Here is a 288,358-nt window from a genome sequence, read left to right on the forward strand (position 1 = left end):
AGTGGGCAGCGCTTAGGGACACCACTATTTATTCCCTCCAATCAAGAAGCCAGACAGAGCCCCTGGTTACACTCCAGCACAACCAAGGTGGAGCCCAGCAGAGCAGATTGCTGCATGATTCTATTTTGAACAGCTGCACAATCTCCCCTGGGCAGAGCCTCACGTTGTCCACATGCATGGACACAGTTTGCTTTAGGGGCAGAGCTGACTCCCACCACCTCTCCCTTCCGCAGTCTGAGCCCCCCCGGCAATCCCACGCGTTGGGCACAGCCAGTGGGAGTGAGGGGGCCGCAGGATCACGCCGCGGGGGGGCTCGGACAACGCCCCAGAAGAACGGCACGAGCCCTGCAGCTCCCCCCTCCCCACCCCTTTCCCCGGGGGCCCTGTGTAGCGCGCCCACCCCCCTCTTCCCAGCCACGCGCGCTCCGGGGCTGGCACCTGCCCCGGCCCCAACCTCTGCCTCCGAAGCGGAGCGTGCAGAGCAGACCCGGACCCGCACTTCGCAACCGGGGGGCGGGGAGCCGGGAGCGGGGGCTGCCTGCACCTCTAGCGACTCCCCCCATCTCTCCGCGGGACCCTGCCTCTCCGGGGAGCGGCCGCCGTATCCCAGCGCCGGTCCCTGCAGGGGAGGGAGGGGGCGGCACCTGGGCGCCCAGGCCGCTCCTCCAGCCCGCTTTATAAGCGGGGAGGCTGCGGTGCAGCGGCTCAGGCGCGCTCACGCTCCGGTCACCGCCTCCTCTGCTGGCCATGGGGTGCCTGGCTGCGCTGCTGCTCCTGGCGGTAGGTGCAGGGGTGTCCGTGGGGGACAGCGCGCCCCGCGGTGGCTGGGCAGGGGGAGTTCGGGCACCGTGCGGTGGAAGAGGCAGCGGGTGCAGGGGCTGGGTAGCTCCAGAGAAAGGATGCACGGAGTCTGCCTCGGCTGCCCCCGCACCTGTGCATGAGTAATTCGGTGCCACCAGCGACACCCCACCGCATTCAACTGCCCCACTCTGGTAACGCCGGGTATAGGGGGGAAGCTTTTGGAAATAAAAATCTTTGCCCTTGAAATAGTTTGCCTGTTAACCTACGTTCTTCATAGAGGCGCTGATCTCAAAGAGGTAGGCTTGGCCGAATTTGATTTTTTTTTTATCATTTCATTTTTAAGCCGTTTGATTTTTAATCAATTTACATTTCCATAGTTGGAAGTTATGGAGGGGCCGGACACTAATTATTTAATGACAGTAGATGAGATGTAAAAAGTTAAGGCTTTATAACCATTAAAACCCAAGTTGTCAACAGCATAATATACAAAGTAAATATCCTTAAATCAAATTCTAGTACATTTTGAAGCAGAATTTTTCTTACATTGTCTAGCTGTAAATTTAAATGATCATGGATGGAAATTTGTCAGTTTGTGTATGTTCGGTGAAATCAACGTTTACCAACAAAAATCTAATCCTTCCAAGCCTACAAATCAATTAACCAATGATTTAGATAATGGCATAGAGAGTACACTTATAAAGTTTGCGGATGATACCAAGCTGAGAGAGGTTGCAAGTGCTTTCGAGGATATTGATTAAAATTCAAAATGATCTGGACAAACTGGAGAAATGGTTTGAAGTAAATACAACGAAGTTCAATAAGGACAACTGTAAAATACTCCGTTTAGGAAGGAACAATCAGTTGCACACCTACAAAATCGGAAATGACTGCTTAGGAAGGAGTACTGCGGAAAGGGATTTGTGGGTCATAGTGGATCACAAGCTAAATATGAGTCAATAGTGTAATGCTTTTGCAAAAAAAGCAAACATAATTCTGGAATGTATTAGCAGGAGTGTTGTAAGCAAGATATGAGAAGTAATTCTTCCGCTCTACTCCGCGCTGATTAGGCCTCAGCTGGGCGACATATTTCAGGAAAGATGTGGACAGATTGGAGAAAGTCCACAGAAGAGCGACAAAAATGATTAATGGTATAGAAAACATGACCTATGGGGGAAGATTGTGAAAATTGGGTTTGTTTAGTCTGGAGAAGAGAAGACTGACAGGGGACATAACAATTTTCAGGTACATAAAAAGTGGTTACAAAGAGGAGAGAGAAAAATTGTTCTTCTTAACCTCTGAGGATAGGACAAGAAGCAATGGGCTTAAATTGCAGCAAGGGCGGTTTAGGTTGGACATGAGGAAAAACTTCGTAACTGTCAGGGTGGTTAAGCACTGGAATAAATTGCCTAGGGAGGTTGTGGAATCTCCATCATTGGGGATTTTTAAGAGCAGGTTGGACAAACACCTGTCAGGGATGGTCTAGATAATACTTAGTCCTGCCTTGAGTGCAGGGGACTGGATTAGATGACCTCTCGAGGTTCCTTCCAGGTCTATGATTCTATGAAATAGGTTCCTTTGTGGAAAAAATAACCAAACAAGTTGAAGATATTGCTACAAGGTAAAGCGATGGAAATAATACATAAAAAGTGTTGGTACCAATCTCAGTCCCCAGTTCTACAAAGAATTACTTTAAAGCATATGAATAGTCCCATTAAGATGAGTGGAACTACAGTAGAACCTGAGAGTTACGAACTGACCCGTTCAACTACACGCTTCACCTGGAACCAAAAGTACACAATCAGGCAGCAGCAGAAAAAAAAAAAAAAAAAAAGCAAATACAGTCTAGTACCGTGTTAAATGTAAATGACTAAAAAAAAAAGGGAAAATTTAAAAAAAGATTTGACAAGGTAAGGAAACTGTTTCTGTGCTTGTTTCATTAAAATTAAGATGGTTAAAAACAACATTTTCTTCTGCATAGTAAAGTTTCAAGGCTGTAGTAAGTCAATATTCAGTTGTAAACTTTTGAAAGAACAACCATAACATTTTGTTCAGAGTGATGAACATTTCAGAATTACGAATTACCTCCATTCCCGAGGTGTTCATAACTCTGAGGTTCTACTGTAGTGACATGCTTCAAGTTAAGCATTTGTGAAAGGCTCTGCAGAATCAGGGCCTTATTTAAACACAAGTGCATATAGGAGAACCCACAGAATGCAAAATCAGTTGATTATCATTTAGTAAATACATGCATATTTCACACCTGTTCATTTATGAACTACTAGCATTAATAGAAAAGAATATAAAATAAAAAGATCTGGTTTACAAAGACTTGCTCTTATTTTGTGGTTGTACAATTTAATAATTTATACTTAACTACTGTAAATATATATTTTTATATATACCTGTACCAATTAGACTGACAACCTATATTTTTTATAATTTTCACATGTATACATGCACTGCCTATAGTGCTGTTATAATAATGTACTGATATAAATACTATAATTTCATTCTTATAGTATTTGGTTAATATACAGACTAGTATAAAATATACACCTGTCTAAAAATAATAATGAAGTCCGTTCCCTTTTTGTAGAGCATCGATGCTAATACTTCTATACATATTTATGGTTTTGTGCTTGGAGTTCTTATTATTAGCTGATCCTGTGCAAGTTAAGAGTTTGTGATTTCATAGGATTTTGTTCTTGCAAATGTTTCCAGCGGTCATGATACAAAAATTTGTAAATTGGTGAAAAAACAACTGAAATAAGTTAGCTAGGTGTGTTGTTTTATATCTCCTTCTAAAGCATCTAGCATTGTCAGAGTTAGGACATCTGATTAGATGGACCAGTGGTCTAGTCTAGTCTTTTCTGGTGTTTAAAAATGTCTTCAGTGAAGTTTCTCAATTTAAAAGTAGTTCAGGTATCTGCTCATGGGTTCAGGACCTTCAAATATGGTGGGTCAAATAATTCACAACCTGCAGTTATTTTTACACTCTTCCTGGGCAGGGATTCAGGGGATGCATCAGTGACATGATGTTCTGTAACACTAGTGTTAGCCTTAATTTCATTGGTAATGTCGGTTTAACCCCCATTTATTTTCTAATTTCATGGTGTAATTACAGCTGCTGTTTCTACTTGCTATGAGTTGATATGGAAACGTTCCCAGACAAGGTGGCAATATAGAGCCTTGAGTGACTGCAAAGTAGTAATTGCTATTTCATCACATTAGAGTGAATGCAGGAAGTTAAAAACTGTTTGGTAACTGTTTTGATGCTGGTGTAGAAGGCTTCATTAAGGGCAGACCTTCCTGCATGTACACACACCTCTCTCTCTCTCTCTCCCCCCCCCTTAATCAGGGCAGACATTCCTGGATGTACACATACCCCCCATAGTTAGAAGCTCCTAGCCAATCCATATTGCGTTCTGTTGGGGTACAAAACTGGCGAACAGTTTGAGTACCAGTCAGATCCAGTCCAGCTCTGCAGGGAGAAGATACAGCTGCCAAGGGTAACCCAGACTGAATCTGTGGGTTAGATCTCAATGCAACTAGAGCCCTGCGCGGATACAAAATTGATATCCTTGGATGCAGATATCCATGGATATAAAGCAGATATCTGTGGAGCTGCAGGGTTCTAGCGACAATGAGCGAGACCAGCAGGGCCATGGCCAGCGACCAGGCCAGGAACTACAGCAGTGAAAGCAGCAGTATGTTGGGCTGCCGCTTGCAGAAGCCAGTACCCAGCTCGGTCAGCTCCTCCCGTGTGGCTGTCCCTTTAAAATTGTGAGTGAATGTCTATTTGCATTGTAATAGATTTTCCAGAAGAGCATTTTGCGTAACAATATTTAAGGGTCAAATCCTCATCTTTGAAGTCAAGGAAGCCCTGCTGTTGTATAGCCATGAAGGATCTGGGCTTGAGTCTCTAGAGGGGGAAAGAACAGGAGTACTTGTGGCACCTTAGAGACTAACAAATTTATTAGAGCATAAGCTTTCGTGGACTACAGCCCACTTCTTCGGATGCATAGAGGGGGAAAGGTTCTCTTCCCCCTCCGCCCCCCCCCCCCTTTTTTTTTTTAAGATTTGTGAGAAGAGAGTGAATAGCTGTGTTACCTGAATGTTTAAAAAATGCAGAGCTCTGCCAAATAACAGGGCACAGCCCTGGTGGAGCCAACTGATTGTTAAAGATGGCTCCTGCTGAGGATGGGATCTGGAAGTGCTTCTCACAGCGTATCAGAAAATGTTTGGCAAATCTGTGGTGTGAAATCTATTAAATGCCACACGACTCTGCGAGTGTGTCTGGAGTGGGTGGTAGTGAGGAATAATAATACAGACATATTCAGCAAACACTGCAGAATTTCTAAGTCTTCTCTCAAAAGGAGTAGATACAATAAGTCTGAAGGGGGTGGGGGGGTTACAGAGATGGAAAGGCAGAAATTAAAGACCTGAGTCAATTAGGGCTTGGCTACACTTGCAAGTTAGAGTGCCTTAAATCAGCCCTGGGCGCCATAACTCCTGAGGTGTCCACAGTGGCAAGGCACTTAGAGTGCTTGGATTCTGCAGCTGGAGCGCTCCTGGTAATCCACCTCCACGAGAAGCATAGAGCTTGCTGTTCCCCGGCTGGAGTGCCAGGGTGTCAGTGTGGACGATGTGTTGCATTACTGCACTGCGATTGGTCTCTGGAAACATCCCATAATCCCCTGAAGTCAAGTGGCCACTCTGGTCATTGTTTTGAACTTGGCTGCAGGCATGCGGCTATCCCCTTTCCATTTCTGACAGCCCACATGCTTATCTGCTCCGGGACACAAAGCAAACCATTACTGTGGAACGCTCCTGCTGCAGAGGACATTTGTGCACGTGTGTGTGTATGTGTGTGTTTGAGAGAGAGGTGGTGGGTGGGGGCTGATGTCGGGTTTCCACCTTCCCCCTGCCTCTGTCTGAACTTACAAGACAGCATGCTGACACACGGCAATTATCCTTTTAGGGTAAGTACTGGCATGTTGTAGGACTGCATATCAGAATATTAGTATTTCCTAGAATTTGTTTGAATTTGAAACCCCCCCAACAAATTTATGGAGTCAGGTGTGAAGCAACACTATTACAAGAAGATAAACAAATTTATGATACTAGCAACTCTTAGGCTGGGTCTACACTACCCGCCTGAATCGGCAGGTAGAAATCGACCTCTCAGGGATCGATTTATGGGACGCGACAATCGATCCCCGAATCGACGCTCTTACTCCACCAGCGGAGGTGGGAGTAAGCGCCGTCGACGGGAAGCCGCAGAGGTCGATTTTGCCGCCGTCCCTACAGCAGGGTAAGTCGGCTGCGATACGTCGAATTCAGCTACGCTATTCGCGTAGCTGAATTTGCGTATCTTAAATCGACCCCCCCCCCCCGTAGTGTAGATGTAGCCTTAGTAAGTTCTGGAGAGATGAAGAAACCCAATCCACTATAAATCAAACTCTGCTTTATACTTCACAATTTGGGAAATACTTGATCAGAACTCTTCTTAGAGTCAGATGTCTTTTGGTTCCTTTTTCTGTCTGAAAAGGCAATGTACTTTCTGTTGGGTAAGTACAATATTACATAAGTCTCACAGACATCTTATAATTAGCCATCCCCCTAATTAAAGCTATTTTGTTTTATAAGGTTACTGCTGCCAGCGAAACCTCTTCTGAAAAGGACAGTGTCAGTCTAATAAAGACCATCCACAAGACAAGCAGCAAGGTTTGTTAATCTACTAATTTACTTATTACATAAGGTATTTAAAATTGGGATTAGAGTGATATGTAAATGTTTAGGATTTGCAATGCTAGTCTTGGCTTGCAAGAAATCACCATGATGTGAAAAGGCAGGGAAGAATTAGTTGCATTATTAAAAGGCCAGATCCCACTCTTTGATGAACCCTTTATGCTTGAGAAGTCGAAGGGAAGAGTGGCCTATTTGCAAAAGTATTTCCATCAGGTACCTGCCCCCTTTGTATCTAAGTGCCAAATTTGTTCTTATGGCTGCGCCTGTTAGTATGTATGCTTGGGGAAAAGTTCACTCCCTATTAGAGGAAGTATTAGAGAGTAGACAGGTACAACACTTGATCACTCACTTTCTTCCCTCTTGTCTATTGTACCCAACATAGGGCTGGGAATCAGGAAATTCCAAGTTGTAATCCCAGTTCTGTTGAAAACTTTAATGATTTTAAAATATTAGGTTTATACTCAGACTTCTTAATTTATAAAATAGTTGAATCATAAAAGCAAAATCTGCAATTCACAATCTATTGGGAGAGTCATCTCCCACTTTTGTGACCTGAATTCATTCTTATACCAACAGGGGCTGGACCTTTATCAGTCAGACAATCTTCGTTCTCTACAGCGTACAAAAAGGAGTTGGATTTTAACCACCTTTGAACTTGAAGAGGAGGACAAAGGACCATTCCCCAAACTTGTTGGAGAGGTAAAACAAAAGCTCTTGGCAAGGATATTCCTACTTTCCTCTATAGAATACTTTCCATCGCAGATTGGGGCCTCCAATGTAATGGGGTGGAGAGGCTGCCACTCTTCCACTGTGGAGCATGATTGGTCCTCATTTGAGAGACTGGTACCTTCCTTAAACACCACATAAGATAGAAACATAAGAACTGCCATAGCAGGTTGGACCACTGGTCCATCTAGACCAGTATTCCTTCCCTGACATTGATCAGCCCCAGCCGCTTCAGAGGAAGCAAAGAAACCCATGGACAACTCAGGAAGAAGTGTCCATAGGAGTTGTTTCTTCCTATGAGTTAGCATTAGGTACATTAGAGTTTATATGGAGGAGAAAGTCCAATAGAAAACTAAAGTCTTTGTTCCTTATTTGATTGACCTTTTGGTCCTTTCATGACAGTACATTGCCTCTCCTTCTATGGCTACTTAGTCTCCTTAATAGCCTCTTGAAGGGATTTTGTCAAAGACTTTTTGAAAGTCCAACTGGTTCTCCTTTATCTACTGGTTGTTGTTTTTTTGGACACACTAAAAGAACGGTGATAGGGAAGGGGTCTGTTTTGGGACCGGCTCTGTTCAATATCTTCATCAACGACTTAGATATTGGCATAGAAAGTACGCTTATTAAGTTTGCGGATGATACCAAACTGGGAGGGATTGCAACTACTTTGGAGGACAGGGTCATAATTCAAAATGATCTGGACAAATTGGAGAAATGGTCTGAGTTAAACAGGATGAAGTTTAACAAAGACAAATGCAAAGTGCTCCACTTAGGAAGGAAAAATCAATTTCACACATACAGAATGGGAAAAGACTGTCTAGGAAGGAGTACGGCAGAAAGGGATCTAGGGCTTATAGTGGACCACAAGCTAAATATGAGTCAACAGTGTGATGCTGTTGCAAAAAAAGCAAACATGATTCTGGGATGCATTAGCAGGTGTGTTGTGAGCAAGACACGAGAAGTCATTCTTCCGCTCTACTCTGCTCTGGTTAGGCCTCAGCTGGAGTATTGTGTCCAGTTCTGGGCACCGCATTTTAAAAAAGATGTGGAGAAATTGGAAAGGGTCCAAAGAAGAGCAACAAGAATGATTAAAGGTCTTGAGAACATGACCTATGAAGGAAGGCTGAAAGAACTGGGTTTGTTTAGTTTGGAGAAGAGAAGACTGAGAGGGGACATGATAGCAGTTTTCAGGTATCTAAAAGGGTGTCATGAGGAGGAGGGAGAGAACTTGTTCACCTTAGCCTCTAAGGATAGAACCAGAAACAATGGGTTTAAACTGCAGCAAGGGAGGTCTAGGTTGGACATTAGGAAAAAGTTCCTAACTGTCAGGGTGGTTAAACACTGGAACAAATTGCCTAGGGAGGTTGTGGAATCTCCGTCTCTGGAGATATTTAAGAGTAGGTTAGATAAATGTCTATCAGGGATGGTCTAGACAGTATTTGGTCCTGCCATGCGGGCAGGGGACTGGACTCGATGACCTCTCGAGGTCCCTTCCAGTCCTATAATCTATGATTCTATGAAGTTTGATATTCCTTTACAGAAGTAGTGCTGGCTTGTCCCTGTCATATTATGTTCATCTAGGCATTTTTTTATAGTATTCATCTATTTTTAATTGTAGTTTCAACAAGATTACTTGATAATGAAGTACGGTTCACTAGTCTGTAATTCTCAGGTTCTCCGAGTGATCATATCTTAAAGATAGGCATAACTTTTTGCTGTCCTCAGTATCAGCTTGTACAGTTGCTGATTTTGATGGGTGATTATAGATTTTTGGTAACAGCTTTGTTCTTCAGTTCCTTCAGAACACTTGGGTCCAAGTTAACTGGGCCTGGGGATTTGTTGCTCTTTAATTTATGAGTTTGTCCTTGCTCTTAATACATTACGGTCCAATCCAACTGGCTTTCTATTAATTTCAATAGGATTTGGATCAAACCCTTAATTACAAAGGCTCCATAACTACTATGAAGATCTCCCACTTCTGGTAAAAATTGCTTCTTATCAAAAATTGGCATCACAATTTCAATTAACATAGTAGCTAGAAACATCCTATTGTATTTATTCTCCCAGAGTGTGGCGTCATATAACCATGACTACAGAAATGTACCAGATGAATATGTTGTCCTGAATTTTTGTCAGTGTGTCTTTAAAACCTTTAAATCCTGGTGCTGAAACTTAATACTTATGATACAGTTAGCTTGTCACTAATGCTCCATTTCTTTTGTAGCTGTTCAACAACATGTCATATAGTATGTCCGTAAAATATTTAATCAGTGGACCTGGTGTAAATGAATCTCCAGAGTTTGGGTTGTTTTCTATAGAAGACAATGCCAATGGACATGTGTACGTACATCGTACCATTGACAGAGAGAACACCCCCTATTTTAAGGTAAATAGAGTTTAGAAGAACAGTTAAGCATATGGCAACTCTAAATTACTCTCCTACTGCTAAATGTTTCATGTGAAGGAGAAAATCCAGTAGTAAATTCAAGTCTGTATTTGTTTGTTACTTTCTTGCTTAACTCTTATGATAATAAATATCATAAGAGTTATCATAAATATGTCAATAAATATCTGCATGGCCAATGATCTCCATAAAATTGCTTAAATTATCTAAACATTGATCAATGTCATTGTCTAACCTTTGTGCCATGCTTGAAGTTCTGCAAACCCAGTATTTTACTCCTTGCATAGCTACAGTGTTATTGCTATGAAGCAGCATAAGCAGTTCTAAGGAAGGTTCTTGTTGTACACCTCATGATAAATTACAGTTCTAGTAGAAAAGTATGAGTTGTAAAACCATAAACTATTGGCCTATAGTACAGTGCTATTGCATTGTTACTATTTCTGGAAGCAAATTTTTGCTGATGTATAAAAGGAAGTATTGATATTGGTCATCAGAAAATGTCTTCTCCTCTTGTATGCAGATGTCAGAGCTCAATATTTAGGTACCATAACCAAAGGATGGCCTTTGTATTCAGGGAGGCTAGGCATTGTGAACCACCCTCCCGATGTAGAGTTGAGCCCTCTTCCACCACTTGAGTTATTGTCCGGAGTGCTGCCCCACAAGCACAGTGTGGAGAGGAAACCAGGCCAAGCTGGTGCATAGTTGAATGGGCCAGAAAGAAGCCTGCCAAGCCTGGTTCACAAACTACATCAGGTGGACCAGAAGGCAGGTGCAGCAATGGTGTCCGGAATTTACATGATGTGCTAGATTCTCCCATTGCTGGGTTATTTTGCGCAGCTGCATTTCCATTTTATCTATGTATTTATTTTTACAGAAAGTCTAGAACTTTACCATGTTTAGTTTTTAAATGCAGAGGGTAATTGTTTTGAGTTATACTAACTTTGCCAAGTGAAGCAACTTATTGTTAGTGATGCAAAGCAAAAAAAAAAAAAAAATAGCCAAATATGTTTAAACTGAAATAGCTGAAAGAGATTTCCTGTGCAATTCTGATAGCTAACTTTTGTTTCTGTATCAATATCCATTACTCAGATACGTTTCGATGTTGCAGATACAGTGACTGGGAAGAAAGTGGACAAATCTTTATTTTTCATTATTAAGATTAAAGACATTAATGATAATGCACCCAAGTTTCCCAAGGAGGAATTTAACATTGCTATAAAAGAAAACCATGATACAGGTAAGTGCTATCTAAAGAAGCGATTTCTAGTGGCTTGTGGGTTTTTTCCCCTCCCCTGTAGTTTTTATTCAAATATACATGGGTTTAGGGAGTGAAGGAACAATTTTCCATTTCTGTTGAAGTCATAAGTAATGTACAGACAGGTCACAATTCTGTAAGTACCTGATAACAGGTGCTTACAAACTGTCACAAGTAGCCCCATTGCCTTCAGTACCATGATACATGCTGTTGTTTTCAGGCTTGGGCCCTATAGTAATTCCTTTGCTACTTTCACCTCTGATTGCAGTATGGCAATCGAATGAAGTCTTATCTAAAGGAAGAATTGGTCTGAAATCAGTTTCTTGTAAAGAATACAGCAAAAAAGGGAATGCAGTTTGGGGAGTCATTTTTATCATGCAGTTTAAATGATGTTACAAAGCTTGAGACTTAAAGTCAAGTATTTTCCAAGACCAGAGAAGGTTCATAATGAAAGCCCTGCATGAAGTGTCTTAGTCTGCGTGTGAGAAGCTGTAATGCCAAAGTTATTGTCTACATCAACTTTAAATACACAGTGGCAGCATGTTATACATAAACACCAAATATCTTTAGCAAAACTTCCAGCGTCCTTGGGTCTGGTACCTTTTTATCAGTCAAAACTTGCACAAAATTGTAGAGAACTTAAAGGGATGGGAAGTAGACAGGGCCAGCTCCAACCTGGAAATAACAATCCCCGGGTCATACACTGTTGATGTCAATGGCAAAATTCACATTGATTTTAGTGGGAACCGGTTTAGAGCCTTTGTACGTAATTCTAGTATCCCTTATCTCCATATGAAACACAGTCATTTTCAGCAGTAGAGCTTTCAGTGTTCCTGGCAGGCATGTGAACCAGTTGTTTAGTGGTTGGACTTGGAAGCTGATAGGGCCCTGCTCCTTACAGGAGGTGCTGAGCATGTTGCAGGATTGGACCCTTTCATCCTTCCAGATAAGAACATAAAAGATGCCATACTGGGTCAGATCATGGTCTATCTTGCCTGGTACCCTGTCTCTGATAGTGGCCTGTACCAGAGCTTCAGGGGCAATGAAGAGAACAGAATAATTATGGAGTGATCCATCCTGTCTTTCGTTCTTGGCTTTGGTTAGTCAGAAATCTAAGGCAGTCCTGAGCATGGGGTTGCATCCCTGACCATCTTGCCAAATAGCCATCGACGGACCTACCCTCCATGAACTTATGCAGTTCTTTTTGAACCATGTTATACTCTTGGCTATCAGAACATCCCATGGCAATGAGTTCCACTGGTTAGTTGTGCATTATTTGAAGAAGTACTTCCTCTTGTTTGCATTAAATCTGCTGCCTGTTAACTTCATCAGATGACCCCTGGTTTTTGTGTTGTTTGAAAGGATAAATAACACTTCTCTATTCACTCTTTCTACATTGTATAGATCTCTATCATCCTCCCTTAGTCATCTCTTTTCAAAGCTAAGCAGCCCTAATATTTTTAGTTTTTCCTTGCATGGAAGCCATCTCTGAACCTTTTCCAGTTCCACCAATGAATCAGATAATAAACAAAAAACTGGACTGGGTGTGCTCGGAAAGAACAGTGTTGTGAACACATAGTGTGAGGTTGACTGGTGGCACTGCTGGGTTAGAAACCAGTGAATGTTTAGTAAAGAAATACAGAAATGCAATAAATATCTTTATAGTATATATCTCTCTTACAAATGTGTGTCCCTAAGTGAGCTAGAGTAATTATAACGGCAGGAGAGGAGGCAGGAGCTGCAGAGGAAGAGAAACATAAGTGGCAAACCTCAGTCCAAATGTGGAGAGCATATGTGGAGGCACAGAGGAGTCTAGTGGACATGCAGAAGGCCTGGAGTAATGAGGGGAGAAGTAGTAGAGAGGGATAAAGGTCATTAGGCCCAAGCACACCCATGTCAGTAGTGAGCTCGTGTAACAAATGCTTCAATTCTTCATCCTAGATAAGCCAGTTTTCAACTTGACAGCTTTTGACAAAGATGAAAAAGACACAGCTAATTCTCGGGTGACCTATTCCCTTACTACACAGACACCCAATCTGAAAGAGCCCAGATTTAACATCCATCCTACCGAGGGTTTTATAGTGATTTCAGGATGCTTGGATCATCAGGTGAAGTACATAATATGTTACGATATATATATATATATATATAATGCGACCCGCTATAACACGAATTCGGATGTAACGCGGTAAAGCAGTGGGTCCAGGGGGGCGGGGCTGCGCACTCTGGCGGATCAAAGCATGTTGGATATAACAGGGTTTCACCTATAACGCGATAAGATTTTTTGGCTCCCGAGGACAGCGTTATATCGAGGTAGAGGTGTACTTGCCATGTGTAAATTTAGGTTCATATAGGAATCTCTGGAGTAGGGAGAGATTCACAAGTATAAATAGTTTAAAGGATCAGTTTTGTAGCAGCGACCAGACACTTTTTCCTAACCTATATTTTGGAAGTTAATTAACTTGTTTTTCAGACTGCCAGCTCTTTCAAACTTCTGATCAAAGCCAGAGACGATGGTACCCCACAAATGTCATCTACTGCAACAGTTAACATTGCTGTTGAAGATACAAACAACCACCCGCCTGAATTTACCAAGGAAAATGTAAGGAATAAGTGCAGGTACTTTACTGAATCATCCCAAGAGGAAGAAATTTCAATCCTGCCAGGTGCCGTGTAAGCTCAATGGCAAATTAAGAGTGCTTGGCACCTTGCAAGATCAAGCTAAAGTATATATGGATGTGGGTTATTAACAAAACAGCACTAAGATTTGGGGGTTGTGATGGATACTCAGCTGAACATGAGCTCCTAGTGTGACACTGTGGCCAAAAAAGCTAATGCCATCCTGGGATGCATAAACTGGGGAATCTCAATTATTTTACCGCTATATTTGGCAATGTGTGACTGCTGCTGGAATACTGTATCCAGTTCTGGTGCCCACAGTTCAAAAAGGATGTTGATAGATTGGAGTGGGTTCAGAGAAGAGCCATGACAAGGATTAAAAGTTTAGAAAACCGGCCTTTAGTGATTGAGCTCCTTGAGTCTATCTATTTGGCTTATCAAAGAGAAGGTTAAGGGTTGATTTGATTACATTCTATAAGTATCTATCTGAGGTAACACTTATATATAATAATGGACTCTTCAGTCTAGCAGAGAAAGGGATAATACGGCTGGAAATTAAAGCTAGACAAATGCAGACTGGAAATAAGGCATGATTTTTTTATTGACGTGAGTAACTATTGGAAAAATTCACTCCATCACTGACAATTTTTAAATCAAGATCGGATGTTTTTCTAAAAGATCTGCTCTAGGAATTATTTTGGGCCTGTTATAAAGGAGGTCAGACTAGATGATCAGAATGGTCCCTTCTGGCCTTGGCATCTATGAATGTCAATAGAAATCTCTTAAATGTTGACAGGAAAACACTTGACAGGATTGTCATCAATTTCAGTGGATTCCCATGTACTGATACTGGCTCCTCTAAAAGTTTTAGTGCCATTTCTGTAATCAGGTGCTATTAAAACAGCACTTACATGTTGTAGAAAAGTGGACTCGCTGCTGTCACGCCCTCTTTTGGCTGGGCATGGCATAGCAGGCTCTCCATCTAGTACCCCTTACCAACAACCTCTCCGGCCTTGCAGCAGTCTGTCTTCTTGTGACTCAACCCTCTGGTCAGGCCACATTTAGTCCCATCCCTTCTGGAGTAACAAAGTCTGATAAACAATGGAGTGGCATCCTCAAGCCAACTCTCCATCCCAAGTCCTAACACACTAGTCCTTCCACAAGTGGTCTCCAGGACCTTTTCTGGTGGCCAGTGTGGAAACCAAGACCCTCCTTCTCCTCTGGGTTCCAGTCTAGGGACCCTGTAGAAAGCAGCCAAGGTCCATCTACTCAGACTCCTTGCTGCCTCCCCGGGACCACTTCCAATCTCAGCCTGTCCACAGGCCTTTCCCACCAACCCCTTCCTGCGCTCACTGTGCACCTGCATGCCTCTCAGGCACTCCCTTCTTTCAGGGCTCTGGCTTGTAGGATTCTTCCCTGGAGTTCTTCACCAAATCCCAAACCAGAAGTACAATCTGACCCACTTCCATCCCTCCCAGGCTTGAATGTTAGTCCTTCACAAGTCTCCCTGGGTACTCTACTTTTCAGCTGAACACTCACCCACCCTGCTGGATCATGAACACTACCTCCCAGGAATCTTGCCTCCATTTTGAGACGCACCACACAAACTAACTCCCCTCCTGTAGCTTTTCCCAATTCTCCTCTCTTCTGACTTCTATCAGACCATTCTCAGACAGCAGGAACTCCCAGCCTCCTTTCTCCTGGCTCTCTCTAACTGAGTTTTCTCAGGCCTGACTCTTTTCCAGGTGGACTGGCTAATTGACCTACTTAGCACCCCTCTGGGTCCAGTTCCCAAGCTCTTGTTAACCCTCTCAGTGCCAGTGTGGGGTTTACACCCCATTATACCTGCATTCTCAAATGCACGTTATAGAGTCAATTTATTTTAATATAGCCGACAACTGGAAATGTTGGTTGTGATCCATAATGCCCAGTACACCTGGCTACTTATGTACCCTCTGTATATCCCATTGTAGGAGTTAAGTTTTGCTGAGTTGTTTCTACTGTCAATTCAGAGGATAAAGCTGTTGCTAATACCGGCAGCAGGGTGCTCTCAGGAGGGGGTTTGCTATGACGGTGGGACCAATGAACCAAGCTTGCCTAAAGGAAAGTGACTTTTAAAAGGGTTATGGATTAATGAACAGTTACCTTGGAATTCTGGAAAAGAGCTCAAACTTATGGCCAGAGTTGGTCTGAGGAAGATCCTGATGTGTGATGAGAACCTTGTTTGTGAACTGGACGTGCCGATATGTCCCTAGGCTGTTTTTTGCATAAAAAATATTTTAGGTAGATGTGGTTCCTAGACGACTCTGGAAGGAGCATATTGAACAGCCTGGCCTGAGAGCTTTATAAAAAACCCAGAGTGATCTTGAGGAGAGTGGGGCCAGTTTGGGTGCTTATTGTTTTGTTTCATAGTCAGGATCTTCCCTTTCCTTTGGTTTTCTTTTTCTTTCTGCTGAGTTACGAGTCTCACCAGGTGGATTACAAGCTACTGGAATGCAGGCTCAATGTTCTTTGAGTTTAGCAATGCATCCTCCACTGTTGTGGATCTGGAAAGCATCAGATGCTTTCTCTGCTGAACCTGAGGCTGGGAGAGATGGGAACCCTACCTCATCCAAGAACTAAGGAAGTGCTGAATTCTTCTCCTGAAGCAGGCTTCCTGACGTCTAAGGGACCAGAAATCCTCTCTGCTTGAGAAAGGAGCCATGACTTTTGTCTGAGCTGAAAGTAATTATAGCCACCCAACTACTACCCAATCTCCAACCAGCATGCTCTATCCATTACCCCTCTGCTGTCTCCTCCTTTGTTTGGTTTTGGGGAAAGAGTTCTGAAAAGCTTATGAATTAGCTGACGATTTTAGGGTTCTAGTCCAGTTAATATTTTCCATTTGTGTATGAAAAATTAAAACCGGTTTTGTAACTTGCCTGTTCTAGTGAATGAAGGTGGGAGGCTTGACAGGTATGTGTGGGTATTAATAAGTTAAGGTGCAGACCAGGAGAAAAGGGTCTTACATTGCAGCATTGGCCACAAAGTGCAAAAAAACAACATCTGACTAAGACTTAGCCATGGCAGACCTCTGCCTATGTAATTCACTCCCCAGGATTGTTTGCTAGAGTTTGAAAACTTCAGGGAATAGAGCAAAAATGCACCTGTTCAAGCAGGTTTCTGGGTGAAGTTTGGGCTTTGTGGGGATAAAACATGCTAGTTAAGTTCTATGGTCCTTTGTAGCCATCGTGATTTGTTCACTCCATATGGTATCAGCTTCCATGGTCTCTGTCGATGGATGGTGCTTTAGATAAGCTCCAGGATACAAGTGCTAGATTCCACCACCCTTAGTCACGTTGAGTAGGACCTTGTTTCATGAGTAGTTTAATTGATATCAATAAGTCAGCTCGCAGAGTAAACTGCTACTTTGTGTGAGTAAGGGAGGCATCATTGAGCCCTAAACAAAAAAATAAAATTATCAGCAGAAGATACAGAATCTAATGGAAGTAACTATTATGAGGGAGATATTTGTACTGTGCAGATTTATGTCCCCACCCAGATCTTCGGAGATTACTCAACCTCAGGCCATATCCACAGAGCCTCTGCCATCCTGGGGAACAAGGTCCTGGAGGAAGCCGTAGGAGAGGGCCTAGTTGTGCGTCTATACTGGAGCTGCACAACCAGGGAGTAAGGACCCTAAAGCTAGTGCAGAGGAACAGGGCCTTTGTGAAGTGGATCTTCAGGGCTTGGAAGTGTGATGGGAACCTGGATTGATGGACTAGTTCAATGTGATGATTCCTGGTTAGACATTGATGAGACCATCCCCCCCCCCCTTTTTTTTTCAGTATCAGTTGCAAATTGAAGAAGGCAAAGTAGGACCAAGCATGTTAAGGCTCCAGGTGGAAGATCAAGATTCTCCAAATACACCTGCTTGGAGAGCAAAGTACAAAATAGTGAAAGGCAATGAAAAGGAACAGTTCATCGTTGAGACCAATCCTGAAACAAATGAGGGCATTTTAAGGGTTATTAAGGTAATGTTACTGAAGCCATAGATTTGATACAATATGGCATTTTGTAGCATGGACCGATTGATTGTAATATTAATAGTTGGAGCTGCTTGTAATTTGGGATCAGTTACTGCTCTCAAAAAGAACAGGAGTACTTGTGGCACCTTAGAGACTAACAAATTTATTAGAGCATAAGCTTTCGTGGACTACAGCCCACTTCTTCGGTATGCATCCGAAGAAGTGGGCTGTAGTCCACGAAAGCTTATGCTCTAATAAATTTGTTAATCTCTAAGGTGCCACAAGTACTCCTGTTCTTTTTGCGGATACAGACTAACACGGCTGCTACTCTGAAACCTGTCATTACTGCTCTCACTTATAGAGAGATGATCTTTCCACAGGAAAAGCCATAATTTCTAATGAAAGCTTCTCTTTGGGGTTTGCAGCCTCTGGACTATGAAGGTGACTCAGAGAAGAGACTTGTCATTTCTGTTGAAAACGAAGAACCTTTATCTTCATGTCATGAAGGGAAACTGAGGAGCCCTCCTGTAGCCCCCATGAGTGCATCCGTGGCTGTGAAAGTCCTAGACACAAATGATGCTCCTGAATTTCACCCTCCTACACTTGTTCTTCAAAAAGAAGAAGGCGTGAAGCCTGGGACGAGGCTTGGAAAATATTCTGCTGTAGATCCAGATGTGGTGCCAAATAATATAAAGTAAGTGGAGACACTATGAACCCTGAGCTGGGGAAATTGTTAAGGAACATAAAGGAAAGAGCTTTTTAACTTAGTGCAACTGTTCTAAACTGTATGTTGGAGCACTAGACTGACTGGATACAGCCAACCCTCCAGTCTTAGACAGAAAATATCTAGTTTTGCTTTTGGAATAGTAAAAATAATGATTCCAATCATACAGTGCTTGCTTGGTCAGAACTCCCATTGACTTCCTCCTTCCTGAACTGGAATGGAAACTAAATTATCATCTCACCCTTAACAGTGGTTCCTCCAGGCTCTGGGAGAGGCATATCAGCACTGTGTGGGAAACCTTGCATTGCCGCTAGCTACACTGCAAATGTTTTGGCTGATAAAGAAAATTCAGTCCCTAGTGAAGCCACCTCATCACTTTTCATCAACAAGAAACACTAAACAAAGTGAAGTCCCAGAGTGGAAATATCTGAGGCTTAAAAAGATACCAGGAGATGTAACGGAACTTGTATTTGAGTGCCTAAGACATTTTAAATAATTGTGTGGCTTTGGGTTTTTTGTCTTGTTTTGTTCAGATACACAGTATTTCATGATCCAGCAGGGTGGGTGACTGTTGATGAGAACTCTGGCGTTATTACTGCCATGAAAGAACTTGATTGGGAATCCCCCTATGTGAATGACAGTGTTTACCCCATCATTGTTCATGCCATCGATGATGGTAAGTTTCTGTTCAGAGGGTAGCAAATGAGACCATTTCCGAGTATGTGCTGTGAGCGTTAGCATCACTGTAGAGAGGAATAACAGCTCCTGTTACTGGAAAAATAGTCTCTGTCGAGGAAGAGTGGGGATACTCAAGTCCATTGCACAGTGAATAATATGCTGATATGTGTCTGTAAGTCTTTCTTTTCAGGACTCCCTGCTTGTTTTGTATCCAGAATGCTGCTCATTTGCATATTTGTTCAGAGGATCAGATTTTCAGTGACACCTGTCAAATTCTCTAGGCACACATGTGAAGGATAAAGGCACAACCGTCATCACAATATGGCAAATAAACATTCAAAGAAAACAAATTTCCCAACAGCCTCCTGCTTAAACCCTTCCCGCTCTAAAATCCGCTCCACTCTGTCTCCTAATCAGTGCCTCAAGTGAGCACCTTGGAAAACAGGCCAGACTTGTATTGTGCCCTAAAGTTCACCAGATCTGAACTCTAGAGGACCAAGGGAGCGTGAGCAGGGCCGGCTCCAGGCACCAGCTGACCAAGCAGGTGCTTGGGGCGGCACCTGGAGGGGGGGCGGCGTTCCGGCCGGTCGGGGAGAGTGGGGCCCCGGCCGGGCTCGCCGCCCTCCCCTACCGCACTCCCCGCCGGGGGCGGCGGGAGGCTTTTTTGCCTGGGGCGGCAAAAAAGCCAGAGCCGGCCCTGAGCATGAGGCCTCCCTCAGTGAGAATGGTCTGCTACTGGCCTCACTTAGCAGACAAGGGTGCTGTCAGCGCATCACCTCAGATGATTGCAGCTGTGTTGGGAACTTATAGGGGGAGAGGTGGGGCATTGCAGGTCTCAATCGACACCTCTGATTTTACCCAGAGACTAATTAGCTGCAGTACAGATGATGGATTACAGGGGTAGAGCAGTGCTACAATCCCTCATGTACTGATGGGAACTGATGCACAGAGATGGACTGACTTGCCCAAGCTCACACAAGAAATCTATGGCAGAGCAGAGAATTGAACTCTCGTGTCCTAAGTATGGACCATCCACCTTCCTTTTGTACTTCCTTCTGTGATCTCATAATTGGGGCAGGAGACTGGGGGAATGAGAGGGAGGACTATGTTGTAGTCCTGACTGTGACCTTGCTGTGTACCCTTTGGAAATGCATCTAACTCCTTGGTATCTCAGCCCTGGTCTACACTGGGGGGGGGGGGGGATTGATCTAAGTTATGCAACTTCAGCTACGTGAATAACGTAGCTGAAGTCGATGTACTTAGATCGACTCACCGTGGTGTCTTCACCGCGGTGAGTCGACTGCTGCCGCTCCCTGTCGATTCCGCTTGCGCTTCTAGCGGCTCTGGAGTACAGGAGTTTACAGGAGAGGGCTCGGGGGGTCGATTTATCATGTCTAGACTAGACACGATAAATCAATCCCCACTGGATTGATCGCTGCCGGACGATGCAGCAGGTAGTGTAGACATACCCTCAGCTAACCCATTTGGAAGAGGGGATGATGATATGTATCTAATTGACAGTAGTATCAAGGGTTAATTGATTATTACTGGCTAATTGATTATTACTAATAAAGCATATTCTCAGGTAAAAGACACACTATGAAACGATTGACTATGAATCTGCATGGAGGATCAGTACAGAAAATCCTAATGTCCTTACATCTTGCTAATGTATTAACGTAGACAGGGACTAATAGGGAATGAATTGGGCAGAGGAATCATGTCAGACTGTTGCCTCTTGCCAATATCTTGGCCAACCTCTGTTTACTCCACCTAGGGGTCCCACCGCAGACGGGCACTGGCACCATTCTGCTTTACCTGTCTGACATCAATGACCACATGCCAACATTAGTCACACGTTTCTTAGAAGTTTGTGACAAAGCAAGACTGACTCCTCTCATCATAAAGGCAGAAGATAATGACTCAGATCCGTATGCCAGTCCATTTACATTTAAACTCGCTGATGACTCAAAAAGTATAAAGCAAAACTGGAGATTGGGAAAGAGTTTTGGTAAGTTCTTCCTCCCACACACCCTGTGAAACCCCTGCTCGCTTTGTCATCCTGTCACTGTTTCACACAGGCATAGTCATGTTTACCATCTGTTATTTATTATCACTTCAATGTTTTAAGTTCTGCACTCCTACTTCGGAGTAGGTTCAGAGTAAGTCCACTCTCACTTCAGTGGAGCCACTCCAGAGTTACACTGGAGTAACTCTGGAGGTCAGAATCTGCTTAGATGTCTTTTAATACAATTGCCCATGATTATAGGCTCAATAGGATTTTGCACCATTCAGCCTTCTGCTTTGAGGCCTCTAAAAATCTCACATATGGCAAGAAACGGTTTTCTGTTGGGATCATCGCCACAGTGACTATGGAACTGAAGGCATTACACGTATTGGAAAGTGGTAGATCTATTTTACTGGATACAGTTATCAGGTACAGGCAGGCACTAAAACACTGGCACATGCAGTTATCCACTTTGCGCACACTGTCTGGGTAGCGGCGTGTGCAAATTAAACACCAAATTGTGAACCTATCCTCACTGACATTCTGTCCCTTTGTGCTTCCAATCAATTTCCCCACTCAGTTTGTATAACTCAGAAGGGCTCAAAATGGAAAAAAAAGCCACTCCTCCATCAACACTGTGCTTTCTGGCTGTTTATTGCTTTTTACATGAGGCTCAGGAGTTCTTGCCTTTCTTCTTTTAGGTGACTCAGTTGAACTTTTAATGTTGAGAAACCTCCCACGTGGCAAGTATTTGGTGCCTCTCCTAATTCTGGACAGGCAGGGATTATTCTCTATGAAGCAGAATCTGTCTGTGAGACTCTGCCATTGCCCAGATGGACACGGATGCGAAGAACTGAACTCCATGCCATTGAGTCTTGGAGGTGGCGCCATTGCTGTGATTTTGGCAGTCCTCCTGTTATCTCTAGGTAAGATACCTCCTAAAATTTACCCCTCACTTACTCATCACCTGGCTATAAGATCTCATGGGAACTGCAACCTATTAATGTGTGGCATATAGTACCTGCCTTTAGAAGGAACAAGTGGCAGTAAAATGGCCATTTGACACTCTTAATATGTCTGAATGCTGTAAAGGTGGAACTAAATATCTGCTCTTTTGTGTCACCACCATTCAGTGGTCTAAGCAGATGATCTGAAGCCTTATTACATTCTGGAGCCACCTTTGTCTTGCAATGGGAACCATAGCTGTGCTCATGTAATGACCACTGCTGTCTTTTCATCTCCAGCAACCAAGAGAACAGTCTGTTAAATTATTTGGCAGAAATGCTATGATGTGCAGCACAATGGCAGATGATATCCAGTGCTGACAAATGAAGGGTAATGGACCTTGGAAGGGATTATTTAAATGACTCATCCACATTGAGGGGAGGGGAGAGACTCTAAATTAGCTGTAGCATCTCAGGAGAAGGACCTGGGCTTTATTGTGGAGAACTCAATGGAAACCTGTCCTCAGCGTGCAGTCATGATCGAAAAAGCAAACAACATTAGGCTGTATGAAGAGTGGGTTAGAAAGTAACACTGTCAGTTCTACAATGGCATCACACGGTGAGCTGGGACACTTTAATCTGGAACAGTGTGTGTCTGTCTCAAAAGTATAATGAAAACAGGGTCCAGAGATGAGCAGTGGAAATGAACAGTCCTGGAAAGTCTTCCATCTGAGGAGAGAGTGAAGAGCTCAGGGCAGCGTATTTTAGAGAGGAGTTGAGATAAGGTGGAGCGTGAAATGTATGCCACGCTCCTGCTGACCCTTTCTCGTATTAGTATGAGGGGACATCCAATGAAATGGAAAGGCAGGACACTTGAAATGGATAAAAGGGAATTCTCTCTTTTACAGCATGTAGTTAACCTGTGGAACTCACGGCCACATGCCAACATTAGTCACACGTTCCTTGGAACGATATAATTGAGGTCAAGAAGAGTTCTGTAGGAAGATAGAAAGTTTGAGTAGAATGTAGGCACCTATAAGGATAGTGAGAAGATTCCTGGATGAAGTTAAAATGTATAAGGATAAAACTTTTGGCATTAGCCTAACTGATTGGGAATAGATATGCAGGGTTGTTGTAGCCCTGTCGGTCCCAGGATATTGTAGAAACAACATGGATGAGGTAATATCTCTTGTTGGGCCAACTTCTGTTGGTGAAAGAGCCGAACTTTCGAGCTTACACACAACTCTTCTTGAGGTCTAGGAAACATACTGAGTGTCATAGCTAAATACAAGGTGGAGCAGATGGTGTAGCCAAAGTTAACACAGATTTCAAGGGACCTCCCATCACCGGGGGAAAGGAAAAGGGGGAATCTGGGATTGGGGTAGGTTTTATTGGTGGGTTATAGATTGTTTTAATAAACCATAAATCCAGTGTCTCTATTTAATCCATGATTTTTAGTGTCAAGCAAAGTAATGAATTTAAGCTCCCAGGGTTGTCTTTTGATGGTGTTGTGCAGGTTTCCTTTGAGGATGAGGACGGAGAGGTCAGATATAGCGTGATCACTTTGTGAAAAGTGTTCACCCACAGGTGATAGGGTGTTATCTTATTTTCCTGTGTGAGTTCATTCGAGATGGTAGTGATTGTTGGTTTCACTCACATAGTTATTATTGGGCATGTTAGTGCACTGAATGAGGTATACGACATATTATGATAGCAATGGAAGTAGGGGTTGATCATTGCAGCAGTGGAGATATGTCTGCAGGTTTTGCATCTGTTGTTTTGGTGGGGTCTGGTGCAGCTGTGAGTTGATGTGTCCTAGTCTATGGGGAGCTTGCTTCTGATGAGCTTGGAGAGGGAGCCTAGGGGATTGTTTTGAAGGCCAGCATAGGGCATTCAGGAAAGATTTCTTTCAGGATGGATTCCCACTGAGCATGGGTTGTATTTATTTGATGATGCTTCTTATGGGTTCCAGTAAGGGGTGGTAGGTGACAGGGAGGGGTGTGAGGTCAGAGGGTGTTTTATTTCTGTATTGAAGCAGGTTCACTCCGGGCTGGTTCCATGATGTGATCCACTTCTCTGGTGGAGTGTTCTTGTTTGAAGGCAGTTTTCAGTGCACTAAGGTGTATATCCTGGACTTTCTCCTTAGAGCATATTCTGTGCTATCAGAGTGCCTGGCTGTAGATAACTTTCTTGGTGTGTTTGAGGTGGTTGCTAGATTTGTGGAGGTAAGTGTGGTGATCTGTGGGTTTCTTGTACATAGTTATCTGTAGGGTTCCATTGTTGAAACTGACTCTGGTGTCCAGGAAGTTGATGCTAGTGTGGGAGTTTTCCAAACAGAATTTAATGGACAGATGGTGGCTGTTGAAGTTGTGGTGAAAATCTATGAGGGAGTTTAGGTCATCTGTCCAGAGGATGAAAATATTATAGACTTATCTTAGGTTTATCAGTGGTTTTCTGGTGCATTTGTCCAGAAATTCTTCAAGTGGACCATGAAGAGGATGGCATATCGGGGAGCCATGCTAGTACCCATGGCTGTTCCGATGGTTTCAACAAAATGTTTGTTGTTGAATGTAAAGTTGTTATGGGTCAGGATGAAATGGATGAGTTTGGCGATGTGTTCAGGGTGGAGATCTCAGTGTTGTCCAGTGTCTTGTAAATATTTGAGGCAGGCAGCGATGCTGTCATTGTGGGGGATATTGGTGTATAAGGAAGTGACATCCATGATGGCAAAGATGGCGTCCCAAGGGAAATTGTTGATGTTCTGGAGTTTGTGGGTTGGTTGTGTCCTGGAGGAAGTTTTTTTGTGTGGTGACCGGTTTGAAGATGGTTTCTAGGAGTCCCAATATTCCTTCACTGAGAGTACTGTTGCTGATATGATGTGTCTGCCTGGGTTCCCTTGTTTGTGTATCTTGGGAACCATGTAGAAGGTCCCAGTGGTGGGTTCTTGAGGGATGAGTTTGTAGAGTTTCTCTTGGAGTTGTTTGGGGGAAGGATTTGATGATATCCTTAAATTCCTGTGGTGTGGGGTCTTCTTTGAGTTCTTCATAGTAGGTGGTGTTGGAGAGTTGATTAGATAGAACTTTCCCATAGAGGAAGGTTACTCCACAATTGCCTGTTGTGGGATTTCTTGCACCTTCCTTTGAAACATCTGGAGCTGGCCATTGTCGGTGACAGGATGTTGTGCTAGCTGGACCCCTGGTCTAGTCCAGTCTGATGTTTCCTATGTCTGAAACAAATTAATGAATGATCTGAAATCTGATCTATACATTCATAGAGTTCAGTGAGGTGCCAGCGGGGCTGCTTTGAAAGGCTGTGAGGTGTCAGTAGCAGTTCTGGTCATTCTTTTCCTGTTTCAGTGGTAGGCTGTCTTCTGCTGTGGTGTTACTATGGATCTGAAAACAGGAAAAGACAAGTCAATTTCCCTTTTGAAGAAGGCAACCAGACTTTAATCAAATACAATGAAGAGAGTGGAAACGTTTTGTCTCAGGTGGGTAATTGAGCATATATCTATCCACTTTCCTATTGTGAGCATCCTGCCAACTCGATACTTGTCTGCCCAGATTATCAACCATCCGGTCTTATGTCTCCTGTCATTTGGTGTTGAGCAGAACACTGCTCCCTTTCTCAGCAGAATGTGGAAGGAAAATGACCTGCTGTATGGTATTGGGTTATCCAGGTAATGGGGACTAACTCTAATGCACCCTCTGCCATTCCAATGGTTTTCTGGGTACTCTTCTTCTTGGACACCTCATCCCGTTGGAATGTATTAACAAGGCAGACATGGTGCTTTGCTGAGGAAAGATTTGAGTGGCTCCTCCATCTCTACTTGCCATGTGATACCTGGCTGTTTAGTGAGAACAGGGAAATAACAGATGACGAAGGGCAGGGGTTGCAAAATATTGGTTAGGAGCCAATAAGGATTAATAGTCCTTTGTTCTGTACATTTAATGAATGCACGTCTTCATCTCTGCCCTCTGCAGGTTATGCCTGATGTTTTGGATTATGAAAGCCAACTCTCTACATATGCACAAGTTAGAAAAGGAAAACAAATGTCTGAGGTAACCACTTGTTTGTTTATATATTCATGTAAATGGAGTGGTCCCTTTTTAACACCCTAAGGTCTGGAGTGGCTCACAACTGTGAGAGCCTACCTCAGGGCAGACTGTTGGAAAACAGGGCAGACACCCCAGGCTGGTAGTATGGGCTATATTTAGATTTCACCAAATCAGTAACAAATGTGAACTCCTGGATTGCTATATCAGTCTTACCATGGAGTCACAGACAGTCCCCGTAGATTCTCCAGCCTATTTTGCCACCCAGACAAGCTGCCACCCAGATTGTCTCTGGGGACCTCTGCTTTGTATCTGGTACACTTCCCTGTAAGAGTCCAGACAGTCCAGAGATCAAGGATCTTTCCTTGAATCCATCTTTTATAGCTTCTCCTGACAGAAAACAAGTTGACAGTGTCTCTATCCATTTGGGCTCTTCCTCTGACAGTGAGTGAAGAATGAATTTTGAGTCATTGACCTCCGGTCATCACATATTATGGCCACTAGATTTGAAATTAGCACTTTTCTGTTGAAGTCCTTCATTAGCATTTCACAAGGCTTCTTTGAAGGGTTATTTATAATGTAAATGTTTGCTATTACATTATAACAGGATACAGATAAGTAAAAAAATGCGTGTAACATCCCATTTTCATGATGCTTAAACACCAGATACATTCTTATACATTTAACAATTACTTTGATCAATACTAATACACAAGTGAATTGACCTGGGGCTTTGGCATGAGCTGGCACCTGGTCTGCCAACGTCACAGATGTGCCTAACACACTGCCTATGACCTGAACCACAGTGAAAAGAATAACTTAAGACAGCCCTATTTGAAAATAATAACCCTGAAATCGCACTGCCATTCTAAGCACTGTGCTTAGTCACGTATCATTTTCTGAGGCTGACATTTCTCAAGCTTAGTCTCCAGTCAGAATAAAACTATTTCCCCTGATAAGATTCTTAACTATCCAGCCAGGTATTTTAGTGATGTGAGATTGTTGTTTGCTATTGTAGTATGTAAATGGAATGGCACCATCTCCCTCCCTTACATCCAGTCGAGGACACTATGACCAAGGTCGATGTGTAAGTAAACTCTACAAACTAGCATAGAGTATTTTGTGGGGGGGTAGGGTGGGAGGAGGAATGATGGGGGGAAGGGATGAGAGGTTAACTGTGGTGGGTTTTATTAACCCCTAATAACTTTCCTGGAATCATGCAACAGTTCCCTGTTTTTATTTTTTAAAGGGTGCCAGTACAATGGTCCAGTCCAGACCTCTAAGTGACAACCACAGTTCCCACGTAAGTAGAATGCCTTTCACTGTGTTATGCTCAGTAATGGGCTCCACAAACTATCTCTGTCTGGGGACAGGTTAGAAAAAAATGCAAAGCCTAACACCTTTATTTTCATAGCATAACCCTGAGTCGGTAAGCCCCACTTAAAACACTAGGCCTTTGTGAGTAAGGACTACTTGCGGGAGTAAATATTGGCAGGATCAGGTCCTCCCTTTGGTGTCTTTAACTAAATTGAATGCAGTGAATTATTATGATTCACCATGTTTATGATGGTCATCCCAAAGGCCCAACCAAGACTGGGGCCCATCGTGCTAGGCGCTGTACAAACACAGAGTAGCAGATGGTCCCTGCCCAGATGAGCTTGCAATCTAAATAGACAAGACACATGTAATGTTGACAGACCCCAGTTGTCTGTGGGCAGGATCGAACCGGGGACCTCTGGAGCTTAGTGCATGAGCCTTTACCACGAGCTAAAAGCCAACTGGCTGTTAGCTAAGGCTGTAGAGCAGACTCATTTTTACCTCTCTGTCTAAGTGGTCTTGGTGCCACCAGATGGGAGAGAACACCACACCCAGTGTGTGGGTTACACACGCACAGGAGAAATAGCTATAACATCTAGTGAGTGCTGAGGAATTTGTTCAGACCAGAATGACGCTTGTAAAATCTTGATGGAGGGGCTCTGGCCTTGCTGAGGTCCAATGCTATGTCTCTCTTTCAGGGGGTCCAGTATTCTAGACGCATGGAGACACTCCACAGAAGACCCCTCCCTGCGACTGTAGAAACAGTGGGTGAAATGTTGAATCAGGTAGGGAATGGCTGGTTTTGAACTCCTCAGTATTGTCAATGGGTCCTGGCTGTGGAACATGGGTTGCCCTGGGAACTTTCCAGTTTGGCTGCAGATGCTCATAGGAGAAACACACCTTCCAGGAATGGGAAAAGGGGCTAGGGTGCGTAAAACGGGCATTAACTCGCAGCAGAATCCGAACCCCTGGCTGAGAGCAAGGCTCACAAGCTGGGGGAGTGTGAGGAGGGGTCACTTACAACGATCTTTGAGCCTTTGCTGAAGATTTCGTGTCTCCAGCACTCCTTGCTGTGCCATTCTGGTCACCTCAAGTTACCTGGACATTTGTGTGTCCGTCACATATGCACCTTTTCCTTTCTGAACAGGCAATGGGCGCGTGTAGTAGTCTCGGCCGGGGTTCGGCCCTCAGCGGGGCTGTGGGGTATCCCACCGCCTCGCTCTGGTCCGCCGACAGTTCTGGTCCGGCGGCAGTTGGGGACAGCAGACACACGGTTAGGGGACTCAGGCCCGTAAGCAGGGGCTGACCCAATAGGTCCGAAAAGAGCCCCGAGCCCTCAATCAGGGCAGGGCAGTAATCACGCAGTCTGGAGCTCCGGCCCTCAAGCAGGGGCTGAGTCAGTAGCTCGGAAACCCAGGCCCTTAAGCAGAGGCTGAGGCAATGTCTATGGCAGCCCAGGTCCTAGGTCAGGGCGGGGCAGGAATCAAATAGTTAGGCAGAAACCCAGGCCATTAAGCAGGGGCTGGGTGAGGGTTTGTAGCAGCCCAGGCCCTAGGTCAGGGCGGGGCAGCAATCAAATAGTTAGGCAGAAACCCAGGCCATTAAGCAGGGGCTGGGTGAGGGTTTGTAGCAGCCCAGGCCCTAGGTCAGGGCGGGGCAGCAATCAAATAGTTAGGCAGAAACCCAGGCCATTAAGCAGGGGCTGGGTGAGGGTTTGTAGCAGCCCAGGCCCTAGGTCAGGGCGGGGCAGCAAACAAATAGTCAGTCAGAAACCCAGGCCATTAAGCAGGGGCTGGGTGAGGGTTTGTAGCAGCCCAGGCCCTAGGTCAGGGCAGGGCAGCAAACAAATAGTCAGTCAGAAACCCAGGCCTTTAGGCAGGGGCTGGGTCAGTGTTCCACAGGTCCCAGCCTCTCTAAGCCAGGGGAAAAAGGGGGAGTCGGGAAGCAGGCCCTCCCACTCCACTGCGTCCCAGCCCGGGGCCCTAGCAGCTGCAGAGACTCGCTGCTGTCAGTGGGGATCCTGGCTGCAACACACTGACATCGGCTCTGGCAGTGCAACAGCCAGAGTGGGATCGGCTGCCCCCGGGCTACTTCCACACTTCCCCTCGTATGGTACCTGGGCCGTTCTAGTGTCCTCGGTGCTCTCCACCAGCATCGGTTCCTCTGGGTAGGCAGCAAAGGGCAGGCTCGGCTGCTCCTCGGGGTAGCAGGAAAGGGGCAGGCTTGGCCAGTCCTCCTTAGGGTACCGGGCGAGAGGTAGGCTCGGCTCCTCCTCGGGGTAGCTGGCACGGGGCAGGCTTGGCCAGTCCTCCTCAGGGTACCGGGCGAGAGGTAGGCTCGGCAGGCGTGGTAAGACAGCAGGCCGGTCGTGGCCTGCAGCTGTCTCCCAAGCGGGAGCTCGGCCACAGACGTCTGCTCTCTCCGCCGGCCTGGGCTCCACTGAGCTCTGCAGGCGGGCTTTTATACTTCCGGGTCGGTGCCGTGACCTCTGAGGGGCAGGTGCCGGACCCGGTGGCTCCGCCCACGTTGGTATTAGGGGTGGTTCGGCCCTCAGCGGGGCTGTGGGGTATCCCACCGCCTCGCTACAGCGCTGCAGTGCTTCCCATTGCAGGTGCATGGGTAAAGCCAGGTTCCTTGCTCTTTCCATGCTGTGTTGGCTGGGGAACTTGTAATTTTTCATGCTTTTTGTATTTCTTCTGACAGCTTCCCTGTGCTATTGTATTGCAGCGCTGCTCCCCGGGCGCTCTTTGGCGTAGCTGATGGGTCTTAAAGGGGCTGGCTGGTTGGGTGGGAGTGACTAGTATTTCTCACAGTATCACCCTGGGACTCTTGCTAACCTGCTGCTTACGATGAATCTCACTGGGCTTCCAAAGGGATGTGAGAGTTGAGTCTCCAGGGAAATTTTGTTTTCTTATTTGTTCTTTCCCTTCCTCAGAAGCTCTATCACCTCAGCAACCTGGAGGAGAACATGATCACTTACCAACCTCACACATATGCCGAGGAGGGAAAACTAGAGAGAGGCAGCTCCTTCGGGTCCGTGCTCATTTTCGACGATGAACTGCCCAAGGATTTCTTGGACACCCTGGGACCAAAGTTTGCCGCTCTGGATGAAATCTGTCGAAATGATTTCAGTCACAGCCACTCTCATAGGAACAATGGAATGGTGGGGACCTTCCCAAACGGGTTTGGAAGAGACTCAACCCAAGCACAAACATCTGCTGACCTTTGGTGGCTCTCTCCTACAGGGAAGGTCCCCAGAGTTGTACGTATGGCTGAGTGATACACTATAAACAGAGCTGGGCAGTGGTTTGGATTTGTATTATAAACTTTATGCTGGGTCTCTCTCCTTTGGGTTCTCTGCCTGGCTTGACAGGCTCTTAGATGTCAGCAGAGAGCTCCTGTTACTCCAGCCGTTTCTGAGCTGAAGAGACTGAAGTGCAGGTCCAGTCTGGTCAGGTCCTAGGCATCAAGCATCCCTAGCCGCCTGCAGTCAGTGGGACTCCCCTTTCTGATCAAGGGCTCAGTGCTTTCCTTTAATGTTTCCTTTTGGCTGTGTTTCTTTTCAGACTCTCTCTCAAACTAATCTGACAAAGACTATCATTTCTATCAGCCAGCGGTAGTGGCTCCTTTTCCCCCCCGGCCCCCATGAGATTCAGAAAGACTTGTCACTATTGCCAGCCTGTCATTGTTGCCAGCACTGAATATTGTAGCTTCATCTTCTGGGTGAAGCGGCTAGGTAGGGCTAGTGCAGCCCACGAATTGGAATGTCGGAGGAAACCAGGTCACCAATTGTTTGGGCCCTATCTCATTCTTGAGGTCTGCAGATATCTGCGCTCACCCCTCAGAGAGCTAGAGATTGGAGTACTCTAGAACTAGGATGATGTTTTAAAATCCAGGGTGTTTGAAGCCCGTGTAGGGTTTAGAAATGGATGAAAAGCCACCATCTTGATGATATTTACAGTAGCTCTGCTTGGAGTTCAGCTCACAAAGCAAGCACAAGTTCTGGTAAATGCTAGGTTTTTGATTATTAGGACAGCGAATGACGTTTCCAAGGACAGCGAATGACGTTTCCAGCTAGTCCTGAATTTGTGCGGCAGCTCTTCTGTATGTAGCTGGCTCGTCTTCCGCCCACAGATGCTGGCTCACACCCATTTTGTGTGGGCAAAGCCTGTCTTTGTACATTCAAAATGGGCATCTGTTCACTTCTGTGGGTGCAGGCCTGTTGCAAAAGCAAGCGTGCAGAATCTGGAGGTGGGCCCCAAAAGTTTCCCCTGTATGGTTAGAGGAGCAAAGTCCTAGCAGTGGCTCAGTACCTGGGGTGGTTTGCTTTGGCAGAGCAAAGGAAATAGATGGAAGTGCCCACAAGGTTCCCACCCAGAGCATGCTGAGTAACTTTCTAGCTGCATTGTTCCAGGGACGTGCTAAGCTCTTTGCTGGGGCAGATGCATGCTGGTGAAATGGAATCTTGATACGTGCATAAATGATCTGAGGGTGCGGAAGAAAGGTCTCTCAAAGTTTGCTGTACAAATATGTCTATTCAGTGAAATGCTAGGTTGTAAGAGTGTAATGGACGGGCCAGTGTGCAGGAGACCCACTTGAACATACATACATGTGTTGCCTCCAGAGTCTGGAGACTCACGGGGCTATACCAGCAGCCAGGCGGGGGTGTGTGTGGGGGGGTAGGGATTCTCCTTCAGCTCCTGTAGGATAGCCTGTGTGTTGGGAACACGAGGAACAGAGCTCTAATCTGTGCTGCTTGAACAAGGATCTGTCTGGGTGGGGAACATGTAACTCTTTGGGGGCAGGTGACTTTCTGAGTCTGGAAGTGGATTTTAATTGACACTGGTGAGTTTGTTAATAGCTTAGCTGGTGTGTTGCATTTTGTACATATACTTTGGGGAGTCTTGTTGGGAGATAACCTCATACGTTGTCACACATATGTATACATATATAAATATGTTGTAATACGTTATAGGCTATTTGAGGCCTAGTGTGAGTGAAGTGTGCTTGACATGAGTACGTGGGTTGCGTGCTGGCAACCGAAGCGAGGATTTAAGGTTGCGAGCGGTCAAGGACTGTTCGTGCGAAACAATTGTTGTGTCCATGGGAAAGATAAAGAATCATCAGAAAGGGGAATAACATCGGTGGTGTTGTCATGGCTATGTATCCATTACAGCTGTGGACAAATTTTGGGGAAATGAAATGCCTTGGATTATGCCCAGGACTGTTTTCTTGGAGTTGTGGGTGAAAGGCCCAGCGAACAGAAACAAAGGACTGATGACGCGATGGAATGGACTATAAATGGTTGCCTGATACAGCTGCAATTTGGAGTCAGCCATCAATCCAGAGCCCTAATTTTGAAGAGGTGCTAGCTGGCTCCCCATGCCTTATGATTGATTGGAGCGGACCTCGACTGGCCGTCGGGACTTCATTCTAATCTTCGGACTCTGGTGCAGTATGTTTGGGGTGTGAATGTTGAGTGATTGAGGTTTATATTGTAACCAATAAAAGTATTCAGAGTTTTGTATACTAACACTGTGTCCGGTATCTGCCTGCTCCCCCATCCTGTAGAGAGGCCTCTATCAGAGCCTAACTGTCTGAATCGGGCTTTTTATATATCTAAAATAAACCCATGCTCCTACTCATGCGCGACCCCTGACCGCCTCTCACAAGTGCCCCCGTGAGGAATTCTCTTCTGCTTGATACCCACCCAGGTCCATCTTTGTTACACTTCCGGGCAAGACTCAACCCTTTATGTTCCTGTTCACATTGCCCTGTGTCTTTATGCTGTTTACTCTAGGCCCGACTGTCCCGCACACCTGCTAGAGGGGGTGCAGAGGGGCCACACAATAGGGACTCAACATCTCACTTCCATTTTGCCAGGGGCTGGCATCTTCTGTTTACAAATGTGTTCTCAAATTCCCATCAGGTTTTAGCACCAGGTGACAGTGGACTGGACTTGAAATGAACTGCCATATGCTAGCACATCCCCGTGGCTGTGCAGAGACTCAGTTTCAACCAAATGTGAGCATATCACTAAATGAAACAGCCACAGAACATAAGGGCTGACTCCTTTGCACACACCCATTTCTGTGTTGATTTAAGCTTTTTTATCTAGTCTTATGGGCCATAGAGATAATGGTTCAGTGGTGTTAAGTGTCTCATTCACAGCTTCAGTCAGCAGCAATACTAAGTGCTAAAAAATAAAACACTAATGATGCAAGCTTTGTCATGGTAGTATGTTACCCCTATAAATCCCAGGCCTCTTGTTGATGTTTGTACACTCTCTTGCTGCAGAGGTGCATGCAGTGAGGTCATTTGTTGTCTGGAAAACCCATCATTATAGTGAGAAACAAAAGGAGCACGAACTAGTTACCTTATTAAAGAGAGCATAAGCAACAACTTGATCGCAGTCAGGAGTTATCTGACACTAAAGGGACCTTTTTAATCTGGCAGACAAAGGCAAAAGAAGATTCAGGGCTGGAAGTCAAAGTTAGCAAAAGGCAGACTGGAAATAAGACCCTGTTTTGAACAGCGAAGGTAACTAACCATTGGACCTAGTAGCCAGGGATGTGGTAAATTCTCCATTAGTGGGAGTTTTTAATTCAAGAGTGAATGCCTTTCGAAAACTCTACACTCTAGTTCAATCACAAGGGATTGATTAGATGCAGGAACCACTGGTGAAATTTTGTGGCCTGTGCTATACAGGAGGTCAGTTTAGAGGATCATAATGGTCTCTTCTAGCCTTGAAGTATATGACTGTCTAAGGGGCAACGTATTTCTACTGCTACTACAATTACAATTAATTTTATCCGATGCCTTTGCAGCATCTTCTAAAAATGATTTGAAAGGTTTGTAGCATCCCTGCCATATGGTATCAAATTGTAGCATATTAATGTGTAGAGCCCTGAAAATCTGTGGATATCCGCTTTATATCCACTGACCATGATTGCAGATCGTGGATGGATGCGGATCCAAATTTTATATCTCAAGCCCTGCAAAACTGTGGATATCTGCTTTATATCCCTGGAAATCCGTAGACCCTGTCTGTGGATTGGATGCAGATACAAATTTTGTCTCCACGCAGGACTCTATTAATGTGCACTACTGTATTGTGATGTCACAGGTATGCTGCCACCTAGTGGCTGTCCATGTTGTTACACTTTTGTGAATGTAATACTGTTAGTAAAAAGTGACTTGCTAAAGCTGCCGTTTTCTTAATGCTAAGAACCGTGAATAGCAGCAGTGGGCATGACTGTCCGCTTTCTCCAAAACACCTGTTTCCACAGAGAGAAACTACATGGTAATTGTGATGCAGAAGAAATGCAGTAGGCTTTCTCATGCATCATTGACAAAACTCTTGATACTGATGGGAAAGCAAGAAAAGGATCATGGAGATTTCCTCAGGGTACACTGACAATATAGATTGTAGAACAGTGTGCAGTGTCCACACACTCTAACATGACAGTGGAGTGGTGTTATGACACTGATGTTCATGAATGAGGAAAGGGAGGATATCTGCAAACACTACGCCACAGCAACAAGTGAATTAACGTGCAGAAGATGGGGTCAGCCGTAACCTCACTTCTCTGTTGTATTCTTTCTTCATGAGAAAACCAAAATTCTCCATCAGAAGTAGATCTGAAGTCCAGTATCTCAGACCCCGCACTCCCATTTCAGAATTTACTCAACCTATCAATCCCTTTGCTCAGATGCCATTAACCCAATAATTCAAAACTGGAAACCTTCAATCCAGTGTGATCAAAGAACTTTCGCTGACTGGCAAGGAGCTAAGTTTTTCTAAATGCCTGAGGCAGGATCTGCTAACACAATAAATCATTACTCTGATCAATTGCCTTTAACTAATCATTGCAGCTGGGAGCCTTTAGATCAAGCCCAGTGCTTTAGCCAGCCTGCAGCAAAGTATCAATACCTATGAGGGCTGTTTTATTACAAACTGTACCCATGGGAGTGAGATTTGAGTTGGGATGTCTTTTTCTGTTTAGGGTGCGGAAAAGTAAAACAAAAACACCCCCCCCACACACACACAATAAAGAAAGGCACCTGGATGGTCACTATTCACATGTATTGTGAGTGTGTAGAATACTGTGGGTCAGATATAATACACAGACTTGATGGGCGTGAGTGGGGGTCAAACCCACAGTCTTTGAGCTAAGAGAAAGTGTAATGGCAGGGACCCACCATTACAGGCATTCACAATCACATGTCCTAGGCCAACCTTTACCTACTCTATAAAATAATACCAGCCGCTGTTACAGTGCCTCCATCCAAGGACCTCAAAGCCCTTTACACACGCTAAATCAATTTAACCTTCCAACAACTCCGTGAGCTATGGAAGTAACACCCCTATTACAGAGAATGGAAACTAAGGCAAAACACAGATCTTTCCTTGGTCAAGGACACAGAAGACGCCTGTGTCAACACCAGGAATGGAACTTGGCTCCTTTGACCCTCAGTCCTGGGTTTTAAGTACAAGATCTTTCTTTCCCTTTTCACAGTGATTAGAGCAGGTGCCTTGCCTCTACTGCTGCCTCTTAGGACCAGACTTTTTATCTGTCTAAGGTACTTACATGGGCTTAATTACTGTAGTGTCCACGCACCTCACAATCTTTAATGTACTTATCTATGCAACACTCCAGTGAGGTAAGGCAGTGCTGTTATCCCCAGGCTACAAGCAGGGAGCTGAGGCACAAGAGTGAACGGCTTGCCCAAGGCCACACGTGGAGTCTGTGGCAGAGTGGAGAATTGAGCCCAGATCTCTCACCCAGGTACCTGACCACAAGACCGTCCTTCCTGTCAGTTTTGTGCAGTTACATGTGCAAAATGTATTCCTAGCCTGCTATCATCCATTTCTGATCACAAACTGGATCATTTCGCACCTAAATGCATGCTGCTGGCCACACTGTTCCCTGATTTGTGCACATAATTGTGGTAGTTACATGTGCAATTTAATTGCATAAATCAATGCTTAATTTATTTGAATGTCTGTCAGTGATTTTCCAAGTGGCTGTCTGCCTCTCACTAGTGACATCCAAGTTTTCATTTAAGGATCTCAAATCACATTACAAACACCTCCCAACATTTCAGGGAAAGCAAATGAGCACCGTCATCCCAGATACTGAAGCACAGACAGGTGAAGTGTCTTGCCCAAACACCCACAGAGAGACAATGGCAAAGCTAAAGAGAGAACCCAAGAAGTGGGATTCCCAGTTAGCTGCTCTAACCTTTGGACAACACTCCCTCCCTTATCAGTCAGTGTGTGGATTTTGACTGAGCTGGCATTTGCTCTCCAAAGGGAGGCTAAATTATTCCATTAATCTCCCACTAGTCTAAAAACTAGCAACATCTGTTCAAGGCATGAGTGGCTTTTTAGCACAGTTTGGCAGCAGGGGAGCCCAAGCTGATGAGGTCTGTCCTCTCCACTCGATTACTACAATCAAAAAGGATTATTTGGAGGCTTTAAAGCAACATGATGATTAATAACTAGTGAGAAAGAGGCATAAATCAGGGCATATCTCACCCAAATTACACATTTGCATCCATCACGCTTTTGCAGACATGACTGCAGGAAGCCAGTAAAAAAATGGCTCTTAATCATGGGAGACAGAGTAAGAATCTAGAGACAGGCATGTTTATGGGCATCTGGAAGCAGCACATTTTCTTGTGTCGCTTGCCCCCCCAATACATGTAGCTCTATTGGAAAGATCCCAGGCAGTCCCTGTGACACCGTTAGCACCATCAGCTGCAATCATGCTGCCTGTAATGATGATACTGGATCACCAGTCTCCCAAGCTCTGGGTGTGATTTCCTGTTTTTTTATTTTCAAGCTTCCAATCAAAGGCCATTCTTTCTTTGTTTTTTAAAAAAAAGCAAACACTGAAGTCCACCCCTAGGTCTAAAGTTTAAGCCCCCGCTTTCTAATTCTCCATTAAAAGTCAGGGCTCCATTTTCAGCAGGTCTCCTTTAACTGTGCCTGAAATATTTTTTGGCCCAGCCATTTACATACACAAAAATCACATCTGTAAAAGCCCAAAGACAGGATTTTTATTGCACCTCTAAACAGAAACAAGCTGGCTGGACTTGTTTTCAGACTCCTTTGAATGTATTGCAACGAGCTGACTAGTGTGCATGTGTACCGCGGCCCCATTCAACAGAACCAGAACTGCTCCATTAAGTGTTAGGTACATCAAATGCTCACACACTTGGGTGCATATTTTGCATGTTTAACTCCCAGTCTGGTGCCCAATGCAGCAAAATAATCACCAAAGGGTCCCTCGCAGAAGGTTTAGACTGAGAAACACTAACAAGAACAGTTGCTTCAGAGAGCTAAGCAGATGATAATGAACTAGAGGGCTCAGAAGGGAATAACTGCAATATGGTAGCAATGAGAACTAGTACCCAGAACTTCTGTGTGTTCAGGCAACTCAAATTTGTATACAGGAATGTAGGCCAAGGTGAGCAAAGTGACCCCTGGAAATAAGAAGCTGCGAAGACTGCACAGGGACTCTGGTAGAGCAGAAAGTTGAGCCCAGCTGTCCCAAGCAGGCACTCTAACCATTAGGCCATTTCCTGGTGTGAGGCAGAGTGACAGGTAGTGCCACCCCAGAGCAAGTGGCACGTGCTACTGAACTAGAGGAAGTGGAAGAGAAATGGGGTCTGATGCTGTATTCCTCCTAATTCTGGCCTGCAGGACCGGGACCAAAGCACTGATTGTTCAGCATACACTTCACTTCTTCCTCCGTGCCCAGTGTCTGAGGGAATGTGGGGTCTCTGGGTTGCTCAAGACCTGCTTTAAACTCAGCGCCTTCGGGGGTCATAATTTCGTAAGTGCTAGTGATGGACTACAGCATTTCAATTACCTGCTCCCAGTAAGAGGTTTGATCAAGATGCCTGTGAATCGCCATTACTCCTGGTCCCTGCTGGGCTTAAATCTGTGGAAGTCGCAGCCGCACAAGCGTTTATTGTTGCAGTCTTCATCTGTGTCTTTGTTTTTGCCTCATTTATAAAATCTCACTGAAAAGTAAAGTGACATGCAATCAGGCCTGGGGAAATTAACCACCTCAGGTCCATACTCTTCCCTCAAATCAGACAATAGAGAGGAGGCTGCAGTTGGTTTGATCTACACCCTTGTTTATAAACTGGAGCTATCAAACTGCACCAAGGTTCTGGATTCCAGTTCTTATGAGGATACATTTTAAAGCTGGAGGGATCTAGAATAAAATTGTGAAAAGCCCCTGGGGCCCAGATCCTCAGAGGCGTTTAGGTGCCTAACTCCCACTAAAATCAATGGAGTTCAGCTGCTAAGTACCGTTGAGGGTCTGGACTTTGGAAGCTAAGCCCCATTTTCAAAAGTGACTTCAGACTCTTCAGAAAATGTTCCTGCTAATTGTTGTAGAAGCAGGACCCTGTGTGCAGGGAGCTGGCCACTCACAGCACTTAGTCGTCAGAGCCAGTCAGTTATAGTCACTGCTGTTCACGGAATCAAAGGCAATTGTAAATTTCATCCCCCAACAACTCCTGTGGTGTTTTGTTGAATGATGACCCCCCCCAGTGGAGTTGTCACCCAGGGCCTCTCAAACTGAAAGCAGGAGCCTCTGCTGCCAAACGCAAAGGCCTAAAACCCCAGCTCAGCAAAGCATTTAAACAAACACTTAACTTCAATTAAATGGCTCACGTGTTTAAAGCAATAGGACTGTTGATGTGTTTAAAGTACATAGGGTTACCATACGTCCTCTTTTTCCCGGACATGTCCGGCTTTTCGGCACTCAAACCCCCGTCCGGGGGGAATTGCCAAAAAGTCGAACATGTCCGGGAAAATGGCGGCTCTGCTCCTCCCCTGACTCTTTGGCTCTGTTTAAGAGCCGAGCTGCCCGAGGGCTATGGGCTTCAGGCAGCCCCCTTGCCTCCGGACCCCAGCCGCCGGCCGGGCACTTCCCCTCCCGGGCTCCGGCGGCGCAGGGTCCAGAGGCATGGGGGCTGCCCGAAGCCGGTAGCGCTGGGGCAGCTCGGCTCTTAAACAGAGCCGAAGAGTCAGGGGAGGAGCAGAGCCTCCAGCCGCGGCGGCTCTGCTCCTCCCAGACTCTTCGGCTCTGTTTAAGAGCCGAGCGCTACGGGCTTTGGGCAGCCCTCATGCCTCCAGACCCTGCGCCGCCGGAGCCCAGGAGGGGAAGTGCCCGGCCGGGGACGCAGGGTCCGGAGGCAAGGGGGCTGCCCGAAGCCCAAGCTCTACCGGCTTCACGGTTTGCCGGGCAGCCTCCAGACCCTGCGCCCCCGGCTGGGCACTTCCCCTCCCGGGTTCCAGCTGCGCTGGGGAAGCGCCGGCCGGGGGCGCAGGGTCTGGGGGCTGCCCGGCAAACCGTGAAGCCGGTAGCGCTCGGGCAGCCCTTTCCGCGTGGCTGGGAGTGGGAGGGAGGAGGGGGCGGAGTTAGGGCGGGGCCAGGGCCCGTGGAGGGTCCTCTTTTTTTATTTAATAGATATGGTAACCCTAAAAGTACATGCTTAAGCACCTTGCTGAATCAGGGCCTATGCCTAATAGCCAGGAGCAGCATCTGATCCATAAGCCTCTTATATGGCCTTGCTGCTACAGGGGGACAAAGACCGACAATGTGCTGATGTGAGTTCCACATGTTCCACATTGGGCTGCGAGGCAATAATAAGACTCCTCAGAGCGTCTAAGGGAAAAGCTCTTCCTGCCCACTGTTCTCCCACTACCTTGCCTTTCTGTGTCGTGGCACACACAGGGGATCTCTCAGGACCGTTAAGCTGCTGTCGTAGGAGGAGGAAGATTTTCCTACATCAACTTAGAGTCAACTGCTCCCGTCTGAAGGAGACGTTTGTCGGAATTAAGAGGTTACTACATCAGGAGTCATTCAAAGGACAACTAGATGATGACGACAGGAGGGTTTTTAAGCTGAGGGTGACCAGGTGTGTGGTGGCTGTAATTAGTTCCCTCAATTAACATCTTAGCTGTTGTCATATTTCACTGTCTTAATAATTAAACACTTAACAACAGAGTGTTGAATTAGGGGTGGTATAAAAAACACACCTAGGCCTGTGTGGATTTCTCCAAGGTTTTTCTGATAGTGAGAAGCAAACAGACTTTGCCGCGATTGTGCTAGTGGCAAATTTTCACAACTCAGTGCAAAAGCCATTTAGCACCTTTAAAGGAACTGGAAAGGGATTTTTCTTCTTCTTTTTTGCATGTGTGCTGGGGCTGAAAATTGACAATAATGAGAAAGTTATTAAAAATGTGGCTTCCCAGCTTAGCCTGCAATTGCATTCTGATTGCAAAGCTGGCAAATAAGGGAGTGCAGCCCACATACGAGTCACTGGCGTAACATCACTTCTCTGTGCATTTTCCGTCTGATCTTTTTCTTCCCCTTTACTTGATGCATTTGGAAAATCATTAGTGTCTGACCGAAGCTGGAAATGCCTGGCTGAGGATGTACGAGCTGACAGTCGCTAGTGTCCACAGTTCAAAATGACCCTCCGACTAGGCTCTGGAGGCTTGTTCCCTGATTGGCTGGAGGGGCCTTCCTAGTACGACAGCCAGGAACCAACTCACAGAGAATGCACAGCTGGGAACTTGCCACACAGACAATAGCTTGGTCACTGTGCCTTGGTCTTACTACCAGCTGGAGAAATGTTTCATCCCACCCTGCATCAGGGATCCCTCCTCCCACAAAAGGGGGCAGCAGAGATTAATTAAGCCATGAGGTTGCAGCCCGGATGGGATGGGATAGGACTCCCTACCCCCGACCTGCTGTGGGACTTCCCTATGCTGACTCTGTTTATTGAACCTTTGCCCACTGACCTTGATCACAGTGATATGGGGGCACGTCCTTCTTGTTCCAAAGTAAGCTGTTATCAATGCTCCAAAACGCCTGTTGTTGTTACTTAAACGTACCCTAGCAGCCACCCGCTCCTCCCTGTCCTGTACTCGGGTACTGGGGCATTTCTCAGGGTGCTGCAGGCACTTGACAAAAATACCCCGATCACATATCACCCACCTTGTTATAGCTTATTGCTTAATTCTCGGTGGCCTCAGCAGGACTCTGCACTATCCTCTCATGTTCATGTGGCACCATTCTTGCTGTAGCTCTGTTCATATGTTTGACATGCTATAGAAGGATCATCTCACCCCTACAGAAGTGCAGCCACTTCTGGCTTGCAACATATCATTATGCGCTGGGTGGATATTATTGTGATGAGTTGAGTTAAAACCCAAGTGAGATCGGTAGGTGCAAACTCACCCTTCAATTAACATCACTGTAAACACAAGCCCTACCAAAGACAAAAGATGTGTGTGAATCCACTCAGGAGTTTTTTGGCTGAGTATTCTTTTGGATAGGGGAGTGAGTGTGAGTGTGTGTGTGTGTGTGCGCGCATGTGTGTGTGTAGAGAGATCACACAGAAACTTAGATCAGACAGGAACAGGCTGAGTGAGACAGACAGCCTGAAGGAGCCGCTGAAAGCCCGGTAGCTGACTCTGGAAGACAACTGGAAAGAGGTTTTTAGGTCAGAGGTGCAGGCTGGAACGAGTGCTCTTGGTGCTCTGAGCAAAAGAAGCTGTTTCCTGTCATTTGAGTCCCTCAGTGCTCAGAGACACAGGACTTTGTACCTTCTTTGTAAATAAACAAAGCTGCATCAAAGAAAATACCAAACTCCATCAATTTCTACTTCCACTTGGAACAACCTACTGGACCCTGAATTTTTGGCTAGCCACTCAGACCAATAATGGTAATAATATCAACCCTTTATTTCAGCACACTACACATACATTTAGGTCAGGAAATGACGTTCAGTATATCCAACTGAAACTGTTGGGGGAGATTTTGATAGGCGGGATGTATTTACCTGACGCAGGATTTGGCCAGGACACTAGGGTGAATACAAAAAAAAAATCCCATCAGATCTTTAATGACCACAAGTAGTCAGGGTCTCAGTTTCACATCTCATCTCACAACTCAGATGCACAGAGTCCCCCAACTCTGTGACACACTGAAAATTCCCAGCAGCACATAAAGAATGACACTGTTCTGTATAGGCTCTTATACCACCCTCATCCTGTAGTATCTGAGTGGTTTCCAGTAGCTCATTAAGCAACCTGACATCTATTATATATGGTTTGTTCTTGCTCACCTTCTCTCAAGGGGTAGAACGTCCAGTGATTTGGGATAATCTGGTGCCAGATCAGAGAGAATGCCACCAATAAGATATATTGTAAATATTATAAAATTGGCACCATATCTTAATGGTCAACAATGGGAAAAAATGTTGGAATCATACCTTCATAACTGTTTTTGTAAAATATAATGATTATTCATAAATGCGGAATATGATTACCTTACTAATATTTTTCTAATATTTCATTTGATCAACATTCTTAAAAATAAGGAAGGAAAACTATTTTTGGGTTGTGATTAGAAAACTCTTTAACGGCACTGATAAATACTAAAGCTTCTGACTGAGGCTTTTGCTACATAAGGCAGTCAACTAACTAACCAGAAGATGGCATCAGTAAACTGAATATGGAGGCTACTGGACAAAGCAGCAGAAGCAAAAGAAGAATATTCACTGTTGCTCAGTTTCAAAACAAACCTCTTTATAAAGAATCTCTTTTTGGGTAGGGAGGTTGCCTGGCGGCGAGGGGAGATTTGGTTTTGTTAGGACACAGTCTCTCCTCTCACTGGCATCATTTGAAAAAATGGACTAATTCATAGAATCCAAGGCCAGAAGGGACCATTGTGATCATCTAGTCTGACCTCCTGGATACCACAAGCCATAAGGACTTCCCTGAAATAATTCCTATTTGAATTAGAACGGATCTTTTAGAAAAACATCCAATCTTGGTCTAAAAATTGCCAGTGATGGAGAATTCACCCTTGGTAAATTGTTCCAGTGATTAATTAGCCTCACAGTTAAATGAGAAGCCCATTATGTTTTATTGGGTGTTTGTGCTGTGTGCTTGGGTTAGAGTTTGTCCTTTATACAAAAATCTTTTTGGCTTTTGCATTTTTCAGCAGAGGCTCCTGCTTTCAGCTTGGGAGGCCCTGGGTGACAACTCCACTTGTTAGTATATTTCTGTTAAGTGGTAAGTTAGAATGACAGATAAAAATGTCTCCCTCTATTTTCCTTTGAGACAGATGTGCTCCGGTTAGTGGATTTAATTCCATTTGGTACTTTAAGAAATTTTTTATGACTTTCAAAAGTGCAGTGGTTACGGGAGAACAAGCAAAGTGTGGGGGGGAGGCAAGTGGGGCAATTTGTCCCAGGCCCTGGGCCCTGCAAGCCCTGGCCGAGAATCCCTTTCCTCGCTAGAGGCGCCACCTGCTGCGGCGCTTGTACTCACCAGGCGGCGCTCCGGGTCTTTGGCGGCACTTCGGTGGCAGGTCCTTCACCTCGCTCCGGGACTTCGGTGGCACTTCAGCGGCGGGTCCTTCAGTGCCGCGGAGCGAGTGAAGGACCCGCGGCTGAAGACTCGGAGCACCGCCCGGTGAGTACAAGCGCCACAGCGGGTGGCACCTTTTTGTATGTCTGCTCCCCTTTGCCCCAGGCCCCCTGAATCCTCTGGGTGGTCTTGGTGGGTGGAAAAGGGGGACTTACGCTTGCAATTGCCCTGGAGCATACAAATGTCCACATGTGGGATTTGCACGTGTCAATATGCCGTGTAAATCCCAGTGACTGGCACTATAGAAATACCACAGAGCAACAGAGAAAATAAATGATGCTTAGCACAATACCATAATTGCTGGTACAAAGGTGCAACAGATAAAAATTCAAGTAGAGGGTGTTTTTTCCCCTTCATTGTGTGTTTAAATTTGCAGTTCACAGCATTAAGTAGCCACATGATGGTGCAACACTGAAGCTCAGCACAATGCAAATATGCTCTAAGTTAGTCTGGACGTTGCCAAGTCAAAATCTGCTGCATGCGTAAACTAAGGCTCCACACATGAGCGAACAAATGGGAAAAATGCAATTAAACGAACATCCCTTCAGGACTAGGGTTCAAATCCCAGTTAGGCTCTGAGTGAAAATGAGCTTGGTGATCTCCTCCTCGCCTCAGTTTTCCCACTAGTTTGCAATTTGCCGCAGTTCACTGTAACTGGCAGCCTCTGCTTCCGAAAAGCTAAGAGCTGGATTAGCAGGTTTGCTGCGGGTCAGGATTGAGACACTGAGCTGCGTGGGGAGGTTTGCACATGCCTGGCTTGGCGTCCCTCACATTTCTAAACACTGGAGGAGGCAAGAAAGGGAATAAAGCTGGGGACTGGAAAGGATTTACACGCTAAACTGTAGGAGAGGGATGGTATTAAACAAGTACCTGATTCTCTCCCAACTCGGTATGAATTAAATATTGGGAGGGGAGGGGGGAAATCCTGCAGCTGTGGAAGGCACTGGACACGGCAGGATTGCTGCTGGGTAAGCAGGATTCAAGGAGCCAGCCCAGGGGGTCCATCCCTGCTTCACAGCATAGCAAAGGTCTCCATGGGGATTCCTTGCACAGGGCTAGGATCATAGAATCTTAGAATATCAGGGTTGGAAGGGACCTCAGGAGGTCATCTAGTCCAACCCCCTGCTCAAGCAGGACAAATCCCCAACTAAATCATCCCCGCCAGGGCTTCGTCAAGCCTGACCTTAAAAACCTCTAAGGAAGGAGATTCCACCACCTCCCTAGGTAGCCCATCCCAGTGCTTTACCACCCTCCTAGTGAAAAAGTTTTTCCTAATATCCAACCTAAACCTTCCCCACTGCAACTTGAGACCATTACTCCTTGTTCTGTCATGTGGAACTGATAAGCCAATAGATCCAGTGTGTGTGTGTGGGTGTATGTATCTGGGGCGGCGGCGGCGGTGGTGGTGGTGGGGGGACACAGCCCTGAGGCTACTTTGCTGCTGAGGGAAGATGACTGATATTCATGTAACCCCCACCTGGACTTTGCCAACTAGGGTTGCCACCTCTCAGGTACAAAAACCCAGGATCTCCATGATGATCCTGAGCCCCTAAAACTGGACAGCTGGCAGTGTGTACTGAGCCCCCTCACAGATTCCCCAGGACAGCTACCTCATAAACGGAACAATCCTGGTAAAACCTGGACAGGTGGCAACCCTATTGCCAGCTTGTGGAGTGCCAGACTGAGCCTCTACAGGGTCCTAGCAAAGGGGTTACAAGTGTCATGGGTACCAGAGCCCTCTGACACCATCTTCTAGCAAACTCAGCATCAGCGATGGGAACAGAATGGACTAGAAACTCTGGCTGAGGCCAACAGGCAGGCTTCTGCATGGGGGCTCCAGACAAGCTGTTTGCTGGGCCCACTATAAGCCAGCCTGGCTCAGAGACAAAGAGATTGTTAAGTTTCAGTTCTGAGTTTGGGAGCTGTGAGAAGCAGAGCAGCTCAAGGAATCTCTGTTTGACTCCCCCAGACCCCGTGTGCAAAGGGGACATCTTTGCATTGCTGTGGGATCCGGTTGCATGGGTCAGGCAGCTCCAGCCTAGCAGAGACCAGTGTCAGAGTGGCAGGGAACCAACCCAGCACTGGCTACCAAGAGCCAGACAAGACCTTCATAGGATGCCAGACCAGGAAACCAGAAGAGGACCCTGCTCCACCCGGAGACACAGTAAATGAACCCTTTTTGTTTAAGCTGTTCACAGCGCTGTGGCATTTGTCTCCAGTGTCCCATCTGCCTGGCACCTTCCAGATGGGACAGGGAGGGGCTGGGAAGAGTTGTGGGGTTGGGAGCTAGGGAATGCATTGATGCTCAGTACCTGTTAACCCTGACCCTTTTCTTCTCCAGAATCTATGTTCCTGCTCCAAATAAAGGCCCCTTTGTTACACTGTTATTTTGGGTGTGTCATTCTTTTGCTGGGGTTTGTGTTAATGTACTTTGGTGTTTCTTGTGCACTGGATTTTATACTCCTTGCCCGGTAGCAGCATTGTGCAGTATCCCAGCACCCCTTGTGTCCCGGACCCAAGACTTGGGTGGAGGCGCCGGGAGTCAGAAAAATGAAGAACCCAGGACCCAGCCCACGTGAGGAGAGTGGAGAAGCTGCTACAACAGCAAGCACCAGGGAGAAGGCTTGAGCCAGGCCTTGGAGCAGGAGCTACAAACACTCACAGACCTCGCTGCTGCACAGCCCTGGTGAATGGGATGTGCTGGGGAGAGGAATTGGGTGGCATTTGGATAGCTGTCTAGGTCACTTCTATGGCCCTTGTGACCACAGTCTTGGAGCGCCTCACACTTAGTAATGGATTTTAGTCTCACATCACCCCAGTGAGGTAGGGCAGTGCAATTTCCCCCATTTTCCTAAGGCCCGGTGACTTTGCTCAAGGTCAGATAGGAAATCCCTGGCTGAGTGGGGAACTGAACCCAGTCCAGTGCCCCAACCCCAGGACAGGTACCTTAGAGATAGCTCGAAAGGTCCCTGTTGGACCAAGATTGGTAGGATGTCTCTTTACCCTATTTTTCTTTAATGCCTCTATTGCAAAGAATAAAAATGTCAGAACAAAGCTCCATGCTATGGAAAGCTATCTGCAAATTAGAAATATTAAACACATGGACAGCGGGGTATAAATCAACCACTGCTGCACCTCTGCTGACTTGACTGCTATTACTTCGAGCGTGAATATGACTTATTGGGACACTGCTGAAATGTATACGATCTGGGCCAGGGCATTTTGGTTTTCTTTTTAAAGAGGTTAGTTAATCGCAACGTTGTGGCAGCATATAAAGGAAAATCCCTGTGAAAATACCTCCACAAAATATGTCTTGTTTGCAAGCTCGTTTACCCTGTCACGCTATTCCAGGGTGGGGATTCTTAGTGCAAACAAAACAGGAGAGAGTGTCAAAGGCATATATGCAGTCAGGTGCCAAACTCCCAGTGAAAGTCAATGAATTATAAACGTGCTTAGATAGTAAGCTCTGGGGAATAATCTTTTTGTTCTGTGTTTGTACAGCACCTAGTGCACTGGGGTCTTGACTAGGGCTCCTAGATGCTACCACTTTATAAATAATATTGGGAGTTAGGTGCTTAGCTGCCATTGGTGCCTTTAAAAATCTCCCCCCATGAGTTTTGCAGGCGGTATGAGGACACATACCATGTCCTGTATTGTGTATTGCCTGCCCTGGACAGTTTCTCTTCATTACCAGAGATGAGATTAAAAAAAAAAAAAAGTTTCCTGCTACATTTGGTCCAAGAAACCCCTGCTGCGATCACGGCTCTCATGAAAAGAACACAACAACTCTTTCCAGTTCAGCCTGTCAGCTTGCCAAGAACGCTGTTTAGATTAATACAAACACCATCAGTCTATTTAATTGAATTGCATTTAGAAGAGACATGGGAGAGAATGAAAAGTGATTTGCGGATGCTGTACCAACAAATGTTCCAGAGAACACATGACACATTTTTACACAACAAAGGAGCGGCGAGTGCAGTATGAGGCACCAGCACGCACACTGTACCTAGGAAAAAACAACACAGAGAAGCGGCTTTCAGTGTAGAAACTAGAGTGTATTCAGGCTTCTGCAAAGCTGCTGACACAGGCAGCTGCGGATGGAAATCCAACAGAACCTGTTATCTCCGTGTTAGAATATTGACAGCATAAAGGGTCTTTTCATTTAGAAATTCATTTTAAAGTGATAGCGACTAGTGAGTCCCTATTTCTGAAATCCATTAGAGCTAGAGAGAATTCCCTTCTTCAGGCTTTGCTAGGAGAAATCTGAAGTGACTCCACTGAAGCCAATGGACTTGGCTGGTACAGATCAGAGGATGATCAGGCCCACAATTTTCTTGGTCACAAAGCAACTTTGAAGGAGTGAACATGCCCGTTTGCTCAGAGCTCAGGGCCGGCTCCAGGCACCAGCGAAGAAAGCAGGTGTCTGGGGCGGCCAATAGAAAGGCAGGGGAGTCTGTTGTTGGGGTGGCACGTCCGGGTCTGCGGTGGCAATTCAGCGGCGGGTCCTTCATTCACTCTCTTCATCTTCGGCGGCATTTCCGCGGCAGCTCAATCGGGGTCCCCCTCCCCTTTTTCCCCCTTCACCGCTTGGAGCGGCAAAAAAGCTGGAGCCGGCCCTGTCAGAGCTGCCAGCGTTACACCGATGGGATCAAATTGTCTCCTTACAAGCAGGGTGATGGTGGGGGCAAGAGGGGCACAAAAGCAGCAAGTGATGGCAGGAGCTGGAGGAGGTACAGCTCATGGAATCTGGGCTGAATGAGGCAGGGTCTCTTGGCAATTTCTTACCCACAGGGCCCTAGCAATCTCATTACAAAAATGGATCTCTTCAAAGCTATATATTCTAAGGGACCAAACAAGGAATTCTGGAGTTACTCAAATTGTAAAGTCTAAGCCCATAATAAATCATAGAGGGCTTGATTGTGCCTCGTAGGCACAGCACCGTATTGAGGACAGGACAGTGCTGCATTGCTCCGGGGGGAGCTCAGACACCCTGGGCGGCAGATTGCCTCCTGGAGCTTCGCAGTGCATACAGGAGAGCACAGACTGCTACATCACTCTGGAACACCCCTCTGTGCGGGGCTGGCTGGGGTACTAGGAGGAGGAGCCATGCTCACTCCATTTGGGGCTCTGGGGTCTCAGTGGGCATAGTTAGGGATCATTTCTGCCTGGCCTTCACATGGGCCACACAAATGGGAAGGTACTTCTTCCCCTCCCCTGAATGCTCATACAAGGGCTAGGCTGAAAACTAGGAAATCCAGGCATAAATGACCTCATCTGAATGTACCGGTATAACATATGCATGCCCGCGAAGCAGGATCGCAGAATAACGCACTGTACAATCAAATGAACGTGTATGTTCAGCTCCTATGGCACAAACGCATAAAGCCTTTGCGCTATCGTAAAAATGCCAAAAAAATATTAAAGAAAAAAAATCAGGCTGAATGTCTCATGGGAACACAGGGCTTGATTCTGCCCCCAGCCCCCATAACTGGCCACAAGTAGTCTCACTGATTGCAAGGAGACTACTCTGAGATCCAGGTACTACTCAGTGGGAGAAAACGGGGCAGAATTATGCCTGTAATAAAGAAATCAGGGAAGGATGGTTCAGCTGTGAGGGTGCTAGACTGGGTCTTTGGAGACCCTTATTCAATTTCCTGCTGCACCATCGACTTCCTGTGTGACCCTGGGCAAGTCACTTAGTCTCTCTGAACCTCAGTTCCCCAGCTGAGAAATGAGGGCAGCAGCACTGTCCTATCTCACAGAGGTCTGGTGAGGTTAATAGGTTAAAGGGTGCGAGATGCTCTGATTATACGGCAACAGGAGACATATAAGTATCATAGATCGAAATATAAAGTATCTCTGAACCGATGCTGTGCTAATGTACTGAATAAATATTGTTCTTAGGTGTTGCAACAGTCAGGTTTATGATCCAAATGAAAGCAAAGCCCAGGAAGATATTTTTAGTGTGCTGAATAAATATTAAGCATGATACACGTTTTTAAACTTAGCTTATGCCTAAATAAATTTGTTAGTCTCTAAGGTACCACAAGGACTCCTCGTTGTTTTTAAACAAAACACCCAATAGTATATATTCTACTTTTTTCATTCAGAAAAAGCTAGCTTCTCTGGGAGAGAGGAGGAGGAGGACTACACTCTGCCACCAAGTCATAGGAAATCTCACAGCAAAACATGACTAGGGCCAAATCCTCCTCGCCTTCTCCACGTGAATGGTCTTATTGACTCTAATGGAAAACGGAGGTGGGTGGTCAACACCTCTGAAAAATTCAGGACTTTCATTTAGGTACTCAAGTGGATTTAGGTGGCTAATCGTAGGCGCCCACATTGGAAAATACGGGCCGAAGCACTTGCTTAATGTCACATACTGGAAGAGTGGCAAAGATGGGAACAGAACCCAGGTCGCCTGATTCAAAAAGAATCGGATAGTCTTGCCACTGAAACACCCCCCAATATATCAGGGGCTAGCACTCAAACATTTGTAGAGCTGTTTTTCTATGTTTAATCTCATGGGATCGAAGTTAGTCCTGATCCAAAGCCCACTGAAATTAATGGGAGTCTTTCTACTGACCTCAGTGCAGCAAAGCCCAACAGGCTTATCCAGCAGTAGAATTTAAGAGGCTCCAAAAGGAGTTTGCATTGTTTATACTGGGACCTGGATGTGTGTTGCTAAAATTACAATTATTTCCAGGAATTTTGGAATTTCATGTTATGCCCCCACTTCTACAAAGCTTCCAGCGCCCTTAGCTGGCGCTACTCAGAACTGGACTCTAATGGCCTCCGGGCCCATGCCCTATCATGTCAGGTGTGTTTTAACCCAGGGGAGAATATTGCTGTTGGGGATCGTGTCACAATGCAGATTACATTCCACCCACTTTCTGGTTTACTAATCTCCCATCTGAATACAGGACAGAAAATGAGATTGAGCCTGTTGGAATCGGTGAGAATGCAGAGGCACCGCAGTCAGAATCAAACAGGGCTGCTGAAGGTGGAAAAATACAAAGGAACACGAAGGGAAGGGAAGACACAATAGTCTGGCTGGTTACTTGACATCTGAATTACAGCAATTACCCACCTACTCCTTTATCACTTTACAGCTCCATCCTGCCCTCCTTACACTGGCACAACTCCAAAATGAAATCAGTGGGAGTTTTGCCAGAATAAAGAAAATGGAGGATTAACCCCCTCAGCTGCCAAGGGCCCACATGTGCTTCCAGAAGGCAAAAGCGGGACACAAATCCCATTGGCTTGGCTAAAATTGCCAGCAGGCTCACAAGAAGGAGAGGAATGAAATATTTTCATTGCATCTGCCTCATTTATTTATTTTTTAATGTGTGGGCCTGTAGAGACGGTTCGTTGGGATTCATCCCTCTCCAAGGTGGCAGGGAACCACACTGCCTCCCTTAGTCCTTGCTCGGGCCCTTGGGGAATTGGCTGGGCCGCAGGTTTCCTGGCTCAAGCCGCCGGGCAGGTATTTAGCAGATAACAAGCCCAGGCCCTGGGTCAGGGCGGGGCAGTAATATAAGACTTTATATAAGAGTCACAGCTCAGGACCTTAGGCAAGTTCTGAGCAAACACAGGGAGCAGTTAAGAATCAGGCGGTAGCCGTGTTAGTCTGTATCCACAAAAACAACAAGGAGTTCGGTGGCACCTTAAAGACTAACAGTTTTATTTGGGCATAAGCTTTCGTGGTAAAAACCTCACTAGTTAACCAGCCCAGGCCCTGGGGCAGGACAGGGCAGCGGTGAGTTCAAGGCTCAGGCAGGGGCTGAGCAAACACAGGTAAAGGGCACACCCACACTTCAGGCTCCGAGCAGCCTGGGAGAGGGTGAGACTGCTACCCACGCATCAAGGTGGTGTCCTCAGGGGGGTGAATCATCATTGGATCCTCAGGGTGGCTGGTGAGGGGTAGGCTCAGCGACTCTTCTGGGTAGCTGGCAAGGGGTAGGATTAGCAACTCTCCCACACGCTGGTCCGTGTCGAGTGTCGGCCAGTCTCCAGGCCCGCCGCTGGTTGCTGGAGTCTCTCCAGCGGGAGCTGGGCCGGAGGCGTCTGGCCTCTCCAGCGGCTGCCTCTTGAGTGAGCTCTGGGGTTGGGCTCTTATACTTCCTGTCCAGCCTCTGACCCTCTGGGGGGAGAGTCTGGCTCTGCCCACTCTGGTGTCCGGTGGAGCTCGTCCCTCTCCGGGGCACTGGGGAACTACACCGCCTCCCTACAGGGCCATTAAGGCTAGACTGGGGCACCAACTGACTCCAATCCTAACTCTAGCCCAAGCCCACAATCTGGCCCCAAGCCATTCCTGGAAAAAAAACCACCCTGTTGAATTTAATAGAAAAAGGTAGCCATTTTATAGGCCCTTTGAATCATCCTGTTTTACCTAATAGAGAATTATATCCCTGCTATAGAATTCCATAGAATTCCACTTCCTTCCTATAGAAGGAATCTCATTCTCTATTAAATTCTCCTGGTGTTTGGAGTAGTTTCTATGGAACCTAACTGGGTTCCTCTCTATTGAATGCTATAGGACTTTTCCATAAGGGACTGTGTTCCCCTAGAACTTTTTCAATCTTTTATCTTTATTTTCAGTCTAAGCATGCCCTGCCTTTGAGGCTAATCCTGCGGAGGAGGAGAGTAAAACATGCTTAGGAGAGAGAGTAAAAGAGTTGTGTCCCAGAGCAGGTAAGGAATGTAAACTCTGCATTTTGCATGGGCTTGTTCGCCGTGGTTATGTCTACAGCGCAGTCAGAAGGTGGGATTGCAGCATGTGTAAGCACACCTCAGTGAGTTTTTGATCTAGTGGCAGCTGCTCCAGTATGTACTCAGAGTCCTGGGTGGGTGGGGCTAAGTCATGCATCCACCTGTGCTGCTGCAACATCACTGCTATTGTTACTGACCTAGCGAACCCAAAGCTGGCTTGGGTCTGTCTATAGGTTCTGCAGTAACACCTCCCAACTGTACTGTAGATGTACCCCATGAACTCACACCTGCCCTCTGGGGATGTGACATTGAAAGTAACTTGTGTCATGGGAGGCAAATGGAGAAAGTAGAACAATACTAGATTCTGGTTCTGAGCCCCTCCTGTCCCCTTCTGTAACTGACCCAGATTTGAAGTAAGTGTTAAAACAGCAACTTCTTTAGAAAATAGCGAGGCGATGAGCTTTTGGTTGTGGATGTGTGTCAGCAGGATTCCTTGAGCCAGGTGGCAGGCAGTAGCGAGTATCAGCCCAGACTCATGGACTTTAAGGTCAGAAGGGACCATTGTGATCATCTAGTTTGACCTCTTGCACGTTGCAGGCCACAGAACCTGCACAGTCACAGCTGTAATAGCAAACTGCCTCAGATCAGACCAGACTCCGATCTTGCTTACACCAGTGTAGATCAAGAGTAATTCCACTGACGCAAATGGAGTTACAACAGATAGATTCGTTCAGTGGAATTACCCTGGATTTACACTGGTATAAGCAAGATTAGAATCTTGGCACCCAATCAAGGCACACAAGAGACTTTCCAATGCTAAATGTGTTTACTATAGTAAGCAATGGATATTAACACACAGTACCGAATCTTTCTGTCCTGAGCCTTTACTGAGGGAAATCTCCCATGAAAGTGAGTTTTGCTTGTGTAAAGGAATCAGGATTTGACCCATTAGCAAATATATAGTATATATTTGTATTGTATTAGTGCTCCTGACTGGGACCTCTGAATAAGCCTTGTTGTGCAGAGCACTGAGGAAACACGACATAAGAGGAAGTTCCTGCAATAGTCTTCGTACCTTTCCTTAGCGAGCACTTGTACTATAGCACAGCCATGCAGACCCAACGCGGCACCAACCAAGTAACAGCAAGTTATCATGGCACCTTCCCCTTTATAAGTGGAGTTTAGTGCTTTCACACACAAGAGCTCCGAAGAGGCACATCCACACACTCCCATTTTTGCCATAAAGCTGACTTCTTTGCATAAAAATCAATGAGGAGTTGTGAAAAATTGTCACAAGCGGTGGAAGAAGCAGATACGAGTGACAAAATGGATTCCTTTGGAAGGGACGTGACCTGCAGATGGAGCTCAAACTCTTCAAGCCTGGGTGGGTGCATAAAGCTGGACAATTTAGGCACCTAGGTGAAAGAGGCTTTCAAAGGTGCCGAGTGCTTTTTGCAGCTGCCCCTGTCCCCAAGTTTCCAACCCGGGAAAAGGTCTTGTGCTCACGGCAAAATTGCCCATAAAGATTTTTTTTTAACTTTACTGGGAGCTGCAGGTAGGTAAATCAGACCTAACAAGATGCCTGCGTGTGGATTTCAAAACTTAATTTTAACCAACATTTTGGCCTGCATACTGCAACCTAAGCAGAAAAAGTTACATCAAAAATTAACACGAGACACAAACTGAATAGAAAGGAATGACAAAAACAGACCCGAGGAAGAGCTCTGTGTAGCTTGAAAGCTTCTTTCTTTCACCAGCAGAAGTTGGTCCACTACCAGATATTACCTCCCCAACTTTGTCTTTCTAATATCCTGGGACCAACATGGCTACAAAAGCACTGCGAAAAATAATTAGGCACATACTTATTATTCTCAGAACCCTTTTCAGAAGCATCTTAGAGCTCATAAGCTAAAGTCTAGTGAAGAAATACAATATTGGGAGAAAAAATTCTTCTGTTTGGATTTGAAAATGAGGATTGAGTCTGACAACTGGATTAGTTTGAGTAGAGAATTCCACCAGAGGCTAAATCAACAAAAAACTCTATAACTCAAACACAGACATTAATTCTGAGCCCAATCATTTAGAATAAAATAATCTTCCTTCTAATACACAATAAAATGGAGGGTGGGGGTGGAAATCCAAGGATCACTTTTATTACCCAATGAATAACATCAGTGCTAGTGTAAAATAATAAACGTTTGTTCTTCCATCATTACTCACATTAGTACTTCCCGCTGGGGTTACTCGAGTAAGGTACCACTCAATGTAAGAGTGGCAGGACTAGGCCTTAAATAAATAGGAAGTCATAAGTCAAGTTAGCTTCATGCTTACATGATGTTTTCCCAACCTCTGTTTCTAAGTATACATCCAGAGTTTGATGGAAACACTACCACTATATTCTAATGGGTATAAGGAGGTATTTCCAATAACTCCCCTAACTTCCAGTATTGTCAACAGGGGCTACCCACCCACAAGGCCAAAGTTTCTGCTAGTGTAAACTGATCATAGAATCATAGACTTTAAGATCAGAAGGGACCATTATGATCATCTAGTCTGACGTCCTGCACAATGTGGGCCACAGAATCTCACCCACCCACTCCTGTATCAAACCCCTAACCTATATCTGAGCTATTGAAGTCCTCAAATTGTGGTTTAAAGACTTCAAGGTGCAGAGAATCCTCCAGAAAATGACCTGTGCCCCATGCTGCAGAGGAAGGCGAAAAACCCCTAGGGCCTCTGCCAATCTGCCCTGGAGGAAAATTCCTTCCCGACCCCAAATATGGCGATCAGCTAAACCTTGAGCATGTGGGCAAGACTCACCAGCCAGACACCCAGAAAAGAATTCTCTGTAGTAACTCAGATCCCACCCCATCTAACATCGTATCACAGGCCATTGGGCATATTTACCGCTAATAGTCAAAGATCAATTAATTGCCAAAATTAGGCTATCCCATCATACCACCCCTCCATAAACTTACCAAGCTTAGTTTTGAAGCCAGATATGTCTTTTGTCCCCACTGTTCCCCTTGGAAGGCTGTTCCAGAACTTCGCTCCTCTGATGGTTAGAAACCTTCATCTAATTTCAAGTCTAAAGTTCCTGATGGCCAGTTTATATCCATTTGTTCTTGAGTCCACATTGGTACTGAGCTTAAATAATTCCTCTCCCTCCCTGGTATTTATCCCTCTGATATAATTATAAAGAGCAATCATATCTCCCCTCAGACTTCTTTTGGTTAGGCTAAACAAGCCAAGCTCTTTGAGTCTCCTTTCATAAGACAGGGTTTCCATTCCTTGGATCATCCTAGTAGCCCTTCTTTTACCTGTTCCAGTTTGAATTTGTCCTTCTTAAACATGGGAGACCAGAACTGCACACAGTATTCCAGTCTCACCAGTGCCTTGTATAACGGTACTAACACCTCCTTATCTTTACTGGAAATACCTCGCCTGATACATCCCAAGACCGCATTGGCTTTTTTCACAGTCTTATCACATTGGCGGCTCATAGTCATCCTGTGATCAACCAATACTCTGAGATCCTTCTCCTTCTCTGTTACTTCCAACTGATGCGTCCCCAGCTTATAACAAAAATTCTTGTTATTAATCCCTAAATGCATGACCTTGCACTTTTCACTATTAAATTTCATCCTGTTACTATTACTCCAGTTTACAAGGTCATCCAGATCTTCCTGTATGATATCCCAGTCCTTCTCTGTATTGGCAATACCTCCCAGCTTTGTGTCATCCGCAAACTTTATTAGCACATTACCACTTTTTGTGCCAAGGTCAGTAATAAAAAGATTAAATAAGATTTGTCCCAAAACTGATCCCTGAGGAACTCCACTAGTAACCTCCCTCCAGCCTGACAGTTCACCTTTCAGTATGACCCGTTGTAGTCTCCCCTTTAACCAGTTCCTTATTCACCTTTCAATTTTCATATTGATCCCCATCTTTTCCAATTTAGCTAATAATTCCCCATGTGGAACCATATCAAATGCCTTACTGAAATTGAGGTAAATTAGATCCACTACATTTCCTTTGTCTAAGAAATCTGTTACCTTCTCAAAGGAGGAGATCAGGTTGGTTTGGTACGATCTACCTTTTGTAAAACCATGTTGTATTTTGTCCCAATTACCATTGATCTCAATGTCCTTAACTACTTTCTCCTTCAGCTCCATTGACTGAGAAAGAGAATTTGGCCCATCAAGTACAGAACAGATCCTTGTAGCAGCTGTAAAAAAACAAGCCTTTCCCTCCTTCAAAGTCCCTTATCAAAGTCTGACCATTCTGTGCTTTCAGATCCGAAAGGCCTACTGTCAAGAAACTAAGGCTAGAATTCACAAAGGCACCTAAGAGAATTAGGCACCCAAATGACATTGAACTTCACTGGCAGTTGGATTCTCAAACCCTGTAAATCCCTCTTGAAAAGCTTAGCCTTAAAGACAGAATCTAGCCTACCAACAGGAACATCTATTGGATGCTCTCCCACGAAAGTATGGATCCATCCTAAATCCTTATGCTCACAAGCTATTGATTACACAGTAAAGAAAACTGATCCTCTCATGTTAGCTCCATACTTGCCAACTCTTTCGACCCTGAACTGTACCCACTCACTAACTCCACTGTTTGGCCTCGAAGGGACTGAATCAAAGCCCAGTGAAGTAAATTGGAATCTTTATATTGACTTCAGACCAATGAAGGTACATAATCCTTCAGGGAATCTGTGCCCTATTGTTTGGTCTTGCTAATTACTCCTTTGTCTAGTAGACGGTTTCTGAGTGTTCTTTACCACCTTGGAAAACTCACCCATCTCCTAAACACGTGAGATATATTGAGAAAAATAAATTTGCTGGATCCTTCCCGACTTGAATATTCTGGTTTTAACCAAACTTCAGCACTTCTACGTTGTGATTAGGTTTCACATCATTTCTACCCTTCTCTTCCTCCATTACCATAGTCAGGTATATTCCTTTCCTTAGACAGCAAAATAATGAATTGCATGCTAAAAAAAACCCCAACACCACAATCCAATCATTTCAGAGCAATCTCTTGGGGAACAGTTTGTCAAGGAAGCATCTCAATACTGTCACTTGATACAGAAGTGCCCTTTCCGAGGACTCAGGACGCTAGCCCTGCCTGTGTATGTTAAAGTACCTTAAATGCCATATTTCATCCAGCCACCTTCACTACAAGATGTCAAAGAGACTTTCCTCTTACATTTTCTATTCACCTCTCACTCACTGTCCACTTCACAGCTTGTTACACCCCCATGCCACATCTGTGCTCACAATTCTCTGATTGGCACTGGCACCAGATCAGAGTTTTGACTGGTGCCCCTAAAATTCTCTCTTTCCTGTCTCTGTTCATTATTGCCGTGTATTCTCTTTGTTTGGGTTTACTGATATGAAATGAAATTAAAATCTGCTCTACAATTCCAAGACAGTGAGTGTACAGTAGGTGGCGCTCATTCTCTTGAGGATACAGGAAATGCCAGTGCTTTTTTTAATTAGAAGGCGGCAGCCTGTCTTTTTCTCTTTCAAAATTAACAGCTCAGAATAGGTAAATCACCCACTGTGGATCAGTTTCATTAACGTCCTGTCAACGTGAGCAGTCACCTCTATTGATCTATATCCATATGCACATCTCTGAAATATCTGCCTTCAAACTGGGCACTGTGAAAAGGGGAATCGGATTGTCTGGCTGAGAGTCTGTGCAGGGATCCATTACAACTGCACAGATCCTGGCTTATCGGTCAGTTGCTATAAGCTTATTAAGTGAACATATTGTTGATGCTGTGACACTGCTCAGACCTTAAAGGTATCCGCTACCATTGTGTTCTCTTTATCAAAGGTACTTTAGTAACAACATGGTATTGGACTACAAAAGGAGAAAAGCCCCTTCCTTGTTCAATACACAGTGGTTGCCATTAACTCATCAACATGTAACAACACATTATTTGTTGGGAATTTACACAGCCAGCATTTATACAATCCCAGTTTGAGATGCCAAAGTGTCTCCTAGCCTAAGTCAAAAGAAATACTGTGTGGTATCTATTTCACCTTGCAGAATTGTCATGAAAGTGTACCAGCCCAGGAACAAATTCTAGTCACTTACACTTAGCATGACCTTAAAGGAAAGGCTAAAGAGATTTCACTTGACAGGATAAATGTTTATCACCTTTAATATCTCCATATCCCTGTGGTCAAGTGGGATGTGGAATTATTTTGTTACAAAGCTGTGGCAGATGTAGACTTTATAAAGTTATTTACAGTAATAGCGGAGAAGAAAAGTACCATTTTGCTAGTCAACAGCTAGTGTCTCTGATCAAATGGGGGTAAAACCATCAGGAGTAGGCCCATTTAAGAACAGTAGGCGGCACTCATTCTCTTGAGGATATAGGAAATGCCAGTGCTTTTTTTAATTAGAAGAAGGCAGACTGTCTTTATCTCTTGCAAAATTAACAGCTCAGAATAGTCAAAGTAATGACTGAAAGTAATGGGAGGTCTCCCCCTGCCCAAATGATTAGACGTAAAGGGTGGGATTTTAAAAAGCACTCAGTTGGCTGGGCACTGCGCTCATTGACATCAATGGGATCTGAATAAGACCAATGGTAAATCCCACCCATAATGGCTGGACATGATTGCCTAAGTGCTAATTGCACCAAAAGTGTATAAGCAAAAATTTATATGTGTTGCCTCTCCCGTGAGATGTGGCTCAAGCCTCTTCCCTGGTGCTTTCTGCATGGAGTAGCTTCTACAAGACTTTTCGCTCCTGCAGGTATCACTGTGGCTTCCCCGCAAACTTCAATATCTTCCTTGCAGGGGCATCTCCACGTGAGTTTTTCTTCTTCTGGTAGGCATCCCTCACCATAGGGTGTATGCAGAGCATGTAAAGATGGTCGCCTCCTCCCTTCTCATGGCATAGCACAGGGGTCGGCAACCTTTCAGAAGTGACAGGTTTCAGAGTAGCAGCCGTGTTAGTCTGTATCCGCAAAAAGAAGAACAGGAGTACTTGTGGCACCTTAGAGACTAACAAATTTATTAGAGCATAAGCTTTCGTGGACTACAGCCCACATGTATGCATCCGAAGAAGTGGGCTGTAGTCCACAAAAGCTTATGCTCTAATAAATTCGTTAGTCTCTAAGGTGCCACAAGTACTCCTGTTCTTCTTTCAGAAGTGGTGTGCCGAGTCTTCATTTATTCACTCTCATTTAAAATGTTGCGTGCCAGTAATACATTTTAACGTTTTTAGAAGGTCTCTTTTTGTAAGTCTATAATATATAACTAAACTATTGTTGTATGTAAAGTAAATAATGTTTTTAAAATGTTTAAGAAGCTTCATTTAAAATTAAATTAAAATGCAGAGCCCCCCAGACCGGTGGCCAGGATCGGGGCAGTGTGAGTGCCGCTGAAAATCAGCTCGCGTGCCACCTTTGGCACGTGTGCCGTAGGTTGCCTACCCCTGGTATAGCATGAGCAGCTGTCCAAGCATATTGGCATTAGTACCAATGAGAACAGGCACCTGTGTGTCCCTCTGTGGATCTAGGCAGACCAAGGCTAATGTGTCCACTTTACACCGACTCCAGTCACATCAGGGGGAAATGCCAGTTGAACCGTGATGTACTTGGAGTACACTTAGTCCCCATACAGCTAGTCCTTGCAGAGTGGGCAGGCAGGTGTCGCAGTAATTTGCCATATAGGGATCTAACGCTGAGGGTCACTTGGGAGTCATTGCCTTAGCTGGCTTTACAGGTGTGTCCTTACTTCCAAGGCTGGTCCTACCAGACCTTTAGGCAGGTACTTTCCCAGAGTGGTCACTACGTCAGGGAGATTGATCATGCTGGAGAAGTCTGTCAGTTGGGACCCTCAGGTGTTTCTCTGAATGGCATAACCCTGTAGGCACTTCCGAATCGTGCCTTCCCTGTTCCTGGGCTTAGGACTTCTCCAGGGTTTATGCCCAGCTTCCCCACAGTTGAAACAGACCAGAGGATTTTGGCCCATGGGTTGAGATGGTCTCCTCTCTCTCTCTTGATTTGGATGTGTTTGAATAGGCTGCTTAGGGTGGCTACCTCCCTCCTCCATGACAGGCTTGGGTAAAGGGATTTGACTTTGTGATATCTGCACAGCAGCCGTGTGATATCTGCTCCTTCAAGTCCTTCAATTGCTTTTGCACCTCCTTTTCTTGGCTAGTCGCCGTTTCTTCTTGGTTTTTGTGATACAGGAGCCAAGAAGGCCTTTTTCACTCCCTCCCTTTTTTCTTCCTCTCTGACTTCTTTAACAGAGCCAGGAAGGTGAGTGGATCCTTCAATCTCTCTCTCAAGCCTAGGTTGAGAAGCACCATGCCGGGCGGGCCTGGCTTACATATGCAAAAGGTAGCCAGTAATATTCTGATCCACTAAATTTCTGTCATACTTGCTTGCAATGAGAATTTTTCCCCATGCCTTGTAACAGTGGACCCCAGCAGCTCATATTAACAAACATGGTGCAGATTCCAATCCAGATTCCAGAAAAGATGAGTCACTTCATCCCAGTGGTGCCCACAGTCGAACGCATGGCGTGATGGCGTGTACCATTGGCAGGGTTGTATTCAGGCATAGAAAACCTAGGCATATACCTTGGGCCCAGTTTGTGGTGGGGAGACTCCCTGAACTCCAGCTGGTTTGGTTCAGTACTGGTGCAAGAGCTGTCTCAACGGCAGGGGTGAGGAGAGGGGATGGCGAGTCCAACATGGAGCGAGTGGCATTGCGACTTGATGCACATGGTTCCCAGCACCACTGAAGTTTGGCCCACTGCCCCTGGAGTGGCACGGCGACCCCCATGCAATGCCACTCACTCAGTTTTTGCCTTGCTGCCCCTTGTCATGGTGGGGTCATGGGGCTAAACCTGAGTGGGCAGTAGGATGGACAGGGCTGTTCCTCCTTGTCACTGTTCTAGGGCCAGCTGCTGCACTAGGAGTCTGACCTGAGGGCCTTCCAGGCCTCGCCCTGTTTCCAGCAGCCTGTTTCCTCTCTGCTCTGGCTGCAGGACTCTCCCAGTGACAGCTTCAAGGCCTGGCACAAGTATGAGGAGCCACATGGCCAGGAGAAGGGCAGTGGTGAGACCTAGGGGAGCATGAGGGGATTTTGCCTAGTGTAAGATAAACAAGTGTATGTGTAGACATCATGCTAAGTTAAAGTGAGAATAGTTCAGTTTTTGGGGGCATCCCTACTTTGTCTTCCCGCAGAAGCCCTATTGACCTCCAGGTTAATTCCCCATAAATCAATGATAAGCAGAGCCTCAAACAGTGGCGTGCACCAATCAGCCCTCAACAAACCATGCAGCAGGTGACCTCCTAGCCAAGAGGCTTGTCCTACTGGCCACGAGTGTGTGAGGCTCAACGGTGGAGGAGGAGAAGGGGCGGGATGTTTTTCCCTTCCACCTCCTCCCATGGTGCTCAGGAACTCTATGGTCTCCCTCCCTTCCAGAGGCAGAACTCTTGTGGTACCTGACACACTGTCCTAATACCCTATTCACTAACCCTGACTCTTCAGTATTGAGAGCTACACTAAGGGCCTGCTGGCGGGGGTGTGGTGAGACAACTAGACTGTCATCTAACAGACATCTTTTCTACATGGATTTTGGGGGCAACTGACGATACAGGGAAAAGTAGCTTCATTGTGGGGTGAGGACAGAAATCTTTGTGGCGAATACCCAGGTTCTGCTATGTTATGCACTGCTGATCATACTGCCTGATGTTATTGGTGTTGGCAGCCATTGTAAAATGAATTTGGTGAGATTAAGTGGATAGAAGGATTGCCTGTAATTTTTAATAATCCTTCTCTTTTACCTTCTTAAAAAGAGGAACATGATTGTTGTGGATGTATTAATGGAATCTGCCTGTCAAAATAATGAAATTGAGAGTGCTTTTACCAGGTATGTACATGATAGCAATGTTAACATTATATATCTCCCTTGTGCCCAATGTGTTTTATCAAAGCAATAAGAGCAGAAGCATCAGTTGTAATACACTATATAATGTTGCTTAAAAATCCGCATATACACCAATACTGTTAAAATACTGACCGCCCCCCCCCCAAGTTATAAATCTTCCTGAAGCCTTTCTCAATGTTGCTACCAGTTTTTCAATATTTGTTGATTTAAATGCTCCCCTTGGAAGAAATATTCCACTGAGGGAGCAATGCTTTCTACCAAACTGATCCAGAAAGTAGATTCGAATGATGTATGCATTAGGGATGTAGTTTGACACTTCCTCTCTCTGGGTCTGACTTTAAAAATTCTCTGCCATTGCATGTAAAAAAGTGTGTGCAGAATTATCACAAAGGTGCATGCACCCTGTGTGCCTTGCAAGTATAAATGACCAGTCAGAGAGACAGTTGGCCACACCTGGTTTGTGCATGAAATTAAAGAATTTTCTGAAGTACACAATGGTCATGATTAAAAATGTCATCCAGTTTGTTGTCTGTTTCAGAGGCTATCCTATACTTTTAAGTACATGGAGTCTCTCACCCTGGTAGAATCATTCCAAATAGGCAAAACTTTTAAAGTGGTATCGCTGTCCATGCCGGAACTTGTGCAGAAAGAACAATAATTGAAAAAGTTCTACATCAGCTTAGACTTAAGGCTCTGTTTCTGCTTGAGTATGGAATGCAGTTGCCCTTGACAGGCATGTGGTGAACATTTCTGTAGTAAAATAACACTTTGCACTTTCATCAGAAGACATCAAAGAGCACTGAAAATGCTAGTATAATCCCCATTTTACTGCTTTAAAGCAGAGGTCATAATGGCTTGATTTTTCAGAAGGCTGAGGCCTGAAGGCTGCATACATTTACAAGGGCTTATTTTGCATGTTTTTGTGACTGGAGATATAAATGCCTGTTTGCATGTGCAATTGTGGCAACTGCAGATGCAAAGTTGGTGTCCAAATTCATAGATCTCAGGCCTCGACATTCTGAAAATCAGCCCCCAAATTCTTCTTCCTTCTGGTTTCCGTCCCATCCTTTAACTTCCCTCTCCCTCTTAAAAGGACTGATACAGGGAACACTATTTGTAACCAAAAAGACATAATGGAATCTGCTAAGAGGCTGGGACACATATGATTGAGGTTTTTAAACAGTGCAGTGGATTTAACCAGGCATCTTCCATGAGTCCCTGGCACTGTCTGAAAATCTGAACTGTGTTTTTACAACATAGCGATGGAATTTAACCTGATAAAACAGGTTGAATGAATGGTGAGGAAGACGCATCGTAGCTAAAGCACGGAACTAATTCCTCACTCATCTAATGACTCACTGTGTAATCTTGAGCAAGTGACTTAATTCATGTCTCTCTGTACCTCAGTTTCCCCACCTGTAAAATGCCAATCATGATCCATCTCTGTGAGGCACTTTAAGGGCTTTGGGTAAAAGCCATTGTGTAAGTGTTAAATAGCATTAGTATTTTCATGATGCCTCCTCATAAATGTAACTTAAAATCCAGTGAGGCATCCTTTTAGCGTTCAGCCTTGGCAGGGCAGGAGGTGCTCCACTCTCAGCAGACTGCCTGTCCTTGTGAGGAAATGCAAGCCAAAGTTTATGCTGTGGTTGTAAGTAGGCCAGTTAAACAGTGCAGCAAAGATGCAGAAATGTTATTACAAAGGATGAATATGAACAAGGGAATGGAAAGATAACATCTCTTATGCTACATGCAGGCAGCTCAGGCGTTGCTTGGAACAAAGGCCCAGGTGAGAGATCACAGGTGGACATGTGCAGGGGACCCATTTCTCTTTCTCCTACTAAAAATGGTTCATTTGTCTCCTACATGTAAAACAGCTACGGCCCATCATGGCTGATCACATGGAGGCAGAGTTCAGGGCCCCTGCTCTGTGGGCCAGACTCTGAACTTGACCCCTACTGGTGAGGTGGTTTTCTCCCTGGGACGCTGTTAAAGTCCAGCATTGTGAGTGACTAGACCGGAAGCTGCCCCTTTGCTTGTCAATGACGTGGCCGCCGTTGGCTTCCTATGAGGACAGGATGTGCTTCCACTGGCACCTCTAACGTGCAGCCCAGTTCTAAAGCTCTCCATTCACTTAGTGAAATGCTGCTGGCAATGGGACAGAGAGTCACAACCCAGGGCCTAAGCTCAGGTGTCACTTTGCCATGCCCATCAATCTCTGGCTATTTGCTTTTGTGTATGTGCGTGAAATGCTTGAAATCCTTGAGACGGGGAGGGCTGTCCTATCTCACCCCTACTCTAGTTGCTAGAGACCATTGGTGTCTCCTCTTTGTCGAACTGACATTACTTGGAGCAACCCACTGGGTGAATCAGGAGCTGCAGATCACATCCTATCTCTCTCTCCATCCCAGGGACTGCTACATTTTACATAGCACAGACCACAGCTTAATAGCGATCGTCTCACGGAGCACCTGCTCTCCCACTCACCACTGCATGGACCATCTCCCCATCCACCCCACATCCCAGTCACATCTCTCTGGCAACTACGGCAGCTGATTAGGAGCAGTTAAGCTGGTTCCTCCTCATTTCCAGCTGCTTCTCTACCGGCAACCGGGCTCTCCTCTCTGCAATGAAGGGTCCAAACACCTAGAAACAAGGAGCAGACAGCTCCGGTGAATGGGAACAGGCTGGCCACATGTGGTGCAGGAAGAAAGGGCATTTCTGGCAGGGGGAGAGCAGGTTAGGACCGTCTCTACTACCTCTAGTAGTCCCAAATCGGTTTCACCTTCCAATATGGGCACATAGTCTTCCTCCCTATCCCAGCACCCCCAATGACCTAGCTGTATTCCACTTTAGACTGTGAACATCTCAGGGCAGACGCTTCTTTCCATTTGCCAATAAAGCGTCATGACACCTATGGCATGACAAACATGGGGCTAGACTTTCAACTGGTTGAAATCTGCATCACTCCTTGAAGTCAATGGAACTACACTACCAGCTGAGGAGCTGGCACATCCTCTGTAACAATGAACCAGGCGGTTGATAGCATGTGAAATACACAAGGCCTAGCCAGTTTCACAAGTAACCAGTTACACCATTCAGTCACATATGAAGAAATCAAGGTCCTTGTGATCAGAGTAGCATGTTAGTGTTATGCACCCTGCTCTCTGAATGCCCTGAAGACTTCAAGCTTTTACTGGTGGTTAGACAATGAAACAGGACACGTGGCCTGGCTGCTTTGATTTCAAATGCCTTGCCAGAACTGACACGAAGGGCAGAAATTCTGCAAAATGCGGATGAGATGGTAAGAAAGGGAACGGAAGCAAACAAAAACACAACAGGCTTTTGGTTAGGGAAGAGATCAAAGGTAAAAGCAGTGCTGTTAGCCTTTCAAAATCTTTTCAGGAATGGTGTTTCATGCGAACGCCTGCTGTGGTGCCGTCTGCTGCTCTTTGTGTCTGTACAATCTGTGCCAAGGAGACTTTAGGAAGAGTTCAGAGGAAATGTGTGAGTTGCTGATATAACTGGCAACAAAGTGAAAAGCTTATTTTATTATTTACACCAAGTTTTTCCAAGCAGGGACCATGTCTTCCCGTGTGTTTGTGCAGCACCTAAAGTGCCGGGCCCTGATCACTACTGGAGCCTCTGAATCCTGCTGCCTCACAAATGACTGATAACTGTTAAAGTAACTTTCAAATTCGTAGCACACCGTTTTCAAAATGATCTTGAGCATGTTCTTTGGGTCACTGATGGGATTCCAGGTGGGACACATTACAAATACTAGCTGAATTCATTGGTTTGCAGGGGGTATAAGCATCGACTCATTTTAACTTCCCTTCTTCCATCTAGGGAATAGGAACATACCACATGCCCTACTACTGAATAAATTCACATAACAAATAGGAACCATTTGTCCTGGATGGTTTGCAAACAAAGTGGCAAAACTAATTGGATAATTTTGCTATGAATTATTCACCCTGCTCTATTAAATCCCTTGTTCAGAGCTACAAAATGACGAATAAGAAATAGCCTTTTAATTGCTTTTTATTTATGTCCTCTTTGTGATTATTCCACAGTATTTTAAAGAGATGTGAGATTTGGGAGCAATGAATCCTTGTAGCTCTTGGGTGAGGTTTCCTCTCTGAGACAGAAATGCGACTCATGAATACAAAGGCATTTTTAAATTTTATAACAAAAGCTGCTGCGCAACTAAGTCTCCTGTTCATCATCTTGACAGTCCAGCTCAAGACGTGAATACCTGGAGTAAGTAATACCTTCTCAGGGTGACAGTGCTGGGCTATCACTCATTTATGAAAGCCACACAGGCCATGGTCCTGACCAGGCTGCAAGAAGAGACCTAAGCACTGCAGATCTGCTCAGTATCTTGCAGACCTATTTTTGGCAATACAGTGCAGGGCCGCCCGGGGGCTGAGGGGGGCAATTTGCCCCAGGCTCCGGGCCCCACAGGAATATAGTATTCCAACTTTTTTTTATGGAAGGGGCCCCCGAAATATAATATATGGAGATATACCTATCTCATAGAGCTGGAAGGGACCTTGAAAAGTCATCAAGTCCAGCCCCCTGCCTTCACTAGCAGGACCAAGTACTGATTTTGCCCCAGATCCCTAAGTGGCCTCCTCAAGGATTGAACTCACAACCCTGGGTTTAGCAGGCCAATGCTCAACCCACTGAGCTATCCCTCTCTACCTTTGCCCCAGGCCCCCTGAATCCTCTGGGCAGCCCTGGTACAGTGTTATTTAAAGGAAAGATGCGAGGGTTCGTTAAGTTGTACAGAGAGTAGTTCAGAGATCACAATTTCATATTAATTGTGGTAGGATTGGGGGTGGGGTGTATGTTTAAATCCAGATAAGGGGTAAATGCTATGCTAATAACAGTAGGTTGGAGCTTGTTGCTACTCAAGTCAATGGCCAGCGAAGTCAATGCAATGATCTAGCGCACAAAGAGAAGAAAGGCAGTTTAATTAAAATATGAATGATCTAGGCCCAGACCTGGTGACTTCAAACAGCATTTTGTTAACATGCTTGGCCATAAAAAATAAAAAGCCTTGCTCACTAGGAAACCCAAAGAACCAGTCTGTAGCAAGTTGCCATTAAAAACCTATTTGATCATAGATTGAAATATTTATTGAGCATATTATTCTTTCTCAGTGTCCACAGAACTTTCTTTAGTAGTGCTGGAAGCATCCCCAAGCACATCTCTGGGGGGAAGAACGAACCTTTACAAGTGGCACAGGATTTTCCTCTCTCAAGCTTGTTTATTTTAGCTCTTCAGGAATGGTAATGTGTATTCTTGTGTTGTACAGCTCCCTTGGGTCCCATAGCTAGAGAGAATGCTCTTCTCTTAAATCATACAGTGTCAGATTTGGAATGACTCTGACTTTTCACCAACTGAAGAGCTGGCCCATAGTGCTGGGGAAGTTTCCCCTTCATCAACGTGCACTGCTAGGGCGCACCAGGGCCTGAAGGAACTCTTCAGAAAAGCTCAGAGCTCAGATTGTTCTACAGAAGGATTGGGTTCTAGCTGCCCCATCGACTCCTGTTAAAGGCTCTATATGATCATGTCACACCCTACTCTTGTCAGTATCTAGCATATCTTGTTGCTGCAGACATTGAAAGAGACCTTATGCTCTGCAGACATGAGGGTTTCTTTCACACCAATCTGCTCCTTGGTAATTGGGTGTTGTTGGCTCTCCCCCTTCAGAAAGCAGCATTAGATGGGAAGAAAGGCTCTGAAAATGATCCTCACAGGCAGGGCAGGCTATTCCCACAACTTCGGAAATGTTCTCTCTTCATTAAATAAATAGATTGAAAGCAGAATGGAGGCAGTACTCCAGTTTTTCCTCAGTTTACTTCCCAACACCACTCAGTAGAGGTTGATGTCCGATCGGAGATCACCCATTTGCTTTCTGACTGTTAAAGAAACGGCTCCATTGCTGACATAGAGTAAGGAGCAAAAAAGTGGAGACTTCATTAAGGTAACTCTCCATGGCCAGTAGGTTTGTGATCTCCTAAAGGCAGCTGGTTCAGTATTAGCTTAATTTCTACTTATGCCATTTCCTTCAGATCTGGTCAGTGTATGTAGCTCCTTCTCTTTCCCTTTATGCCCTTCTCCCACCAATGGCTCTAGAATGATCTTAACAAACCAACCACTTACAGAACAGTGAGGCTCTAATGAGTACCCTTGCTCCTGTTTACATGGATCCACTTGAGATCATCCCCCTTTTGGTCCAGGTCCCAATGAGCCTCATGTGTTCAACAAGCCAAATGCTATTAATAAAATCTGCACCTCTGGCTTCAGCAAAAGCTGTTGTTATGTTCCCTTGTGCCAAACCTGTGCTCCCATTCATCTTGCACATTTCTGACTTCTTACCGGAGTAGAGTAAGCAGAACAGCTGCCTCCATAGAAATCAGATTGATGCACATGATTACATGGACTGTTAACTTTGGCTATAAATAAATAAAAAATTATTTACCTGCCAACACTCACAGACACCTTCCCAAACCAGTTGCTGATGGCGCTTCTGTTCACCTTGAAAAGGACATGAAATGAAGAGTGCAGCGTGACATACTTAATAGATTGCCCAGAATTTACTGTGGAGCTTGTATAATAGGACTTTAGCCATGTTCAGTGGATACAAGCTTTTCTAAGAGACAGGGGTGATTTAGTCAGAAAACAAAGCTTATATGGCCATATCATGAGGGTGTTTACACTGACTTAACGCTACAGTGCTTCCAGGCATCTCAGATACAAAAATATAGAGCAGTATTTTCAAAGCAGAGGGGAGCAAAATATGAATGTTGCAACGCAGAACTGCCTGGAAGTCAACGTTTTTAAATATTTTGTTGTGAAACGTAGAAGGGCAAATTCAGCATTTTTGGTGGGAAACGTGTGTGTGAGGATGGCCTTTGGGCAGAATCACACATTTATATCCCATATCTCTGTGCATAACCAAAATCCTGCCCTGAAAAAGGCTTTGCTAAGGAGAAAAAATGACCCAAATGTATAGGGAAAGTCTCCAAAAGGCTGCCATTTTACTGAATTGTCTTTGCAAGCAAGATAACAGCTAATAGCAATTAGACCTGGCTCAGTGGGCTGTACAAGACCAAAACAGGGCTGGCTAATCCCAATGCCCAGACAAGCCTGCTTCCCTATGCAAGATACTGCACCAGTCAAGCCCCAAATCTCTTGCTTAATCAGTATTACCAACCCCAAGCATTCAAAAATCACAAGTGAGTCTGTCCAAAAATGTGGTGCCTGCTATTGTTACAAGTAACATCTAACTTGACTACATCTGAAAGAGGAAGAAAATATCTATTCTTCCCGTTTGTTTGCTTTTGTATCGATCTTGTTTCACTGTTTCCACTGTACAGTTTCCCCTGTTTATGTAGGTCTGTTGCATAGCAACAGGGCATAGAATCCCATTAAAAAAAATGATTGTAATACCATTAAAACTTGGCATGAAAAAGCCAAGAGCAGGTATAATACCAAAAACTCCTTTTAGGAAACTGACTAGATTTTGAGTTGATAGATAGCATCCCCCCACCAACCTCCAAGTTTACCACTTAGTTCCATTTAAGGTTGCAAGTGTATTGCACAACCTGGCCTGAAACACGGTTGCTTTTCCCATGTCAGCAGAGCACCTGAGCTGATGAGAACAGTGCAGAGGCCAGACTCCCTTACAATGACAGAACATGGATTTGTGGAAACTGTGAGTCTGATGGAAAGCCCATTAAATCCATAGAAAGATTCTCCTGGGCTTCATTCTGTTTTGGATCAGGCCCTATATTAGCTTTCAAAGTCCGTCTTGACTGATGTGATTTCAAGTGATATGCACCTAAAGCAGGAAACTCAGTGGGCCTCCATGTGGAAATCAGGACCTAAGGTATCTTTTCTGGCAAAACACACACGTGGAGTTTAATATAAAAGAAAAGGCATTAATATAGCACCCGTCTCTCTTCGGGAGGGAGCTGTGGTGCATTCTATGCACACGTTATGGAAAGGAAACAAATTTCAATCCTGATCCTGTATATATTCGTGAGTAGTCTGACTCAAGTCAATAGTAGAGCTCGTACACTTAAAGCTAAGCACGTGACAAAGTGTTGGCAGGATCTCAGCGTTAAATTGCTCTAAATATATGGAGATATACTTATCTCATAGAACTAGAAGGGACCCTGAAAGGCCATTGAGTCCAGCCCCCTGCCTTCACTCGCCGGACCAAGTACTGATTTTGCCCCAGATCCCTAAGTGGCCCCCTCAGGGATTGAACTCACAACCCTGGGTTTAGCAGGCCAATGCTCAACCCACTGAGCTATCCCTCCCCACTCCAACCCACCTGGTGGGTTGGAAATCCAAAGCAAAACCAGCAAAAACAAACGATCCTTCTTACCCTTTGTTCAAGTGTCCAGCTAGGAAATTCAGTGTCTTATGCTTGCATTGCTCACCCAGTTTTGCTCTGACAAAAATCCTGTTATAAAATATTCCTCCCACAGATGTCTTCCCAGCATCTCTCGCTGCAGCTAGTGCGGAAACTTTGGTCAGCAGAAAGTATATTTCCCTCCTCTCCCACATATAAACCACGAAACATTTTATCATTGTTTTTAAACGAATGTAATCTCCTGTGGCCTAAGTGCTTTGAAGATGTAAAGTGCTACTTAATTGCTAAGTATTAATACAGTAGATTGAGGCTTCCAAGCGCCCACAGCACAAAATGCTAATTCAGATACCACCCATTAACCAAAGCTAATCATACACATCTCTCAACTCTCCTTCAGTACCTGGGTGGAGAGCTGACAGTTCTGTCAGGTTAGCAATTTATTACTGTATCTACTCTACTTATTTTCTATTAATTCAGCCATCATAGCAACCTTATCATGACTGACTGAGCAGAATCAAAATATTGACTATAGTACCTGTTAGTATTCATAGCAAACCAAGGACCTCCCAAATAACTATCAGTTGTGGTATCAGCCTGATGTTTGGGTTAATTGTCAGAACACAACTGGGTGGACACAGAACGAGAACTGTTTAACTAACAGCATCACTTGTATAAGAGGGAGGAGGAAAAACAGAAGCAAAGGACAGACAGGAAATGATAAGCATTTACAGAGCTCTCAAAGCGCTTACGGACGCCATGGGGGGACGGAACTGAGGTGCAGTTCACTGTAGGTATGTGGGTTGCCAAAAGTTTCAGGGCAAGTCATTGCCAGAGCACCCAAACTCAGGTCTCCTGACACAGTCCAGAAACATCCCCCGGAACATGCTGCCTTCTTGCAGATAGAAGCAGTGAAGACAGAATATTTTTCTCCCAATTTTCTAATTATGCCATGGGCACTTTGCCTAAAACAGGCGCTCTCATCCCACTAACATTGAAACAATGGGCTGGTTCATAGAGATTAAGGCCAGAAAGGTCTGACCTCCTGTACTTCACAGGCCTCCAACATCACCCACACACTAAATTCAACAACCAAAATGAGACCAAAGTATTACAATCCACAGGAAACTAAACTATGATGTGCTACAGGCAGAGAATCGGAGGGATGGAAGTGCGCCGGTGCCCAAGGCCCCCACAATGGCAGGGAAATTATTAAATGAGATATACCCAGATAATCCTGGGAACTGATTTGCACCCACACGCTGCAGAGGAAAGCAACCTCTCCTCCCCTCAAGTTCACTGTCAATCTGACCTGGGGAAAAATTCCTTCCCATCCCCACACAGGGCAATCAGCTAATCATCAGAAGAGTGAAGTTCTGGAACAGCCTTCCAAGGGGAGCCATGGGGGTAAAAAACCTAACTGGCTTTAAAACTGAGCTCGAGAAGTTTATGGAAGGGATGATATGATGAAACTGCCTACAATGGCATGTAGCCAATCTGCGACTAGTAGCAGCAAGTATCTCCAACTGCCAGTGATGGGACACTAGCTGGTACACGTGAATACCAGCTGTAATCATGGCTCTTCTCGCTGTTAGCGCTGGTGTCTTGATTTATCTTTGACTCAGTGGAGTTTTAAATAGTTGCACAGGCATTGATTTCCTACCCCGAGGCTCCATTAAAGCTGTAATTATTGGTGTTCCCAGTTCGGCATCTCTTTCCTCTTGCTTTCACGACACACATTTTCCTAATTTAAGTATGTGTTTCCCACCGTGCCTTTTACTACTGACACCTTATTCTGAACTAAGGGCCCGGCTCTGCACCCACCCAAATCAAAGACAAAACTCCAGTAAGGGGCAGCAAGTGGATGGTGCTGCCCTGTGAGCACACGAGGGACCAAGCTGTGCTCGGAGGAAGTCTCAGTTTGCTCCTGGGTGGGAGGGGGAAGTAATCTGTGCTGCCCCTCTAGTTGGTGTGATGACCTCCTTCCTCTCCCCCTCTCATCGCCTTATAACTCAAGTCTTGAGAGGCAAACAGAGGTTGCAAGTACCGTTAAGTCTTCTAGGCACAGCAGCTCTTCCCGGTGGACATGGGATGAGAATGGGCATGTCAGAGGCAGGGCTGTCTTAACGGTGAGTGCAAATTTGTTGGTTTGTTTATTTTTTCCATAAAAATTTGTAGAAAAAAATGAACAGTTTTTTGTCCGTTTCATTTGAAACTTTTCCTGATTTTTTTGTGTTTTGTTTTTCAACAACAAACACCACTTTAAAAGCGATTGGTTTCCTTTTGAAAAAGGTCCATTAGAATTGTTGGGGTTCCCCGCTTTCCCCTCACTTTTTTGACTTTCTCCCCATTTTTTTCCCCAGTGAAAAAAGGAGTGATGGGGAGGAGGAAAAAAAGTAAGTGTGGGATATTTTTTCCTTACCATTTTGAAAATTTCTAAATCCCATCAAAAATTAAATTCAACAACCAAAGCTTTCTGCCAAATATTTTTTTTTGCTGAAAACACTTTGACCAGCTCTAAAGTTGCCTCTCTTCATGCTCACGGGCACTTAGCTACGTGCTGCCCTCATTGACGTTACTTCGGCAGAAGTAACTTGGCAGCTGCGTCTCATAGATGCCAGATCCAGCCCTGTGCATTCTGTCCTACTCATCACTTTGTGCTCACCCACGGCACTCCATATCTGTGCTGTGAAGGATCGACCCCTCTACCTAGTCAGACCAAATCTGCAAGGTCTGCCTACCATAGCTGCTATGCAAATCAGACTTTGCTGTATGTAAACATATGGTGGAACTCTTGAAAGCAGAGTTGTTTTCTAACATGATCATAGATAGTGAATCTCTTTAAGTTAAAATAATGAGAAACCGGAGCTGATGAGCAGCTGTTTTATTAAGCTCTTACCAACCACCTGTAGCCTGGGAAGTTATCAGGAGGAAATCATTAGATGGTTAGGGATTGCTTTTTGAAGTCACTCTAAATTAATAATTAACTGCTTGGATATTTTCTGAAGAAACGTATCTTGTTTTTTGCTTCACTGATTTCTAATCACTTCTCAACCAATGTGTTCTCCCCTGAACAGCTGAATTCCCCACTCTGAAATGGGGAATATTCTTGTGGAATAAGGGATGATGTGTAGCTGCACGATCCCAGGAGCAGATGAGAGAACAAACCGTGACTGGAAGAGTCACGACTAATCCCTGACCTCTCTTCATAGTCCACAAGGGAAGTCACGTACTGCTAGTATAGATCAATATCAGATGATTTGTCTGCTGCGCTGGTACGTTGGGGAAGGGAACAGAGCCAGGACTCTGCGTGGGAAGGGGAGCAGCAGCTTCACTTTGGGCTTGTCTTCACTGCAAAGTTATGACTCAAGGGTTGCTCCTCACTCAACACAAAAGCCCTTAGTTAAAATGTTTTTAACTCGGGTTGACTGGCCCAAGAGGGAATATAGGCTAAAGTTCAGGGTGAGCACAACTCATCAGCTGCTGGCCCAACCATTCTCCAATAAATGTTGGAGCATGGGGGAAGTTCCAGAAGACTGGAAGAAAAGTAATGTTGTGACAGTTTTTAAAACAAGTAAATGGGATGACCTTAGTAATTATAAGGCCTGTCAGCCTGACATTGATCCCAGGCAAGATAATGGAGAGGCTGATATGGGACTCGCTTATTAAAGAATTAACAGAGGGTAATGTAATTAATGCAGATCAACAGGGCCGATGGAAAATAGATCCTATCAAGCTAAGTTGATACCTTTTTTTTTTAATGAAATTACAAGTTTGGTTGATAAAGGTAATAGTGTTGACATAATATACTTAGACTTCAGTAAGGTGTTTGACTTAGTGCTGCATGACATTTTGATTAAAAAATTAGAACGATATAGAATTAACATGGCACCCATTAAATGGATTAAAAACTGGCTAAATGATAGATCTCAAAATGTAGCTGTAAACAGGGAATTGCCATCAAGCATGTGTGTTTCCAGTGGGGTCCCGCAGGAATCCGTTCTTGATCCTACACTATTTAACATTTTTATCAATGATCTGGAAGAAAACATAAAATCATCAGTGCTAAAGTTCACAGATGATACAAAAATTGGGGGAGTGGTAATAATGAAGAAGACAGGTCACTGATTCAGAGAGAGCTGAATCACTTGATAAACTGGGCACCAGCAAACAATATATGTTTTAATATAGCTAAATAAATGGTATACATTTAAGAACAAAGATTGCAGGCCATATTTACAGGATGGGGGACTCTATCCTGAGGAGCAAAGATTCTGAAAAAGATTTGGCGGTCATGGCAGATAATCAGCTGAACATGAGCTCCCGGTGTGACACTATGGCCAAAAGAGCTAATGTGATCATGGGATGTATAAATAGTGAAATCTTGAATAGGAGTAGAGAAGTTATTTTACCTTTGTATTTGACACTGTTGTGACCACTGCTGGAATACTGTGTTCAGTTCTGATGCCCACAACTCAAGATGGATGTTGTTAAATTAGAGAGGGTTTAGAGAAGAGCCATGACAATGAATAAAGAATTAGAAAACCTGCCTTATAGGAACAGACGCAAAGGCCTGGTCTACACTGGGGGGGAGGGGGAATCGATCTAAGTTACGCAACTTCAGCTATGTGAATAACGTAGCTGAAGTCGACGTACTTAGACCTACTCACCACGGTGTCTTCACTGCAGTGAGTCGACTGCTGCCACTCCCCCCTCAACTCCGCCTGCGCCTCTTGCGGCGGTGGAGTACAGGAGTCGACGGGAGAGCATTCGGGGATCGATTTATTGCATCTAGACTAGATGCGGTAAATCGACCCCTGCTGGATCGATCGCTGCCCGACGATCCGGCGGGTAGTGTAGACATACCCAAAGAGTCAATCTATTTAGCTTAAAGAATAAGTTAAGGGGTGTCTTGATCACTGTCTAAGTATCTAAATACAAATATTTAATAATGGGCTCTTCAATCTAGCAGAGAAACATCTAACATGATCCATGGATGGGAAGTTGAAGCTAGACAAATTTAGACTGGAAATAAGATGTAAATTTTTGACAGTGAGAATAATTAAGCACTGGAACAATTAGAGGGATTATGGTGGATTCTTCATTACTGACAGTTTTAAAATCAAGATTGGATGTTTTTCTAAAAGATCTGCTCTAGGAATTAGAATGTGTGTGGGGGGAAAATCTATGGCCTGTATTATACAGGAGGTCAGACTAGATAATCCTTTCTGGCCTTGGAATCTATGCACTGTGGACAAAAGCTAGCCGCACTTGTCCTCCAACGCCTTCCCACAATTCCCAGAAAGAGCTGTCTCCCTGCGCTGTGACCTGTGATACAGGTAGCCTACACAAGGGAGTTCTTATGCAAGAGCACAGGGCAAGAGACAATCTTGACCTAATTTTTTTTTATACCAAGTATAGACAGTGGTAATATTTCATTGCTTTGTGTTCCTGGTTACATGTATAATATCAAATGGTATCACTTCTAACACACAAGGTGTTGATTTATAATTTCAAACGCACCGGCACCACTGCCTCTTATCACACTGCACGACTCCTGCCCGCAGCCCTCCAGCGAGCACCAGTCTGCAGCCGCCTGGAGGGCAGTCAGGGGCTCCTCGGCTGTGTAACGTGATGCAGAGCGTCTGACTGCTTACTGAGAGTGGATACCAGCTCCAACTATGTAGCAGCCCCTTTCCTCTTTCTACAGCGAAGCCTGTCGCTTGGGTGTCTTCATTGACACAAATCATAGACAAGTTAGTATACCTCTTGAGAAACTCTTTTAAAGAAATACAGTAACCTTCTACATAGTACACTTAATGGGACAACCGAATATGATGAGCATTTCTGGGACCTGACTTCTATTAAGTGAAGTCTGTGCACATTTTCACATGTGTTACAAATACAACCATGAGCTGACAATGGGTATTAAATCTCTGGCATTGGTGTGAAAAGCACGGCTCTCTGTCATACAAGCTAAAGGAGAAAGTCTGTTAGCTAGAAGCAGTTGCAGGCTCTGTATCCTCTTTGTGGACCAGCTGCCTGAGGGAGACAGAGTACTTAACCATGTATTACACATGTCTACACACAAAGAATGCAGCTGAGAATGCAGATGCTTAAGTTGTGGGCATAATAATTGATATTTGCAAACACCAGTGCATGCATTAAAATGGCAAGATTTTCATTCAATGAAAGCAAATACTAAAGGTCGAGCTGAGGCTTCTCAACTTACAGACTATCCAGACCCACTCTTATATGGATGCTAAAACTCACATGCTTTTAATAACTCTTTGGTACAATAATTCTCTTATTAAATCCACATGGGAGACCTTATTGGAAACAGTTAAGTCTGTAACTGAAATAGCAAAATGCTCAGACTAAATTAGTAAATTTGCGGCAGGTTGATCTATAGACTCCCTCAGTTAATACACTCTCTGAATGGTCCTTAATGAAGCCATTAAGTCAATAAATATCATATGTGCCAAATGGTAAAACACAGCAATGATCTAATCTGCTCTAAGTTGCTTAGTAAATAAACCTGCTAAATGAATTAAATCCTCTCATTTATGCTGATGATATTCATATGATGAAACTTCATACGTGCTTACAGACAAACCTATTAAGAAGATCAATGTATTGCTCCCCCTCCCCCAAAGCTAAACATTAAAGAGATTCTTGCTGTGCTAGCCAGCAACATTTTTTGCCTTTTGAACCTTCCATTCCCTAATGGAAACAACACATCATTAACAATTTACATGTTTTAGCACTAATTTGGTATGTCAATCGATAACAGGCTTCTTTAATAATTCTTCCTTATCAGTGTCTCATCCATTGAGTGTGTCCTGTCCTTGTGTGATTACTGCAGCCCCGGGGCCTTTAAATTCCACCGATAGCACAGGGAATTTCCAGTCAAGGCTGCCAGAGCCTCAGTGGGGTGCATTGCAAAAGCAATGGTAGCTAAAGCAATGTGCTTCCATGAGGGACAGGGATTAGCACACTCACCGGCAGGGCCGGATTAACTTTTTATGGGCCCGGCGCCAAAAATATTTGTGGGCCCCCATTGGGGAAATAGGACATGTGATGGGGGGCAGTCTGCAGAGCGAGGGGCCAGTTGGGGGCAATGAGACACAGCGCAGCAGGAGTGGCTCCACTCAGCCCAGCACAAGGGCACTATTTACAAACCCCAAACTGCTAGACGCACACTGGCCCGCTCAGCCCTGCGGTGCCAGCGTGACCCTTCCCCACTGCCCCCTGCCCAGTGCCCTGCTTTTATGCCAGTGTCCCCTCACCCAGAGACTTCCTCCACAGATCCCTATGCCCAGCACCTCCTGCCTAGAGACCCCTCCTGCTGACATCCCACCACAACTACACAGCACCCTGCACACCATACAAAGCTGATTGGCGGCAGGGAGGGGGAGGGCGGGAAGGGAGCAAGCGGTGAGAAGAGGCAGGGGAGGGGGAGCTTGGCTGCCCTACTGCAGCAGGAGCCTCAGTGCCAGGAGCACCAAGCTTCTGCCCCCCGCAAGAGAGAGCGGGGGGCGGAGAAGAGTGAGCCTGGTTGGGGCCCCCCTGGAGTGTGGGCCCGGCTCCATGGTAAATCCACTACTGCTCACTGGTGGACTTTGCAGAACCTTTAGAGCCCTCCCTCTAAAACTTGCCAGAGCAAAAAGGGGATCAGGTAGTGGCATGGTCACCTTGCCACCCTGGAGTGTCTGCTCCACCGTAATTTTGCCATGTGTGTAATACACAAGCCCCAAATCCCCTGTGAGGTGGGTGTGTAAATATTATCCCCACATAGTGAATCTCAGAAACAAGAGCACTGTTGCTTCAGTCAAGCCCGTGGTAGAACCAGGATTAGAACTCATAACCTTCCTACTCATAACCTGCTGCTACAGTACCTTCCTCACATAATTAAGGCATGCTTCTTTTAACTTGTGCACATTAGCTCTGGTGGAAAAATGAGTTCCCTGCACCCACCCCGTAAACATCACCTGTTGTGGAGCAGCCATAATTTGGTCATGTCTTCATAGATTTTCAATCTTTTTAGAGACAGTCTAGATTTTCAGAGATGCGTGAGAAAGCTGAACCCACTTAACCATCTACTGCAGCACTTGGAGTTGGTTTTAGTTCTACCTCTTTATTCAATCAATACCTTAGCCGAAGCGAACGCAAAATAGAATCATCTGTACTTTGTTAGAATTGCCAGCGTAGGACTTGTCTGTGCGCAATGGTCTCTAGCAGCATGTGATTAACTTGAAATAGCTTTAAAGTTAACCTGTCACCGGGGTACATTTAAACTGTTTGTCATGGCAAAGTGGGATACTGCTGAAGTTTCAGTCATCCTTCAAAATGAAGACTTGCTGGAAGAAAGTTTGCACTGCAGTTAATACAGTTCATTTAACTGAAAAAAACACCCCTCTTTAGAACCTGTTCCTGCAATATCTTAAGCCAGAGACAATAACAACACAAGTAATTATACTGTCCATTAAAGAACACCTCTCATCCGCAGGTCTCAAAGCAGTGTTCAGACATTAAGGATAAATATTGTTATGCCTGTTTTACAGAGGAGTTAAAATGAAGCTTACAGGGGCTAAGCGGGTTGGCCAAGGTTACATACAACTCAGTGGCAAAGACAGAAATAGAAGCCAGGAGTGATGGCCACCAGTGCCCTCCTCTAACCAACTGATCTCATTTAAACTTGACCAGATGAGCAAGGGACACAAATATTTGTTTTGCACACAGGGCTGGCTCTGGTTTTTTTGCCGCCTCAAGCAAAAAAAAACAAAAAACAAAACAAAACAACACTGCTGCGGGGGCCGGAGCGGCACAGCAAAAAAAAAAAACAAGAAAAACACCTGCGGGGTGGCCGGAGCGGCAAAGCGCACACACACACACACTCAAAAAAACACCTGTGGGGTGGCTGGAGCGGCAAAGCACACACACAAAACACCTGCGGGGTGGCCGGAGCGGCAAAGTGCACACACACACACGCAAAACACCTGCGGGGTGGCCGGAGCGGCAAAGTGCACACACACACACACACACACAAAACACCTGCGGGGTGGCCGGGGCAGCAAAGCATTCACACACACATACACAAAAACACCTGCGGGGTGGCCGGAGCGGCAAAGCACACGCACACACACAAAAAACACACCTGCGGGATGGCCGGAGCGGCAAAGCAGGAAGGGACCCCCCCCCGCGGGGCGGCCGGAGCAGCAAAGCAGAACCCCCCCCCCCCAAAACCTACAGGGTGGCTGGAGCGGCAAAGCAAAACAACAACAACAAAAACCCTGCAGGGCGGCTGGAGCGGCAAAGGAAAGCAAAAAAAAACCCTGCAGGGCAGCTGAAGCCAGGGTGCAGGGGGACTCCATGTGCTGCAGACGTGCAGCAGAGTGCGCACCCGGTCTAGCGGGGGTGGAGGGGAGGAAGTGAGGGGAAGAGAGAGAAGCCAGGGCTTCACCGTGGTGCTCGCCACACGGCCCCTCCCGCTGCGCCGCCTGCCAGGAGGGCTCTGCGCCACTCTGGTCGGCTGGGAGGGAAGGACATGGGCTGCCCCGCTGAGTTTGCTGCAGGGCGCTCCCCTCCTCCACCCCGCCGCCCTCTACAGGGTGGCCGGAGTGGCAAACCAAAAAGAAAAAGAAAAAAAAAAAGAGCGTCCGGAATGCCGCCCCTTGGAATCTGCCGCCCCAAGCACGAGCTTGCTCGGCTGGTGCCTGGAGCCAGCCCTGTTTGCACAGTAGCAAAAAGATCTTCACTTTAATAAGGGACTTTATTATCCAGCCGAGGCTTTCTATATTTGGTTTGTGTCAAGCTGAATGGCACAAGGGATTTCCAGCTTCTGTGAATGTAACAATGCTGTGCATCAACAATAATGAGACGTGTTTGACTTGCATAGCAAGAGCTGAGATTTCTGTTTGTTTGCACTGTAATTTCTTTCGGCAGTTGAAGGATCATTTTATTAAGTAAATCTTAGGGCTCTTCTGAAAACCATTTGTAAATAGATCCGTCTCCTAGACCATTTTTCCAGGACACTAAAAATAAACAGGAATCTTGTTGGCTGGATCTCCTTTCTAGCGCTAGAAGCTGCTTCTCCTACAATATAACACAACTCATCTGTTGCTTACCCAGAGTACATGCCAGTGCATAGAGTAGCCCAAATGTATTAGAATCAGTAGTGCACTTGGTAGTAAAGAAGAAGCACATTAACTATCCCATACAGCATATGGGACAGGACCATGCTCTCACTGCAAATTAAAAGGGGCTGGGGCATGAAATCTTCCACCTCCCAGGCTGTTGAACCACAGAAGCTGGGGAGATTGGCTATTTCTTTGGGCTGGAGAATCTGCATAGTTATGGATCCACCAACCCTACCATTCCTTTCGTTTAATCTGACTCCTCCAAAATACCTGCACCGTGGAGTAGATGGAGCCCTCACAGAGAATGCAGCAAATTCCACATGCCCCCGGCTTCCTGCTCCCATTGCAACAGATCCACACCAGTCCCACTAGACTTGGAGCCCTCCCGGCCCATGGACTCTGGGGTGGCAAATTTGCCCCATAACGCATAAAGAGGAAGAGCAAATTCTTTTTATTTAACTTTTAAGCACTTCCAGTGTTTATTAATAGACCTGTTCAGGAAATGGTTTTCCTGTCGCTCAAATATCTTCAAGAGTTAAAAGTTTTTTACCATCCTGAATCAGGACAAAAAGTCAAAATCTCAAATGTTTGCAAATCAAAAACTATTTTTTTCCTGTTTGGGTTAATCAAAACATTTAGTTTCAATTTTGACCCATTTTCTTTGACCTTTTACAGTCCAATTAGCTTAAATTTTGAAATGAAAAGTCATTTCGAACCAGAAATATAGAAACCTTCATTAAAAAAAAAAGTGAAAATAAAACATTTTGACAATTTTGAAACTTTTCTTCAGCATTTGAGTTGAGAGATTCATCAAAACCAATCCAGTTTCAATGAATAGCCATTTTTTGGTGAAAAAAAAAAATCACCAAAAAATTCCCAACTCACTCTACTGCTGTACGTACCTCTGCAAACCAAGAGAAGCCAAACTGTTTTTGTTTGAGTGTGGCTTTGGGGATTTTAAACCTGACACTCAAAGGGAAATTCAGGGTTGAGATAGTAAAAAAAACAACAACCCTAAACATTTTGTCAAATCTCCATGAACCAAAACTGCAGAGTTTGCAATGCTTTTGAATGCAATTTCCTTTAATTTAGTAACTGCCTTCCCCTCTTTATGCCAAAATAAGACCACAGGTGCATCTTCACTAGGAAATATGGTGTGTTCTTTACTCATGTTAGCTAACATGGAAACCAACACCAGGTAAAATCCCAGTGAAGACCACAGAGTGTGTAGCTTTAACGTGAGTTAGCAGGTTCAGGTCAATCTAGGCTCCCCCTTAGTCTTTACCTCACCCTGCTAACTCATGTTAAAACTATACCGTCTGTGGTCTTCACTAGGATTTAACCTCGTGTTGGTTTCCATGTTAGCTAACATGAGTAAAGAACACACCATATTCCTTAGTGAAGACCCACAAAGCTGCTTTGTATCATCGCCAGCAACACGTTAAAACAGCTTCCCTGACCTCCTCGATATGAAGCGTATGGCTTTACCCATACAAGGGAACAATTTGCCGCACTTTATTTCCTCCCCCTTTTCCCTATTTAACAAAAGGGGCAGGAGGACAAGGGCTGAACATGTTCTTTGTTAGCTTTCAATGAATTTAGTGCTGGTGAAATGTACCGTAAGGACAGAGAGAGATGCAGCATAGCCATGACATCTTTACTGCCTGAACTCTGACCTGGATGGAGCCAGGGCTGATGGGGCGGAGGAGCAATTGTACCAGAGCCCCAAGCTCAGGAGGGGGCCCCCAAAATATCTGCAATGTTTGTGTAAATAAAGTGAAATGGGAGAGGGTAGGGGCCTAGCAAACATGATATACTCGGGCCCCAAATTTTGCTCAAATGGGCCTGCCTGGAGCACGTGCTAGGAATGAGAGGGTAATTTACTCTTCATGCCCAGTCAATCCCTGGCTTTACTGCAGATGTTGCTAACGTTGCCACACAGTGCCAGCATGGATGGAGTGGTATTTCTGGATGTGGCTATCTGCCCACTGGAAACGGGGTGAAACCACTAGTCTTGTGCCTCTATTGACCAGAGACTTTAAGTCAACGCACTGACTGCATGACTGAAGCCAGGTTATCTGAGACAAGAGGTTAGTCCCCTTCACTGACTACTGTGTCAGATAGTTCTCCTTACCCCTGAAAACTCTCCCACTTTGGTTTGTCAAGTTAGGTGAGACTACAGCTGCATTTTAAAAAATATTTCCTTGTCTCCAAAAGGAAGGGAAACAGGAGGAAGAAACTGGAGTTCTGGAAAGGTTGATAGACAAGGATGGATTGCAGCCAAAGCCTGAGTGAAGAAAATCTGTCAGTTCTCCATTTAAAACTAAAAGCAACTTTCCAGCTGAGGATTCGTCTTCAAACAAGGCCCTACTTCTTTTCTGAAAGAGAGAGCAAAACCCACTTTAAAGAACCATCCTGAGAGACTTCCAACCACTTTGAATTTATCACACCAACCTAGATTAACCAATGTTATGGTTGAACCTCTAGTTATAAAACAGAGCTTGTGTGAAATCTTCCATGACTTGGGGTTTTAAAAGCCTCAGTGAAACTGTATATGAAATGAGTTTATGCATATATTATCCAACTCCCCAACCAGGGTCATTTTTATTCTTTACTTAATGGATAAATGTAATTGGATAAATGTAAAGTAATGCACATTGGAAAAAATAACCCCAACTATATATACAATATGATGGGGGCTAATTTAGCTACAACAAGTCAGGAAAATGATCTTGGGGTCATCGTGGATAGTTCTCTGAAGATGTCCACGCAGTGTGCAGAGGCGGTCAAAAAAGCAAACAGGATGTTAGGAATCATTAAAAAGGGGATAGAGAATAAGACAGAGAATATATTATTGCCCTTATATAAATTGATGGTACGCCCACATCTCGAATACTGCGTACAGATGTGCTCTCCTCATCTCAAAAAAGATATACTAGCACTAGAAAAGGTTCAGAGAAGGGCAACTAAAATGATTAGGGGTTTGGAACGGGTCCCATATGAGGAGAGATTAAAGAGGCTAGGACTGTTCAGCTTGGAAAAGAGGAGACTAAGTGGGGATATGATAGAGGTATATAAAATCATGAGTGATGTGGAGAAAGTGGATAAGGAAAAGTTATTTAGTTATTCCCATAATACAAGAACTAGGGGTCACCAAATGAAATTAATAGGCAGCAGGTTTAAAACAAATACAAGGAAGTTCTTCTTCACGCAACGCACAGTCAACTTCTGGAACTCCTTACCTGAGGAGGTTGTGAAGGCTAGGACTATAACAGCGTTTAAAAGAGAACTGGATAAATTCATGGTGGTTAAGTCCATTAATGGCTATTAGCCAGGATGGGTAAGGAATGGTGTCCCTAGCCTCTGTTTGTCAGAGGATGGAGATGGATGGCAGGAGAGAGATCACTTGATCATTGCCTGTTAGATCTACTCCCTCTGGGGCACCAGGCATTGGCCACTGTTGGTAGACAGGATACTGGGCTAGATGGACCTTTGGTCTGACCCGGTATGGCCGTTCTTATCTTATGTTCTTATGTTACTTTGTGCAGCAACCAATGTAATAGAATAATGGAACAATGCCCAGAAGAGTTCTAGCTCTGGGGAAAGAGGACCCTCTATAATGACTTTCTAGAGCAATTCTGTTGCGGTTCATACATTTATCTAGATCTCCACGTGAGCACCTGGAAGGCAAAGTTTCAAACAGATGCCTGATCTCTGAATATAAAATAACATGAATATTCACACGTGAACTCACAAATTAGTTTACCGCAAATACAAATGACTAGGTGGGCTTCTAAAAAGTGTAAATAACAATTAGCCTTTATAATCACCCTGTTTGCAAATGTAGCCATGGTAACTGCGCACACAATTTTGTGTACAGACCTTGAGTCTCCCGGTTTGAACATTTGCCCGTAGATGTTTGGAAAAGACATCAAATCCTTCACCTAATTTATATCTATGTGCTAAATTTAACTTGTGCATTGAGAGATTGGTTCTTTGCATCAAGGTTATGATTTCCCAAACAATTATAGGAGAGAAAGAATGCTACCTGGCTTGTACATTATGCAGAGAATCTATAGATGCAACAAGCATAAGCACCTTTGAAGATACATAGTGTATATCCATATTTATATAGACATTTTATATGGAACTTTATTAACATTTATATTACAGTAGTGTCTAGAGGCTATTATGCTAGGCATCGTACAAACAGAGTAAATGACAATTTGCTGCCTCAATGAATTTACAATCTAAAAGCAAGACATAACAGGCCAGGAAAGGTGTATGGGTGTGCGTGACGTAATATGATGTCCGTAATACAGTCAAAAGCAGTATTTAATATTTGAGCAATAAGATCATTGTTCCAATATATTTCATGAAAGCTAGTTTAATATTGGAAATACAGACCTGCCCTTTCAAGAGTGGCTAATGCTTTTGGGTCCCTCTATTTCTGGGTGCTCAATTTGAGACCCCTTAAAGAGACCTGATTTTCAAAAAGTGATTTCCAAAACTCAATTTACAAATCACAACAATGGATTCTTTACCTTACACACCCACATTCTTTAAAGAGTATCTCTTTGTAAGAGACAAAACGTACTGTAGATAAAAATTAGGATCAATGCCCTGAGTTTCACTGGCGTAAATCCAGAGTGACCCCCACTGCCTCTAGTGACCGCTGTGTATGAGAGCATAAGCTGGTGCTGTAAAAGCCAGGGTGATGTCACATAGAATAGCTCACCCACAATTTGACTGTAAAATGAAACAGAATGCTATATTGTATGCATAGTGCCCCTTACACCTGAGGCAGGATTCTACAGGGACTAGAATTACAGCAGTGGTTGGTCTCTGGGTTGGAATTTAACAAGCACCTGGTAGGTCCAGCTGGAAATTCCAGGAGATAAAATACATCTGGGGCAGGTGCAGAACCATGATGCATCTTCATAGTCAGATTGTTTGTTAAACAAGGTGGCTCTTTCCTTAGGAAAAGGATGTGGAGGATGAAACATTAGGAATTTGCCCATGAAGTTAAACTCTAAACGCCCAACAAATGAAACAAATAATCCCAGATTTAAATCATAATTCCCACTCAGGCAGTGTGGTTGTGCCCTGCTCCCCGAAATGGTGCCATGTGGTGGTGACGGTGCAAGGCCCAGCCATAGAGGTGTCGGTACCATGTAGCTCCTCTACTCAGATTCCCCTGCAGCAGCCTCTGTCCACCTCTTACAGTCTTGAATCTTCACTAAGATGAATGTCAAGAACTGGTCTCTTCTCTCACCCCTCTCCTTGACCCTATCCTCTCTCTCAAGGGCCTCACTCCCTGGCAAGGAGGTGGGTCTCAGGAAGAATGCTGCATTTGAGTCTTTTTTCGTTGATGCACTTGTGTGTCCTCTAGTGGCTGAGATAAAGCGACTAAAGGAAATTCGAGTTACATAAGGATAATGAAAGTAACCTTCCCAAGCAGTGTTTAAATTAGGGTGACCAGACAGCAAGTGTGAAAAATCGGGACGGGGGTGGGGTGTAATAGGACCCTATATAAGAAAAAGACCCCAAAATCGGGACTGTCCCTATAAAATCGGGACATCTGGTCAGCCTAGTTTAAATGGAAAGTGGATATAACTTCAGAGTATCCATCGCATGCATGGAAGGATATATAACTTGTTCAAGTATGTAATTGAGTAGATTTATATATAAGCTATAATTAGGCTTGGCAAAATTAAACGTTTTTATAATTTCAACAGATATCTATGTTTATTTTAAGCATTTTTAATGTTTATCTATTTAAATTTTCACAATTGCAGAAAATCATGAGGGTCAGCCAATTATTTAATGACAGTAGATGAAGAGGTTCAAAAAATTGGATTTTAAAAATTGTTAAAACACAAATTGTCAACATCACATGTCAAAATATACTAAATAAATATCCCGAAATCAACAAATCATACCTGTTTTTACTATTCATTCACTAGTCTATTTATAACAAGCCAAATTTAAAAGTTTAAATCACTGGATTGTGACTCTAAGAAGTTCTCAAACAGTATTTTTCTTTGGCTATCTTTTCTTTGGCTATCTGTAAATTTCAGTTATGGTTGATGGAAATATATTTCTGACTGGCTTGTGTGTGTATGGTTAAATGGATGTTTATTAACATTTACCAATACAAATCTAATCCTTCTAAACCTAGCTACAATAGATGCCTTAATGAGATATACACTTTAATAACCGTGATTAACAAAAATGTTTAAATGGCAAAGCCTTGTAAATGGAAGATGTATTAGCACAATAAAATTAATAGACAAACCCTTCCCCCTTGCTTTATTTTATACATGATGATAAAGAGGAGCTTGTGTTCAGTTCTTTATTTGAAACATCCTGTGATGTGAGTTGGAATAATGCATCCAGGAGATTTTACACAACAATGAACTGCATATGGAGATCAGTAATATTTAAAAGTGATGGATGTAAATGACCCTTCTGTATTTCATCCTCATGCAACATTTATTCAGCAGAAGAGAGCGGGAGGAGTGGGAAATGAACTTTACAAAGTAATTACTTTTGATCTTGACAAAATCTATTTAAAGGCCTTCAAATAAACATCAATTTTGATGGGGGCAGTGTAAATTGCAACAGTTATATGCCACATTCAATGGAATTGTGATGTACATTAAAGCTAACAGATGATCCAGGGACTTAGAGAAAATGCAATAGTTGGGAAAATGTTTTGGACCTCTTGTAATCTCCCCACTGGTAAATTAGCTGCAGTTACTTTGTATAATGGTTTTATTTTTGAGAAAGAGCAAAGCGTCACGTTGAACAATGAAAACAATATACATTAATTCTGCTTCTAAATGCACCTATAAAAAGTGGAGCAAAACAGAGGTCGAAAACAGAACAGACTAAAAAAAAAAAAAAAAAAAAAAGAATTCCATAGAAGTAAGTCCCTGATCCAGCAAAGCACTTGAACACGTGTTTACTTTTGAGCATATAAGTAATCCCGCTGACTTAAATGGAACTCCTCACATGCTTAAAGCTATGCACATGCTTAAGTGTTTTGCTGTATCGAGGACTAAGGCTACACTACCTGCCTGAATCGGCGGGTAGAAATCGATCTCTCGGGGATCTAATTATCGCGTCTCGCTGGGACGCGACAATCGATCCCTGAATCGACGCGCCTACTCCACCAGCGGAGGCGGGAGTAAGCGCCGTCGACGGGGAGCCGCGGAGGTCGATTTTGCCGCCGTCCTCACAGCGGGGTAAGTCAGCTCCGATTCGTCGAATTCAGCTACGTAGCTGAATTTGCGTTACTTAAATCGACCCCCCCCTCGGAAGTGAAGACCTGCCCCAAGAATACTGTAAAGATTACTAATAAAATTATATTAAGCTTGTTGGAAAGCATAAAGAAATGACATTATTATTTTAGAGGTGCTGAAAACAGCAAAGGTAACAGGTCATTGTTTCAGGATTTCTTACAATTCACCACCTAGGGGAAGGCAGAATGCAGGACACAAAAAGATGGTGCTTCACTTAGAAAACAACCTCTTAAAGTACAGATTCTAGCACCAACCTTGGGTTCAGGGTCTGCTTTGAAAATGCAGGATTGAGGACAATTCCTCCTCTGCCACTATGAATTTGGAGAACAGTGACTCATGAGTAGCCTCACTGCTTTCAACAAGACAGCTTGCTCACGTGAGTAACTTCTCAACAGTGTGAGCATGGGGTTCACAATCTGTCTGTGTGTGAAAACTTGTCCACTGGATAAATGGGCAAATCATGGGTTCTCAAAAATGTGACCGGGCAGAAATTCATCAGGTTTTATAGAGAAGAGATCGTGATTTTGCATCCAAGTGTCACTCGGCTGCCTCTAGAAATCCCCCTTCGTTTTTTAGAAAAAACAATCACAACTGTTTCCCTGCCCCCAAAGCCACAAATACCTTCTCTCCATTCCCCCAACCACACACTCCCTTGGCACTGAAATTCTCTGCTAGCATTGCTGGGGCTGGCCCACTGTGGACATGCATATTGGATTTAAACTCTAGACTCTCATGTAGTTTGATACCATTATAGTTGCAGCGTTAGTACCTCACTGTGTAACTATAGCAGCTCTAACAATCCAAATAAGGTGGGTAAATCAATGCTTTTGTTGAACAACTCAAGGAAAATTAAAGATGCTGTAAGAAGTGGCAATTCAGTGTCAGACTCTACCTTTGGAGGTAGTAATGAACCAATTCCCCAACCAGGTTAAGAGGGAAAGTGTTGCTGAAGGTCCCATATTGGCATTTTGGTGACTAAATTTTTCTTTATACCATTCTGAATAGTCAGGGAGTTAGCCTTAATGTCCTCATGGACTACAGTCTGCGTATTTAAATTCCCCTGAAATTTCAACTGGCTACGCTATTCTTCTTCACTGCCGGTTCTAAACAATATGTATAATGATGCTGTTACAGTTACTGCAATCCAAACCAAAGTTGGCTGCATTTCAGTAATGGATGAAGTGTTCTCCCATCTCTAATGTAATAAATCTGAAAATCGCTTTTCGATAATTCAGGATGAAAGGAGATATATAAATGTGAGCTGTTATAAATTAGCCTTGTTTTGGTTTGAACAGTGTTTAAAGTAAATTCCATATCCTCCTCTCCCTCCCACACACACAAACCTGGGAACAATGGGGCATGCCAGTGTGAGTAATTGGTAGGTGTCAAACAGGACCATAAGAAACTGAAAGGCAGACAGCACAGTGAGCAACACTGGAAAAGTTAAAGAAAATATTTTATTAACCAGAATTGTCTTTATAGTGTTTAACTGCATGCACACACACACAGAGGAATAAGGTAAATTTAGTTGCAGCAGTAAACTTGGTTTGGTGGTTGCTTTACTACTCCAATGATTTTATCTTCTCATTTCCTCACAGATAAGCAGCAATAAAGAAAAATTGGTCTACAAAATATTCTTCCTTAATATTTTGCATATGTTGCGTACTATAGGTCACACACACAATGCGCGAAAATAAAATTCCTCTCGTTTATTGATTGCTATCTGAGGAAATAGAGCTGAGAATTTGAGAACGAAGGGCCTTCCAGATGGAGCTTACATATTAACATTTAATATTTATGACACGGAAAGGCCAAAGTACAAAACTTTAACTTGATACGAGTTCCGTGGAAAGAAAATAAAGAAACCTAGGTCTGGATGATGCTCAGTCCCTGTCATGATTGTTGCAGTCTTGGGAGTGAAAAGCACAAGGCAGAAATGAAAAGAAACTGAGCCAGATTTCCAGGCAGTCTAAACAGGCATAACTCAGTTGAAACCATTATTTTTACTATTTATTGTTTGTATTTCAGTAGCACCTAGGAGTCACAGGCATGGCTCCATTGTGCAGGGTACTGTACAAACACCGAACAAAAAATGATCCCCAAGGAGCTTACAATCTAAGCATAAGGCAAGAGACAAGAGATGGATACAGACAGATGGGGAGAGTGCAAGGAAACAAGAAGACAGTATTGGCCAGCATGATGGGCTTTGGTCTCAGCACAACTGCAGCCTAATTCTTGTTAAGTTTTATTAAATTTGATAGATATATAATGGTAGCACCCAAAGGCCCTAATCAGTCTGGGTTCTTATTGTACTAGGCACTGTACAAATACATGCTAAAAAACAATCCCAGCCTCAAAGTGTTGATAATCTAATACCCCTTTTCAGGGCAGTGTGTGTTAGGTATGTTTTTTCTTTCAGAGTTCTTTGATCTTATTAGCCAATTCCTGTTTGCACAGATAAATATATTTCAATAATAATATTTAGCATTCTTTGTAGATAGTGCTTTCTATCTTTACAGACATTAGCCAATTAATCCTCGTAGCACCTGGTGAGGTGAGTACATAGCCCCATTTTACAGAAGGCAAAGCTGAGGCACTCAGAGATTAAATGACTTGCTCAAGATTACATGGCAAGTCATTGGCACAGCAGTGAATAGGACTAGGCCTCCATCTGGATATGACTACGCAAAGCAGGCATGCTCGTATGTGTGCAAAAAGTGCACCTAACAATCTGGCCTTACTTGATTAACCCAGGACTGTAGAGGACATCAATATTGGATCTGGAATTAGAATCTTAATTTCTTGGCTCCTCTTTCAGTCCTCAAACTACATCCCCTCCCTACTTTAAGTTACTTTCCATGTTACTTTTAGTTTCCCCCAGTCAGCATGCAGAACTGTCAACAAACCCAGATGTGGTCACACAGCTGCTTTCCCAAAAGTCTTTGGGAAGTCACTTTTCTATCTGCAAGGGGGAGGGGAAGGGGGAGGGGGAGGGAGGGAAGTGTGGGTGATGGGAAACATGGTGGAAAATGGTAATTGGTTTAAGAGCAAGTTCCTATTTTCTTGGGTTAATGAATGACAACATTCATGCAATATGCATCCAAGTAATCACTGTATCTCATCGCTTTGATATGTAGACACTCCCTTTTAACTTTGAAATTGAGCTTCTGGGTAAAATCTTATGCTGTATTTAACAAAATTGCAGAGATGACCTTAAAAGGAGGTTTTAAGTGTTGCTATTGACAGATCTATTCAGAGAGAGTAGCCAATCTTTCAGTCTATTTTGTATTTATAACTTGGCCGGAACAAGGGAAATAGACAGAATTTGGCAAGGCACGTTTTCTGGCCAGATGAAAATTACAAATATGCAGAAATGCAAACGTAACTTTTCACCCTTCCATGCTGTTCCCCATCCCAGCAAGCAGGGTGGAAACAAGCCTGCGGACCACTGCAGGCAAAGCCAAGCTCAATGTCATCACAAATGCTAAGATCCAGCTCCACCGGTACACATTGCACTGGGCAGAAAGGTGTGAGAATGGGTTTGAAACAGTTTGAAAAGAGTCTGTCAGTAGTTGCAAGGGCATTTTGGCTTAGTTTTGTTCTGACACACTGTTAGAAGGTGAGGGCATTTCCTAGCATGCACTAAAATACAGACTATTGAGAACACAGGAAGATGCAGTTGAAATAGAAACTGTTGATGGGAAACATTTCTACATGCTGAAAGTCACACTGTCTGATGCACAGACCTAGGCTTGGGAACAAGCTTAGGGCTCTTTTTCTTGGTGTAGTGGGAACCAAGAGTATCAACAAGGATCGGAAGGCAGCCGAGCACTCTTGAGAACTTTCTTGTGGCTGCTACATGGCAATGTTCTAGCTCCAGAGGCCTCTGACTGCCCTCATGGGCTACAGAGCATTCAGAAAGGCTGTACGTGACTGCTCTAAAGCAGTGGTTCCCAAACTTGTTCCGCCGCTTGTGCAGGGAAAGCCCCTGGCGGGCCGGGCCGGTTTGTTTACCTGCCGTGTCCGCAGGTCCGGCCGATCGCAACTCCCAGTGGCCGCGGTTCGCTGCTCCAGGCCAATGGGAGCTGCTGGAAGCGGCACGGGCCGAGGGATGTATTGGCCGCGGCTTCCAGCAGCTCCCATTGGCCTGGAGCAGCGAACCGCGGCCACTGGGAGCCGCAATTAGCTGAACTTGCAGACGTGGCGGGTACACAAACCGGCCCGGCCCGCCAGGGGCTTTCCCCGCACAAGTGGCGGAACTAGTTTGGGAACCACTGCTTTAAAGAAAGAGGGACCGAACTTTAAAAAGGACGCAACGAGTCTGAGAATAGATGGGCAGGTGGAAGCCAGTCTAAACTGGTTCTGATCAGATCCAGTGTCTCATCACAGCTTATGGAGAGGAAAACCCTCTTCTCCACCTTGAAATAGATCTTAACCCCATGAAGAGCCCATGTGCCAATGGTGAGAGCTCCCACTACCAGATTAAAAAAATCAGACCACATATTATAAAACTTCATAGTTCAGTGGAGATTAATTCAGAATGCTGATGGTAATAGATGGAAATGGAATTAAGTAAATATTGTGAGATACTGGACGTCAAGGGGATTTTTAAAAAAATGACGTATAGTCCAGAATGAACTATGCTGGTTTGTACCAGCTGAGAATGTGGCTCTGTATATCTGCATGCTGAGAAATGTGTCTTTTCCCATATAATCCCCACTGAAGCTCATTTTAACACGCAAGGGAATATTTATTCTGCCTATGGGCTAGATTCAGCTCTGCTGGAACAAGGAGGGAGAGTTTCCCCTCTGGATCCATTCTTTGGGGAAATTCGTTTCTTTCAGGGGTGAGTAGCTTTCATTTCTACTGGGGGCTCCCCAAGAGCCATGTTAATGCAAGCTGCAAAGGAAGTGCACTGAATCAAAGCATCCCCAACCACTGTTTGGGCTGTGTGGACCCCCAATGCAGTGGCACTGTAATCTCCCATCTGGTGGACTTTCTGCCCTGAACTCTGGTTTGTTCCAGCAGTACCTGGGGTGAATATGGCCCAGTGTTTGTGTGCAATATTTTGACACAAATGATTATGGTTGTCATTTTTGCAAGCTGTACCTTAGACCACAAACTATTGATCATCTCATTTGAAGGAACTGGATCTGAGAGCAGATTTTATACCATCCTGAAGCAATTGTAGCTAATGGAGACATTCTGCTAATGCCATCCTCTCTGCCATTTAGATGCCCATAAATAACAGATTGCCATTGTAATGGGTTACTTGATATAATTATATAGTAGCCCAGGGAAATTGATCACCTCTAATAACCCACTGAATTTGACACTGTTGTAGTTGTTGCACCTAAGATAATGAACTGAGTAAGCTATATTCAACATTGGCTTCAAAATTATGTATCAGATCAAGCAATAATTTGATTGCAGTCCTCTTCTCCACATAAGTGTTTCATGGCCATATCCAGGTTTATGTTTCAAAGCATATTGCTCTGACCACTCAATACTAAGTACTTTTGGCAATGGCATCACTCTTAATATTTAGATACAGGCTTGGAAGGATTAGATTGTAAATGTCGGCAAACATCAATTTTGCTGTATACACACAAACGGATGAAAAAATATTTCCATTCATAATAATCTAAATTAACAGGTAGGCAAAGCAAGAAAACGCTGCTTGGGAACTGATTAGAGTTGGATTTGAGGATATTTCCTGTGTTGACAGTTTATGTTTGAACTGATAAAAGCTTTAACTTTTTTGAATCTCGGTGTCTACTGTTAAATAATTGTCTGATCCCCCTTGTCTGATGCCGGCTCATAATTTCCTGCAAAGGTGAAAATTTAAATTGATAAAAACTGAAGAAAAATTCTTAAATATAAAGATTGACATTATCTGAAATAAACATTGAATTCTGCCGAGCCTATTTATATAGTATTTTATCAGGCAAGGATCTCAAAGCACATTACCAATAACATGGGGTACACAAGAGACACAGGAAGCTGAGGCCTGATCTAGATAAGACTAAGGTAATACTTACAGGGCTAGAAAAGGAACTGGAAAAAGTGGTAGAGATTATACCAGGGCTGCTGATTGCAAAAGGACACCTGCAGTTTATTACACACCTTACCAATCTGGGGAGGGTGGGGAGGATTGCTGGCTCCCCAGCTGCTTGTAGATGTCCAAGGATGTTTTGTATGCATTGCACTCACTGAGAGGACTGAAACCTTATCTTTCACTATTGGGTCCTTGCAGTAAAACATCCTGCATTGGGATATGCCTTCAATCGGTTTGGAATTTGCATCTGATGCAGATGGCAGGGGCTTGACTGCTAAGCCCATGGTTCCTGTAGGCAGTGCATTAGGCCCATGCTCCATGATCTGCTCTAGCTGTGGATTGGTTTTCAGGTATAAGGATAGTGCTTTTTACCTATAAAGCCCTAAATGGTTTGGGTCCTGGCTCTTTCTCTCAAGATACTGTGGCAAATGTTGTGAACCGGAGAGCTAAGGCTAACAGCGTCTGATTTAAACAAGAGGGGGCTAGTGAGATGTTCTCAATACTTTTCATCTTGGTCCTCTAGAACCTGGATATAGTGACCATCGGAGCATGCTGCAATGCTTCTGTCCTCCCAAGTGGTTTTATTTGGGAGGTGGAGGAAAGCAGAATTGCTTAGGGGCAGAGTGGAAGGATGGGGAAAAGTTTGGTTTCATGGGTGGGTGTCGCTCAGCGGTGTGAATAAGCCACCCCCCCTGGAGCGACATAAATTATGCCGGCATAAGTGCTCGTGTGCACAGTGCTATGTCGGCAGAGAGCTTCTCTTGCCGACATTGCTTCTGCCGCTTGCAGAGGTGGGTTTTTTATGCCGACGGGAGAGCTCTCTCCTGTCGGCGTAGAGCGTCTTCACCAGATGCGCTGCAGTGGCGCAGCTGTCTTGGTACGGCTGTGCCCCGCAGCACTGTATGTACACCCTACCCTGAGATGAGCCTAGAGCCTGTATCTCAGCATTTCCAGGTCTTCATTTTCTCTAGTTTTAAACATAAGGTTGTTTGAAGCCTAAAACTAGTGATCATTTATTTCCACACAGGCCAGGAGGAGCCATATCTGGATGTTTAATATGCAACACAGATTTCCACAAGTGACCGTCAGCGAGCTGCATTTTCCACCTCAGACATACATGGTAGCTTTATTGTGTAGAAAACGATGTTGCTTTCACCACGGCATTGTAATTTTGTAATGAACTAATTATCATTTTAACCTACTCACAGATGATCTATTGGTGGCGAATATAACAGCCATGTTCTCCTGGGCTTTTCTAGAGCTCTCACACAGGCATTTGATACTTCACAAGCCCGACGACTGTAATTTTGATGCAAATCATGGTAACCAAAGGAGGCAAAGGCAGAGGAATAATTCCCATGTTACACTCCCCCCCCCCGAGATGGAACCATAGTTCCCTTTGGAAGCAGGAGTCTGCAATGGAACACTCCAAAAGATATAGGATCAGATTCTCAGCTTGTGTAAATTGGTTGAACACCATTGAAGTCAATGGAGCAATGCTGATTTACACCAGATGAGGCACTAGCTTTACTCAAGTATGCAAGTGCATTGAGCCCTGAATTGGGGGGCAGGGGGACTGTATCAGGCTACATAATTGGGCCTCAAATATGCATTTTTATCTAAAGCTAATCCAAACTTCATGAATCTGCTAAACTGAGGTGGAAGGGTCATAATAAGAAGGCTTCTCGCCTTCCCATCCATGCAGCAGTGTGTGACTGCTGTCGGGGAGCGAGCAAGCTGCTTGCATGACCAGGGACAGCTGCCAATGAACCTGGTGCCTGCCTTGGCAGGCAGGTGGTGGCCCAACATGCTGCTGGTTTCGTCACTGCGGTTCCTGGCCCGGTCGCTGGCCATGACTCTGCTGGTCTCGCTCGTTGTCGCTAAAGCCCTGCAATTCTGTGGATATCCATTTTATGTCCACGGCTATATCTGCGCAGGGCCGTAACTGTCAGATAGGGAAGAGTTATTACCTTCATTCTGCAGATGGGAACTGAGGTTCAGAGAGGCGACGTGACTTAACCAAGGTCACATAGGAAGTCAATGGAAGAGAAAGGATATGAACTCAGGTCTCCTAAGTTCTGTGCTGATACCCTAACCTGTGAACTTAACCTTCCGCTGAATCTCCCCTTATCTCTCGTACCATGTCTGTCACGATAAGTTCATCAGATCCCTATGACAATAAGTTAAATAAGTCCCTTTTGCCTTACTCTGGATCTAGCTAGTCTATAGGTGCTTTTTGGGCACTATAATAAATTGTAAGGACATTCCAGTCAGAGTTTGCAGACTTCCTTTCGCCCGCAAAAAGGACTCCGCTCATTTATAAAGGTTTTCTGCTTCTACCCCAAGAGTATATGAACCTTAGCAGGTAACTAGGATCTGGCATATTTTAAATACATTGATATGAATGCAAGGCACATCCCATAAGGGTATCATCAGATCAACAACCTAACAATCATTTAAATTCAGCAACTGGGGTCAATCCTGAAGTACTCGCTAGGCAAAGCTCCCATTATCTTTAGTGGCAATTCCATCTAAGCATTTGAGCATGACAAAGATTTGGCCCTTGCATATTATAAATATATATTCAGCCATAGCTCTATCTATCAGATATGGTATTTTTAAACATTTAGAATGGGATTTTCAGAAAGTGCTCAACACAGGCCTAACCCTTTGACTTTAATGGGAGCTGTCACGCGAGTACTGCTGAGTGCTTTAGAAATTCCTCCCACAGGGGGTATTACACATACAGAATGTGTGAATGCAAAGGACGTGTAAAATATAACAGAACTGGCTCATTATTTTTGTCTATAAAATATACATAAAGCTGCAAGAATTATACAGTACAATGCAGACCCAGCTTGTCATTCCAAGCCACCAAATTTACATACCTCTTTTTTGCACACATGATCTATTGTGCCTACAAAAGTAGGCCTATGCCAATTTTGTACATGAAAATCAGGTAAGTTAGTTAACGAATCTGGTTGTGCAGGGGTTTGCAGGTACAAAATGAAAACATGCTCACTTTTCAGAGCACGATGAGTTAAGTACATAGAAGTAGGTATGCAAATTCTGAAGCTATCTTAAGAGGGGCTAAACATTTGGCCCTAAATGTATTGCAGTATAAATAGATTTAGTGACATAATGCAAATTCTATTGCTGTATCACTGGTAAATTGTCCTACTTTATCTTGAGTCTTTTTTCCAGTGTGCCTGCCTTGTGGTATTTCCAAGTGCAAAAATTGTCAGAGCGAATGCTTGCTAGATGCAAATTACACATAAGCTGTTAAAAGAGAGCCTAAAGGCACCCATCAGGGTGTTGAGGGTTGTACTTGTTTCATTTGGTTTGCAAGAAGGGAGCAATTAAGTATGGGATTGATTCAATTTATATGTTAGACTTAATGCAACATAACTGGCATTTTAACAGCTGTTTCAAGAGTGAATCTCACTAGTGAAAACAGTGTGAATTCTTGTCCCAAATCTTGACTCCTATGTCCTATCACTTCAGCGCTGTGTAAAATCTTTGAAGAAGATTGGAAGCAGCCTTTTTCTCCTCCAGGAATCTAGCAGCCTTGTGGAAAGTGATATTCAGCAGGTTCATCTAAACTGCCTGCCACACTGAGGGTTGTAGGGCCTAGAATAGCGTGTTTTGAAAAGCATAGGTGTTGTAGGAAGAAAGAAGAGCCAATTAAAGGTGTCATGATCTTAATGAAAATAACTGAGGTCTTCATAGCAGTTCTTCCTGTTACCTTCAAATGGCCATTAGTGGTGTTCAGAAACCTTGTGTGTCTGAGCTTGTACACACACAGGCACACATTCCCTTCCACTTCACTTTGACTAATTTAATTATTTAACCAAAAGTTGTCTATGATCATCAACTTCATAACCAGAGAGAGCTGTGTTTTAACTCTAGGATAGTCCAGCCTAGTGATGGACAAAGTCATCTCAAGCTTATTCTCTAGATATTATGATGCCAGTTGAATGGGATATTGTGAATGTTACTGTTGACTTCAGTGGGAATAGGATCAGGCCCATAAACCAGAAATTTTACTGCGTACTCACTAAAGATATCAGCAGGTGCAAAGTCCCAAAGCTGCCTAACGTTAACCCAGACTCAAGAAAAGCCTAACCAGCAAGGCCTGGACTTCCCCTCTACCCAGTCTGGGGAAGTATTAGGATTCATTCTGATAGGAGGATTTAGGTTGGCTCATATCCAGGTCAGATGTTATGAATGCTTTCCAACTTTTGAGAGTCCTTGGAATGTCTTTGCTAGTTTCAGTGGAATCTGGTACTCTGATATCCAGTTATGATCTTGCCCCTTCGAATCCATTCACAAGCTATTGCAAAAATCATCTTCCTGGTTTATTGCTCCAGCTGTGTCACCCATCAAGTTTCTTTCACATCATTCCACTGATGTCAATGGAGTTACACCAATTTACATACTCTAATCTCATTCTTCCCACCATGCACCAGAACAAAAGAGAGCGTGTTCAACTGTTCTGCAAGAATTTTTGGTAAATGTGCATTTGACTGTGCAAATAAAGTACTGTAGTTGCCCATTCAAATACACATTTGCATATGCAAATATATGGAAATGATGGGATGTAGAAAATGGGTAGGCCTTTAACAACACATGAGGGGTTGAAAGAGAGTGGGTGCATGATTGATTTCATTTTCCTGACTGGATGCCCAACTTTCAAAAACTTGGGACACCCTGACCTAAAATATATTGTGTGAGCAGGTGTTGCAAGCATTTTCTTAAGTGGTTTTGGTCATCTGTTCTTCAGTTTGTGTAGCACACACTAAAGTAACGACAAGAGGAATTTATTTTCACCAAATACTTTTTTCTTGAAAATGTTTTTATCTTCTTTTAAGCATAAACAATTTTAAATTATATTTAGGTGCAATCTTATGCTAATGCCTTTCAGGAACAGCATCTTTCTAATTTCCCGCTCTGATAGGTCCTTGTCGTGGCATCTCCTGACCATGAAATGAGTCGTGTTCTATGCGGATATCAACGGGCATGATGTGTCATAGCAACGACCACTAGTGTGGAAAATTCAAACAGAAAAAAGACACTTGACAGACAATGTAGTGATTTTCTGGAAAAACTCTTAGGAAACACTTCAACTATTTAAGGGGGAAAAAGGAAGATTTAAAAATATATTTAAGTATCTGCTGCTCACAGAAAGATGTTATGCTCTAAATTTTAGGACAACCGCAAACCAAACTCCATTTTGCTTGTCCAAATGATTGTATATAGTATATACTAGAGCGCATAGACAGGTGTCCAAAAAAAACCCCTCAGAATTGGAGGCCAGGATGGCGCAGCTGGTCCTATGAGTTTATGACCCATATATGTTCATGATCAAAACTCGCTTTGGGAGTGAATAGATGAACTATTTCAGTTAAAATACCCTGCCTTCCCTCATCAATGTCCTGAAACTATGCCTTAAGATCAACCTGGATATTTTTGATGCTTGAAAAGGTTTCTTTCCCCCTATTATTTCTCATTTTCCTGCACCTGTGTACTTTTGGGTCTTAGCTAGAATTCTGAAGTGCTGAAATGTGGCAAAAAGAAATCTGATTTTGTGTGATCTCTGGCTCAAGTGGAAGATAAAGACACAGAAGAATCATAAGAAACCGATTCTTTCAAGATTTCTAGAACACTTTTGCAGATCCAAACAGTTCTGATAAACACCTAGGCTGGGATTTTCAAAACCACTCCGGGCTAGATCCACAAAGGGAAGCAGCTATGAATGAGATTCAGAGAAGCCAGCACACTGTGTGGGGAGCTGCCTATTCTAGCCATTAGGAAATGCACAGGGCCCACCCTGACAAAGAATTACATATCTAAGTCAGGAGGTGGTGAAGGTGCCTGCATTATACCCAATAGCCTACTGGCAAGGGCACTCACCTTAAATGTGGGAGTCCTAAGCTTGAATCCCTGGTCTGCCTGATTTGGAGTCAGGACTTGAACTCAGGTCTTCTACATTCCAGGTGAGCGCCCTAACCCCTGAGCTATTGTGTATAATGGGGGGCAGTGGCACTGCCACTAAATGACACTGTTTGGGGGGGGGGGGGGGGAGTAGGCCCGCACAGAGCACACGTACCAGCTTAGGCCCTGCTGGAGAGATAGGCAGGGAAGTGCCTAGTGTGCAAATCCTACCAGGATTTAGGTGTTGAGCTGCTTAGCGGCATCAGGATTTAGGCAGCTTTCTACTTGGCTACCGGCAGAAACGTAGGTGCCTAAGGACCTTTGGCATCTCCAGGTTTAGGCGGTATCTAAAGAGGGGTTTTGAGGCTCCCATGGCAGCTAAATGTTGGAGATAGGCACCGAGAGTGGCAGGTCGGCACCTAAATGCCTTTGTAGATCTGGCCCTTGGAGGTACCCTAACTGCTCGTATTGAAGTCTGTGGGATCTTTACCACAGACTTCAATTGGAGAAGAGTTAGGCCAATCCTGAAAACCCCACCCCTAGACTTTTGGCTATTCACTTGAGTCAAATCTGAACATTCAACCCACTCCCTATTAACAGGGGTGGGACTGAGTTTCCTGACTTCTCCGGAGTCTGGAGGGTGTTCAGCTCCTGCAACGTCTGGAAGCAGGCTCTGAATCCCTGCAAAATTCCAATCCAGGTTTGGAACCACTACAAAGTTCCAGGGTATTGGTATCAGGGTTGGGAGGGGGGTGGGGGGGAAGAAGCTCTATTTCACTTTTTAACTCTGGACAGAAGACCACATCAGTAGCAGAGACTTATTGGCTAGTAAAGTATAATATCCTTTTTTCCTTCGCTTCTCTTGCTGAGAGTTTTTAATCATTCATTAAGAACTGGTATTGCCTTTCCATAATTAAATTAAGCAGAGTGTCTGCACCATTATGCTATTTGAAGTGCTTAATATACTGTGTGCTGCAAACCAATAGACCTTTGGCTTTCATCTACATTCCCTGCACACTTTTCAAAGTATAAAACAGCGAAGCTAATTGTATAAACAAGACAAATCTAATCTCACCAATGTGTATCTATATTAGAGATGGACAAACTGCGACCTTACAGTAAATAACTAGAAGGCTCTACCCCTTTCCCATGCATTAGAGCTATCTAAGGCTATGAATACACTACAAGCTGGTGGGGGGATTGATTCTCAGCTTGCGCAGATATGCTTGTGCTAGCTCTCATCGGAGCTAGCTTGCTGAAAATAGTAGTGTAGCTGCAGTTGTGGAATGTGCCAGCAGTCCTGAGTACATCCCATGGGGTTTGCACTCAGGGCAACTAGTCTGCACAGTCACTGCTTGTGCTACTGTGGCTACACGACTGTTTTTAGTGCGCTACCTCCGATGAGCGGTAGCGCGAGTATGTCTACATGAGCTAGGAATCACACCCCTCGCTTGTAGTGTAGACATAGCCTAAAGATGCTATGTGAGTGAACGGGTGTTTACTGAAAAGGAGCAGGGAATGGGGGAAGGGAAGTAGGCACAGAACAGAGGGGGGAAGGGTGGATGAGCATCCTACGTATGGGGGCTTTTCTGAACCAGATGGTCCCCCGCTAGTTTGGAACAAACATATGCTTGATGTATTTATCTCCTATTTGCCAAAGAAAATACATTTGCAGGGGAGGGGGAACAAAAGCTAGTCACTTGGTGGCTGAATAGAATAATTTAACAAATCCGTATTTGACATGCTCATAAGAGGCTTAAGGAATCAATTTTCCCATGCTGTACTGTTAGTCCTTGGGGACACTTTAATTAACACCGCTTGAAATAATTTGAGGCAAAGGGTGACAAAGATCAATTCTCAAAGATGCGTGGCTGGCACAAACCCTGATGCGCACTGAGCCCAGTTCAGAACAGCCGTGAAAAGCCCAAGAAAGAGGCGTTGCTTGCTTGAAATTGAGTGAAGACGCAGCAGGGCTGAGGGAAAGAATCTCCAGCGAAAGGGCTAGCACAGGCACCCATAGACCACTGCCATTGGGTGAGTAGAGACTGAAGAGTAGCATAGGGTGACCAGATGTCCCGATTTTATAGGGACAGTCCTGATATTTGGGACTTTTTCTTCTATAGGCTCCTATTACCCCCCACTCCCTGTCCCGATTTTTCACACTTGCTATCTGGTCAGCCTGGAGTAGCACCTCAAGGCTGGCATCCTCCTTCAATGTGGGATTTGAACCAAGAGGATCCACACTGTACCTTGTGTCCATTTGTGGGTGACATACCTACTGATCCCCTTCTATGTTCCCTTGCAGAGGCCTGCCACAGAAATCTCTTCTGCAACAGACAGTGGGGAGTGAAGTCTCCCAGAACGGGTGCTCTGCAGCTGTCTCCTTCTGGCCAGTGGAAGCAAATGGTGGTGTTTAGGCCTTGTGCACAGATGCAAGGTTGAGTTCTTGGTGAAAAGAAAGCAATGCTGTGAAATGCTTCAGACTCGCTTGAGTGTCATACTCAGTGTGTATATAATATAGTGCTTTTCATCCAAAGATCCCAAAGTTCTTTACAGGGGCGAATAAGCATTAGTATCTTTTCTCTCTCTCCGCCCCCACCCCCGCAAGGCCCCTATCACACTGGCATCCAAATGGTATCATTCACCAAAAGAAAAATGATCTTATTTCTCTCAGCTCCCTGTGAACAGACGTGTATGACTGTAAGTGTCAGTGAGATATTGCGTCTTATAAATGCCATTCCTGAGGGAAGCTTTCTCGAAAAGACTGCAGATTTAAGCACAGTTTTTAGGTCGTCTTCAGAACAATGTAGCTAGAAACAACTCTTTTTAAATGAAAGCTTAGATTCCGGAGAACAGTTCTGATACAGGGCGGTGGATACTGTGGTCATGGAATGCAGAAAGCTCTATTGTAACCTAGAGATGATGAAGTAGGATTCACAGATATGAGTTTTAAAGAGATGGGGCAAATCTAGTGTTAAAGTGACTTGCCCTAAGAAGTAGAACTGTTGTTTGCTCTAACCATTAGGCAACCATGCCTCCCTATACATGGTTGATAGATATGTGCAACAAATCCTGACTCATTTTTCTAACCCTTGCTTTATCCAAGGGTGTTGGAATGACTCAGCCTCCAACCAGAGGTTAGAGTGGCCGGAAGAGACGACTATGGTCACCACATGGGGACAGAGGCAAGAAGCCCTGTTCCTTGTCCCAACTGATTCCATCCCTGCAATTCAATGCAGTCCAATAGGAACCAAAAGGATCACACGCCATTCCTGCCAGAATCGAGTCAATGCAGTGAGTGACCCTCTTCATATGTGCACAATCTGTTTCTGATTTGGCAATGATTTTAAATTGGTTGGGATGTTTAGATTAAAAAAATGCCTATATTCCAGTGAGGACCTAGATGGTGATGGTTGTTGTTTATTAGAGTCAGACAGATGACTGCAGGGGGATTTCAATGTAAGTAGAGTGAAGAGTACCTCAGAAATGTGCATTTAGGGACATCCACTCAAGGATCAGGAAGGTCTTGTGTATGACTGTTTTTTTTTTAACAACATGTTGGATAAATAAGCTTGTGTATGCTTCAATCTTTTCTAATACTGTACAGCCTTCTTTTTTTTTTTGCAGCCACATAAACATTTGTCAGCGGATCTATCATGGATCAACATAGTCATTGCGTGCTCAAAGTGATGACACAGACATATCGAGAATATTGTATTCCCTTGAGCTATTTTCACTCTCTTGAATCCTAAAAGTGCTGTGAATATTAATGAAAATATCTGCCTTACTATTTCCCGGCTTTAAATATTCAGCATTAAACATCCATGGGTTTGTCCCTCATCTCTCAACCAAGTTTAATTTCTCATACTAGCATCATTTCTGTAAAGCAAAATAAATGCACAATTTTGGGGTTTAAATTTTAAGTCTCAAGAAAGTCATGGCAAATTGAAAGTGAATACAATATATTTGCTAACACCTAATGCTTGGAATAATTTATCATAAGAACATTTTATGGAAAACAACAGCCACTTGAGTTCAAGCAACTTATAAAATGTTACTTGTGTGTCTAATAATCTACCCACGGGCCAACAAGTACATTAGCATTGCACAAACTTTCTGACTTATTCATCATCACTATTTATTATTAAAACGTTATCTGTTTCAACTTAGTGAATAGCTGCTTTGGGACGCGCCAGTCTGAGCAGCAGCAACAACATAAAGTTTATGCAATTTGCATAATATTGCACAAAAGATATTAGCTTAGAACAATATGAATCCCCTGGATCATTTGCACAGGCCCTTTGGTGTTTAAGGTTGGTAAATATTTAAATAACAGTAGGCCTATATAATTATAAAGATTCCTCTTCCTAATCCGCACAGGATGTAAAAGTGTTGTAAATCATCACTGTTACATGGTTTTTAGCCAGACCAAGACTGGGAGAAGAGTTAGATACACTTGTTGCATCTGCCAAGGGTTTTATGATCTGCATGCAAGGAGATCTTGGATTACAAGCAGAACCTATGCACGGTTGAGTGCTGAAGGGTGTGTACACTGCCTATGACTGAGGATTGGTGAGGTCAGCATGTTTTAAAGGCAGAGGGATAGATTCTCCATTGCCATGCATATTGAGCAGTTATTTACACCAGTACTAATCGTTTGGAAGTATTACATCTCACACTCATTTTGCACTAACCCACTGGGTGACCATGGGCAAGTCTCTTCACAGCCCCATGCCTCAGTTTCCCCTATGTAAAATGGTGGTCATGATCCTGCCCACTTTTATAAGGCGCTGTGAGATCTACCGATGAAAACAGCTACATAAGAGCGAGAGATTATTATAATTAGTATGGCCCAGGACTTGCCAGGTTATTGGTCTGTAGTGCATTGCACAAACCTATGGTAACGTAGTAAAATAAACAACAATAAATAATGGAGTAAACTGGCATAATTGCATTGAAAGCAATGGAGCTGATCTCACTGAATCCCAGATGAGGATCTGGCGCAATGACAACACCCTCTCTTGGGTGATTGGTCCAGGAAAGAGGCAATCATGGTAAAAATGCAAGTCCTCTTTTTAGCTAATGGGAGTAAATAGGCCCATTCCCATGGCTCCATGCTTAGTCCAGGAGAGAAAGTCTGATTCAGCCTGATATTTCTATAGTGAAATTGAAGAGGATAAAAATAAAAGATAGACTACAATGGACTGGAACATGCTGTGCCAGATTTCGAACATAAGCCCTGGTGAATCTCACATCAGCTCATCCCTGTCACCCATTTCCCTGAAAGATGGGTATTGAGATTTAAACCGTTTCCTTTACAATAGACTGAAATTAATGCCCATGGAGTAAATAGAATATCTCACCCTTGAAGAGTGATTATGTTTCTTTCACTCATGAGAAAGGCCTTCATAATTCATTCATACCTGAGGCACTCATGAGTTATGGGTCCTTCACACTCCTGAAAGAAACATAATGCTCACCCTTCATGGATGAGCTCTCCTATATGTATTTAAATTGTAAAATTAAAGTCTGGAGCTTTTGAAGGCATTTTCAACATGTACAACATAAATGCATCTATAGAATGCTTTCCCCCTCTATCTGAAAGGTGACGTGAGATCGTAGGAGAATATGACAACATGAAATATTACAGTGAAAGCTAACATGGGATGTGCTGCATGCAAGACAAAAGAAGAGAAAAAGAAATTAACTCCCCCACTGATCATTCTTCAAAGGGATGCACTATTGTTGCTTTCTTTGGAACGCTTATAAATGTCTTACTCCTATGCCCCCAAATAACTTTAATAGAATCTGAGACATTACACCTAAAAACGTCAGCATCACATCAATCTGATTCCTAACTCCTGGGATTATTTAAAAAAGATACATTTAATACCAGAAAGTGGGATTGGCTAGAAGTGCATAGGTAGAGGAGAGGCAGGGGAACACATAGGGTGATAGACAGCACATAGATTTTGGGAATATATACCTATGTACTAAAAAGGTTCAGCATCACTTTTACTTGTGTTAGGTACATAAACACATCAAGTTCCATCATCCATTGTCTCCTCCTTCACTTTTACAGTCTATTAGATAATGTTAGTTATTCTTAAATAGTTCTACAGCTATTATACCAATTCCAAAATAACACTTCTAGGAGAAAAGACAACAACAACAACAACAACAAAAATGGAAAAACAACCATCAAATTTAAATACCAAATCATACAGTAAATATATTCTGGACATAGATCTGTCTTCACAAATGTGCTATTCCTGATTATGTGGGTGTTAAAAACAATTATTATTAGAACTGGTCAAAATTTGATTTTCTGATGGAAATTTTCACCAAAATTTAATGAACAAAAATCAGAATATGTTACAACTACATTTTCATGTCCCCCGCTCCCCACTTTTAGACCAGTTGTAAATATCATGCATAGGCTGGCTATCAATACAGCTATTGAATAAACTTAAGAATCCAAGGAAACATGAGAATCCAAGGTAACTGGCCTTGCACCATGTGGGTAGTCACTGACCCTATTACTCTATTAGGCCCTGACCCTGTAAATATGTACTCACGTGCTTAACTTTACCATGAGGAGTTCCACTGATTTCAACTGATTGACTGAAGAACACAATTTTTCCCAATAGTAAAGTTAAGCACGTGCCTGAGTATATGCAGCATTGATGCCTTACTGAATTAACTTTGTAATGTCAGTAACACATATTAAAAATAAAATAATACCCAGCTCTTTTCATCAGTAAATCTGAAATCACTTTACAAAGCAGGTCACTAGCACTATCCCCATTTTACAGATGGGGAAACTGAGTCACAAAGCAGGGAAAATGACATGGCCAAGGTCACCCAGAAGCCAGTGGCAGAGCCAGTACTAGAACCAAGGTCTTCTGAGGCTCAGTCCAGTGCTCTATTTTTCCCCCATGTAACCCTGGCTGGCCACACAGTGTGTGTGAATAAGAAAATACAGTATTTAACTATGCCTTCGGTAAATGGATCTCTGGGTAGTTTTGGGGAAAAGAGATGAAGAAAAGTCAAGGAGAGAAGAAATGATGGACAGTAAGATTTTAAATAAACAGAGAGAATTGCACAGGGGCAAGAAAGACACAAGTGTCAAGCCAGAGAGGGATTAAGCTGTAGAAATAATCTTTGAGAATGCCAAAGAAACAAGTTGTTTGACAGACATTCATTGCTGTCTAGCGGGAATCACTAACCACAACATTCAGACTAGAAATTTAACAATTAGAGGGGACAATTAATATATGTTCTGGAGAATCCTGCTAGCACAAAGCTGGAGTAACATTAAAAATAGCGCTAAGCACTGATTCTAACATAGTGGGGCAGCAAATAATTCCACTTTGTTGGGCTAAATTCCAATTGAACTCTAATATTCCCAACAGTTTCATCTGCTACCGGGGAAAAGTATTAATGCAATATTTCGGTCGGGGGAAATCAGCATTGCCCTTTTTTAAAGCACAAGAATCCCCAAAGTGCTCGCCATGTATGATACAATACAAAGCTAATTTTAAAGTTGAGCTAATCGTTGTTTGTTCCGAGAACATAACCCTGACCATTTTTTTCTAATAACAGGAAAGATTTTATTTAGGACTTCAGACTAAACTGATATTTGGTGAGAAAGAGTTAGACTTTTGTAAATCTGTATCAGCCTTAAATATTTTCTAATTTACCAGTTTGTAAGATCTGATTGCCAAAAAAGTCAGTTGCGAATTGGCTATTCCTTGCTTTATGCTGACATTGTTAGACATGGTCATTTACCAGCAAATGGTGGTTATGTAACTAACATGACAAAATTAATAATGACTTAGGGCCTGATCCTCAGAAACACAGAGCACACAGTACTTCACAGTAAGTGATTGCATGGTAGAATGATTCTTTGGATATTTTCCAGCAATACTTCAAAAATGTAATGCATGTTTCTGTTCAGGGACAGAGTCTGTGCTTTGCTTTTGCACTACTGGAAGAATTTAAGGGGACACCATCAACTTGAAAATCACCTCTCTGTTTGAAAAAACAATGAGGAGTCCTAGTGGCACCTTAGAGACTAACAAATGTATTTGGGCATAAACTTTCGTGGGGTATAACCCACTTCATCAGATGCATGGAGTGAAAAATACAGTAGGCAGGTATAAATATACAGCACATGAAAAGATGGGAGTTGCTTACCAAGTGGGGGGTGGAGGGAGTCAGTGCTAACAAGGCCAGTTAAATCAGGGTGCATGTGACCCATTCCCAACAGTCGACAAGAAGAGGTGAATATCAACAGAGAGAAAATTACTTTTTGTAGTGACCCAGCCATTCCCATTCTTGATGGTCACATAAACACCACCCTATATCGGAAACCTACTGACTTATACTTACCTACATGCCTCCACCTTTCATCCAGACCACATCACACGATCCATTGTCTACAGTCAAGCTCTAAGATACAACCGCATTTGCTCCGATCCCTCAGACAGAGACAAACACCTACAGAATCTCTATCAAACGTTCTTAAAACTGCAATACCCACCGGGTGAAGTGAAGAAACAGATTGACAAAGCCAGAAGGGTACCGAGAAGTCACCTACTACAAGACAGGCCCAACAAAGGAAGTAACAGAATGCCACTAGCCATCACCGACAGCCCCCAACTAAAACCTCTTCAGCGCATCATCAAGGATCTACAACCTATCCTGAAGGACGATCTCTCACTCTCAGAGACCTTAGGAGACAGACCAGTCCTCGCTTATAGACAGCCCCCGAACCTGAAGCAAATACTCACCTGCAACTACACACCACACAACAAAAATACCAACCCAGGAACCAACCCCTGCTACAAACCCCGGTGCCAACTCTGTACACATATCTATTCAAGGGACACCATCAAATGACCTAACTACATCAGCCACACCATCAGCAGCTCGTTCACCTGCACATCTACCAATGTGATGTGTGCCATCATGTGCCAGCAATGCCCCTCTGCATGTACATTGACCAAACCGGACAGTCTCTACAGAAAAGAATAAATGGACACAAATCAGACATCAAGAATTGTAACATTCAAAAACCAGTAGAAGAGCACTTCAATCTTCCTGGACACTCAATAACAGACTTAGAAGTCGCCATTCTTTAACAAAAAATCTTCAAAAACAGACTTCAATGAGAAACTGCAGAACCGGAATTAATTTGCAAACTTGACACCATCAAATTAGGCCTGAATGAAGACTGGGAGTGGCTGGGTCACTACAAAAAGTAATTTTCCCTCTGTTGATAGTCACCCCTTCTTGTCAACTGTTGGGAATGGGCCACATCCACCCTGATTGAATTGGCCTCGTTAGCACTGACCCCCCACTCGGTAAGGCAACTTCCATCTTTTCATGTGCTGTATATTTATACCTGCCTACTGTATTTTTCACTCCATGCATCTGATGAAGTGGGTTATAGCCCACGAAAGCTTATGCCCAAATAAATGTGTTCGTCTCCAAGGTGCCACAAGGACTCCTTGTTGTTTTTGCTGATACAGACTAACATGGCTACCACTCTGAATCCTCTCGTTTGAAAATGTCTTAACTTCTATAGTTACATCTAAAAATACTGTATCAGGAAGAAGTGGGTGAAAAAATCATTTCCCTCTATTTTTTCAGTTTATTTGGACTGCACTTCCCCCACTCATAGATTAAAAAGCCAGAAGGGAGCAATGTGATTATCTTGTCTGACCTCAGACACAGGCCAGAGGACTTCCCTGAATTAATTCCTGTTTGAACAATAGCATATCTATTAGAAAAAACAGCGAATCCTAATTTAAAAATTGCCAGTAATCCACCAAAACTCCTTAGTAAGTTATTCCCTGGCTACGTTGACATTTGAACTCAGATCTCTGGATTCAAAGCCCAGAGTGCTGAAAAACTATACCGCAGAGCCAAGCACCATAGAATGTGTTAGCTAGATCTCAACTCTGCAAACAGCTTGGCATGTTATTAACTTTGCAAAGATGCTTAAATCCCATTGGACTCAATGAGACTGCTCGGGTGCCAAGTTACTCACGTATGTAAGTGTTTGCAGGATCAGTGCTTTAGTTGCTCCCTGGTGGAAAAGGTCCATATAATTCTCAAGAGAGGAGCAGACAATGCAGGGCGCTGTATATAACACATGCTCAATCAGAAACTTGATCCTTTAAAAAAAGTTAGCCAATTAAAAAAAATAATAAAATTCAATGTCCCTTTATTACAGTCATGGAATAATGATCCCCGCCCTGAGAGTAGGTAGGGGCAGTTAAAGGGCAGTATTTAGAACTTTATGCTAATGTCAATTAGCTTTTATGAGAATTTTATGTAAATCTTTATGATTTTTGCCTAATTGAAAACAAGATTTACTTCCATTCTGCTGCTGATGAGTTTTAAATGATCTCAAATCAATCTCTCTATTATTATGTTATGAGATGGAGGTTTTCTGGGGGTGTGGGTTCTGTGTGTCTCGGAAGTTAATGAGATATTACATTGGAATTTCATGTGGGAATATCTTCACTGTGGGTATAAATACCACAGTGACTTTTTAAGATATTGGGCAATCTTCTTCCACTTCGTATGCTTTGACACATGACACAGAGTATTTCTTCCTCACTGTAAATCACTGGAAACATCCCCTGCCATTCCTTTCCATTTATGCCCCAAATTCTTGAACAGGGAGAATTACACACTGCACTGGCCTCTGTTGGTTTTCTTTAGTGTACACTCATTCACACCAATGCAAAAAGTTACCTTAAGTGCCTAAGCATACTTCCTTTGTACATGCAACTGCTGCAAAGACCTACTGAGCACAAATGGTAAAGGGGGGTTGGTTCTGAAAACTGCTGAGCTCTCTGGCCCTGATCCAGTAAAATGCTCACACACTTGCTTAACTTCAAGTCTGTGAGCAGTCCCATTGAAGTCAGTGGTGCAGGGTGATCAACAAGTTCATTTTGGTGAATTTGGCCATGCCATTCATGTATGTAAATGGGAACAGCCCCTTTGAGAATCTGGCCACTTATTTAGGTACCTAAATGGGAACTATTGGCTTCTGAAACCTATTGAAAGTCTGTCTAGTAACTGATTAATAGTAAGGAAACACTGATGAGTCATGGAATTGTAACAAAAAATTCCATTCACCTACTAGAAATTAATATAGCCTCTGTAGACCGTTAAATCTTAATACCGTAGTTTTGTTTTTCTTAATATACAAGTGAGAAGAGGTCAACCAGATTCACTGCACATTAGTTTGGCCATCTAAAAATACTTCTTCCACCTTAACCTTGGGCTTGAACGTCAAATAAATTTTCATCTTAACTGTGACAATCCTGAGCCTGGTAGAAAGGCAAGAACCTGGGAGGAAACAAGAAGGTGCAAATGAAATGATCTAATGTGGATAAGGTAGGACAAAAGAACATCTACGGGCCCTGGACTTGCTAAATTTGGACTGATAATGCATCAGAGGAAAAGATTGCATTAAAGTTGAGATTGATATTAGTCTCAGAAAAAGAAAGCCAATTATTTCCATCTCATCTTTGTCTAAAAGAAGATTTAAAAGGGAAAAAAATCAGGAAAAATATACTTTGATTTTAGAAATGTATGTAGGGGAACACGTGAAGAAAAATTACAGAACCCTAGGAAATCCTATTGGATCATACTTTTCAGGCACTATATAGAAAACTGGTATATGTGTACATGGACGACCTCTGCAGGATGGAATGAGAACTGCTCAGCCCCGTGTAACAACACGCCTGATGCTGTAAACCGCTAATGGAGGGCTTGTTTACACTTGAAGCGGTGCAACTGGGACACTGCAGCGCTTCAGTGTAGACACCACCTACACTGATGGGAGGGGTTCCCCGTTGGCATAAGTAATTCACACCCCTGAGCGGCAGTAGCTAGGCTGATGGAAGAATTCTTCCTTTGACCTACTGCTGTCTATATGGGGACTTAGGTCGGCTTTACGTCGCTCAGGGGTGTGGATTTTTCACACCCCTGAGTGACGTAGCTGGACCCATCTAATTTTCTCGTGTAGACCAGTCCAGAGATTCCGTAAATGGTAGCGGTCTGGGCTCTTAGGCCTGCGTGTCGCTACGGGCTGTAGTGCAGAGCAGGTGGGTAGCTACATGTGTCAGTGAAAGGCTCTGGCAGAGGGGAGGCAGCAGGGAAGGGCTCCAGTAACAGGGAGTTGGCAGAGCTTTGACCCCGCTGCTGGTGTCTTTACCCATGGCGAGGAAAGGCTCTGGCAGGGAGAAAGCAATGGTGAAAGGCTGAATCTTTCCCTACTCCCTCCCCCCGTGCCAGAGCCTTTCCCCATGGTGGGGAAATGTTCCTTTCCCCAATGAAAGCCCTTCCCTGATGCCTCCCCATTGCCAGACACTTTCCCTGCTGGGGAAGTCTTTTTCTGAAGAGGCAAAAAGCTCCAGCAGTGGGATTCTACCCTGAGAAAAATAGCAATGGAGCTAGGGCAGCATGGCTTAGGGAAGTAAAGAGCATGTAGGGTATATACTTGCAAACATATCCACACCCTTCAGGCACGTCTGTGCTCTCCTTGCCTATGCTGTTCCTCACCAGCTACACTGCTGTTTATACCTGCGCTAGGAGGGCTCTGTGGGTATCTGCTTTACACACCACCAAAAGAAGCATGCAATCAAGGCATACCCTGAGAGTACATGGCTCTGAGTTCTATCCCAGCTGGGTCTGGAAAGTTTGCAGAATAATGACCACCCTAAAGTTTCTAGGTGGCCACAGATCTTTCATGTGATTAAGGGAACAGAGTATCTACCGAGAGAAAAGTAAAGAGACAAAATATTTACAGAGCACAAGGCTTTTCACACAGGCTGAAAGGAGATCTAGAGAACACATAAGAGTTCCATGTTAGCAGCTGCAGACTGGAAACCATTTCCAGTACACAACAGCAACACATTTGATTGTTCCTAGGTTTGCTAAGACCCAATGTTGAACATTCTTGAGTGCCGTCTACTGGCACAGTCGCCATTAACTAACTCTATACATTTAAAGGTTTCAGAGTAGCAGCCGTGTTAGTCTGTATCCGCAAAAAGAAGAACAGGAGGACTTGTGGCACCTTAGAGACTAACAAATTTATTAGAGCATAAGCTTTCGTGGACTACAGCCCACTTCTTCGGATGCATATCATATCATATGCATCCGAAGAAGTGGGCTGTAGTCCACGAAAGCTTATGCTCTAATAAATTTGTTAGTCTCTAAGGTGCCACAAGTCCTCCTGTTCTTCTATACATTTATACAGCCATTTCTCCGATTACTGTTGTATCATGGACCTGGAGAAGAAAGAATTCCATAGCCCACAGCTTGCACAGCCTGCTCCCAGAGGGGATGGAGATGGCTTTGTATTGCTAACTAACCCAACCATGAAGAATCAGTCTACTGATAATGCTTGGCTTCCTGTCCATAGACATGGAGAGAACAGATCCAGGAAGGTTTGTGAATGTCAAATAAAGAGAGAAGACAGCAACAGAAACTGGGCAAAAATGTCATTAACAAAAGCCAAAATTTACTGTTTTTGGCTGTTTATAGCGTTCAACATATGAACGCTATAAACACTTAGTTTTTAAAAAACGTCTTATTTCTTACGCAGCTTTTAGTCTTTTTTTGCAGCCAAAGGGCCATTTTTGCTGAAGCACGCTCTTATTTGCTTTTGTCTAAAGCTGTGGTTTTCAGCCTGTAGTCTGCGGATCCACAAGGTCCACAGACGATGTCTAAGATTTCCACCTCGATTTGAACATTTTCAGGAGTCCGCAAATGAAAAAAGGTTGAAAACCACTGGCCTAAAGCGTGGAAAAAGGAGAGGGTCAGACAGGGACCCCAAGCATTCAGCACCTCAGCTTCTAGCATCTCCATGTCATCCTTCCTCCGTGGCTTGAACATGTCCATATCTATGTCCTGCTTACTTGCATGCCTCTGACACGGAAGCAAATTGAATTGCCTATTGGTTGTTCTTCTATTCTTAATCTCGGTCTTCACTGAGAGCTCCTCTGAGCAGGGACCTGCCTTCTTGAGTGTTTTGAAATCACCAGGCACATCATGGGTATTACCCTAAATAAATAACTAAGACACATTTTAAACAAAAAGACCAGGATTGTCCACTGGCACTTCACTTCTATAGAAAGTGCTGTCAGTGAGCAGAGCACAACTTTAAAGGCAAGGTTGCACAAAACTAATTGGGACAGTTGCCAAGATGATAAAATCAGAATTTGGTAAAAATGAATGAAAAATGAATGAATTTGGGGAAACAACACAGAGTTTGTGGTATTAAATACCATTTCACCACAAAACAACAAAAAACGTATATTGTCTAGTCCAGGTGTCTGCCTAAATCTCAAGGTTACATATGCTGCAAGTATGGTTTTTGGTTATCTTATTCCTTGTTGTCCAGATATTTCACTGATCTTGCTTTTCCATTTTACTATGGTCAATCATATAGGGGGTTCATATAACTGGTATTTTTACCGACAGGATTTATCAGTGTGGAGAGAGATTACCACGGGGGTCTGAAAACCTGAATTTTCTGAAGAAGAGTTCCTTTTAAAGATAAAAGCTTGGACTGGGTTGAAAAAGTGATAGTCCGAGCCCTTTAAGTAGGAATAGAGAGTAATAAGAGTTTAGAATGAAAATAAATCAAAGATGAGACTGCTTGTTTCTCCACAGCAAGGCCTCCCAGTCTCATGCTTCTCAGGTTCTGCAGAAAAGCTTAGAACGTTCCCCTCCCTTGAACTCATCGGCAGAGGATTTTGTAAACAAAAGCAAGCAGCCAGATGTTGCTTTGGGGGAGATTTAGGGAGGAAAATGTAAGCTGTCCATTGCGAGCACCTTCTCGCAACTATAAATTGAAAATTATGGCAAGGCATCTGATCCCGCATTTACAATTTACTATTTATTGGAGAAGTTTGCATATTAAGAGGAAGCTAAATGTATCAAGAAGCTGCTTTTTTCATTGCTATGGAAGGGATTTCTCTGGCTGCACCTTTCCAGTCCTACTTTTCCATTTCTGTATGGTCACTAAGGGTAACGGTACAGATTGATCTTTCCCTTACCTCATCTTAGTCTCCACAGAACTTTTCTCTCTTTTTAAGCACTGATTATGATTTATTATAGTGAATAACCCATTGTTCCTAGTTGGGGGAGAGGAGAAGATGAAAAAACAGGAACTGCCATAATAGACAAGTATTCCTGGACAAGCTGTGTATGATATATTTATATAGCCATTGGGTCAAAGAGAATGAGAATTACTCTATAGCCTAGTGGCTAATGTGCTCTCCTGGGAGACCCAGATTCCCATTCCTGCTCCAATGACTATTTAAGAATTTTACACAAAGTGGAACAACTTCAATATGAGAGATTTAAAGAGACCCTCCCCAAATACCCTATAGCCCAGTGGCTAGGGCTGCCATCAGGAATTTGGAAGACCCGGGTTAACGTCCCTGCTCCAAATCAGGAAGAATGGGGATTTGAACCAAGGTCATCAATATGGTGAGGGCCTTGCTCTAACCATTGGGCTAGTGGATATAAGGGGACTGCTACCTTTTCTACTTTGGGCTTTCTTGAGAAAGGGCTGACCTAGCTCAGGTGTTGAATTCCATGGCTATGAGTCCTCACGGGAGAAGGCACCTAAATCCTGTTGAGGGGCGGGGCTTGGGCTCGGGCTCCAACTCTCTCTCTCCTTGAGATTTCCTATGAGCTAGCTTAGACAGTTCAGCATGCTGGCTTTTGTGAATCCCATCCTTAGGCACCTAACTATGTGTTGTATAGGCAGCTTGGGGGCCTAAGTCAGGGCTGAGGAGCCCTCTGGGTGACAGGGCATTTAAAGTTAGGTCTTGTAATGCTGAGTCTATGTTCCCTTTGCGGATCTAGACCCTAGTGTCCAGCTTTTTTCCCATTTGGGTGACAGGCGGCATTCATACTTTCAGACAATGCACCTTTTTAGTATTCAGTTAGATGACAGCTGTACTTTCCTGCATTCTCATATTTTCCTCAGTAAATGTATTTCTAAGTGCCTGGGTAACGAGGAGCAATTGCAAGGAAGCTGGCTTTCCAGGAATCAGTTATATCCAAAAATTCAAAGTGAAATGTATGGCTGAGAGTTTCAAAGGCTCCTGGGGATATGGAGGAGTAATTCCCATTACAACTTTTTAAAAATCTGAAGTGATGGCGACATTACAGAAAACAAAAGTTTGAGAATCTAACAGAATATGAATTGTGGCCACTGGTCTCTAAAGAAATCAGAAGTCCCAACTGTATTTCTTAGGTAAATCTAGTTATTTTATATGTTTCCAAAGTTCCACTATATAAATATAAATTAATAAAATGTTGTTGTACCCTTACACAAATAGATGAGATTTCATTTAAACAATCCAGATTTACTTTTGGCAATGCAGGTTACCCCTATCATATGGGTAAAATAATATAAAAACATAAAGAAAATCATTTATATATAAAAAATAGGGTTGTCGATTAATCACAGTCACACGATTTACTCCAAAATAATATTTGCGATTAATCACACTGTTAAACAATAGAATACCAATTGAAATTTATTAAATATTTTTGGATATTTTTCTACATTTTCAAATATATTGATTTCAATTACAACACAGAATACAAAATGTACAGTGCTTAATTTATATGATTTTTCATTACAAATATTTGCACTATAAAATGATAAACATAAGAAATTGTATTTTTCAATTCACCTCATACAAGTACTGTAGTGCAATCTCTTTGTCATGAAAGTGCAACTTACAAATGTACTTTTTTGTTACATAACTGCACTCAAAAACAAAACAGTGTAAAACTTTAGAGCCTACACGTCCACTCAGTCCTACTGCTTATTCACCCAATCGCTAAGAGAAACAAGTTTGTTTACATTTACTTAATTACAATGTCACCTGAAAGTGAGAACAGGCATTCCCATGACACTGTTGTGGCCGGCGTCGCATGACATTTACGTGCCAGATGTGCTAAAGATTCATATGTCTCTTCATGCTTTGGCCATCGTTCCAGAAGACATGCTTCCATGCTCATGACACTCATTAAAAAATGCGTTAATTAAATTTGACTGAACACCTTGGGGGGAGGAGGGAATTGTATGTCTCCTGCTCTGTTTTACCCGCATTCTGCCATATATTTCATGTTATAGCAGTCTTGGATGATGACCCAGCACATGTTGTTCATTTTAAGAACACTTTCACTGCAAATTTGACAAAACGCAAAGAGGGTAGCAATGGGAGATTTCTAAAGAGAGCTATAGCACTCGACACAAGATTTAAGAATCTGAAGTGCCTTCCAAAATCTTAAAAGAATGAGATGTCGAGCATGCTTTCAGAAGTCTTAAAAGAGCAACACTCTGATGCGGAAACTACAGAACCAAAACCGCCAAAAAAGAAAATCAACCTTCTGCTAGTGGCATCTGACTCAGATGATGAAAATGAACATGTGTCGGTCTGCACTGCTTTGGATCATTATTGAGCAGAAATCGTCATCAGCATGGACGCATGTCCAGTGGAATGAAGCATCAAGGGACATAGGAATCTTTAGTGCATCTGGCATGTAAATATCTTGCGACGCCGGCTACAACAGTGCCATTGAAATGCCTGTTCTCACTTTCAGGTGACATTATAAACAAGAAGCAGGCAGCATTATCTCCTGCAAATGTAAACAAACTTGTTTGTCTGAGCGATTGGCTGAACAAGAAGTAGGACTGATTGGACTTGCAGGCTCTAAACTAAAGTTTTACATTGTTTTATTTTTGAATGCAGGTTTTTTTTTTACATAATTCTACATTTGTAAGTTCAACTTTCATGATAAAGAGATTGCACAACAGTACCTGTATGAGGTGAATTGAAAAATACTATTTCTTTTGTTTTTTGCAGTGCACATATTTGTAATAAAAATAAATATAAAGTGAGCACTGTACACTTTGTATTCTGTGTTGTAATTGAAATGAATATATTTGAAAGTGTAGAAAACATCCAAAATATTTAATAAATGGTATTCTATTGTTTAACAGTGCGATTAATTGCACAATTAATCAGGATTAATTTTTTTAATTGTCTGACAGCCCTAATAAAAAACACTGACGAGGAAGTGAATGCAATTTTCACTATAATTCATCTGCTCTCTTGGCCTTGTAAGGATCCCATCCTTGCTTTTCTAAATAAAAGGAAATAAAAATGATGGTATGGGAAAGTTAGGCAAATATGAAGAATAGAAGGGTTGGGAAGGGGGAAGAGGGAGTGTATAATCATGTCAGTCAATCAGCAGTTCTGGTACTTTGTATCTGATTGTGAAAAATAGTCCCTAGCTTCCATTTCACCTTCACCCATGGCTGTATTCTGAAACACTTGGAAAGATTTGTTGTGAACACTGCAGTTCTGTTCTTATTGACTAAAGACAGCTAGGGAATGTAAAGGCCTCATAAAGACTAAGAAGCCTGGGAAATCTGACTGAGGCCAAACTTCAACACTTTCATTAGGCTTCAAAACAAGTGGAAAAAAAAATTAAATGACCCCTGTACTTTGCAATCAACTTATTTTCCAATAATAGCCTAAGGGGAAGTTAACAGTGTCCCCTCTGTTGTATTCAGCTGAACTTTCCTGACATATATGGCAATGAGGGGGAATGTTCAGTCCATCCTAGAGATGGCACTGTTGCCTTTCAGGGATTGCAGCTGGATTTATATTGGAAAAGATTTAATGAAGAAGAAGAAAAGGAAATTAAACTGTATCAATAGTCATGTTACAGTATTTTTGATGTTTGTCTCACCCCTTCAGATCAAAATCCCCTCACCTTTCTTTCTGTTGAACCTAGATAACTTTGTTGATCTGCCTTAACTAAGAAGAATAAGAAAGAAAGCTTATATTTGACTGTGTAATAGAAATCTTTAGCATTTCGCTGTGAGAGAGTAAGTGATTGGTATCTTTAAATAATCAGGCTCAAGTAAGTTCAATTTTATGTGGAAAATTCATTTAGAAAGAAAAGTTTAATACCAAGGTTTCTACTTACATTTGATCATGGGCTTGGAGATGAACAAATGGTTAATTTTAAAGTAATAATCTAATGGCATTAGACACCCTAGTTTATATTCATACCTGCATGGGAGTACATGCACCAGTGTTGCATTTCCAGGAGCACTGAAATCTGTGCATGTGAAATCTGAAAGAGACCTTTAGGGACACTGGGAGCTTAACTCTCCACTCCCTTGTGCGGACGGTAACACCTGTGCAAAGTAAGGTTACCATTCTAATTGGGTGGCATTTTATACCCCTTTTACACAGCTGAGTACACAAGATGCAAAGCAGTGGAGAATCAGTAATTAGGCTCAGGTTTTCAAAAACAGGAGCCTTAAAATTAGGACCGAACGTCCTTATTTACACAGCTGCCTAATTTTCAAAAGTGGGAGTTGGTGACTGGTCAGTGCTTTTGGAATCCAGGCAGGTGCTTAATATGGAGCCTCACTTTAGGCTATGACTTTTAAAAATGTTGGCCCTAAATGGTCCAAGGAATATCTGGATATCTTTTAAAAGGATTCTGAGGAGGGATGTTCCCTGCTGCCTTTCCCCAACACACATCACCACAGACAGTGGGAAGTGGGCATTAGGGATTGACAGACAAGGCTACAGAAAGAGACATAGATTAGTAGAAAACAGAAATATGAAAGAAGAAACCAAGCTGTCCCAGTGTTCTCAGAAAGAAACAGCGAGTGCAACTAACCTTCTGCCTTCTGGGGATTCTAAATGAAAGTGACATACGCATACACAAATCAATACTGAGCATAGCGTGAAATTTTGCATTTCGCTACTTATCTGGAAAGCAACATCTGACCTCGTGGCTTGAATATTAGTTACCTTGATGAAACCTGAGTTTATATGCCAAGTCTGAGGGATGTGTGAGGCAGACATGAGCAGATCAGCTTAACTGCACCTCCTCAACTACAATATCCGCATAGTTTCAGAGACTGTTATTCCTCTTTAAGTAAAATGCGCCATTGTAGGCTTTGACACATAAGAGTTCAGCAATGAGGTGACCTTGATAGAACCAAGTCAAGAACATAAATAATGTAAGAGTATTCAAATCCTTGGAGGGCACTCTTTCCCCCTTCCACACTGGCTGACTCCCCCACCCCTTCTTCTTCCAAATATTAAATGGGGCATTCAGAGAGCGAGAGCAACTTTTCTTTGTATTTATGGTGTTTATCGGCGATCAGCAGAAACAGGAAAATTGCAATGCTAGATCATTGGCTCTGCTCTGTCTTATCTACAATACAGCAAGTCATCGCGCGCCTTGCCAGAAACTACTCAGTCATTCAACATCTTAAATGGGAAATATTTTCTTACGTGTGTTTATAGCAGCTAATGAGACACTTGCCCGCCTTGAAATTGTGACCTCCCCTGACCCAAGTGCCTGATATTTGCCTTTAGATACACAAGACTGAATTCCCATGGACCCAAATCCACAAGCTGATTCTCAGCACTGTGGCCAGGGTGATGCTGACAGTTGTTAAAATGTGTGTAATGCTTTACTTATCAGTCAACACTCAATTAGCTATCGTCTTTCAATAAAAGAAGGCAGTGTCAAAGCTACTCAGCTCTTATTTATATTCCCATATAACCATTACATGATGGGCAAAAATATGGGGCCAGATCCTCTGCTTGTGTAAACTGGCATTGTTCAATGGAACTACAGCCATTTATGGCACTTTTAGGATCTGGCCGATCTAATATTACATGCTTAAAGGGATAACAACAGGGCAGGCACATAAAGTAAGCAGGGAAAGAATTTTTAATTCCTTCGGCACCAGTGGTACTACTCGAGTACATAAAATTAAGCAGGTGCTTGAGGGCTTTGTGGGATCAGGACCACAGTTTCCCATTGGTGTAAATGGGAACATTTTCCACTGAAGTCAAGAAGTAACTCAGGATTTTCACCCAGGTAACAGATTAGAAACTGGCCTATGGTATTACTTCTGGCAGACTTACACATATTGGCCCACGTATTCTCTTAATACATGAGCCAACATGTATAAGAACATATATTGGCTCAGGGCCATATATGAAGAACTGGGCCAAGCAATCAATTAGGCTTGAGCCTCTTGCATGATTGGTACACGAAAGTACCATTCAATGCATCACACAGTAGGCAGATCTTGATAGTCTGATGATGGGTGAGACAGAGAAATATATGAAAACTCTCAAATTCGGATGCTACATTCTACTTTGTTTGTACAACTCAATCAATACTCTGCTTGCAGTTTTCACAGAGCTCCTGGCTGAAATTTCATAATGAAATGTTTAGACGCTACAGCCATGATCCTTAAAGATGAAGGCAGATGAATGGCTTCAAGGCATGCTGTCCCATTTAACCCTCTATATGTTCCCCATCCCTCTAATGCATTCTAGCCATAATAAATAAATACGACTATCTTGTAGACTTAGAAAGCAAGACAGTGTAATACTGCACCTGTAAACAGTTATGCAAACTAATAATTATCAATGTGGCCAAAGGAGTCCCTTTATGATCCAAAAGCCAGACAGAACTGGGGCGGGGGAGAGAATCAGATACTGAAGTGATACTTAATTCCAGGATGAAAGGTCAGACTTACTCGTAGGTCCTCAACATAGGATGCACATAGCCTCCGGCACTTCAGCGATCCACTGAAGTGCTCAAACTGCATGTTGTTTATCATCTACAAGCTGTTACTGGAAGAACAAAACGGTTCTGTCTTATAAATAATGACATTTGAGCCATTGCCAGCAGCTTGTAATAACCATGTCATCTATTTTGCCTCCTCAGTGTTTTGGACTCTCTTAATTATGGTGAAAATAGAAACTTCATTAAAATTTGATAAGGTAGCCTGCCAAAATAAAGTTTTGGGAAATTGTTCTCTGGGAACCTCTCTAAGGGCCTTGGCCACCTTATTAGGAATTGGAACAAGCCCTTCTAGTTGAGTGGTGCAAGTTATTAATCATATGATGTGAGCTGCAGCTGTTTTCAATGCCGTTCCCATGGAGTTTGTACAGCACATAGTAGAGTCAATGCAGAATACCAGAGGTGTTTTGTGGGAAAACTAAATGAGAAATAATGGAGAAACCCCAGAAGTTCAATCTGGTGTTAGTGCAGAACTGGTCAGAATATCAGGGTGCTGCAGGCTGGTGCCTTTATTACCTCCCTTTCTGCACAGCAGAGAAATTGTGCACAGCCCATTAAAAGAACCCTAACCCCTGGCCCTGACCGCTTGTGTTAATGACCCACTGTGCTACTCATTGTACAGATAGAAAGCATCCTGGATAATTTGAGTTTTGGTAATTACATTTTATTTCTCTGATTTCCCCTTTGCTTTCAACTGGATTGTACTGTATGCTGCTTCATTTCCAACGAGGGGCATATGTGCAGAATTACTGTGCACCGTTAAACAGTTGCAAGTGTTCTACCAAGGTGTGGCTGCATTAGTGATTCCTAACTGAATAGAAAAACACATAGGAGATTCAGATGATTTGTGGGATCTAGTCTAAAAACATAGGGCCAGATTTTTCAAACAAGTTTGCAATAGGTGACCCCCATAAAAATGAACGGGCACCCGTTGTTGCCTCATGAATTGATATTTGTGCTCATGCTGGGGAATGCACCCACTACCCCTTGTTTTGAAAATGTTACTCTATGTTTCAGCAATAAAAGTAGTTTATTTTAGGCCTGATGTGGCATTACAAAAAAAAAAAAAAAACAGTTGCTGAACAAAACCAAAATTATTTGGTAATACAAAATACAAGTTCAACCCCTCCAAGATGTTCCCATGAAGAACTGCATTGTCTGAGATACTGTGCAAATGCCCAACATCTGGGTCCATATAAATTGCCATGAAGATTCATCATACTCCCTTGAAACATCCCTGTAAGAAACTGCAGTTGTACAAGTTGTCTGGTGTGAGTTACTGCTACAAATAAATCTGACAAGCAAACGGCTACAGCAAAATGGATTGCATCTGATAGAGGGCGTCAGCTTGCTTGGTAATCTGCAGTCTTTTATGGCTGAAAAGAATGATATAACTATTTTTGAGAAAGAATGAGAGATAGCTGATATAGTCAATATTTAAGTACAACTATTTTAAAATACCCCAAGTGCTTGGTATACTCATCTGAGTGCTAGTTCCTACAGTGCGTTTCCAGCTCAAAGGTAGTGTTCATTACAGTGCAGAAGCCCAAGCTCTGAAAATAAATTTGGAAGGTTTGGCTGGTGGTCTGGGTGCCCTGAGTTCTTTTCTAAGTTGTGCTTTGCAGATCCCAACAGACACTTAATTTTGCAAAGTAGCACACACGGTTTCAGCTGTGCTAATCTGAGACAAACAGTATTTTGGAGATGAGATACAAACTATTTTTTTTGTCCTTGGGCCTTGTCTAGATGGGAAAGTTTTACCAATTATACTGATCTGATTAGATGGGTATAATCCCTCTCTTATTCCAGTAGAGGAATAGCTTTTTTGGGGGTCTAACATAAACACCTTCCCAAGTGACATAAGCTAAATTGATATAAGGAACACTTATAGTGGAATAGGAGTGTCCACACAGAGGGTTATGCCCATCTAACAATACTGGTTTACTTTAACTTCTTAGTTTATACTGAAAATTTCCCCTCTGTGTACGCAAGGCCTTTGGACCCTCAATCTCTGCATCCACTCCCACTGATATCAGAGAGATTCCTGCCACTAATCAAGGACAACGTATCATTCTTAAAGCACAGCTATAATGGGGTAGCCTTGTAGGGGCAATATTATAATTGTTTCATTACCATTTCTATTGCAATCCCTTATTTTCAGAAGTTTATACTAGTGGTGGGAAAACCTCAAAAGGTTTGAAGGTCTTGCTGCGTTCACCCAAAAGTTCAAATGCATTTCAAAAAGTGCTGTCTGAACCCCGTGCATTTGCAAAACTGGGTTGGGCAATCTCATGTGCGAATGGCTTATGTGTGACGGTGCCAGGATGTTCGCTTCAGGGTTGGCCAGGAAGGACACACAATATTTTGGCTCTTATGCTCCAGTTTTGGATGGGATCAGCTATGCAGATGCACGCAAAAATGAAGTTATATAATAGCCGAGTGGATAGGGCATTGACCTGCACATCAGGACATGGGGTTCTATTCCTGGCTCACTACCGACCTGCTGCATGACCTGGAATGAATCACTTCAACGCTCTGTGCTTTTGTTCCCTCTCACACACTTTCACTATCATGACCGTTGAGATGGTAAGCTACTTTGGCATGGACTGCCTCATTAGGTGTTTGTACAGTACCTAGCACAATGGGGTCCTGGTGTTAGACAGGGCTACTAGGTGGTACTGTAATACACATACAATAACATCTATGTCTACTTTTATAAAAACCTGAACTAATTTGAACGGAGAGTCCATTTCTGAGCTAGTTGGCAATGTAGGTTAGCAGTCCTATGAGCCACCAAGTTTCAGCTGGTCGTACATAAATGTTAGAAGGTTCAAACTACAAGGCAAACAAATTACACATTAGAATTTCTTAGCTTTACTTTGTCCTCTACTCACTCATAGTGCTTTGGTTTTAAAAACCCAGGAAGTTAATGTATGTGGACTAAATTGCTAGTGGCGTTCCGATAGCAATAGTCTGAAACAGCCAGGTTGCTGTGTGCTTGTGCAACAACACATAATCACACGGTAAGGAAAGTGTATTTGTTCCTGTAATTACATAATCAGCTGTACAGTAATTATTTAAATATATGCTCAATCAATTACAAATGAGGAATTTCAAACAAAAAAATAAAGTAAACGCCCTATGTTTCTGGAATGACAGTTTGGAAAACCGCCATCTAAGGGGTCATAGACTTGGTAGTTTCTGCAGGCCAAGCTCACTGCATACCTCCATCCCTGCCTCCCAGCTCACTGTGTGCCATACACCCATCCCTCTCCCTTTCAGGGACAACCTGCAACTTCCCCTCACCCCCTACTTCATGCCTGGGGCTCTGAGTTCCCCTTCCACCATATATCAGGGTTCCCAATTCCCTCCCATACCAGCCCCACCATGTGCCTCCAATTCCTCTCCCATTCTTACCTCCCCGGCATGCCTGGGGCTCTGTGTCTCCCTATTCCCCTCTTCCCCCCCCCCCCATAGCCTGAGGTCTGAGACCCCCTCCCCACCTCTCTCAGATGCCAATGTTCCTCATTCTCCTTTATGCCAGTGGCTCTGTGCGTCCCACCATGCCCCTTCCATCCCAAGTGCTCTGTGTCCCCCCTCTTCCCATCCATGATTCATCAATCTCCCCCTCACACCTGGGCTTCTGTGTGCCCCCCATTTCCCTACCCCATTCTAAGATCCCCCATTCTCTCCTCCACAGCAGGGGCTCTTTGTGTGCCCCTATTCCTCCCCCCATAGCAGGGTCCCCCCATTTCCCCCACTAAGGGGTCTGTGCGCACTCCCATCCCCCCATTGCAGAATCCCCAATTCCCCCCATGACTTATTTCCCCCCTTATCTCTATACCAGAGCCTCGACTGCTCCCATGAAGGGTCCCCCATTCTCTGCCCATGTCCTGGGCTGTGTGCCCCACCTCCTTTATTTTCGATTCAGAGTTTCAACATGTTAAACTCTCTTGGGCGGATGGGCAGAGAGGAGACGGGGTGTTATTATGCTGCAAGGCATTAATGGAGGCCATCAACCAGTTGTTTGATCTACTGATAATTGCAGAGGTGTACTAATCAGCATGCAGGAATTCCGCGTATCCCCCATTTTCCTCTTTTGGTTTTATGATTTCCCCCACTAGCCACTGACGAATAGAACATTCCCTGAAGTTTTGGAATTGTTCAGATGCAGTGTTCAAAGGCTGTCACATTACAGAGAGACTGACAAACAAAAAGGCTATGGAGTTGAGTGTAATAGTTTCACAAGCTGGTCCAATACAAACAAAATAAATTCACAGCATCGAATTAAAAACATCTTTTACCGTACCTTAGTCAATGAGTGTTATTGTTTTAGTATCCCCTCCCTGTGTTCAAGCGATCAAATTTTCATAAAAATATGTGCATATTTACATGACTGTTTTGCATGCAGAATCATAAATGTTCATCCATATTACAGAGTCCATGTTTTAGTGGTCATTTGTGTGTGTACCATAATTGCATATATACATTAGATGTGCAAATATCCCTATCAGGTTTCTAGACATTTAAGTGATTGGAATCATCTTGCATTTATTGCCTGGTCTCATAAATACAAACATGTAGCACACAATGCACTTTGCGGGTATAATAAAGTTATACAGTTATTTCAGAGCCGGAACCTTATTCTCAAAGTATCCCAACACCATTTAGAACGTAGTGAGTTGGCTTCATTCTGAGCCTGTTGAATGACTAGTTGTGGTTTGCTCAGGCATGGAGCAAAATATTTTTCAATCAGTGACTTTAAAAAAAAAAGATAGAAAGAAAGAACAAATATATAGAGTCTGATTATATATAATCACACCCATATTATACATATGCGCACATAGACAAAGAAAACAAAGCGACTCATTAACATCTGCATCTGAAGAGAAAAACAAAATGGCAGCTGCTGTACATCTGTTCTGGTAGGAGGCAGGGGAGACTGCTCTGCATTTAACGGAGCACTATACACAAACCAGAATGACACATCCTTTCATTCACACAAGGTATGTACACCACATTATTGTCTCTGAATTGTTTTCCGAAGCAAAAAATCCCTACTATTGACAGTGCATTTTAGCAGCACCAGATAGTTTTCAAAAGAAGAGTGAAAAGGCAGGATACATTTAAAATTGCATACTGCACTGCTAGTGATGACCAGCTCAATGGAGCAATATATACAGCGGGAGATCTAAAACTACTTGGGTATATTCCATTTTTTGAAACTGACAACAAAGAATATGCAAGATGAAAGAAATGTGTTCATGTTAAAACTAATACAGAATTTTCCTCTGGCAACAAATGGGAGAAACTCAGCTGAGTAATCTTACCGTGCTATGTGCTGAGGCTAATGCATGCTGTGAATTTGGAAATCAGTGCGGAGAAAGTTCACTCATAAAAAACTCAGGAAAGCATTTCTGGGAGCTGTTAAAATATAAATACTGTAGTATAATCCTTGCTAGAAGGGTGTCCTGATTTTATCTGCTGAAGTGGATTTCTGAATACCATTTTCTGACGGTTGTATATATTAATGCACCACCAAATGGTCATCAGTGTTATGGTAAACATTGCATCTTCAACACTGCATGCAATTTGGCTCTATGGTTGCAAGGCCATATTTCCAACTGCACAACAAGGCCTGTGAGCGACCCTGCAAACCTTAGGATAGCAGTGAGCTAGGACAACTACTCTTGCTAACTTTGCCACTTTCCAAGGCTGAGGCTTTCTACTGTGCAGAGAATTAACATCTGCTGTCACACACTGATTCCAGTAGTGACAGCAAGTTGCTCACTAAAAAGCAAAAACAAAACACATCGCGCATGATTTCCCCATTGCCCTTACATTTAAGGGAGCTTTTGGAACCCTCCAATCATGTGCACAGAGGCAATGTTCAGTAATTAATGGCATATTTTTTAAAAAAATTGCAGCACACATTTGCATTTTTCTCTAAGGAAGAATAAGATGACAGCATGTAGGTAAGTACCAGGAAGAACCTCACACTCACAGGATGCTTCTGTCTCAATAATCTGTAAACTCCCTGTAACCAACTGAAGATTATATTACCCTGCTGAGAAAATCCTTTTTATTAAAGAAAAAAAAATGTTTCTTGACAGCTTGTGCTACTGTAGAAGCCTCTGTGTAAGAGCTTTCTTCTTCTCCTTATTTATTTCTAGCCTTCAATTAATGAGGATTCAGTTCAGGAAAAGAATCTGAAACCAAGAACTAAATCCTCCAGGCCTATTTATAAGCATGTGGGAGTTGGCTGGAGGAGGTATGGGCTGGTTCTATGGAACATAATGCCTTGCACCTCTACTTTTTAGTTTGAAATTAGCACAGGCCAGTGGTCACCATCAGTTACTGGTCAACTTGTTGGTTTTCATAGTTTGGTATAAACTCCACCTCTTTCCAAACAAGATCATACAACAACAGAGAGAGGTAGGGAAGAGGAGGAAGGTATGGGATAGGGTGAAATCAAGTTTAAGTGATCAGTACCCAAGAATTAGAGCCCTGGCTGCTAGAGAGAGTTAGGGGAAGACAGAATTGGCTGTTTCATGGCCTATGTGAAACAAGTTGATAGTTTCAATCTGCACAGAGCTGTATGAAATATCTGCATAAGCTTTTAACCAACTAGCTTTGTGTCTAGGGTTCAAGGTCTGATGTGCTCGTAATCCTCAATCCATGCATGTGAACGTGCAGAGAACAGGGGCAGGCAGGGGTGTTCACCCCACTGACCCTCTCTTTTTCTCCAGGTTGGAATCTCCATCCCCCAAACCTGTTTTCCTCACTCCTCTCCTCACCCAATAAGCATACGGACCCTTCCAAACATATTTAAGGTAGAAAAGAGGGCTCTTGTTGGGACGGATGGTCAAACATAAACCTCCAGGAGCTTGTTTGGTACCAACCCTTGAGAATCAAACTACAGGATAGATTTTATGGCCCTTTTCTCAACTCAAACCCTTGAGGGACCCTATTCCCAGGTGTCCCTGTGACAAAGAGTCACTGCCACCATCACCACTCTCCTAGGAAGTCTTTGCAATGAACCTGAGAGCTGAATAAACTTTGAAATCTCTAATTGCTAATGGCTGGCTTTTCAGGTCAACGATGAAACGTGTTACCAGCAAGGGGCATTGGACTCTAGTTTCTAATGCTTTCAGTTCAACATCTTTCACAGACTACAAATTAGGGAGTGATCTATATTCCAGCCCCAATGTGTTAATAAGAGGTAAATGTGCCTGTTTCAGCACTGTACCCTAAACCATTGCATTATCCTGAGTTAATGGGCATGGGAGAAGAAAACTGACTGGTTGATTTTAAGAACAGGTTTCCTAATGTATCTGAACAGGTAGGAATGAATGTTTTTATACCTCATTCTTCATAAAAGCACAGAGTAGGGGAATGATGTGTCAGGAACTATAGAAACAAACAACCCCCCCCCAAACATACTTGATTCATTCCCAATGCAGGTTTGAGGTAGCGGGATCCTCATGTAAAAGGGCAGGTTAGCAGATTATAGAGAAAAAAGAAAGCGCTCTGAATTCTGGGTTCACACAGTGAGTTAACCTTCCTGCTAATTACAAAACAATGGCTAATTACAGTGCAATGTTCTTACTTGGGGTCGGTTAGAATTGTTGCAAAGAGCTTCGGGGCAGCAGGAGTTCGGCAGAAGGGGTTTAAAGGCGATGTTGGGAATAAACAGCACATCACAGAGGCTATTCAGCATACATGGACCCCATGGTAACATCCTGTAATTTGGTAACAGGCGGAGATTCTGTCCTGTCCTGCTCGATTTAGCACAATACCCGTAACCTACACAGTCTGCCTGAGCGCAGGGCGGAGTAGCATCCCAGTCACCCAGGAGTGAGATAGTCGCCCATTTTTAAGCCCTTTGTCCCCAGGAGATCTTGTGCCATTTTGATTTCAACTTATCTTTAAAAGTAGGTGTGTGGGTATATGTGGGGGGGAGAGGGTGAGAAGGGGAGGGAAGATAGAGAATTTACACTTGGATAAGACAAAGGGACCATTTTTATACCCAAAACCTATTCTTTTGTTGTTACTGCAGCTGCCGCCTCCTTCTCGGTCTCAAGTTTCCACTTCTTAACATTCCCTGCAGCCTCAGGTAATGCACTCTGGCAAAATGCTATGCTAACCAAGATCTAAAACTTTGAAGACTCAAAAAAAAAACCCACATCAGTGGTTTCACAAAGGAAAAACACATTCAGCAGTCAGCCTTCAATAATATGTGGCATAAGTAATGGCATCTGAAACCTCCTTGGCCAAAAAAAAAAAAAAAAAAAAAGTTGACTGACAATTCATTCCCCATAATATGTTGAGATTGATTGCCTTAGAAAGGCAATGAAATTGCATAGGAAGTGATATTATTTGGTGGAACTGTATAATTCATTGAATATGTTGTAGTGCATTGTGCATGTAGTGTTATATTTTGGGCACACTGGGAAGTATTAGATATGAAATTACTTTGTATGATGCAGCCCAGACGTTAAAAAATGTGCATTGCTTGGGACTACATGATTCAGTGAGAAAATATAAATGGAAAATTACTGGAGCTGAAATTTTATTGCAAAGTTATTTATCTTTGTTATTACTTTCTGAATCCTTTTGTGCTCATTGTGCGCCACGACAGATAGAGCAACTCTTACTTACACTTTAAACAGAGGATTATGAAGGAGAAAGACTCACCGCATACCAAAGGAAGAGCGTAAGTTTGTGGCCCATGTTGGTGTTTATTCTTATTACCGTTCCTAAAATTGAAATACAAAAAAATACTTTGTAGTACATTTCACAGACTGAGTAGTCGTAAAACAGCATATTAGGCCATTCAATATTTTATATTAAACATTATAATAGCAAAAACATAACTGATAAAAACCAATTTTCTTGATTTAATGGTCCCAGAAATACAAGGAACAAGAGTAACAGCTGGGTAGTTTATGGAAGACAATCTGCTTTTAGTGAAATTAATAGGGAAGAGTGATCTCATCATTTTTTATTGGGGGATGAATTACATATAACAAATATGTTTACATTACATATCTACATATATATTTTTCTCTTGAGAATGTATCTACTTGTAATAAAGGTGTACAAATGCAAAAATCCACACGTTTTATTTAGGCCTTGATCCTGCAAAGTACGGAGTGTGCTCTCAACTACCACTGGCGTTAGTGGGAGCCGTGGGCACATAGCCTGTCTCAGAACTGGGCCCAAGGCACATACCTAGTTTCCCTGCATAATTACATGATTGTAGCTGTAATTGCAGCAATTGTGCTCACAAATGGCAAGTTAACCATCTAACTTGGTTATTTACATGTATGCTTGCCATGACCAGCCATGGTAACTGTACTTGCAAATAAGGTGCGTCATTGCTCATGCATGCCTCTGTGTGCAATTGCATGTGTGCAGAATTGAAAATCTGGACTCCCCTGGGCCTTCTTCTAACTTTAAATTTCTGCCCTGCTTCCCGTGTAATATCCCAAACTGTCCTTGTGTACAAAAAACAAGCAGAACGGAGAGGACTGAAAGGAAAATCTCATGGCAGAAATGTACACACCCACACACCTTTGAAGGAGAGAGTGTAGTTGGATGGTGCTAAAGATGGCAGTGAAAAAAAAATGAAGCAGATGTTGGTGAGTATGCTACCATAAAACGTCTTTGTGTTGCTAAATCAAAAGCCAGTAGACTGAGGATGGTGGTGATCCTGAGCTAAGCTGTTTTCCCATCCCTAATTTTGCCTTCTGAAGATCCTCTGCATGTGATCAAACCCTCTGTAGTTAGAAGATGAGAAGGAAATGCAAATTCTTGTTCAAATTTCATTGTCTCTAATTGAGTTTCTCTAATGCACAAAAGCAAAGGGAGTTAGGGATCGACAATAGAGATTTCAGTTGCATATAAATCCCCAAAAGCTTTACCTCCACTCCAAACACCTCCCCAATCTTAGTAGAACTTACGCCAGACCAAAAGCATCTTCAGTAAACGAAAGCAAAAGTGAATTAAAACAGGACAGGGACAGTCCCATTTGGTGAAGGGTTGGCTTTAGAAACAATGCAGGGAGTGAAGCATTTATTCTCATTTCTGTTAAGATGAAAGGATCATTTTAGCGCCACTTTCTGTGCAATCTCTTCATGGCAATTTGAGACCTGAAGATATACAGAATTTCCTGTTTTAGGTGGGCTACAACCAGACCTTTATATAGCTTGTAAAGGGAAAGGACCTAGAGACTTCATGAAGTCCACTAGAGACCTGTGATTACTCTATTTTACAGGGAAGGTGCTTAGATACTATAGTGATGGATTGCAGTAGAAATCCTGCTGATGGACAGTAGATGGGCAGAGTCATGTACGTTTGTCCTACTATGCGGTAATGAGCATTCTAGATAATCCCGGAACTAGTCAGTGTGGAGAAAGCCTGAATCACATTTTTAAAATATATCATAACCAATGCATTATGAACCAAACATTTTCAAAGTCATGCAGGCTCCTGTTCAGGTAAATTGGATCTGTTCAGCTGGCACCTTATCTCACATTAACTGTTGCCTGTGATAATGGCAGTGTGATTGGCTGACCCTGTAATTTCTCTCTTTCAGGTGTTTCTATAGCTTCTGCACACCATCATCAAAATGCAGTGGCATTCCTGAAAGCACAGCCCCCAGTAAATCCAAGAGTTATATTCAAATGGAGGGCCCAGCAGGTTCAGAGATGCTAAGAGGTGTTGAGATGTTCAGAGAGAGCGGTGCCATCAGTGGGTATCCCTTGGAAAGGCAGAATAACTAATGAAAGCATATGTTATCCCAGTTTCTGTAAACATGTCTGCGTGTGATTAGGGCATAGAGCTGGTGATATTTTGGTGGTGGTTTTTTGGGTGTGTGTGATTTGGTTTGGGTTGTTTGATTTGATGAGACAAGATAGCATCGTTTCCTGCCCTAACCACTAGTTTATTTCCAGCTGTGCCTTGTTAAGTAACTCACTTAAAGGCTGTGCCCACTACCCCACCTCTAAAATGGGCACAATAATACATCTCTCACAGGAGTGATATGAGGCTTTAGTTAACATGCATGCTCTGACCTCCTCAGATAAATGTGCAGGATTGACAAATATTATTGCACTTTGTGATAAACAATGGAACAAATACAAATGTATTTTTTTTTAAAAAGATACAGATTTACAAATACTTTAGGCAGAGTATGTTCAGTCTTCTACCCAAAGACATCATCATGGGAGTGCCTTTAGATAAGGGATGTAGTTTGCTCAACTGAAACTAAATATTGCACTAAACCAGCAATTCTTACAATTCAATACCATGCTTAGTTAGGTGGGTTTTTTGGTTTTTTTTTTGTTCAAATAGATCAGCCGCAGGATTTTAGTCCTGCAAATGTCTGCTGGAAAAAATGTCGTGGTGCACTGCTTAATAATTAAAGGAGAACTGTTTTAGCCTTTTGCAAAGTTAAATGTTAACCTTTTGAAAATGTGTTTAACAGGGAATGAGTGTTGAACAAATTAAAGTTTTACCCCAACTGCTGTTAGTCAAGTGTTTAAAACCCACCATCTCTGCGTAGAAAGGATATTCCCCCGGCTCTGGCTACCATGCGGCCCCTCCCGCTGCGCCACCTCCTGCCGCAAGGGCTCCACTCTGGTTGGCGGGGAGGGAAGGAAGAGGAGTGCCCTGCAGGGCGCTCTGGTTCTCCATGCCACCGCCCCCTACAGGGCAGCCTGAGCGGGGAAAAAAAAAAAGCGGCCGTGCCACCCTAGGATTGGGCAGAATGCCGCCTCCAACAATCTGCCGCCGCAAGCACCAGCTTGCTCAGCTGGTGCCTGGAGTTGGCCCTGATTCCAAGCCAGAAATGAGGCCCCAATTCAGTCAAGCATTTAAGCACATGCACGAGTCCATCTCTATTCAGCAATGCTTTCACTCGGAAGTTAAACACATGCTTCGCTGAATAGGCATGAACTCATGAATCAGGACCCCACCCCCGTTATCCCTTGCAGCAACATTTATTTGAAGTTAAATGCTCTGGAGATTTTCAAGTTGATTTTGTTATAGAAAAGCCATTCTCCAGTCCCAGCAGGACTGCAGGTAGCTCATGGTGGGGATTTCCCAATAAGTCAAATATTCATTGCCCTGTAAGGGTACATTTTTTTTCTTTGCACAAGCACACAGAGCCCTTTTAAATATATTTGAACTCCATACAGTGCAAGCAAGTTAACTGCTCCAGACCCATAGTCTTCTGAAATGGGTTTATCATTTATTTATCAGAAAGACTTAATTTTAATTCGACCTTCTCTGTGTCTTTCTATATTGCTTCAGCCACAGAAGTGGTTTCCCCTAGGTTACTCCAGACCCCAGTTCGTGAAAACTTTTCTTTGTTAACTTATCTTGTTCCCGCAACTAAACCGGAGCCTTAATCTACAGAGATGTGCCCTTCTCATCCCTTCTTTTACTGTTGATTTTTTTAAAATACTTCCCTACCCCTGTGGGTATTGTCAGCACACTCAGACATCTCTGTGCTTAGCGAAACAGACTCATTACACCACCAACCTTGTGTGAGTGGCTCAACTTTTCATGGTCTGCTCTCCCTCCTGCTCTCAGGAAATATTTATATAGAAAAAGTGTGTGTGTGTGTGTGTGTGTGTGTGTGTGTGTATCTGTTCTATTTAATGAAATGTACCAGGCCAAACTATGGAGAATAAGTCACGAGACTTAAAAGCAAAGTTATGTTTTAATATGGATTAATTTTAAATGTTTCAAAGATATACTAAGAAATATATACTTTGAGCAGCATAGTTGTCTATAATGCCTTTTATCGCTTTATAACATTAAACATCATGACACCTCATAATTTAAGTCACAACTACATGGTTTGAGAAACAAGACACTAGATTGGGGCACAGGAGATTAGGTTTCTACTTCGGGCTCTGCCTCTGCCCTGCCAGGTGACCTTGGGCAAGTCTCTTTCCCCTCACTGCGTGCCTCAGTTTCCCAAACTGTAAAATGATAATAAAGATGCTGATGGCCAATGTAAAATGCTCTGAGATTAAGTAAGTAAGAGCTCAGTATCATCATTATACCAGTATTACAAAATAGTAAACTGAAGCACAGCAAGTCGGGCGCGGGGGAGGGCGAGAGGGAGATTGGAGGACTGGAAGGCCTAATTAAAGATGTAGGAAAATTGAGTTCTCTTTCCTTTGGCCTCGCTCCCTGTGGATTTGCATTCTCTGAGTTTTCTTTGAAGTTTCAGGTTTGAATGGTCAGAGAAGCAGGAAGTGAAACTCAGTCAAAGACATTGAGTGCCACATGGCTTCACGTGGAAGCTATACAAAAATCATTAATGGCTTTGTTTAAAACCTGAAACTCAAAGCAAAACTCAGGGCAGCCATGAGGAGAGAACCCACAGAACAAAATGTGTGTTAACCTTTGTGAAGCAAAGTCACCCACACTCTCCTATGAATAGCTAACCTGTAGCAATTATACAGTGTACTTCTACAAGGACATACCATGGAATTGTTACAGAAATTTATGGGCCACATTTCCCTCCCCCCGCCCACAGCTGTCACTAAGCTGCAGACTCATAACTTCATAGCAATATTGAGGTGTCACAGGCCTAGCACACTGTGCCTCAATTTTTCTTCACCAGGTCTTTTCCATCTGTCTTGGGGAGCTGCATGGCTCAGCCTTCCAGCTGGCTTGCTGTCAGAGTCCAGTCTTCTTCTGGGGCAATAAGAATCTAAACAACGCAAAAGGTTCTTCCACGCTGCTTGGTCTCCACTTCATCTTTCCCTTTAAGCTCAATTCCCAGCCCCTTGTGGGTTATCTTTAAGTCTTGCTGCTCTAGGATAGAGCCCTGACTCCCCAGTAACTACATCTTAGATATATGGAGATATACCTATCTCATAGAACTGGAAGGGACCCCAAAAGGTCATCAAGTCCAGCCCCCTACCTTCACTAGCAGGTCCAAGTACTGATTTTGCCCCAGATCCCTAAGTGGCCCCCTCAAGGATTGAACTCACAACCCTGGGTTTAGCAGGCCAATGCTCAACCCACTGAGCTATCCCTCCCCCCTCTTGCAGGCCCTGCTTCAGGGACTTCCACAAGAACCCTATGGTTCTTCTACCAACCTGAGGTCTCTGCCCTTTTATGAGGCTCAGATGTTCAGGCAGTTACCTGATCTCAATTAGTTCTGGCCCTTTAGGCTGGGAGGCAGCTAACTATGGCACAAATTGGGCTGATTGAATCAGAGCTTTGTCCAGGATGGCCTGCTCTATAAGGGCCAGGAGGCTTGGGACTAACTAACCCTGTTCATAGGTGCTACACAAAGCACAGGTCCAGCAACTTGGGAATTTCCCTTTGCTGTTAGTGATATAGATCCTATGACAGATAGATGAGAAGTTCTGATTCTATCCCTTAGGAAGCAGTGGTAGAACACGGCACTGCTACTGAACACAAAGGAAATCTTATGTGTGTGTTCGCGTTTGCACGGACAGATGTGAAATAAAAGAAAAGCTAAGAATAAAATGACAATACTTCTAAGAATTCCTAGGCACACTGACCAGTATATCATTCCAATTAATTTCTGATTGGAGGCCAATATAAAAGCTGAATGCATTCTATGGAACAGCTTTAGACAAGCTGCCAGAAATAAAAAGATCAGGGGTTCACACCTCTTAATGTATGGTCACATCCCAAAGTATAATAATTCATGGGTGGCCGTTGGTGTCAGGGTGTGTGTTCTTGTGTGTATGTGTGTGCGTGTGTGTACATACATACAGATGTTAAGTATAGGCCAGTATATTTTAATATAATTTTCTTCTTCCTCTAGGATGAAGATAATTTTTGCTCATACAGTTGTAATTTAGATGGTCTGCGAGGCCCTTCTTTATGCATTTCATGATGAAAGTCACTGATGGGGCCTGCAGAGCAGGCCTTGCGTCTTTCCATAAAATATCTATTAAATGGCAATGAGATACACCTCAAAGGGATTCCCAAATTGCAAGCCTCCTTCAGAGCATTAATAAATTATCCATTCATTTGCTCATGCTGAATCTCAGAACACCTCAGGGTCCAATCCAGCTCCCACTGAAATCAATGCAAATACTCCCATGACTTCAATAGGAGTTGGACCAGACCTGAAGGCCCTCGTCACTGAGCTCCACCTGGGACGACCCATGTGGCTGCATGTTGAAGTCAATGGACTCTACATGGGATCAGTGGTTCACTTGCCCAGAATTCACTGCAGGACCAGGGTGCATGAGATTAAGCTGTTGCTAATCTGTTGTTACACGGTGTATGCGTTTCCTGGCTTGGCTAATCTGGTCACACAAAAGGCTCCCTAACATTGCAGCTCTCTTGTACCCACGGATTGCCATAGTCCGAGATTATTTCAAACTATTTAACAAATAAATCAGTTAATCGTAATTTGCTGCATGATAGGATGAAGCTTCCTTAAAACAGTTATAAATATTGCCTCACTGGTACTGACAAGATGGCAATGAGTATTTGCTACTAGCCAAAGAAATAAATCTATTTTTACTACTTCAAGGGTGGGATAACCAGAGCAGTAACTGCAATGTTCATACGCTTTACCTTCCCAAAACCACTTATTGGTTTGATTGTGTGGCTAAATATGCAGTGATATAATTCAGTACTGTACTGACCTCTAGCTGACTGGTAGCAATGCAGCAGTCAATAGAATTTTAATAGCTCTAACTAAAATCTGCCTGTCAGTGTCCTCATCAATTACTATCTCCACAGATACCAAAAATGCACTAAAATAATTTCCATTGAAAGATCAGCCCTAATTAACTCCCATCCTCACTCACTACTTAGTGAAAAACATGCCACCATCAAACTGCTTTAAATGCTCTTTCTTATGCCAGAGAGATGGTTTAGTGTAGTTGTATTTGTTTACTGAGGCAATGTGGATGCTGTAGACTAGTGCTTCTCAACCAGCGGGCCTCAACTCCTTGAGGAGTCAACAAAAGCAGTTGGGGCGGTGTGTGTGCGGGGGGTGGGGGAGAAGGGGTGTCACAAGACTTTACACATTTATTACAATATAAAGCAAAGAAAATCTTACCCCCCACAAACCCTTCCTCTTCAAAGTCAAGTATTCAACGTCAACCTCTGAAACACATACACTCAGACATTCGATAGGGTTAGCAGCATTACCACGACAATACTTTTTTATTACTACTTTTATAGACAGTGTCAGGAGAGTCATGAACATTTTTTACTTTGAATAAAGGGTTCTCAACCTCAAGAGGCTGAGAGACACTAATGTAGATACAGTCTGTAACAGACAGATGGGCGCTCTCTCGGCTTACCCCAGACTGCTCCTGTCAAAACATCAGACACAAAATGGGAAAAAGTGACCTTGGATTTTGTGTGCCACGATTTTTGGGTGACACCATGGGCTTGAAGTTCTCGGAGGCTGAGCACCCACAGCTGATGTCAGTGGGATCTGTGGGTGCTCAACTCTTCTGAAAATCAGGCCCAAGAGATCAAATGAGGCACCCCAAAATCAGAGGCCACTTTTCAAAATGTTAGCCCTTGAGACGAGAAATCCTGTAATTCTGAGGTGGCCACACAGACATGCCAGGACTGCTGCTGGAAGGGCCATAAACCAGGCAGTGGCCCAACTCTTGTGCGTGTCACACCAGGCCACTGTAGTGAAAGAACAGCACATGAGAAACCTTAAGAATGAAAGAAGCCACCAGGCTCCGGCTGCAACACATGTTCGCTTATGTCCTTTTCATTTTTTTATTTTCTCCCCACAACCCCTTAATCTCTGGGTGTCAAGAATCTCATCTAATTCTCAACTCTGCCTCCTAATGCTCTGTGAATACATTTTCTTATATTGTTACTTGTGGCGTATACTCATTACTTTCTCCCTGAACAAGCTTCAGATAGTTTCTCTTTGGCTCCTGATTTTATAAGACTTCAGATTAAGTCCTCTTATTGTCAGGCTTGTGTGGATCAACGTTATCAAGATTTTTATTTCTTCCTTGTGTTATTACTTTATTAAATTTTAAATCTTTAATAATAAAGTCTCCCTATTCCCCCATGACAATAAGCTTAACTTGTACAAACTTTTCTCACAACTTCTACAATTTTCCAGGTCTAGTCTCATTTTCTTCACCCTAATCTACAAGTTTTCTAAAGCAGTTATATTATTTCTATGATATGCAAAAGAAACCAATATCCTGTATCAGTAAGTATGAATAGTGGGTGAAATTCACCCCCCATTTCAACCCTCCAAAAATAGACTGTGTGCAAGGATGGGGTGGGATGTAGGAGCCGCTACTGCAGCCCTTAAGCCTAGGTTGTGACACCCCTGCCCCCCCCCCCCGGAAAATTGTGGCCACTGGTTCCAAATGAGAACAGATTGATTATGGCTGTTGTGGTTATTTACATATACCTGTAATACAACAAAGCAAAACCCTGCTCCTTAGTTTTTCTGTATAGGTATATTCAAACATGTATTAACTTGCCCTATTCATGGCGGCTAATATTTGGGTTACTTCATAGCGGCCTTGTCCAATTTTTTGATGTTTATGGAACCAAATATCCTCCTGAGTAGAGCTGATCAGGAGTTTTGTTGATGAAACATTCTTTGCAGTGGAAAATATGCCAATGCCAAACCTTTTAACAGAAACTTATCACTTTCAACTAAACTTTTGTTGGGAAGGTTTCCAAGGTCCCGGATGGAATTTTTGGTTAAAGAAAGCGTAATCAGAACAGCCAACAGTCCAGTGGTTAGGGCTCTCACAGGTTCAAATCCCAATTCTACCTGCTTTAGAGCAGCAACTTGATCCTACCTCTCAAGAGTGTACCCTAACCACTGGGCTATACAGTCTGACTCAACAAATATTGATTTATTTTTAATGCAAAATAGAACAGCTCCAGAGGAAGAAAGAGACTGACACTATAGGACACTCAGTGGGCTATTTGCTATTCTCTCTCTCTGTGCCTATGCAGAATGAAAAAACATTTCAAAAACCTTGACATTTTTCATGAAGTGGAATCTTTGTTTTCCTGCCTGCACGAATGCTGAGATCTCCTTCCTCACCCTCTCCAAAAGGGCCATGCATGTGAGGGACCTCATAATGACCTGAGCCACTTACCTTGCAGCATATAGGCTCTCAGTAACACTCACTGGGCCAGATTTCAATCTCAATGAACGTTTTCATAAGCATCAAACTTACCTACATTTACAGGAGGGGCCTTAGCAGCAGAGAACTCCAAAGATAGGGATCCCATTATTCTGACTAGTTTCCTATCAAATCTGCCACTTAACCTCTGAAGTATAAGATAATTAGAAATCTTCCCTGAAATTATCCAGACCATCACCCCATCTCTCTGTATTAGTTATACCCTGAAGCACCCTTGAGAGTATGTTGCCTAGATCTAGTGGTTTGTCAATTGGAACTCAAGCTTTAGTCTCTTAATTAGAGATGTGCCAAAGTACCTGCCTTTAATGGAGATGGCTGGCAGAGCGTTCCCGCTCCATCTCTCTTCCATTTAATGGCTTCATTACAGATTAATGTCCACAGCAATAGCATGGATACATTTTGCAGAATGGCTGAACTATTGAAGTGCTGCTGATTTTGATTTGTGCTTCTGTGGCGCTGTGTCGGGTCGCATCATCTAAAAGTCCCTATTATGCTGTGCCACACGGAAAGCTGATGTGATGGAATGTAGCACGACATTGCATAAGCAAGTTAATAGCTCAACAATATGACACTGTGTCCGCAATTACAGTAGCCACCGCTCATGAGCTTGACTCATGGTAAAGCCGGGGATAATGAATTATTCATTTGCTGCTCTGATCTTCAGATAATTCAATACTCCTACCTCCTTTGGTTTCAGTAATCCTTTTCACCATTATTTATATTCATCCTTTTACTCTGTAAAGACAAATGCTAAGTAATTGTTAAATATCTCTGCTATTTCCTGATATAACTAAAGACACTGAAAAATATGTGATACTACGATTGCAGCAAATCTTCTGTTTGAACTGAACTACATTGAGAAACAAAAAAGTATCATTAGTGAAGAATCCAAACAGCTGTGATCAGTGTAAAATAACACCTTCTTGACAAGTAAAATATTGATTTGTTGACATCAAGATTTCTCGTAACCTGATAATATTTCATTTCATATTTGAATAGGAAACATTGTTTTGGGCTCCTGGGCATAAATTATGACGAAGCATCGATACTAGCTGCTTTAGAGTTCTGCAACTGCTATTTCCTTATATCCAAGGCTGAAATAAAAATATAATATCTAATTTTCCTATGACTTACAGTGGATTCAAAGGGCTAGTTTTACTATGCAGATCAGATCAGAGTGTTGCACAGGAAGTCTCCAAAGAGGTGAAGAGACAGAAACTTCTCCCAGTCCACCCCAGCAGTCACATCACTGTGTTGCTGTTGTGTCTCCTACTGTAGAAGGATGTGTTTCTGCTGCCATCTTGACCAACATCAGGGATTGAACCAGGGACCTTCTGCACTAAACCCATAAATCTCTGCAACTTGACAGTCTCGCACCCTCTGCAGAACCCGCACAGAGGGTGAGACATAACACCTACTGACCAGTGAGTTAGACAGACATTCAGAGATCCATACTTTGAACCCTCTCCTGGCCCCCTGAGCCTACCACATTTCCTAAATTCCACATTGAGGCAGCTACGTAAGCATCCTGATTTTCAAAGGGTTAAGCACACTTCACTTCCTCTGAAGTCAATGGGAGCTAGGGATGATCAACCCCTCTGAAAATTCAGTCCACTTTATTATCTGCCTAAGTTTGAGCGTCCAGGTTTGAAAACATTGGCCTTACACTGCTGGACAGATGCTGACAAGGGCCTGATCCATTCTGGGCCTAAGTTGTAATACAGGGTCTCATCTAAAGACCGTGGACATAAATGGGCATCTTTCCACTGGGTAGGCTTTGGACCAGGCCTATAGTACCAAAGATTTACATGTCACTTTGCAAACACAGGGTCCAAATGAAACCAATGGACATTTTACTCAAGCGGAGCTTTATGTTCCAAAATCTGAACAACCCTTATTCCTTTCAAAATAAATGGGAACTGCTGGTACCCAGCCCTGTGAAAATCACTTTAGGAGTAAGGACTTTGGGATTTGGCTCCAACAGGTTAAGACACATTCTGCACTCAGTATCTAAGCCAGTATTTGTAGCCTGACAGCTTTGTTGCCCCAAAGCCTGTTTTAAAATCATACCGGTGAATGTGCTGTAGGTAACCTGAGGCACCTTTGAACTTCAGAAACTCAGGCAGAATTTATCAAGTATGTAGAATCAGGTTCCATAAGTCATGCCAATGGAGCTCTTCTTAAATAGGAACCTTCTGACACAGGCATACAGAACTATAAATTACTGCATAATGATATCTCCTCAGACACAGACAAAAAACCCTCATTACTATGTGCCCGTGGCTTATTTTTTCTGATACGAGAGCTGTTATTGTCCTATCAAACCAAGGAGAATAAAAGGAATTTTCCAGAAATAGTGGTTGGATTCCCTCTTCTCTGGAGGAGAGAATTTGCTCTTTGACAAGCCAGAGCAACAAGGATCTCTACACTGAGGCAAACAGGCTCCTAAAGGTCACCTTAAGTTTAAAAGAAACCATTGTGAGGAAAAATTGTTTTCTCACACTGATTCATTAGCACACTCTGTTAGCACTTTCGCAATATGTTAGTACGTTTTGGAAGACTTTGCCATTGGCACTTGCTATTTTTATCTCCCTACCAGGCAGCTCAGCACAAAATGACAAACAATTTATCTTTGGTTTTATTTATTCCCCCCCCCCCCCATCTTGTGGAGATAATACAGGAAGGAGGGAGGAGAAAATTTAAAATGATCAGTAAGGACAAGTGGAAAGTAGAGGGACAGTGGATTTATTGGTAAATGGACACCTATTGTACCCTCATCAACACTTGCCATGTTCTCTCTCTTGTTCTAGGCCAGATTGAATCTTATCGCTCTGCCCTGAGTAAGGGGCAACACATAGTTGCACTGACCCAGCACAGCCTTAACCAAATTTTCGGACTCAGAGAGCCATAGTTGGCCTGCTGCTTCATCCCTTTTCCTGGTGCAGCTTTCTTCCCCCTCTGCGCTGGCTGGCAAAACGAGTGGGGGAAGGTGGACCTTGACTGTAGCCGCTCTCTGCCCCGGCCCACCCACCTGTGCAGGGCTGGAGCAGTGGACCACTTCCAGCTGTTTTCCCTCCATCACCGTGATATAGCTAGCAAGACTCTCACTCCTGTGCGACAGTGCAGCAATTTCAGAACCCAGCTCTATAGCTAGAAGGATAGATGGATTCCTTTATGCACGATGAAGAGCATTATATCTTGCTAGACACAGTTACATTAGGAGAATGAACGATTGCAGCTGCATTGCTGTTCTACAGATTTTGCCCCACTAGGGCCTCAGTCTAGCAAAGTACTTAGGCACATGCTTCAATATACGCCTGCTAGTAGTTCTCTCAGTGGAACTGCTCATATGCTTAAGTGTTTTGGGGGATTGGAGGCTAGGAGTGTAAGTGACTCCAAGTTGGGGTGGCGGGAAGAGATACATTTGTTTTTAAAGTACTTCTAAAAAGATGACCTGTAAAGAGGAAACATCTGTGATTTATTTATCTCCTGTCTGATGCTGGAAGCCTCAACTTCAACAAATGTAGTCTTTCTTAATAACTCAAGTACAGCAGGAGCTCAGACACAAACTGCGACCGGTGGAGTTTGCAAAGCAGAAGCATTCCTCGGAGGCTCAAGCCATTGCACACCCTTAGCTAAAAACACACCCAACATTCAGTCTTATTAAATACAAACTGAACAGATCACCGTCGTTTAGTTATGCTGACACAACTATTCCCATTTCAAAGGAACATCTCAAAGCCTTAGCAACTCAAGACATCAGGAATATGTATAATTTAAGCTCAGTACTGCAAGGCATTCAAAGGGTATTGGAATGACTGAGCCACCCCACACCGCCACAAAAAAAAAAAAAGTTCTTGAAATGCAGAGTTTTAAAACTGCTTCACTCCCAGAATGATGTTGAAACAAATCGTTTGACCACACATTTCCTGGAACTACAGCTAGCCTGCACTAGTTTCTCCCTCTCCCTTGCCAATCTTGATTTAAATGGCCTGTGCCCAGCAGTGTGAACAGGACTGCCCTTAGATGCTGGCGAGTGGCCTGGCTGCTTGTGCTGAGGTTCATGCCTAGCTGTTGCTCTTAATTTTTTTCTCCCACCAAGCACTGATGACCTGCATCTCACTAGATAGCCATCTGCCAGAAGGTATGTGCATTCTATGAATTTTGCATCATTTCAAAGCATCCAAATTGGGCTTCATGCCTCCCAGTACATATAAATGTAACAAGGTCCCTACCTGGAAGAATTTATGTAACAACCCCCAATGCAGTCTCAAGCAGAGCTAGGACCTGGAGTCTATGACACTAAGGCACAAACCTCTACCATTTGAGAAAAAGGAATACCTCAGCTATCTGACAGCAGTAGTAGGTTGTTTTCTTTTCTAGGGACTAGTCTAGATGCCACACAGAGCGCTTTACAAACATGTTACATTTATAGCCTGATTTTTCACATGACAAATGAAATAGGTAGAAGAAAGGAAAGATAGTAGCCACAGGAATAAGATGACATGGTTAATCAGCAATGGGATGCTCACAGCATGAGTGAGTTAAAAAAAAATAATAAAGCCAACCCAACTAGGCTAGTTGCATTTCACACAGCTTAGACAATGAACAGAGTAAACTGTATAACTGTTTCAAAGTAAATTATAGGATGAATATAAAGAGAAGGAGAGAGATCAAATTTAGATTACTGGAATCACATTAGTGTAGGGCAAAAGATTTGCTGATGAAACTCTGATTTTATAAGTTATGTTTAAATACTTGAGAAATGCTCAGGTAATGATAGGGACCATATTAATAGATGGGTAGATGGAGACAGACATGAACCAGACCTCAGTATCAAGCACATTGTATTGTTAGGTTTTGAAAACTGGTGGTAAAAAGAGTTTATAAAACAGAAATACCGTCAAATAAAATAAATAGAAATACCATCCTTAAAAAGCTTAATCAAAATGACAGAACCTTTAGTTAAATGTATTAGTAAATCCTTTTTATTATAAAATATCAATATAGATTTGATATTTAAAAAAATCTTTAAGGCATTTAAAATTTGTAGTTAAAAGTAGAGGTTATAAAATCTGAATTGCTGGCTTTAATATGTTCCATAAAATGCATCTTATCCTCTGAACTTCACTCATATTCATGCTGGTGCATGAAAGAAAATCTCATCTTTACATTTTTAAGTAGGCAGAAATAAAGAACACATAACATTAAGAAATAATCAAGGATATTTTTCTGGCTCTTTTTGTTGGAGTGTCAGTCTGAGACGAGGCCCTTCTTGTTTTATGCTATTAATAATCCTCCATTTGCCAAATCATCAATGTCTGCACAATGATAGGACCATGTTTTCAATTACTGGATTATGAACAAGTGGGATGAAAGCACAAGTTGGGAGGGAAAAACACGGTCTTTTCTTCAACATTTCACTATTAAATCAGGAACTAAATCTGTGAGTGGTAAATGGACTTATTTCTAAACAGAATGTTGGGTAAAATTAGATTACACAGGCAAGTAATTTCTGAAGCTAAGCATATTTGAAGTACTATCAGCTGGCTGGACAAGTTGCACATCTGGTGTTCTTATGGGAGATTCTAAACCCTGGAAAAGAAGAGCTACTCTAGCTAATTTAAAGTACTTTAACCATTTTGGCTACTACTCTACGGTATTCCATGCTACTGCTGATGAGAACGCTAGAAAGTCAGTTTCATCAGCCCCATACGGCCTATATACCTGAAGGAGGTGAGTTGAGTCAACTTCCTTCTTACCCAGATTGGCAAAAGAAAGGCGAAAGCAAAGCAAAAGCAATACTAGCATAGTAGACAACACTACAATGAAGAATATGGAATGTCCCAATTCGGGTGGAAGGGTGTGTGTGTGGGGGGGAGGTATATTTAACAGTATGGTTTTATAGAGAAATAGGCTGACTTCTCCTGAATTTTAATATTCAAATTGCTGATGTACTGATAGGGATTAATGAAATAAGACTAAGGAAACTTTAATAAAATGTTATTTAATGCCATATTAGGATGGAAGCCCAATGAATTCCAAAAGCATGTTCACCAAGGAATGCTGGTGATCACGTAGTCACCAAAAGCTTCAGTGGCACGACAAGATTGCCAACAGTGGACATAAGCGGATTATCCAGCCAGACCATGACAAGGACCTAGCTACAGATTGATTTGGGTGGTGCTTTATCTGCAAGGAAGTTACCTCCATTTGAGATTTGCCATAACGACGGAACGTTGATGAGTTTTAGGCCAGACTCCAAAGTTTGTCTCTTTAAAGGTAAATCCTCCTGGGAGATTCTCACTGCTTCATTCCTTAAAAGTGCCACAAGTACTTCTGTCCTTAAAAGGAAGGTACACTGCATTGGTGGTGAAGGTGGGGATAGTTGTGTGCAGTTTACAAAGGAATGGATGGACCAGCAGGAGAAGTGTTCTTGTCTGAGGTCTCCCATGGAAAAGAATTACAAATCTCCAGAACCTGAGGAGCCCAGGATTAGTATAAGAAGTGATAAACCATATGAATCGCTATATGTAACCCAGACTAGTTTAATAAAGAACAATACCGTGAAGCTGCAGACTGAAGCTTGCTAATGCTGGATATTACTGCTGGAGCTTCTTGAAGAAAGAACTCACTATTCCGTTTGGAAATCTCCCCAATGACCAGGGCAGGCTTTATGTTTGAATGCCATTAGCTATGATGTCATAACCAAGCTTGTCTTTGAGATAGGAGAGGCTCCTATGGGCATCTTAAATGGCAGTAGTTTGGACAGTGTTGACTGTTTGGAAATATGATCTGAAGCTCTAATAGTTCTCTTTCAAAAATGGAATAGAACAGTAGTCATTCATGGTTATAGAAGCCTGCCATTAGCAAAAAGAAATACTGTATTGTCTTTGAATTACAGTATTTCATTTTAAAGACAGATGTATGGGGATGGTTGGAGCATTCTGAGACTGAAACAGATTTCATCATCATTTATGAAATTGGTACCTTTAACACTGGAAGAATAATTATTTTCAGCAGAAAAATATTCTGGACAGAATTTACGGAAATCAAGTGATGTAGCCACCAGTTCAGCTATAGGTCAGTCTAGAACAATATACACCAAGAAGCAGCAGAAATTGACTGTGTCAATTATCGGGGAACGGAATGACAAAAATAAACTGACAACATATCTTACATGGAACTGCATTGGATGTTTCAAACATCTCCTGAGAACAGCCCCCAGGGGCATTGGTATATAGCTATAGAAAGATATAATTTCATCAGTACACATTTTTCATCCTCGTAGACATAGTGGGGGAGAGCATCAGGGATGTGTTGGTTCACATGTACACTTTGACTTGGCTGGCGAAAGACCTCCTTGCGCACACTGACCCTTTGGAGAGGCGTTCTTTTCCTCGTGTCTTTCTCTGTTTTAATGACGAATGTTCTCTGTGGTTTTAAAAGTTATAAAGTGCCTGGTCAAAAGTGACCAATTTGAAACACCTTAGAGGACTCTGATTTGCAGCAAGTGCTGAGCACCCATCTTCTGAAAACAAGATTCCTGCAAGGTCATTCATGTTGGGCACCCAAAAATTGAGGCACCCAAAAATCACTAGTCAGTTTTAAAATTCTTGGCTGGAGGCTTAGATCCTGTTTCTCCACCCCCACCCCCGCCAGAGCTATATATTGAAATGAATAATCTTCTATGCAATCAAACATGCATCTGAGATGTACCCATTTTCAGAAGCAAATATACATTTTAGGCTTTGAGAATCACCAGATTACATTTTACATGTTTTCAATATTTATACATTTTTGGCAATTTTTTTTAATCTAGTCCTATTATGGCTGAAAACTTTTGCCTCAGGTTGTGCTTCTACATTATGAATTCCTGTAAAATAGTGCGAGTACAATAAGGAAAGTTATGTTGGCAGACTGTGCTGTGCCTCTGCAACGAGAGGGGAAAAATCCCTTTTTTTCTGTGGCTATCTTGTCTGATCAACAAATCTTTACATGTTTTAAAATTAAAGTTACAGCTTTGCGGGAGGCTGGGAGTCCAAACGAGATTCTGCTGTGTTGTGTTAATGACCACATGGATGAAAAATAATTAAACCACAGAGATCATCCTGCCTCCATCCCGCCTTGGTTAAAAATGTAAGAAAAACATAGCAAATGAGATTTTCTCTTGCGTGTTTTTCCTCTCTTCCATTAAGACATTGCTCTGAAAAGAGGCACTTGCTGTTTTTATGCTATTAATAATCCTCCATTTCTGACATCACCCCATCCCCACAGCAACACACTGTGCTTCTATTGCTAGATTAGAGAACCTCTTGTTGTGTTTGACAAAAAGATTATCAAAATGGTGGAGATGAACACTTCCATTTTATGTGGGGTAGGAGATGGCGGTGGGGGTGGGAGAGTTTCTTTACTAGGTGGGAGATATTTTAAAAAGGAAAGGAAAATGCATTCTTTTAATGGAGCAAACGATTACTTTGTCTTATAAAAAGTTTCCAGACACGCTATCCGTTTGCCCTCAGTGGCACGGTTCGTGTCAGTATAGCTTAGCAGTGTCAGGACCACCATTTGCTGGTTAATGCTATATATAGTCTTGCAGAGGGGATAATTGATGTGGCTAAGTGAAGATATGGAAAATAGGTTTGCACATGGCAAGCAAACCTATTATATTCTGTACAAGCCTATCTCTAGGACAAAAAAAAAAAAAAAGGTCTCCATGTGATGTTCAGTCTAAACAGTGGTGTTGTCGCTGTCTGAAACCCTGAAACACTGGATGCAGCAACTCTTATTAACATGGATTTTAATGGAAGATATGTCTGAGCAGCTAAGTTATTTATGCGTACATAAGGCTGCCATTTACAACAACAAGTATAATAGCATCTTTGAGCTTTTTAATTAAAAATTAATTAGGAGATTGAAGAACAAACTCATTGGGGGTTACTATACAATAACATGTTTACAAAATTAGGTCTAGGCTTTTTGTTTCCGTTAAGTGTTTCAATCAATTCTGTGTCCATTAAATATAATTACGTATGATGCTTCCTCAAATTATAATGTAGCATTTAAAGAGCAGCTGGGAAAAGTCTGCAGTTTTAACTCTGGAACTGGGGTAACCATTAAAATGCAAATAGGTGCAAACAGCAGTTTGTTGATAAAGAAAACCAGCAGCATAAACATTTTAGCCATTAAGCTTGGCTCTACCATGTTCTCCCTGTTTAATACTATTTATTACTTTTGACAGCTGTCCCACCATTGCTGGAAGTGACAGGTCTCCTCAAGAATAAATAACTTATACATAGCTCTGTGTGTATCTATGTATACACACACAAAACTTAAAAGAACATTAAGATTGCAAAATGATACTACACTTAAATACTCTAGCGATGAGCACCACAGAAAAGCCGACGAGGAAATTAATAATTCTGTCTTGAGGGCAGGGTTTGAATAGTGTGTAGTAAATAAGGCCCGGGGCCACACGTTGAACAAGGAGAAAACAAAATATTCAATAGTGGCTCATTAAGTGAGCACCATCCGTTCTGTGCACTGAATGATACTGCAAAAATAATATGTGATCATAAAATTAAAAAGACTATCACAAGATGGTTGTATAGGCAACATCATTTCTGGCATTTCCTTATGTTTGAGTGCTCGTCTTTGCAACCTTAATAATGTTCTTTTACTGTAGTGCTTGTAATCATGTAATTTTCTATGTTTTTAATAAAGCAATCTGAAAAACAGAAATTCCTTCATGTGGCATCATATAGACACCAACATGGTTCATCAGCAGGGATGGAATCTTTGGAGTCACCACACAAAATTTGGCCACTTGAGCTAAACGCATAACCAACTGCAGTAGTAGGTTATCATCTATGTGGATCAGCACTAGAGGGAGATGGTGCACTTTGCCAGTAAGTTTCACAGAGATTTGCTGACAGCAGAGGAAGGTGAGACTCAGGGATCTTAGGTTCTATTCCAGGCTCTGGCCAGGAACGTGTTCTAGTGGGCACAGACTATTCTGCCCATCCTCCCCAACCCAAGCTTGACCCCTTCTGTCCCATACATTCCAACCTGTCCTACCCTACTGCAGGCTCCTTGTCCCAGTAACATTCTCTTCATCTAGACAGTCCTTGTTTCTACTCCTCAGGCTTCTGATACCAGTCCCAGTCTCCTTTTCCACTAAATCCTAGTCTCACCTCTCTAAACTCTTGGCCCTAGTCTCCCCCCTTTTCCAACCGTAGTCTCCTTGCCCAGCTATTCCCAGTCCCTCACCACCCTCCCCTCCATGTTTGTCCCCCATCTCCTTGCCCAGCCAGTCCCAGTTCCCTCTGCCATTCCCCAGTCTCTTTCTGCCTGCCTCCAGTCTCCTAGCCCTCTACCCCAGTTACCTGTCCTCACTGGCTCCCAGTCCTACCCTCCCTCCCCAAGTACCTCATCTGATCTTGGTTTCCTCTTCTCCGCTCTTTGCCCACACAGTCCTACTTCTTCCCCTGCACTTGGGCATCTTGTCTAATCTGTCTCTCTTCACTTCACCTCCTTGCCCACTATTCACATTCTCTGCACCGGCTCCTCATCTGATCTCAGCATTTCCCCCCCCCCCCTCAATTTTCTCTCTTAGCTTTCAGACGTACTCTACCTGCACAGGCAATCCTAACCTGCACCCCCAGCTCTAGTCCTTGGGGTATTTGAATCAGATGGCTTGCTCTGGAAAAATGGGCTTTGCCCTGTAGCCTCCCGTTGGAGGGAGCATGCTCAGTTGCACCTGTCATGTGTGGAGCTGGGAGGGTAGGGAACATACGTAGCTGCTCTGTGGCGGATGGCCCATGCTGGGATAGTTTGAGGGATGCCTGTACATCCACTTTATGAATTCTGGTTGATGTTACAAAGTTGTCATAAAATTGTTGTAGCAGGGAATGCCTCTGTGTGGATGTGGAATACACTATTTGCTAACATGAGCTGCAGTATAAACATGGACTACCAGACTCGGGACACTGGAGGGTCATTAACCTTAATGGCTGTACTCTGCCTGATAATGGAGCTTGGCGGAAGCTAGTTCTTCCAACTTGTTTGCAGGGACGGGGGAAGCGGAGACAGTGGAAAATTTCCACACAGGACAGAGGTGACAAAGCAGGGGTTTAAGTAGGGTTACCATATCTAATAAATAAAAAAAAGAGGACCCTCCAGGGGTCCTGGCCCCGCCCATTTCCCCACCCCTAGCCCCGCCCCAACTCCGCCCCTGCCCCGCCCTAACTCCGCCTCCTCCTCCCTCCCACTCCCAGCCACAGGGAAAGGGCTGCCCCAGCGCTACCGGCTTCACGGTTTGCCAGGCAGCCCCCAGACCCTGCGCCCCCAGCTGGCGCTTCCCCAGCGCAGCTGGAGCCTGGGAGGGGAAGCGCCCAGCCGGGGGCACAGGGTCTGGAGGCTGCCCGGCAAACCGTGAAGCCGGTAGCGCTCGGGCTTTGGGCAGCCCCTATGCCTCTGGACCCTGCGCCCCCAGCCGGGCACTTCCCTCCCGGGCTCCGGCGGCGCAGGGTCCGGAAGCACGGGGGCTGCCCGAAGCCGGTAGCACTCGGGCAGCCCGGCTCTTAAACAGAGCCGAAGAGTCGGGGAGGAGCAGAGCCGCCATTTTCCCGGACATGTTCAGCTTTTTGGCAATTCCTCCCGGATGGGGGTTTGACTGCCGAAAAGCCGGACATGTCCGGGAAAAAGAGGACGTAGGGTAACCCTAGGTTTAAGAAAAGGACTCACAGGAAGAACAAAGAGAAAGGCTCTTGGAGGGACAGGAAACTTTGAGGAAGCAGGAGGAAGAGATGGGCAGGTTTATGTAGTGGGGTGGGAGGGGCTCGTCTGGCTCCAGGACGAGCAAAGGTCAGATACAGATGGCTGGGTTAGAGAAGGCTCCATGGGTCTGTAAACTGTAAATCAAAAGGGTCACAGCTTTGGTAGGATTCTGGGCACCTTTGAACTGCTGGGGAGGCTTAGGGGACTTTCAGGGCCTAGACATTTGGACCTGACCGGGTTGCCACTGCCAAGAGGGATGTCCGGTATGAGATCTGCTCCTGCAGTGCGTGCCTAGAGGTTTCTACAGATCCAGTCATTCAGCAGGACAATTCTACATTATACTTGGACTTTTTGAAGCTCAGGGAGTGGTTTCTCTTACCATTTATTTCTTTACCAGATATTTGTCTGGTAACAGTGTGCCGTTATCTCTTTTGATTTGGTGCCATGGAAATATACAGTCGTAAATAAGTCAGCCAAAGTAAGATTCATTAACTGGATCACAACACTAGCTGTTTGGGTTTATGTGATAGTTCAAGAGACACTATCAGTTCAAATGTAGCAAGCTTTGCTGTAACCTAAGGCCTACAGAAATGCCTCTGCAATTTAAAAAAAGTTCAAATGAAAGATTCTAAACAAATAAACATTTCCCTCCCAGAAGTGTCTGAAACCCAAACTTTACAAAACTAAGATCCTTGAAAGTGAAACCAACTATAAATAAAAGTGAAACTGACTTCATTGGTTTCCATTGTCCAGGCTAAAGGAAATATGCTATTTTACTTTTTTATATTTAGTCCCAAGATACAGTATTCTATATAACAATAGTAAATTGATGTGCTTGTTAACAACATAGGGGATTTTCTTCTCCTCTCAGTTACCCTGCTGTAAATCCACAGAGGTCAGTACATTTCTAGATGAAAATTGGGCACAAGAGGAGAATCAGACCCATGATTCTCATACTGCCACTACCACTTTAAAAGCATCTTCTTGACAAGTTTGTAAACCTTGTGAATAGAGTTCTAATTGCAGGATAGCAGCAAATAATCTGAGTAATCTCTGGGGTCAGATGCAACTCACAAACACGCTGGTGTGTATTTGAAGGAGCTTCCCTGACACACATTGTCCCTTGAAGCCCCTGTTCCATTTAGAAAAGCTTTCCAGCCAAAGGTTAATTAAGCCTAAAGGTCTAAACTGAAACAGGTTATGGCCTTATAAGAATAATTAAGAGGTTTGGGGTTTGCAGAAAAAACTTTAAAATAAAATAAAACTGATAAACAAAAGCCAATGCAGGGGAAAAAAAAAAAAAAGAAAGTTTAAAGCAATTTTTTCCCCAGTAAGTTCTGGTTAATGATTGTGTGCCTTAGAGATTTCTCTCTCTCTCTCTCCATATATATATATAGATATAAAAACTGAAATCACTGGGCCAAACTCATTCATGGAGTAAGTCATGCAAGTGGTGAAAGTGGGTTGGAAAATTAGTGTAAATTTGAGCTTGTGTTAAAAAAAGGGGGGGGGAGAAAGTGGAATTTGCAAAAGTTTAGTCAACCTTTAGTTCCAAGTTTTTTTAAATGGAATCTATGCAGCTTTATATTCAGTGAGTGTGTGAAACAAAGGTGACTCTCATGCTAAGGGAATAGGGGAAAACAGCAGGAAAAGCAATTCACAAGAGGATTTAACTTGAGGAAGCTGCTTTATTTTAAACTCTCCTGTTAATCATTTTTCCAGATGTGTTGTCCCCTTCTGTCTCCTGGGCATGCAAGTTACGCTCACATTTCATGCTTGTTCAGTACCAAATCAACACAAGTTACAGTGCTTTACCATTTACACACACTTGTTGACCCCCCTCAAAATGCAACTTGCACAGCTGTTTCACCATTGAATATGGCCCAGAGACTCCCAAGGGAGTTACATCTAACTTACAGTAGGTCTGAACTTGGCCCAGTCTGTTAAAGCAAAAGTACCTTCTTGTGAGTATGTAGAGACATTACACGGACATACAGACTGCAAATGTAGGCCCCGATTCAGCAAGGTGCCTAACTCAGCAAGTGAGTAGTCTCATTGAAGTCAATGGAAGTACTCATTAGGCCCTAGGGTCTAATTTTCCACTCGGTTACACCAGTTTTACATCACTGAATATTTTGCCATCAGTGGCTATAGAACACAGTATAATGGAGTGGAGAAGAAGTTTCTTTGCAGACTGAACATTTTTCACTGTTGCCAACTCTAGTGATTTTATTGCAAGACTTGCAGTATGTTTTTTCCATGAAGCCCAGCTGGTGGCATCATGTGATTCCATATGGATCTCATCTTTCATTTTAAAAAATTAAGTTTAAGGCCTTAGTTTTGCAGAGAAAAGCTGGAAAATATAAACCCCCGAAAGCTAAAAACAGAAGGCAAATAAGAACAGCCCAAAATATATTTTTGAAATTCTCATAATTTTCAAATGCTTGGTTGGCAATAGTCCTAAACACACACAATAATAACCATCTTCCTTCATATCTCCTCCTTCCCCCTACACACCTAATTCATTTCAGCTGTACCCTCTCCTTTTCTTTGACATTACTGAATCATGTCCTCATTAAGGATAAGAACTCCATCCAGACCACAGATCATGAAAGGCTACTCATTCTTTGAAAGATCATTTCTTTTGGGCCATTGCTTGGGCTTCAGAGACAAGAAAGCTAAGGAGGGATGAGGTGGTAGTGCAGTGAATTAAGGCACTTACTTGCTGTTTGGGAACAATGGGATTCACATCTTGACTAACATGAGCTTTTAGGTCCAATTTGAGCCACATGAGGAAACCACCAACTAATTTAGTGCAATTAGGAATCTCTATTTGGAAGAGGATATGGCAATTTCCTACAATATCCTTGCGGAGAGAAAGAAACCCTAAACCAAACCTTATATAATTAACTTTTAGTATCTTTAGAGTCCATTGTATTAAATGCAAACCTTATGTATTATCATGAACCCTGGGAAGTGCTATGAATTTCAAAGGACTATATTGATTAGGCCAGACAAAGATGTACTTTTGGACAAACAGGGTCAAGTGGTTTCCCTGGGATATCTCTGGGAGGGGAGGTTAATGCCAGTTCTCCAGCTCTAGTTATGCAAAATCCCAGCCTTTGAAGCTATGCTTTGAGGAGAAGACCAGTGTGTACTGATTGATTTTGTGGCTCTGGGAACAGGCAAAGGTCGACGCTGCATAAAGGAAAGACTTTTCCTGGGTTGCTTCTTCTCAGTGAAGGCTGTAATGAACTGGTAACCACAGAAAACCCCACATGGGGTTTGAAGAACTGTTTCCTACCAAAGCCCTTGTTGAAGTTAGAGGTGAACTCTGGTAAGCTTTTTGGACATGTGTAGGTTCTTTTGTTCGTCACATTTTCTCTTTAATGCTTTCACCTTAAGAATACATGTGTTTGCTCAGAAAGAGCTGTGTGGTAACGCCTAACTGAAGGCTAAACACAACATAACAGGCTGCAAAGAGTAAGCCAAGCACAGATGCTGGCCTGTTTAGGCAGCCTGTCTTGTTGGAAGTATCACAGTGTAGACAGGGAATTGTGCAGCCTGGAAAAATCCCAAGTTAGAGGAGAGAGAGACCTCCACTCAAGAGAAGGGGTGACTGAGGAGCTGGGAACCTAGAAGAGGAAATACAGGTGCAGCTGACCTGAATTGGGACAAAGGTTCTGTTTAAACATGCACATTGACTATGGCTGCCGCAAGTGAAAACGGTCTGTCCCTCATTTTCATGAGCACTAAATTAATTTACATAAAGGAAAAGAAGGAAACAACCACGAAGGCTGCTGAGGGAAACCCAAAGCCAGACATGTTCTTTTAGATCTAACCATTTCTGGAGAAACTATTTGTTCAGTTAGAGGATCAAAATATATGGGGGTGAAATCCAGGCTCCTCTGAAGTCAATGAGAGTTTTGCCATGTGTTGATGGGGTCAGAATTCCACTCATGATGTTTGCTAGTTTCTGCTCTGTTAGGTACATACATGATCAAGTTATGAAATGAAAAGCCAGGAGGATTAAGGACTTTGTGGTACGGTAGTCACTTGGATTAGTTTTGGGCTTGAAAATCAGATGGCCTGATTATAATCCTGAGGAGGATATTTAAATACTTCACAAGAGTGTCTTTCTGGACCTTGTCCCATGCTTAATGCAGTACCCCATACAGCATTCACGTTACACATACTTGTACAAAAATACACATCTCTTCTGTTATGTTTATTTTGTTTGCAAAAACTGATGTTTTCATGGAAGTTGAAACGTGGAAATGGAATATTTTACTGTCTTTGGATAGACATGAATTGCTCTAGACTGGGTTGTGAGGTTTCAACTTGTTTCATGACAGCTGGTCACATGCTTTATCCTCTATGACGCATGAAGTTTGGCAGAAGCAGCCAGGCAAAGGCAAAGGCAATTTCACTTTCAACTTCAAGCTCAGTTTAGCTCAAGAGTCAGCTTTTCTACAAATCTGGAAAGTCAAAATAAACCCCAGAGCTTAATCCCACCGGATTGCATAGAGTTGGATGAAGAGTTGATTGTTTAGGTCCATAGCTGAACCCAAATAAATTTCAGGTTAGCCTAAACCAACAATTCCCCCCACTCCTCTTGCACACAGAAAAGTGTTTAATTTCAGTCAAACCCCAAATTTGACCCCAAATGCTTCATTTTTTAAAAATAAATCTAAATTTTGAAACTAAAACAGTTTCAAAATAAAAATTAAATGTTTTCCTTTAGAAAAATATCAAAATGAAACCTTGACTTTGGGGGAAGTCCCCTCCCCCATTTCCTCTTCTAACCACAGCTACATTTTTAGCTAATTAACTATTTTCCAAAACAAAACCAACCCCACATCACACACTTTGCGCAGCTCTCCTCAGGCAGGCAAGATTTGCACTTGCTGATGGAAAAGTTCAATGAAACCCTTGCAGACAACAACTGGAGAGGTTCCCACAACTCATCTTTGGTACTGCCAAGATCATCAAGCATTGCCAGTTATCAGCTGTGTCACTGCTGGCTTTTAGGTTAGCCTTGCCTGGGGTAGTTCAGTGGGGATGGAGGGAATATAACCCAAGGCAGAATTTCCACATTAACATTTTATTTGTATTTTCTTGACATCTTTATTCATCCTATCAGCTTTATTTAAACTGGGCATCCTTCTGATATTACTTCCACTAAATATCTGGAAAGTAGAAACCAATATTGAGGCTTTACGAGTGTCAAACTTGTTATGCAATGGCACACTTTGAAGCCCTTTCCAGTGAGCTACATCACAATCCATGCAAATAAGCCTTCGAGGCTCAAGACAAACAAATGGAATTCCAGTTGTCTTGCTGTAGGTGAAAGCAGAACATTACCCCACTATCATGTCTAGTAATTATACCATTGTAGTTTACGTAATTTCAAGTTAATTACATAGCAACAACAGTTACCATGTCTCAGAAATGTACTGAAGCTCAATAATCTATTGCTTTTCAATTACAATAATTAACTTTAAATGCAAGTGAAATCCTTGTTTAATACACAGGAAATATGACCCATATTTTGAGTTTGCCATTTGAGAACAATTTGTTTCAAATGCTAATGAGCAATTCTGTCAATGTTTTAATAAAAAGTTCGGTTAATTAAATTAAAATCAGTCTATAGGTTTTAAAACATAAAAAGAAATATTTTGCTGCTGTAAGTTAGGCTCTCTTATATAATGGCTTCATTTATGAAGTAGAAACAGTGGAATAATTCCCCACCCCAATGTCAGCTTGTTGTATAATCAGTATTTTGAATAAAGTAGCAATTACTGAACATAAAATTATCACCTGTATCTATTCCTTATGCTTGTTTTCAGCTGAAGATCAAATGATTTCCTCCAGCCTTAGTAGGCTTTAAATGACACAAATAGAATTTTTTTTTCTAAAGACTTCTTTAAAAAAATGTGGCAAATCTTTCAGTCCTTACCCAGGTCAAATTCCTATTGAAGTCAACCAGGAGACTAGTAAAAAAAATACCACTAATAAATAGAATATTTAGGATGAATCTGACTAGTGTAAAACTGATGTAGTTATTTGTTTTACAGTAGCTTGTAAACCCCCAAAAGATGGGGGATCCGTTGTACTTGTCTATTTAGACTGTGAACTCTTTGGTACAGCGACAAGACAGACAGACAGAGGGTGGGAGAAAAGGAGGTATCATCCGCATTTTAGATGGGGAACCAAGTCAGAGACATTAATGATATGCCTAACGTAGCTATAGTAGAACCACAAATGGAATGCTGCTCTTTGAACCCGCATCCAGTGCTTTAGCCACAAGATTGTCTGTCCCTTATCTGAGATTTCTCTGAGGGGTCTGATCCTGCTCCACTGAAGTGAATGGGAGTTTTAACAGATTCCAATGGCAGTAGGATCAGACCCCATGCTCTCAGCCAACAGAAATTTAGACAATTCTTACCACTTTACATTCTTTGCTCAGCAGCCTTCCTGCTTTCTCCACCAGAGTGAATGATATCACAACTACCATAAGCAATGTTTGCAAGAACCACTCTTAACCTTCACCCAGTTATTCTCTTGTGCAGAGAAACCATGAAGTCTGCAGCACAAATTTCTCATGCTTTTAGTGGTTTAGCTTCCTTAAAAATAGTGAAAATTCAACTTTATAAAAAAAAAAGCCAAGTTCCTGCTCCTGTTTTCTGCTCTCTACACAGTCTGTTCAGAGACCTTGTGTTTATTTACATTGCTCTTTCCACCACCTTCACTGATCCATATACCACACAATTCCCAGCATCAGTTTCTCAGCAGCCCTTTGCAGAAGGAAGAGATATCTCCACCCAGGAATGCTTCTTGGTTCTGGCTGCTAACCTACCCCTCCCCCTAGCACTTCCTTCCTGTACCTTCTTCTGCCCTCTGCATTAATGGGCTAGCTAGTACTTCTACCCTACCCAGTCCATTCTAATCCACTAAATTGGACACAGTCAGGGGCATGGGAGGCAGGAAGGAGGAGTTAATTGGCATTTAATTGATCAGAGTGCTGCTCAGCTGTTGGTTCCCAGCACTCTGTCACACAGACATATGCTTTTTGCCTCTGTTGGAAACAAATTTTTAACTTTTAGCAAAACCTTTGCGGTTCATCTTTAATGCTGGAAGAAAATACAAAGAGGAAAATATGTGGGAAGTGGTGGCCAGCACATCCCTGTGGCCTGCGGCTTCCCGCAGCTCCCATTGGCCGGGAACGGCAAGCCACGGCCACAGGGAGATGGGGGTGGGGAGGTCGTGCCTGCGAATAGTCAAGGTCTTATGGCCCACCAGTGGATTACCCTGATGGGCTGCGTGCCAAAGGTTGCCGACCCCTGTTCTATATTGTACGGAAGTTAAATAAATTATAGAAGTGTGTGTATGCGTACACACACACACACAGTTTGCTCTTAGGTACTTACAGAACTTGTAAGACAGCTACTTTTCTTCACTTGGCTGTCACTTTCTCAGTACAGTATCCTTTGAAATTAAGGCTAAAAGCATCTATACATACTTCTCAGTACTCCTGTATTATAGGCATTACGAAAGATCAGTGCAAAAGGGTTATTTTTATTATGAACCAGATATAAATGAGTTTAGGTGGGGGGAGTGAGGAGGAAGAAGTGGTTATATATAAGCTTTGTATTAGGTGAAATATTTTCTGTCACGATTTTGAAAGTGGGATCCTTGAAAGCAATGTTACCAATTGCAAGCGTTGTAGTTAAATATTCCATTTTCACTGTAAGGCTGCATTTTTTTTTTGAAGGTTGCACAGTGACGTCTTCATCATATTGTCAACTCAATTTGTCACACTTAAGTGGCTGCCATAATTAATAGAACCACAACAAAAATGGGACGTGGTTTAATAGTTCTGCTACCAAAATGTAATAAGCGTCAACTAGTACCCAATCCATGTGACCTGTCTGGGGAAGGTAATCTCACAGAAGAAATCATTGCTTAAAAAAAAAAAAAAAAAAAAAAAAAAAAAGCTATACACTGTTACTACTTTGCTGCATTACTGTTTCCACCTGGTGGGGGGCGGGAGGAGAAAACAAACACACACACAAAACACTTAACTGGGTTAAATACAGATGATGATGCTTGTAATGAAAGGATTAAAAAAACAAAAACAAAAAAAAAAAAAACCACACACACACACACACACACACCTCTCAGTGTTACCAGGCAGACCATAGTCTGTTCGGTCTTAAATAATCACAAGATGGCAGATGCATTGGACACCAGCTAGATGTGGCCTCCAAGACTAAATTAGATATGTCTTAGAGTGTAAGAATTTAAGAAGAATGGAGACAACCAAACCTAATTCAAGCCTGGGTGATGACTCAAGGTGCCCCATGGCTCTGCAATTCTAAAAAAACACGAAGTACACACCACTGTGTATGAAACATTAAGAGAACATGCAAATACCACCACTCCAGCTCTCCTCCTCAAAGGGAAGGTAACAACAAAGGAAGTTCAGTCTCCCACATGTCCGTCTCACGCCACCGTTCTCCTAGCACTGACTGGCCCATAATTCAAGAGGCTGCCGTTGGTTGGGATAGTAGTGAGGCCTTCAGAGACCCACTGCACCTAACACCTGACCCACACATCTCTCTGGGCCCAGCAGCAAAATTGGAGGGGAAAAACATTAGTCAGCCAGAATGCTGGGCTGAAGGCTTCAGAAACACTCATTACATTGAAGGTTGCCATTTATTTCTCAGCTCAGTTTCTGCACAGTGAACAGCCTCTCTTACCTCTTTGTTCTTCCGATTGTCTGGGACTATGAAAAAAACCCACATCCTTCTTATTAAAGGTTCAGTGTTCAGGAGTACAGACATGCAGCCACAGAAGTGTTTGCCGGGGCCAGAACCTATGAAGGCGCACTCACCCCTCGGAGGCAGGACCATCATTTTAGTCTCACATAATACAATCAAGAGAGATGGTCAGAAATCGATCCCTCCCACCCAATGAAAAATTTCAACTTTGAAAAAAGTTTTTGCTAAAAGGCTAAAAAGTTTGATGAAAACTCAGGTTCTCTTGGCAGGCAGATACTTTTTTTTATTATTATTATTAAAAACCACACACAAAAGATTTCATTTTCTGTTTGAAACTCAATTTCCCATCAAACAGTTTCAATGGAACAACATTAACCAGCCCTAAATGAGAACCTGCTGAGCAGTTACAACTCAGTGGAAATGAGTGAGAGCAGCAGGTGCTCTGTTGCTTTGAGTAGCAGGCTCTTAGAGTAAATAGTCTCTGCAGAGACATCAATGTATGATCTTTTTCTTAAACACTTCTATGCATAAGACTATAACAAAGCAGCTACATCCATGAAGATGAATAAGGGCATAAATATACTTGCCTTGTTCATAGGGTGACCTGATATTTGGTATGTGGGGATTTTTTAAATCTTTGCATTGGTACCTGTACTATCAAATATATTATCATGAGATTAGGGAACATAAGATTAAAGGTTTCAGTTGTGTAGATGTGGTTCATATATTTCAGGTCTGATCCTGAGAGTTCTCAGAGGATGGAACTCTCCCTGAAGTCAAAATGTATGGAGAGTTTATAGAATGATTAGACTTCTAGCAAGTTTGGAGACTCACTGGAATTTCAGAGTAACAGCCGTGTTAGTCTGTATCCGCAAAAAGAAGAACAGGAGTACTTGTGGCACCTTAGAGACTAACAAATTTATTAGAGCATAAGCTTTCGTGGACTACAGCCCACTTCTTCGGATGCATATAGAATGGAACATATATTGAGGAGATATATATACACACATACAGAGAGCATAAACAGGTGGGAGTTGTCTTACCAACTCTGAGAGGCCAATTAATTAAGAGAAAAAAAAAAAACTTTTGAAGTGATAATCAAGCTAGCCGAGTACAGACAGTTTGATAATAAGTGTGAGAGTACTTACAAGGGGAGATAGAGTCAATGTTTGTAATGGCTCAGCCATTCCCAGTCCTTATTCAAACCGGAGTTGATTGTGTCTAGTTTGCATATCAATTCTAGCTCACCAGTCTCTCTTTGGAGTCTGTTTTTGAAGTTTTTCGTGGCTGTAGTCCACGAAAGCTTATGCTCTAATAAATTTGTTAGTCTCTAAGGTGCCACAAGTACTCCTGTTCTTCTTTTCACTGGAATTTGTTATTTGTTCTCTTAGTCTGCTGAACTCTCAGGGTAAGAGTTTTGGGAATCTATCAGCAACAAGTGTCCAGAGTTCAAATCCTAAATATGCAACAAGATCTCAACCTAATCTCATCCAGCTTTAATAATAGTGCATTTACCGAGTCATTCCATTTAACAAACATGCTGCTCAAGTCTTTCATCTACCATTTTGAGCCTGTCATTTTCTCGTTCTGAAGCCATTACTGCACATTGAGACAGATGAAAAATTGAATGGTGCTGTCTGAACTCCTGTTAAGTCTTCTGTACTTCAAGGTGGCTGAATTAATTGAACCCAAACTTACGTTTTTGCCACAGGGTGAAACTGGTGTAGTGGACCTCTAACGGTCTCAGATTATTATGAATGAATACAGGTTTTTAAAATGCTTATAAATGCTCATTTGCAAGACTGAGAATTTACAGAAACACTTAAGTACTATGGCAGCATTTTTTCCCGTTCATTAGGTGAATATTTTAAATTGCTTGCGTGCCTCAGTGATTGGGGCATTTAGAGCAGCACCTTTGATTTCAAAAATCTTAATCCTTTTTCTATTCCACTGCCCTGTCTTCTCGTTTGCCTTTGTGTATATTAAAATTCCTGACAGGGTAACTACTGTTGGTGAATCAATGGTGAAAAGTCTGAGACACAGAAGTTCTGAGATAGGTCACAGACATCAATATATACATAGAGATGTGGGTCACAGTTCATATTAGGGCGTACATATGCAGAGTTTATAAAGGGTAAAAAGATGCCGAAAGCCTCTTACAGACCTTGATAGTATGCAATAGAGGTAGTCTTGGCAGAATTCAATTTTTTTTTTAAATAGTTTTGACAGATATTGACGTTCAATATAAAATGAAAACAAAGTGCTTTAAAAAGGATTTTGTGTTTCACATTTGCTGGAATGACAATTGTTTAATGACAGATGTTGAGATTCAAAAAGTTAAAGCTTTATGAAGGATTAAAACATTTTCAGTAGCACACCTCAAAATATATGAAGTAAATATCCTTAAGTCAACAAATCATACCTGTGTTTTTACTATTGATTTGCTGGTCAATTTGTAACAAACCCAATTCAAAATTCAAAACCACTGGATTTTGTCTCTAATACATCGTCAAACAGTATATTTCTGATTATGCTTATCTGTCAAGTTCAATTATTATTTATTGAAATTTTCAGTTTGCACACAAGCCAAAAAAATCAAGGTTTACAGATATTTAGCAATTAAAAAAATCTAATCCTTCCAAGTCTAGTTATAAATGGTTATAAGCAGATCAGTAGGAGGTATGAAACAGTTATTGGCAACCTGTTGAACTACTGGATTCCATAACTGTTGATTAACAGATCTATCAATTATTGATTAAATCCTTGTGAACTAATGTAAAGGGTACATATTTATAAATAAGTAACATTATGCTAGAGGTATTATTGAGGCTTTTACATAAGAGATTTAAAGATTTCAAACTAACACTCCACTCCAACTAAAGGACCAGGTATACAGTATACTCCAGCTGCTCTGCATCACTCCAGCAATGCAAAGTAAACCCAGCTAAACTGACCTGCTTTGCATTGCTAAACAAAAGTAGTTTGACTTTACTGGTGAATCTAGTCCAAAGTTGACCAAACCCTAATGTTTGCTAAGCCTAGTGTTCATTAGTTGCCTGAAGATGCTCAGGATTTGGCTTTAATTTTCTTGGAAGGTTCAACTTCATTGCTAAGATGGTCTTTGTGGCATATTGAGGACTACGTTGGAATTGTAGTGTGTGCATGCATGCGTGTGTAGGGGAGGGGAGGTTCCTGGACCTGCTTGCAGACTATGGTACTCTGTAGTGAAGGACCTGGGAGCAGCAGTCAGACAGAATATAGTGAAGTGGAGATGAATTGTGCCTATTTTTAGGGAGCAGCCTGCTTTGTTTTATTCCTGGTGGGTGTTATAGTTCTGATTTCTAAGAAATAGCATTAGTTGCCACCTTCCAGCAAGAGTATTTGTTTTTGTATAACATTCCTGCAGACATGCCCTGAACATGCCCTTTGTAGTTTGTTCTGGCCAGGTATGGCCTTGAGGGTCTTTGCCTTTAAGGGTTGAGCTTCCTAGATGCAATGTCTGGGCAGGGGCGCCTAAGCCAGTTAGATCCAGTCAGACTAAAGCAGAACTCTTGCAAGCACTTTAAGCACTGTGTAATTATTGAACATGAGAGTGGATTTTGAGGCCAACACCTTTGGCAAACAAAGGAAGACTTAGTTATCCCACAGTGGTCAGCAAGCAGTGGATAGACTGAGGCATGAAAAGCTTTAAAGGTATGAATGGTTCCTGTGTATTAGCTACACATCTGGGTAGACATGCCCATCAGTAGAGGTAACCAAACAAGTAACTTTTTGGGAGACACCTGCTGCTGAATACATTATTTTCACAGCAAAGATATGAAGGTGGAACTAGAAACTGGGTCACCAGAAGTCCAAGGTGAGGCTCCTTCTGGTTGAGCCAAAGAAGAAACTTACTAGGTGCAGCATCAGAAACAAGATTATACTTCATCGACATTCACTTTGTTCTCTTCCTCCTAAACCAGAGAGTTTTTGCTCAACCTTTTCAAGGAGAAGCACAGAGATTGTGAACTTGGTACTGAAAATGTGTTAATGTATTTTACTCTCTCCAAAACCAGCTCATTTATGGGGGGTTTATCTACTGAGTTTCTTAATAAATAACTACAAGGGGATGAAGGTTTTTTTCCCCCTCTTTTTTTTTAATTGAATAGGGATTCTTGATAGGAACTTTGCAACAAAGAAAGACTGAATTTAAAAGGAAACTGGTAAAGTGATATGCCACATCCCAGGAGATTATTTAAGAGCATTGGGTCTAATTAGAGGGGAGGCTGACAGAAGCATTCACTTGCCTTGCTGGCACTCATTCTTTAACTGTATTGTTGCGCTTTAGTTCCAGGAGATGATTTGGCTCCGTTAAATTGGTGGTGTGCCTTTGCATCCATTGTTAAAAGATAAATTTTAAACAAGATTCAAATTCAGTGTTTGGAGTCACTATCGTATGCCACTTTCAGGGTCTGGGCAGCCTGAATGCCTGCAAAGTCTGGGAGGCTTAGAATTTAGGAGGTAAAATATTGCCTGTGTTGATTTAAATTTGTTTAGCTTCCCCTGTAATAATAATAAAAAAAAGACACACGTAGCATTGAAATGAGTAATTTATAGTATCACATAAAAGAACAAATTTACCTAGTCAGACATTGAAGTTCAATTTAGTGATGGGGACTAGATCAAGGAATACATTTTAAAGCCACTTTTTTCCTCTCTCATGATTTACACATTTTCGTTCTGGAAGTGACCAGAGTCAGTGTAAAACCATGTTTTAGCATATTATGAAAAGCAGCAGAGAATTCACACAACTTCTTACATTATAACCCAGATATAACATATGTTATTAGAATTGTGGAAGTAGGTCTGCTCTGTTCAGTGATTAGAGATATCTATTAAGAATTCTAGTAAACCAAAAGTGATGCTCTTGACTGACATTTCTTATAGGCACCTCTTAAGGAAATGGTACTAATATATTTTAACAGTAACCCAAAACACTTCATTCAGCAATGGCATGATGCTTAACTGATTGCTCCAGCGTCTATGACAATGGAGTCCTGGTCAACGACTGGGGCTCTTAAGCACCACAATGAATAAATAAATAACGTTAGTGGACACTAAACATTAATGACTCAGTGTGCCAGAGGACATTGGCAGGGCAGGAATTGTGATTTTGTTTTAGCTGGCCTTGTAAATATCTGAATCACCACAAAGGAGGGTACTGAGGTGTGGAATTTTAGTATCTGACATTTGGTCTAGGGCCCTATTAGGAATGCTAGAAGCTGAATCAAAACCGATAGCGTGTGTGTACACATGCCTGTAAATGTTACTGTATATGTGCACGTGTGTCTGCATCACAAAACTTGTATCCAAATTTAAAATCCTCTCACTTGAAGTTTGGGGTTCTTTGTATCCAGTTCTGGTTCAGGTAAATAACCATTTATGGTTGCCCATTAGCTCTCAGGATGAGGCTTAAAGTAGAGCCAAAATTTCACTAAAAGCAGAGACCAACAGAAAATGTTAGCCTGCATAGGTAAAGTTTGTAAAAATTATAAACAATGTGTGTGGGGGGGGGGGGGGGGGAGGGGGAGGGGCACGGCAGGGTGGAGGAGTTACAATTACATAAAAATAGAGGTGTCGCTACTGCTCCATCCAAGGTTTAATCCCGAGAGTTAGCATTATGGGGGTATACAGAGTTTAATCAAACAAGGTTCTACACTGGTACTCAAAAACAAAAAAAAACCCACAACTACACTGTGTGTGTCTTGTTCCCAAACCCAGCACACATGTGGCAGGATGCAAGTCCACCACCTGTCTTTTCTAAAACCACTTTCAGCACATGGCTTTCCTTTGCAGGCTCTCTTAATAGGGAAAATAATTATATTTTTAGTGCCAATTTTGACATGCTATCTGCCATCCACTTTAATAAGGTCAGATGCCAAATCAACAGGAGCAAATGAAGATGTGATTTTGGAGTGGTTTGGACAGCTAGTCAAATTTGTTTTAAATTGAGTCTTGCAGCTTTGAGTAAACCTATAAAAACAAGTTGAGGAACTCATGCAGGGAGTTCATTAAACTGAATGATAATCACCATATTATAACAAACCTTCAAAAGTGAAAGTTTATTTATTTAAATATCTTCTGGTCTTTGATGTCAGGACATGTAATTTTTTTTTATATACAGCTAAGGAAGGGGCAGGGAATGCAATACAATAGGCTAACAGATTCCCATCTGCAATGATATAGGCATCTTCAGAGATGACATTACTAGCAGATTTTTTTTTCAGAACCATGCAAGAACTTTAAATATAATGAATTAGTCTATTACAGTCACTTGTTAAGGAGCCTGAATTATGAGAAATACAACTTCATGATTTCCTGGAGCTTCAGGATTAGAGCTTTTATACCACCTTCATCCACACTCCAATTGTGGGACTGACAGATTAGAGCAGCCTCAGGCTTATTGTAAGATGTGCTCAGCTGCAGTGGCCCCCCAGGGACCATTCAACAGTGAAACCCAGAGAAGAGGTACTCCAGGCAAGCAGCCTCTCCACTTCACTTGGTTGGTCACAGGAATATGAATAGCAGCTGGTTGGGCCCTAGTACTTAATCTCAAAAGATACAGATCAGCATACGATGTTTTATCTCCTAGGAGGTACAATGTTTACTATAGACACAGCAGGAGAAGTTAAAGAGGGAGCTAGCGGGGGGTCAGTCCGTCCCTTATTCCTACCTCCAAACTCCTAGGCTTTTGTTGATTGCCAGAATAGCCATTTTACTGTAATTTTCTTGCTTCTCAGTAGATGCTGTGCTACATCAAATGGCATTGGCATGACTCATCCTGCCATGATGCACCCTTGAAAATGCCACTTCATGAATTCTTGACACAATGCATTTTGTAAGTCCATAGCATAAATACACTATTAAACAGATCAGCCTGACACACGGTGAAACCTCCCACGTAGCCAGTAGGATGTATTGTGTCAGTCTGGCCCGTGGAGACATTTAGAAAAGACTTTGTCAGGGTATAGCAGAATCATTTTTACAAGCAGGAGTCAGATAAGTCACAGTATGGAGCCTTAATGGTATGAAAAAGTGATATATATTATGACAATCAGTGCCATGGAGAGGATACACAGAACATCTAGATAACATTTTCATTATTAAAACAAAACAAACCTATAATCAACCAACAAGGTCCCCTAATTCTTTACACAGACCTAAATCCTGACTTCTTAGTACAGTTTTACTCAGTCTTTATTATGGGACACTCCTAGTGTCTTCAATGGGAGTTTATTTGGGTAAGGACAAAGTGAAAGTGTCACTCCTAAAGTCAACTGCTGCTAAACTGTCTTGATAACAGCAACTGAAATTCTCCACCACAATGAAAGCTGGCAGATAGTCTGATAGTTTGCTTGCTAGGAGTAATGCTTGCTACAGATCAATTTAAGAGTTAAGTACTCTATGGGTGGGGAATAAAAAAGGAAAACCCTAGACTTTCATTCTATTGTCATATAAAATCCTTAATTCAAAATTAAATCTACAGAGGAAAATATCTGCTTTAGACAGAGGCCTGTTATCATTGGGATGGAGTTGTTGCTTTTGGGGATTTATGTAAGAAATTCAAATATGGTGACAGGTTTTCCCCTCTTTTATGGTCTGTGAGAGTTATGTACCTACATTCATACATTTGGAGGTGTTAACATCCATAGATATATTGAGCTTCTCAGTGGGTTTAGCGAATGTGTTCTCAAAGCCATGAACATGGAGTTTCATTTATAAATCCATCTAAAAGTATGTCCCTAAAGGCATTTCTAGGGGTGGTGAGCATAACCATCATGCCAGCATCTTTGCAAGGAAATTATGCTATGTTGAAGTGTTACATAGACTCCCTGCGATGGTTAGTACAGAGGTATAGTCTTCCTGGAATGGAGAAGGCCTATCTTGGCACATGAAAAATACAGAGCAATTTGCTGTATGCTAGATTAAGGCAAAAATGTGTTGCTAGATTATGCCTAGAAATACTGCATGATTGGAGGGGTGAGTGGAGGAGACAGAGGACAGGGCAATTTCCCCTCCTTACCCAGAGCTGCTTTATGAGATTAAAATTTATTAGAGAAATTCCCACTGACAGTTCTTAAATATAGGCTCCTGGAGAACTCAAAAGTAAAAGTTCTCTAGAAAAGGAGTTAGGACTTCAGTAGTGTCCCCCTTTTGAACTGCCCAGGCAAAGAGCTATATCCATTTAGGCCTTGTTTGAGGTAAGGTTCTCTGTTCAGGACAGCACAGATGTAGGTGCTTGACTTTAACCTCAGAGAGGAAGGATGGCTCAATGATTAGGACACCAGTCTAGGACGTGAGAGACCTGTGGTCAGTAGCCTACTCTGCCACAGATTCTGTGTGTAACCTTTGTCAAGTCATTTAGGGCTAGATCCACAAAGGGGATTTACGCTCAGCATTGCAATGCTGAATTTTAGTTGCCCTGCTGCCCAGGAGACTCCTCAAGCCTGAGGGAGGTGGTCAGGGTCCCTATGCAATGGATGGTTAGAGTTAGGCACCTAAGAATAGGATTCACAAAAGCTAGGATTCCGAGCAGGGAGCTGCCTAAGCTAGCCAATAGGAAATGCTGAGGAGAGGGATAGAACCCAAGCTTTGCCCCTGAAAGGGAGTTAGATGCCCAACAGCAGGCTGGAGGGAGGTGCTTGTCTACCTGGAATTCACAGCATCGGACTTGGCAGCCCTTTTCACAAAGCCAACCAACGCCCCAAGGAGAAGGAGGTGCTGCTGCGCCTTTTAGGCCTAATGGAGATCTGGGTTGATCTCTCTGTTCTGCCTGACCCAGAGGAGGGACCAGGTCTCCTACATCAAGGTCCTAACCACTAGGCTACAGTCACTCACTCTTGCCCTGCCCCAATGAAATCGAGATTGAGAGGCCCTTCCTAGGCTGGTTACAGTCCAGTGGCTACAGCATGCACCTGTGTTGTGGGAGACCCATGTTCCACATCCCAGCTGAGATGAGGCCACCACCTCCATTTTGTGTGGGGCCCAAGCCAGGAGGCTGTCTCTAAGCATACCGACTGGAGTGGGCCAATAAGACATGGAACACAGATTCCCACTGGGGCTTCAGCACGGGCCAGCCCAGTGGCATCAGCATGGAGGTGGCTTTGTGCATGCCCCTGTGGAAGTTTAGGTGCCATGGGGACTTAGATGCTTACAGCATGAGGTGACAGTTGGACAGATGTTTTGCAGTTAGGCACCTAAATCTCTCTGAAATCTAGACTTTAGACCCTTTGTGCTTCAGTCCCCCTCTGCCCCCATAAAAATGGGTATAACAACACTGCCCTACCAGGGGTCTTTCGGGATAACTACATGTAAAACTTCTCATGATCTTGTGTGGCCCCTATCATTAGTATCTGAGCAGCTCACAGATTATAACAAAGCCAGTGGGCTGTGAGCTCTTTCTTGAATTGGGGCCTTAACTAGGGGGGAAAGAAAAACTTTTTCCTCAATGTGAGTCCCTTAAAGGATTCAGCTCACTTTACTATCCTGTTTATTTGGGCATAAGCTTTCATGGGCTAGAACCCACTACCATTCTGAAACCTTTACTATCCTGGGTTTCCTTAGGATAGAATATCAGGGTTGGAAGGTTCTTCAAGAGGTCATCTAGTCCAACCCCCTGCTCAAAGCAGAGCCAATCCCCAACTAAATCATCCCAGCCAGGGCTTGGTCAAGCCAGACCTTAAAAATCTCTAAGGAAGGAGATTCTACCACCTCCCTAGTTAACCCACTCCAGTGCTTCACCACTGTACTAGTGAAAAAGTTTTTCCTAATATCCAAACCAGACCTCCCCACTGCAACTTGAGACCATTACTATGGTCCTTGTTTTGAGTGAGAGACAGCATGGGATATGAAGGGAGTATGAAAGGTATCTTTGGTTCTGTTACTTCCTGTAAGGTTTTCAAACCTTTTTTTGGAGGGGGGGGGGGGGGAGGGAGAAACAAAGCAAAAAAGACAAGGACACACACACCCCTCGACAAGTGCCTGGTAATGATAGCTAATGAGTGGGAGAGCCAGCCACAACAGTTTAGCAAGAGCAAAGGCATGCTTTCTCGGTTCACGATTTAACGGATAATAAAATGAAACATTTACCTGGGATTGAATCCTATGAGCATGGGTACTGCTTAGCCACTATTTCATTCAGGAACAGAAAGGAAACTATTCCTCAGAAGTACTAAAACCAAGCAGCTGTTGTATTAATTGTAGTTTTAAGTTTTGATGAAGCTCAGCTTGACCCTGTATTGCCACCAGTTAAACAAGGGCTTATCTAGACAACCAGTTAGTGCCTGGAAACTGTATGTAAATCTACACCTCTAGCTTGCTGCACACTAGGTAGCTGTATGGAGCCTGCTACCATGCACTACAAGTTCCCTAGTGCGTATTGGCCGAATACAATTTGAAACAAGAATTCTGCACTAACTCTTCACCTAAACTAGCCTTTACAGAGAATTGTGAACAGATACCTGCAGAGTCAAAGAGTAGCTTAGTATATTTCAGCAAGTAATTTTCTGCCAGAACATTGCATGAGATAAGAACCCTTTGCTGGATTGTCACTTAATCATTATGGCAATGCTGGTGGAAGGTAGGATACAGAAGAAACCCCAAAGGCAGCAATATGCCCTCATTACTCAGACATCCTGGTGATGGGCACCATAAGTCGCCTATAAATAAATCAGTTTGTGAATGAACTACTCTATGTAAAGTTCACTTACTGGTTAAGAGTGCCCTGCCTCTCTGGTGCCCTCAAGTTGGCAGGCAATGACTCCATTACCACATGTATTTGATACTGGACCAAATTTTGGGTGGATTTTCTGCCTGTAACAGACTTGTGTGAAAATGAATGCATAGAAATTTACAATGAGTTGTTTGGAGAAAGGTTGTACAAAGAGAATGCCACTTGGTCTCAGGACAATACTATTTTGTCATTCAGGTGGTGTACTTTTACTGTACATTTCCTGAGTGATATTGGGCACAGCAGAACCATCTGAGGAAGAATCTGCAGCGTTGTGCCCCTCCGCCTAGTTTAACATAATAGAACCTGAAGAGCCCATAGAAATAAGTGTTCTAATATCTCTTTGGTGAGTTGAATCTTGACTCAGCTGTTACAGGCTAGTGACCTAGGGCAGTGAGCTTGGGAGAAAAAAAGTCTTTGATGAAATATAAAATACAGATAAAGCAAGACGATCATGCCGGTAACTTGTGATATGGTCAGATACCTGCTCAGACTGCTACATCTCTACAGTTTGGCTTTGATGTAGCTCTTATTGGACCTGTTAGATCCAAGGACACTAGGTCCAATTGGTCACCCACTCTATAAGGTAAACGTTCCAGTACAAATTTTCTACATACACAGCTCCTGATGGAGCTCAGTGATATGCAAGAGTTGCATTTTTGAAGGTATGGCTACACTGCAATCTGAGGTGTGACTGCAGCTCCTGTAGCTACACTAGCAGTTAAAAATAGATTCAACGCAAGCAGGCAGAGAGCCCTAGGTACCTACTCATGTTTCTAGCCCATGCCACTGCATCAATACTGCTATTTTAGCTGCACTAGCACAGGTAGGTCCATGCAAGATGCAGTCCAACCTTGGATGGTTAGTGCAGACCTGTTCTAATAGGGTACAGCATTTTGTAAGGTCACGGGGGGGGGGGGGGGGGAGAAGAGAAACAAAAAAAACCACGAACTTGAAATGCTGAATAGCTTCTAAAATCCCTCGTCACATATTTTTGTTCCATGTTGAAACAGAATTATGAAGGTCTCTTCAGAGAAGGACCTTAAGTAACTCAAGATCGTCAGAAAAAGCTACTTCTTTGTGTAAACAAACATCAAACGAGATATATGAGCCTACATGGCTATGTCTGACTAAAATTTATCCCTTAATTTTCAGAGCAAGATTTATGATCTAGTCAAGTGTTGGGAGGAAAAACAAAAATCCATTGAGTTCACGTTGTCTTGGAAGACAAAGATGAGCTATCTCTCCCCCCTCCCAGCCCAACAGAACACTAGTGACTGCACCATGATGGGAAACATTACCAGTGTCATTTGCAGAAAAATATAGCAATTTTTCCTGCAAACATTTCTGTACATTAATATCATATTTGGCTGATGATACCTGTATGTCTCCTTGGTGTTTCCATCTCCCAGCTTATGCATGGTTGGTCTTGAGCTTTTGTCATTTGCTTTGAGATAGTGGAACTCTTAGCAACAGGGTCTAAGAATTATTGGAAAGTACTGGGGCCAAAAACATTCACGTTTGGATGCCTAACCTTTAGGACCTAAATAAGTAGCCTGATTTCAGAGATCCTAAATACCCATTGTTTGCATTGAAGCCAATGAGAGTTCTGCCTGCAAAAGAAATACAGGTCTGGACTCCAAACATCTGTCAAGTGTGACAATGAAATTCCCCACAATGATTTTTTGGATTTCCCCCCTCCATACACAAGTGTTTCACTCATGCTTTCCACTGTGCAGCCAGCCCATCTGCAACAGCCTCTTCCTCGGGCAACTTCCACCAATTGCCCACTCCCAGCCACTTTTATAAAAAAGTTGGGAAATAAGAGATGCAGCATCCATCTGTACATTTTTGAAGCATTTTAATGGGTTTTGATTATATTTGCCGCTAAAAAATTTTTTCCTTAGCACAATCAATACAAAAAAAAAAAAAAACAGGCCAAGAGCACTCAGCTAAACAGGTGGCATACAAAGGGATGAATAGTTAAGCTAACTAACAGGTAAGTAGGGTTGGTGCAGAGGAAGTTTTTTCATGCAGCACAAGTTATTTTAGTTCCACTGTCACCAGGGCCCTCCATGCAGAGGGAAGGGCAGGATTTGATCTCAAGGCACATCTTGGATGGTGCTGCAAAGGACGTTGGAACTGGAATTGCAGAAGGGGGTGTTGCAGAGTTCCTTCAACAGTAAGCAACAGAGCAGGTCACTCAATGATTTAAGTCAAGCCATATCCACTTCCGGAACTGATTCAAAAACCCACCCTTTCATCCCAAGAACAGGTCCTGTTAAGTTTTAAAACTTAGTAAAAACAAAATCTGAGATCTACCTATTACCTTCATGATGCTGGGAAAGGTCTCTTCAGTCCATTGACTCTGTGCAGACTCTTGCCATCAGTGGTGCCTAACTCAGCTCTGTACCCTGGAGATCATGACCCCATGGACATGCTGTGGTCGAAGTGAAACAGCACACAAGTTAGAAAGAATCACAAGGCTTGACTCATCCAGCAAGGCTTCCCTCTATGCAAGCTCGCCTGGTAAATAGCCACTTAGACTAGTAGCACTGTACTCCTGACCCTTACCATGATACAGAGACTTGCAAGCAGCGTATAGTGGAACGTTATATGTTTAACCTACAGAAAGCCCGTATATTAAGGTGTTGGGGAACCCGTCCCTACAAGCCAGATCATGCAGCCCTTCAGGACAATCATCAACTGCCTAACTATGGGTTGAGTAAAGGTAGTATGTTTTAGCTCTATAAGATTGGAAGGACAATATTTTAGGAAGAAAAATAATTAAGTTTACTCGACAGTAGGATAAAGACCATTCTAGTCCTGTACTCATTAATACAAAATGCATGTTGCTTGATATTAGGGAAAAACCTTAGAAACAATACGTGCATTAGCCTGCACCTACTTTAATTTAGATCAGATGAAATACATATTAAACCAACATGGTCTCCTGTTTGCCTTCATAGATGTTTAACTGATAAGAAAAATAACCACTTTTCTGCATGTCTGATGGTTTATCAGGGGAATACCTCACTATGACAAGTTACATTAGAACACAACTCATGTGACTATGTGCAAGAGACTAGCTTAATAAGATCAGTTAAAGAAACGCAAGATACAGGGAGTCTTTTGTGATTTGGGAATCTCGTATCTGTCAAGATACTGGATATTTGAGCTGAAACAGAAGTGACAAGGAGAAGTGGAATACAGAAAGAAGGGGTGTCAATATTCCCAGTTTAGAACCATCACCCTGTGCAGATTCTTCCAGCCAGTGGTACTAGTTCTCCCATGAGCTCTAGGTCAAACCTGACAGACAGAGGAAATCCTCATTCCCCATCCATAGTCATCACTGATCAAGAGACGTAGGATAGGAGACCTTTAAGCTGAATCTGCCATGAAACTGGGGAGAGACTCAGACGGCTAGGTCACACCATTTAGATCACAGAACAGAAGTGTGGGTGGAATTGGACCTAATATGGGGAATTCCCAAGAAGGATTGTGCCTATACGCCAGGGGCAAAACCCTGCCCCAATAAAGTCAACTTCAGTAGGACCAGGAGTTTGCTCAGGGTATGTACAATGGAGTAGATTTCTTGCCAGTAAGTGCAAGTCCTTCATAGGCCATGAACTCACATCCCCATCACTTTTGGGGTGTTGTTCCCACATCCCCAGTGGCACAACAAGCAGATTTTTTAGCCTCTGAGCACAATCAGGCCTGCTATCGTGGGACTTCCTTGTGCAGCCATGCATGGGTCAGGGAAAGCCCCTCCACTCCTCACTCTAACAAGGACCACACAGTCTGGCCCAGAGAAAGCAGGAACCCTCTTAAATAAATAAATTAAACAATCAGTTTGTGAGCACCTATAGGTTATTCAGGAAGTAGTAATAACCAGTATATATTTCTCAAACCAACAATTTCCTTTGACAGGGTTACTGGCATAATGAATGGGGAGAGAAAGGGAATCAAACATGATATCTTGATTTTAGAAAGGCTTTTGTCCCACAATGCATTCTCCTAAGCAAACTAGAAAACAGTCTAGAAGATATTTATCAGGTGGGTGCACAAAGGGTTCCAAAACCATACTCAAAGAGTAGTTATCCATGGCATGCTGTCAGACTGGGAAGATGCAGCTCCTGGGGTCCTGCAGGGATCAGGCCTGCGTCCAGAATTATTCAATATTTTCAGTATCGGCTTGGATAATGGAGTGAAGACTATGCTTATAGAATTTATGAATGACAAAAATGGGAGGAGCATTGCAAGCAGTTTGGAGGATAGGATTAGAATTCAAAACGACCTTGACCAATTAGAGAATTGGTCTGAAATCAACAAGATGAAGTTCAATAAAAACCAGTGCAAAGTACTACACTTAAGAAAAAAAGAAGATCAAATGCACACCTACGAAAGAGTCTTCAAATACGTTAAGAGCTGTTACAAGGAGGACAGCGATCAGTTGTTTTTCCATGTCTACTGAAGGCAAGAGAAAAAGTAAGGGGCTTAATCTGCAGCAAGGGAGGTACTGGTTAGATGTTGGGAAAAGCTTTCTAACTATAAGGATATTTAAGCTCTGGAATAAGCATCCCAGGAAGGTTGTGGAATCCCCGTTGTTGCCTAACCAGTTCTTAAATTCTAGACACCTGTCAGCAATAGTCTTGGTTTACTTGGTCTTGCCCCAGCACAGAGGATTGGACTAGATGACCTCACAAGGTCCCTTCCAGCCCTACATTTCTGTGATTCCCAAAGATAGCGTTTTCTACTGTGACTGAGAAAGATCTAGAGAGGCTAATCATCCAGCATCTAATCCTCCTAGCGTCTGAAATACAGGCTAACAAAGACAGTGGACAGGGCGAGTATCACTCAAGCTTCTTGTTTTCACTTGTAGCACACAAGTAGACTAGTACATGCCAATATTCTAGCTCCAAAAGTGTCTGAACATTTGCATTCCTTTCTCTCTGCTTCATCTCCAGGCTATGTAGCTCCTGCCAGCTGCCCATATGTGAGAGGTCTTGGCAGGGTACATGAGGTTTTCCTCATTTGAGTCAAGATCCTCTCATTATGTAGGTCAGGCTAAATTTTATCATCTGGCACAGGGTGAAATGGATGCAAGCAAAGAAGGTAAAAAATGGGCTAACAGATGGATTTCAATTTACAGACACCTAAACTAGGACGTTTAAGCCATCACGAGAGAAAGCATCACACACCTTTTCTGTATTAAACCAAAACGCCAGGATTGTGCTTTAGCTTATAAATGCGGTACATAGTTTGTCACTGAATGACTCTAGCTAGTTGATTTAGTAACTTGTTCAACAACAATGAATGCAAAATTGAGACTGACACTGTTACTCCAACACTAACCAGGAAACTTAGAATAATATAGTTGACGCAAAGGAGACTCCTTTGTGTAGGAATCTATTATGGGAAGATATATTGCCAAGGCACTGCTTCATAACCCATTCACTGGGCATTTTTGTAGAAGGTCTATTAAAGCTATACCACTGGCACCAAAGATTTATTTTACATGAAAAGGATGTTGATAATTGTAGAGGGGGGAGTATTCTAAACAATAAGCAAATCAAGAAAAATGCACCACAGGAGCGACTAAGAAACGGTGAGTTAATATTTTGTTCTATCAGGGGCATTTGGAGACAGGTTGGCAGCTACTGATTTACAGAGCTAATACAGACCTTGTGTTGCCTATTAAAATCCTCATCATTACATGGCAATCGGTAGCTACCGAAATGAAGGACATATGCACTGAGCAATTCTGGAACTACAGGGAACTTTTACTGGGAGCGTAATTCCATATGTTCCTTGAGACTCCTTATGCTTGGCACGTTGCACACACCTGGTTAAAGTTAACGTGATAACCATTTCCCATGGTTCAGAGGGGGATCAGTTTTCCACCTCCAACTCTGAATAGATGTCGTTCTTTTTGGCTACTTTTATTTAATACTTTGAAACTCAAATGACAAATTTAGCTAGCCCGGTAAATAAGCTCAAACTCCAATCTTGCACAGACAGCATGTAATAGAAGCACATTTGTTACAACTCTATCTTTAATACCTTAACTAGCATTTACTTTCAATAGGAGCAACACAGTTGTACGGAATATAAATTCCAATTAAGATTAGGGACCAGCATTGCCAATAATAGATCTAAATATCTGCCAAATATTCGTTTATATCAGTGGAGAGCAGGCTGTATTGAAACACGTATGTCCTTGCAGGTATAGAATTTTAAATCAAAGTAACATTGCATGAAGCTAGATGCTGATAGTACTTTGCTTCACAGACAGTATTATGCATTGAGCTGCAATTAGTGAGTCACCAGGGATACTTCTAAGACTCCTCAGGTCAAAAAAGCTAATTAACCTTCCTCCTGCATTCTGAGCAGACTAACAATAATCAGAGCCAGATTTCCACCCCCCTCTCCCCTAAAATGAGCTATTTTTGTTTTAAAACTATTGGTGGAAAATTGTGTGTGTGGGGGGTGAAGATTTAAAAAAAAAAAAAGGGGGGGGGCAGAAAATCCACTGAAGAGGCCAAGGACCAATCCAGTGACCAGCATTGTTTATATCAGTGATCCTTTGTTTAATAGATTTTTACAGCACACCCAAGATAGGGATTTAATTAACTCTCCATTTACATTACAGGTAACAGCAGACAGTGGTGACTGACATGTGAAAACAATTGTAGGTATTTGCTTTGACATGGTATGCAAATGCAACAACATTTACAATAGCTGCCCTTGCAAAGTAGCTGCATCTAGTCATCTAGACCCATGATGCAGAGTGACACAGATATTGTATTATGTCAATAGGCATAGTATTATGACAGGTCAGGTGGGAGGACGCCTGTGGAGATGAACTAACCTCATGCAATGCTGTTGTGTTGAAAGAGACAGCACCTTATTTGGGGGCATTTACCTGTAGGTAAACAGTGCTTATCAATTCTCCAAATCAGTGCCTAGGGTGTCACCTGTAGAACATGCTAAATATATTTCTATGGAAATTGGATACAAGGAGGAAATGCACATGATTTTTGGGCAGCCTCATTTTGCACACAGTACCATTTGCAAAGAAATAGACTGCAAATCTGTCTGACTCCACGGATCAAAATTATACCAAGCAAGCACACTGACACACCCAAGCCTTCTGCTGGTGCCAGCACCAGTTCCTACACTGCCTGTTTCCATGCAGCTGCAGTTGAAAGTGGGGATGACACTCATGTCTTCTCTTTTCCTGCTGCTGTTCTGACTGTCTTGCAGAACCTTCCTTCAAGTAGTCAGTGAGCAGAGCACACAACGAGCCTCCCAAAGCGAGAAGAGAAAAAGCGCGATTTCTATAGCAGTGGCATGATACTGTAATAACGGACAGCAATGTGAATTCCACCTGCTCATACGCATAACTTCATATAGATTCTGAGCGTTAATCATCTAGAGGGTAGGGTTGCCAACTTTCCAATTCCAGAAAACCCTTGCCCTGCCCCTTACCCGAGGCCCCACCCCTTCCCAAAGCCCTGACCCCCACTCACGCCATCTCCCCTCCCTCTGTCACTTGGTCACCCTAGCTGCGGGAGACTTCCTGGGCCCATCACCCAGGGGGCTGCAGCACTGCCGTGCCCGGCATGAAAGTTGGACCCCAGAGCGAAGGGGCTGGAGGCTGGCTGCCTGGCACTGAGGGGGCTCTGCTCAACCTGGGCTGCTGGCTAAGTTTTATTGCCTTTTTATTTTCTCTGATTATGATGGTGCCCAGGAGGACTCCACTCTTCCAGGTGCTGCCTAAACCACTCAGCCGGTAGGGGAGGAGGATGGGCTGGAGGGGAAAAGATGGAGGGGGGTGGAAGAGAGGATGCAGAGGGAAAGAGGCCAAGGACAAGAGCAGGGTGAGGGGGTGAGAGGGGGCAGTGAAGGAGAGAGGAGGGGGGCATGGGGAGATATGAGGGGTGGATGGGGATGCAGGGGGAGGCAGAAGGCTACAGGTGCATGAGGATGTGAGGGGCACGGGGTGTATAGGGACATAATTGGAGTGCAGCAGTGTATGAGGTGAATAGGGTGCAGGGCTGTGGGGGGGTGGGGGACATGGGGGTGGCAGCTCTGGGAGGTGGAGAGGATGGGTGAAAGAGCGCTGTAAAGGGTACAGGGCTGGGAAGGGTAGGTGTGGAGTGCAGGGCGGGATGGGACGGGGGAGGGAAGCAACGAGGGGGTGTGACAAAGTGGGAATGTTCTTAATGTTCTCTTTGAATACTGTGTGGGTGCCTCAGTTTCCCCTATGCATTTCTTAGGTATCTAGGTGGGGGGGGGGGGGGAAGAGAGAGAAAATCAGGGTGTATGATTGTTGCAGAGCCCAAGAGGGCCCCGTGATACTGTCTGCACAGAGAATGGCCGGCACTCTGTCTCCTGGCAACTAATGGCCTGGGCCCCTCCTCTGCAAAGATGCCAACTGAAGGTGTTGAAGAACAAAGATCAGGTGACCTCCTGGCCCAGGAAAGAGACAAAGGCCAGTGAGGAGGGGCTGGAGCGCCTCAGCTTGGAGCTGGCTGGGGATGTGTGGGGAGGCACAGACAATCTAGCCTCCCTGCCCCCCAAGATGGACCTAACGGAGGGGGTCCTGTTGTCTGTACCTGCAAGATGTGCCTTGGATTTTGTTCCTGTGGTCTAAATAAACCTTCTGCTTTACTGGCTGGCTGAGAGTCCTGGTGAATCGCTGGAAGCCGGGGCTGCAGGGCCTTGTCTCCCCCAAACTCTGACAGGGGGTGGGATGGGGAGGGATGCAGTGAGGGGGATTGGGGTGCAGGGCTGGGGGGGAGAGGAGTTGCCCAGAGTTCAGGGCTGCTGGGGCCAGCGGCGGACTCAGGAGGACTGTCCTGGGCCGGGGGGCGATGCTGTCAGGCCAGGCCTGCCCCTGACTCCCTGAGGTGGCTGGGCCAGGCCACGCGCTGGGTTGGTCTCATTCTCCGCCCCTCCCCTCCAGCAGCCCCCTTCCCAGCACTCGGAGACAGGGATACCTCAAATTCCTGGGTGCTGGCGATGGGGCGACAGACCACGGTTCGCCGCAGAAGCACATGTCGCAGCTTGAGCCCAGCCACAGGAGGAGCCGGAGGAGGAGAAGAGGGCCGGCAGCAGTGGGAGAGGCGCACGCCATGACCCCTCAACAGCCACCTGCTGAGTGCTCGCGAGTCACGCTAGTTTGTGCCCTGCCCTGACCCAGCCATTGGGAGTAGTGTCTGCGGGCGGAGTACCATGCAGACCTCCCCTGGCTGCCACTAAGCCTAGGAAGCAGACATGCCCACTGCTTCCCGGGAGCTGCGCGGCGTGGAGCTGTGTGGCACTGCCAACTGGATAGTCAATAGCTCATTCAGCAACACTGACTGGAGCCGCCCAGATCCCTTTTTGACCGGGTGTTCCGGTCAAAAAAATCCAGACACCTGGTCACCCTACTTGAGGGACAAGTCACAAATGAATCTGACAACTGTCTTCATGGATGCCTCAATATAATTCATTGTATTGTATGTTGAATCACATCCTCTTATCATGCGATGTCTTTGTGTTGGATTGTGAATTTGACCAAAGTACATGTGTTGGCAACAGATTGCTTGTGTTCCAGTACAATAAACAGATTCAGTAATGCCTGCCCAGATCACTGCTACCCAACAAGAGTGGTTGAGACAACCCTGCAAAAGCAGAGTAGTGCTGGGACAGTGCCCAAGAGCAAGTGGGACCCATCTGAATTTTAGTTTTATGCTGGGATTTTTGCAGTTGCTACCACAATTATGTTTGAAGACACCATAGTAGGAGCAAATACGTGCTAATCCAAAACATGGAATGCAGTAAGTCATCATGCATTTTACTTTTAAACTGCATTGGCTAAACTTGAACTCAGGTCACAAAGCAGCTGATCCAAAAAACCCATTGAGACTTTTTTCATTGACTTCAGTTTCAATCAATCAGGGCCTAAATTCTGATCTGTATCCATATTTTGAACTCTTCCAGGTTCAGATCTAAGGTTTGGGTTGGACACCCCTCTAGTATTTGTTAAATTTACACATATACCCCTTACTAACATTACATCCAAGCTACTTTACTGGTATACTGGGTATTTTAGGGCCTTAAGTATTTGTTGATTTAAAAAATAAAATAAAATAAAGAGCTTTAGAAAGACTTTGAACCTGGGTCAGCAGTAGACACACAAACAGGAGCGAAAGTATGAAAGATCTTCGTAACTACCACCCATATTCTAGAAACCCTTTAAAATAGCAGCTTTTGTTATTAGTTTCTCTGGCATTTAATGTAACAGTACTCATTTAGTATTAATGTGGGTGTCATGCGCACTTGTAGTAGATTGCTGTCCAAATTCAGCCATAGTTGCTTGGATTATTATTTTAATGTAGGCTTGAACAAGCCACATAGAGGCAAATGTGAGCAGGCTATCATGTGCCTATAAGGCCACAAGGGCATCAGAACTGCAGCATTTCCACGGCTTGAGAGGGCTATGCTGTGCTCAGTCTGCACGGCTGGATGTTTCCAGCCATTACTTCTTACTGTGGAAGAGAGTGCAGCACCAGGGTGGATGGGGACAGGCTTACGCCATTGGCCCATGTACAGCGCAGCAGCATTGGGTGAAGACCGCATTTGAGTGGGAGCAAGAGCTAATTCCATTACTGCCTAGGCCCCACAGTAGTGACTGCATTGCTTCTGGTGCATTTAGGCTGAGAAGCCATCCTTCAACCCTGCACATTTGTGGAGTTGTGTGAACACAGCCGGTTTGCTTACTTGTGCCATCTTGTATGCACTCTCTTCCAGGACTTAGCAACTTAGGCTGCTATCTGCAGAGACCCCTAAGGGAGTTTGACACCCAACTGACATTAGGATTTGGGCCTCTCTCTCACAATCTGTCGAAAAGCCTGGCTTCTGTGCCTCAGTTCACTAATGCATAAAAACAAATTACCTACCCAACAAGGGTGTTATGATGCTTGATTTAGTAACATTTGCAATATCCCTTTGAAGTCTTTGCATCAAAGGTGCTAAAGAATGCCAAGGGGTATTAATAATGGTGCTCATATTCTGCACCCAACATTTAAAACAAAAAATATTACAAGGAAGAGATGTTGGGGTAAAGGGGGGCTAGAGTTCCTATAGTGTTAAATTAAAAAACCACACACACACACACACACACACACACACCCCACTATTGTCCAAGCATAGGTATACACTTTTGGAATGGAGGGGAGAGAAAAGAGAAAACTCTGGATCCATTGACATGAACGAGTTGAATTTAAGTAAGAGAACAGCGTTAACATTTTCAGTGTTGTGCAATGCAAACAGCCTAATCTCAGCATTTGAATTATTTCATAACAGCCAGGCATATCTGTAAAACTAATGTTTCAAGCTCCTGTGTGATAAATTAAAATAATTCCACTCATCGTGCTGCAAAACTAGCAGTTCAGTAGCTTTTGAAATAGTACTTTCAAGATAAAATATGTACTTGTTGTTTCTGTTTTTTCTACAAGTGCTATATCTCCTTCACAGCTGTAGTGATAGGAAAACATTTTGTGTAAAATGTGTGTTTTCCCCTGACATTTAGAGGTCTTGCGAAGTGGTTTATTATAGATCTTGTAGACATTTGGATATTTAATTAAGTGTCAGAAACACATTCTCTGTCCCTGTATGAATGAATACGAAGAGTTTATTTAGTCACAGTCTATTTGTTATTCTTTTTCTGTTTCTCACACCAAATTATCAGTTGGAAAGTCAGTCATCACAGACACTTAAAATTTTTAGGGGTCAAAAATCTAATTAACCCGTAGCAACTGTGCTGGAAATGTTGAATAATGTGAAACAAGTTCTTACAAGAACCTATAGAATCATTCAGGCTTAGTGGTATCTTTGCAACTGGTTTTCCAACTGACCTTTAATGTCATTTTCAAAACACCCACAGACCACCAGAAGAGAGGAGTGGAAGCACTGAGAAGAAAGAAGCCAAAAATAGTATTAATTTTAGCAACCAAGTCTTGACTGCAGCCTCTACTCACTCATAACTGTGGCTGGGCATCGAGGTTGTGTGTGGAGCTGTGAGGTAAGGGCAATGAGCAAGAACTGCGGTCAGTAAACTACTCACAGCAAGTACATTATGCAGAATTGAGCCTATAGTAAGTTATTGTTGAATGTAAACATCTGGCTGTTAGAAGAACTTGCCCTTCCAGTTTTTAGTGAACAAGGGAGACATGAGAATGCGAAATAAAACAGAAAAACAATCTGAAAGTGAGATTCTGGAGGGGTTTCCTTCTATTTAGGCTAGCAGGGTATGCCCTAAGATTCCTACATTGACTGTGACTTTGCATGCATTCAGATTGGGGAACAAATGCAGAGTTTGCTTGCACTGCTGATTGGACAACAGTAATGTACATTATCATCTCGGTTTTCATTAGAATCACTCACTCTCTAGTGGTAACCTGTGAGACTGTTTCAATTTGTTCTAGCTTCCAGTGAAGACAGTGACTTCTAGTTACACCCAGCCATACTGTATATGAGCTCACATATGCTAAACCAGAAGAGGTTAAACACCTCCCCACGCACAAGCACTACAGTACAATGGATGGGCACCTATCAAAGCCATGTGCTTGTAATTGTCACAGTACATTGCCATACTCACCATCCTGGAGCAACTTCCTGTGGCAAGTCCTGGCATTTCAGCTATAGCATCTTCCTGTTTCTGCTCAAGACATCAGTGGTCTGGACGCTTAGCTCTCCTACCCCTTCCAGGGTTACAGTGTCCCAAACCTTCCTCACTCTGTTATAGAGCTCTGCCTCTCAAGTCTCTCTCCTCTTGAGCCACCAGGCTTCTTCTGCACTATCTGTCTTTTCCCAAGCCTGCTTTAGGAGTCTCCATCTGGTCTCTCCCTTCAGGAATGATCCCATGATACAAGTTCTTTCCTACAGACCTCTTTGTAGGCTGCTTTCCTCAGAAAAAAACTCCTCCCCCCAAATTTCCTCTCATTACTCTGCAGTCCTTCCTTTATCCGAACCACCCAGACTGGTTCTCCCCAGCTGGATCTAATCCTTAATTATGTGTCTCCCCTCCAGGTGCCACAGAATGGGCTAATAGGGAGTCCCAGCTCCTCTTAACTCTTTCAGTACTAGATTTCCATGAATGTTACCTATAATGGTGGGGGAAAATTGTCTTGTTTACATGTGTATTAGAATCCCCAGGGAAGTGTGCAGACCAAAGGAATTAATGTCTGAACCTTAGTGGTTGGGATGTCTGTGTGAATATGGCTGATGTGAGGACAAAACAAAATAAGATGCTCCGAATTCTGCTCATAGCCAATGAGGTTGTAGGGATATACCTGACAGCAGAGTTAGGCCTACTATATTTGTAACCCCCAGAATAGTACCTTTACTGATGGGGCAATAAAACCTGTAAATGGCCCTTTTAAGGATCTCTTTAAGTTTAACAGCTGAGCATAGGAGTAAGGACTGAGTGGTGATGTAGAGCATGTAATGAGCATTGCGGGGGCCACCAGGCTTTTAGGCCAAGATTAAAAAAAAAAAAAAAGACTAGTGATTTTGGGTGCCCAAATTGAGACACCTTAAGGAGGCCTGCTTTTCAGATGGCTGAATCTGAGCATTTTTTTTAAGCTTTGTTGAACTAGGCTGTTTTGATTCTTTGACTTTTCCTCTCTCTTCCCATGTTACTTTCTTTCAGTTCCGTCATTCTAGTCCTTCTCTGTAGGTTAGATTTGGAATTCAGTTATACTTGTAAACTGCAGTGAAATTATGACTGGAATCAGTGTTTCTTGAGGCTTGGATAGAATAAGGTAATTCCAAGATATACTTTTCATTTGTTAAAAACAAGAGAGCATGTGTGTGTAAATGTGCTGCTAGTGAAACTGAGATCTCTAGCGTCAGCATTCAGGTTCTGTGCCAGTTTCCCCTAAACAGTTCTGCCACTGCACCTCAATCCTGATCTACAGCACTAACCCTGGACTTGCTCTGAGCAGAAACTAAATTGTCATGCCAAATATGTACTGCATTCTCTCTCCCATTTTTGCCTCTGCTTGGCTGTTTTCCATTTACTTCAACCAACCTCTGCCCTGAACTCCTGTAGACTACACAAACTATGCTTGTGCACTGATAAATTGGGGATTGTTGGGGGAAAAGAAGTTTCAAAGTGACACACATTTATCTGTGGGAAATGGGCACACTAAGGGGTTAATGTGTACATGTTATGTTAAAGTCAATTTAACAGATAGGTATATACTAAATTTAAAACAATCATGTGTCTAACTTGGGCATGGATATTAGATGATGTAGCAGGTTGCTAGTGTTTGCCTGAAACACCCCACTCTGCCAGCCGTTGTTCTTTCTGGGGAAAGTTAATTTGGTTCTGATTACTTATGGTTGCCGGTGGCTTATTATCCTACCCCGATTTAAGGAAGGTAGGAGTGTCTTTATAAAGACAGAAGACCTAGGCTGTGGGCTTTGCAATTGTGATGGAGGAGCCCTAGGATTAGCCAAGCCTAAGGAGAGGTCATAAACAAAGCTTTATTTTGTATTATTTTTAATTTGTGTGTTAATAAAAACAAACCCCAGGAAAGGGATGACTTTGGACTGCGCCTAGTGTATGGGCAGTATCTGAGAGCAGGTTGGGAATGGCACCTTCTCACATCGCAATTCAGGAAACTGAGCCCAGAGAGACGGGTATGGCCCTGATTCGGCAAAACACTAAGGCCTTGGCTACACTTACCCGGTAGTTCGGCGGCGAGCGATCGAACTTCTGTGTTCGACTTATCACGTCTAGTCTGGACGCGATAAGTCGAACCCGGAAGTGCTCGCCGTCGACTGCGGTACTCCAGCTCGGCGAGAGGAGTACCGCGGAGTCGACGGGGGAGCCTGCCTGCCGAGTGTGGACCAAGGTAAGTTCGAACTAAGGTACTTCGAACTTCAGCTACGTTATTCATGTAGCTGAAGTTCCGTACCTTAGTTCGAATTAGGGGGTTAGTGTAGACCTGGCCTAAGCATGTGCTTAAGTCCCATTAAAGTTAAAGTTAAGCACATGTTTAAATGCTTTGCTGAACTGGGGCCTGGGTGTGTAGCTGACAGTACCAGATCTACAGGTTAATTACATACCTAGATTAGATGTCAGTCTAATTTTAAAAAAAATTCCTGCCTGAATATGTATATATCTGACTCCACTTGTTTCACATGTCACTTGCCTCATCATGAGGTAGGGCATTGGAATTACCCTCCCGGATGCAAATAGATAAACTGTTTTCAGATTGATCAGAATTGGTTTTCAATTTGAACACTGAATATTGATCCATAATCTCTGTGAAAGAGATAGCAGTGGAGCTAGCCAGCTGGCATCTGCAGAATTGTGAAATGGAGGATACCATGACCCTAACTGATTGCACTGGGTAATTAGTCACACAGTGACTTGCCTCTTCAGGGGGAAAGAATGGCAAAGCAGAAGGATGTTTAGAAAACGCGATGAGCTTCCTTCTCAGAAAGACCAATATCCTTTTCCAAATATTGTTTGCAGCACTTTTAATCACATCAAAAACCTGGAGATTCTTCAGCATGAAGCAGCAAGCATTGCACTGCGCTTTGTACATTTTTGATGCAAGCTTCTAAATGAAATGACATCCTCCTTATTCCATATCTCACTGTCTGTGATGAAACAAAACACATTCCACAGCAGACAGCTAAACTTGGGGAAAACATCCAAAACCTACTGGGAATATTCATGACTGGTTTTTTTGTACAAATAAGTGTATCTGTAAAGTTTAATACAAATCAGACTGCACTGAACATAATCTGGTGAGTACTGTAATGAAATCTGAAGTTTATTCTAAAAGGAAATAATCCTTTGACTTTTTCCACGTGTTCTTTGTGCCCCAAAGTACAATAGTTGTTTAAGACAGTGAACTTGTGAGATTTGATGTTTATATTACAGATGTACTCAACAGAGAACAAAGGGGTTAAGCTTCTGCATAGGAACAATATTCATTCTTTGCCTTAGAAGTACAGGGCATTATGAAAACTGAAAGTCTAACTAAGCATACATTTTAGCAGACATTGATGGGTGGGTGTGAAGGGAATTCAGCTGTTAAAAAAAAAAAAAGAGAGAGAGAGAAATGTACAGCTTGCCTTGTATACAGATGGGAATTACCTATGCGGTATACTTTGACCTTCCTTTATCCTTTAGGGGGTACTTAAACATAGGAAGTTTTAGGTATGTAGGGCCTGTGATCTGAGGTCAAAGGATGAATCTAAAAACTTTCTGCAAATGTTCCTTTGAGTCTTTGCCATCACAAGGCATTTTATAATAATTTAAAGCTACTCTCCAACATGTTGGACATCATATTGATATCAGCATATAATTATTATTTATTTTGCATCAGACTGTCCATTATAAATGATAAACATATCCATGATATTGCTTATCAGGGCAGGAATTCTGCTGTCCAATGTTCCTATTAATTCCAGGGGAGTGAAAAATAATAAGGAAAGTCAATGGATGCATGAAACTAAACAGAGAGAAAAATGAATTCGATACAACTGCCATGAATAGTAATAAATAAATCAATCAAACTCAGTACACACATTTTAAAGCTATTATGTTTGTTTAGAAAGCGACAGTTGATCTTCGCCACTTGTGCCAATGACAACAGGGGTTGCTCGGGCAACAAGTTGCATAGCAAAGGGAGGAAGGAAAAGCTGCCTAGCAAAACCTGATGTGTCAGTAGCAAAGGTTTAAGTGGGTCATTTTGGCCCTGATGTGGCCAAGCACTTCAGCTAGGGTGACCAGATGTCCCGATTTTATAGGGACAGTCCTGATTTTGGGGTCTTTTTCTTATATAGGTTTCTATTACCCCCCACCCCATCCCGATTTTTCACATTTGCTGTCTGGTCACCCTAACTTCAGTACAGGCTTCACATTAAGCATGTGAGTAGTCCAGTGTCTTCAGTCTGAGGCCTAATTTTCTCTCCTCACACTACACCTAATTTTCTCTCCTCACACTACAGGTAATTCCCGTTGACTACAATGCGATGGGAACTACCCATAAGAACGGCCCCACTGGGCAGAGGTGAAACTAAGCCGGTATGCCCTGGTACGGCATACTGGGAAGAGCCGGTGCACCATACCGGGGCGGATCGGCTTCCCCTTGTGCAATTTAAAGGGCCTGGGGCTCACAGCAGCGGCTGGAGCCCCGGGCCCTTTAAATTGTCGCCAGAGCCCTGCTGCCGGAGCCCTGGGGTAGCAGCTTGGGCGGCGATTTAAAGGGCCTGGGGAGCCTGCCGCAGCTACCACCCCGGGCCCTTAAAATCATCCCTGGAGCCCTGGGGAGGCGATGGCAGGGCTCTGGGGACAATTTAAAGGATCCAGGGCTCTGGTAGCTGCTACTGCCACTACCACCCCGGCCCTTAAAATAGCCGCCAGAGCCCAGCCGCCGCTTCCCCGAGGCTCCAGTAGCCGCTACCGCCCTGGGCCCTTTAAATCGTCCCCGGAGCCTGTCAAAGCCCTGGGGTAGCGGCAGCGGGGCTCAGGCGGCGATTTAAAGGGCCAGAGGCTCGGCCGCCACTACCGCCCCGGGCCCTTTAAAGTTCCATGCACAATTGCTTGCAAATAAGAACAGGAATGTGTGCAGACAAATTGAGACGTTAGATACCCTAAGTAGCTCTAGCAACCCTCTCCTCATTACAGAAGCAGTAGCAACATTAATAGCTGAGGGAAGGGTGAACTACACCGGAGCACCTTTACCTTAACTCCGTCACTAGAACTTAGGAGGCTAACCTCCTCCCCATACAAATGATTCCACCACCTCCCATCCAGGTATTCTGGATGGAGTTTTAAAGCCAGATTTACTCACTGCAGCAGCATTAGCAACAAGGAATGCAAGAGACAAGCTGGCCAGTCCAGAAACATATGTGCTACCACGTGAACCCCGCTGACAGATGCAGAGGATACTGAAATATAAGTACGAAGTACGAAGAAGAAAAAAAGAAAGAAAAAAACGAGATGAGCCAAGGAATTCAGTATCACAATGTTGCATCTGAAAGTAAATCGCAGAGAAATGTATTTTTTGACCATAGCTGATTTTGTTTCTAATTCTTGGTTTGCTACAGATCTTGCCTTCTGGCTACCTAAATGAAAAACAATGAGGAGTCTAAGGGCTAAATTAGGAAAGGTTTGTGCTGTAGAAATATTCATAGAAATTGGAACACTACGAGGCAGCAATGAAGCTGTGAAGATTTTTTTGTTTTCAATTTTAAACACTGTATTTACATCCTTTACCATAATAGTCTTCAGAATACATTAAAATGTGCTCGATACAGTAGAGAAGTGCACATTCTAACATGCAGAGAGGAGGAAAAATGACAATGAGATAATAGTATGGTGGTTTGAGATATCCTAATGATTCATCTTATGGGCTGGACTACGGGACCTATTTCAAGTATGCTCTGTCTATCTAGATGGATATAGAACCAATAAAACTTGCTATTGTTGTGTTCTGCCAATGGCTTCCTTTATGTTCCCCTTTACATCAGCTCTTAACAATACCCTTACTCATCTTGGATCATACTGTAGTCCTTGAGTAGTCTCATTGAAATCAGTTGGAATATTGAAGGAATAAGGTATTACTCATTGTGAAAGAGGATATTGCAATCTGTCCCTATATATCAAGAAAATATAGCAATTTACTAAACAATCAAAAATCTCTCTCTCTCTCTAGGTTATTATACTGTGTCCACCATTGTAAAATCTGAGGGTGAAATCCTGGCTCTGCTGAAGTCAATGGGAGTTTAGCCATTGATTTCACTAGGGCCAGGATTTCACCCTAAATATCTTATTAAGTATCAAATATCTTATCAAGCATTAAGTAAACAAAATATCACTAACTTTTCCTCCCCAATCCCATTGAAATAAAGTATTTGTTTTCTTTTGCCGGTAGTTGTCTTTGTTTTTATGAATAGTAATATAGTTGTTATGGGAAGGTTGCAAAAAAATAAGTTTTGATTTTGTTCCCAAAATGGTAGAGTCCATGGGCATTCCTATAGCTTGTGTAGAACATTTCATGATGTTGGTCCAGCTGCTGAGAACATTTTGTCTGATGCCCTCATGAATCTTACCTTGTGTAGACAGTTCCATTGCTCTTGAGCTAGGAGATCATGGTTGCAGAGGGAGACCTAATCTTTCAGGTGGCTTGAGCCAATGCCATAGAAGGCTTTGCCTGATGAGGAAGAGATCTTGATTTTAACTCTGTATTCAATGGAGAGACAGTATAGAGAGTGAATCCCCAGGCTAACATATTCATGGGGACCTGTATCACTGTCTAGGAAGATGAATAAGAGACCAGGAATAACACTAGGAAATAACGAAAAGAAAGGGGAAAAAATGGCAAATTAAATAAAACTGGTTGAAGACAAACCCAGGATTAAAATATAAACAGTGAAAGGAAAATGTATCCGGAAAAACAGACTTAATCAGAACATAACGGGGAATGTCTATCAGCCAAGCATAATGAGACTACTACAGATTTAATATTTTCCTTATGAAGGCTGCCTGAGATCTTAGCTAAGTACTCTCTCATGGCAATTAAGCTCACTATAAGTAACCCCCAGATCCTATTCAGCAGTACTACCAACTCGTCAGTTGTTCCCCATTTTGTAGTTGGGCCTTTGATTTTTCCTTCCTAACTGTTGTAATTTGCACTTGTCTTTACTGAATTTCATCTTATTGATTTCAGACCAATTCTTCAATTTGTCATGGTCATTTTGAATTCTAATCCTGTTCTTCAAAGTGCTTGCAACTTCTCCCAGCTTGATGTCATCCACAAATTTTATAAGCATACTCTCCACTCTGTTATCCAAGTCATTAATACAAATATTGAATAGTACCAAAGAATGCAATGTAAGAAGTATTTTGGATTCTCTGCACGTGTAGCACCAATACTTAGGCCCAAGGAGAGGCCATGTATATCTCTGAATTCTGAGTGTCAGTTCTCGGTACTACACTGTCTGTGCAACATGGTCCTGCGCTTCACAAAGCTTCCCTATTCCTCAGGATTGCTGAGATTTGGGGCAGTAGAAAGCTCTCTATGGGCTTGAAGTAGCAGTAGTGATGGGGAGCAATAACTTCAGGAGTGGCCACTGAGAGACTCTCCTGCCGCTCAGCTCATGTCTACATGAGGATAAACAGTCATGTTTTAAAACGTGTCAGGGTGACTCATGCTTACTCAGAGTAGCATTCTGTCCACCCCTAGTATTGGCTGAGTCACCCAGAGAGGTTAATGAGCCTGCTACAGCCTTGCCTAACAGAGATGGCAGTAGAGACTTACGCTTTTAGCTCCAGTTCCCAGGTCTGATCCCCATTGCTGACAACGCACGTGGGGCATCACATAATATTAGCAAACACATTTTAACTAACATGATTTTCACCTGGTGTACACAGGACGAGTCATGTTTAAAAATGCATTAGCTGGTCGTGGTCAACCTTAGTGGTCAGCCACATGGGATATTTAGAGTCTGGAATATGGGGCTGTGTTTATACTTACCACACCTATCCATTATTCACAACAAATTACTTTGAATTTGTGGGTGAATTTAGTGCTCATGACACAGAGAGATTAATAGCACAGGTTAGAGCAGTAGTAGCTGGAGGGCAAAGCCTCCTGTGTTAGAGCTGGTCCCTGACCTCAGAGAGCTCACAATCTTAGTAACACTTTCCACGATACAGCTAAATAGTCTAAAAGCACTCCCTATGCCTGCTCCCATTAGCATCCTTGTCCTACATTCAAAAATTGGGATGCATGGATCTACCTGCACTTCAACAAATTCCTGTGAGCAAACTGTAAGTGGTTGTACATGATGGGGTTGCAAAACATTCCAGGTGTTTTGCTTAGCTTTGGAAGGCAGATCCAGTAGAGATAATCTACATCTCAGTTAAGAAACATATCACTTTTTTTATTTCTCATTTCTTTTGGTATATTTGCTCTTCTTCAGTGTCTATCCTCACTGCTTCTTCTTTGGCAGTGGGGCTGAAAAGGTGAAGAGACACTATGGTAGTTGGAGCAATCCTAAGCAATTATAGTTGGATAATTAATTCTTGGTACCATAGCAGCATTTAACAGCACTTCTTTTCCTTCTCAGGAGTTCCTTTCTGATGCTCTGTTTCTACCATCCCATTTGTTGCATCAGTCATTTACAGGCATCAGCCTTCCGGCTTCTTCAGAACTGTATTGGTGTCACAACCATCTGTTGATATCATTTCTTCCTACCTCAGTTTATACTCTCCCTGAGAAATTCCAAGTTTGAGTTTAATTGATCCATTTTTATCGATATGGCCATTTTCCATGTAATTTTTAGCATTAATACAAAGCTTTGGGTTAACAAAAATAGACCGGACATGTCTCTCTACAAACAAAAGTGGAATGGCTCGCAACAGTGCCGATTTCCCTATACTACCCCTTTCTAGGCCCCAGTTCTGAACTGCAAGGACTGCTCCGTAAGGCCATGTCTACAATACAAACTTTTGCTGATGCAAGTTATATTGGCATAAAGCTGTCACAGTTAGTCTATTGTTTCTTTGTGCACATACTTGGCTTCTTGCATCGGTGCTGTGCGTACTGACCAGGAGTGCTTGTGTTGATGCACAGTGCAGTGCACCATGGGTAAGTATCTCAGTGTGTAACTCACTACCATTCAGCACACTGTCTTTTGGGAAGTTTTGTCAAGGGATGGTGGGGCAGAAATGAGTCACGCAGAGGGGGACTTGGAGCAAGGGCTCAACTTTCTCCATCCAGTAATGTCATGTATATCCCAATATTTGTGCACCTTTTTAAAAAACAAAAACAAAAACCATGAACCCCATGTCCACCGTCTCTGACAGTAGCAGGGAGCTTGCACAGCTTTACACTATTGTCATGAGCATCACAAGCACGGGATGCATAATCCTTCAGTATTTGCAGAACTGCAAGAAGAAAGAAACAGCAGGGAACATGATGATTTCATGGAGGACAGATTGCTGTGGGACATAGTGAGAACCAATGCAAAGCTGTTGGTGGCATTCACGGAACTGCTGCAAATGGTGGAGTACTGCTTCTGGGCCCAAAAAGCAATCATGGACTTCTGAGATTAGGATGATGAGCAGTGGCTACAGAACTTTTGGATATGGTTGAGAGAAAGCAGATACAGAGGCTACAGTAGTGGGTCCAAGCTATCTCCAACTTCTTGAAAGGAGGATTCCATTCCACCTTGCTAAGCTTACCTGAGGGTTACCACCAAGGCGTGGGTACAACACCTTAAACTTGATCCAAAGCCCATGGAAGTCAATGGGAATCCTTCCATTCACTTCCAGGGGTTTGATTCAGGGCCTTGGTGAATATGGACCCTGTTCTGCTCGGTGCTGAGTGCCTTCTTCTCCAATCTGTCTTAAGTAGAGCTGCAAGTAACCAGAATTAGCAGCTCAGCACCTTGCAGGATTGAGCAACGAGATGAGGATGGACAGCTTTTTCATGACACTTATCATAAATATGTGGCAACGGTGTTTCTTTTTGGCTATGCCTAAGAATGCAAAAGAATTTAGACTGTTTAGTTCAGTCACAATCTGGTTTCTCTTGTTTGTAATTGTTTAGGATCTATATCTATTTCCACCTTAATTAAAAAATGAGTAGAGAGACTAAAAGGAGTTCTGTTACAGAATGACTGAATAAAACAATTGGTTTGACAGCAATGTGGTAATTTAATTATAGAAAATGCACCACATGCAATATATACACATAGGGTATAAAGAGGAGAATGGAATCAGTAAATCATTGTTCTCTATAAACAACAACAACAAAAATTCTTAATTGTCCAGCTAGTGTTTATGAGGCCATAGAAAGAAGCTGTTAACAATGTTTGAGCCAGACAGTGGTTTTAATGCATAGAAATCTCTTAAAAATGGTAAAGTGCTAGTAAGATTGCTGAAATATATTTATTTATCTGAAATGCAAAGAATGCACATGCTGAAATGTGATGTGTGAGAATATGGCAGCCAGGAAAGCTGTCAAAAGGAGTCACTTCCTTTTTCAGGGTAAATGTTTCACTTACCATCTTAGATAAGCTATGGCTTAATGCTCAGAGAAAGAAGCACTGACAGATAATCCAGAGGAATGTCTGCTCACACAGGTAGGAGGAACTGGTGATGGATTTCTTGCACACTCGTTAAGGCGAGAGGGTCTCCACAAAACACAAAGCATGATCAATGTAAATTATGTATTATTTGTATTGCAGTAGCACCCATGGACCCCATTCATAGGCAGGCCCTCGGTTTGCTAGGTGTTGTGCAAACAGAACAAAAAGACAGTTATTGGCTCAAGGAGTTTATATCTAAGACAATATGACAGTTGGATACAACGAACAGATGTGGGAAGCAAATGAAAGCAATGAGATGGTACTGGTCAGCATGAAAAGCAGCAATCTCAGAACACTAGCTACCTAGGCTGTGTCGAGCTTTTTGTAGGCAGAGGAAAGTTTTTAGGAGGGATTTAAAGGAAGACAGTGGGAGAAACAGACAGAGGCCAAGGTTTTAAACAACTGGGAGTCTAAAGTTAGGCACCTAGGAGATCTATTTAAATGCCTAATTTAGAGTCCTGCTTTGTCAGAAGTCCTGAGCACCCAGGGGATGAAATTCTTAAAGGCACCTAGGGGACATAGGTGCTTAACTCACATTACTTTTCAATGGGAGCTAGGCACCTAACTCTTCTATGTCCATTTGAAAATCCTAGCCACTGACTTCAGTTAGATATGCTGAGCACTCAGCACTGGTGCTGGCTGGAAAAACTTGGGCAGAAAACTGGAGAATACACTTTTGTGAAAGGGTGTCAAAGTCAAAGCACTTGGCAAAATCACATTGAATTTGCTGCAATTTCATTTAGGAGAAAAACTGAAAAAAGTTCTGACTGTCAAAATGTCCCGTTTTTATTTTTTGGAATGAAACATTTTGATTTTTCATTTTGATTTATATTTTAATCATGAATTGTATTTTAATCATATATATTTTAATCATATATATGATTAAATATGATTAAAATATAATTTAAAAAGTAAAATCAAAACATTTTTGTTGAAAAAAACATTTTCATCAACCTAAAATGATTTCTTTAAATGTTCTTTTATGGAAACCTTTGAAATTTTCAAGTTAAATGAAAACAAATGTGAAAATCTCAAAATCCTTCACAAAACAAAATTTCTGTCCTCCACATGGCTCTACTCAGCACTTTTTGAAAATAAAACCACTGAGACAGGCTCCCAAATTCTATTCTATTCTATTCTATTCTATTCTATTCTATTCTATATAGGTTCTTAGAGTGCACTTATCACTGTGGTATCGGAACACCTTCCAGTAGTGTATTAAGCAAATAAGCACTGACTTTCAATCTAGAACTTGCACTCTTAAGTCACAAAGGCATTTTTGTACATTCTACCCCAGGAGACCCACTTCAGTACCGATTTCTAAAAATCTTGACCAAAGGTCATCCCTTCTGTAGGTTTGCTTTCCTGCACTGTACCAAGTGAGTAAAAATAGTAAAGGAATGACTTAAGACATAAGTAGCGGTGTGAAATCTAGGGTTAAATGTGCAGGAGGTCGAGGCGAGATGGTGGGTTGTGCATTATGGAAATCATCCCCACAGATCAGCTGTCACAGTGCAGTTCTTCCCACTCTTAGATCACATTGCAAGACTCATTTTCCATTACGTACTCTTTATATTGCTCTTGGAAACTGGTGTCCACATTGGAAGTTTCTCAGCCCCAAGGAACAAACAGTCCCTGTTTTGGGAAAATATCCTAGCTTGAATTTTAGTTGTGTCAATGGCTCCTCAGTTCTATAGTGAAAGGAACAGTATAAATGTGTGTAACAATCATCATCATCATCATCATCAGCGTAGATGGTATTATAGCTGGAGACTACAGGAAGTGTTAATGCTCTGATACATTTTTAAGCAAAATACCTAACTAAATGCCTATGTGATCACTGAGGTATTAAGAATGTTTTGCTCTTTTTAATTATTTCAAGTGATCTTCGGGCTCTGTTCCCATGTACATTGTTCTCTACTAATAAACCCGCTAAATAGTATTATTCTCATGTTTAAGTGACATTAATGAAGTCCTCCTCTGAGTCCTGGAGAACAAGAAAGTGAATTTAATACATATTCTTGCTACAAAGAAAAATCTTTAAACCTGTAATCTACCAGATTTATACATGTCCCCTTTCATAAGTGACATAAATTGAGTAAAGATGTCATTGCACTGAGTCACTTTCTAGTTGCTCCACTGATGCTCCTGAATTGTCAAAATCTTGATCTACAGGAACATGACATTTTTTAACTGGAATATCAACCTCAGTTTGAAAGCAGGTTCATCAAGCCAAAACAATGATTTTACTCAGTGTCTGGGTTAGATTGGGGCATAGAGGAGAGCTAGCTGGATGAGTCTCAATCCAGGCAAGATTAAAGTGAGATTAGTTGGCTGGGAGAAGCAACTGGAGCATCATGCAAGAACTATTGCTGCCCTTTTGATTGATGGTGTGCATCCATCTTCTTTGGTCAGGTTCACAATCTAGCAGCCTGGATGGACTCTGACCTGCTACTAGAAGATCAGGTGCCCTTTTCAGGATTTCTGTAAGTCTAAATAAATACATTTAGACTGTCATAGACAACAATTCTTTTCTATCCATGTGACTTCATTTACATAGACATTCAAGTCAAGCGTGTTAGTATAAATGTCAGCCATTCAATAGCTGAGGGAAGGTCATTGTAGAAGTCTACAAGGGAACCAGGCAGCCTTTGCTGATGCACAACACCTGCAAATATCTGACTCTGCTTTGGCAGGGGAAACCAAAGCTGCTCCTAGCAGGCGAAGTCTTCCAGAGTCTGGTCAGCATGGACACTCAAGTGATCTTATGTATGATCAAGAAACCTTGGACACTACCCCCTCTCCAAAAACCCTTCAGCTAAACAGGTAGATATAATTAGAAAGGTTAAGGAATGCAGCCTTGCTTTGTGTTTCATTTGTCAGACCATTGGCACCCTAGAAAGGCTTCTTATTAGTATATTTTGTGTCTGATTTTCTGAATACCTTAGGTTTACAATTATTTATGTTCCTCTAACTTGTTTGAAAATCTGGCCCATTGGCTTGATTCCCAATTGTTCAGAAGCTGCAGATTAAAATGGGCTTCCTACAGATCAAACGTGTAACAGCCCGATTTACTGTTTAATCTTACAATCCTATCTGGCTTGCCATAATAATAAACAAAAGACCCTGAAAAGGCCCGCAGAATATCTTCCATCTCCATCCTGAGGCAGAAAAATAAAAGGAAAGAAATAACATAAATAGCAAAGTAGAGAATTCTCTAAACAAAAGATTTGACTCTGTTAACCAGCAGGAGGTTTCAGTCACTGTCACTGAACAGAATACATAAAACTCTTAAGAAAAAGACATTGCCTCTCTTTACCTACTGGCCATATTTCTGTAGCCTAATCCTCATCTATTCCTGCCAAAACAGCCCTCTACTTGGGATGTGAATCTATGGATAACGCAGGCCAAACCAAATCCCCAGCCACATCTAATTTGCTGTTTTGTAAAGGAAACCCATTTCTACTAATAAAACACGTATTCCTTTATAGAGTAATACCTTCAGTCAGCATTGAGGTGTTCTTGGTTTTGCCAGACCACTTTTTGGAACAGAACTGTCTGACCTCCTAATAGCAAGCCTTAAATTTTTTTTTTTTTGAGCAAAACCTATATTTGTGCACAGGTGCTTGATTTGCAGGTGCATGCCATCCTTTGTGAATACAACCAGTTACATATGTAAAAAATGGGTGTGCAAAACAGGACTTAAAATGTCCTTTAATAGCACTTAATGTGCTACCCTCAAATAAAATTGGTCGATACTCTATTGTCTCTTTCCAACAGTTTCCTTCTGCTTCGAGTCAGCCAAAGATCTCCCCATTCTAAGAATCAGTTTGAATGCACGTCAGCAAATTGTCAATGATTTGTTAACCAAACCAGTTTTGTAAGGTGCATTCCAATGCAATATCAGAATAGTCACGGCCCTGACCATTTCCTGTAGACATGGAGCATTTATATAGGATTGAACACATGTGGGTTCCCTCCAACTTGGCCATAAGTAAATCTGAATGGACAAATTCAGTCTACATCACTCAAGAAGTAAATAAATAGGATTGCCACAACTAAACAACAAAGACATTATAAACCACATCCTAAACCTGGCTATCGCTTGGGTTTCCCTGCGGAGACATCTCCATGCCAGAGTCTAGTTCTCGGTGTCCATACAGTTATTTCAGCTGGTTTGTGTCCAGGGTGACATTTATGAGTCACAGCATGCCAACAGGAATCAGTCAGAACCTCCTTGCAGGGTTCCAAGATCAGATAACAAGGTGGGTTAATGTAACCCCCAAACCATTCTGTTAAAGGAACTCCTAAATCAATGTGTTCTTTAGCTACCGTGCCTAATGTACTTATCATCTGGTCTATGTATTATATTCCAGGATGAATATACTCAATAACTGCATCGTATACACTTTTCCAGGACATGGAGCATGGGCCCATTCTTTTTCTGCTGATATTCTCTCTCTCTCATTCCCTACACAGTTAGCGCAGTGATGGAGTTCTGGCTTCCACATAGGGTCAATGGACTCATTGCATGACTACTAACCTAGATCTGATAGTTCAAGACACAATGCACCCGCAATTTCCATTGATTGAGAACCACATTTTCAAGTTTTAGTGCCTACAATTAGGCACCTGCATTGGCATTTATGTTCCTAACTCAGCACTTGTTTAAAACAAGCAGTAGCCTGATTTAACTTTACTGCGAGATGGGAGAGCCATGGATTCCTATATGCAGATTTAATATAGGTTCCTAAACCAGTGGGAGCTGAGAACCATTAATGGACAGTCACTCAGATGCTGCAGTGCTGGGGGCTATATAAGTAAATAGATAGGATCTGGCCATTAGTCTGTGTACTAAGATTCTTAGGGTCACACTCTGCTTTCATTGACTTCAATGGGAACAGGAGCAGGCCCTTACTGAAAATCTCACTGACACAGCTTTAGTGTAAATAAGCAGTAACAAATATTTCAAAAAAACTTCTCATATTTCATTTTAAAACCAAAACAATTATGCATTAATTGCACAAAATGCACCTGGAGCCTTCATATTTTATGCATTTTAGTTTTAAAATGGCTATTAGAAAAAAAAATCTATTAAAACAAAATTTGCTCCCAGGCCACAAATGTATTACTGCCAAGTTTTTGCCTGTGTGGAGCCAGATTTAACAGCCAAATTATAAGTCTCTGAAAATAGGATTTATAATATAACTGCAGATCCACCCCTGGAATATAGCAGTATGACATCAAAGAAATCTTATCAAAGGATACGTATTTTTTATGACTAGCTACTTCTTCAGCAACATTTTAGTTCAAGTGTCCCTATTACAGTGAAATAATTTTGTATTCAGCAGCGATCTTCACGAATTCACTTGGTATTCATGTGGATATCACATGTATTTCCACTGATTTTCCACTGCTGTTTAGGATTAGTTAATGGGCACTTAAAATAGAGTGTTACCCCTGTGGGAGTAAAATAACTTCAATCCCAGCACACATGTTTCCGAGTCTAAGTATAAATGATGACATTATACTGAGCTTGGTTCAGTTACTTGTTGGCTTTTCAACTAATATGCCAACAGCCTTTTTAGGAAAAATTGTATAAAGCAAGTCTTTTATCTGTAGGGGGGAAAAGCTACTTCTGAGTAAAATAGCTGCTTATCACAGATGTATTATGGGGCAGATAGGCAGCTGGTGTAAGTCACCGTAACTGCACTGAAGTAGATGAAGCTATGCTGAGTTACGCCGGCTGAGGATTTGACCCACATATATATGTGATAAATTAGCTTGTCCTGTTGCTTTGAGGGTTATGTTGTCCAATCTACAAATCACACCTGCCAGGATGGTTGTCATTTTAACTGGTTTTCTGAGTTTCGTATTAGTCTGAACAACAATGATGTTGTTCAAAAACCACTTGAACGACACTGCTGAGCATTCCTACTTCACTTATGCTTTTGTGCTTAATTTTTATGGCCCAAAGTAGACTCAACCACAAGTGATGAATTTTTCCAGCTGATATAAAATTAATAGAAGAGGACATGAAGTTACTCCACCATATAATCATTTTTTTTAAATGGACATTAGTGTGAGCGCTAATGGCTAGTTTGTGTCAAGTTTTCTGCTCTTCTGTTGAACAGCACAGCAGAAAGTTAATACAAGAAAAGGAGCAATTCCACCTATACTTATCCTAAGATTGAGACCAGTTGTTTTAACACACTGAAGATGGAGTCTTTAAATAGGTCACTATTAAAAAGCAAATACCTTCCAACAGTTCCAAGCAGTGGTGTCTGTGACACTGTGGTCAGGCTCAAAAGAACCTGCTACCGCCCAGCCCAAATGCCCTAAGGGAAATTGTAGCCCTATTATAATGCACCCTCACCTCCTGGGCATCATCTCATACTTAAAGGCAGCTTTGGGGGGGATCCTCATCTCTGACACCCTTAATGGCCATTTGCACAGTCCCTCTCTGAGAGTCTTCCAGGGCCTGGCCCTCTAGCCAGGTCCCTTAAGGGTGCAGTCTCCTTCCAGGGTAACAAAAGGTCCAACTACAAGTCCAAAATAAATCTCTACACCAGTGGTTCTCAAACTAGGGCCGCCACTTGTTCAGGGAAAGCCCCTGGCGGGCTGGGCCGGTTTGTTTACCTGCCGGGTCCGCAGGTTCGGCCTACTCCCAGTGGTCATGGTTTGCCGCTCCAGGCCAATTGGGGCGGCAGGAAGCGGTGTGGGCCGAGGGACTTACTGTCCACTGCTTCCCGCCGCCCCCATTGGCCTGGAGCGGTGAACTGCGGCCACTGGGAGCTGCGATCGGCCGAACCTGTGCAAGGAAACATTGTCACTGTTGTTGATCAACACCACCACCACTTTGCCGAGGGTGGGGGCGGAGATTTGTTGTGATATTAGCTCCTGAGATATGGCCTCTCATTCTAGGAAGAATACCATGATTTCTGGCATTGGTGGCAATGGTATTTGGCTTTGACCTCCTGAGGCACCACTGCATATCATTTCTCCTTGGCTGGTAAGCTCCCAGGGCCTGACTGTGATCTCAGTTAGAGTATAACTGCATAGATTTCAGTGGAGTTGGTCCTGGGGAATGCTGGTCTGAGTGAGATCAGGGTCAGGTCCTGAACATTTATTGATACTTTGTGCTGAGGGCTTCAAAGCCTCCTAAGGAATTTGGATGCAATATCCCCACTAAAATTAATAGGAATTGGGCATCATCCAAATCCTCTCTGTGGCTTTGAAATTTCAGCTCTATTTTTTTAAAAAAAGTCTGGTCTGATCTGCACATTTCTGCTAAGATCTAACTTTGTTCTCATCAAGGCATCATCCCTGCATGTGCATTTGCACAGATCTTTCCTTTATCCTTTCCCTACATTGGGTCAATTCTACTCCCAGAGTTCATTTTAGATCACACCCCATTTAAACTGACCCTGGTATTTTCTGCTGGTAGAACGGTCCAGGGGATATTATTGTCCCAGTGTTTTGTTACTAGGATCTTGTCATCAGTTTACACATTTGATAGATGAAGCCGTGGAGAATTGTAATATTATTCATATTCACACCTCTGAGAAATGCAAACTGCAAATTGAGACGGGAAACTTTGAAAGCTCTCCCAAGAGGCAGAATCATTTCTTTCTGCTGCTGATTATAAAGGGGAACAGCTGGCAGATGTTAATATTGGCAGCTACTCTTTGACACATTTTCTCTAGGTACAGCTAATCAATTGTTACTGCATGGAATGAGGAACGGCGCTTGAATATTCAGATGTCTAGACTTGTAAATACATTATTTTTATACGTAGATTTCATTTAAATAATTAATACAAATGAAAAAATAAACTTAAAAAATAGATCAACCTGATTTGTCAGGTGAATTCATGGACCATTTAGAGGATGGATTGCAAAAGGTATCCATACATTAGGATGCTGGAGCTACTTATTCAGTTATTACCTTGTATTTATAGAAATAATTGTCCTTTGTACAAAATTGTACCTTAACAAGAATCTACCTGGCCCTACATATAATTTATTAGTGCAATATGGATTGCAGTGGGACTGCTTGCATAGTAAGGTACTAGTCGTTGTGAATAAGTGTAGGATGTAATATGTGGAATGTATATTTGGGGTTTTGGGACATGTGAAAAGATGCCTGTTTGTCTGTCAAAGAAAGCGAACAGCCATGTAAAAAAAAAAAGCTGAACTAGCAACCTGATCAGGTAAACTACTTGGCCAGCAGTCCAATCAGGTCAACAACTGAATTAGCAAACTAATCGTAGTGTTAGGAAGAAAAGTGTTTATACACTATATAATGAATAACTTTTTGTAACAGTGTATTTAAGGTGGGCACTTAAATATGAGGGCGCGCTTGCATTCAACCCTATGCTGTGCCCTGTTTCGGTGGACTGATCACTCACTGAAGCAGCGAATCAGTGACATACTTCTTCAGCTCAAGAGTCTGTCTGTGAACCTATGCTATCTGGGTATCAGGGAAAAGAACCGGTCAACAGTAGGGATGTTAACATTTGGCACCATAGCACCATGACAATATAGATGCTTTCTTTGCACATGGTCCTGCAAGCTCCTAATTACATGACTCTGTTCTCATGATTTATCCCACTGACCCAGTGGGAAACTTTGGAGGCTCAGGCCTTTCTTGAGCTGATCTGTAGAAATGTTCCTGGAATTGTGACATGATGATTTAATTCATAAAGGTACTAACATACCCCCTCTCGGGTGACAGAGTACATTTCTTTGGAGGAGAAAGATGAAGATGAATTTCCTCCCTAGAGATTAGCTACATCATTACGGTGACCATTCCCAGCTGTGTAATTAACAGCTTTGATTGGCATATGAGAAAAGCTTATAGCTCCATAATGTCTTCTCAGGCAACGTGACCTGACACATGGTTGTTACACACCAAATCATATCAGGTTTCAATTATCAACTATGACAGCCCCCAGTGGACTACTGCAAAAGTGATCATATTATCTCCAGGAAAGCCAGAAGATACAACTCACCTTACTGGTGCGTAGATCACTTAGCTATGGTAATGGAATTAACCTTATTATTTCTCAATCAATCCACTGTGACAAATGATTGAACTGCCATATGGCTGACTTTAATGAAAGCAACATGCCAGCATGTCATGGGAGAGTGGATGGGTGGGTAAATTATGTATTATGATTCATAGTTAAATACAACCTAAAAGAAAATTCTCTCCTTGGAGACTATTTAGAATGTTTCTATATTTTATAAAAGGCAATGGATCAAAGAGGAAGTATGAAGCAGCAATGCGTACTTAATGACCTGTTCCAAGGAGTAAATTATGGCTGGAATTGTCAGTGTTTTAAACTTAGTGGAGCAGAGCTTAAGCAACAAGGACGGAAATTTTCAAAATACAGTTCATTCTTTTACAGTGACACAATAGTAAAATAAAGTAACCCCTGACAATATGATTTATTGAAGAATCTAAACAAAAAATGTTGAAACCGCCGTGTACCAAAGTTATTTCTCTGTTCTATTACTTTTAATGAATAGCCGAGATCAGTGAATATATTCAGTGAGATAAGGCTCAGTGCATTTCTGATAAGGGGAAAAAAAGGTAAAAAAAGAAAAGTTGCATCAATTTTTCATTCAGAGCTTTATTTACTGGAGCTATATATGTATTTAAAAAACCTTCTATTTTCTCTCTGGCCCTTGTATTCTGTTAAAAGCATGGCCCGAATGGAAAGTACATTTACATGATAACATTTCAGGAAAAGGTCAGATAAAAATTAGAAAATGTCTTAGGGATTCCAGTGGTTGCATGGTATATTTCTCTCTTTTCATGGGTATGTAATGAAATCATGTCCTTGGCTCATAGCAAGTGGCCAACAAAGGCATTTGACAGGGATTTTAGCTGGACAATGAGCTATAGATTAATCAAAGCCAGGTTGTTGTTTTTGTTAGTACCTGAGGTTCAGCCTTTATTGAACAAGCCAGTGAGCCTGGGTGAATGGCTCTGGTGTCTTGAAACTGCTGCAACCCAGAGAGGCTGACAGTAGGAATTCATAGCCTTGCTTTATTTTGCAAGATCATAGCACCAAGTAATTTTCCCACTGGTGGTTATTGATGGTTAGGGAGGGTGGAGAAGTAGTGGGTGAAGCTTGGCCCTCCTCCTTAAGAAAGGTTTGATCCATATGATTCTCCGTATGTGGGGATCTACCTTGAAGTGGAACAAGCAATTCCTCCCATCACACCTTCCCCTGTTGCCACCCATCCTGGAAGTCCAACTGTGCAGGTTTTCCAAAGATTTGCAGAAATGCAGTTTCCATGGCTCTTGGACTACACAGTTGCATAGGGCACTTCAGGAGTTGGCTTTAGTTATTTGTGAGGCTCATGCACTATGGAAAACTCGAGGGAGCAAATGTCATTGTTTCTCATTTCATGAGGCAGTGTTATGAAATATGCAAGATCAAAGCCAGGAAGCATTTTTTTTAGAAGGATTCATGTGTGGGGTGCTTTAAAGTTTTCCAGGTGCAAATTAAAAAAAGAAGAAGCCAAACTCTACCTTGAGATGCCCATGGGACTGCATACACAAAACAGTGTAAGTGCAACTGAACAGACACCATTCTCCATCTACCCTCACCAACTTTTTTTTTTGCCCCAGTCCTGGCAAAATCATGATCACAAGGGTTGCATGACTGTTTAGCAATTAGATGCATAATTTGGGCAACAGTATGGATAGTATTCCTAAAACTTCAGTGCAAGCTTATCCTGACTCGCAAACCATGTCAACAGCTTTCAGAGTAGCAGCCGTGTTAGTCTGTATCCGCATAAATTTTTATCTGACCTTTTCCTGAAATGTTATCATGTAAATGTACTTTCCATTCGGGCCATGCTTTTTCTGTGGTAAAATACATGTCAACAGCTAACACTCCTAGAATGGAATATCACACCCAGTTTTCACAGCCAAATATCCACTTACCAATAGGTATCTGCGATATAAAAAGGTGGACAACTTCTTTAATTGAACCCTAAATCCAGAATGATGCTAAGCCAATTCAAGAAGTTGTTGTCCAGGTTCATACCACATTTTGACAGTTTGTATGTTTTTGCAATGAGAAACCATAGTTCTACCGTAGAAATGTACTGATTGCTTCCTCTTTCTTTTAGAACAGTCTGGTACAAAAACTTGGTCATGAAGATCTCTGCTGTGGAGTGTGGTTTATTTTTAAAGAATAGACTTTAAAAAAAATTAAGAAAAAACAACAAGAATTGAGATATCATTTTCATTTACTGTCAAAGGAGTTAAGCACAAGTTTATGGTCATACAATTTTGACAGGTTTTTCTTAAAGTATAGATCTCAATAGTAACTGTTTTACAAGTGATTGTGAATATTGGATAAGATTTATTAATTTTAAAAATAAATCACCAACGATTATTATTAAACGGATTGTTCATGGTACTATTCATGATAATTCCAGAGCCACCTAATGGCCTCACATAAGGATTGCAGCCCCATTGTGCTAAGTGTGGTAGCTCTATAGAATGAAAAGATGGTCCCTGCACAAGGAAACAGTGAGACAATAAAAATAGCCGTGACAGCACATCAGCTGCCTAATCATTGTCAAGTGCTTTCAAGGCATTACAGCAGGGATCAGTTTTAGGTGAGATTTAAAGTAGAATAATGTGGCAACTCTGTAGATTTTACAGGGAGCTCCTTCCAGGCCTTGGAGAACATGAGAGGGTATTTGTGGGGAAGGCTTGGTGTTGGCGAAGCAGAATCAGCAGTAGACTATAAGAGCTGAATAAAGCTTTTTATTATTAATCTTTTAAACATCTGCATAAATGTACACAGCACTTAGCAAGACATAGATTAATGCACCGTCCTTGCTCCAAAGAGTTTACAATCTAAGGGTCTGGGCGGGGGCGGCTCCAGGCACCAGCGCACCAAGCGCGTGCCTGGGGCGGCAAGCCATGGGGGGCGGCCTGCCAGTTGCCGTGCGGGTGGCAGTCAGGCTGCCTTCGGCAGCGTGCCTGTGGGAGGTCCGCCAGTCCCGCGGCTTTGGCGGCAATTCGGCGGCAGGTACGCCGAAGCCGCAGGACCGGCGGACCTCCTGCAGGCATGCCGCTGAATCCGGGTTACCAACGGACCTCCCACAGGCGTGCTGCCGAAAGCCACCTGACTGCCATGCTTGGGGTGGCAAAATACATAGAGCCGCCCCTGGTCACCAGACTCCCACCACTTCAAGACCCTCAGAGAGGGAGGATAAAACGCAAGGCAATCATTCAGGACAGAGGAGATCATTTCTGAGGAGACTAGCACCGAAAGAATTCCTGGAGGCAGTGACTTTGGAAGTTGAAGGACAACAAAGAGAGTATTGGGTGGACAAGAATGAGTGACTGAATCAGACAAGTCATCAGGAAGGAATGACTTTAGAGATGGATTGGGAATTTATAGATTAAAGCTAGGGCTTTCAGAGGAGCCTATGGGAGCTTGGCACCCAAATCCTATGGGCTTTTAGTGGGAGTTGGTCACCTAAGGGGGTTAGAATCCTATGAAAATCTCAGCCTTAATGGAGAGAAATGTAGTCCAAGATAAGTCTATGATTGTTCTGTGTATAGATAAAACTCATAACTGTTGGATGGGTCTAGTGGATTGGGAACTGAACTGGGAGTCAAGGGATCTGCAGCTAATTCCTGTCTCAGCCCCAGATTCCGTGGGCAACCCTGGCGTAAGTCACTTAATCTTTCTTGTGCCTCAGTTTTCTGACCTGCAACATGGGGATACAGCACTGCCCTACCTATCACAGGGGTGTTTTGAGGATAAAATCTATTACTGGTTCTGAGGTGCTCTGCTACTGTAGTTATGGGAGCTGTATGCATCTATGGATAGATTTAATTGTAAAATGGGCTCCTGTAGTGATTTACATTCACAGTCCAAGATAATTAATAAGTGCAACTCTTCCATAGAAAAAAGAAAAGGGCTTTTTTGCATTTGTATTTTATTCCCTTCAATTTGCTTAGCAAAATGTATTTCCCCCCTCCCCCTTCAGCTCAATAGTTTACCATGTGGTAAACTTTCCAGTTTTGCCTTAGAGAACCTTTGCATCCATGTTTACAAAGTTCTCTACCTTCTCCTGTTGTTAGCATAAGGAATAGTACAATCATAGAAGTATGTTACTGAGTTATGGATGGCAATTGATGAGGTTTGCAGCGTGACCACTGTAATTGTGGCGTTTTCATCATGCATTAAAGATAATAGCATTAGGATCACGTGGTTCACTTATTGCCATTCTTGGCTGATAAAAATAATTGAAAACAATGATCAGAGGGGTAGCCGGGTTAGTCTGGATCTGTAAAAAGCGACAAAGAATCCTGTGGCACCTTATAGACTAACAGACGTATTGGAGCATAAGCTTTCGTGGGTGAATATGTCATGCATCTGATGAAGTGGGTATTCACCCACAAAAGCTTATGCTCCAATACGTCTGTTAGTCTATAAGGTGCCACAGGATTCTTGGTCGCTGAAAACAATGAGAAATACAAGAAAACTGCTGCCAATTACTTCTGTTTGTCTGTTATGAAAGGACTCCCCATTTTGTTTGCAAATGGATATGTGTGAACAGCTTTGATGCCAAATGGAAGCGATTATTGAGAGGATCAAAGCACAACTGTTCCATTATATTTACTTACTGATTATGATCCTGAAGCATACAACACAGAAAGCAGGTTCATCCAAGTATACACATGTAATGCTAGCTTCAGCCTTCAAATAAGGAAAAATAAAGAAATATCAAGTGCCTGGGGAATTTATTTCTAGTGGAAACTACTGTACATAATGCAGGTAGCATTTAGGAACATTCTACAATAGAGTCCTTTGTACAAATCTTGTATGAACAATCTGAGAATACCATTGTTAGAAAAACCCCAACCCCAAAGATTTGAGTGCCTAATTTGTTAGGCTTTACAAATAAATCAGGCATTCAAATACATAACTGCCAAATCTGTATGCACAATCAGTTTGTTGTACGACCTTTTCTAAGTCTCAGTTTTCCCATTTGTAAAACGGAGATAGTGATGTAATGTTCCAAATGTGCTAGGAAAGTACAGAATATTAAGGTCAGTGTGATGGGGTGTCTTGAGTCGGAGTAAAAGGTAGCAGTAAAGGGTTTACCTCTTACCCTCTAGTTAATTGACGGTCAATGATTTCTTGCCCTGAGTGCTGGAATTTGCTGGGTTGCAGGGTTGGGAAAGATGTGGTCCTTCCTCTACTCAGAGGGTTAAACTCTTATTGAGGTTTGTACACGCTGTCACGTGAACTCTTAGGTAGGACTAGAATGCAGGGCCTTTCGGATAGACCCCATTCCAATGTCCAGTGTAGTCAATGAGACTACTTCTACGATCAGGCTTTTATTCATTAGGCCAATATCACTATGGGGCTGTATCACTTCCACCTCCTCTAGCTCGTTCAGAATTCACAAATGATGCACTTCGACACAATAATGGCATAATGGAAAACAACCAGCTCAAATTTCCACATGAATTTTAACAAAATATTTCCACCAGTTTCATCTTGCTCTAACAGCTACAGTATCCAGTTCTGAATTCTGCTTAGTGCCATCAATTAAAATGAATTTGATTGGAGTCATCTGGATCTCTCTTCATCACAAAGCCACAAGTACCAACATCCTCTCATGGCCTAATATAGATGACAGAGCCCATGTAATATGAACATTGTCACAGTTTCAGTGTAACTGCACGTGTTTTTCCCCTCTATGGTCTCTCAAGGGCACCTACCTAAAGTTTCTGGCTCCCATCCATCACCTATCTTGGGTGGAGACTGACATCTCGCTATCTCCTGACAAGCGCTTTTAAGGCTGCACAGCTCCCTGCCTTGCACTATGATAGCCCCAGCGAGCCAGACTGCCTAAAGACCAGTGCCTGTACTTTGCTTTCTCTCTGAGAGCTATGAACAGTGTATTGCCAACAGTTACAAGTTACCACATGGCTCTTTCTAAGCAAGCACCTTTATCTGTAAGGTAAAAGCATTACAGAGAAAACAATGAAAGTTCCTACATGAATGCTAAAAGCTCACCAGTTTCTCGGGAGGTGTTTATAAACTAAATGATTCACCTTTATCACCCCCTGCTGTTTTTAGTTCCTGGTAGAGCTGTGGAAACCCTCCGGCCCCTGGAGTTGCATAGAATCCCTGGCGCACAGTGATACATAAACCATTCATACACCTAATACAATATGCACCCCAAAGATATTGCATGCGTTTGCAATATCTATCACAGCCATATCTCCTAAGTGTTTTCTATTAGGTTTATTAAAGACTCCAAGTTAGCTTGTGAGCTGGTCTGACTAAGGATGTCTTTCTGAATTAGGATCCAAAATGGTTTGCTATTGGGGCCCAAAATGAAATCAGTTGCTAGAGCTGGGTTTTGGCAGCAGGACAGTCTATGTTGTAGGTTAGTATTGTGAGGGCCAGCTTCATACATTCCCAAGCTCTGTGCTATAGAAATGAAACTGGCTTAAGCTAATGCAAGCAGCCCTCCCCATACATGAACTCAAAAATTCACAAATCATTTATAACTGAGGGATGGAATCCCGGCTGCACTGAAGTCATTGGCACAACTCATGTTGACTTCTATGGGGCCAAAATTTCACCCCATATATCTTCCGCACAGCATATAAAATAACATGGCCATGTATCCATGTACAGATGAGTACATTTGCCATCACTCAGGTGTAGCACATCTCTGAAATGATGGGAAGCAGGAGAAACTGTGATTCATTATTGTAGGTAGAGGAGAAAAGAGCAAAACAAAATTCATCTTCCAGACATTTAAAGATAGTCTGTTGCAGGGGTTTTTTTTTTTTTGTTCTCTATAGCCACAATGAATCCCCATTTTGTTTACAAATGGGAATAACACCTTATATTTCAATGAAATAATTTCAGGGAAGAAATAGCAGCTAATTTGAAACAATCTTGCATAAAGGGACATCAGTACAACTTGTGGACATTTTTGATGGTAGGCCATCTTGCTATGGAACACGTTATTAAAATCTAAATCTTGGCTAACAGTTTTTGTGATAGAGATCGCTCTGACAGAATGAGATCTGAGCACAGTTATGTTTACCAGCCAAAGCCAGGTCTGCTCATATTAACTCTGGCTGCTCATAAAAGGCTCCCAAGAAACAGACACAATGATTTTTCATAATGAGTCTCTTATCTAGGACCCTTGTGGCCATATCCCGCTATTGATCCGGAACTCCCACTGACATCAATGGGAGTTGCTATACACCATATACTGAGGGCAGAATATGTCTATAGAGAGCCATGCCAAAGATGATTAAACTTCTAAAAATTACATTAAAGTCACATTAAGTATCTGATTTAAACCCATACAAGCAGCAAAATTAAGATCAGAGAGAAAAATCCAGGCTGGCATTCCATGTTTCATTCACACTACTGTATTAGTTAAGGACAGATGCTACTGTATAATTAGCCTTAACTTTGCATTGCCCGCTGTCAAATCCTTACAATGACATTAATGGCGGGCCAGAGCATCCTTTCTGATTGGGGGAGAGGGGAAGGCTGATGGATGCAGTGTGCGGGAGAGGGTGCAAAATGTAGTGATGGCTCTTCTGTGTGACATAGCCCCTCTACTAACTCTTTAACAAATAAGGGCTTAACATGCTCCCAATGAATGTAAAGGTCCCATTGACTTCAGCAAGCTCAATGTCTAAAGGCCTGATCCAATGTCCACTGAAGGCAACGGGAACCTTCATTTGCCTTCAGTGGGTGTTAGAGAACATGTTCATACTGAGATGGTCCACATTAATGTACTTTTTGGCTCCCCCTCTGCACTGCGAACCTCCCTCAAAAGGTGGCAGCTGTCAGTGGGGGAGTTGTGCTCTCATGGAGCTTGAGGGTCTGGGGCCAGGCAGGAAGAAATCCTTCTGCTCATAGATGCTGACCTGTTGGCCTGGGCTCTCACGGACACCTCAGTTCCATGGATGTGGAAGAATGACCCCTTTGCTTGTTGCAGGAGGGAGGATGGGGGCAAAACCCTGTTGCCCAACAGAAGGAATTGAAGGAAACCTAACAAGTAGGAACGGGTGATGTTCCTGTTCCCTCATCCCTGCCCAGAGGATGACTTGACCCAGAGGCCTTTGTGGTTTAATTTATTTTGTTTCTTTTTACAGTTGATCTAATTTATTTTAATGATTCTGCAGTACCTACGTGAATAGTTATTGTCAATAACACAAATACCTCACTCTGGACTTGTTTAGAGGGCCAATAGTTGCACAGTAGTCTGGGAGGGATCCTTCGGAGTGCGCACAGAGTACCGTGTAAATGCACTGCATAGCGAGGCATTGTTTGAAAGCACTCTATTAAAGGAGCAAGATGGATTCAAAAGCATTAATTGTTTTCCAACATACATATGCCCCATTTACCAGAATGGCTCCATCCACATAGTGTTCCTAAGTGAAAAATATTAGTCCATGTATGCCTATTTACACCCCTGTGTGGCTCATAGGGCAAGCTGCAATTTTGCCCTCATCTCACAGGTTGGTAACTCTGCTATTCTTAAGGAAGAACTTGGTCTGAGATACGGATTGCTCACCCCCATCTCCCTAGGTCCCTTCATCCTCTCGGTTTATATTGGGAAGGGAACATCATCAGAAACAGAAAATGACATCAATTCATGGCTTTTCCCCCTCCTCATAGTAAAGGGCCTAGTGCTCAGGTCTCTGCTGCTTTAAGGCCAGATCCTGGCCCACGATGTGTGCTCATGCTGGACAGTAAGGAGGTGTAAAGAGCTCCCTTCCTCCTCTGTGTTTGCAGCCTGCATCATGGCTGGTGTCTATGGTGGGAGGGCACATCTGCCTCTAGACTGCTACCCCCACAGAGAAGGGCAGGGAAGGGGCAGAGAGAGGGGAATAGGTAGAGCCTGAGTTCTACTCCCACCCCAGTATCCTGGCCAGCATGGGGGAGGGGGAGAGAGCAGAGACTGAATTATGACTTTGTGAGTGACAGTTCAATCCCTGCTCTGCTCATTGGGCAGCACAAGTACAACCTGCCCCTTACTCAGGGTACAATGTAAGATTCTAGTCTTGTCCTGAGTGCCCCGGGACATTGCTTGTCTGCTTTAGATTATAGAGAAACCAAACCAGAACCCTTCATCTAACTTTGCCTGAGCACAGGTGGTTTGGGTATAATGGGACTCAGGTGCAACCTCCCCAACCAGTTCTGACTTCACAAAACCAAATCTATCCTGGTTTGCCCAGAATAGTGACAAGAAAAAGCCTTTTCCCAGATCCCTTTCCACAAACTCTGGCAGATCAGATAAATTGGAGCCTGGATCTTATTTATTTTCACCTGTGTCTTATCCCCCATTAAACTGCACACCTGCATGGCTGTGTCCTCTGATTATTATGCTGTAGCTTTCAAATTCTGCTGCACCATTATTAAAGTAATCTTAAAAATAGTATATAGCAGCAATACAAAATTGTCTCTGTTTGCCTGTTCTTTACAGATTTCTAAGTCAAGAGTGTTTCTAGGCATACAGAAATAGCAGCAAAGGCTATGTATTTAACATGTATTCAGTCCAGGAAGTGCAGATTGTTATTTTGCAGTGGGGGACCTCATCCCATCTACCTAGACAAAGGTGTTTGGCCAAAGAGGCCCTCGCTCTCCAAAACACACTCAGAACCTCTTTCATTGTGCACTCTCTTTTCCTCCATATACTTATATACTCCAGCAGCCACAATCACCGTGACAGCTAAGAGAAGCAGTTTCCTTCCTGATTATACCACCCTGAATCTGGGTACCAATAGCACAAAGTGCCTTCTCTCTGATGAGGAATCTATGACATTCCCATCCACAGCTAGCCAGAAGAACAAAAACCCAACATCATGCCTGAATTTGGGTCTCCAGGTCAAGAATCGTTTTATGGGGAAATAAAAAAAAATCCTTCTCACCTCAATCATGGGCATTTTTTATCCTGAACTATGTTATCTTGAGGAGCTGCTGCTTAAAACAGTGCAAACCCATCATTCATAAGGTGAACAGGGCCACAAATATAAATTGTCAATTAAATAAAAGAAATTGGCACATAGCTTAAGAATATTCATCATACAAAATGACTGGTCTTGTGATGAATTTCATGTTGCAACGTATCTCTCATGAGCATGATTTATGAGTATGGAATTCTGGGCATCAGATTTGGCTGGTTCTGGTTTAAAATGTTTGGGCCTATTTACATTGACATTTGCAGATGTTTTCATGTGGAACGTCTCCCAGGACTTCAGGTTGCTCCTGGAGAGGTCTATAGGGGGCCCAGAGCAGCAGAAAAATAGGGACGCTAGGGAGGGGGTGCAGCCTGGGGGGGATGAGGGTGGGATTTCTACTCCAGGCTACTGTGGCTGATAGAACAAGAACTCAGATCCTCCTGTACCCAAAGCACAATCCCTACTACCTGCTTGAAAGGAAAATCACCTTTAGCATTATAGGGATTTAGCGTACTCTTGTAATTCTGATTCCATCCAGTAGAAGGCAGAGGTACACATACAGACTAGCCAATTTATGATAACATTGTTATTGTGGTATGTCTTATGTATGTAGGGCTAGATTCTGCCACCTTTACTCACAGAGACTAGTATCTTATTCTGTGAGAGGTCCCATTAAAATCAAGGGAGCAACTTGCAGAGTAAAGCTGATGTGCATAAGAGTGTCAGAATCTGGCCTATGTTCCCCCAAAATCTTAGAGTGCTTCACAATGGTTAGACTGTGCAAACAGGCAAAGAACAAATATGTCGAGTTTTCAATTTAAATTTGTGAGCAGACACAACACAGTGCAAAACAATCCAGACAAATTATCATACATGTATTTGATTTGTAAACTCTTTGAAAGTATGTTTCTAGAAATAAGAAATAATTGGATCAATTAACGTATTTGCATTTCTTAAAAAAATAGTGAGTAATGACTACCCAAAAGTCCCCATCACTGTAGGATAATGAAGCATGAAATGGTGTGCTGAGATGAAATCTATCTCAGAAAAAGCTTTTGATGGTCATGAATTAACTGTTTAAGCTAAAAAGGATAAAGCTTCAGAAGTAGTTTTTATAATTAGATTACTCGGTAGAGCTGCCATTCAGTGCTTATTTATTTATTTAAAATCCCCGGGGATCCATGTCACCACTAAGAGATCAGGAATAAAATGCCTCATTTATTAACTTTTGTTGCAAAGAATAGCCACCAAGTGCTAAACTAAAGATTATACTTTTTTTTCCTGATGAAGCTCAAAACAGAAAAAAATAGAAACCCAGGCTTTTGCACCAGCAACAGACACAAAGGCTGTATTTTTAAGAAGCCTTACTGAGGGTACAGGAACAAACCATCCTCATGTGAAGAAAGAACAGCAAATATGGCAGGTGACCAGCTTGGCTTAACAGAGAAATCTTCGGTGAGTTTAAACACAAAAAGGAAGCTTACAAGAGGTGGAAACTTGGACAGATGACTAGGGAGGAGTATAAAAATATTGCGCAAGCATGCAGGGGTGTAATTGGGAAGGCCAAAACACAATTAGAGCACAGCTAGCAAGGGATGTGAAGGGTAAGAAGAAAGGTTTCTACAGGTATGTTAGCAGCAAGAAGAAGGTCAGAGAAAGTGTGGGGCCCTTACTGAATGCGGGAGGCAACCTAGTGACAGATGATGTGGAAAAAGCTGAAGTACTCAATGCTTTTTTTGCCTCAGTCTTCACAGACAAGGGCAGCTCCCAGACTGCTGCACTGGGCAGCATAGCATGGGGAGGAGGTGACCAGCCCTCTGTGGTGAAAGAACAGGTTAATGACTATTTAGAAAAGCTGGACATGCACAAGTCTATGGGCAGATCTAATGCATCCGAGGGTGCTGAGGGAGTTGGCTGATGTGATTGCAGAGCCATTGGCCACTATCCTTGAAAACCTGTGGTGATCGGGGGAGGTTCCGGACGATTGGAAAAAGGCAAATATAGTGCCCATCTTTTAAAAAGGGAAGAAGGAGAATCCAGAGAACTACAGCCTCACCTCAGTCCCTGGAAAAATCATGGAGCAGTCAAGGAATCCATTTTGAAGCACTTGGAGGAGAGGAAGGTGATCAGGAACAGTCAACATGGATTCACCAAGGGCAAGTCATGCCTGACCAACCTGATTGCCTTCTATGATGAGAGAACTGGCTCTGTGGATATGGGGAAAGCGGTGGATGTGATATACGTTGACTTTAGCAAAGCTTTTGATACAGTCTCCCACAGTATTCTTGCCAGTAAGTTAAAAAAGTATGGACTGGATGAATGGACTATAAGGTGGATAGAAAGCTGGCTGAATCGTCGGGCTCAATGGATAGTGATCAATGGCTCGATGTCTAGTTGGCAGCCGGTATCAAGCACAGTGCCTCAGGGGTCTGTCCCGGGGCCGATTTTGTTCAACATCTTCATTAATGATCTGGATGATGGGATGGATTGCACCCTCAGCAAGTTCGCAGATGACACTAAGCTGGGGGGAGAGGTAGATATGCTGGAGGGTAGGGATAGGGTCCAGAGTGACTTAGACAAATTGGAGGATTGGGCTAAAAGAAATCTGATGAGGTTCAATAAGGACAAGTGCAGAGTCCTGCACTTAGGATGGAAGAATCCCATGCACTGCTACAGGCTGGGGACCAACTGGCTAACTGGCAGTTCTGCAGAAAAGGACCTGAGGATTACAGTGGACGAGAAGCTGGATATGAGTCAACAGTGTGCCCTTGCTGCCAAGAAGGCTAACGGCATCTTGGGCTGCATTAGTAGGAGCATTGCCAGCAGATCGAGGGAAGTGATTATTCCCCTTTATTTGGCACTGGTGAGGCCACATCTGGAGTATTGCACCCAGTTTTGGGCCCCCCACTACAGAAAGTATGTGGACAAAGCGGAGGGCAACAAAAATGATTAGGGGGCTGGGGCACATGACTTATGAGGAGAGGCTAAGGCAGGGGTCGGCAACGTTCGGCATGCGGCTCGCCAGGGTAAGCACCCTGGCGGGCCGGGCCAGTTTTATTTACCTGCTGACGCAGCAGGTTCGGCCGATCGCGGCCCCCACTGGCCGCGGTTCGCCGTCCCGGGCCAATGGGGGCAGCGAGAAGCTGCAGCCAGCACATCGCTCGCCCACGCCGCTTCTCACCACCCTCGGCTGAACCTGCCGCGTCAGCAGGTAAATAAAACTGGCCCAGCCCGCCAGGGTGCTTACCCTGGTGAGCCGCGTGTTGAATGTTGCCGACCCCTGGGATAAGGTAACTGGGTTTATTTAGTCTGCAGAAGAAAAGAGTAAGGGAGATTTGATAGCAGCCTCCAACTACCTGAAGAGGGGTTCCAAAGAGGATGGATCTCAGCTGTTCTCAGTGGTGGCAGACGACAGAACAAGAGCAATGGTCTCAAGTTGCAGTGGGGGTGGTCTAGGTTGGATATTAGGAAAAACTATTTCACTGGGAGGGTGGTGAAGCACTGGAATGGGTTAACTAGGGAAGTAGTGGAATCTCCATCTTTAGAGGTTATTAAGGCCCGGCTTGACAAAGCCCTGGCTGGGATGATTTATTTGGGGTTGGTCCTGCTTTGAGCAGGGGGTGGGACTAGATGACCTCTTGAGATCTCTTCCAACCCTAATCTTCTATGATTCTATGAACAGCTGGGCTGTCTATCAGCACATGGCTATTTTGCATTTGTAGGTTGCCCGTTTCTAAATCATATTTATCAAAGTGCTTTTTTTACCAGACCCCTCTTGCACATCACTTCTGCTGGCTGAATAAATGTAAGAGAAATAATTAGCACTTAAATGCTTATGATGATTACTGCACATGCCACATGTTTATCCTTTGTCAGCAGACTTTTGCACAGAGGGCATATTCCTGAAATGTTTCTTTCCCCCAAACTATGAATAGCCTTCCTGCAACATATACTTCTGCTGTTTATAAATATGCAATAAAAAGGCGTGCTATGCACATGTCAACGTGTATATCAAGCTCTTGTTTAAACCATCTTCTTCATCATGTAAGCTGTCTCATCCGCTCTGGGTACTGTTTGTTTAATGCTATATGCAGAGAAAACGAGGCGAACCACGCAAACCAAGTCTCTTTAATTCACAGGGGGTTCTGCAAATCCATTTTCCCAGCTGCACTTTTCATGGATTCATTTTAGGCTTTACTGGTCAGCTCCCATCACACCTCAACACAGTCTACCTATGACCACTGCTTATCATGGTGACCAGCCTCATCTCATTGGTTCCTTGTGCTCTCCTTGTTGCATATTGTCTTAGACGGTTGTTCCTTCCAGGCAGGGGCTCTCTTTTTGTTATATTTTAGGACAGTGCCTAGCACAACGGGGTCTGGCCCTCTAGGTGCTATTGCAGTATAAATATATAATAATAATATCCAGATCCTGGGTCCAGATCAGTGGTGGGCTTCCCGCAGCTCCCATTGGCTGGGAACGGTGAACCGCAGCCACTGGGAGCTGCAGGCAGCCGTGCAAATGTAAACAAACAGTCTGGCAGCCCACCAGCAGATTATCCTGAGGGGCTGTGTGCAGCCCACCACTGGTCCAGATGCTCTGGAATAAGTGAGTGGTACATAAGTGCTGTCTGGTCTCTCCCCAGGAGCAACTGTGTGTATATGAAGGGGAAGGTGAGGGAGGGGAAATGGAGCTGAAATGGCTGAGGGTTTTGGTAATTTGTTGCAGGTATAAATCTATAGAAAATTACTAGCTCTCTGAAGCAAGAGGGCAGCAGCGGAGAAAATTATGTCTCAAAGGAGTGTATTTGGGTCACAATGCCTTCCAGGGGCTGTCTCGGAGTGGTGCAGTTTATCCCTCACTCAGGGCTGTGCCAAAAGTCACAATCTCTCCCTTTGACTTTTAATTTGAATGAACCCTGAGAAAACTTAGCCTAAATGGCAGTTTCACTATAAGGCTGCATGAACTGTAGCACACATCATGTTGTTTGGGAGGGTGTTGTTGCATTTCACTCAGCTTTAACCCCATTTTTTATTTTTTAAACAAGCAGCATGTGAGATTTTTCATGTTAGACGTGTGGGGATAAGCAAAGAAAAATGATTCACTAAAAAAAGAATCAATATTTGTATATATTTCTGAAATTCAGTCAATAAGTTATGTGACAAATACCGATTTGACTTACTAAATATAAAGCAATGGGATGGGGGGGTCTAAGGGGTCTTTTATTTTCCTGATGCATTAATGATTAGCTCCCACTACACTCAATAAATTATGGATCAAAAGCAAAACCTAATAAAATAACATACACTATGAAAATTTCTAGGTGGTGCCATGTTTGGGGATCACTGTTAATACTGGCAAGAACAGTCAATAATTATTTTTTCCTTTTCATTTAGGACTTGTAAGATCTTAAAATGGCAAATGTGCTTGGTGGGTGTACAGCCTCAAAACATAAACAGATTCCCACTCCCCATGCTTGGAATTAAATTCATCCATCCAATCATCCCCAATAGAAGTCAGCGATAGAATCAAATCTATCATTATACAGGAACTCCTCACTTAAAGTCGTCCTGGTTAACATTGTTTCGATGTTAAGTTGCTGATCAATTAGGGAATATGCTCGTTTAAAGTTGTGAAATGCTCCCTTCTAACGTTTGGCAGCCACCTGTTTTGTCCACTGCTTGCAGGAAGAGCAGCCCGTTGCAGCTAGCTGGTGGGTGGTTGGAACCAGGGTGGACCAGCAGATCCCCTATCAGCTCCCCACTCCCCTAAGTTCCCTGCGCAGTAGCTATCCCTTCCCCTACTGCCATGTGCTGCTCCTGCCCTCTGCCTTGGAGCTGCTCCCAGAGATTCCTGCTTGCTGTACGGGGGGAGGGGAACGGAGGGGGGCTAATGTCAGGGTGTCTCCCCCTCCTCTCTGCTCCTGCACCCTGCTTACCCCATCTTCCATAGAGCAGGGGGGAACACACGATGGAGGGAGCTTCTAGGCAGTAGCTGTGGTCTCAGGTCTCAGCAAGCTGATTTAATTAACAAGGCAGTGTACATAAGCCTGGGGTCAGCTACTTAGTCAACTACTAAAGGGGAAATGAGCATTTTTTCTCTCACAAACAGGGTGTGTGTCTTTGTCTGCCCTCTCTCCTTTCCTGCTGCCTTGTAGAGTGTTGTGAGAGTTAACCCTTGAGGGCTCAGTCAATTGCTAGTTCATTTAGCAGTAAGGCATTCCCTGGGAAATATCCCACCCTCTGACTCCTCCACCTCAACCAAGCTTCACAATCATCATCACTGTGTACCAGTATTAAATTGTATGTTTAAAATTTATACTGTGTGTGTGTGTGTATATATATATATATAGTCTTTGTCTAGTGAAAAAAATTCCCTGGAACCTAACCCCCTCATTTACATTAATTCTTATGGGGAAATTGGATTTGCTTAACATCGTTTTGCTTAAAGTCGCATTTTTCAGGAACATAACTACAACGTTAAGTGATGAGTTCCTGTATGTCAAAATCCCACCCCAACGTCAAAGTCCATAGCCCACGTTGAGGAGGTGACACAGAACAGCTGGCTTTGTGAAATCTCTATAATTTTGTTTCACCTGCCAGAAATCAACGTTGAGGGTGAGACTTAACCTGGAGCTCTGAGTACGGGTTGGTGTGTAGCTGTGCTGCCCCCAAGTCCAGAGAAGGAATTGCAACTCAGTGAGGCATGATTCTTAACTTAGTCCCCCAGGTTTCCTGGCATCGAGATCCCAACATATTCAAGTCAGCCTGTGGCTAGTTTGAACTCAAGCTTTGTGTCGAGTGACAGCAAAACCCATCCACCTTCAATCCAAAGAAACAAAGAACTGCCTGCGATTGGAAATGGCTGCTTTTTGCCCACGTCTCTGTGAGTGTCCAGGGAGAGGGACTCGATACTGCAGGGGAGATGGTACCGGGGAAACTCGGGACCGAAAGAGCTGCAACACCCTGCAAGGAGTAGCTAGGGTGGTGGAAGCCCGGGTGACATCCTTGTGCTAGGGGCATGCTGCTGGTGTCAGGGCTCTGAACCAAAGCTGCCACAGCATACAGGCATCCAGGGTCACAGGGTAGGTGGTGATAGATCCCCTTACTGGTTGGGGAACCCCCAAAGCATCACAGCCCAGCTCAGCTTTCACACTCATATTGTTAACTTGGTCTGTCTGTCTGCCTATGTTGGGGGTGGGGAGGAGAGGAACCAGAGATCCTGACACTAAAAGGGACTAATGGGGGGAGTGGATGGAGAGGGGGGGGTACGCTAGAGAAGTGCAGGGTCAGAATTGCCAGTTCATGGGAAATTCTGCTATTTTGAAATTTGTTTTCATCCCAAAAGGGAACAAAACCAAAGAATTTTGAAATTTTCCTGTAAAATAAGTTTAAAAAAATTGTTTTGATTTTGACTTTTATTATTTACTATGTTATATTTGATAATATAATATCTGATCAATTTCAAATAGGGTGACCAGATGTCCCGATTTTATAGGGACAGTCCCAATATTTGGGACTTTTTCTTATATAGGCTCCTATTACCCCCTACCCCCTGTTCCGATTTTTCACATTTGCTATCTGGTCACCCGAATTTCAAAATAAAAAAGTCATTTAGAAACAACCAACCAAAATGTTTCATTCTGCTAAGATCAAAATGGAACTCTTCATTTTGACTTTTCCCCCCCTTACATAACATTGCTGATATTGAAGCACCAGACATTTTCCAATGGAAATATGTTCCACTGGAAAAATTGTAACAATCTCAAGTAGGGACGCCTATTGAGAAATCCTGACTTCAGGAACCAAAAAAGGTCAAAGCTTTGACTAGAAAGAGGCTTTATTAATCAGTCTTGACACACAACAGAAAAGTATCAGAGGGGTAGCCGTGCTAGTCTGGATCTGTAAAAAGCAACAGAGAGTCCTGTGGCACCTTTAAGACTAACAGATGTATTGGAGCATAAGCTTTCGTGGGTGAATGCCCACTTTGTCGGATGCAGGCATCCGACAAAGTGACTCTCTGTTGCTTACAACAGAAAAGGAAGCAGGTGGTGTGTAAGTGAGGCTGTGTGCCACAAGGTTTACCATTAACTGGCCAAAGATGTTTGACAGAGGTATATTAAGACTTCTCTGTAGGTACATCAACTCAGGAATTTAGTCTACACTACAGGGTTGATTGTGATCGCCTTCTTTGTTTTGCAAAGGGAATCCCTCTCTGTAATATGGCTTGCTGCTGGAATGCATGCTATCCTGTCAATTAATTCATCACCATTATCATATTCTACTGGAAGATTGGCAAATTTGTTCATCCCTGTAAAATAGATATTATGACATTTGACAGATGATTTCCATGCTGAAGTAATCTTTTTGGAAGTGTTGAATATTTTGGCACTCCATTATGCAGCACAGGAGTGAATTTTTTCACTCTTATCAGGCAAACAAGCCTTGCAAAATGGGAGTCATCAGAGAAGAATTATCCCTAAAGCTTGAAAACGGATTTTTGGAACACCATGGTTTCAGCACTAATCCCCTTATTATAATATGGCTTTGGCCACTGCTGGTTCAGGTTTTTACCCTGATTGGCTGGCAATGGATTTTAAGATTGTGTCATCCCCCTTTTTAAAATCTCCAGAGAAAACGCTGCTTGGGGGGGGGTGTCACCTAGCTCATAACCTCATTTCCATAATGGGGATTAGGACGCCTAATGCAGCTAATGAGGAGTAAGGAAAAAAAGCAAGAGGGTGGAGAAAAAAGCTTGTAAGGGATTATCACTCACAAAGTAATGCCTTCTCTCCAGGCCTCCTGTCTGGGACCTGAGATTTAATGTGAACTTCTTGACAAACTTCAATAACGAGATAGTAATCATGACCATCATAATTCCTGGTGCTTCATTGGCCAGATCCCGAGATGATGCAGAACAAGGACAATCAAGTGAATAGGATGCTAGCCTGTGGAGTCCTGGATTCAATTGTCTTCCCCACCACAGACTTCTCCTGTGACCTTGTGCAAGTCAGCCTTTTCCCCCTCTGCAAAGTAACAACACAGGGGCATTATGATGGCAGATACATTAAAGATTGAGAGGTGCTCAAATACCCTGGTGATGGGGGTCATAGTGTCCAAGATAGATACATCAGTAACTTCATTGAAATCAATGGAGCCATGCAGATTTACACCAACCAAGGAGGATCTGGTCTTCTATATTCAAGGGCTGCCTAAAGAATAGCCACTAAATCCTCACAGCCCTCTCTGAGGCAAGTAGATTTGGTTATCACCAGTTCACTTATGGGTAAAGTGAGACTCAACAGGGCTGATTTTCAGCCTGAGCAATTTTGCCTGCATAACTGGCTCATGAAATCACAGTAATGGCCAGTTGTGTTCTAACCAGTCATTCATTTGTGCATGGACAGTTGTGGCATTGTTCGTGCAGTAGGCTTACGGTAGTACTCAACTAATTTTGAAAAAAAATCAAGGCCACAGAGGTTAAGGCCGACATTTTCAAAGAAGTGTCCACTAATTCCGGGGACTTAAAGTGAGAAGCCCGAGTTTTTAGGGCTGGGAACATGGCATTTAACAGATAGGTCAATGAAACGATTATGATCGTCCCTAGCCCCCACTTGCTCAGTGAGCACAGCACAGGGTTATAGGGAAGCAGGATGGCCCCTGGTATGTAGTACTGTCCCCTTTCATGTGAACCCTCTGAGGCCCCAGGGACAGTCTAGCTATGAATCAGGTGGTGGGGGGTGCGGAGTATTGGTAAACATTACACATTTCCCCCCACAAAACTGGTACTTAATGGGGAACAACTGCTGAAGCTTCCACCCTGCCTACCACTGCGTGAATCAAACTGGACGGACCACTGAAAGGGACAGGGTGGGAGAAGAACTCATTCATTTCACAGCATTTAGCCTTTTGGGCTGTGTGCTGAGATGACCAACTTTGGGATGGATTTGAAGCTGGTGGAGGAATGTCCATCCAGATCCCCAGTGTCCTTCCCTGAGGGACCCAGGCACACAGAAATTACATCTTTTAACGATGAATTGTTCAGTACTAACCTCCTTAACTTTAGCTGGAAGGTAGCTTTTTTCTGAAGAGAGGAATGTATTTAGATGTAGGGATACACCTCCAATCTCTTCATCCTGACCTATCTTGTGGCAGGAGGAGGAAATAATATAGATAGCAGACATTCAATCTGTTAGTGGCTTACATTTTCCAATTCAGGGTGCTCCAGTTTAAGTGATTCTTCAGTTACTTTCAAGGTGGAGTGCTCTGTTTTGTTTGGTCTTTTCAGTGTTCTGGTAATTAACAAATGCGACAGAACATTTGTCTTAATTGCCCAATGAAAGCCCCACACAATAGTAATTGCTCCATAAAAGTCCTATAAAACATATCCACTTGACTTGTGAGAAAACACCCTCATATAAAATATTGACACACAAAAGAATCTTATCGTAAAGCTTCTGCATGTAAACAACAAGCCTCCTTGGAGAAGACAAATAACCAATCATAATTAAAATATTTAAACATAGAAAAGGGGGTGATAATTGGAAATGCTTTATGAATGCTTTATTAGTTGCCCTCAAATCTCATAATTTTGCAGTCATTAAAGAAGGCTGCTTTGGAGAAAAAACCATCCTTGTAAAGAGAGGTGGTGGATGCAGCAATAAATAATAAATAATCATCATCATAATAATACAATATATAAAAAAATGGAAAAAGAGGAAAGCTTGATCGCATTGAATGCAAATTAGCAGTTAGGAAATGCAGTCAATTGATTAAGGAAGATAAAGCTGTCAATGAAAAATCTGTGTCCAGTAGGATCAAGGACAATAGAAAGGAATTCTTCAAATATATCAGGGATTTGGAAATTGATCAAAATGCTTTTTAGCTCATTTAGGGAGGATGCACATAGACATGCACTCACCCTGCTCTCAATACAGCACAAACACCGTGAATGAATATCCGAAACACACACTCCCTTCCTAGGGTCTTCCTTGACTGTTAACTTAAAAACCACCATGAACCTTAATTGGAACTTGTTGTGCAAGGCCTACTGTCACACCCTTTACCAGCCTTCCTCTTGCTTTACAGAAAAAACACATTGAAGAACGATAGACCTTACATTAAAGGGAGAACTTTGACAAATTTTCAGGAAAAATCAGCGATTATTTTTGGTATGTGAAATTATTTGCAAAATTTGTTCTATGAAAAATATTTTGACCAGCTCTGTTAGAAACTTGCTTCCTTTTATCCTGCTCAGCTGGACCCTGGAGGTCAGGTTGCCAGAATGAGTCAGAAGAACTGCTCTGCATCTGTATGCAGGATTCTAGAACTTGTCATCCTATCAAAGTTTTAAGGAACCATTTGACTGTGCTTTTCTGAGATCACAAATAGCCAGCATGACTCCCACATACAACTATGTATGGGGGGGAGGGATAGCTCAGTGGTTTGAGCATTGGCCTGCTAAACCCAGGGTTGTGAGTTCAATCCTTGAAGGGGCCACTTAGGGATCTGGGGCAAAATCAGTACTTGGTCCTGCTAGTGAAGGCAGGGGGCTGGACTCGATGACCTTTCAAGGTCCCTTCCAGTTCTAGGAGATGGGATATCTCCATTAATTTATAACTAGGCCTTGATTATTTTGGGGGAGAGTTGATCAGCTGTCAATGCTGAATGAAAAACTCACATACAAGCAGATGTCAAACCCAAGCCATTATTGTGAATCCCACTATGAACTTAATTGCTCCTGCATTTCTTACACTCCTGGATTTCCCATTTGAGTCAGTGGAAATTTTGGGTACACAAGGAACATAGGAATTACCACGTCGGATTGCATTGCATTTGCGTAGACCAGAAACTAGGCAGTGCCAAATACTTCAGAGAAACATGAAAAAACCACAAAGTGGGCAATTATGAAATCACCTAATTCTAGTGTAAGTTTTTTCTTTGCCCTGTCTGTTGGAGGATGTTCTATGTGCTGAAGCAGGAGGGGATGCAGGACTGGGCTTTGGATATATTCTTGCTGATCTTCATGGGATATCCATAAATAAAACAGCAACTCAGGAGGTTCTGCCTTTCTGCCTAATCCAGTGTTTGTCAACCGGGGTGGGGTGGGGGGTGGGAGGGTCACAAAAGGCAATCAGAGGGTCATGAGGCATTGACAATGTTATTACAATCTAAAGTAAAGAAAATCTTAGTTCCCCACTCTTCCCACACTCTCCTCCTTTGGGGTCAAGTATTCTCTGTCAGTCTCTCTAAATACATATTCTATGGGCTCAGCATTGTTACCATTGATACTTTTATAGTCAATGTCAGGGATTTGCAAAAAAATGTGACTTTGAGTAAGGGGTTGCCAACCTGAAAATGTTGAGAAACACTGGTCTAGTCGGTATGATGATAAGAGCATATGTTTCTCTGTCCAGCAAAAAGAAGAAGAATATTTTTCAGTCTTGCCATTTCTCCTCCCTCTCCCCTGCCCCTCCCCATCTTGTTTAAAAGAGTTTTGTTTTGTATTTAAAGTAACTGGCAAAGTGGCTGTAGCTTTTTACTCCAGAAAGTTAACATCGGTGTTAATGTGGTAACAACAGAATGCAAATTGATTTGACTCAGCAAGAGAGCAATGGGTTATTTAGCTTCATCAGCCCTTTGTCTAAGTCAGCACTTTCCCCATGTCCTTTTGAATAAATATTATTACTAATAGCTGTATTAGTCCTCTGACTTGACTCAAAAGCTGCACTGACTGTATGTCAGTGTCATCATTTTTCATGTAGCCTTGTGTTTATCACACACATACACACGCTCAGGATTTTTTCTGTTGAAATATTTGAAAATAAAAATAATGTGTTTGGGTTTAAAGTGACGCTTTCTAAGGTCTATTAAGTATTCAGCAGCAAAGAAGGATATTTCACCAACGAAGGAACTTTACATAGTCACTCTGCCATTGACACAACAAAGGGGATAGCTACAATTACGCAAAATGCTATGAGAAACTTTTACAGATATGGTGTCTATACAGTGATGGATAGGGGAATAATACAGTGTGAGTTCATCACTCAATCCATGAGTAGCAGCAGAGTTGTGTCGGTGATTGTGAGTGAGAGAATATGATTAATTTCACTTATAATACACAAAGATCAAAGTATTGGCAAAGACAATGTAAATGTTAACTTGGAACTGTTAAAATTGGGTGGAGCTGAGACACTGATCTGTATAAATCACTTAGTGGCTGAAATTTGTAAGGGCTTATTTATGGTCCACCCCAGTGCCGACTACGGGGATGTGAATTGCAGAGCACACAAAATGGCTGTGCTCCAACTGCCCTGTGTGGACGCTGCTGATGCAAACTAACAGGAACCCTGTTAGTGTTAATGCTAACATTGCGGTGCAGTGCAGACATAGCCTATCTTGCAGGGTTGGAGCCATGTATCCTGTGACGTAGTTGGTCTAGTCAGTTGTCGCTGGAGTCGCTGGAATCATTTGAGAAGGAAATTGGCATTGCCTCTACCCTGGCAGAGAAAAGTCTTACTCAAGATGCAGGTAAAGCCAAGCTTCAATCCTGAAATATTCCCAAAGATGCTGATTTCTCATGAGGAGATGTGATGTGAAAAATAATGGCGTATCATAATTTGTGTAGAGATCTGTGATAAATCATAGCTGATTATGATAATACCTAACTATGGGTTGTCATGAATCATGGTTAAAGAATTTAACTAATTTAATTGGCGACAAATATAGACCTCCTCTGTGGGCACATATGGTTAACAGAGAGAGACAAGTCCTACCATTACAAAACCAATATATATATATATATATATGATCTCTCTCTCTCTCTCTCTCTCTCTCTCTCTCTCTCTCTCTCTCTCTCTCTATATATATATATAGAGAGAGAGAGAGAGAGAGAGAGAGAGAGAGATCATATATTCTACAAGGAGCACATAGATAAAATAATGAAAAGGCTCTATTTCTAACATGAATTAAATATGCAGGTAATTTATTCTTAGTCTTTCAGTTCTAGAATTTCAGTTAAAAGTCTCAGAAATCTCTCCTGACACTTCTTCTACTGGCTTGAAGGAGTTTGCATATTCAGCCCTTATTAGTTTTAGCTAAGTGGCATGTGGACGGAGGGCTATTGCACCCACAATTGTTAGCAGCGTTCATGCATGCAACTTTCAGCACACTGTGAGAAGTGTAGCCTATAATCAATTGTTGATATCTGACAATACAATACATGCAAGTAGGGCTTAATTAAAATACCAGTGAAAGTCTCATTGACTACTACACCTTGAATCTGGCCCACATTCTCCATTTAAAAAATCCATGCACACAGGTCAGATGCATAAGTGGGAGTTTAAAGTGAGGTTTCCATTATCAATGAAATGTTGATCTCCTTACAGTGATTCTCTCTCAGTGGCTGCTTTTAAAAACAGACGTTGTAATTACATTTTCTCTTTCTTGCAGGTATTGAATTATTTTTATATACAAAGCCAAGGTGACAGATTATACCATATGCTATATTTAGATGATACAAAGTTTCAGTTTTTCCAGGTGACATGGAAACAACGTAATTAACAACTTAATAAGCATGTGCTGCACAATATTAAAGCTATATTTATTTATTATATATTTACTTGATGATTTGTTGAGTGCCTGTTTCCACAACCACTAAGCACTTATAAAATTAACAAAGCTTAACTCATATACATGGAGATGAGCTTTTGAACAGTGAATAAGCAAACTAGATGGTTATGGGTCAGCAGTCAAAGGAGTATTTTTCCAGGGCCAGATTCACAGCTGGCTTACGTTAGCTTTTACTCGCATTAATGAGGACACAGATCAACCAGCAGTCTTAAGGATGCTAATGGAAGTTGCAATGATGCAAGACAGCCAAAAATGACTCATTTGGAAGGCCCTATGAGGGAGCAGTAGCATCCAAGAAAGTAGGAAGTGAGCATTTCTCTTCCCTGGCCACCATTGCCAAGGTGTCACAGAGATGCACTGATTCTGGGAATCTTCATAGCAGCCTCCACGAGGAGCTGCATAGGCAACTAGGAATTCCACAGGAAATACAACCTGCTCGCCCTGATGTTTATCTTTCCTGGGGTACCACAAGTTCAAAAGTCACAGGGAGGTAAAGATTGCACCAGTGTTGATGTACTGGTCCATGATCTACACAATAATTTACCACTGGGGGGATAAACATTTTGTTTCAGGAGTTGTCACACCAAGGTTCTTATTCACTTATTATTAACCATGGTTGTTGACCTGCTAAAATTAAATGACTATCTGTGATCAAATCAGCCATGCAATGTTGTCTCGGGAGTCATTTTTTGCAGACTCTCTGCATTCTACCTATTCTGTCTCACTGTTGCAACCAACCAAATATACACCCTCACCTCATCTCCCTCCATGAAACAGGTCAGCAAATTCCTCTCAACTTGGCCATGGTATCTGTGGTACTTATCAGATGCTATAGATTGTTGGCCATTCTAACTAATCTAATAGTATATCTCCTTCCTTTTATTAGCAAACTGATCTCCTGTATGATAGTATTCTAGTACCATTGTCTCCTATTCAATAAGTGTAGAAATCAACCCAATACAATCATCATGAGCCCCACTTCATGGTTTTGTGGGGTTTAGTGATCTATATGGTCCTGTATAGGCTCTATGCAGTGGTGTGAAATTCCGCTTTCTTCTTACCATCCCCTGTACTTGGAAAAGAAATTTTATTTCCAAGGGGAGGAGGAGAAAGGTGGGTGAGTGAATGATTTAAAATCTAATTGTCAAGGCTGGGGAAATATCAGCTATTACAAAATTCTGCTTTGGGCCACACAGCTCTACAAGTAATCTCATTACATACATAATGGGCCTCAAAAGGCAGGCCAGCTAGAAGGGAAAGCAAAACTCTGCAGCACTCATGGATCAAACACATACACGCACTCACACACACACAGACACGCAGAGCACAAGAACTATTCCCAAATAAACTCTTGAAATGATTTTTAAAAGCATATTTCACCCAGCCTTTAAGGACAAATACAGCAAGCTATGAACAAGTCAGTCTGTGGAAGCCAAACATTGCAAAGACTAGAGGAAAAATATCATCACTAACCCCATCTGCCCCAAATCGAAATTTTATTTTACACATATTTTAGCTGATATTGGGTGGTGGAGACATCAAAGCATTAGGTCTGCCTTGCAGCGCACACTATCATCTAAACCCAAACACCTGTTTTCTTGTTCTTGTTTTCTTTCCCATTATCTCCTCCATGGCTCCTATGTACTAGTCCTACCTCCTCGCAGAAGTGGTTCCCTTCACTGTTGCTAGCAGAACTACAATACAAATCAGCCAGGCTTCTATCTGCTGAGCTCCGAGCCCAGATCTTCGAAGGTATTTTGGTGCCTGGCTTCCACTGAAATCGATTAAAGTGCTGTCACAAGGTGTACCTGTGCCCCTTTCAGGTCATGTGTGGCACTGTAGTTCCTCCCTGCCTCAGTTTCTCCTAAAGTAATCAAGAAGTTCACTGAAGCTCTATGTAGGGAACAATGCCCCTCCTGAAGGATCTAGCTTGTTAACTGAAGACCCAAATGAAATTACAAGCAAGACCGCTCCCTAGTGTCTTAGCCAGGAGACTCAGGGTACATCGACACAGCAAAACAAACAAACAAACAAAAAAACCCAAATATGCTGCAGTGAGTCTCAGAACCCAGGTCAATTGGATCAGGTTCATGGCATGAGGCTAAAAATAGCAGTCTTGACATTCAAGCTCAGGCTGGAGCCTGGGCTCTGAAACCCAATGAGGGAGGGGGGTCTCAGGGCCCAGCCTCCAGCACAAGTGTCTACACTGCTATTTTTAGACCCATAGTGCAAGCCCAAGTCAGTTGAACCAGGCTCTGAGACTTGTGCCACAGCATGGTGGGGTTGCTGTATAGACATACTTAAGAGTCAGCCTCATTTTAGCCATTCCCACCGGGGTCCAGCAAGATTGCCTCAGCTCAGGTCCCTTCCCTGGAGTAAAGCCTCTTGCCACCCCCTGGGAAGAATCCTGCCTCAGAGTTGGGGGCTGTGGAGATCTGTCCACTGCAGCTCTTTGTTGGGGCAGCATGTAATTCCTGACCGGCTGGGCTTCCTGCCACTGTTTCTGTCCCTCAGAACACACCTGCCAGGCCACAGGCCCTGGGGAGCAGTCCTGCTCGGCATTCATAGGAGCTCTTCTCCTCAGGAGTTTCCTGTCTTTAGGAAACCCCTCAGTTGAGCCCTGGCAGCCCTTTATCAGCCTCATTAGCTAATTAACTGCCAGCCAGTCACCATGGGATTTGACTGCTTCCAGGTGGGTCTGAGTTGACTTGTTCTCCCTCACAGGAGCCTGTCACTGGTAGGCTGACTCCCCTGACGGCCAGCCCCCTGACAGGCGCCTAAATGCTTTGAGGATCTGGACCCGGAGCACACTGACCTCAATGGAAATAGTCACATCCAGTCGGCTTTGGATCAGGCCTCTAGAAAGTAATTAATTTACCAGCACTCATCACACATTAAAACAGAATCGTCACTTTCCACTGAATGTGGGGTTGAGAGCTTATTGCTAGACCTAGTAACCTGCCAGGGGCGCATTTTTAATATTCTTATCTTGAAATGGATTGCATAAAAAAATCTAGAATCATCCATGCCTTTCACCATAAAACCTAAAATCATGGGACCCTTGGGTCATTTCTTGGTTGACGATTGAACTGAAACTTGACAATTTTCATACAGGTCTCTTGAGGCAAAAAAGCCTCGAATAAAAAAATTAAAGCAAATTTTTTTTGCTTTCTCTGTATAATCACACATTTGTCAAGGCTGAGTTTTTGTGGTTTCATAAAAAAACTTGAGACAGTTGATTATGTGGTAGTTTTTCTTGGTCAAAGGTACCCTTGAAAGCACCGACCCTTCCAAATACTCAATAACTAATATTTATAACTCAGAATGTTACAAAATGTCACCACTTTTGAGCTTTGCCTTTACTGAATTTCCCTAGACAAATAGCAAGTCACTTGCCTTCAGCCTTCATTCTCTTTTATTTTGCATTAAGGTAAATGGTAATAAAGAACAAAAAATAAAGTCTCTAGGAAATTGCACAGTGTATATGTGCAGCTCTGTAAGAGGCTACCATAATTCTGACAGCGGAATTCTCTGTCTCCGTAGAAAGGCAGAGTCTTTAGAAAATTAAAAGTCCAGTGCAAAGAAAAAAGGCACCACACTTTAAGCTATCTACAACAATGACTTCACCATGTTGAGAATGAAGGAGCCAAATAAAGCGAAACTTAAAGATGGCAAAACCATGTCAGCCAAAACTAATTAAAAAGTAGATGGAACCGATGGAAAATTTTTCACATCTCCAACTTCAACCACTTTCAGAATGATCTAAGTTATGAGAATAGCTCTCCTTAAACACTGCTTTCCATGGAAGTTAATGTAGGATAGGTGGGTAATTAACTGGGACAGAACACATTTCTTTAGCTCTTTTGGATATTCTAAGTATGTGCTGAAGTATATTTTTTGTAAAAAGTCTATTTTGATATTTACAGAATTGTATCTTGAACACCGTACTCCCTTCATAGAACATTCAGCAAATTATTCATACTTAAAAGCCCGGTGCCCTTTTTAAAGGCTTATTTTCATTTTATTTCCATGCGACAAACAGAATTAATCATGGCTCCAATGGTTCTTTGGCAATTGCTTTTAACAACAACAAATGCTTAAAAAATTAAATGTGCTTACATTATTTTAGTTCAGCAAATGCCTTTGTCTCCTAAAGTATCAGGAAACTGAAGCAGACTGTAATGACAAAGGGAAGACGGGTATGATGTGGATAGATTTTACATATACAAAAAACACCCACAAGTTCTTGTGGCCATTTTCCCTCCTGCTAAAATACTTAAGTGAATGGTTAAAGATTAAGTGGAACGCCCTTAATCCCTTAAGAAAATAACTTGTATTATTAGTGATAGTCTAGTCTAGTGGCTAGGGCACTTGGCTGGGACTCAGGAGATGTGGATTTGATTCCTAGCTCTGCCATTGGAATTTTCAGTGATCTGAGGCAAGTCACATCTCCCTGTGTCTCAGTTTCCCCATCTGTAAAATGGTGATGATATTCTGACCTTCTTTGCAATGCTCTTTGTCATCTATGGATGAAAAAGTGCTATATAAGAAGTGCTGTATAAGTGTGGTTGGTATTATTTATCTGTATTGCACCAATGAGCAGAACTGACCATTTTTGTATGCCATGACCTGATTTGCATGCACAATCGCAGTAACTCTGTGCCTAAACTCTTTGACAGTCTCCAAGATTCCACGTGCTTTAATATTGTCAACAGTCTTCAGACCCAAGCTCCTTTTCTTACATTTGCTTTCTGAAGATGCTTCAGACTTCTATGCAAATCACAGCAATCTGCGCTTACAAAGCTACACTTGATTAACGTGGATACCAAAAGCCTTTACAACAACATACCACATGAGGGAAGTGTAGATACTCTAGACTTTTCTTTCAGAAAATAAGCACCCAATGGTTTTATTTTTTATCTAGTTAATGGATTATGAATGACATGTAATTATTTCCCCCCTGAAAATCATGTTAATTTTTAAGAGAAAAGGCACAACAATAGAATTAGCTATTGAAATGTGATAATGTAACACTGTTTATTGGTAAAACAGAACAAGGTTTCCTAATCCTCCATAAATTATTTCCATCAATCCAATCACAGGTGACACTGCCATATTTATGAGAATGTGCTTTGTCCTCCAGGCACAATGCAGAGACAAGAGTATTTGGATTGCTATGTTGGCAACTTGAATGTAGGTGTAGGCTGAGGAGTTTGATGAAATTAAGTAGTGTAACAGAACACTCTTCAGTTACAAATTGCCTTTAAAGTTGGGGGGTTGGTTTGCTGCCCTATGGTCTGAGCCCATTATGTCCCACTGACTTCTCTGGGCGTTGGATTGGGCCCTTATGTCACACTGCAAGAGTGTTAAGAGTGGATATACTTGGCTTGGTAATTCAGTTTGTGGGCATGAACATGGGGGTATAAGCTACACCCACAGAAATGGAGGTTGGCATCAGCTTTTGTGAAAAATGCTCCTAGATAAGGTAAATCTATTTGTGAATCCATATCGCTGGTTTATCAAAAGTGGTTTAAATTAATGGAGATATCCCATCTCCTAGAACTGGAAGGGACCTTGAAAGGTCATCGAGTCCAGCCCCCTGCCTTCACGAGCAGGACCAACTACTGATTCTTGCAAGGTGCTGCCGAGGAGAAGGTCTGGTAGAGAGAGGATTTGACAATAGCACCTCATTAAATGTTTCAAAGACAGTTTTGTGCCAGGGCCTGATCCTAAGCCCATTGAAGTTACTGGTAGTCTTTCCATTAACTTCATTGGGCTTTGGATCAGGCCCTTGGTGAACAAGACAGTTCAGCAATGCTCCTTTTGGAAAGGCTGTTTATGGAGATTGTGCTCTTAACATTTATATGAAGGAGCCACTTTAAAGACAATCTCAATAATTTCTACCAAGCTCTTATAATTACCTTCTTATATAAGTACATTTAGTTCTTACATTTGAGATAGTAAACAGTAAACAAAATCAGAGTTGATATCAGACTGTGTATTATTGACATGACAAATAGTACAGGTTGTTCTAGCCAGAAAGGTCAATTATTTCATGGGTAATTGTTAAGGTATTAAAGGATAGGTGATCAATCAAACAAGTTAATAATGATCTAAGTTCTAGTTGAATCTTACCAGAAGCAATGAAGGCTATAAATCCATTGATTACTGAGGTATGATGCATGTGTTCTAATTTTAACTTTTCATTATTTGTCTACTTTGTTGTTGTTGTTTTATCTCCATATTCCTTTCACTTCTCTTCCTCTTTCCTCCCTCATGGTTTTTTTCGCAAGGCTTTTACATTGTTGATGTTTTCTCTCTGAGTGGTTGCTAAGGATTCTATTTTTATTTGAGGTTCATTTTTGTATGTACCTTACTCTTGAAGGAGGAATGGCACTTCTGTCTGAACAAGTTTATGAACAATCCCTATCTGTGTGGGCTTTACAGACTTATGGGGCTGCCAGATTTTGCTGTGGTCTCCAAAAATCTAAGCTTCCATAATTAATAAAAAGCACATTTGATAGCCTTCCTGGTTGCAAAGATAGACGTCATTATTTTTTTTTTAAAAAGCACACTGCTGTCTTGTTGAGTCTCCAATCTGGAGGACTAAAACTACAGCCTCACCTGAGCTGTGAACCTTCACATTCTTTCTCATTTGGGGGCAACTTTAGATACTATCTGGGAGCCTGACTATTTAAATTGTAGCTCTGTTCAACTGGCAGCCTGAGCGTGGAAACTGAACTCAGAGTGTAGCTTTACTCTGTGACTATATAAAATTAGAGGATACCTCTGGGGGAATGACTGTCCAAAGCCATGTGGTGTTTGAGCTTTTTGGGGACGTCACAAATGCCCAGTAGCTTCCACAGTACACAGCTGGAGCCTATTACACAATGGAACAGGAGAATCTCTCCACCCATGATGTCCAAAGGCTTTTTAAAAAGGGAATTGAGGGGTTGGGAAGATACTAATATTCCCTCTTTCCTCCCCCATTCAGCGTAACAGCAGAAGGGGTTTAAAAGACTTGGGCTGCATAGGCAGACAAATCCTACAATATCCCCTCAGCCTGGCTCCCTTTGTCTGATCTTCCCCTTTCCCTCCTACCATTTCTCTAGTTTCCCCCCTCTGTCTATAAGGGGATATATAGATATATAAGGATAAGCGGATGTATACAGCCCATCTATCTCTTCCTCTCCTTCCCTTTCCCCCAAATGACTCAGGTTCATGCCTTGGCTGAAGCACTGGTAGATGTATAAGCATAAGGGGATGTATAAGGATTATATCCCCATCTATCTATATAGGCTTTGTTCTCTGGAGTGGGATTTTGGGTGGGAGCAGAAGGTTCTCTTGGAAGTTGCACTGCTGCTTTGATGTTTAAAGGAGAAAACCACCCCTTCCCCTTATAGCCCCCATGCAGCTCTAGGTGGTGCATTGCAATTAGGCTCAATTTCTGAAAGCTGCTGAGCCATTTGGATGCCCAGTTCTCATTGTAATTAACCCTCCCCATACCCGTGGCTTTGAAAATTTCAGCCGTAGACTTTACTTTGGAAGGATGAGGAGAAGCAGGGAGGAGAGGCGGCAGAGAGTGGGAGGAGGGAGATAGGAGAAGGAAACATGAGCTGAGAAAGAGAGAGAGGTTGGGGGGGGGGGTACCAAAAAAAGGTTCATAGGGGGAAATTACCTGTTGCTCACTAGATATTGGTTTGTGGCCGTCCCCCAAATTGAGAACTCTTCAGAATGCTAAGAACAAATGAAAACAGGTTTATACTAGAACTCTGAATGTAGCCTTATCTAATGCATCCATTACTGGAACCATGATCTTTTTATTAGCTTATAAATATATAATATATGCATGTGTTCTACATAAATCATTACTTAAGGCAACATTGGTATCTAACCCACCCACACAATACCTGTCTTCACAACCATCCATTATGCTACCATCTGTGTTTCCATCCTACATGCCACCACAATCTATTGTCTTCCAATACAAATCTATACACTCCCCAAATCCACACATCTAGTTATCCACACATAATCAATAATTATAAAAATGTGCATATAAATCAGAGTATATTCCTTAGGGTTCTCCTAAATTTCTTGCCACATATTGGCATTCTGACATTCCTTGTGCATCACCAGATCACATTTGCACAGTCACCAGTTTCCTGATGAGACATATGAGAATTTTTTATTGTTAAATATTCAGGTTATGTTATTCATTGCCATCATAGTATGGAAATTCTCTCAACTGATCTTTATTTATTGTTTTGTATAATGGATTGCAGATAATTTTGGAAAATATTCCTTATATTTCAGAGGTGGGCAAACTCCGGCCCACAGGCCACATCCAGCCCGTGGGACCATCCTGCCCAGCCCTTGAGCTCCTGGCCCCTCCCCCGCTGTCGCCCCTCCCCCGCAGTCACGCCGCTGCTGCCAGACTTGCTGCTCTGAGTGGCCTGGTAATCTGGCCGGGACCGAGGGGTTGGATAAGGGGCGGGGGGTCCTGGGGGACAGTCAGGGGACAGGGAGCAGGGGCGGTTGGATGGGGTGGAGGTTCTGGGGGGCAGTCAGGGGATGGTGGGGTTTGGATAAGTGTGGGAGTCCCGGTGGGCCTGTCAGGGGTGCGGGGGGGTGGATAGGGGTCAGAGCAGTCAGGGGACTAGGAACAGGGGGGTCAGATAGGGGGTGGGGTCCTGGGGGTGGTTAGGGGTGGGGGGTCACAGGAGGGGGTGGTTAGGGGACAAGGAAGAGGGGGGTTGGATGGGTTGGGAGTTCTGAGGGGGACAGTCAGGGGGCAGGAAGTGGGAGGGGTTGGATAGGGGCGGGGGCCAGGCTGTTTGGGGAGACACAGCCTTCCCTACGTGGCCCTCCATACAGTTTTGCAACCCCAATGTGGCCCTCGGGCCAAAAAGTTTGCCCACCCCTGTTATATTTGATTGCATGCATGAATATTCCACAAACACAAATGTAGGTCACAGAACTAATTTCCAGTGAAGTACAGTTTAAGTTTCCATTATTAATAATAATGCTTCAAATAGTATATATTCCAATTCTTTTCTTAAAGAAATAATAATTGGGAATAGCATTCTGTTTGTTTATTTTTAGATTTCAAGAACCTCGACATTATTGACAAATATTAATAAATTTGACTGAAATTCCATTACTATAACTTGGTTGTAACACAATGCCCTGGGTGAAGCACTGGTAGATGTATAAGGATTATATAGTCTCAATTTGTTTCATACGCATTAATGAAATAGGATGAGAGTAAATGTCTTCTATCTTAGTCTTTATGTTAAGGGCTGTTATAAAGAGGATGGTGATCAATTGTTCTCCATGTCCACTGAAGGTAGGACAAGCAGCAATGGGTTTAATCTGCAGCAAAGGAGTTTTAGGTTAGAGATTAGGAAAAACTTTCTAACTATAAGGATAGTTCAATTCTGGAATAAGCTTCCAACAGAGATTGTGGTATCCCCACCATTGGAAGTTTTTAAGAACAGGTTAGACAAACACCTGTCGGAGTGGTCCAGGTTTACTTGATCATGCCTTAGTGCAGGGGGCTGGATTGATGATCTCTGGCGATCCCTTCCAGCCCTACATTTCTATCATTCTATGATGTTTCAATACACATGCACCACCTATCCACTCTGAGTTAATTTTACAGTAACTCGTGGAAAATTACACCTACGTATTTATTTGTTTGCTACAGTTTAAACAAACGTACACAATGAGAATTTGAGAAATAAAATAAAATTTGCAGAAGTTAATTTGCTCTTGGGATTTACAATGGCAAATAAAGATATAGGGCTCTTCTGCTGGCCACCATGTTAGAAGGAGAGAGAACCCTACAGAAACCTGTGGAGTAAGTTCTGCTGCTTACTTTGACAGGTACTGCTTGATAAAGGAGAATCTTGAGTGATAGAAGCACATGGGAAGAGTGACAAGGATGTTCAGCAGAAAATCCTAGGAACAAACAGGCTTGATGAGAAGGCTTATTACATTCTGTTATTTAAGACACCAGTAAACCCAAGGGTAAGCATGACCTTATATAGTGAGCATGGGTTTTATTTAGGACAAGGGTGGGAATGTGAGACAAGGTGAATGAGGGAATATCTTTTATTGGACCACCTTCTGTTGGTGAGGGAGACAAGCTTTTGAGCTGACACATAGCTCTTCGTCAGGTGGATGAAGTTTGTGTAAGCTCAAAAGCTTGTCTCTCTCACCAACAGAAGATGGTCCATTAAAAGATGCTACCTCGCCCACCTTGTCACACAAATATTCTGGGACCAACACAGCTATAACGCTGCATAAATTCTTATTTGTGGCTTTGATTTTCATTTTTTGGTATCTATAACGGCAAAAGATTGTATTAGTCTGACAGTACCTGACAATGATAGCTTTACTATTTCTGGTTTTATGCACAATGCAGTACAGATTTAAAAAAAAAAATCTTCTCATTTGTTACCAGGAGACCGAAATGTGGTATTTTGCCACATGAGGAGCTCAGGAAATCTACTAGGTAAAGTGAAACAGGGAAGCTCTCAGCTAGAATGCACATGATCCATTTCAATCCTAACAACAGATGCACATGAAAGATTGTTTTGCCATTTATTAAATAACATTTATTAACTTACCTATATATTTTTAAATGGTAAAGAAAGCCTGACCTTTCCAAACCCTCCATTTACTGCAGTTTAAGAGGAACATTACAAATGCCAGGAGATACTGCAGGATGGGAAACACAAAGGATTCAAACAAATTAAACTTTGATACGTACACAGAAGACAACTTTAGCTGGCATATGTACACACTCCCTGCCACTGTATTACTTTTCTATCAAAAAGCTGACATTCAAAATATTCAAGAAATATGACTGCCCTTTCAGATTTCAGATTTGGATTTATTTCCTTCCCATGCCATGTTTATTTGACCTTGTATTAATGTCAGACATCAGAATCGTGTTATGATGAAAATGAAAGCCTTTATTTGACTTTTTGATTTGCCAGATACAGTACAAATCTCATTAGGAGAATACAATGATAGTCTAGATTTGGTGCACTAATAGCCATTTATTTGTACTCTAAACTTTAGTAATCATACTGGTTTCAAATATGGATGCTTAAGGCTTCAAATGTTAAATATACTATAATCCAATAAATTCATTTCATCCAATGATCTCAAAGTGCTTTGAAATGATGGGTAAGTGTTATTAAATCCATGTTACCAATTAACTGAGAACAGAGAAGGTAAGGTCTTGCTCAAAGGTCACTCAGTGTGTTATATGCAGTCTGGAGTAGAGCCCAGTGTCTAAATTTTCAGAAGTGACTAGAGATTTCGGGTGCCTTGATTTTTGGGTTCCCATCTTGAGACACCTTAAAGCTTTAGCTTCTCTATCTGAAAAAAATGGGGAAGTTTACTGCAGCCAACAGTGCCATGCTTTGGACAACACCTTGGCCAAAAGAAGAGGAGATTCCTCTGAACTGCTCAGTAAGATCATCAGCTCCGCAATGCTGGTTATTCATCCCTGCCCCTCATTTATTATAGCTTAATAAGGTCTTTTAGGATGACTGACATAATTTGCCAACACTGGTTCTCCACTTGTGAGGTACTCCCTTCTCTTCATGTGTCAGTATATAATGCCTGCATCTGTAACTTTCACTCCATGCATCTGAAGAAGTGAGGTTTTTTACCCACAAAAGCTTATGCCCAAATAAATCTGTTAGTCTTTAAGGTGCCATCAGACTCCTGGTTGTTTTTGTGGCTACAGGCTAACATGGCTACCCCCTGATAATTTGCCAGCGTCTTCCCTACTCATGAGTAATGCAATCATCCTAAACTCATTCAATTAAAACTTTCATATAACACTGTCATGCAACCACTATTTATCTGTATGATATCCTGTTGGAATCCACAAAAAATATAATTGTATCAATTGCCATAGAAACTATACAATTTGCTGGGTCCCTACATATATTGAATCAGTTTTACTACCAAGATTATTACAATTACTTTAATCACTTTGGAAAATTAATGGGAATTCCACACTCTGAGCAGCTGGATCAGGGCCTCTCTTTGCCCTATAATGGTGATTAGAACAATATCATCAATATTGCTTGGCGCTTATGCTTTTTCCAGGAGTGCTGATGAAATTAGATGCAATTTTTCCTAGATTTAATCTGGATTCCATACAGCATTTGACATGTGAAATTCTCATCTCACTGCGGCATGATGTCAGATAGCATATCAAATGGCTCATTGTTCTCACTTTTGTTTGCAAGGTGTTTAAGCTGACCATATATTACTAATTTACCAGGATTTGCTCATGAAGGTGTTTAACAACTTTGCATATTCTTACACACTAACAAGGCAGCATCCAGCCATTCTTGGAGCAGGGATACATGGCCATGTTACAGTGCTTGCCATTTCAATTACCAAGTCTTTGAACTAGGTTACCGGAGTTTGTCCCCAGTCCGTCCATTGGCAGTGCAGATAAGTAGTCATTGTGCAAATAAATATTTTTAAAAAGCATAAAGGGTAATGTCAGCTTTCTTACAAATCTGATTAAAGAGACCCTTTCCACATTGCCCCTCTCCCCAGTGACTTAGATCTGTTTGCTCAGAGAATGACTAGTGCATTGAAAGAGTAGGGATTTTCACACTGTCTCAAACTAGATGAAAGAATATGTATAGAAAAAGAAATGTGTTTGGTAAGGATGAATCCCAACCAAAAGCTTGGAGCCAAACAATCCCTGGATTTTGGGGTAGTCTGACCATGACCCAGGCTCCCTTCCATCAGGCATGCCCTATTGTCTAGGGGTTACTAAACTATAAGCTCTGCCAACCCATAGTAGGTTCTGCTTGTAATTTATTCTAACTACACTGTCTTGCTTTTTTATTATGTGGTTCATTTAGCTACTGTCTGCAGGGTACACAACACCAAAACACCAATGTCAGATTTCCCCCCCCAGCTCATTCGCTACTGTCTCTAAATATTTTTCTCCTATGAGGATCTTTGTTACACCTTTTGATTTTTTAAACAAGGAAAACAATATATCTACTTTTTAATTTTTTTAAGCAAGTGTTAGCGGACACAGTGTTCACTAGGCCGAGACATTTTGGTGCAATTTACATATCAAATGTAACTGAAAACCCTGGCAACCAGGATAATGTTATCTTCCTCTCTGCAAGTGACAGCAGTCATGAATGTTACAAATGTTCTTGAATTGTTTTACTGTTCTCGAAGAGTGAAGGACTGATACTTTTTCCTGACTGCTACTTCTGCTGACAGTGCTTTCTGTGGCTGTGTGAATTATCCCTAAAGACAGATTTGACTCAACTAGTAATACAATAATAATAATACCACTTAGCTCTTAGCGCTTTTTGAAGCACTCTGCAAAGGAGGTCGGTGTCACTATCCCCATTTTAAAGTTGGGGAATCTAAGGCACAGAGGGGCAAAGTGACTTATCCAAAGTCACTCAGTAGGCCAGTGACAAGGCCAGGAAGAGACCCCAGTTCCCCTGAATCCTAGTCCAGTGCTCTGTGTGCTAAGTGCTCTCAGGAGGTATGTGAATCTGGCCCTTGGAGTGAAATTCACCACTATGCAGAGGGCCTGCACCAGTTCTAAGCACAGCTTAGCTCACACTGATTCTAATACCCTTCCTCAAGTAGTGTAGTACCTTAAACCTTGATCCCACAATACTTATATGCATGCTAAACCTTATGTGCTGCAAGTATTGCCATTCGAGTGCCATGGAAGTCAATGGGACTAGTCACAGTGTGTAAAGTTAAGCATGTGCTGCAGAACTGGGGCCTCGTTTTCTGTGTATGTGGGATGTACGTATTGCATCATTCAAAGTGTCTAGTGGGGCTCATGTGGCCCCCCGCCGAGTGATGGCTGCCTGATTTCTGCTCTCCTCATTACTCAAGCAAGAGTTTCATTTCAAATTATCGTTTGTTTGGACAAACTGACAAGAAGTTTCTGTCATAAAACTCAAAACAGACTTTGAGTAAAATCTGAACAGTTAAATATGGATTCCACTGGAGAGAAAAAGGAACAAAAGAGCAAAGCTAGCTGACTCATCGCAGCAGGCACTGGAAACTGAAGCAGCTGTACCTTTGCAGAGCCTAGCTCTAGACAGATCAACACGGAAAAAATACCTGACAGGGAAAGTGGCTATAATTTAAGATAGCAGAAGTCTCTTGAGTGATGGCTCGGATGTTAAATACTGGATTGCAAACTCAGCCATTCATTTTCGGTTGAAACTAATGAGCTTAGTGGTGAAACTACCGCCTCAAAATAAATAAATACATAACAAAAAATAAAACAACATCAACAAAAACCACCAACCCAACAACTAGAATGGACAAATAGGAAGATGAGTATGTTCTCCTGGAAAGCATATCTATAAGAAACAGCCTTCACATATCAGGTATTATTGAAGGCCTTGAATGGAAAAAATGTTAAAATGCTCGTTCAAGGCCTTCCTCTGCTGAATAGCCCATTCCCTCCTGCCCCGTTGAGCTCCTCTTATAGCCTGGCATTCATAACGCACAGCACAATACTGAAGAGCAGAACAGGATCTGTGCTTTCTGACAGAGATGGCTGGCTCACAGGTTACCAGGGTGGTTGAAAAGCGGCTGGAAACCTAGTAGGATGCTGATGGAATGATGCGATTGAGAAACCTGCATCATGAGATGCTGAACCTTCCCCTATGAGGCATTGCAAACCCTTCCCAAAACACCCTGCGGTCAGTTGCTCAGTGGGATTGCTACCCACAGTGCACTGCTCTCTGTGTCGATGCAAGATCTGCTACTGTGGATGCACTCTACCAACACAAGGAGTGTAGTGTGGACTTGCAACACTGGTTTAATTACAGCAGGTGGCTGTATGTTGATGTAACTTAAGTGGACTTAACTTTGTCATGTAGACATAGCCTAAGACAGAAGTGATGCTGGTCGTCATGGAAAGCACTTTGAAGGGTTTGAGCCGCTGTGCACTCATCTTAGCTGAAGGTTAATACTCACAGTTGGATCACTCAGTCTGTAGTTCAAGACTACTCCTGGATTCCTGTCTGAGGCTAAACTCTTACGTAGCAGCATCTGTGAGAAATGCTTTCTACTGCATCTCCAGTTGGGTAGGAAATTGCATCCCACCCTGATACATGATGACTCGGCTACTGTTATACTCCCTTCATTACCTTCCCCTGTACTACATCAATGCAATCAGCCCTTAGGAAACTCCATTTAGAACAGAGCTTTGAGATTTTTAGTTTGCACAAACTTGAGACACCATGCAAATGCAGGGCTCTCCTAATCCCATGAAACATTCTTGCTGGTTTGTGTTTGCAGAAACCAAACGAATAATAATAATAATAATAATAAAAAGGCTCTAACTGAGCATGCAAATTGGTTCCAGTGCATTCAGATACATGCTTCCAATGCACAATTATCTATATTTTGTTGACCTGATTCACCAGTTCTAGGCTGGTGTCATTCTAGTTGAGCTACACTGGTGAAAACAGGAGCAGCACAGAAACAGATCAGGATCAAGAGATTTAATTTAAGATCCAGTGTTTGAACATCTAGCCCTTATTGAGCAGGGCATGGATTAGCATGGACAAGTCCATTCATCCACCTCAGCTAGCTATCCACTCAATTGTCTCAATCATTATGTCTGGGATGGAAAGTGTTAAATCTGTGATTCTCTTGGCATAAAAGGAATATTGAGATGAAAGAATAATCAATCTTCCATAAATAATATACATCGGTGGAGACATTATATATTCAAAGCTACAGTCAAATGGTCGGGGAGAGAGATAATTTATTCTGTTGAATTTCTGCAGAATGAATCCTGGAACAGATCAAACAAAAAAAGTTATAAAATAGGAATTATAGGTAATGAAGGACTCCTTCTTGCAAAGGAGTTCAGCTAACTCTTATGCATAATTAAAATATATGAGGTCAGGGGGAAGCTTAAAGATGATTGTCAGGAATCATTTCTTATTCTTTTATTAAGCAATGCCAGAGCTGTGTTTACTTTACAAAAAAATTATAACATGGAATAACTGTAATTAAAATGCATCTTTTACAGTAGTGTGTTTTGATTAAATGTGAAGCAGAAGAACTGGAGTACTTGAATATTTGCTTCCTGTGTCTGCAGCAGACTAGTGGTGTATTTCTAAATGATCTGCCTCACTGCAATATTATTCCAGGAAGTAACACTTCCAGAAGACCTTTCTTCTGGGAATGATGTAACAGAGCCACCAAAGTGGCTTTTCCACTGCTGTGTCATCATTTTGGAAGTTTTCAAGTCAGTGTCACCTGGATTGATGAAGAAGATTGTGGCCTAGCCATGGTTGCTTGGTTGAATAATGGCAAGTATGCCCCATTACATACCTATTTTGTATGTCCTTTATTATGTACATTTTACCATTATAGTATAGACCAATATATATACACATCAGGGCACCCATCACCATAGTTTTTATGTGCCAAAGGTACATCACAGTGCAATACCGAGAAGGAACACATGATGTTATAATGCAATTGGACATTGGCTGAAGAGACTGTCAATATCCAGAGCTAGATCAAATTTAGATTTGAGTTGGGACTGAGGCAAAAATCAAGACTAAGATTTTAATTCAGTAGAATCAAAACTTTCATGAGATTTTCTTGTGAAATTTTGGCCCTCCTAGCAGAAATAGCACTGGCTCAAATTATTTCTGTGTGATTTTCACAAGGCGGCACTAGAACCCTGACTCAGAAATCAGGTCCCTTCTGCTTTTGTATCTGGCCTAGAACCAAAGAGTACTTTTGCGTTTGGATCTGATAGGGTTGCCTCTTGGGGAACCGAGGGTTTACCTTGTCTAGTCTAATGTGTTAAAACGACAACTTGCCTTGTGCACGCTAAGGTTTTAACATGTTTAAAATACAGCTTTTCCTAGTGAAGACAAGGTCCTAGGGAAGAGGGGGGAGGGGGTTCTGATGCAGATTGACACATTCACTCTCAAACTAAGGTGTATGATGCTTGGATGCTGACAAATAGGAAATTGGTTTGTTCTCTAGAAAAGAGATGAATTGGTAAATTTTACCATTCTGTAATTTCAGACGAGATACTCCCATCTAGTTCTGTTGAGACAACTATTTAGTTTTACATCTTCTCTCCTCTTTTTCATTTTGAGTAAGTCTTGTTTTAGAAAGAATTCAGCTACTGGAGTGGGATGTTCATGCAGTTCCATCTCCAAAGGGAGAAAAAACCCCCACACAGGTAACCTCAGAAGAGAGGCTTGTAAGGAACGTAGGGACGTTCTTGTCTTTGTCCAAGGGGCCTGAACAGATGGGTACACTCCTCACAACTGGGAATTGCATTTGGTGGGTAATTCGCTAGGGGAGAAACCAAAAGTCCTAACAGAGAGGTGGAGGGAGGCTCCAGAGGTAACACCCTGTTGAAAATGACAACAGTGACAGCAAGGAATATGTATTAGCAAGAGTTTACCTAATGAATGTTCTGCAGACACAGGTATATAATCTTGAAAAGCCCTCTCCTGTGGCAGATATTCAATTTCACTTGTCAGAGCTGTTCTGTGCTGACTTGTCCCATTCTATTTCTTAAGGTTTTTTTTTTTAAATGTTCTGTCCTATATGCAAACAGACAGACTTTCAGTCCAGATTAGTCTGTTCAAAGGACAGCGCACACTTGTGTTTTCCAAGCAGTTTTAAAGGAAATATACTAAGTGAATATCCAGGATTTTTACACTTCTGTGTGACAGACTGTCAGAAAATTTAAGCAGTAAATTCAAGGGGTTGGGTTTTTTGTGGTCTTTGTTGTTGTTTTGGTTTTTTGGCATTCACTCAGACACATAAACAATTCTCTTTGTACTGGCCACATCAGGGCTTTTTTTCTGAAAAATATGTACCATCCACAAAGACAAGGAGCTCTTGGATCCTTTGCCAACACAAAAACAACAAATTTGATCTTGCAGAGGGCACCTGTGAGATAGTAATAAACTTTATATGGCTTAATACGTTATTATTCTTCACGCACAGTTATTTTACATTTAGACGTAAGCTACAGGGAAGACCTTCCTGCATTGCAGTTCTGGGTCAGGTTCTTTTAAAAGCCGACTGCTTTTTTTTTTTTTTTTCAAAGAAGGGGAAGGAGCACAGGTGGCTGCACCTTTGGAAGCCTTGAATTATTGCTGAAGTTTTGGTGCTTCTCTAGTTCTGATGGACAAGTATTGACTTCCAGCATACTGCTGACTGTCAGCACCAGTTCAGAGAGATGGAGGGTGGGGAAAAGGAAATTGACTTTTGCATTTTTATAATACTGAGAGAAAAATATAAACTACCCAAAGGCAGGTAGACACAGAGGAAGGAAAGGAGAAATGTGTTACATCTGTTTACGGAACATGCCTGGACCCTCATACAATATGCAGAGTAGATTTAAAAAATCTTGTTTTGTACTAGAAGTAATAAGGTGCTTACCATGTTTTAAGTGGCTAGACATCAGTAAGTTATGTGCATTCAGAAATTCAGACACACAATCTCTCTCTTTTTTTAAAGATCTAGATAAAAACCTTTAGATGATCTAATTAACTTGGGAGAGTCAATTAACTGTTAAAGAGCAGCTGATTTCTAATGAAGGCTTTGAAAAACATTCTGTTAAGAAACAATTCTGCTTAAATATCACATTTCCTGTACCTTCCGGCATTTCTAACCAAGAATGCTTATATGAAATCAAGATCTTGGTTTCCTATCAGTTCCTCTGCATCCAAATTCTTAATGCACCCCCTTACATTAGGGCTATATCTACCCCATATTTAGTTACAGCAGAATTAAAATATTCAGGAATATTTGTGAATACTTGTGCTTTGGTCAGGGCCGGCTCCAGGCATCAGGTTGTCAAGCAGGTGCTTGGGGCGGCCACTCCGGAGAGGGGCGGCACGTCCAGCTATTCGGCGGCAATTCGGCAGACGGTCCCTCACTCCGGCTCGGAGCGGAGGACCTCCCGCCGAATTGCCACCGCAGATCGCGATTGCGGCTTTTTTTTTTTTTTTTTTGGCTGCTTGGGGCGGCCAAAACCCTGGAGCCGGCCCTGGCTTTGGTTAGATTCACCACTCTTCAAGCCCTTTAGAATACATACATTTGCGAAGCTTTGAAAATGGTCTGCAGCATTCCACTGAAGGCATGTATCTGAGGTGAGAACGATGGCTGAATAGTACTATATCACAGCTAGGTATATTATTATTAATAATAATACATAATACAATAATCCAATTTTTGGAAATGGCAGCATAAAATATTCCTGATCAGACATTCAGAGTCTGATTCTGGAACTTTCATGCTGGGACGATGAGCAATATGGCCAGATTACAATGCCCCTAATTCATGCTAAATAGCACCTTACACCACAGGTCATTCTACCGAAATCAATCATGAAACCGATGGAACTGCTAGTGGTGTATGTTACATTTCAACATGATTGGGGGTATCATTGAGCCACACCTTATTTAGTATGTGGTTTTACTAATGGAACTCAGTATCACAATTGGACCATCAATGAATGCTTCGCTCCAAAGCCCAGGGAAGACTAGAATTTCAATGATCCACAGATATAAATACAAACTTCTGATATATCAGAGCCCTATTAATAGAGAACAAAGGGGCAGGAATACAGAAAATATATTCCTGATATATACCGTGAGCAGAAATGTTTCCAAATGAACATTTATAAAAACATTTTCACGAGGCATCAGCTGCTCTTTAAAGGTCACCTTATATTACTGCTATTTATTTCCTCATCAGTTAGTTAATCAAGTACTGTTCATTCTTTTAAGGTCACCGAGTGTTAGTAATTGCTGCTTAAGAATGTATTTGTTTTTTAAAGGATATATGTTATATGGGCAGGAGTCCTAGTAAATTGCTATAATGCTAACAAAGCTGTGGTCATCTGGGCTTTGATCTTGGAAACATTTAAGCGTGTACATAACTTTACTTATGTGAATAAAACTGTGTGTGTGCTTAAGTGTTTGCAGGATCAGGGCTCAAGTCCCCACTAATGGGAATTTGTGAATTCAGTTGACAAGAACTTGCATTGAAAGGGTCTTGGATTAATAGAACACTAAATTGTGAGCCTCCCCTAAATGTTATTCCCACCCCCAAAAAAGTTGAGGGCATTGAATCGCTCCCAGATGGAGAAGAAAAGGAGTTATTTCTGTGCTTTGAACAGAACAGGTCACAACACCGGGATCTTTCTTTCTGGAATTGTTTCCTTGATACTGTCCTGAAAATATGTGCAACTTGAGTGGCAAGGTCACTGAAGAATTAGCACTTTCTGCTGCCCTGATCCAAAAGGCACTGCGTCTAAGGGCAGAAGCTATAACAGAAATAAACAAAACAAAGACCTAACTCTTATGGCATATTGGCTGCCTTAGCAAACTGGCCCCAAACTTAGCAAATAGGTAGAACTTCCAATATAAACAGTAATTCATTGCGCACAGCATCCAAGTGATCAGAGCACATCCACTGGGCATGAGCAAAACACACAGCCAAGTCAAACCAAAAAGTCAATAAAAACCTTTGTTGGAAGGTTTTCTATGCAGCCCTTTTCTTTATCTCTTGACCTGATTGCTCTGAGCTGTCTGGATCACATTTTCCAAGCAGGGTGCATCTCTGAGAAATGTGTTCTCTCTCATTTGCTGTGGGGACAAAATCCTGTTTGAGTCTGCAGATATTTATAATGCACTTACAAAGGCAGGTATTTGCCGGCACATCTGCTGCTCCCTTCTTAGGGACAGATTCTGAACCTCTTTACTCACAATGAGCAGCACCCTACTCCTCACTGAATTTAACGGGAGTATATGGAAGAGTTGACTGATCGCTGGCCTATCCCCTGAGGGCTGGGCATGGCGTCGTAGCTTTTTCCACTCTCGTGCCCTCGGCTGATGATCACTCTGGTCCTACAACGGTCTCTCTTCTTGTGACTCAGATCTCTGGCCAGGTCACATTTTTAATTCCAACCCTTCCGGGGTCACAAAAGCACAACCAGAAGTTAACAAGTGGCCCAATATTAGAGATCGGTCAGCCCCTTCAGCTTGTCCTTTAGATTCAGACTTCAGCCCCACCCTGGGATCAATAATCCTTACGTCAGGCCTGCATGCCCCTTCTTTGGGTTGGCAGGGGAACCCAGACCCACCCTCTGCTTTGGGTTCCAGCCCATTGCTGTATTAAGCATCTAAGTCTGCTTCTTCAGGCACGCTAGTTTCCCTTGACCACTTCCTACCTCCAAACCCTTCATGCTGTTCCCGTGCTGTCTGCTTAGCAGAGCCTCTCTGGTGGTTCCCTGGCCTCTGGCTTCTCCGTACATGGTTCTAGCTCCTTTATTCTGTACTGGAATGTGGCTCCCTCAGGACTGCATCTCTGCACCTTGCCCTTTTTCCAGAGCTCACCACAGGGATTAATTCCATCCCTGACACCCTGTCTTCCTCACCCCTTCCCAGAGAGGGAACTCTGTACCCCCTCTCTCCTGGGCCCTTCCTTGTATTTATTTTAAATGAAGAAGACTCCCTTCATCCCCAGTTGGCTCTAATAACAAATCAAGTCTGACACACTCTCCAGGTGGGCTAACTGAGTTCATGGATTCCTATTAATTTTCTGTTGACCTGTCTGGGATAGACACCCCATCATAGTTTACTCATGATGTCAATTACTATTCAACATTAGGGTGTCAGAATCCAGCCCCTAGAAAAATGTGGCTGTTAGTAAGCCACCTTGTTGAGCACCAAATTCACTTACATATTTTCAATCAGTTAAATAGAAAGAACGTAACTAAAAAATGAGTTCCTCATCTTCAGTGATTCCATCCTGGTGCAAGAATCCCACTCTTCCCCCTCCCTGGTGTTCTTTTTTTGCAACACATGGCATTCCCTTCCTTTGACATATCTTACCCTTCAAAGTAATGACGACTGGCATCAAGTCGCTCTTTCTTTTCCGGGACTCAAATCAGGATTTGGTATTCTTATTTCTTGCTGCTCTAATTTGTTCTCACTTTTAAATTCTCCATTAATTTTAATGAAGCTTTTTGTTGGCTTAAGAGCTTGGTGAGATTTTTTTCACCCTCTCTAAAGAAACCCTGCTGGCTGGAGTACATTTTTTCTTAATGCCTCACAGTTTTAATATAGGACACCTTAATGACTAGCAAAGTCCCTACTTTGATATTACGTACACTTTCCTCAATCATGCTGATTTGAAGCCCAAGCTAGCTCCCACTGAAGTTAACAAACATTTTACCATGGGCTTTAAGGAGAGCAAGATCGAGCCTTCTTATTCCAATCACCCATTGTGTTGTACTGAAAAGTATTCTGTTGCTTCTATGCAATTATTAGAATGACAAACCCCTCGCCCTTGTTCTGTGATTAATATACCCAAGATTTTTTAAAAATAGAAGGCTACAGGTAGGCTAAGAAGTCTATATTTAGACAAATGTCTGAGTTTTCAAAAGTGCTGAACTCCCACGAAGTTTATTCATTCCATTTGGTCATTTGAGGTCAATGGGCACTGCCAGGCACTCGGAACTTTTGAAAAATCAGGCAGGTGCCTAAATACTAGATGGTAAGGTGGTGGGGGCAGGGCCCTTCTTTTAGTTCTGTGTTTGTACAGCACCTAGCACAATGGGGTGCTAATCTGTGATTGGGGCTCCCACGTGCTGTGATAATACAAATAACAACAAATAAATAATAATAATTAATAATAATACAGGGAGATTTTTTTGAAAGACACAAATGGCAATTGGTGGCCTAAATCATATTGCAAGTCAGTAGGAGTTAGGCACTTAACAGCCATTGGCCTTGGAAATCTCCTTTTAGTTGGTCCCATTTTTGAGAACCTTGGCCTATGTCTCTATTTTCCCCTTATTGTCTGGGCCTCTCCAAGGATTTCTAAAGTAACATTTGTAGATAGACGCTTGCTCAGATTTTCAAAGACCCCCATTTTGCAGGCATCCCTTGTACATGAACAAGCCCTGATGTGTGTGCACCCGCTGGGATTTCTGTGCACTCAGAAGTGGTTCCATGCACATGTGACCCAGACCTCAGTGCAGGCCAGCAACCTGAGTTTACACCCAGGGTCCCCAGCAGGCTTGAGCTGGCGTGGCTTGTCCATGCTGAAGGCCTGTGCTACCATGTATTCACGATTATTTTTATCTCCACTAGCTAGATTAAAGCTAGCATGGGTATGCCTACCCAGGGTACAATTACACCTTAATTTGCAGTGTCGCTATATCTTTGCTGTGTTTTAACACTAGCTGATTCCCAAAGGACCGGGGCCGGCTCCAAGCACCAGCGAAAGAAGCAGGTGCCTGGGGTGGCCAATAAAAAGGGGTGTGTCAAGGCTGCTTCCCCACTCTGAACTTTAGGGTACAAATGTGGGGGCCTGCATGAAAACTTCTAAGCTAAACTACCAGCTTAGATCTGGTCCGCTGCCACCACTCCCAAAGTGCTAATTCCCTTCCCTGGATAGCCTTGAGAGACTCTTCACCAATTCCCTGGTGAATACAGATCCAAACCCCTTGGATCTTAAAACAAGGAGAAATTAACCATCCCCCTCCTTTCTCCCACCAACTCCTGGTGGATCAAGATCCAACCCCCTTGGATCTAAAAACAGGGAAAAATCAATCAGGTTCTTAAAATGAAGGCTTTTAATTAAAGAAAAAGGTAAAAATCATCTCTGTAAAATCAGGATGGAAAATAACTTTACAGGGTAATCAAACTTAAAGAGTCCAGAGGAATCCCTTCTAGCCTTAGGTTCAAAGTTACAGCAAACAGAGATAAACACTCTAGCAAAAAGGTACATTTACAAGCTGAGAAAACAAAGATAAAAACTAACACGTCCTGCCTGGCTGTTTACTTACAAGTTGGAAATATGAGAGACTTGTTCAGAAAGATTTGGAGAACCTGGATTGATGTCTGGTCCCTCTCAGTCCCAAGAGCGAACAACCCCCAAAACAAAGAGCACAAACAAAAGCTTTCCCCCACCAAGATTTGAAAGTATCTTGTCCCCTTATTGGTCCTTTGGGTCAGGTGTCAGCCAGGTTACCTGAGCTTCTTAACCCTTTACAGGTAAAAGGATTTTGGAGTCTCTGGCCAGGAGGGATTTTATAGTACTGTACACAGGAGGGCTGTTACCCTTCCCTTTATAGTTATGACAGGGTGGCACTCCGTCCGTTGTTGGGGCGGCACGTCCAGGACGGCGGCAGCGGCACTTCGGCGGCAGCTCAACTGGCCCGCCTCAGTCTTCGGCGCCAATTTGGCGGCGGGTCCTTCACTCCCTGTCTTCCTCCTCTGGGGCACTTCGGCGGCAGCTCAATTGGGTTTTTCTTTTTCTTTTTTTTCGCCACTTGGGGCAGCAAGAAAGCTGGAGCCGGCCCTGCAAAGAACTCCAGTGGATTTACGTCTGATATGCCCCAATGTCAATGAAAGGAGAATCATATTGCGTAATTTTAAAACATGAGACAAAAAATTGATTGAATATGCAGCTGCCTTTCCTTCCCCCGAACTACACAGGCCCTTGCGCCAACAGCTCATAGCAAATAAGAATGTCCTCTTGCTTTACCACCACAACCCTTTACTCCAGTGCATCTATCATAGCTTCCTGTTCCCCCTCACATGCTACCAGATAAAACAGAGGCACTTACCACAGGCAAGGCAGCAACGAAGACCTTTCTTTACAAACTATTTTTTTCTAGGTTCACTTGCAAGGAAACGAAAATGGATCCATACATTGCAAAGATTTCAAAGGCCAAACTGACAACCGTCACCTTGGCAGGAAAGCTTCAAGCTGGGAATGCTACCCAGGAGGAACTTAAGAATGATGTTGCATCAATGAAAGCTGTAATAACAATTTTAATTGAAGCATGACACGTTTTAAGAAAATTGATGACACTGAAGAATAAATTAAATGCACAAACTCATGCAGGCATGAAAGGGGACATTAAAGAGAAGGATTAATGAGGATATTTCTGAATTTTTAGAGCATCTGTTAGATACTAAATTTATGCCTCAGTTGAAAAAGCTTTTAGGAATCCTGAATTTCTTGCTGGTGCGTTTTACTGATTCCTAGAGCACCTTTGTTTCCTTGAGCTGGGTCTAAAGCCCTTTCAACCCAATGAGACTTACTTTGTGCATGTCCAAGCAGGAATGATTTTATTTTCCATGCTAAACTTTGAGTATTATTTGGAGGAATTTATATTTTTGTGCATTTGGATGATGATGCAAGGGTTTCCTGGAGGCAAAGCTTAATTGTTTAGTCAAAAAAAGAAGCTGAAGTTGATGATTCATTAGAAAATGGCTTTATTCAGAGCTCATTTGTCCCACAAGTTTTGAAGTTGAATCCCGAAGGATAACTGTTGAGACAAGTTTTTCTTTTCGCTCCTCTAGTTCTTGTTTTTAGAGGGAACTGCACATCATTGATTTGCCATGTAGAAGAGTTCTGAGCCAAGAAATACTGCGTGGCACACAAAGATGAGTAGAGAGAGCTGTCTCCCTTAGTGTGTAATTTGATACTAAATTCCAGCAGTTTCTAGTGTTACATTTTGATTGGAGTTAGTTAGTCCAAGATCTCCTTTTTTCTTTAACCAACATGGATGGAGAATCTTCCTTGGGGGTTTTGTTTGTAATGATGGAACACTATTTTGTTTTAGATACTACGCCCTAACTACACTTATGATAATTATTATTTTTGTTAAATATACTACAATAGAGCATCGAAACTCCTCTCAGGAATCAGGGGTCCATTGTTCTAGGAGCTGTACAAATATACAGTAAAGGGTCACTGACTGCCCTAAAGAGCTTCCAGTTGAGTTTAAGGATAAGACACAACAGGTGAGTGAAGCAAAAGGCGTGGGCAGGGTGGGAAGGAGGGAAGATGAGGTAATGCTAATAGGAACATATGTTTGGAGGGAGCACCAGTCCACATTATATAACTTGCCACCTGTTTGGTTGGCGCCTTTGAAACACATCCTTAAAATAAAAATTAAATCATCATGACTACAAACACAGATACAAAGCAATGGTGAAAGTGCAACTAACAGAATGTATGTCTCCTGGCTCCTGCATTTATACCCCTTCCCTCCCTTTCTCTATCTTTGTCTTTTTTTAGATTGTGTGTCCTTTGGTTCAGGGAGTATGTCAGTCTTGAGCTGTGTTTGGAAAGTGTCTGGCATTACTGGAATCTAAATAATAATAAATAGCCCATAAGTTATCATCCTTTAAAAATTCTGGCACTGAGTAATGCCTTGATCATGCAGTTCTTGTGGACTCAAAGCTCACACTGCCTGCAATGGAACTTGTGGATATATAAGGAATACAGGATTGGGCTGTTTCTGTTTCTCTGATTGTGCTCTTAATATAGATCTGTAGTGAAATCTTGGCGCCATTGAAGTAATAGGAGTTTTGCCATTGGCTTCACAGGGAACACCCCAATCTGTAATTTAACTATAAGGTGGGGAAGACGTTGAAGCTCACAGTTACGATATTTTCATCAAAACCTGATCCTGACAGAAATCTATTTTGTATGAATTGGACTGAATGTCTTTTACAAATATACGCACTATATCAACTACAAGATATGGGCTTGATGCAGGAGTTACTTAGTGAGGTTCTATGGGCTGTATGATGGTGGAGGTCCAACCCTATGATCATAATGGTCCCTTCTGGTCTTAAAATCTGTAAGTATATGATTTGCCTATAAAATTTACTAACACCAGACTCATTGAAAGCCAATGGGACTTATATACCTAAATTCCTTTTGAAAATCTCTCTCTAAGAAGGGAAATGCCTGGGACATTTTTGAAAACCTGACTCTTGAATTATATTAATTTTATTCAAAAATTATCAAAATGTATCTTCCAAAAAACAGAGGGCATTAAAATGATAATCAAACTACCCTTTTACGGACTCACCAGACCTACACCGCAAATGATTCTGATCTAATTCTTACAGGTCACAAGATGTGTCTCCATTTTCATATGATGTGCAATAATGCCCTGATAACACACTGACTGTCCTGAGTTTCCTTTGGGTCATTAACTGGGGGGAAAAATATCTGGCTGCTAATTATTGAGAATGACTCTTTCCCTCAGATAATTAGTTATTTTCCTTCAATTAAAATGGAGAAAATACAAAGCAGAGCATTTGTTTCAGTTAAAATTTAAAGTGAAACATCTCCACAATAATAATTACTTCTCAGAGGTGGAGTAGCTCATTTATATGGCATATTGACAACCGCTCTTCTGATTCCACTGCTTTGCCTAAAGTTAGGTTAGTAATATTATTCTCCCCATCAAGCTCATGTTGATACATGGCTATCAGCGTGCTCACTGCCAGTCAAGAAAGTTTCTCTCTGTGTGTCTTTTGTAAGGAGCACAACTCATTATAAATGCCTGGGCACCTCCTGTGTGGCACTTTCCATTGTCTTCAGTGACCAGAAGTGAGCTGCTCTGGGTGTACTTTCCTTTGAACATGCAGCCTCAAAACAATAGCTGGCCTCTCATTATTCAAGCTGATGTTACAGTTTTTTATTCCAATGGGACGTAAGCTTTTTTTTTAAACCAGGAGCAAATACAAGCTCATTCCAGATCTAAACGAAAATGACGACGGCAGCAGCAGAGCATGACAGTACAGGGAGAGGGAAGGAATAACAGACAGGTCATTAGCGATTAGGTGAAAATGTTAGGGTTAGTAGGGGAGTTCTTCCAAAAATTGAACTCAATGGTCCTGATTCTCACATACACTAAGGCTCTTTTACACCATTCTGGCAGTATAAAGGGGCCATTGAGTGGGTTTAATTGTAATGTCCTCACCGTTTCAGATTCCTTTTTACTGTCAAAGTTGAGTAAATGGGAATCAGATCCAACAAGAGGACCTCAGTCTGAAGCCTCTCTTTATTATTACACCTTTTCACCATTTTCTGCACATCGTAACCCTGTAATGGTTCCTCGCTCTCCCGCTCGGCGGGAGGCCACTCAGGCTGGCCCCGTCTGGCCAGAACCAGGGTCTGTGAGACAGCCAAGAGCCCACACTAGGGCTGGGTGATTAACAGTCACGGTCAGTCTCAAGCCTGGGCTTGGGGAGCTCAAGCAGTCAGCCCTTACACGCAGTTTATCAGGGCTGGCTGTGGCCTGGGCGGTGCCCAGCTAGCCAGCAAATGAACAGTCTCTTAGGGCTGGCTTGGGCTGGGGCGGGGCTCAGGCAGCCAGCAAACCAAAACAGTCTACCGGTGAACTGGGACCTGAGTTTGAGTAGGCTCAGGTTGCCAGCAAGCGGAACAGTCTTTCAGGGCTGGCTTTGGCTGGGTGGAGCTCATGCATCCAGCAAACAAACAGTCTCTCAGGAGTGGTAAGGGAAGCTCCTCTCCAGAGCTAGAGCCTTCTTGCACAGTGTAGGGGGTCAGCCACCCTGGGGTGGAGTGGCAGGGGACGCAGGCCCACCCTACTCCATCACATCCCAGCCCAGGGCCCTGGCAGGGGCAGGATTGGCTTCCCCTGCGTTGGCGGGAATCCAGCCGCAACACACCGACTGAGCCACGCCGGGCTCTGCAGCCGGCTGCTCCATGGCTGCCCCTGGGCCACTTCCTGCCTCCCCGAGGTTTGGTACCTGCGCCCTCCAGGCCCCTTCCGGCTCCTCGGGATAAAGTGCAGCAGCGTCTGGGAATCAGGAACAGCCAGGCGCAGGTTCCCCTCAGGGACGGGGGAGAACAGGCAGAGCGTGCTCCTCCTTCGCAGGCTCTCTCGCAACTGTGCTGCAGGGCCGGCCTTTTCTACTTCCGACCACGCCCGGTACTTCTGGTGAGGGGGGGAGGGGCGATCTAGGCTCCAGTCTTCCCGCTCGGCGCGGGGGCCACTCAGCCTCACTACAAACCCATACAATCTCTCCTCTCCTTCTGGATATTTGAAGGTCTTCTTCCTGGCAGGCCCCAACAGAAAGAGCAATACTCTCGCTGCAGAGCCAAAAGGAACAGCCTACCAAGTCTTGTTCATTGCAGACAACTGTCCCTCTAATATAGGGCTCATTTCTTGGGGCCAACTGATCTGTACTACATGATACACAAACCAGCACTCCTGTATTCCTCAGTGATACCAAGCTGTACATATCAGCATTGGCAAGTCCCAGTTTCTACCATCACCAGTTAGCTAAGAGTCTCCATTCCATCCATGGAGAAGGATCATCTACCCTGTTATACACACCTTCATCACCTTGTGTCTGGACAAAAGCAATATAATATACCTGGGCATGGAGCCATCAGCCCTTAGGAGTCTCCATTTGGTACAGAATGCTACAGCATATCTCTTCAGCAACATGGGGTATCAGGGGCACATCAAACCTGTCCTCTCCTCCCTACACTGGCTTCCCATTATACTACTGAATAAAGTTTAAGGGCTCAGTCCTTATCCTGGAACCACAGAAATGTGGGGCTAGTAGGGATCTTGAGAGGTCATCAACCCCACCCTCCTGTGCTGATCCAGGTCCAAGTAAACCTTGACCAGCCCTGACAGGTGTTTGCCCAAGCTGATTTCACAATCTCCCTTGGAAGCCTATTTCATAACTTAACTACTCTTATAGTTAGAGCATTTTCTTAATATCTAACCTAAATCTCCCTTGCTTCAGATTAAACTGATTACTTCTTGTCCTACCTTTAGTGGAGATTGAGAACAATTAATCACCATCCTCAATAACAGCTCTTAACATATTTGAAGCCTATTATCAGGTCCCTCCTCAGTCTTCTTTTTGACACATGCCAATCTTTTTAACCTTTCCTCATAGGTCATTTTTTCTAAACCTTATATTGTTTTTGTTGCTCTCCACTAGATGTTCTCCAATTTATCCATATCTTTCCTAAAGTGTGGCACCCAGAATTAGTCAAAGTACTCCAGCTGAGCCCTCAGTGCCAAATATGGTAGGACAATTCCCTCCAGTGTCTTGCATATGACACTTCTGTTGATAACCCCCAGAATGATATTTGCTTTTTTTGCAACTGTGTCACACTGATGACATACCCAATTTGTGAACTTCTAGTACTTCTCGGCTCTTTTTCAGCAGAGCTACCACCTAGCCAGTTATTCCCCATTTTTTAAGTTGTGCATTTGATTTTTCCTTCCTAAGTGTAGTACTTTGCACTTGTCTTTATTGAATTTTATCTTAATGATTTTAGACCAATTCTCGAATTTGTCAAGGTTGTTTTGAATTCCATACCTGTCCTCCAAAGTGTTTGCAACCCCCCCTATCTTCGTCATAACAACAAATTTTATAAGCATGCTCTCCACTTCATAATCCAAGTCATGAATGAAAATATGGAATAGTACTGGGCCCAGGACTGACCCTTGTGGGACTCCACTAGATATATCCTCCCATTTAGACAGTGAACCATTGATAACTACTCTTCTAGTATAGTCTTCCAACCAGTTGTGCACCTACCTTATAGTAATTTTGTCTAGACCACAATTCCCTAGTTTGCTTATGAGAATGTAAGCTGTCCAAAGCCTTACTGTCCAAAGCCTTACTAAAACCAAGATATATCGCATCTACTGCTTCCTCATCCACTAGGCCTGTCAAAGAAGGATATTAGATTGCTGTGGCATGATTTGATCTTGCCAATCCTATTATACTCTACGTGCTTATAGTTTGATTGTTTAATACTTTGTTTCAGTATTTTTCCAGGTGTCAAAGTTATAGACTGGTCTATAATTTTCTGGGTCCTCTTTGTTCTCCTTTTCAAAGACAGGACTTCTCCAGTCCTCTGTGAGTTCTCAAAGATAGTTGCTAACAGTTCCAAGATTGTTTCAGCTAGTTCCTTAAGTTCCTAGGATGAATTTCATCAGGCCCTGCTGACTTGAATGCATCTAACTTATCTAAATATTTTTAATATGTTCTTTGCTTATTTTTGCTTGCATTCCTTCCCACTTGTTGTTAACATTAATTTGCACTGAATATTTGGTCACTATTAACCTTTTTAGTGAAGACTGAAGCAAAATAGGCATTAAATACCTTAGCCTTCCTGATGTCATCAGTTATCAGATCTCCTTTCCCTACTAAATAGAGGACCTACACTTTCCTTCATCTTTCTTTCTCTTGCTTGAATGTATTTAAAGATCCTCTTCTTATTGCCTTTTATGTCCCTTGCTAGGTGTAACTCATTTTGGTTGCCTTAGCCTGATTTTGCCCCTGTATGTTTGTGCTATTCTTTTGTACTCCTCCTTAGCAACTTATCTATTAACGTCAAGGCTCTCAATGACCTTGGCCCTTTATATTTGAAAAATCACCTAATTCTCCAGGAAGAAGACTACGGTTGACACCTCAATTCCTCAGGCACAGTAGAACTTCCCACGACAAGGATAAAACTCGTCTGTGCAGGAGAGACTGTGGAACCAATTCCTACAGGAACTAAGGACCACCACCTTCTCCTCCAATTGCAAGATGCACTCCTTGCTTCTCTAACGTAAAAAAGGAGGATGAGAGAGAAAGAATGAACCACATGTGACAGAAATTAGTCACATCACTTCATGCACAAATGGAAGGTGTTCAGATACTACAGTGATTAGGGTGGTATAAGAACCATTCAGAATAGAATACATCTGATTATCATTGTACACATATTTAATGGCAAAGTCAAGCGGCTGTGTCATCAGGTGTTAGCACTTCTATAGTGTAAAAGGATATCTCAGGATGGAACCAGTGGAGACCTAAACAGTTTTTTTTCCTAGGCAGCAATTTTAAGATTTTATCGTCTCCATTCCATCCTCCTAAATCCATTAGAACAGAGAATGGAAGCCAGGATTCCCGAAACCCAATCCCATGCTTTAACAATTACTTCCCTTTACCATTCTTTTCAAATGTTTCATTTTATTCAATTTCTTCCTGCATAATTTATATACATCTATAAATGTGTGTGTATTCAGGATTTTGCAGTAATTCATAGTAAGGGTAATGAATTCAGCCAACTTTGGGCAGGAAGCATTGGGAGACACAAAGTTTTTATGTGCCTATCTTTGCTGCTTCAAGATAACTGGGAGGCATTTTTATGCTAAATGATCTGTGGCACTCTCGCCGATGATGTATAACTCCATTTACAGCTGTAATCTGGGTAACAAAATGAATACTCCATCACTGTACTATGAATAGTAAATTAACTCAGATAAAAGTGTTGAACATCCAATCAAAATCATTAAGTAACCAGAAGACTAAGATTGGTGAGGACATATTGGAAGCAATTATAACTAATGAATACATTAACTTCAGGCAGGAGGATGGCATGGCTGGTATTCCATTCCATCAAAATAAAATTAGGATGGGAGGGTGGACACACAATATGGAGCAATCTCTGAAAATAAAAGATTAGCCATTAGCATGATTATTTAGAAGAGAAGTCTTCTTAGCAATGAAGTCTATCACATCATGACGGATTATCCCAGAGGACGTGGTGGATGCACCATCATTTGAATCATTTTAAAATGAGGTTAAAGAGAAGCGCCAAAGAATGCATTGCAGTGAGCAACCCTACCAGTGGGCCAGGAGGCTGGGGAGAGGGGAAATGAAGGAGGCGAAAATGACTTTTTGAGAGTTCTGTGATTCTGACAAAATTAGACAATATGGAGACAATCAGCCGCCAGAACACACAAATCAATCAGCAAATTAATGCAGTGGATGAACAAAATCACATTATTATGGTGGCCAGAATCCCAACAGAGTTAGAAGCCTCTAGACTTCACACCCAATAACTACTGTAAGAGTAACGCTGCCATTTCTGTTAGAAAACGAAGGAAATCTCCTCAAGTATAATGCACTTGACACCTGTGTATTATTGTCTTATTTTACTATAAAAACTATTGCTGAGCATATTAGTAAATGCTCACTGAGAGATTTCCTATCAGTCTACAAGCATAAATAGCGTGTTTGTAAGAGGAAAACTAAAACCATCCCCAAATTTGCTAGGGTTAGGTCTACTTATTATAACAACCAGTTGATCTAAGCAGGGCAGGCAGAGTGCAAAGTATTATCCTATTTTGAATCCAATACACTGCAATGTTTACTGCCGGCTGCAAGTTGACTCCAGGTTTGCCTCTATTTGTAATTTGCCTCATCATCCTCTGGCAGCAATCTCCCTTCATATGAGTGCACTCTGCAGGCTACATAGGGTTGAAATAGATAGTGAAGTACTCCATTAAATAATTCATTCTTCCGTCCAATTAAATACCTGATCCTGCCACACAGAAATGCATACAGTAATTTGTCTAAATTAAAATCACAAGTTTAGGATTTTAAAGGTTTTATACAAAAACATTCAGGCCTGGTCTACACTATGGGGTTAGGTTGAATTTTGCTGCGTTAGGTCAATTTAAAAATGAATGTGTCCACACAACCAACCCCATTCCGTCAACCTAAAGGGCTCTTAAAATCGACTTCTGTACTCCTCCTATTTGGTCAGCATGGTGAACTCAGCAGCACAAGTGACCATGCTGTCCACCCAGAATCGTAGAGCGTAGAATGTTTCTATGCTCCCCCTATCATTTCCATATTATATTGCTTTTGTCCAGACACAAGGTGATGAAGGTGTGTATATAGGTTATCGCAGATTAGAAGGTGAAAAAAACGCACTCGCGATGACATGTTTTCCGAGCTCATGCAGTCCTCCTGCATTGATAAGGCACAGCTTAATGCATGGAGGCATTCAGTGGCAGAGGCCAGGAAAGAATTAAGTGAGCACGAAGAGCAGAGGCAGGACGCGATGCTGAGGCTAATGGGGGAGCAAATGGACATGATGAAGCATCTGTTGGAGCTGCAGGAAAGCCAACAAGAGCACAGACCCCCACTGAATCCACTATATAAATGCCTACCCTCCTCCCCACGTTCCATAGTCTCCTCACCCAGATGCCCAAGAGTGTGGGGGGAGGCTCTGGGCACCCAGCCACTCCACTCCAGAGGATGGCCCAAGCAACAGAAGGCTGTCATTCAAACAGTTTGATTTTTAGTGTGGCTACAATAAGCAATGTGGCCTGTCCTTCCCTCCCACCCCCACCCCACCTGGACTACCTTGTCCATTATCTCATTTTTTTTAATTAATAAAGAAAGAATGCACGGTTTCAAAACAATAGTTACTTTATTTCGAAGGGGGGAGAGTGGTTGGCTTACAGGGAATTAAAATCAATGAAGTGGGCGGGTTTGCATCAAGGAGAAACACACACAACTGTCACACCGAAGCCTGGCCAGTCCTGAAACTGGTTTTCAAAGCCTCTCTGATGCGCAGCACGCCTTGCTGTGCTCTTCTAATCGCCCTGGTGTCTGGCGCGATTGTCTGCCATTGCTTTTACGGAGGGAGGGGCAACTGACGACATGTACCCAAAACCACCCGCAACAATGTTTTTGCCCCATCAGGCATTGGGAGCTTAACCCAGAATTCCAATGGGCGGCGGAGACTGCGGGAACTGTGGGATAGCTACCCATAGTGCACCACTTTGTAAGTCGATGCTAGCCACGGTAGTGAGGATGCATTCCACCAACTTAATGCACTTAGTGTGGACATACGCAATCGACTGTATAAAATCGATTTCTAAAAATCGACTTCTATAAAATCAACTTAATTTCGTAGTGTAGACATACTCTCAGTTTCACTTGCTTGAAAAGTTTTGTGCTTTACTTATTTATCATTCCAGCTGCTTAACATACATCTTAAGGGACAAAGTTAGGTCCCACCTCCACATCCTCCTTCTCACCTCTGCCCCAACTCTGGCCTTGCCCCAACTTCTTCAAATCTTGCTCCCTCCATCTCCTAGCTCTCATGGAGACTTTGTTCCACTCATCTGGCACTGCCTCTAAAGCTACCTCTTTTACAGAGGCATATCCTTCACTCACACTTGCTGCCCAGAATCAGACCATCGTGAGGGTGTTGGGCTTCTTGTCCTCCATTCCCAGCACTTTCAATCCCTCTCTTCTTCACCTTTTCATTCTTTCTCCTATTATGAACAGCAATGCATCTGACTGTCCTCTCCCTCTCTATGTTGCAGTCATCTACCATCCACCCAACCCCTCCCTATCAGCCTTTCTTTCTGATTTTGACTCCTCTTTCTTCCTCTCCTCACAATCTCCCACACCCATCCTGAGTGACCTGTCTGACCTCTTAGCTTCATCTCTTCATTCGACCTGCAGCCCTAGTTCAACCCTTGCACTCACCAAAAGAGCTGTTCAATTAGCTTGGTCTTCACCATGCATTGTTCTCTCTCTGTTTACCCCCTTGCAACAATCACCTGGTCTCTTTCACCATTGCCCATCACCCCCTTCTCGTGTTCGCTCACTCAGCCTTTCCATGACTTCCACTCCATGAATGTTGAGGATTTCTCATTTACTCTAAGCCCTCTCCTCCCTGCCCTCTCTTCCATTGGTACGGCTGTTGATTCTCACCGGGCTTGACTCTTTTTCCCCTCTCTCCCATCACAAGGTCCACCGCCCAGCCCCCAGCCCCAGCTCACCCCAACATCAGCTTCTCTTTGCTTCTGCTCTCTCACTGCAGAGCATCTCCAGTGGAAATCCTGTGACCAGGCTGACTTCTTCCACTAAAAATTAATTCTCTCCTCAGATCTTTCATCTTCCTTCCTAAACAACTCTACTTCTCCAATTGCCTCGACAAGTTCTACCTCTTCTCCAATTGCCTTTTAATCTCTAAGATCATTTACTGTCAATAATCGCTGTCTACAGTTCCTCTCCTCCAATTCCATTGTAGAACCTCTCCAATCTGAATTCCAAACTCTGACCGCTTCTTAGCCAAATCTCAAAATCAGTACTCCATCCTTATCCTCCTTGACCTGCCTGCCACCTTTGACACAGTCAGATGTGCTCTTCTTGAAATCTTGTCCTCCCTTTGCTTCCATGCCTCTGTCTCTCCTGGTTCTCCTTTTACCCTAATAGTTCCTTTAGTATGTCCTTTAAAGGATCCTCCTCATCCCCCTCCAACTTTCTGTGGGGGCTCCACAAGGCTCTATCCTTGGACCCCCTCTCTTCTCCCTCTACACATTCTCTCTGGGTAATCTCATCTGCAAACACAAATTCAACTACCATCTCTATGCTGATGACTTGCAAATCTACCTCTCTATTTCCTGTCTCCTTCTGTCCAAACTAAAAGCTTGGCCTTAATTGTCCCCCCGAAATCCTCCCCTTAAGCTCCTTTCTCAATCACTGTGGACAACACCATCATCCTGTCTCTTACTAAGATAATGTGAGCCACATCTTCAACTTGGACATCTCTTGGGGTCCTCACATCCAGACTATGTCTAAATCTTCTTTCTGCATAATATCTCTAAGATACGGCCTTTCCTATCCATCCACTCAGCTAAAATGCTCAACCATGCCGTCATCATCTCATATCTCAGTTGCTACAATTTCCTTTTCTCTGACCTTGACAAATGCAATCTTGCCCCGCTCATCTCCGTTCAGAATGCTGCTGCAAATAAAGATCATTCTCCTATCCAGTCACTTTAATCATGTCACCCTTTGCTTTGAATCCTTTCACTGGCTCCCCCTTCTCTATCATGTGACATAAGTTTCTGTCTTTACTTTCAAGGCCCATCACAACCTATCCTCAGCTTCTCCCTTACCTAGCATCTCTCATTCAGTATCAAAATGTCAACTCCCTCCTCCAACTGCCCAATAATAATAGCTTCCATTGCCCACTCGTTAAATTTCCAAACAAGCATCTTAGTCAGGGGTGGACAAACTATGGCCCGCGGGCTGAGCCGTTTTAAGCTGGTCCACAAGCTCCCGCTGGGAAGCGAGGTCTGGGGCTTGTCCCGCTCCGGTGCTCCAGCTGGGGCGCCAGGTCGGGGGCAACACCATGTGGCTTGGCCCCCCTCCGGGGGTCCAGCCGGGGCACCATGTTGGGGGCTGCACTATGCAGCTCCTGGAAGCAGCCACATGGCCCCACTCCGAGGGTTGGGGGCCACTCCACGCATAGGAACCAGAGAAGGGACATGCCACTGCTTCCAGGAGCCTTTTGAGTTAAGCGCCGCTCGGAGCCTACATCTCTGAGCCTCATCCCACGCCCCAACCCCCTGCCTCATCCCTGATCCCCCTCCCGCTCTCCAAACCCCTCGATCCCAGCACAGAGCACCCTCCTGCACCCCAAACCTCTCATTGCCAGCCCCACCCCAGAGCCTGCACCCCCAGCTGGAACTTGCACCCCTTCCCCACACCCCTGCCCCAGCCCTGATCCCCCTCCCACCCTCCAAACCCCTTGGTCCCAGCCCAGAGCACCCTCCTCCACCCCAAACTCATCCTCAGCCCCACCTCAGAACCCACACCCCCAACCAGAGCCCTCATCTCCTCCTGAACCCCAACCCCAATTCTGTGGGCATTCATGGCCCACCATGTAATTTCTATTTCCCGATGTGGCCCTCAGGCCAAAAAGTTTGCCCACCCGTGATCTTAGTGCTTTCTCCCATGCTGCTCCTCATTCTGGGAGCTGTTCCCTGTAAACATTTTCAGAACAACTTTATTATGCTCCTTCAAATCCCTCCTTGAAACTCTCATTTGCTGTGATGCTGACAATGATTAGGCTACTTGTGTGTTGACACCACTGTCTATGACACTAAACCAGGGATTCTCAAACTTCATTGCACTGCGACCCCCTTCTGATAACAAAAATCACTACACGACTCCAGGAGGGAGGACCAAAGCCCAAGCCCACCCAATCCCCACCGCCCCAGGCAGGGGGGCCAAAGCCCCACCACCCAACCTGCAGCCCTGGGGCTTCAGCCCCGGGTGGTGGGGCTCGGGCTTTGGCTTCGGCCCTGAGCGGTGGGGCTTGGGCTTCAGCCCTGGGCCCAGCAAATCTAACGCCAGCCCTGGTGACCCCATTAAAATGGAGTTGTGACCCACATTGGGGTCTCGACACATAGTTTGAGAACCACTGTACTAAACAATATTGTCTCATTGCATTCCCATCTTTCTGTCTATATCCATCTGTTGTCTTTTGCCTTATACTGAGATTGTAAGCTCTTTATTGTTCTGTGTTTGTACAGCTCCTAGCACAATGGGGTCCTGGTCTATGACTGGGGCTCCTAGGTGCTATGGTAATGCAAAACAATAATAATAAATAAATATAATAATAAAGCCTAAGGACTATAAGAATTTATTCACAAGCTTCTTCAAGTGGATGAGGCGTGGACTACCTATTTGTACTTTGTGAAGCTAATTAAATGGGAATGCAGCTCCAATTTTCAGAAACTGCCACTCATTTTGAGTGAGAAGGTGAGTGAGGCAATATCTTTTATTGGACCAACTTCTGTTGTTGAGAGAGACAAGTCTTTGAGATTTACACAGAGCTCTTCTTCAAGTCATTTTGGGTGTCCAACTTGAGACATCTTGGGTGTGATTTTTCAGAGGTGCTGAGTGCTTGTATCTTGCATTGTCTTTTGCTGGAGTTTTCAACACATCTGAAATTCGAGCTCTCGGTGTCTCAAGCTGGGAAGCCAAAAATCAGTGGGCACTTCTGAAAATCTGGGCTGAAGTTATTGGTCTCATTTTAGCCACCAATCGCAGTGATTTCCCAGTATGTGCCTGTTCCAGAATCAATGCCACCTATCTGTACTAATGCACCAGATTTTAAAAAGAACTTAGGACTCAACAGCTCCTATGTAGGCACATACATAAGTAGCCAGATCTTCAAAAGATTTTGGCTCCCATTTTGACACCCCAGTGAAATGGGCCAAGTTTCAGATGTGTTCAGCAGCCCATAGATCCCGTTCTCTCACGAATGGCCATAAACCAATGCAAAATGTTGCATGCAGAAGTAGTTCTGTTCCTTTTCCCAAACTTATTTTTGCTAGGTTCCAAACAAGCTCAGCACAAGAACTGAGTTGGAATTACCTTAATTAAGTACAACAGTGAGAGACTGATTTTACCTTGCTAAAATAACCGGACAGTGTCTTCCTTGTGACTGGCTACCTGCCAGTTTTTGGTAAGCTGGTAATTACTCATTTTATCTTAAGGCGAACAGTACTAATAAAGTTTTTAAACCTCTGTTACTGCAGAGCTATTATTTTTGTTGTGGGCATGAGGCACAAGTAATTAAGTCATAAACTGGGGTGGGGGAGAACCCTCAACTTGATACATTAGCTCATTCTGGTTTTGACAATCGGATTAAAATTACCATAAATTTCCCCCCCCCTAACAATTTACTCCAAAGAATTTGGAATTGCTGAGTCTTGTCCTTTAGACGCTACGTTTTCAGGGAACTAAATCAGTTTATAATGGAAGAAGTGGTAAATATGTATAGACTACAAAAAGAATTTTCTTTATTGTTTGAGTATATGAGGACGCTGAAGTTCCAACTCTAGCCAGAATTGCTGCATGCAGCTGGGATTTTCATGGCATCCTAAAAGAGTTATGTACCCAAATACCTGGAAATTGGACACATAAATCCCTTAAGATCCTTTGAAAATCCCAGCCTAAGTCTCCGAGAAGGTGTCCTATTCTTTTCACAGGGAGGAATGCACACCACACAGAAGGCCAGATCTTCAACTAACCTAAACACAAATTCATGTCAATGGAACTATGCCAATTTAAACCATCTGAGGATTTTGCCAGTGTGTTGCTTCCCTGAGCCAATTAAAGTACCTACTCTGGATTTTTGTGCCTGATTCACTGATGCCCCATGGGTGCTTTAGGTAGGCTCCACCTGCCCTTAATGATTAGAAGGACCTGCTCAGGAGTTCCTGGCAGGTGCAGGCTCAGCGAATCCCAGCAATTGAAGCAGCCCCTATGGATAGCTGGGAACAAATAAAAGGCAGCCCCCTCAACCACCTCTAACCTGCACCAGAAGCCAAATCAGCCCCTGCCTACTTCAACATAGAGGAGGCATAAAGCCATGTTTGCACCCTGCTCCCTCAGTCCAAGGGTTGAGCTCAGCTCTGACACGCAGTTGCTTGGATGGAACGCTCTTTGGGGCAGGGACCAGTTTTTTATCACATGTTTATACAGAGCACAATGGGGTCCTGGTCCATGACTAGAGCTCCTAAGGTCAACCACAATACAAACAACATCAACAAATTAATACAGCTCTTTCTATGACAGCTGGCACCCCATTGTTCTGCCCCATTTCCTTATACTTTGAGTACTGCCACCCCCCACATTTAGAAGCTGAACATTATGCCCAAAAATGTGATTGTAAATAATGGTTCCTTGTGACTGCATGTCTGTCCACCCAATCCTGTTCCCACTGAAACCAAGGGAAGTTTTGCAGTTGATATCAGTAGGAACATGGTCAGGCTCCTGCGTTTCTTATTATCATCATTTCTATTTGTACTAAAGTAGCACCTCAAGCCTTCATCTGAGATCAGGGCCCCTTTGTGCCAGGCACTGTACCCACAGCAAGAGCTTGCAATCTAAACTGATGATGTGTCAAAGACAAAACAGAGGGGAAGCGCCTTGACCATGGTCACACAGCAAGTCAGTGTCAGTGCCAAGAGTTGAGCCCCGTCTCCTGAATTCTAGTCTAGTGCCCTATCTACCAGACCACACCTCTTCCTGTCTTTCAACTCCCATCTCAAATCTCATTCCCATGCTGACAAAAGCGAACTTTTACTGATATCATCAGCACGGAAGAGTTAACATAGCCACGAAGAAGCCAGCTGCCTTCTGTTCTGCCTCATGCATCATCATCAAAATGACCAGTGAAGTTCTCATCCCAGGCACTTTATGGTGAATGGTGCAAGGACTAGCTTAATTTTCAACTATATAGTTCAGCTTGCATATCTGTCACAAAAACTTTGTCTTGACTTGTAAATGCTACAAATTTGATATGGAAGTCACTGACGGAGAATAAATACAGAACACTAAGATGCCATTTTTATAGTCACTTTCTGATCAGCATGACACTTTAAAATTGACAGACCATTTGTTTTAATTCCCAGCTATCACAAATCTGTTTATTTCTAGCCTTTGCACACTATTGTTTTCAGATCACTTGCCTGTTTGTAGAGTTCCATTCATTGCCACATGCATTATCTGAAAAATTCCCACTTTTAGCAGACAGCTACTGTTATTTTCACTTTTCACAGCTAAAGAGTCGATCTGCTGCATAACAGTGCCCCATCCTGACCTGAATTCAAAACACGATGCAGCATAATCTCTTCCTTATGACTTCCAAAATGCAAGATCTGACTCTAAATTTTTTACACCGATAAGCACAAGAAAAGAAAGTGTTCTAAAACGTGACATTTCCCCCATAAAGTGTCTGGAAGCTCAAAGTCTGAACCCCAGTATTCTATGGAGTTACACCTATGGAAAGGCTCTCTCTAGTTGCTAGGTAACACTTTCCTGTTTTTAGACAATCCGAGTTTGTTTTGATAATGTAATACTTCTGGCTTGTGCCCCATTGGTTGAATGTACAGTGCAGTGGTTGAGTTTCTTCTTTTGCCATTTCAATTAAGAAGTGAAAATCTTCCTGAGTCCTAGCCACCATTGTGCAGGCAGCTTGCATTCTGACCTTGACATACCATTGCTTCAAGCACACCATAGTGCCACTACTTATGTCTGGTCTCTGAAACTGAACGAAACAATCATTTAGGCCAGAATTGTTGCAACCCAGATATGTTCAAATTTCATTTATTGTGATTAAGTAAGGCTGTTGTATTGAGAGATGTCTCAGTTCATCCACGGTTCAATTCTCTGTAACTATACCTCTAGTGAAAGCATTAGTGATGGGAAAATACCCAAGGTTCAAGGGTAAGTTTCACCCGCAAACGGAAGGATGTAACAGATTGGGGCTATCAAAAGGCGCTATCCTAGGCACCAGACATAATGAAGAGCAGCAACAGGAGAAGCCCTTTTCTTGTAAAATAAGGGGCCTTCGTATCGGCCTAACCTCAGACTTCAGGCCTAATAGTTAGGATATACTGGATTTCTCAGGCACACTACCAAAATTTCACAACTTTTAAGAAGAGTTGCATTGGGAAATGGAATTTCTGTTTCACAGTAAATTCCTTGATTTCAAAATGTCGTTTCATTCCAAATTGGAATGAAACAGCTAATTTTCAAAGGTATTGCTCAGAGTTTGACACCCTGCTCTGTTTGACAGTCAATACGATCTGGCCATGTCACTCCCTTAGGCTCCTCTGAAAATTCCAGCCCTAATAAGTAAACTAATAACAAGGATGGGAGCATTGTTGTTATTGTTTATAGTTCAGTTGTTCTTAAATGGCACAACCAGGTTGGGCCCCATTGTGCTAGGCCCTGTACAACATAGAATAAATGACTAGTCTGCCTGCCGTTGCTGGCTCTGCTAGATACTCCGGTCCTTGAGTGTAAGGAGTACAAGATTGTGGCTGTCCTGCACGCAGGTGTGAACAGGAATGGAGCGCTTTCCACATGTCCTCTCCTGCCCTCCTTGGGTTTCTGAGAAGCGTTAGCCACAGCTGGGCTTCTTTTAAATTTTCTTAGTACTGTTTATTGGTTTCAAGAATCAGTTTTAACATTGGGTTGCTGTCAGCTGTGACCCAGCGTTATAAATCAAACTTGCCACAATCCCTATAGCTTTCGGAACAACACTTTGGGGGGGTTTCTTCATTTTTGTAGATGGTTTGTATCCATGCTGGTAAAAATCACCCAACCCTGGCTGCATGGATAATTCTTTCCTTCGTGGAACAAATACAATTTTCCTTTATTGCAGAGAATTTTTAGTCTGTCCTTTTCCGAGGTGATGTATAAGGGCAAATAATTAAGTATTAGGAAGTCTGAAAATTATTTTTTGAAAGTTAATGAGGAACACACCAAAATGGTGTTTGGTGCTATAAAATAGCACTCAGTGAAACTACATAATAATTGCATTAATCCATAATCCAGAGGGAAAAAAATTGTAGTGGGAAAGGGAAGATCAGTATTTAGTGTGGTGTAATCATTAGGGGGCCTGATTTAAGGCCCATTGAATTTAATGAAAAGACTCTGGTTGACTTTAGTGAGTTTTGGATCAGGCACTAAATGGCAGGCTGGAAATCAGAAATTCTAGGTTCTAGACCCCACGTTGCTAATGAGTCACTGTATTATCTTGGGCATGTTATTTAATATTCCTGTTGCTCAGTTTACTCATCCATAGAACTGAGTGAATAATTTGTAATAAATACATTATTCAATGACTTTCCCTATTTTCCTTTATAGGAATTGGCCATGAAGAGATTGCAAAGTTCCCTGTTTTATTCAATATTTGATACCATTTGCCAACTTCTTCAGTGAATATGTCTTCACCTAGAGATCACTCACAAAAAGTTCATTGTCGTCTTTTTCACAATTTTCGTTTTTTCATGTGTTGCTTATTTCCATAGATTCATTGGTTATTTTCAGGTTCCTGACTGGATGATCGGTGTAACTGACCAGCACAACATAGTATGTGAATATTACAATCAAATACACAATTCTATATTTGCATTATACTGGTTGTTCACATCTGTCATTTGAGATTGTTTCACTTCCTGAATTAGATAACTTTTTAAACTAACAAAAACAGCACAAATGGCAAATTTTTAATTTAAGATCTAATATATAATTCTCAATTCCATTGCATCAAATTTCATGCAAACAGAGTTTAAATTCACTTTTTCAAGTATTCATATGAGCGAAGTTTGAGTGTCTCATGGACGTGAATGTGAGTGGTTTGGAAACATGCTTCAGAAACCTGGGTCAGTTAGAATTTCCTATTGAAATTCAGCAAATATTTGTGAGCTTTTTCCTTCCACTAAGGGAAAGATCATTAAGAAGTTTAGTTAATTAAAGTTTATAAAATGCTATGAGGTCCCATAATGAAAAGAGCTCTGTACTTTCAAAATAGTATTACTGTAAATATAAGGCCATTTTGCATTGTTTGCTATTTGAGGTATTGTTATTCACCCATTGTCACAAACAATTGTCAGGAGCGGCTCTACTAAGGCTGTTCTGTCTGGAGGAAGACACTAGGTTTATTTAAAAAATGTATAGCTCATTTTTTATTCCTGTCACAGCTAGTGCTGATGATGTTTATAGATCTGGGATTTTGATATCCCAGCACAAAATCGGATATCCAGTATGGTATGCAAATCTGCATAGGGGAATGATGGGATGAAATCTCATTATCCTTTGCATAATGTATCAGACCTGAGATTCGCTCTGTAAAGGAAAGAAAGACAGTGGCACTGGTTAACATTTATCTTTAAACCTTTGCAGGAAAAACTCACCGTTTATCTTCAGAGATTTCTTGTAACCTCAGGATAATGTCTACAGAATAAGATCTGCAGTTGGAATTTACTTATCTGTCCCCACTGTAAAGAGGAATATTGGATGGAGATCTTGTGCAGAGTTTACGCCACATATCTGGAATAATTTCTTTTATGAGTTTGGTAGTCTTAAGAGCCTTAACCAGTTCAAGACTCAACTCCTCCCAGCCCCTCTTTTTGTATATTTAATTGAAACACACACTAGTGTTTGGATCTGGCTATCTGAAATATATTCCATTGGGGTGCCTACTTTTATGTTTAAATGTATCTTCGTGCTTCATTTACTTGTGAAAAGTGATTTAAACTTTATTTGTAGTTTTGTTTCCTAGCTGCTACCGCAGCACAAATGATCATCGTAATAGTGCTTCTTAAAGAGTCCAATGATCTTTGTCTATTCACAAAGGATAAAGTTCACTGTCGTGCAGACAGCCTACACAAAGACCTACATAATAATACACTCACTTAGATCTCCGTTGAACAAAGAACTTAAGCACATGCTTAAATCCCATTGACTTCAATGGGACTTACGCCTGTACATAAGAGTTTCATTGAAACAGGGCTCGATCCAAAGTCACTGGAAGTCAATGGAAAGTCATTGGCTTCAGTGGACTTTGGATTAGGAGTTGTAGCATGGGAATGGTTTTTGGGGACAGCAAAAGGGGTGTTGCCCCCGCAAACTGCAAACCTTGGCCAGGTGTGGAATTTGCCTCCCAACGTGTGGCCCCATTGGCCTCACTGGAGCTGTTCCCCTAATATAGAAGTCAAACTAAGCCTCTGAATTGTAGCCCTAAAAATGGGGTCCATAATGCACTGGACTATGTTGTGCCATGAATATTTAAACAGAAGTTGTACTGATGTCAATGGGAGTTCTGCATAAATACTCAAGGCATGATATGGCCCATTTTGAGAAGTCTCTGAACTGGGGCGGATTATGGTTAATAGGAGCTTTTAGTCCTATCTGTGTGTGCTGGAAATGTTTCTTGCAATGTCCCAATAAATCCTTTGATTTTGATGAGTATTCGAATACAGCGCAGGCAATGGCAGTGCAAACTTCCCCACACCGTCCCATCAATGTTTCTGATAGCGCAACCACCACAGCCCACTGACATTCAAACCTTGCTGACTATGCTGAGATTAGCTGGCTACAGGGAGGATTCCAAATGTGCTGGATCTTGGCTTTGAAAAATAAAAATAGTTTTGTGTCTACATTAGACGGCAACCAGCCTGACCAAGGGAGGAAAAAACCTTCTGCTTTTGCTATATCCCTAATCATGAAAGGCATCCCTCATTTTAGACCCAGATGTACCTGTCTCACAAAAATCTAGTATCCTCACACTGTATTATTGCAATTATTTTCTGAGAGTCAGAAAGGCTGAAACATGAAATTGAGTTTAAAATGATCCTGCTTACACAAAAAGAAATGCATCACCCAGCATTAGACAGTGATATTTTCTTCTCTTTCTTTGGATCTTTGCCCTCCACATAATTATCCCCCATTAATTTTTGTGAAACAAAAAGCCAGCTGCTCACACATCTCTACTCTGGGACTGCTTTGCTGCTAAAAGCATTGAGCCTAACATTAACTACTAATGGGTATCTTCCCTCCATTAACCTGGATTCAGGTAGAATTCCCCAGCGGAGTTGTTTGTCTGTAGTTTTTAATGATCATTTCTCAATTCCTGCTAGAAAGATGCTGGGGAGTTAGGTCATAGTTTGGGTCTGTATAGACATAATGATAAATGCTAAATACACATTAAGATGGGCATTTTTCTATGTCATCTGACTCAGTTCTGGAACAGTGCTGTAATTTCTCTCTGTGTGATGTGAAAGGGATAGCCTTGATTAACTAGCTCATTACTGTAGAATCTAATTTGTCATCGTTATTTTCTTCATTATTGCAAAGGTTCAAATGATTTTGAACAATATCCATGCTATGCAATATAGCACTATTCTTGTGGCTCGAGTATTGTGGATCAGATTCTGATACCTTTATTCACAATGAATAATACCTTAACCCCCCCAGTGGTCCTAATGATATCACTAGGGCCCGTTCATGGTGCTGCCAATGAGTAAGAAACGGAGAATCTGGACATATGTGCTAAGAAAGTATATAGAGAGAGTATCTTTGAACAGAAGCGGGAAGTCAGGGACCTGTAGCTATTAATCACAAACAGTATTTTGGAAGCTAGGTGCTACAGATGGTTAGGAGATGCCTGTAATTACCTTTGCAGGGGTGTTTTAGGGCAAGGTTGAAATATTTTGGCAGAGCTATTGTAACACCGACAGACCCCCGGTTGTCAGCAGGCGGGATCGAACCTGGGAACCTCTGGAGCTAAATGCATGAGTGTCTACTGCAGGGATCGGCAACAGGATGGTTTGTTTACCTGCAGTGTCCGCAGGTTTGGCTGATTGCAGCTCCCACTGGCTGTGGTTCGCCGTTCCAGGCCAATGGGGGCTGCGGGAAGCAGTGTGGGCCGAAGGGTATGCTTGCCGCCGCTTCCCGGAGCCCCCATTGGCCTGGAACGGCGAACCACAGCCAATGGGGGCTGCGATCGGCCAAACCTGTGGACGCCGCAGGTAAACAAACCATCCCGGCCCGCCAGCGGATTTCCCTGACGGGCCGCGTGCCGAAGGTTGCCGATTCCTGCTCTACTACATGAGCTAAAAGCCACATGGCTGTTAGCTAAGGCTGTAAAGCAGAGTCATTATTCTCTCTCTCTAAGTGGTCTCGGTGTCACTAGATGGTACAGAGCACCACACCCAGGAGGTGTGTAGGTTACACTATGCTGCATGCACTGCCCCAGTGCGTGGTGCAAGCTGTCTTGCCTTCCCTGCCATGTTGTGCCAAGAAGCCCACATTTGTGAACTTACCAGAAGGATCTTTTTCAGTTGTTTGGTTATGAAGAGGTAAAAGAATGGCAGGAAAAGTGCACATGTAACCCACACACCTCGTGGGTGTGGTGTTCTGTCCCCACTAGTGGCACCGAGACCACTTAGAGATTAATGAGCCTGCTACAGCGTTAGCGAAGGGTCATGTGGCTTTTAGCTCATGCAGTAGAGGCTCATAAATTTAGCTCCAAGACCCGGCTCCAATCCCGCCTGCCGATGACCAGGGTCCGTCAGTGTTACACACAGGCCTTGTTGAAATCATTGCAGGTCACAGTACCACACACGTCTTTCCCATTGGCAATGAAAACCACAATAATAATACTATGCAAAGGTGAGGCATAAAGTGTTTCATTAGCAAGCAACACTGTGCTATTAAATACATATCAGCAGTGTCCATAAACATGTGAAGGCTGGGGAATGAATGTAATCAGGGATTCTCAGCTAGGAGGTGGCAACTCACACGCACCATGCACTTGTCATATTGCTAAATGGAACAGGGTGTACCAGCTAGATGGAAGGGGGTCCTTGCTCCTGATATAGAATAAGGCAAGAATCACTGGTTTAATGAAAACCTGAAGGGATTTTTAACTATTTAATTAATTGAGCTGCACCATGGGGAGGGGGAGAAGAGAAGAGGGAGGAGAGCCCCAGTTGGGGTTACTCTGCTTTCCCACCCCTTTGGCCCCAGAATTGCCTCCCTCTGGGGTCACCAGGGACCATGCAGCCTCTCCATCCTCCTTTCCCCAGCATGTGATCTCAAACTGCTGGGAGGGCCAACCAGAAACTCAGCTGATAGGAACAGAAACCAGCAGCTGCAGCGGTGACCTTTGGAAGCTGATGATGCCATCAGTGCCTGAGCATTCTTTATTGATTATACACCAGACATTCCCTCCCATCTGCTGATTGGCTCCAACTTCATCCTTCCCTGTCTCTTTTCGTCAACCCCACTCCACCTGCCCTGCATGCTCCCCCGGTTCCTTGCCCTTCTCCTTTCCCCAACCTTCATTACTGACCTCCCTTCAACATTCATTTTTCTGTTTAGTGAATTTTCTGCCAGCTAAAGCCCACACATTTCTTCCCCCTGCCCTTTCTTTTAAGGAAGAAAGAAAGAAAAAAAGATGGATCCATCCATCCATCATGGCACTAACATGGTTTGCAGACCAGCACATTGTTCCCTCCACTTGGCTGTTAGAGCCCTTTCTCCCACCCCAAAACCTTTGTCTCCCTTGTCTATTTAGATTGTTAAGTATATGAGGACAGGGCCTGTCTCTCACTATGTGTTTGTACAGCATCTACCACAGTGAGGCTTTCATTTCAGTTGGGGGTACTTAGGTGGTACCATAACACAAATAATAATAAATAGGAATGTCCATTAAAAGCTTTATAAACCAGATGACTGAGCCTGACCGGAGTTGGAAAAGTAGGACACTTACAAATACAAATAAAGAGGAGGAAAAGGTGGCAGGATGTACAGGAGTTCGTGAGATGGACAGGTAGAAGTGTGAATGAAGCAGCTGAATCACACAGAAACCTGACACCAAAGACAAAGAGCGTGTAGAACTAGCTGTTACCCACCGGTATTTATGGATACTTCACCCTGTTGCATATTTCCTTGCCAAGTTGTGAAACCCCAGTGCTACGATCTCATCTGCAACAACACTGTTTCCCTGGGTGATGTTCACATGGCCAGTCAGCTCTTGTCTTGGGTGCTGTCAAGATAGTTTCTAGCAGTGTTATTTTCAGAGGGAAGTGTGGAGATACTGCCAGTTTTGGCAATATAGTACCCTGCAAACAATCATTATACACTGTTTGCTTGGCTTTTCTTACTAGCCCCATTATTTTTACTTTTAATTTTCTCCTGACAGTCCTGGTTAGTGGACAGTACCAAGAAAATCCATATGATGTAAGTGAATCCCAAAGTGATTGACATATGTATTCCACATACAGCAAATCTGCTGTCATTATTACTAAACTGGCCTTGGGCAAAACACTGCAGCACCAGCTCAAGTTTTACTGATCCTGAGATTCCCACCTGAATTTGTATCAAAACCTAGAAATCTGGTTTAAAAGAATGTATTTGGATATACAGGTTTAAAGGAAAACTACAGAGATTACCTCAATAGCTTGGGTAGCTAAATGAATATTACTTAACCCAGGGGTCGGCAACATTCGGCACGCGGCTCGCCAGGGTAAGCACCCTGGCGGGCCGGGCCAGTTTTATTTACCTGCTGACGTGGCAGGTTCGGCCGATCGCGGCCCCCACTGGCCGCGGTTCACCGTCCCGGGCCAATGGGGGCGGCAAGAAGCGGCATGGGCGAGCGATGTGTTGGCGGCGGCTTCTCGCCGCCCCCATTGGCCTGGGATGGCGAACCGTGGCCAGTGGGGGCCGCGATCGGCCGAACCTGCCGCGTCAGCAGATAAATAAAACTGGCCTGGCCCGCCAGGGTGCTTACCCTGGCGAGCCGCGTGCCGAACGTTGCCGACCCCTCACTTAACTCATCCTTCCAAAGATCAAATATTTATCTAGCTCTATTTGTGACTACAAAAAAATTGACAATGGTTAGACTGATAATGTGCGGATACAAATATGATGCTGATCATTGTCGTCTCATTGTTTTCTCAAGCTTCCCTCTCTACTTAGCTATATCCATCTGTTGTCTCTTGTCGTCTTGTACTTAGATTGTGAAACTCTTTGGGGCAAAGACCATCCTTTTGTTCTGCGATTGGTGTAGGATCATGCCCTATAGGTAGTGGTTCTCAACCAGGGGTACGTGTACCCCTGGGGACTACGCAGAGGACTTCTAGGGGGTACATCACCTCATCTACATATTTGCCTAGCTTTACAACAGGCTACATAAAAAGCACCAGTGAGTCAGTACAAACTAAAATTTCATACAGACGATGACCTGTTTATACTGCTCTATATACACTGAAATGTAAGTATAATATTTATATTCAAATTGATTTTATAATTATATGAAAACAAAGAGAAAATAAGCAATTTTTCAGCAATAGTATGCTGGGACACTTTTGTATTTTTATGTCAGATTTTGTAAGCAAGGAGTTTTTAAGTGAGATGAAACTTGTGGGTGAGCAAGACAAATCAGACTCCTGAAAGGGGTACAGTAGTCTGGAAAGGTTGAGAGCCACTGCTATAGGTCAACTGTCTCTTGACGACATAATATACCAAAACAAGAGTGTTTCCTTTTGCTTCTGCAGTTTTCCTACATGTAGTAAAAATAATGGCTTTAATTTAATAGGGAAAATGGGCATCCCAATTCCCAATATTCCTTTCCTAGATCGCTCTGATTTTAGTCCCAGCTCTTCACACAACAAGGAATCACAGATAATTTAATGCATTGATCTATCTATGGAATTTTTAATGCATCCCAAACTGTCGTATATAGACATCATGTTCTAATGGCACTTTTTTAAAGGATATTTCAAATCCTTGACTCCCTACCATTATGTGGTGTGTGCGTATTCTATATATATATATATAAAAAGCAGGAGTGTACCAGCAATATTAGAAACATGAAAGAAACATTTAAAATTAAATTGTGGTGGATCAGGAGGTAGAGAGGAGCTTCTATTCCCGTTGGGTACATTTGTAACATTTAATCTAATCATCATTCAGCAGTAGATACAATTCCAGCCTACATCAAAGTAACTAAAATACCGCTTTGATGGTTTAATAGTAGCTGGCAGTGTAATGACAGGTGGCCACAACCGCAATCCTAATTTGAAACAAGCTGCAATCTTGGTTAAAGACATATACCTCTTGGAATTCTTTGAAGCCCATTTCTTTGAATGAACTGGGAAATATAACTGAAACCAGAACTACAGTAAATTTCAACGGCTGTGCTCGGCATCCCTTCCCTGTTGACATTGCCTTTAGCAGCTGCTTCAGCAAGTACATTATTCAACAGCAGCAATAATATTGTTGTTTGTTCAGCTCACATTTTATATTAGCTCAAGCAGATGAAAGAAAACTGTCACTGGTAAGAGTGTTACATAATACACCACAGATACATTAGCAAGCAGACATAGCACATCAGAAACTGAGTCCGGATGAAAATAGTGTTATTGATATAGATTTCTTTAGCATGCTCTTGGTCATTAGGCACAGTGGATTTTCTTTAATAGGTAAAGAAATCACTAAAAGATACTCCTCATGAAGAAGTTCTGAAAAAAACCCTCAAACATTGTCGTGCTTATTTTAAAAAAACATTATTTTGGAGTGCTTGTGCAAGAACTGTAAACTGGACTAGAGAGCAAAAAACTCATTACATAAGCTAGAAGAAATACAGCCCAAGAGGACAATCTGTGATGCAAATTGTTCAGATGATCGACGGTTACTCAAAAGTCCAGAGGCTTGCCCAAGAGGTGAGGCTTGCAAAATGAAGGTGGGATCATTATGTGCACACATCTCTGTACGTGTGCCTGCAAACACAAATGTTACGAACAGTGCACATCATGTGTGCATAGTTACAATTAAGAGAGGAAGGACTGTCCAGAGGTTAGGGCATTAGCCTGGAATTCAGGAGATCAGAGTTCACTTTCCTGCACCACCAAAGACTGCCTGCATGTTCTTGGGCAAGGTGCTTAGTCTTCCTGTGCTTAGGAATCCCTCAGATACTGCAGCAATGGAGCCATATAACTACTAATACACAGCACTTCTGCTTACAGCTGGCTGAAACTCAGGATTTCTGGTTGGTTAGAAACTTCGGTTATTGAAAATTTGGGTGTATTCTGAATGAGAACAAAGCCCCTCCCCCTTTATGAAATCCTGAAAAATGTTCTTTTTGGCAACACCAACACATGGTATTTTTATGACTGAGAATACTGTTGTGGTAATTGTACTTTTAAGTTAGCCATCCAAATGCATAGACAGATACACATGCATTTGCAAGCACAATTTCCCAAACTTCACAACGAGATATATGTGAGTGCAGGGCTCTTCATGCGCTGTGTGGCACTCCTTTCGTATGGTCCATTGTTTACTAGGAGCACAAGGCCTGATTTTGTAAAGAGACTTCAATCTCCCATCTATTTTTGCAAGTATGGTTTTGCACCCCCCAAAAATCAGATAGCTAAGGCTATGTGAGGACTGGGGTGTGATACCCCAGCTTATGTCCTGCTTTGAGCAGGGGGTTGGACTAGATGATCTCCTGAGGTCCCTTCCAACCCTGATATTCTATGATTCAAGTTTCTATGTATACATACTCATGTTAGCTCTCACCAAGCTAATCCAAGTATAAATAGCAGTGTGGCCATGAAAGCACTAGCAGCGAAGGTATGACTGAGTCTTGCCAAGGACATACACACCAGTTTCAAGCAAGTTTGTACTTGGTACAGCTCAGTTGTGCCTTCATGGCTGTTACCGGCACGAGCACAGCGACATGGTTATGTATACTCATGATAGATTGAGGAGAACTAGTGTGAGTATGTGTGTACAAACAGGGGACTTACACCCCTACCTCGTAGTTCAGACATCGCATACAACATCTAGTTTGGGGATTAGTTCAAAAGAAACTATAGCATCAGGAAAAAGGGGAATCAGAGAAATTTCAGTGCATGCTTGCTTCACTCCTCCTTCACACCCTATGACAACATAGGAGTGAGTGGGCGGAGCAAAGCATCCCTTTTAGTCTTGTAGACAGGGCTAACACCAGAGCAAGATGGGAGAGATGTTCTCTTCAACCAGCAGTGCTGTTGGAGTGGGGTTGCATGAGGCGTGCAACTGAGCTAATGAAAATGTAGGAAACAGTCACCAAGTTTGGGATAGGGCGACCAGATGTCCCGTTTTTAAAGGGACAGTCCTGCTTTTTGGGACTTTTTCTTATATAGGCACCTATTACCCCCCCCCCCCCATCTCTTTTTTTCACAGTTGCTATTTGGTCTCCCTAAGTGGTGGGGAATGAGTTGAGACATGGCCCTGTTACCCCACCCCTATGCCTGTGCAAAACAGCCAAGTTTCATAGTATTTCAGGTTCCATTTGAAAACCTTTGTACTAGACTAATTAGTATCATCATCCATTAAGAAGAAGCATCACCACCTCGTGAATAGTGCAGTAATATATTTACCCTTCAAAATATTATCTGTACAGCATTAAAACATAACTGCTTTGCAATTTAGTGGCTTTCTTCAGAGACGGTGTAAAACAGAACAGATTAAGAAGCCCTTTCAGGCGGTGCAGATATAAAGCTACACGCTATCAAAATTCCATGAGCATTCAAGGAAGAGGAGTAAAAATTTGCAAAGATTAATTGGCAGAGACAAGTCCTGTAAACTAAAATTATCAGAGTATCAATTTCCTACAGTATTTCATCCCAAGGACAGTAGCAGGTTCCTAAAAAAGAATTGTAAAGCATATATTATTTTGGTTGCTGGTGTTACTCTGGTAGGTTGTAGGCAACTTTTGTAGGCTTAATAATCAGCCCTGACAGAAATAAGTTTCTCCGGCATTTATAACTCCTTAACAATAGGTGGTGATAATCACTGAAGCTGAAAATTTAATAAGTCACGGGCAGTAGAATAAATATTAAACTACATTTTTTAAAGAAAACTAAACCCTTTTTCAGCTAAATGACTCACATCTGAAGTTCAGGAGTGTGTTACTCAACCAAATTGAAGGTCATTTTGGGGTCTTAAAGCACCTCTCTTACCACACAACTGTATGAACCATGATAGAACAGTTCCCACCTACAATCAAGGACCTTCAGCCTTTCACCACATATTATGGTTTGGATGGCTCCAGTAATCTGTCTTAAATATTTGTATATGATTTCTTTCACCATTCCGGGAAGAGTTAATGGCACCAGCCATGGCACAATAAAGAGAAGAAAAAATACTCCCTAAGAGCAGGCAAGTCATTGTGTGGACTTTGAAGTTCTATGGTTTGATTTTTCAAGGAGAAATGTAGTAATTGGTCAGTACAACTAAAACAATACTTATGTCCTGGTATTTTAACGCAGTTTCTTTTAGAAGGCACTCAGTTTTAGAAACCTGTAGTGTCTTTTGTATTACTGCACAAAGTACCTTGACCTTTAATTATTGTATTTAAATGCATTTTAACAGACTGATGGTGCTATACAATTCCTAATACCACCACCACCACCACCGCTATAAGTAATAATGAACTTGGATTTATTTAAAACTATTTTAAGAACGCCAATAAATAAAAGTTCTATGGGACGTTGTAATTTTATATAGTGCCTTACTTACATCATTGTTAGTATTTGTGCTCTGGTAAGAACAAGGACTGTAAGTGTATCTGGATCCTTGTGCATGCAGAGGACAGAAGCTCCTTGAACCCTTGTTCCTTTTATGTGCCTCCAAAGAGGCGAGAAACATGCTGGCCCTAAATTTACCTACATTATCCCAAGCTATTTAAAACAGACTTCAAGAGCCAGATTTTCAAACAAATTAGACACACAACTGCTCTCACATGTTGTATCACAAGTGTATTCATAATTTATGCACAGAGTTACTTGGACTGCGCATGCAAATCAGGTAGCTGTGAACAGAAATGGCTGGTGACACCTACGCCTGCACAATCACAGTAATTGTGTGGACTAATTGTGTGGGCTAAGTAATTGTGTGGGCTGGTTAACTTGTTTGAATATCTGGCCCCCATGGAGAAGGAAGACAGCATGAAGTATCCTTATCCTGAAGGAGCATCACATTGTGCTAATGAAAGGCTGTTGTAATATAGGATGAGTTCAGCATTAATTAGAAACTGCTGTGGCAATAATAACCTAATGGGTGAATGGAGCATTCCTAGTTCAACACCAGGACAGTACTGTACTCCATTCACATAGGTACCATTCTCTGGGCAGTGATGAAATTGACAAGAAAGTATTTAGTCCCAATCTATGTCTTCATATGGTGAATCAATACAGTTTCTCTCTCTCTCTCTCTTTTTTTTGGGGGGGGGGCATTTCCCCCCCAGCACTGAATTGTTATACTTAAAAAACACTACCCGTCCATACGATGATTCTTCAGCAGCCATAATAAGGAACTAGATAAATCTCTGGCAGCACTATTTGCTCCCATAGCTTTAGTTAAATATTCAATAAGCCAGAGAGAGAATGATGCTGTAGCCTGGTGGTTAATGGGTGTAGGGGAAGAGAGAAACACCTGGGTTCCAGTTCCTGCTCCAATTAATATTTCACTACATATACAAAGTGTAACAGCATCAAGAGAACAGAATGAGAGAGATCCCCCAGATATCCAATAGCCAGGTACTAAGGGTACTCACCAGTGGGGAAAGACCCAGGTTTTAGTCCCTGCTCCTGATTGGGGATTCAAACTTGGGTCTCCCCCACCCCATGTGAGCACCTTAACCACTATGGAGTGTAAGGAAGGAACACCCGCCCCTCAGTTTTTTAATGGCAAATAAATATCCTTGTGAATATCCTTGTGAGCCTGAGAAAGCCAAATGTTTCATTTTGGCAATGTCAAAATGAACCATATTGACATTTCTGAACTATTTTTTCTTTCCCTCCCCGCAACCAAAGCAATTAGCCAAAATAAACATAAATTTACAAATTTTGGTTGACCATAATTTGCATGGGGGGGGGGGGAGAATTCACCCAACTTTAATCTCCACTCTAAAATATGAACAGTTTCTATAAAATAAGAACGAAAGCTCTACAGACAATCCATCATATTCACAATCCTAACTATATAAAGGAATTTATCACATGCAATAGAGAAGTTTAGAGACATATGATAATCTCTCATTCTATTTTATGTTGTTTTATGCTAATTTTAAAAGCTGAAGACTGCAAACACAGACCTTTGGAAACTTTTGGCTCCAGAAAAGAAAAACACTATGGAATGCAAAACAGTAATATGGTGCCAACAAAATGACATACAGCACACAGATCTCCCTCTCTAAACTGATCACTTCCAAACTCCTTCTGCTTGATGAAATGGAGCAACATTTAACATTTAAATATGCAAACCAGGATTTAAAGAAGCTGAAATTTCATACCAGGGAGTGGTGTTCCAGTCTGATATTGGTAAAGTGACTATGTTGATTATATACTCCACCAATCAGAAGTTTGTCTCCTGTGCCCTCTACCATCTTTAAATGCCAGTTGAAATGATTGGCGCATTTGCTTTTTAAAATAGACAAACAACTAGGGCTGGTCAAAACAATTCAGATTTTTTTTGAGAAAATGTTTAGTTAAAATTTTATATTTCCAACAAAATTGACCATTCTGTAAACTGATAAAAAACAACAGCAAAGTTTTCTGATCATTTTAGTATTTTTTTGACCAAATTTGTTTAAATTTCAATGTTTTTCGATAAGCTCCAATAATAGTGCAGTGTGATACATGAATTCCATCCAAGGACCTCAAATTGATTTGCCCACATGAATAAAATAAACCTCACTGAAGAGGAATTTTAGCTGTTCTTCTTTCAGTTAGCCTTCCAATGCTGACTTGTCTGTGCCAATTTAATTTTATGTTGCATACACAACCTTTATTAAAAGAAAGCTATTTAAATTACAAAGTCAAACGCTGAACAGTTAGCAAATTCCAGAACTTAGGTTTCCCATGCAGCCTTAACTCTATCCCCTTGTGTGTCCATCCTGTGTACTGAATGAAGCAGGGATCCTGTGGAAAAATAGTATGTGATAATGTTATTAGAGACTAGATCATAATGCATACACACAAGGAGGCAGAATGAAGGTTGCATGGGCAACTATAAACCTGGTATTTCTTAGCTTTTGAGTGCTTGACTTTGCAACCTAAATAACATTCTTTTAGTGTAGTCTTTATGTATTTTCTAAGTTTATTATTATTTTATTAAGGAAAAAAGGTAAAAACATCGTATTATGTACTACTGAGTTCAAGAGTATTACCAATGAAGTCATTGAGTTAATCAGATCCTTAATGTTATGCAGACGCTTAAGTAGCTTGTTGACTCTGGGACCTTGCATGGTAAGTAAGATGAGAAAATGCAGGCAGAGTGGTTGTCCAAGTCACAGATAAAATGACGGACAGGAATGTAACTAGAACTCAGGCTTGAAGCTCTAACTGCAAGATAATTCTTTTCAATTGCATTTCTCCTGGATGCCACCAACTGATATTAAAACACATGGTTCCAAACAGATTAGAAAATTAAATTATATTTAAAATTATCAATTATTTTTTCTAATGCATTTCCCCGCCCCCATTGTTATGGGCTTTGCATGGAGATAATTAACCTGAATGCTCTTATGTGACCACACCTTAAACTTGGAATGCATAACGCATCACAGTCCATTGTCTGCTCTTGGAGCTTTCGACAAAGGGGATTGCTATTAAATAGAGCTGTGCTCTTAATTCTCTGCACTACTGTCTAAATTTACATCATAATTTCCTTCCTCATGTAACCGACAGGTCCTTAATACAAATCTTACACTCCACAGAAGGAAAAAAACAACAACCTTAAACATTAGTTATGTATTCTTCATTTAATTTTTATGAACACTTAGCAGGTTAGCCTTTGTTTTGATTTTTTTTCTTGAAGTCTAATTATTCCATATGTCCTTTCATATTTTGTCTAATCTGCAATTGTATTTCTCATTATCATTTTGTGAAGATATGCTTGCTATTTCCTCTGGTTTCATTCTCTCCCTTTTATGTTTCGCTTGTACAAAATTAATTACATTGTACCTTCAAGCATAATTTTAACAGTGTCTCCATTGCACTGTGTCTGCCTTTAATTAATGCTCTTCTAATGTAGGTTTTAGAGAGAAATGGTGCAATATTCTGAGCATCAAAGAAACAAAAGATCTAACAAAGCTGAAATGAAAGAGTCAGACAAAGCAGCACACAATGTATTCTCATTGGAAAATGTCATTCCAACTTTATTTTAGATAGCAAAACTGGAGAAGATAGATTCATTACGAACGAGGAATAAGTAGAAGCAGCTTGGTATGGCTCATTCCAAACTCGGTGAAGTATCTATAACACTCAAAAGTTCATGGAACAAGTTCAACTTCTCATGAGTATTGTGTCTCCTTACCCCATGGAAGAACTTGGTGGATATCCAACCAATTGCAGAGTTTTCCCATTCCAGTCTGTGCTATCATTCTTGTAGCCCAATACAAATGATACTTGAGACATTCATGCCACGCTCCATAGATTGCAGTGGTGCTAAAGGAAAGGTCTCTTGGGCTTGTACTAGAGACTGAAATAGGAAAAGGTTTTCTTTAAACACAAATCTGATTTTTTCCGTATTTTACCTAATCTCACCAGGCACTGACACATACAGTTCCACAACATTGCATGGGATTCCAGCCACATGACTACAGTTCAAATTCAGGGGAACCGCGTGGCTAAGATTGCATGACACTTAAAAAGTGAAGCCCTGCATTTCCTTTAATCCCTGTAGACCACAAAAGCTTAAGCTCTGGAGATCTCTTGAGTTTTCCAATGTATTTTAATTAGTTTCACCCTCATAAATAAACTTTCAATGACAGAAAGTCCATCAACACAATTGACCTTTTTATGCCTCTTGAAATCTAAAGAATTTGGCTCGATGTACTAAAACAAATCTTCATTTTTGTAGGTGTAATTTTGTGCCCAGTCATTAATACACTAGATATGAGACATTTGTAGTGGTTAAAAAAACATGGAAGCCAAGGTGAGACCTTTTTCAATAGCAGGACTTTTCAAGCAACAGCATTTACATACAAATCTTACCTTTAAATTATTGTGGGAGAAGGTGATACATGGCTGGCACTGAGGCACTTCTCCGGAATATAACAAGTGGGATCAGCATAAAGGAAGTTACTTTATGTAATTATTTTTTTAAAAACCCATGATTGGGTGGAGCCACTCATTCACAGCACTAACACATGTTCTTCATTCTATTCTTTGATTTTCTTCTGTGGACAATGGACCAGATTGAAACTTGTCCTGAAAAATAGGATTTTTTTCTTTAAATTATTGTAAGGGGGTATTTTTTTTTAGTGGGAGCAAAGTTTGCTCTTAGATGCACATGAATGGCTCCCATTGATTTTAATCAGAGCTGCATCCACACAATTCATTCCCATGATGTTGCAAATCATTTCCATTTGTTGTTTGGCATAATTCATTGTAAGGTTGGAATTGAAATCTGTGCTCTCATCTCATATGCACGTACTGCTCTGGTCTCTCAAATACAGGGCTGCTGGATTTTTGCCTGTTTCATTTTTTGGGGGACAAGAAAAGCTTTGAAGCATTTGGTTTGGGAAGAGAAGACTCAAACAGGATTTGTAATGGGATAAGGAAAAAACAAAACAAAACAAGGTAGGTTGAATTTAGAGTCCACCAACTTTGATGGTGTCTTTAAGTTGAAGGAGCAATGCCGTCAGTCAAAGTTCTACCTTTCATATTCTTATAAAATGTCAAGAGAACTGGAATTCAAAGCAAAATACTATACAAGCTCAGCCTTTTAAAGAACACAAAAACCTTTGATTTCAGAAACAAATGAAAGGAAAAATACAATTCTGTGAAACAAATCATTCTCCACATGTATATTTTTAGTGCCATGTGTTCAGATTAAAGGGCCAGGTGCCCTCGTGTTAGTTAACATGGGGAAGGCATCTCCAAATTACCTTTGAAATTTCAGTTCATAGACAGTACATTTGAAACTGGCCAGTGGGCAGGGGCCAGAACCACATTTTGAAACATTCAATACCTTAAAGCAGCCTTTGTATCTCCATTTTGCTTTCATTCCTGAATCTATTTCTTTATGAGTTTAACAATGGAAGATTTTTTTTTCCTCCTGTAGCTTCCTTCTAAAACCCTAAAGGGGAACTTTCCACATAGTTAAAAAAATATTACAGTTGCCTTTCATGTGCCAAAAGATCAAAGGGCTTCAAGAAAATGGAGATTCAATTGAAATACTTTTGCAAACGTCGTAGTGGTTGAGGTGTGGTTTTTTTTGAAGGGGTGTAGGTTTAGCCTTTGC

General features: G+C 42.7%; 1 protein-coding gene and 1 long non-coding RNA gene across 4 annotated transcripts; one reads left to right on the plus strand and one right to left on the minus strand.

Moving 5' to 3' along the window:
• The first annotated feature begins 636 nt into the window (after positions 1-636).
• Positions 637-32,819, plus strand: CDH26 (cadherin 26). Of its 2 annotated transcripts, XM_005302931.4 has the most exons (18): positions 637-780; positions 6,451-6,528; positions 7,129-7,251; positions 9,503-9,664; positions 10,772-10,919; positions 12,879-13,045; positions 13,411-13,539; positions 17,384-17,569; positions 17,989-18,257; positions 18,821-18,963; positions 20,743-20,976; positions 21,675-21,899; positions 25,274-25,404; positions 25,898-25,975; positions 26,988-27,056; positions 27,219-27,272; positions 27,985-28,071; positions 30,222-32,819. In XM_005302931.4, exons 1-18 carry the CDS (start codon positions 748-750, stop codon positions 30,564-30,566), a joined length of 2,661 nt encoding a protein of 886 aa, XP_005302988.3. In that variant the 5' UTR covers positions 637-747; the 3' UTR covers positions 30,567-32,819. The 2 variants fall into 2 exon arrangements, with proteins under 2 accessions (XP_005302988.3, XP_065422182.1); XM_065566110.1 differs by lacking the exons at positions 637-780; positions 6,451-6,528 and adding an exon at positions 9,198-9,259.
• On the minus strand, positions 21,897-184,425 carry LOC122174503 (uncharacterized). Of its 2 annotated transcripts, none has more exons than XR_006176422.2 (3): positions 184,079-184,425; positions 130,622-130,683; positions 21,897-25,309 (listed from the first exon to the last, which is right to left on the minus strand). It is a non-coding gene; the product is annotated as an uncharacterized LOC122174503 (long non-coding RNA). The 2 variants fall into 2 exon arrangements; XR_010592320.1 differs by lacking the exon at positions 21,897-25,309 and adding an exon at positions 123,052-123,300.
• Positions 184,426-288,358: the final 103,933 nt, after the last annotated feature.

Source organism: Chrysemys picta, chromosome 13 (genome assembly GCF_011386835.1).
Source record: "Chrysemys picta bellii isolate R12L10 chromosome 13, ASM1138683v2, whole genome shotgun sequence".
In the NCBI taxonomy this organism is placed as follows: Eukaryota; Metazoa; Chordata; order Testudines; family Emydidae; genus Chrysemys; species Chrysemys picta.

Excerpts from the sequence above, each read along its gene's own strand:
- CDH26 (XM_005302931.4), top strand. The coding sequence starts at position 748 with ATGGGGTGCCTGGCTGCGCTGCTGCTCCTGGCG. Across the intron at positions 10,920-12,878 it reads AAAAGAAAACCATGATACAG|ATAAGCCAGTTTTCAACTTG; the intron begins GTAAGTGCTATC and ends TCTTCATCCTAG. Across the intron at positions 28,072-30,221 it reads TGGGTGAAATGTTGAATCAG|AAGCTCTATCACCTCAGCAA; the intron begins GTAGGGAATGGC and ends TCCCTTCCTCAG.